Source organism: Takifugu flavidus, chromosome 5 (genome assembly GCF_003711565.1).
Source record: "Takifugu flavidus isolate HTHZ2018 chromosome 5, ASM371156v2, whole genome shotgun sequence".
In the NCBI taxonomy this organism is placed as follows: Eukaryota; Metazoa; Chordata; class Actinopteri; order Tetraodontiformes; family Tetraodontidae; genus Takifugu; species Takifugu flavidus.
Genome location: NC_079524.1, coordinates 12,105,559 through 12,381,179, shown reverse-complemented (window position 1 = coordinate 12,381,179; position 275,621 = coordinate 12,105,559). Strand labels below are relative to the sequence as shown.

Here is a 275,621-nt window from a genome sequence, read left to right as displayed (position 1 = left end):
AGAGGGAAACAATCGTGTAACAACACAAAATACATCACAAAACACGTATTTGGGGTCTAAAACACTGTTTTCCTTATATATATATATATTATAATTAATACAATTAATATCATAATTAATATTGTTTTACCTTCTGTAAGTCACAGTTTGGGTTTGGGCAGCGGGTAGGTTTGCAGATGGCGATGCCGTCATAGCAGCTACACTCCTGACACAATTGCGGTCTCCATGTCGTGTTGCTCTGAAAAAAAAAGTTAGGAAACATTACTCTTTAAATCCTTACATTCAAAATGCAAACATTTTTGCTAAAAGCCAGAGGAAATTATTGTAATGTAAACACATTTGACTCTCTGCACTTATCATCTGTGATGAAAGGCTGTAAAAGGCAGAAGGAAAGCCTTGAAGCTTGTTGTTCCTCAACATTTTGACTTATAAAACCTCTCCTTCTACTTTAAACCACTTTGCAGGCAGGACAACAGGCAGACAGCAACTTGGGTTGGATGTTGAACTTTTCCTGCGTATGCAAAACATTTTAAGTAGGAAATTAAGTTTTTATTGAACTCCCATCTTCCATACTGGAGCTGTGAAAGACAGCTGAGGAAGACCTCCTCAGGTCGTTCCCACCACAAAAACACAAGCTCCAATCAGCTGCTCAGCTGCACCCTTTAGCATGCCCTACCAGCGGTAACTCATAACAGCCGACCATTTCTTATGTCTGGCTTACAGCAGGAATGGAATCAATATCCCAGGGACTGCATATGTTCAGCTATATCACCACACAGACAATAAATCTAATTTAGCTGGGAGATTAATAACCTCCCGGTGACACGAGCATTGGCGGTTGCCACGGAGCGACTAGCTAACGCAGACTTTGAGGCGTTTAGGGGGGCATGGATGCATTTGGAGAAAACTTATCCGCAGGGTGATAAACTGTATACATTGACACAAAAGGAGGCCTCTTGGGCAAGTGGAGGGATGGAAATCAAATATAAGTACTGCTGAAAACTGGTGACAGCTAGTTCTGTAATGTAAAATACTAGAACTCTTTAACTGTCTTCCTCCTGGATGGAGGGTTAGAGGGCATCATGAAAAATGGACAGGCAAGGAGGCAGGCAGGCAGGCAGGCAGGCAGGCAAGCAGGCAGGCAGGCAGGCAGACAGACAGACAGACAGACAGACAGACAGACAGACAGACAGACAGACAGAAAATGTATTTAGGAAAAGAAGGCAACTGAGGAAACAGTGCTTGATATGTTCCCTCTAATGTGACTTGAGTCATACATGCGAAGGTATTAAAAAGTAAAGGTGTGGGTTTTGGATCCCTGCACAGCTGCCGCCAGCTGTGTTATGGGATGTACACGAGGGCCTGTGTGTCACCTTGGCGCACAACATTTGTGTTCCACATCAGGGAGGAGGGCGAGAGAGAAGCACCTTCACTGCCTTCTGAGTTATTAAATGTACTTGTTCATACTTAAACAAGTACTGTTCCAACTCCAAGTACACTCCCTATGCTCCGTGTATGCATCTGATGCAACTTGACAAGGCATCCCATAATGTATTTTACCTTGGCCAGAATCAGCAACACAAGTCCGTACTTGCATACTTGGGAAAGGGAAACATCTATAATTACGAATTTGTGACAGTAAAAGTATAATTATCTAAAAATACACATGAAGTAAAAAATAAAAAGACACCCAAGTGGAGATCAAATAAACAACTGTTTTACTCTAATGAAACAGGAGCCCACTGAGAGTTCCAGGACTTGAGCAGGAGACGACGGCAGCAGCTGTTTCACGCTGATTCAGATACTGTACTATGTTTAAACTCAACGCATCCGAACATTGACTGTAGCTAATTAAACCGACAGCAGCAAGAAATGGGTCCATTTATAGAGTATTCAGATTTATCCCAGACCCCAAAGCTTCTGCCATCCTATGTAGGTCCTGCAGAAACCCAACATACGTCCACCGTGACAAGAACATGCCACCTCACTCTGCATTCAACCTATAACAGGAAAGAGCCGGCGCGTCTACATATAAACGATCCGGCTCGTTCCAAAGAGCAATTCACAGGGCAGCATGCGATAAGCTTCCATCAGGCTGATCTTCATATGATACCTTCCTCTGGACTCCTCTGAACTCAGACGAACAGAACATCTGTGTGTGTTTCTGTGAAAATCGACACACTGACCATTATCATCCAAGTCCAGATCCAATTCCAATAGCAGTCGGCAACATTCCCCACTGTGGCCACAATCTCTACTTCATCAGATAACTTTCTCTCAGGGGGAGAAAGCTCTTCAAAGCAAAGCTAGATTGGAAATCATTCAGTGGAACTCCGGGGTACTCATTATTTGTCTTAGAAAAGAGTTTGAGTGGGGGGAAAAAAGTCACCATTCATTAGATTTTTAAAGTTGTAGGAAAGAGAAGAGAGGTGGAGACAGAAGCATTCTGTGAAAGTGCTGGTGGTAACTTAAATGAGGTGGAGTTCACAACAACCCCCCTCTGTCCCAGCCCAGCGGTTAACAGGATGAGGTTCTGACAGGACCAAGCGGGGCGGCTCATCTCTCAGGAGGATCGAAAGGCCGCACTCAATTCCAAAACCTCATCCTGTTTGCCTGCCACACCAAACCGTGAGGGGAATTGGACTGACCTTGGCCTCGCTGTAAACACAGACCTCTGAAAGTGGTCAGGGCAGGGGGGCAAAGATTCCCACTAAACCTGGGCTCCATATTCTCTGACCTGCCTCCCTCGTGCCCTGACAAATTTAAGCTTTGGGAGCTGTGCAAAGCCACAAGCCCACTGCTGAGATTGTCCCTGGCAGGTAGCCATACCCACTGTCCCCCCAATAATCCCAGGATGTGAGAGCTTATTTCATCCTCCTGAGAGGAAAGTAGCTTTAGCGCTAAACCTTCACACCTGCACATCAAATTTCACAAAAATATAATATAATTGAAATATAATAAATCTATATTCCTTTGGAGTGCAGCTGAGTGGATGACACTCAGCGAGCAGAGTTTGTTTGGTTTCTTCGGGTGCAGTAATGCATCATGTTGACACGTAGGAATAAAACAAAGTGACTGACGTTAAAATTCATGCTAATGTCTTTAAATTGCACCTAAAGCCCAGCTGCCTCTGCAAAGTCCCGATTGTTGTTTTCACATTATCATCTCGGAGGAGTTTGGCTGACCTAATGACCCCTGGATCCTGGTTCCCCACCCGTTGGGCTACAGCAAACTGGTCCAGGGTGAAAGGTCAAATAAACCATGGTTTAAGAGGACGGCAATAAGAAATAGAATCAGGGGTCAGTGTCTGCTGCCTAGGGCCCCACCCCAGAGCCAGGAATTGGTAAACACCTGCTGGAGTTTAAAGCAACTTTCAGCAAACAAATCAACAGCAACAACAAGCATTTAGCTGTGATGCTAAGTGCTAAAAAAAAACATGCACTGCTGTAAATGGATAAAGTGGAGCTTTAACGTCCAATACTTGGGAGCTGGGGTCACACTCGGAGACAGAGCAGGTCCTCCTGAATCAAAATGAAGCAGGCCGGTGCTGAAAAAACAAGAGAGCAGACAGGGAGCGCCAAGCTGAACCCTGTGCTGGGTTTAAGCAGCCCATTCAATTAAAGACCAACATGGACAAAAGGCTGTGTTGGACATTAGCAGGACTCAGTTTTGTGCGGCTGTCAAATATACCAGCGAGGCACTCTCCCAATCATGAACTGGTAGGGGAGAAAAAAGGCAGCAAGCAGGGCTAGAAGAATCTAATTGGACTTAAATTGGCCGAGTAGCTGATAGAAACCGAAGCTATTACTGAGGCAAACTCAATCTGGGTGCTGATGGCTCACATGGGCCAGCAGCACAGACAGAAGCAGAAACACAAGCTGCTTCTGTCGGCACGGTTTCACTGTTGCAGCCCGGCATCTGGACCAGGAGCAGGTGACATGCTGAGAGCCGTGCATGGGGGGCGCTGAATTCAATATCACCAGTAATCAGCATTAAAGATGAAGAGTGTTGAGGTTTTCTCATGGAAATTATGTGAGTTTGAACACGTAACAAATAGTAAAACAGGTGGCTGAACATGAGGAGAGGCTTGATCAAAGGTGCAGCTGTTGGACACCAGCAGCTCAGCTCTTGTTAGCAGCATACTGAAAAGCTACTAAACAGCCTCTAAATTCAGATTTGATCAACAGTCAGCATATTTCGCTCCAAGCACGAGCACAATTGCCATTAAAATGTCAATTTTCAGAGCAAAACAACTCTTTTCTTTGTCTTCTTTGATTGCTTTAGACCAGGGGTTCGGAACCCCCGGCCTCCGGGCCGTATATGGCCTACGAGACCATTTCTACCGGCCCGCAACGCAATAAGATTTTTATATTTTATATGTGCACTTATACAGTGGGACCGTTCGCTAAACTCCGCGAGCTGCGAGTAGCAGCGGTAGCGTATTTTTGCCTTTCGTATCCTAAAATTTCTTTCGTAACAAGAGGAAATATTTTCCCGTTTTCTGAGATAAAACAGACGGTTATGTTATGTCCGAGTCAAGGTCAGGGTCGGTGAACACAGCATGTGATGTACGTAGTGGGCTGAACTGATTGACACGGACGAAAAATGCATAGCGAAACACGCTAAACTCGACGAGTTGAAAGGACAGATTAGTTTGGATGAAATTAACGCTCTTCGTCGGAGTTTGGAGGCTCAACAAGCAGCTTTCACACGACCATGTACCAACAGAGAGAATATTACGCGTGCAAGTTTTGTGGTGAGTGAATTAATAGCCACGAAGCTGAAACCTCACGACGAAGGAGAGTTCGTGAACGTGCCTCGTTGCCGTCGCTGATGCGCTCGCGCCGGACAAAGTAAAATTGTTTCAAAGCGTGAATTTTTTTTCGTGAATAACTATTGAACTAAGACATATATTGTTATGATTCCAGTGGCTAACGGTATGTTTTTATGGTCAAGGAATCTAAATATGTAGTCAAAGTATATGTGGGACTAATATTTATGGTGGAAATCACAATATGCCAGGAATTGTTGCGCTTGGCGGAGGTCTGCGCTCTCCGAGTGCTTTCTAGTTGTTATTATTATTGTCTTTATCGTTCTTTCTTTTCATTTATTTTCTTGATTATCTTGTTGTATTGCAGTTTTTGTGAGTAGAGGCCTCGAACAGGCCCTTACGGGTCTCTTGCCTCAACTCTGCACCTCTTTAATAGTTTTGTATGATCATGAAAACATATTTTACTTGTTTGTCATTTTATTCTTTTTTTTGGTGATTTTATATGCATGTGTGCTAAATAAATAATTCAAACTCAAATGCAGCAATCATGAGACTTAGTAACACAGTGGTTATAGACTTTTTTTGTCTTTTTTTTGCATCCCTAGGTATGTGTTCATAATAGTATGGCCCTCGGAGGAATTTATAAAAATTGAAATGGCCCTCGATATGAAAAAGGTTCCCCACCCCTGCTTTAGACCTTCCAACATAAGGACAAAGGGAGCTCGGCTACGGGGTAGGCTGACTGAAAGAGCTGATTTGCCAACAAAATGTAATCAGGAGCTTCAGAAATTATTTGAAAAGGTCAGAAAGAACAAAAGATGGCTCTGAACAGCCATCATCCATCTGGCCACCAAGGTGAGCTAGTTAGTGGCTGAGGGACATGAGAGTGAAGTACGAGTGAAGTATACACACACACACACACACATATATATATATATCTGGAGGAAAGGCTCAGTATGAAATTGCTGACTTACATCCATTGATTCAACTTTCCTCTGGTGTGTGCGGCACAATTAGAGAAGCTGCTGGTGGGACATGACAAATGACTGGCTGATCATCAGCCTCTCATCCCCTATAAATCCAGCTGTCTGCCCCCAGTCTGCCATCGCTGCCCCCCCGTCTCTCCCATGGCTGCACATCAGCAGTCAGCATGTAATGAGTTGTGGATCATCAAACAGATGGCCCGTTTGTGTCGCAGTCCAACACGGCGAGAGATTATCGCCCGTGCAACAACGGTGTTGATGACACAGGAAAAGGAAATGTTGTTTTGTGAGACGGGTTGGTCCACGTCTTTCTACGTGAAGAGATTAATCGATTCAATAAAAGCACTCCACTTGCAGCCAACTGTGCCTTTATGTAATGATGCTGAAGAGCTGCAGGAAATTCTGCTTGGATTATTTCAGACATGTGGCAGGATGCTAAATATTTGCGGTGTTTTCAGCCACAATAGGAGCAGCAAATGAGCTAGAATCTGGTGTAAACCAGCTGCAGCTGGTACAAGCGTCACTATAAATCATAAACGTTTTCATTTCCTCTCCCCTTCAGTGTCGAGACCTCAAACAGAAAAAGTTCAGCTCAGTGATCCTCTTGATCCTTCTGATTAGATCTAATGTTAAAATCACAAACCTGAACTCTGGTCAGGGCCCACAATTATCTCTGATTCTCGAGTTGAAAAGGTCCCAGATCACATGGAGAACGTTTGTCGTCCATCAAAAACAGGGTGCATAAAATATTTCTCCTCACCCCGGTGGTGTCCTTCTCATGCTATTGATGTTCTCCTCACCCTGACGACGTTCCCCTCACCCTGCCGACGTTCTCCTCACCCTGCTGACGTTCCCCTCACCCTGCCGACGTTCCCCTCACCCTGCCGACGTTCTCCTCACCCTGCCGACGTTCCCCTCACCCTGCCGACGTTCTCCTTACCCTGCCGACGTTCCCCTCACCCTGCCGACGTTCTCATGCTACTGATGTTCCTCTCTGGCTTCTTGTGTTCCCCTCATGCTGCCGGATTTCCCTTCAGCCTAATGACGTTCTCCTCGTGCTGCTGATGTTCTCTTCATGCTACTGGATTTCCCCTCACTCTGCTGATGTTCTCCTTACTCATGCACCTGTCTTCTACAAACCCTGACCTCTGCAGAACGCCAAACATCTCAGTGAGAACAAAAGAGAGCAACAGCTTTATCCTGACAAAACAAACTGTACATAATTGATGTTGGGAGATGGCTTTGTGGGCAACGTTCCACTCTTTTATTTGTTCTTGTTTTGTGCGTTCCTCAGCCGCCTCACACTCTGGGGATTCACTTGTAGGTCTGGCGCTGCCCCTTGCTTCCATGTGCACAGGAGTGCCGCCATTAATAATGCACCAGCTCCCGACGGCTGACATGGTTACGGTTAGCCCTCGCCCGACAGGATACTGCAAGGTGTAACCACAGATTCTGAATGACCTCGCAGGAATTCAGACATTTAAAAATTAACCAGCACTGATTTATGACCCACTTCCACGCCTCTTATTTGTTGCGAGGGAGGTTTGAAGCAGCCAGCTGGATAATGTTTCCAGAAACCTGCTGGTGTAGCTCCAGAGCTCGTCGGACAGGGGTAGACGGGGGAAAATGTCAGAGGATGTCCTGTTGGCAGCTTTACTGGTGCGAATAATGATGTCACACATTCTCAGCTGAAGCTTAAATCAGCGAGCCGATATTGGGAGGTTTTTATCTGGTGTTTCTGCATCAGGTCTCCACATCACGCACAGTTTAGTGTTTAGTGCACTCGTCTGAACCACGACTGAAAACAAATTCATTCTGTTTCCTCTTTGGAAACCAAACTTATCTGATTTTGAATACTTGAAAAGATGCAGACCTTGTAGCTAATGGAGGAAAATCTTTTATTTCTTATGAATGTTGGCATTTCTGACGTCCTCCAGAACTTAAACACAAGATCTTAAACTTGAGTTTGTGGCTGCAGCAGAATCGAGAATCTAGTCAAATGAGGGTTTGCATCTGTGTAGCAGCTTCAACAGGCTGAAAAACATGTGAAGGTACATTTAAAGGCCACATTTGCACCTCAGCACACACCTGCCTGCTCCTCATCCCACCTGGCAGGTTGTAAAGGTAAAGATTTTCATGGATTTAATATGCAGTGTTGGTTTAATGAGCAATAATAAATTGCTCTTGCAAATGTGACGCAGCCGCTTCAAGGTGTAGTGGATAATAAAAAAATGCTCTTTAAACAGCTTCAGGAATTTTTCATAAACCTGTATGTTAGCTCAAAAGACAACCCCCCATCCTCCCACCCCCCAACACACACACACACACTCAGAGAGGGTTGTCATCTTCATGGGGCGTTTACACACATTTGACCTCTAATAGTTCAACTTTAATTCTTCTGTCTTTGCCTTTTAGCAGAGGAGTGAGTGAAACCCAGCAGCAAGGACACCAAAAAGGATACAGAGAGGCAACCTGAGACAGGAAACTTGCTTTGCTGCTGTGTGTGAGTACGAGTCTCCTGGCCCCTGAGCAACCAAACCCAAATAACCCAACATATGCTCTAAGATGTGTGTGTGAGTGTGTGTCGTATGTTGCCAAGAGGAGGCAATTAGAGCAGAGTCGAGGGACACACACACACACTGCACATACACTAGTGGTGGGTCAGTAAACCCACACTGAGATAAGCTCAAATGTAATTTATGCATTCCTTTAATGTTCCAAACCGATGGAGTGATGGGAAGCTGGTTGATTACGCCCACGTTTTGCGTACTGTCGAATGATTCGCCACTCCAATCAGGTTTTTGGCCCATCTGTGTGTTCATCGCGGTGACTTTTGCACTGTCAACCGGTTCCCCTGGGATTATAGCTCCAGGACCACGGACTGTTCCTGACATCTCGGATTAAAATAAAGGGTCGTCATGTGCAGACTGTCCGTCAGAGGAGCTCCACTGGGTGAAGGAAGGGTAAATGGAGCAAGATAATGTCTTTTCTAAAAATATCAGGTCACACGACATTGCGTGAAGAAGGAAATGTACATTACAGCATCGTCTGCAAATATTAGACTTAAAATAAAGAAAGTTTTTGTCCCCTACAGAATTACACCTGCTTCAATGCCTCCAGACAGATTAACGAGAGGGACAGATGCTATCATGTGTTTTTCAATTCCGTCCCTTCAAGTCGGCTCTCTGAAGCTGCTCCCCAGAGCTGCTCTAACAAACAAGTTTACCTTCAGGGACCAATGAAGTTCATCTGATCTGATACCATCTCCATGTCTCCTCTCGCCTTATCTCGAGACACCATGCTGAAAGAGGAGGGCAGAGATTCTTCTGATGCTTTCCAGAGAAATAACCGTTATAGATGTAAGAAAAACCCACCAGCGTTCTATGATAAGATGCATTTTCCTGTCTTTTTTATTAAAAAGGTGAGGATTTCACATCTCTTTATTCTTTTTTCGTGTGATTTTTAAGCATGAAAGGGACCTTCTGAGCATGACAGCATGTGCGGTTTGGACATCCAAGATAATAAAAACACAATTTAGTGATGAATACATGTTTTAGTGTTTTTAAATCAAACCATTTAACAAAATAGCCGGCAGTTAAATGTACTTCTGCTGCAGGCCCGATGCCAAATGCTGCACTGATGTCACCCTGCCGGATGTTTTCAGTTTTAATGGAGGAAATCTGGCCAACAAACTGTGTTGGATGAGTCTTTGGAGCTGCTAAGCACCCTCCCATTCAGCCCCCCATCAGCACAGAGCTGGGATAATTACTTGGCAAAAGACATTGTGAAACTGATATGACATCTGCAGTTATGCAGGACAATGCACGATGTAACATCTGAGCCCCCCCGATCCGGTCACCGACCATTACACCACTGTGGGCCTAGGCAGAACCGACCGAAGTGGGCGATGAAGTCAAGCTGAAATATGAATCTCACTGCTCTCGGGGGTCAGATGCTGAAGGAAGGCAGACTAGAGGAATACAGAAGTAGAGGGAAAACTGGTGGCTAATGCTAAAGGTGGCTAATGCTAAATCAAGTTAGCATCATTACTGTTAATGTTGTACAACACTAGATGATGATAAGAGAGTTCAAATGAGCTGAAGTATCTTCCTGCTCTCTGTGACACAGGCAGGTATCTCTATATACTGAGAAGAGAAGTGATTGACAGGCAGACTTCCTGCACCAGGGCCCCAAAAGGCTCAGACAGGAAATCAACTACCTGCAGCCTTCTCATCGCCCCCAACACAAGACTAATCAAGGCCCCCAGAGAGCAATTTTCACCTATCACCTGTCAAGTGAACACAACATCCAACCCAGGGGCCAAATCAGCCAGTGAAGAGGAGGTTACGTTAAGATACTTTGGAGGAGGTGGGAGAAATGGGAGGAGGCTTCAGGGCTCCTTCAGGCATCAGAACCAATGAGAATCAGCTGGAGGAACCGAGATGAACCTGTGTTCCTTCTGCCATCAAATGTGTCTTCTAATTCTCCTTCTTTAATAAATTACATGCTGTAAAAGGTAGAAAAATGACTAAATTCTTTAAAGGTTTGACTGGTCCGCCGGTTCCTCTTGGAGACATCAGTCAAGAAAACTCTGTTGAATCTAATTATCTTCCTGGCCAAACCTCGGTGTTTAGAGCGTGAAGAAAAACATGATTATGGGCTCACGGGTCAGTCAAAGTCTATCATTTGCAGGCAAATATCAGGCGAGAACACAACATCATGTCCAGTCTGAATGTGCAACTCGTGAGCAATAAAGAGAATCTGAAATAACACCAGGCTGCAGAGCTCCTCTCTGAGGACATCTGCCCATGAATCTTTAACTCCACCTGCAAATGTCAGTGAATTTCCAGATACTTCAGCATTTTACTCAACAAGCAAATAGATAAACTCGGGGAAACACGATGCAGGCAGCTCACATTTCACCAAAGAAAAATTGAAGTGGAACTTTGTAAATCGAGGCAAAAGCCACAATGCTTCACTGACTTCACTGTCTCACTGACTCTTGATTTAACTAACTCATCGCACAAAAAACTACTGTACCCAATACAATTTTAAGAAGTTATGTGTTCACTGAAAAGCTTAAATATAGGGCAATACGTCCAACTAATGCGTTAAAGCATTTATGTTCCACCTTGTTCTTGGGATTTCTGCCCTCTAGTGGCCGAATAAAATGGTAAATTAGTTGACAGACAAAAAGCTCATCCAGCACTTATATCTGCCCAAAAATGCAACTAAAAGAACAGAAAGAAGAAGATGATTAGAAAAATACAGGAATGAATTAGAAGGTGTACAAGAGAACACACGAGGAAGTCTTTGGGAAGCTGGGATGGAGAAAGAGGATGACGTGAAGCAGAGATTTTAGACAGGAGATGAGAAGGAGCCCTGCTGAGCTGAAACACTCCTGCAGCTGCTGCTGCTGCAACACGTTCTCCTGCTTTTCATCACCAGGCAGCTCTCACGTTAACGCATCCTCCTCCGACATTTGGCGTTCCCCTTTCTTTTATCTGCTGAAACTTTTCATCTGATGTGCCAAATGGGACTTTTCAAGAGGTCATCTTGACTTTTTATCAGCAATTTATACCATTTTCTTCTGTTTCTAAGATAATTGAAAACAAGTGAACTTACTTTTGCACTGACGGGACTGTGATGGGACTAGTAAATGAACACTAGTGACCCTGAGCACTGACAACATGCATAAAAAAATAACAGTACCATACACAGCCTTAATGCTAATATTGTTAGCCCAATTGTAGAGTGTGGCTACAGCTGCAGGCTTGAGCAGTTGGTCATGTGAAGCTGACAGCCACGGCCATATTTAGTAAAGCTGTGTGATGACGCCACGCTGTCTCGGACCCGGATTATATTGATGGCACGGACAAAAAAAAGAAAGGAAGAGGAAGCAGCTGCAGCCAAACTGCACGCAGCTATTTTAACTTTCATCTGCACCTAAATATGGAGCCGAGTCACCTGATAGTGGCCCACCCGCTGGGCAGATGAATTCAGATGCCATTGATATGTTCTCCCGAGGTTAATGCACACACAAAATAGAGGATTAAATTCTAGATGTCAGCATGGATGAAATAAACCCCCCAATGCCAATAAGAAGACAATAGCAGCAGGCAGGCGGCCGGTCCTGATTAATCATATGATAGTGTGCTCGTGGCCTGATTTACTTTATAGCAGCAAACACGATACTACAGCCAACTATCTGTGGCCTCATTAAAGAAACTAACGACATGTCATGCCGTATTTATCTGCCTTGGCTCAAATGCCGCAGAGAACTGAATATGATCTAAAATCCACTCCGATTGTTGGCTCGTGCAGCTCCGAGTGAGGGCACCCAGCTCAATTACAAAATGAATAAATATTCCTGGGAAATTGAGTGCCGGAATCAGACCAGCTCGGCCATGAGAGCAAATTTTAATGCAGTCAGAATCAGTTCAGGAGGTAAATGGATGAGGATGAATGCGATTTTTGATAAAGTCTAAGAAGAATGAAATGTTCACCTATTGTTGCTGTAGAATTCCAATTGGAGCCTCGCAGATCAGCCACCCTTGAATTTCACTATGCAGCAGTGCGTGCATGTGTGCATGCGTGCGTGCGTGCGTGCGTTCCTGCGTGCGTGCATGCGTGCGTGGATGGATGGATGGATGGATGGATGGATGGATGGATGGATGGATGGATGGATGATAGGGTCACACGTGCGTTCCAGAGGCCACGCTGAGGGCAGCAGGGATGCACGGGCTGTACTCCAGGAAGAGCAGCTCCTTCGTGAACCCGTTTTATCATCTAGATTAATTTTTTGAAGCCACAGCTTTGCTTTTCTAGTTGTGCTCTGTGTCGCCGTGGCGTCCTGAGAGCATCCAAAAAAAATCAACACTACAAAGAACAACAGAAAGTGACAAAGTAGAAAAATGCCACTGATTTTCATGCAAATGAAGAATAGAAACACATAAAGCATCTCAAACCCTGCTGATATCAGCTTCTTTTTCCACAGAGCACATTAAGATGACACAAAATGGACAATTAAAATCAAATGTAGCTGTGATTGATTTGGTGCAGGCAGTTTATTTAAACTTTTACAAGCTTTTTCTTTCTTTTAACGAAGCTGTGTGTACTTGGATCTGTGTGTACTAGTGTTAAATCCAAAACAAGCTGGGTTTCATTTGCTTCAAAATTTAACTGCAAGTTCTTATCTGAGAAAACAATCAGATGAGCATCAACCACTGCTATAAGAATGAAAACTAGAAGAGACAACCAGGACACATCCATCTAGAACATGGAAGCGGTTTCAGGGTTCCAACTGTGTCTGAGTGCACGCTTGGTGGTGAATGAGAGGAGATGATCAAAGCAGACGAAGAGGTTCAGAACAAGGTGAGACAAGCTCGAGCTGCTGTGCAAACACAATAAAGACAGAGCAGCACCTGTCAACACCGAGAAAATCAGTCAGGAAGGCAGACGGCACCAGGCTGTAATTTCTCCTACTAACAAACACGCAGGCGGAAGCAGCAGCTACGGGAGAGTCCGCTCCCGGCAAAGCCCTTTTCCAAGGTGCCCGAAGACATAAAGGCAGAAGTTATGAGAAATATGTAAACAAGTGGTGGGCTGCGTTCGCTGGAACAGGCAGCAAGACCATTGAAATTAAACAATGAAATATCCTGAGCTCCTTGCAGAAATATGGAAAATATTTCAATGATTAAGATACCCATGTGCTGAAGCAACATCCCATAAAATGCTGGTGGAACAAACCTGAAGTAGCGCAAGAACTTCAGGAACAGCTGACTGCTGCATTTGTGTTAACTAGGAGAGGCAAGCGAAGAGTCCGGGCTCTGCCTCGTGATTCCAACTGTTCTCTGTAAAAACGGCTGGAACCATGTGGGAATAATCTCCTAAAGGACAGATGGAATAGATACAGAAAGGTGCAAAGACATGTACAATCATTCCTGTACTTGTGTCTAATCAAGATTCCATTTTCAGCATCTCCAGGATCCTCTGGAGGGACCCATCACTCAAGGCTGGAAGCAGCTCTGGATGGCCGTCCCAGGACCAGACACAATGATAAAACTGTCTCGCACCTCTTGGACAAAGAAGCGTTGCGTGTTTCGGCTTCACCTCCGACCAACGGACACAACGCCACTTACGTAAGTTCGCAATCTCCTGCAAAGGAGCATTTGTCCCCCGTGCGGAGCATTCTTTCCTTAATCCTCCCAAGCAGGTGAATGGGATCCAGCTCTTAGAGAGATCCCAGCTCTCATGTCTCCACAATCAAGCTGACGAGCCAAGATCCGGCTCCCTTTCATGAAAATCGCCTCTTCAGAAGAAGGAAAAAAACCAAACCTGGAAATGAGGGGAGAAGGATCGGAGGTGGGGGAAGTCTCCTTTCAACTTGGGCTGAGGAATAAATTGGGCTTTTAGATGAGCAGAACGGCCTTGAATTCAAAAAAGATGAAAGAGTGAAATCAAAGCGGCAAGTGGAAATGTTCTCATCTGCCAGGATGTGGTAACGTTCAGGAAGGGAACAGAAGGTGTCTAACACTTGTCGTCTTTAAGGTTTGCTGCTTCAAAGCAGGAAACTCTGTGACCGAGCTGCTTGATTTAAAGAGAAATGTTTGTCCGTCACATCGATGATCAGGGCTTCACATAATTACAGGGTGAGGGTGTGATGAGACGTGGGCGTCCTGTTGTGTCTCTGTTGACTCTCAGGTCACTCATATCACAACTGATCTTTGTCTGGTAACAATGCTACACTGCAGCTCCCTCTGAGCTCACAGAAAGAGCTCGCCGTTCTGTCCCCTCCCATCTGTCACAGTTATTGTAGGAGCTGAGAGCAATGAGGAGCAAGACCATGAGAAACTCATCATTGGTGAGGGTCTTGCAATGGAAGAAAAACACTTTATACACTTGTTGCTCGTGTTGGGATTCCACACATCAGGCTATTAATGAATTCATGTGCACATTTAGCACATTTTCTGCACCGTCTGATAAAGCAGTGGCAGCGACCATGGAGGGTGGGGTGGGAAAGATGGGGGCAGGCGTGGGACTGTGGGGGGCACGGGGCATTCGAGTGTGTCGGCACAAATCACCCCAGTGCCGAAAGCAACCTGACAGGTAAGTGCAACACATTTCTCAGGCCTTGCAGTCTGTCGGGGGGGGACCACAGTGACAGACCGGTATGGTTAACCCCAGCTGGTGGTATTTTGGTAGATCTGATGCCAACATCCTCATTAAAGAACATGTGATAGGGCACAACTGGGCAACCTGACAGGTTGTGCAGCCTGTAGTGGGAAAATCCCAGTATCCCTGGGGGATACGGGCTTTTGTCTACTGGGGACAAGTAGAGACGGGCCCCAACACAACAGATTCTGTTGTCTTTTGTCACATTGCTGCACTTAATTCTGCCCCCCCGAGGAAAAGAGCCCCCGTATGGCCAACAGGCTGCAGCCAGACACGAGTGCCGGCACCTGAGGTGTCCTGTCAGTGTGGAATAAAGCTGCTGTTTGCTGCAAGTCTATCCACATCAGAGTTTACACTGCAACACCTGGAGGCCAACTTGGAGTTAGTTTAAAGAAATTCCTTTTTAAAAATGTTTTTCTGATTGTGAAGATAATTAGAACCAACATTAGGCTGCATCACATGTTGCAGTGTCAGTCCTGAAGATTGCTCACTTTCATGTGTATAAAACAGGAATGCCACAAACACATGTCCAAGCTAACAAATCAGGAAATGTAAACAGCGAATAAATAATGAAATAAAACGTTCCACGAGTCTCTGAAAACAACCCAGAAAAAGTCTTTAACGTCATCTCGTTCCAAATTTGAAATCGTAAATTCCCCATCCCACAAGTTCATCCACCAGTCAATTTTTAGAGGTTTTGCTTAGATGTTGCATTCACAGACTTAAACAAAAAAACAAAAAAGACTCGGCTGAGCTTTTATTTGTTACTGTGTAAGAAACATCAGAACAGCAGCAAATTTTTGGCGCGCGCTGCTGTTCCCTGCCAGTTGCCAGGCTGAACACAAACAGGCACGTCTCTTCAGGCCATAAATCCAGACTCCCCTGTTAACAACTGAGATTCACCTCTGAGCAGGCAACAGGAAAGGTGGTCAGGTTTTCCATGAGGAACGCTTCCCTGCTTAATTGCTGACCATTTTTAGAAGCTTTAACTCGTTAAAGAGGATAACACAACCAGACAGAAGTGAACAACACTAAAAACTGACACAATAAGTGCAATGTAATTATCGACAAACACCCCCCCCCTTTCCCCTCCGACATAAGTAGGAGCAAATTCTCCTTCAGTGTTGAGATCCTGCATCAAAAACGGGTCACTGAGCCCGCCCAGGCAGAACCGTGCTTCCAAAAATCCCCCTTCTGACCCGCCTCCTCATGCTGGAGGAAGTGAGAGGGGAGCGGGTGGCGTGGTGGTGGGGGTGGGAGTGGGGGTGTTTGTGATGAGAGTGTAAACAACAAAGTGAATTTCTTCTGTCGATCAGTGCAAGTTCAAAGGCTCGGCACAAAGTTGGAGCCTCGCGGATCAGCCACCCTTGAATTTCATTATGCAGCATCGTGTGTGTGTGTGTGTGTGTGTGTGTTTGCTGAAAGAGCTGCAGCAGGTTGGCCCTGACTTCCAGGAGCAGGTCGACACTGTAAACCTCTAATCGGGACAGCAGTCACTCTGAAGCCAGCAGTGGAACAAATGATGCCGGACAGGAGAATATTTGTGCAGGCTGCTCTGTCGCTTCGGAAGCACTGGGAATAGTCCCGGCACAAAGGCCTCATTCACAGCCTATTCTATTAACCCCCCCTACACACACACACAGACACACACACTAACACCATCACTGCCACCCCCACAGAAAAGTGTGTGTGTGGAGCGGTGGTGCTCATTCATGAATATCACTGTGAAAGATGTTCTCTTCAGCCAGATCTTTAAATTCTTAGGACAGAACAGAGCCTGGAAGAGAGGAAATGCTGTCCGTCCGTCCGTCTTTCCATCTGTCCATCCATCAATCTATCCGTCCATCCTGAAATAGTCCTCCACCCCAGCAAATGATTTTCCCTATCAGTTCCGAACTCTCTGGTATCTACAGGAACACTGCGTTCGGAACCACATTAGCCGCTGTGCTGGGTGGTATCCAAGCACGTGCGTGTGCACGTGCGCATGCATTTATTGGACTGGTGCAGATACAAAACTCTGACTTGCAAAATCTCTAAAAGCAGTTTATAGTTGGCGACAAACATGCAAAGGAGTCGTCACGGTGACGAATGGGCTGAACTCCGGGGTGTTACAAATGTGTGTTCTACAGAGGGAGGCGGGGGGGAACTTGCATTCTTCTCCTTCCAAACAACAGAGTTTACACCAAATACTGACGTTAACACCAGGAATAAAAGCTGACAGACGACCGGACGGACCGAGGAACTGCAGCTCCAGCTTCAGCTCCCGTCATCAGCTTAGCTAATTGGCTAAAGTGAAGATGTTCTGCCAATCAAAATTCTAATGGAAGTATATAAATTGGAGAAAAACAAACAGTGAACCAAATTAAAGAACGTTGACGGCACAGGGTCAGAATCACAACAGCCTTCAGCTGCGTTTGCATCACAAAGGCCTGAAAAAGTAATTTTGAGTCACTGGATCAAAGATACTCCTGATTATGATCCAAGCCATCTTTCTTTGGTGGCAGGACAGAAAGATGGAAAAGGGGCATTTCTGTCCTCCCTCCTGGTGTCCTTCACTCCCGTTGATGTACTGCGTTAATGCAGCTGGCTGATTTCTGCCCTGCGTGGTTTGTGGAGGTCACGGGGGAGTTTCTTCAAGCGTCCTGGCAGTTATGGCCATCCCAGTCAGGAGGAGCTGAGCCTCCAGAGCAACGGTGGTGATGATGAGAGGCAGTGACCTTATGACCTTCAACCCCCGTGGACAGGAACAATTGCAACCCTGATGTCACTGTGCTTCTCTGTAAAGCGGGAACCTCACATGTCCTTGTTTTTCCCTCCCTCTCTCCCCAGATATAAACAAGCTCAGACAAGACAGCAAAGAGCTAAATGTAAAAATCAAAGTTATTGTAGTGGAATACTGGAATCAAGGCGGAGGCTGCAGGCACGGCGGCGCTCATTAATGTCCCGCCATCATCGGATGCAGTGCAGGAGGGAGTTGCAGCAGCTCAAGCCTCTTAAGGCTAATTTCCAGGAGAAGTCTCGAGGTCATAAGTGCCTCGTCAGAGCTCCAGCTCTTCTTGCTGCTTCAAACTTGCTGCCCTCTGGTCATTTGATTCCCATCAGAGTGCAGGACTTGAAACGGGTACAATGTAATTAAAGCTCTTAAGAAGGAAGAGACACAGTCTTCATAAATTACTGACATGTAAAAACAAATCTGTCCATTAAACTTGCCGATCTCTTTGAGGCTCGATTGATCGTCAACTCTGGCGCCGAAAAGAGACTTTTGAGTCTTCGTACAGCTGAAATTAAAGTTTGATGTGAACGTGAAGACTGAAGAGGAAAAAAGAAACTCAGTTTTTGAAAGTTGTCAGTGTTAAAAAGGAAAAGTGAATAATTCATCAGGAGGGGCTTCCACATACGACACAGCTTCAGAGATGAAACCCTCCTTTTAATCCTTCACACACTCTTGATTCCAGCTTAACATAAAAAAGATTTCTCCACAACAACCCTTAAGTAAGTTAATTAAATGCTGTAAAAACCATCATCCGATCAGCTTCCAGCAACCGTTCCTGCAAGAACAGTCCATCGTTGTCGCCCCCCTCATAAACCAAGGGATGGAGACACGTGCACATAACTGCTCACAAGCACACTAATCTGCTCTGTTATGGCAGCGAGACGTTCATGCATATCGGACAAACGTGTCACGGTAACTTTATGAAGGCAAAAATTTTGATTTAAAAAAGAAAAATGTCCTCCTACAGTGTGAAGTCCTGGGGGTGGGGGGGGGGGGGGGGGTGGTGGTGGTGGGGGGGGGTAATCTGAGTACAGAATCACACAAACAAAACAATTAATGCAACAAAAGCTACTGCCGTTGCTTCAGTGGTCTGTTGCTGCTGAGGTAATAATGAATCAGATAACCAACAGAGAAGTTACCTTTACTCTTCTAAAGTAGATATGATGCCATAAACAAGACCAAAATAAAACTGTTTTTCTGACTTGCTACTCATTACACTTCTATTTCAGAGACTATTTTTACTGCTGAATTGTTCCCTTGGTGTTGGTGTTGTACCAGTTCACATGTAACCCGCCCCCCATTCGCGCTGCCTCACTAATCAGCCCACATGACCTTCAGGGCGGCCCAGTATGTGACAAAGACTGCAACTTTAAGAAACTCTGAGCCACAGGACATTTTAATCTGACAGCTAAACCATTACTGCCCTGTATCAAGTCCCAGTTGTGTGAAAAGGAAACGACGAATGTCCTTCACAACCACCTCCTTCCCCAGCCTCCAACCAGCTTCTGCTGCACTCAATAAAAGCCAAGGCTGCCCCAGTTTCACCTGTTCCATTCAACTAGTCTTTTGTGTGAACTGAACTGTGTCAACAGGGGCCTTTCCAGAGGTCACAGGGGGCAGTTTCTTAGTAGGCGGCTTTAAAACCTGAACTGTGAGCACTGACGCACAGCTGAAACGTGCTGCATGAACACGGGGGAGCATCTGTTGAGACAAGTGTGACAACGAAATTGTGTTAAAAAAAAAACGTTTTTCTTTTCCACTCTGCAGTTAAAATCTTATGAGATAAATAAGATAAATATATCTCTTTTTATTAATGCTGTGTACAAGAACAATTATGCTAATGCATATCATTTTCACTCATTATTCCACGAGTCTATGAAGCAGTCAGAATAAAGCAGGTGGAAACTAATCAAAATCTGTCTGCCTGGGAATAATTTCAAAGACTGAGGGATATGTTTTTTACATTGAGGATCATTCCGTCTCGGTTCTTCTCAACCCACAGGGAAAGAAAGACAATTACACACCTGCATTTGTAAGTTGTGTAAGTCCCAAATTTTGCTAATGTCTTCCCTGTGGATGGATTCACCTGCAGACTGCTGATAGAAGTGTCCTAAAGGAATCATTAGGGGATTAAAAAAAAAAAAGAGAATCAGAGGCCAAAAATATGTGATGCGAGAGAGGAAGAATTGGAATCTCTGCCAAATTCCTGTAGAACTACAAGAGCTTTCTGGTACGTCTCTTCCAAACTGCTGCAATTTTTTAAATAAACACATCAGCATCTGATGAGAAAAGAGCAAGTTCCTTTGAAATAACATCCACCAACAGCAGCTCCGGCTCATCGCCTGTGACGAAGCATTCAAAGACCTTGGAAAGCTGGGATGTTGGAATAGCAAACATCTTTTTGAGCTCTCAACATTTCAGAGTCTAATGACTTTTCCCGTATGCGTTTTTGTCCACACTGTGAAGCAGATGAGGGTGGATGAGGCCGTCCTTACACCCAGAAAGTAAATGCTGGGAAAAACTGTCAAAGGGGCACAGAAAATAAGTCATTACAAATCTAACATGCATTCGTGACTTTTCTCTTTCCCAGACGTAACCCACGGCAACAAGAGGACACCGCTGCGCCCGTGTACCTGAAAGACTGCAGTCGGTCTCTCATTCAGACCATTATCGGCAGGATCAATACGTCTTTCCAACAATCGATCGGCAACAATAGTTACTGTGTAGACGTCTCAGTGGCCTATCGGTGGTCTACTTGACCTTGGACCACCACCCCCTCCTCTCAACTCACGACTCTCTGCAGCATAGTGCTCATTGCTGAGATGAGCACGTCCGCTCTCCTGATGACAGATGCATTGAGGACTCGGCTTCTCCTTTTTTCCAGGTTGTGCGCCTTACCTTGTTTTGTTTAACGACCGTTCCCTCACAAATTACAGTGGAGCCAACTTCACTGACAGATGTAGATCATTGTGTCGCTGCCGCCGCAGTAATTGCTGCTTTAATGTGGGGGGGGGGGGGGGGAATGGCTGTTTGTAGAGCAGCTTTTCATTATAAAATATCTGGACCTTTACAGGAAATGAAATGAAATGGGATCAGGACATGTTGTGTAATACAGCAGAAGCTAGCAAATGTGCACCATTGTTGCAGAAAGACAGCAGAAAAAAATCAATTTAGCCTCAGACCTCAACATGCTGATACTGAGCCCCCCAGGAGGGTCTTCAATAGTTTAGTTAAGCACCGACATCAGCTGGACTGATGTGCACTTAGCAACACCCCCAAGAAGGGCTCAGCCGCAAAAAGATGGAACACAGGGAACAATTTTTAAATGAGCACTCAAACGATGACTTTATTTAAGGGCTTTTAGGCCGGGCTGATCGATAGGTCGGTGCAGCAATAAAAAGAAAACAATTTCAGAATTCATTAATAATTCAAGACTTAGGTAGAGGTGGGTGAGAGGGTGGAACGGCGTGGTTCTGGAGTTCTCGGGTCTCTGAGCCTAGAAAGAGAGTGAGGAAGAGGCCGCGGGAAGCCACGAGGTTGTGTTTACCTTTTTATACTAATTGTTAAAGGATGGAGGGTCTGCAGGGCTGGAGAGACTCCAGGAGGAACGGAGAGCGCTGCGCTATTTCCAGCAAAACAAGATAAAGAACACCCACCTCTCGGTGCCCTCATAAGAGAGACGAGGGGTCCCAGGTGCCAGTAATTGCCTGCAATTATTGTCCCTCTGGTTTAATTGGAGGCTTTTTAAACCCCAAAACAGAACCTCAGCATCCCACTTGAAATCATGAACATTTCTCCATGCAAACTATACGATCTGCACCAGCAGCCCGCTAAAATGAGCGTTAATTTATCGTCTGGTGGGAAACAAATCATTTTTACAGTCCTACAGAGGCAGAGGCTGTAAAATTTACAAGATACCCTGTAATAAGGCAAATATTTTTACAGTGCAGGGAATACAGCTGCAGGAGAGGTGTGCTAGCCTCTCATTTGGGGAGTTACTCATCCCATGTTGTTGAGCCATCACTCACAGTGATACGGGTAGTTGCGGCAGTCCATTCAGGTATTTTACAAATGCCTTCCTGCGTAAGGCTGGTTATATGTTTTCTGAACGGCTGCAGATGTTCCCATGATGACCACATTCCTGCAAACTACAGCACTTTACCATCAGTGTGGGAGACTTTAGCTCTTTGCATTTGTCAAATGGAAAACATCACAAACCACACTGGTGGGTGAACTGTTGTGTTCATTTCTGCGTGAGTAAGCAACAAAGTGGTTCAAATACAGAGCCCTGGGGCTCTCGGGACACCTTTAGGAGGAAGCAACAATTGAAGAGTTGAAACCTTATATTTTCCTCCATTTGGTGCCCTTTCCATCCAGATTTCTTACACCAGCGCCTGTGGGGGTCAGGGTCCACACAGCTTAACTGGTCTGTTTTATTCCACAGCTCAGATCTGCATGACTGAATGAAAGGATTTTTTCCAACTGTTCATTAAGAAGGTTCTTCGGGAGGGCCATGCTCTGACAAATCTGCCATTTTGACAACATGGTCCTGGGGTGTCACCAAATGAAAGCCCTCATGCAACAGGTCCCTGAACTTGATTAACATCGAACCCTAATCCCTAACCCCCTCGTGCTGCCCAGGCTTTGTTTACTTGTTCTGGCTCTGACACCCCTCCATGCGGGGGGCAAACAAACCCCCAGTAAAATTCCAACAGCCCAACAAAGCAGAGCTGCTCTGGCTGCTGACTTAGCTGTGGAGCAACAACAGGAGAAGAAAATGCGACTTTCTCCTTATTGCATGAATGTTGCCATAAGAGCAAAACTGTCTAGTTAACGGGAGATCGTCTGATGTTTCCTACCATGAATCAGGGTTAACAAATTAAAGTGGCCTCCTTGTGTTAAGCAGATCATCAAACATTTATCCTCTGCTCCGAGATAAATGTGCGCGCCGTTTCTGCTGTTCCAGCCAGCGAAAAAGACACTCCTTCGGGATCTGTCGGCCAAGCTCAAGGTGTCTGCGAACAAAGTCCTCCTGAACAACACCACTCAGTTTGAAAGGAATTTTAAAAATGTCGCCTTTTGTTGGCGAGGCCATCAGGCCCTTTACAGCCTGGGACAGGGACACAGGAAGACCTTTACAAACGTTCAACATCCTCATTCGGCCTCGCTACGATGGTAACAAGCAAGTGGCAGGGAACAAACGCAGGGGGCAAATACAGGGGGCAAACACAGGGGGAAAAGGGCTTTTACTTTAAAACTGGGTGCATCTGTGCGAAGTCATGAGGAAAGGTTTCTCAAGGAACTTTAAATCCACCCTTGAATGTCTTTGTCGCTCAGTACTGAACTAATTAGAACGTTTGGAGGGCTCCGGGCCTCATATTAGGCCAAACTCTGTCACCAGTTCCGATCCCAGGCGAAACTAAAAAGGGACAAAAGCTTGTCTTTAGCTCCGACTGGCCTGTAATGAAACATGTCAAGGCCTGTTTCTGCTCTAACCAGAGGGCAAAGATCGCTTTGACAGATGAGAGAACATCAGTTTTACCTTGACTGCCTCCAGTTTAGGTAAGACAAATTAGTCGTAAGTGTCTCAACGCCACATCCAGAGCTGGTTGACTAAAGAAGTTTTTATGACAGATGTGGGGACTGTAAATCAGACTGTGGTGACCTGCTGAACTTGGTGACAGGATGTGAGCATGGCTGGGACAGACGATGTTAAGTTTACCTGCCAAAGCAGACAATATAGCACTGGATTGAATCGTCCACTTCAAACACAACCTGTGGAGTAAAAAGGATCAACCCAGCCTTCCACTTTGTGACCCCTCTGTTGAAATCTACCAGGTCGGGAGCCGAACTCTGAGTAATCCCAGACTCTGGTGGGGTCAAAAGAAACGGGTCTTTGTTTTCAACCATAGGAGGTGCCAAGGTAATGAGGGGAAATGAAGTCATCGACAGCCTTGGATTAGCTTCCAACAAGTTACCCTGAGGCGAACATCCACATCAGACTGTCATCATCTGTTTTATCTTAGGCTGCTATTCCACCAGGCTCAAGGTTAAGAGTACCAGGTAATGAGCGACAGCAATCACGCGACACTCCTACAAACGTCTCTGGCAATCTGGAGCAGCGATATGCAGCTCCACTTAAATCTCAGGGAATATTATGCTCTTCTCCTGTCAAAACAGTGAGATGAGAGGCAGAATGAGAAAAAGAGATGTCTGATCATCCCTTCAAATCAGGGAGAGGCGTGCTTTGCACACAAATCCTGGCTCTTGTTTTAGCATGTGACTGGATTCCGAATCCTCTCACACGCCATTTAAAAAGGTTGATTTCACAGCAGCAAGTAAAAACTCCATTGAGATTCTTGAAAACAGATACCTGCAGGTTAAGTGTGGTGTTTTCTCATCAACATAACACCTGAGAACAGAGGAACATGTAATGGGTCTTTAGTGCAGCAGCAAAACAAACGGCAATTAGCACCTTTGACTGCTTCTAAACAAGAGGGGCAATTAGGTCAAATGGTTAATAATGTGCCAATCTCAACACAGTGAACAGAAACCAGCCAGATTTGCTATGGTACCAAAGCTAAAGCTAGGATAGCACTGTTGGGCTTAACGTGCTCTGGATCAAAGTAACAGGCTCCTGACAGCGGAGGAAAATGAGGACAAACAGGACAACGAGGAGATGGACATCTTCTCTCACCTCTGAGTCAATCCTGCTGCTGATATTTACTGATCTCACTGTGGGGGGTGAAGGAGACCCATGGAGAAGGTTACATGAAACCTGCCCTGGTTCTCAACCAGCAGGACCACAGGGAGAGGCGTTCGGATCAGACAGGGGAGATCGGTGTTAAGCCGAGCTAAAAACAGCTTCAAGGCTGTTAAATTAAAGATAAATTAGTAGAGACCAGCATTTATTTTGACCAGTCCAACTTTGTGGTCTGGAATAAATAATGGGTAAATCTGGGCTAAATTATGTGTACTGACAACCTTGATTTTATTGTGGCTTGAAAATTTAAACCTAAATCTAAATTACAAATTCCCAGCATAAATAAAGGACCTTATATCTTATACATGCCAGACTGGGCCAATGTTGAACTACTCTGGTTTTTCCTGCAGATTTTCAAGGATACAGGAGGGAAACATGGACAAACTGGAGAGAGATGTGTGTGGATGGGAAGTGTGTGCGCTGCATTGCATGTGTGAATATGGTCCTCAGAGCCAGCGGGGACGAAGGCTCATCTTCAGTTTTTCTCTCCTTCAGGCATCAGAGAGGAAACTGGAGCAATAAAGACAAACCAGGGCTGCTGTTTACAGATAAGAAGCAAACCCTCCTGGATGGTGAGCCGGGGATCAAAAACCCTGAATGAAGTGAGAGACAAAAGACTGAGGACCTCCCAGACTTTTGGTGATGAAACTGTCAAACCCACCAACCCTCAGGGTTCTGTGGAGGGGTGAGGGGGTGGAAGGGTGAGGGGGGCTGACAAGAGAGGAGCTGCAAACTTGTTTGTTTGCCCATTAGTCCCGCGACAGGATGTTTAACAAAGGTCGCGACGCTTCACTCAGAGCCTCCGTGGCTCCGTATGTCTGCAGAGAGCTGGTGTGGGAAAAGGGCTTAGTTCCAGTCAGGGGAGCGTGGCGGGGACTCATTTAGCCCAGCAGCACTGCAGAGTTGTGGACCAGTAATGCCAAATAGAGGGGCCCCTGAGGGGGCCCTTACGCACATGTAAGACGGGAAAAAAACTGGAATGAAAGCTTTTTAATCAAAGCATCCGAACCTGTCTGAGCTTAGAGACATAATTTATGGCCTTGAAATATTCTCTTCAATCATTTTAGGTCAGTAGACGGAGGATTACTGTCAGTGCACATGGCCCAGGCTGTACGTTAGCCCCTCCGCTGCTACTGTGCGTGTTTACATGAAGCCAATTCTGCCATGATACGCATACTGAACTACAGAAGCTGCAGCGTAAGCAGGTCTGGCAGCTTCTCAGATGACACCACGGATTCTTCCACAGCTCTTAACTCATCGACCCAAACAGGCAGCAGAGTCCTTCACATAGTGATTCATTTACCAGCATCAGTTAAACCTGTTTTCTTAGTAAAGAACTAAAAAAAGGTACAATCAGATAGATGCAGCCTTGTTCAGCTCTGCGCATTAACATGCTTTTCTATTTAACCTTGAATGGAACAAATGTAACGATGCACTGCTAACAGTGGATTAAAATGGTAGATATACATTATTTGATCAGTTTTCTTAGTATTTGGCTTGCATTTTAACAAATTCTAACTTGTAGAGTCTCACTGAATGAATCTCAAGGTGCCTGGAAGTTTAATTCTTCCGTGCAATCTAAACCAACTTTGGCTATGGACATGAAAATAAAGCAATCCTGCTCCTGCGCTGCACTTTGAGTGTCTCCCATGAGCCAAACAAATGGGAAACCGCTGCTGCGGCTCAAACGTACGATAAGAATCGAGATGCAGGATGCAGTTTAACTATAAAAGCATCTTGAAAAGAGTCGGCAGTGTCGGCACTTCACAGCCCAGGGCCACTTAATAATTCAGATCTGGTAGAGCTGCAAATGGCAAGTCCTAAAATGATCTATTTCTGTGTGTCCTGGTCCACAGTGCCTCTGAAAAGGCCCCGTTCCCGTCACGGCAGCACACACAGGCTTTATTATGCTTCATCACGTGGGGAGCACCGCACATCACGATCAAAGACATACATGAGGAGACGTGGCTGTGCAGGGCTCGATCTGGCGATGAAGGTGACACCGGCAAACTGGGACTAAACGGTCATCTTTGGGGAAAACTACATGGCAACATCAAAGTGGCCCTATTGACCTTTACAAGATTTAAAAAAAATGTCACTGGTGAAGGCGGTGCTGTTGAATTACGCTGTTCACAATCATCCTGCTTATGACTTAAAATATGTGCGTCTGCCCACTTCCGAGGCTTGAAAAGGCAAGTTGAGACTTCTTCAAACCCCAGACGCCTGCATGCATGAAGACGACGCCGCGCTCTGCAAATCTTCTCCCCTGAAAACATTTAAAGTCAAATAAGAATCCTATTTCAGGCTGAAACAGGAAACTGCTGACATAGGCAGTAATTTTTTTGGTTTGGTTTTTTTATGGCCTTTAAGTCTCTTGCATAAAGTTTCAGGATTCCAGCTGGTTTCAGCCTCAAAGACTGGAAGTCTCACCCGTCTCGGGGTTCTCACAAGGGACAAAAGGTCCAATATAACTTCCCCTCTGATCACAGAGCGGAACCGACGGCTGAACTACCAGCAGAAGCCACGGACGAATAATCACCCCAGCTTGAGTGTTAATCCACCGAGGGGCCTCGGAGAGCGCAGTAATACACTGATCTACCCGGCGTGTTCAGAGCAAATGAAGCCAGATCCTGTTAGAGCCGTTAATGTCATACTTCACCACCAAACCCCAACAGGCACATAGATGGATATGCACGTCCACGCTGAGGATATTATCCCTCGGCAGAGAGGAAGTCGGAGATAGACTCTCTTAAGAGCACTCAGTGCGCCCCTCTTAACTACACCTGACTTTTAATTCCAGTTTTGAGTTGATGTTCTTCCATGGCAAACTTCCTCTAGTCACCAGACTGAAGTTGTGAATGTATCAGGCAGCAGCAGAAGACAGATGCACTGCTGAGATTGTTTTTCTGACAGTGCCTGGAATCTATATGCATAAAAGGCCCTGTGCTGCTTTTATAAATTAAATGTTTTTCAGTGTAAAAATGATGAAAATTAAATGCAAATGATGTAAAAAACAATGTAAAAATTTTAAATTCTGTATGAAGTGAAAGTGGTCTCGTTCCAGCGAAGGCCGACACGATTTATGGAGCTATTTGGCTCTTCGGATGGAAACAACAAACACTGGAAATCACCACAAACGCAGCATCACTGTTATGAATCATGATGGCAACATCAGGGATGGTCCTTAGCAGCAGGTCCTGGATCATCAAGATGTAGAGGTCAAATGAGCGCAGCGCAGAGAGGACAATCTGGAATGGTGTGATATAGGAAGAAGTACAGAGAATTTCCCTGAAGATGACAATGTGACTCTTCTGGAGAGGAAAAGTCAGAGAAACGATCCTGGACCTAAACAGGAAATGGGCTGTTCACACCTAAACATGGCGGAAAAATGAATGAAGCAGATAAAAACGTTTAGCTTTTATTAAGAGCAGTATAGAAAGGTGCTGAATATTAATAAAACCAGTGCAAAACATCACCTTTGTTTTCTTAATTTCACCATCAAAACATGAGTGTGTTAAAGTGTTATCAGGACCAGGTCTGAAGAAGAACTTAAGTTAAATATTTAACCACTGTTCTACTTCAACGTGCCGGCTATGCCAGTGATCGTCGCCAGGGCAACCGTCGCGGTAAACTGAATATAAACACATGAAAAACCAGACGCAACAACTCCAGTTACACAATCACAGTGGAGCTGTAGGATGCCTTATAAAGTTTGTTGAGCTCTTGAAATACTGAAATAATTAGCATCAGAAGTTCTTCACTGTTCTATTTTTGGGTTGAGATGCTCATAGTGGGAGAAACCGACTCTGAATCTGTCCTGAATAAGAAATAAAAGACTTTCAAGATGTGACTTTAGCAGTTACTGCATATTTTGTTATCCAGCCTGACAGATTTATGACAGATTTATGGCATCTTTGAGGGAGCAGGCGCACCATTGATTGGACCAGGTAAATCCAGGTTAAATCCCAGCTCTGCCCTCTTTGTAAACACTAGAGTCCCTGCCAAGTGCACACCACCAGTGGCGTTATTGTCGCGTAAGCCTATATTTTGATTCCTACAAAAACGGTGACTTGCAATGGCAGGAATTTGGGCCTCGAGGGGCAGGTGATATATTTGGACCTGGTGCTGCATGTTGCCGGGCCCTGCCGGCCCTCTCTGCTGCTGTATTCCAGGAGCATGTCAGGCCTGCTGGCACACTCCAGGCTAAATGTCTGTGTAAATTCTCAGTCATCCAGGTCATTGTATCCAAGGTAGTTTGAAAACTACCTTGGACTCCAGGCTAAAATAATCCAGGGTTATTTAAATCTGCCGCTGTCAACTCAGTGGCCTGCAGGGTGGGAGAGGAGCACGGACGCAGAAACATCTGCTCCAGCGCTTCCACATGTTTGTTCATTTCCATTTTTCCATCACCCCCTCGAGACGTTTTGCACCGATACCATAACGTAGGGATCATTTCTATGACAGCGGTGCATTTTCAGCCTCATCGCCACACTCGGCCGTGTCGGGTACGTGGGACATCCCAGCTGATGAACCGGGAATATGCGGGATTGCCCGAGGCTGATGTTACTGAGGCCCTCTTCACACCCGGAAGACGCCGAGTCCTCCGAGTACAACCTCCCCCACGTCTGATCCGACCCATATGAGGCTGGGAGACAGCTGACTGTTGAATAATTTAGGGGGGAGGCAGCGGTCGGATCTCCCAGATGACACATCAGGAGGAACTGAAGCGGCGAGAAGGTCGGATCAATCTGAACCGCTTCAGCCGTGGGAACCTGGACTCACCTCTGGGAAAATGTGCGGACGTGCTCTGCTGCTTTTAATCCGGTCGACAAGTTCCCCCAAAGGCTTTTTCATTAGCAGGAGTTTAGTTCTACTAGCGCAGCATTGGAATAAACTATGTATAATTTTAAACGACTCGATCACTTTGTCTCCGACAGCAGATTTTTATGTTGATAGAATGACATTAGGAGACCAAAAATATGCAGTTTTAGTCTGTGCAAGAACCTTCAAGGTTTTCCAAAATTTTCCAGAGAAGATAGTCAAGCTGGAAATATTTTTAATTAAAAAGTGTATATAAATCAAAGAAAAGCATCAATCTGATGCATCACAATGCTGCAAGCTGCACTTATTTCATTTAAAAATTAGCCAACTGGTGAGCTTTACTGGTTATACTCCGTTTCACCCAATTAGAGAAGCAATCAGGCTTTTAAAAAAAGATCTATCTCTTTCCCACATGGCGAGGAAAATGGCGGTCTAATTAATTACAGGTATTGGATCTATAATGCCTGAAAAAGCTGCAGAGTAAAACATTATCGTCACAACTGTGCAGAGATCTCTAGAAGGGATGCACCACAATCACATAAACAAACACGTGAACTTAATTACTTTAACTGGGCCAGTCTGCAGAAACCAGTCTCTCATCCTGCACTGTTGCTCTTTCGTGAGTTTTGTCATTTAGGCTTGGAAAACCATCACTGTGACACACGGTCATGCTCTGACTGAGCTACTGTCAGGAGCGAGCGTCAATCAAAGTAGGAACAAAAGAAGATAAAATCTGTAACAAGAAAGAGGATTCTGTTGATGTGTGTCTGTGGAAGGGGGGGGGCACAGAGAGGCCTGCAGGCTTCTACTGTGACCTGCACTTTAATTTTGCTGATGTCTTTTATCCCATTTGTTCCCATCCAACCTGCGTTCCAGGTGTTGGAGGGGAACGTCTTCACTTTGAACTCCAGAAAACTCTTTTCCCCGAGTGTGTTCAAACATGCCGGGACGTCCCACCCGGGTTCCTGCCCTCTGCTTTTCCCCCAATAACCCCCCCTTTCCCTGAGATGAGGCGTCTGTCTCCATCAATTATCCCTCAGCAGGGGAAAAGTTCCACGGGAAGACAGGAAGTGTGCTGCATTTACAGGATTGAAGGTAGTTGCGTGTTGCTGCTCACTCGTAACTGTAATTGTGTTAAAGCCGCAGCAGGAACAGAGCGAAAGATCATCATTATTCTGTCTCAACCCCACCATTTGAACTGTGGGAGCCCTGTTTAACACTTTTTAAGAGGAATTACCAGTTGTTGCAAGTACTGGTGTTTGGTGCTGGCTACAAAACTCAGAGAGACGTAATTTGCAGATCCCAGTTCTGAGTCAAACAGATTTCAAAGTTAAAGAGCAGAAATTGGGTTAAACCGTATAAAAACTCTGGATAAATAAAGTTGGAAAAGGTGCAAGTAGAGCCCCGATTAGCTGAATTCAGATCCGTCTGATTCAAGCACAAGGTGATAAATCGAGTTAATTTTAGTTTTTATAGTTTTGAGCAGGAAAATTACCTTCAGACTTTTGAAAAATTCTTTTCTCTTCACAGCCTGAGAGCTGAATCTCAACTGTGTAGAGGGCAAGATGTCTCTGACCAAACTCCTGGGGGTTTGCCAAAACCCAGTATAGCCACTGAAATAACCCCCCTCCCACAGAGGAGACTCGTATCTAAGAGCCGGCGCGCTGAGAAGCGTCTCCTCTGCCGCCCAGCGGCATCATGCTCTCTCATTGCCATTATCATCCACAAAGTCAGTATGAGACCATGCATTATAGATGAGACACGTCTTCTCTGCCTCAGACAAAAGAGGCTGCGCAGCAATCCCTGCTGCTAATGCAAGCGCGTTTTACCACCTCTCGTTTCACATACACACACTTAATGGCGTCAGCTGTCAGTCACGCTAACCTGTTAATGTCCCCAGTGAATAAAACATGAGCAAATACTCAGACATTACAGACACACAGAGGTGATATCCCGAGCCGAGCGGGAGGGAGACAAAGAGCGACGGCGCCTACCTGATGCAGCGATCCCTCGTAGACACAAACTCCTGCAGAGACACGGAACACAGAGTCAGGAATATTTGCATTAGGACCTTGTCGGGACCAAACATCTGGATGTGCGACCGAACCCGGCGTTTGCCAGGGATTATGCTAATCTCTTCCTGCAGACTCCGGGGGGGTCAGACCGTAGAGACAAAGGTCAGGGAATCAATCCCGTCCACACATTCAGACGTGGCTTCCTGGAAGTCCTGAGTGTCACGTCTGTCAGAGTGCAATGTCAAAATGGTCGATGCGTCACTATCGGGCAGAAAAAGGCTCAATCCCAGAGGGACAAGATCCAACTCCTGATGCATCACTGATCATATATGTGATTATATTACACCCCCCCATTAAACATGGGCTGCTGTCAGTCTTCCTGATTTGAAACCTGACACTGGAACCTCCATTAGACCAGTACACTCTTCTTAACGATGAATATTTGAAAACTTTTGGAGTCTCGGCTAGAGACAATCAGCATGCGACTGTTCTTAAGTCACTGCATGAAAAACTGGCCCGGTACCAACACTAGTGGCTGAATATTCAGTTCTAAAACCACGTTATTTGCACTGAAGCCATAAAAACAGTGTCATCAAGCCACCCCACTGAGCCATTTTATATAACAAACTGGCAGACTGCAATTAAAGGGAGGTAAAACAGCAGCAGCATCGGGTCGGGAGATGAGCCGCGCTTTATAAATAATGGAGTAACATTGCAGTAACAGTCATATACAATTCATGTTTCAATCTCATCCTCTGCTTGTCGGCGAGGATCGCATCTGAAATGTACAATTTAGATATTGTACACAACTAAACACGCGACCAAGGATAAATCAGTACCTGGGTGATTCCACGCCAACAGGGGGCGCTGTTTTATCCACAGCTTTCATAAGTGAAAGCTGTAATTCCAACCAATGACACTTATTGGACAACTCTGGGGAGGCGAACGTAAATAAAGTCAGCCTGATTAAAATTCTATTAAAACATCCAAGCTCGCTCCACTTTAATGAATTGCTATTTATGGCGTTCCAGTGCCAGCAGTCAGCTAATAGACTGTGTTTGTGCTGACTGTGTGTGTCTGTGCATCACTTCTCTTCATACAACTCTGACAGTCAGGCAGCATGATCCTGCTTATTAACTGAATCTAAAGTCAGTTTCAATCAGATGTTCTTGTGGCGATGCTCCCACAGACAACTGTTGACTTCCTGCTTCCCAACAGGAGATGCCATTTACGGTGACACTATCAATAAATCCCGGCGTTAGCCAGCACATTTGGCCAAGACAATTAGGTATGCAATCACCTAATGTGACGCAACCTTTAAATTTAGATCCCAGCGTAGCTTGTGCTCCTTCTAAATTCAAGCATTTGTCCAAGTGTCCACCACTAACAGTTGCCCCGCGGGGTTCTTTAAATCCAGGCTCCAGTAAATCACCTTTAGAATAAAGCACCAGGATGCTAATGATTACCTATGCTCATGGAAACAGACGGATGGGTAAAGACGTGCCTTCATCCCGCCGTTTGCACAGGGCCTCACACAACCGGAGAAACCTGACACACCTCCGGGGAAATGAAGAGTGAGAGGTAAACACTGACCACAACAGCTCTCCTCCACCTAACAAGAGCAGTCCGATAGCTGCAGATGTGCTCTCAAGGACGCCCAGGAGCCAATCTGATTAGCAGGCGGCTTGATGATGTTGCCTTGTTATCTCTCTGTGTGGGAGAAAGGCTGCACTGTGAAGTCTAATCCAACCGTTTAATCTGCTCGTCTGCAGCTCTCCAAAGGAAAAAAACATCCTTTTAACATATATTAAAACTTTGCCTGATTTTGAAGTCCAACTCATCAAAAGATGATTTGGTTACTGTATCTCGTTATAATGCCAGCATGTCTTCACTGTTCCGTTCTCTTGTCGTACGCAGCGGTGAGATTTACGCCTTCTAACCGCAGTAATCCACTTTTGAGGACACGCATGGAAGCCAAGCACGGTGGGTTTTAGTTAACATGCTGGTTTGATGAAAATGTGTCAGGCCCATAAAGATCCCCACGTTTCTGGGGTTTATAGTTGAAAATAGATGATGTGGTGGTGCCACTTGGAAATCTTGGGTAATTCATCCTGCGTATTTACAAATGCATGATGGGTTTCTTTCAAAGGGGGCCTGAGGGAGAGTCCAACCTTTCTTTGGAACCAGCAGAACAGAACGAAACTGCAACTAAAACCTTGTTTTTAGATAAGCTACAAGGAATTTTTCAAAATCTAAAAACTCTAAACTTCTTTTTGCCCCAGAGAACAATAGTGACACCAACAAGACTCAGTTCGGATTTGTTCAGCCTTGGTGGGAAAAAAGAAACACCGAAGAGAATAAGGTCCAAAGTGAAGTAACATTTTGCTAATCAATCTTTTCAACGCAATGAAATAACAGTGTTGTCATGGCGATATCTCAAGTCGGTCAGAGTTTGGGGCTTGGAGGCTTGAGAAGCTTTGAATGATCAGAGATTCTGCAGAGAATCAAGAAGTGTTCATGCTGATGACGAAAACAGAGTCTGAGCAGCTCAGGACTCAGGTATCACCAAAACATCCGTTCTGAGGAGGCGTCGATGGAGAATCCTTCTGTGGTGGGTTCGTGCTTACAGCAGCGGCCACACTCCTCCTCGCCTGCTTCTCTTCCATGAAGTTAACATGCAAAACTCCACTCCTGAACTGCCCCCGTCATATTTTCACCTTTCTAAAGACGTTGCCGTGTTGCCACCCCCGACGACTGGAGCTTCTCGAACTCTCAGCTTTATTAGAGGGAGTCTGGAGGTGAACGGAGGCTGTTTAATGGCTTTTCTCAAAAGCTCCAACATGCAAATGGCCCTTCCCCACATACTGTGGGAGTTTGCTATATGACGAATAAAGTGAAAACTGGAAGGGTCAGACAGGTGGGAGCTGCTCTGCTCTAGTTCTGTCAGGATTCTGTGGCTGCGCATGTGGAGGCTTCAAGCAGCTGAGACACATGTATGAATATTTAAAATTTACAGAGGCCACAAGCTCAAGATCAGATTCTTATATGTGCTGCGGAGATGAGAAGGCGGAGATGCACAAGAGCAAAGGCAGGTTCACCTCACAGACTCCTTCACTGCCGGTTTAAGGAGAACAGAATAATCATTCATTCATCAGAATCACTGATTTAGAGGGCACTAAGACTGTCAATCAACAACTATAATCCATCCCCCCTCCTCCAGGGAACTACCTGTTCACCCAGGAGTCCCACTCAGGAAGTTGGGAATAACTTGGTTTTATCACACGAGTCCACGTTCTGCAAGATTTCCGTCTGCTGCCTGACAGATGGAGGAAAAGTAGCCCGAATGGAACTAAATCTCATCGCATTTCAGCTCGGCTGCTGCTCCCTGATAACCCCTGACCTACATAACAGCCCGAACAACTGTTTAAGTAAGAGAAAATACCAACCACGTATCCCTGGGGGGGCAGCGAGGATCACGGCCAATGCGCCAACCAATATCCAGCGACCACCCATGACCACGGCCAAAAGGAGCATTAGATCCAAAATTCCAGCCGGGTTAAATACGCGCGGTGTTTTTGTGCTTATCTCTCTAGATCAAACGGACGCAGCTCTCAATGTGCATGTTTGACGTCCTCCGTGAAGCTAAACAAGCAGGAAAGATCCAGGAATCCAGGAGGAGCAGGCAGGAGCGGCGAGAGCGGGCGGGCGCGCCGGGTCCGAGTCCCGAGCGCTGCGCTCCGTGCTGGAATGCGGCGCAGCACCGAAACCTGGAGAAGTGTCCACCTCCTCCCTCCGCAGCCTGGGAGCTGCCGGCCGAGCACGAAACTCTGGCAGCGAAGGGATCACGGGTGAGGGGATCCGGTCCTCAGCCGCGCAGCAGACGCACCAGCAGCGGGGACGCGTTCAGGCGCGGAGGCTCCTGAGTTGGCCAGTCGGCACTTTCTGCGCTCCGCTTTCAACTCACTTCTTGCGGCGCGGCGGTCTTCCCACCACCCCCCACCCCTCTCCTCGTCTTCCCCACGTCTCCCCGGGAGGACGTCCCACCTCTCCTCTGATGCCCCCACCCCCGCCACCCACCTCACGGGTATCATAATCTCACATGATGGGACTACGATCCTTCGGGGATTAAAACATGAGAGAGATAAATTTGAGGGGTTTTTTGAGCGGAATCCCGGATTTATCCCTTTAATCCCATTCATGGCTGGAAACCATAAATAAAACACCACTATCATCTCTGCGCGGTTCACTGTCACGAATGGACGTTTTATCAAACACTCAGATGCCTGTATCAACTAATGTGGGAGCTCAGATTATTCATGCTTTTATAATTATCTTATTGGTTCCGTATTTTTATCTAGATATTTAATTTTGTGAGCTATGGAAGAGGATATTGGCGTCTGTGGCGCAAGTTAAACTTATTCAAGAGCCTAGAAAATGCAGAGGATTTAATTCCAAAGGAATGTTTTTAGAGAGTTCAAAGTCTCCTACGGGCATCAGTGGCAACTGTTTCACTTGTGTTTCTATAAAGTTTTAGCACTTTCTCGCATGATGATTCTGCGTTTTTCTTGTCTCTGCGGCTGCGGGGGGGTGTTTGGATCGTGTCTGACCGTGTCTGTGGGTCTGTCCGGGGCTGGGATCTTTAATCAGAGGAGTGGGATTCCTCAGGGTCACATGGTTGTAACCCGAGACCCGCTCGTCGCTTTTGTCCTCTTCCCCAAACCCAAGAAGCAGGATCGGTTTTGCCTTCGAACGAGGCTCTTTTCATCCACGGTGGGTTGTAACGAGGGACGGTTCGACGCGGCGGGCTAAATAAAATGAATGAATGAATGAATGAATGAATGAATGAATGAAGTAAACCAGTTGGCCTTCGTGTGCGACAATAACTGATATATTCCTGGAACTCACCACCGTATAATCATTTTGACATTTTCATGTGGAGCCTTGTGATGATTGAATTCTTTGTTCTCGCTTTGATGTTCTGCTTAATAAAGTGGTTAAACAGAGAGGAGGTGTGTTGCCCCCCCCGGGGACAGACAATTCCGCGCGGAACAGATAACATAAATTGGATGTCTCAATATTGGTTGGTGCAATCGTATGGAAAATGCAAAACAAGTATTTTCTTGACTGCAAATATTGATGGGGAATCGCCGTTCTCCATTTGGAAAAACAACGACCAAAGAACAAGTCAGAAAATAAAATTTTAAAAAAAAACCACATTTTCGCCTGGTCGAGACTAAATTAATGGAACTAGAACACGGCAAATTGGCTCCAGCACTATTGCAAAATCCACTTTTTATTACCTCTATTTTCCACTGTCAAATCCTATTAAAGTAGCTGCTGCAACAGCCTGATCGCCCCGCAGGGGCCAATGAAAGGTTCTACTAATCTCGGGCTTACACTCGATATTAACCTGCATAGCACCGAAGGCTGGGTATGAACAGGCTCAACTCATTTTAGTTTTTTAATTATGTCCTTTTTAAAATCAAGTGACTCTCTTGCCAATCCGGCACTGAAATTAGAGGGAAATCAGAGGAAACTAGAGTTAAACCTGCCAAGAATTGATTTTCTGCTGCGGCTGATTTTACTTTGAATGTTGTATTAGAGCCACCTTCTGGATTGTTGGGGTGACTTTCTGCATGCCGAAAGGAAATTAAAAAAAACTTCGAAACTGACGCTGTTGTGTCGGCAAAGTGTGATTTTAAACGCAACAGGTAGAAAAAGCTCCTTTACTTCTATGCAGGCTCGAAACCGCGGGACACACTGCCCTCTGGGGGCTACTTTTGAAATTACACCAAACGTTACGGCACCTGCAATTGCTTTTGATTCATGGTCAAACATAACAGCAAAAACTTAAAATTCATGAGTGTAAGGCATGGTTTATATAACAGAAGGAAGCTTTACTCTGGATACAGCTGCTTTCTTGGCTTTGCCTTCCTTTAGTCACCCTGGGATTATTGTAAACATGGAGTAACAGAACTCTGGAGTCAGCCTTTATTTTATTCATTACAGTGCATATTTACAGTGTGAAACAGGTCATTCCACCTTCTCTGCTGCTGGTTTTTGTAGAACATCTTCACTCTTGAACCACAGAGCTTCACTGGTGTGACTGGCGATTATGGCCCGCTCAATGAAAGGTCCTGAGGGAGGAGAGAAAAATGTTAACTATGGTGAGCAAAAAAAATAACTTTAACCCATTTTTCTGTTTAACTTCACACAACTTGAACATACATAATTGGATTTATTTTTTTAATAACTGCGTTTTTGTCAATTGTGCTTTATTTCTAAGTCAGAACCTGCACTCAGAGACACGCTAATGTAATAAATGTTTCATGTGGTCCAGTCTCGTTACACAAGCCATCATTTTAATCCTTCAACAGTCAAAAGGCAGAGGATGAAAGGTTGTGAAGCAGAGCTTCAGATATTTAAGTGTTTTTCATCTGTTCCCACTTCATCCTTTCTTTTATTTCTCAACATGCACAAATTCCCCGCAGTGCTTCACTTCTCTAATTTTACTTTTAACTTTCTCATGAATAGTTAGATATTCGAGCCTCATTTTCCCTGTTGTCTCAGACTTCCTGCATTCATTTTGTGATTTATCAGCATGTGCACGAAATGCCTCATGAATAATCCCCAGAAGCCCCCTGGGTTTTTCTTATTCTTTTATTCTCACCCACTCACTGCATATTTGCTCTCTTTTCTCAGTTTTGAGCATTTATTGCAAACGTTTTCTTTTGTTTCCTGCCCACGCTGAAGTCACAGTTTCCATCTAAACGATTTTGTGAAAGGCATTAGTGGAAATGATGAAAGAAACTACTCGCATTGCTATAACTGCAACTTTTTTTGAACTTTAACATCTATTGCTCTTGAACGTTTCCAAGCAGGAGTAATTAAAGTGTGCCCACAAACCTGCAGCCTCCGTTTCCCCCAGCAGAAAAACTGCTGTGTAAGGTTTTTTGGCACAGACTCAAAGAGGGCACGCTGCTCCCAGAGTTCAAACGGGCCCAGGCGGCCCCTCGCTAAAAACTGCTGTGCTGCTATAAAAGCTGTATCGCCGCAGCCAGAGAGACGTCTCGCCCAGCCACGGCAGCACGGAGGACCCTCAGCATTAAGACAAATGCTGGGCTGTGTTGAAGAGGCTGAACATTCAGAGCGCCAGTGGGCTAATTAAGGGGAAGGATTTGCACAGTCATGTTTATTGTGAACGGCAGTCATAGACCTGCTTACATCCTGAAGCTGCTGGAGTGAAGGTGACAATGGGCAAAGTGGCCCCATTGGAATTTAGCATCTCCTTCAACATCTCCTGGGACCAAGAAACAAACACGCTGGCTAGCAGGAATAAAACTTTGCTTCTAATCAGAGATGCAGGATTAATGGGAACGTCCAGCTTCCCAAAAGGCCACCTGGGGCTGGAGCCTTCAATCCTGAAAGTTGGGCGGTTCATTCCAGGGAGGGCACAGGTGACGACGCTTCATATTGCGAGCTCAGAATCAATTACAAAGCACATCAGCTGAGCCCCTGGCCCTAATGACGGTCCCATTAGCTGATAATTGTGCTCAGCGTCTTATTAACTACTCCGTTGTGAGCAGGGCTCCATTACACTGGAAAACAGATCTCTGGTCCGTTCCCTGCAACTCTGTGAAGATTGGGACGAAATGGGATCAGCTGCATCCGCGGTTCTGATCTGACCTACCACCCCGAACCCGTAGCGTTTAGATGGTGCTGAATGTTTCGTGACAGGTTTTTCTCTTTCTGTTGTTCATTTCTGTCACATTGTCAGAAGCCATTAGTCTCCATTTGTTCCTGCACATTATGAAAATCCATTAACAAGACCGTCAAAATCAAGTCTGCACTATGATTAACTGTGAATGTGGCCAGAGCACTGAAATATACCGCCCTGCAGAGTTTTCTCTGCTGCCTCTAGATGCTTCATTAGCCACAGCAAAGGTGAGCGGATCACTACGGAGACCAGTCCGCTGGACCGTCAGGCATCAGAGCGCAGGCCCAGGCCCCAATTCTGCTTCTTCTCAAAAACCCAGCCCAAAACAATTCAATGGAGAGGTTGTGAACAGCAGCTGGATTGGTGCACGTACCCATGTCGGCAGGTCGGTGGGAGCAGACGTCCAGCAGGATGGTGCGCAGATTGGCAAAAATGTGCTCTTTGGGCATGTCGAGCTGTGGAAAGGAACTCTGCTTTAATCTTTTGGCTTTGCTTCATGTATTTGCAGGATATTTGATCCTCATCAGTTCTCTTAATGAGACGTACCGTAGCGATCTGGGTCCTGATGTAACAGTCGCTCTCCACAAAGTACTCATGGCCATACTTAAACAATTCCAACATCTTGGGAATGCGAATGCCGACCGAGCCTGGAGGAAAGGTAATGTTCAGCATTGCAGTATAATATTCATCCAATGACCCAAACACTCAGGTTACCTCTACTGTTCTTAGGAAACTTCTTTCTCAGCTTGTTCCTCAGTGGCGCGAGTTTATTCAGGATCTCTGGAACGGCTATGTAAAAGTCTGCTGAAATCTCCTCATCCAAGATCTAAAGAATGAAAAAAGAGAGGAAGATAAATGGAAGCTTTATGTTCTCCATGCAGCTTCCTGTATGGACCTTTACAATACTGATATTAGATACTTCCAAGTTGTCCAGATGATGTAATATTTACGGACGTTTGTGTGACGCTGAAACCGACTCACCGGCTGGATGAGCTCCACACCTCCAGCTAACGCAGCTCCATTCTCCATAGCAACTTTAGCTTGATTAGCATCCTGTGGGAGGGGACAGGGTGTGTTAGTGCCACTGCACATCTGCATCATGCTCAGAGTAACATTCAGGCTGCCCGGAGAAGATAAAAACACTCTTTACCTCTGTGAAAACTAAAACTCTGTTCATCTCAGTCTTGAACAGGTGTGGTAGTTGCACCGTGCTGATGAAGGCGTCCACTTTTTTCTGAGGAGTAGAGCAATGTTACAATTACTTATTATGGCAATCAATAATAAATCACTCAGTGTAATTATTTTTCAAGCTGTTAAACAAAGCCCAGAGCAGGTGAGAGTAGGTCAGGGATGATTGGCAGCCTATTTCCTTTGGAGTGGTAGAAAAAGCTGCTCTCAAGCTGCTTTTACTGATTAACCAAAGTGCAACTGGTTTGTGAAGTACTTGTTCAAGACGTTAATTCACGGTTTAGAATGTAATGTATATACAAATACCTTTTTTTGTAGTTTCATGTTCAGCTGTAGATCAATGTATACAGGCTGCTCCTGGGGAGTGAAGTCCAACCTCTGAAAGGTTTTCAGCATGTCAATGGCTTCCGACACGTCATAGATTGTCCTTGGGTAGTACCGTAAAATGTACACGTCATCCACAGGCGCCCATGCTGTTTTTCCATAAGGCTTATGTCTGTCCGTGTCATCAATGACCTTCTTTTGTTCCTTTGGTTCTTCTGTGACCTTGGGCTTGCTTTTCTTTTGGGCCCTGATGATTTAGGAGATAACCGCTTACAATGCAATCGTAAAATGAGTGAACCTTCTAGACAGTGCTGCTAAATCATATTAAGAAACAGCTTCACATTAGGATATTTTTAAAAACAATCTTTTAAATTGATTGAAATTGAGATAAAGCAAAAGTTTAAGCTCACTTGACAGCTGCAAATGTCCTGACAGGTATCTTTCTTGGTGTGGTCTGCGAGGTAAGACCCTCGACTCTGAGCAGCTGCCTCTGACATCCCGCAAAAACTGATATAAAGAAATCAATTTAAATTCTTAAAAGCTTAAACATAAGGAAATGAATCTCTTTGACACATATTACTTTGTTAAAATTATAATGAAAATCTGCTCTTGCCAACATGAATCTGAATAAAGATAGGGTGAGAAGATAGTTGACTGGGTACTAATATTTACCTAAAGAAACGAACCTCGAGAGTTATTTTTAACCTGTTAGACGTGACAAATGTGATCGTTAAAGAAAATAAACATATCGACGAGGATGGGATTCGAACCCACGCGTGCAGAGCACAATGGATTAGCAGTCCATCGCCTTAACCACTCGGCCACCTCGTCCGCCACCTATTCACACTTTTGTAATAAATTGACCTTTGTGATCTGTTGCCAAGCATGAACTTAAACATTAATAATTTTGTATCATTTCATTTTCAGTTAATGCTACATACTTCGCCCCACAACCAAGAGACGTTCTGCCGTTATATATAAGATAAAATGTATCCATTTTATACTCCAAGGTTCACATTATCTAGAAGGATAGGTTACCGTTAAACACATCCGCAAGCTAGCTAATGTGAAACACTGGCTGTTTAGTACGAGCTGAGAAAAAATTACACAATTTAACACGGACAACTGTCTCTTAGCGTGCTTAGCTAACAGATTAGTGACTGTATTGGCATTCACAGGAGAGTAATTTGAACAAAATAACTGACCTTTCCATAGATTACGCGTGCAGGTTGCCATGTCTGGGTACACAACTGTTCCGGGTAAAAACAACGAACGAATAAAGAGTTCCAGCTAGCCACAATCAAAACTCACAGAAACGAATATTTCACACTTCTAATTGACATTTTCATACTTATTGTACTATAAATGAAAATACATTTGAAACAATATTGCAATGTTAAACGGCATTTGCTAATTTTCTGACGCACAAAGTGCTGAAAAACAAATTAGTCATAGGTAATGTATTCAATGTTAAAAAGAATTAATGCATTTGATAGTATGTAAGTTTTCAGAACCAAAATGTGGTAATTTATTCAGAGTTCGGTACAATCTGATTGAAACATAATTTTAATGGTTTCAAGGCGCCTTTTCGTTTTGCTAAACATTACAATTCTGTCCATTTTCACTTCTTGAAAAGGGGGTATCATATGGGGAGCACACGCTGTGACGTGAACACTCGTCTCCCGGGTACGAGCGGAAGTCTCATTTGTTGTTCTTCGTTCTGTTTCCGAGACGTTCAGGGTCTGAACGGGTTCTTCAGCCGTGCCTGCATGTCTCTCCAAATTTCTCGCTTAAGTCGTCTTCTCCTGCCCATGAATGAAGGTAATGCCATTCCTCAGTTCTTTGTCATGTGGCGGACATTTTATCTGTGCCACTTCGAGTTTGAAATAGTACTGGAGTGCGCTTCGATTTGTTGCACCCCCGCATTCTGCCTCGGTGAGACCGGGCAGCATGCGCCCCTGCAACCGCTAGCCGAACAAATCCAGCCCCCTGCTTTAGGCTTATTTGTTGGTTGACCTATCGACAACTTTCTGCGGGTTAGTTAGAATAGTTTTAGCACCTCTGAATCAGCTTGTGTGCATAAGCAGTGAATTTGTTTACCTGGTTGCCTAGTGAGAGAGCTGGGCCGAACTTATCCAGAACGGGCCCGTCATTAGAACGTGCTTGTCACTTTTGACATTAGAGCTATGTTTGGACCCTCAGCTGTCACAGCAGTTGGCCACGCTATTTTTCTGTTCTCCGGATCTCTGCTGCGCTGAATAAATAACTTATTCCAGGTTTGCCGTAATTCTTGGCATTGCTGTGTAAGTCCCGGAGTCCAATATCTTTGCACTAGCAGATGTAATATAATGTCCGGTGTAAGTCCGTCTCGTTAAAGCCGTGACATGAGATCAGCGGAGCACCATCAAGCCAAAGGACACGGTCCGTGCGTCCGACGCGCACTGACTTTCCCCAGTCAAGCGTAAACAGGTTACATAAGTTTGCAAACTTCAGGGGACCTTAATGGCGGCTGGATGCATGTTGTCATTTTAACATTGTTCCTTCGCGTGTACATATGCTCAGATTGTAGTGTAATAAATTAGCTTTGCAGTTTTACACCTTTAGCACGTAAATTAGTAAAAGACTTTTGAATTGCTGTTAATGTAGGGTACCTGCATAGGTCGTCTTTATCGGTGCAGTTAGTCTTAACTAATGTTTTATATCACTTAATCAATTGATCACAGTGGTTTGATTTATACTGTATCTATGTGATGAACAAGCTCCTGGTCGCCCGTCTGCAAACTTTTGTTATTGTGTGTTTTCTCATTGGACTAAAATTACAGTGTACATTTAAGCATTGTGTCTAGTTAATCTGGGTGATTTACTGCAAATCAGAATCATTTCAATTGATGATCCATCTGTCCCTTAGATTAACAGGTATGCCAAAGGAAAAATATGATCCTCCAGATCCCCGTAGATGTTACACCATCATGTCAGCCGAGGATGCGGCCAATGGGAAGAAGTCTTACTGGGCTGAGCTCGAGATATCAGGTCAGCCTTGTCCCCTTTTTTCCAATGATCTCTTTTTAGTGTCACACATCTGTTTTTTTTCCTTGTGATTCCACCCACCCCCCCCACCCCCCCCCCTTCCCCCCACTACCTGTAAGAAATTATTTCATGGCTGAAAGCGTGTCTTATAAATTGGTAGTTACAGATTACAGCGATGCTGTACATATGCTATCATATATGTTTAACTTTATAGTTGTTCTGTACCCTTGTTTGTTCTGACGCAGGACGGGTGAAAAATCTGAGCAGCTCCTTATGGACCCTCACCCACCTCACCGCGTTGCACATCAACGACAACAACTTGACCCGTATCCCACCAGACATCGCCAAACTGCCCAACCTGGTCTACCTGAACCTGTCGTCCAATAAGCTCCGCAGCCTGCCCGCAGAACTGGGCAACATGGTCTCTCTCAGGTGCGCTGCGTCTGTGCGTGCGTGTGTGTGTGTGTGTGTGCTCAGACAGTTAAACTGTTGGTTTAAGGATGGGAACCCTGTAGATCTTTGAGATAAATCTCTTCTTAAAACCTAAAAATTAGGACACCTGGTGAAGGTGACCGTAAAGGAGCAGGTGAAAGAAAATGTGTGATATTAAAAGGTTTTCTTTTTTTCATTTCTTTTGCAGGGAATTGCTTTTAAACAACAATCTTTTACGAGTTCTGCCTTATGAACTTGGGAGACTTTTCCGGTTACAAACGCTGGGGCTGAAGGGTGAGGTTATCTGACTTATTTTCAATGATCCACATAAATAGCATGCTGTGAAATTTCAGTTATTCATTTGTATTTCTGTCTTTTCGTCGTGGATTTGGGCACATCACAGGAAACCCTTTGTCTCAAGACATTCTCAATCTCTACCAGGAGCCAGATGGAACCAGAAAGCTTTTGAACTACATGCTCGACAATCTAGCAGGTGAGCAGCTCAGTTCTTTGGCCAAAACAAAATCTTTGATAGGAGTATTTTAACCTGAAATACGTGTGTCACATCCTCGGCCACATCTTCATCTTCATCCTGTGGTTTTGCTCCATGTTCAGTGCACCCAGAGCAGCTCCCCCAAAGACCTTGGATCACTCTGAAAGAGCGAGACCAAATGACTCCCACAGGTGGGCTGTGATGTCTTTGTAGGGTGAAACAATGTCATCCTAAAATACTGTTATTTAAACTAACACTGTTATTAAATGCAATGCGGAATATTTTACACACTGTGTGAAATGATCAAATAAAATCATTTAGTTTATTGGAGGGTAGAAACAAAAATCCTTGTTAAAGCAGAGACTTCTCCTGGTTTATTTCTGATTTATTTCATATCTTAACAGAAGCTTTGCCTTTTTTTGCAATCTGGGAAATAAAACCTTACTCTGTAACCCCAGACGAACCCTTCACTCAGTTATCACACTTGTTTTTCTCAATTAAAACACCTTACTGGATTTACTGGTTAGGTGGCTGCGAATGTGATAATGATGACGTTAACTAGTGTCTCCTCACACGTCTGCTCGCGCTTGCAGCCGCCTTCACAGTCATGTGCTACAACGTGCTGTGCGACAAGTACGCCACGCGACAGCTGTACGGATACTGCCCATCCTGGGCCCTCAACTGGGAGTACCGGAAAAAAGGCATCATGGAGGACATCACCAACTGTGATGCAGACATCATCAGCCTTCAGGTCAGACCACACCTTTGTGTTTTCTGTCGTCTAATAATTCAGCTGACGTCATAGCAGCAAGCTATTAATGGCATCGTTGTCATCGTTAGCTGATTCGCGCAGCGTCTCTGTCTCTGAGGAACAGGCACAACCTCGGGTTAATAGCATTTCTAAGAGAATTGTTGCTTACGCTGGTTTTCCTTTCACCGCCCTTGCTGAACGTCCTGCCAGCACCACATAAAGACGCGAGAATAAATGTCAAATGCTGAAGAATTATCTTTGCAGCGCTGGATGCCACACCACTGTAGATCGTCTGCCGACTGTTGTTCAGCTGCTGGGATGTTGTGAAGCATAAGTATAAACTTTGAAACGACGGCAGCGGGGGGGGCCGCCAGAGTCGTTTGGCTTTGCGACGGTCCATTTAACAGTTGTTTGGACCTGTTGGTGTTTACCGTGCTAGCAGAATGGTGCCTTTCCCAGAGCTACGCTGGCGCTGTGATGAAAGTTAAATATGTGATCAGGCCACGGTATCCAAACGTGTTTTTGAAAATTTTCCATATGGCTCCGAATGATGGCGAACAAGGCGGCTGCATTTGGAGCTGTGCCCGCTGCAGTTCACAGACCCGCTGGAGGTCACCCTTGATAATTACGGCGGCCTTCCCAGGCGCCATCTGCTGACTTTGAACGAGCGACTGAGGTTGAGGCGCTCAGAACAGTGTCAGTTTTAGGAGAACATCAAACTGATTTGTGGGTCGTTCAGTCCTGCCGGTGAGGTCGTTACCAGGGAATTGTCTTTCCAGAGCCTCCAACCATCAACACAGTGAAGAGTAGGGAGATGGTGCTGTTTACTGACTCACAGTTGAAACTATTTTATTCATTATTTACTCTGTTAGCTGTTTGATGGTGTAGAAGATTGTTGCCATGGTATCCTAGACATGTTATATTGTCTGCAGGAGGTGGAGACGGAGCAGTACTACACATTATTTCTGGAAACGCTGAAAGAGCGCGGTTACGACGGCTACTTCTGCCCAAAGTCTCGTGCCAAACTGGTTTCCGAACAGGAGAGGAAACACGTTGACGGCTGCGCTGTGTTCTTCAAAACAGAAAAGTGTGTTTCAGAGATTCTTTTGTAAGTAGTAAATCTTTTGTTGCCTCTAAATGTCTGCACGTTTCTGTAGGTTTACTTTGGTCCAGAAACACACGGTGGAGTTCAATCAGGTTGCCATGGCGAACTCCGAGGGCTCGGAGGTCATGCTGAACAGAGTGATGACCAAAGACAACATCGGGGTGGCTGTCCTGCTGGAGGTCAGCAAGGACATGTTCTCCGGCGGTAAGAACAGCTGCCAAACCATCAAAGATTCATGTGAAACCTGACGAGCAGTGCTGGAGGGAAAGCTGGGGCTGTGATGTGTTAGTGCCACAGGGTGTCAGTAGTGAGTTCAGCGTGGAAATCAGCCCAACAGAGGGTGCGGGATGTTTCATTTCAGTTCTCTCTTCTGCCCTTTCAGGCATGAAAGCTTCCCAGGAGAGGCAGCTGATCCTGGTGGCTAACGCACACATGCACTGGGACCCCGAGTACTCGGACGTCAAGTTGATCCAAACCATGATGTTCCTGTCTGAGCTCAAGAGCATCGCAGAGAGGGCCTCGGGCTCTGTGGCGACCGGTTCACCGACCTCTGACCCGTCCGCCATCCCCATCGTCCTGTGTGCTGACCTCAACTCACTGCCAGACTCGGGTACAGCCGCCTCACGGGGGAGCTGTTTACGCCATTTTCCCGATCATTTATGTAATGATCAATTCTACCGATGGACACGTTAGCCCGTCACAAAAATATACTGCCGTTGTGTGATCCAGGTGTGGTGGAATACCTGAGCAACGGAGGGGTGGCTGATAACCACAAGGACTTCAAGGAGCTGCGCTATAACGAATGTCTGACCAACTTCAGCTGCAACGGCAAGAATGGCAACTCGGACGGAAGCATCACACACAGCTTCCAGCTGAAGAGTGCCTACGACAGCAACGTGATGCCTTACACCAACTACACCTATGACTTCAAGGTAGACAACAGATTTCTTTGGATTCTTCTTATTTTAACCAGCAAGATTTACATAAATGCACATTGGGAGCTGTTTTGTTCCGTTGGTACTGTGAGATTAATGATAAGAATCAAGATGAATCATCTTTGAAGTTGATTTTTGTTCTTGTTTGAACTTTAAAACATCCGGCTTCCTTCTTCAGGAAGTTGTAAATGAATGTACCCCTTCCTGATACGGGACAAATGTCATTAATTGGCTTACCGTTTGAGTAAAATGTCTTTTTTTTTTCTCAACGGGAATGTCCTCAGGCTGTATAGCTTTGTAATCACTAGTCAAATGTGCTACTTATTTATATCAGCAGACCAAAGACGGGAAGCTTAATTCCAAATGTGGTCAATAAGGGAAGCTGAATTTTGGTTTTGGTTGTTGCCCAGCAGTCTTTGATTAAAGACTTCCTTTATTTTCGGTAACTTCTTTTATCATTAGCATATTTAAACGGTGGCAGTTTCAGTTTTATTTCTCCGGGGAGCAAAGCTAATGAGCTGTATTTGTCGGCAGGGGGTGATCGACTACATCTTCTTCTCCAAGACCCACATGAGCGTCCTGGGCCTGCTGGGACCGCTGGACAGCCAGTGGCTCATCGACAACAACATCACCGGCTGTCCCCACCCCCACATCCCCTCGGACCACTTCTCCCTCCTGGCCCAGCTGGAGCTGCAGCCTCGCCTGCCCCACTCGCTCAACCCCATCAACGGGCTGCATCTGCAGGTCCACAGGTAGTGCAGCCCCAGAGACCTGCCCCCCCACCTTCAGACATTGCCCCCCCCTTCCCTTTCAGGTTTGTACTGGAGCCTGTACAGTAGAGCAGTCATATTAAAACACCATCTAACCCCTCCGACCCGGTGACACCTACTCAAAAGGAGTGAAGTATTCGCCCTTTCTTTGCTCCTTTTTTGGGTTTTTTTTCTTTTTTGCACACTGTAAATGTTTTGTTTGACTCCCTCAATACCAAATGTTGATTCTAGGTTGAAGTCGCAGAGATAATCCCTGTGTCGGTGGCTGTTCTCCTACCTAAATGCTGTCGGCTTTTAAAAAAGAAAACTAGCAAACGCCTGCCAGCAAAGTCGCACATTTAATTGAACGTTTCACTCGGCTGTGAAATCGTTGTTTTAGAGCTGCTCCTCCCCACGGGAGCAGTCTGGCATCTCAAATCACCCTGCAGGTATTTTATAAAAGGAGTAACAGTATAAACAGTGAATCAGTCTTGTTGAAGATGCAAACTGCAGTTATAATCACAGGTTCCTATTTTCTGTCTATGAAACACAGAAATACTTTCCTTTCCACTGCATTTAATGGCATACCTGCATTTTATACAGGGGCAAGAACACGAATTGGTTTTTAAGAATTAAAGATGTTATCATTGTAAAAATAAGTCTCTTTTATATGGCAGACGGCCGTGCAAAAGAAAACAGCAATAAAGGTATTGATTCTTTTAGGAGGAATTGACCTGACAGTATCACCTTAACATGATTCTGTTAGTTGATCTAGTTCTCACGTGTGCATGTCTGCAACCTCTGGGTGCACATCACCAAGGTGCTGCTTTCTGCACCAGTTTTCAAATCAGCATCATTCTGTCTGTAAATGCATCCTGGCATCCTCTCGCTTTAAAAAAACAAATTGTGGTTGTTGTTTTTTTTAATATGAATTCTACATCTGTTTTACAATCAGTTGATGAATAAGCTTTTATTCAGCACATGCAGTCATGCTTTTTAACAGCCGTTTGAATCAGCCTGTTTCAGCTGACTGAACCTCATGAGTTCCTTTTTTCTGCTGGTGCCAGACGAGAAAAACCCTCCTGAGAAGAAGCCGCTCCTGATTTGTGACGGGACCTGAATGTACAAACCAAAGGCTACAAAATTGGTCGTTGGAGCTTTATAACGCCAGATTCCTGTGAACTCTGAATGTTGTATAGACCAGATAATTAGAACTAATAGCCCTTTATGTAAGTTGTTACTCAGGGCTATACTATGCATCCAACAGTACCTCTTAAACAAAAGACTCATGAAGTCGATTTTATATGAGCAAAAACCAAACAAGAAGCTGTGGATCTGGAAATTCTTTATAAGCACAAATAATGTTCGTACACACACACACATACACGCCGTTGTAGAAGTCCTTTCTCTGTGCATTTTTGACAAAAAACAGCTTGGAGAAATCCCGAAAAGTTTTGAAAGTTTTTGGAGAACCTTGGTAGTTTTGAAATTATGGAGTTTGATGCAACTTGTGATAAATTAAAAAAAACAATAATCAAATGACCTAAAGATTTACTCAAAGCAAAATCGGTCCCCTCCGTGTACAGGGAGGCTTTAAACTGCTTTGTCAAGCCTGAATCTTTCAAACAGATTCTTTAAATTTGTCAGTAATTTGCTCTGTTATTTGACGGTAAAAAGCCATAAAGTTGCGCCCTCTAACCTCAGCTTTAAACCGCGCTCGGTGGGTTTTCCTGGCCCGGACGGGTAGCATCGCTCGCTTCGTTTGCACATATTTCAGCGCCAACACTAACTAACGCACCACCACAGTTGGAGTATCGAGTCCACGTTTTCGAGCAATTTGAGGTCTTTACTTCACTCCTTAACTCGCCTCGTGTTTTGGGTTTGTTTTTAATTCAAGGTTTTTGTACAACAGTGTGTAAATGAGTCGCCTCAGGTGACCTTCACGTCTGTGAATGTTCCATTCTCTGATACTGAGATGCGCCAACGGGCTTTTTTGTCTCCTGACCGGTGCAATAAGATCTCATCATGTAGGTGAGCGCAGCCTTTGCTGGGCTCGTTTGCAGAGTCCAGCTGTTGTTGTTGTTGTTGTTGTTGCTGCTGACAACTCTCAAAGCCTCTGACATGCAGCCTTCCAGTTGGTACTTTGTACAACTCGTTGTTATTAAAGTTTTTGAGAAAAAATGATAAATGTTTTAGGTTTAAAAGCAGCCTGTCTTGATGGTATTTTATTCCTCCGGCGGGTCAACCTTTCCTCAGCTGTTGGTCACGTTTCTCCTTGCACATCCTCCGATTCTGTGCAGCTTGTTCAGCAGCAGCACTATTTCTGGTAGCACATGGGATACTTTGCACACACGTTTTCACAGATTCATTTCCATAATCACAAGTTCTGAATGTGAAAGTCTTACTGTCACTACTGGTAAAAAATATTTTGGGACATCATCAGTTTTTGCAGAGAAAAAAATGCTACAATTTTTTTTTGTTTTAAATTAAAAGCTGCAAAATGTGCACCATGATCTCATGAGTAAATGTACCAGAGTCTTCTATCAGCTTAGTTTTCATTGTTGTGTTTTTATGAATTGTGCTGCTTTGAACAATGTCCAAGAAAACATTCAAGTCAATTTCACTTTGCATTTCTAACATTTGTTATAACATCTGTGGAGGGGGTTCTCTGTATCGCAGACCCGTACCCTCTTTGGAACATTAGAAAAGTCATCATCCTGGCCCAAACATGAGTTATAAATGAAAGATCAAAAGATGCTTTTAATTCTCAACAAAGATAAAACCCCATATTTTGGAAAACAATTTATTGAAACATTTTTGGAGTCACATTCACGGGAAAAGGTTCCAGGTTAGATTCCAGCTAATGCCTAAATGTTTTTTGTTGAAATGGATACAGAGACAGACATTTTGACATCTAAAAAATGTATTTTAGTCTAAACATTTGAACTCTCTAAACACGTCATGGCTCATTAGAAATAGATCAAAAGTAGAGCACCCAGGACAGCTCCAGGATGGACACCGGCTCAGAGTGACAGCAAGGTAAGAAATCAGAAGTTGACGGGAGCGGTGGTGGAACTGGGCCTCTCCCCTTCTCTACAAAGCAATAAAAGAGTTAATCACTCAGAATTGTGTGCAAAGAGAAATACTGTCATGCTCATTTAAAGTCAAATAGAATCACTTTTGCATCTTGTTCAGCAGGTCTTTGAGCCACTTCTGGTTGGGGTCGATGCAAATTTTGGAGCCATTCTTCCTGGTGAGTCTGTGGAGAAACGTGTCACATTTGATTTCGTGTAACCGGATAAAAGACGGATGCCATTTGGTGTATTGAAAACCAGACGCTGACTCACATGATTTCGGGTCGCCGACAGTGTCCAGAAATCGGGAGCATCTCAATTTTCTCGATCACATTAAGCGGAATTGGTTTCCTGATGGTCCTTAAGCAGTGACACCCAAAGAAAGCTGCAAAGGTGGTTGAAATGTTTCACTTTTCCTGCCCCAACTCAGGATTTTCGGAGTTTTTAAGCACCAAAACATTGATTTATCCCCTTGAAAATTTCTGAAAACATGTATTTTGGGGTATTTTCCACCATCAACAACCAGAAAACCAGCCAAATTACAGTTCAAGGTGGAAAATAGAATTTTATATTTACCCCACACACACAGGGTGTAACTTATAACAACAGTTGCAGTAGAAGAGTTCAATTTTGATTCAGAATCTCACCATCTGCAGTGACCAAACAGCAGCAGAGCGTCATGACGACCAGGAGCGTTGGTGGTTTCACCATCATGTTGATGCTGGTTCTGGCAGGAGGATGTGAAAGTCTATGAAAGTGAAGTCTGTATTTATAAAGACACAGAACAGGAAGTTGCACACGTGGCAGCAACTTGACCTTGAGTGTCTGACCCTTTTTATTTAGGATAGTGGGCGGGGGGGGGGGGGGGGGGGGTGGGGGGAGGGAGGGAGGAGCAGCGGTGGGTGGAAACATATTCTGGTAATTCAGAATTTGGATTTCCTCTAATATATCCATCGTTGTCTGATGTGGTCTCTTTTTTTTAAAAAAATATATAGGTTGGAAAAAACCTTTTCCATGACATTGCTTTAATTTGCTTTAACCTCTAATTTGATCTATTGAAGGTCCCTCCTGACCTGGATTGGTGCTGGATGGTGGCCTTGCAGCCATGAGCTCCTTATGAAGGAATGAACAGGTTCTTTCTAATGAAAACAACAGATTTAAGGGATTTTCTTACAGGATGAGAACATCTCAGTTGAAGAGACATCAATAAAATGTTGAAAATTCATAAAAAGGCAAAAATGAGACAAACAGGAAACCCAGACCACCTCCAACGAGACGGCCTATCAGCTCAGTGTCTTCAACATGGGTTGAACCAAATAAAATTGGGAACTGAAAATGCTGTGAAGGATTCGGGAGAATCCCCAGAAGAACCAAAGATATGTGGAGTTTTGAACAGCTTCTTCCTTTTCTGTCAGTAATCGATTGTTTTTCATACGGGGACCCAAATTTAGACGGCTTCTCATTTGTGGGGGGAAAAGTCGTTTATTTTCAAACTAGCTTTGATGTTATTTCTTGTATAGTTTCTCTGCTTCTCTCTCTTTCTCTCTCTTTCTCTCTCTTTCTCTCTCTCTATCCATCTACTAGTCTAGCACCTTTAGAGCTGTATGCGAGCCTGCCGACCTCTGACCCTGCTGACCCACTCTACTCTTATACCAGCAGCTTGAATTATTAATGTATTTCTATGATCTCTACCTATTCTCTCCTCTACCTGTCCTCCCCCCTCTCTCCTCTCTCTACCCAGCCCCCCCATCAGCAGGAGGGTCCCCCTATATGAGCCTGGTCCTACTCAAGGTTTCTTCCTGTTAAAGGGGAGTTTTTCCTTGCCACTCTTGCTTGTTGGGGGTCAGGCCCTGGGATTCTGGAAAGCGCCGAGAAATGATTTTGATCGTAACAGACGCTATATAAATAAAGATTGATTTGATTTGATTTGATTTGATCATGCAGACCTCAACACTTTCTGCTAGGATGTGGTGGAGGAACAAAACGCGCTGGTGGGGAATCGATTTTATTTCCAATCGATTCAGTGACTGAATGTACCTAGACCGGGGCCTGATAAGCTCATGTGTAATGGGTCATTTATTCGGGAGTCAGGATTCAACCTCGTGCTAAAATCTCTGAGTCCAGAAGAATCCGTGTACAGAAGAGAAAAGTGTCGAGTTAGAAAAAGAAAAAAGCTGACTCAACAACGCCATTATGTAATTGAATACTGGTGGGGAATTGAATTCTTTTCGCTGAATTGAAACTTTACACGTCTTTATATGAAACTCTATACCGTGCCCGTGTGGTTAAAGCAGGAGCTGATGAACGGAAACTAGGTTTGCAAAAAAAAAGTCTGCATGTCAACGTTCGTTCAAGGACCGATCGTGTCATCGTGTTATGTCACCGAACTCCTGCTCGCCCATCGCGTAGCATCCATCAGACCCTCGGCAGTTGACGTAAACAAATGTCTGGGATCACAATCCAACATGAACTCTGACCCTGACTCGACCACTTTATCAGGTCCAGCTCGCCGACTGAAGGTTTGAGGCCCTTTTGCCTTCAGGGCTGCCGTAATTCTTCAGACGTTCAACAGGCCGTTGGAGACATTCCTCAGATATTTCTTCCAACCTGCTGTCCAGTTTTGCTGAGGCGATGTGAATTAAAGCCTCACACATCACACAGCTGCTGCAGTTCTGTCAGCTGCACATCTATGATGGGAATCTCCCATCTCACCATGTCCCAAAGGTGATCTAACGGATTTAGATCTTGTGTCTGTGGAGGCCACTGGAGTAAGGCCAGCTCTTCGTGTTCTGGAAACCAGTTCGAGATGATGTGAGCTTTGTAAAGTAGCCATCAGAAGTCGGTCCACTTCAGACCAGCCGGTCTGGCACCAACAACCAGCCGTTCTTCTCCATTCTGATGTTCAGTTTGAACTTCAGCGGGTTGTTTTGACTACCAACATCTGTATCCATGTTGTCAGATAGAGATTTGATCTGATCTTTCATCAGAGGATGATCCATATCAATGACATCAGCTTCCTCTTTTAAGGCTACTACTGAATTTCGCTAAAATACCACAACACATTAGCCACACCCTGTGAAGAGCAGCAAAAGATTCTATAATTATATTATATATAATATATTTTTATAATATATATAAATAATATATATTTTAATATATATTTTATCATACACACACATACACACGCACACAGAGTAACAGTAACACCCAAGCTGAGTATATGGCTCCAACAGATACCAGGAACCACATCAGAGATCTCTGTCCAGAAGAGCGCAGTCCTAGGAACAGCTAAGATCCTTCGCAGAACCCTCAGACTCCCGGGCCTCTGGTAGAGAACCCAAGTCTGAAGGATATACACAGACACACACACATGCATTTCTATAGAGATTATATATATGTGTGTGTGTATGTATGTATATGTACATATATATGAAGAACTTTGTTAAAGTGGAACAGCTGGAAATTACATCGAAGTCCTCCTGGAGGCATTGGCTTTTGCCACACCACCTGGAAGGCTGCTTTCAACAAAAACTCAACATGTTTTGCTTTTTTGGTCAAATGTAGTCTGGGGGCTGCTTCTTTGAATGAGCTGGGGGCGCTACACAGCCAGTACAGACACTCAAAGGTTAGCTCCAAGACAACTGTAGGTTTCTTAGGTCTTAACACGTAACATAACCCTGATTTTTATATCTCACTTTAACTGACCTAAATCCTGTGGTGTTTCTCAAGGATCTAGTCTGGGGCCCCGTGTGATTCGATTAAAATAAAACATAAGTTTGAAGACCAAATACAACAATACGCATGATTTGTTATGTGTGAAAACTATAAGCAAGTATTTTGCATCTTGACCAAAGAAAAATCAACTGTAGAACTTTTAATAAACTAGACGGCCTCACTCCAAATTTGATTTTAAAATCTGAAAAATCTGAATATAATTTTATTTAACTCTTAAACTGCCGACGAAATTATTAAATAAGACATTTACATTCAAAATGAAAACTTTTTTTTCTACTGAAACAGAAACTCTTGAGGGTTTTTTTCAATTAATGAAACTGCCAACCGCTGGTATATTTTGCAAATGTTGCAACTTTCTGTTGCCTGTTGTGGGACTCTTGACTCGAGCAACAAAGGAATGTTTAACACTTTATTTGTAGTCACTGTAAAGCATCGCCCACACCTCTGACGTACAAAACTGTACAGTTGTGTTGAAACCAAATATTTCTGCTCCATTTGACGATGATTCAGGCAGCGCACATTTTCCTTAGCAACATTTTACAACCAAATATGGTAGAATTCACATCTACAGTAAACAACTGAACATCCGGCAAAGATTTTTACCTGTGATTTTCATTGTACACACAAACTAAACCATCAACAACTCACCGACCACTTTATCATGCCCTCCCGCTCAACAGCTTGTTAAGAGCAATATCTAATCACACACTCACACGGATGCAACTGTAGATGCAGTCAAGACGACCTGCTGAAGGTCAAACCTGCATCACAATGGGGAGGAAAGGGAATTTAAGGGATTTTGAATGTGGCCTGAGTGTACCCACCAGACGGGCTAGTCCCAGTAGTTCAGAAGCCCTTGTTCCACTGGGATATTCACTCACAGCCATCCCCAGGGTTTACAGAGTATGGTCCAAAAAAGAGAAGACATCCACTGAACAGCAGTTGTGTGGATGACGAGGCCTTGTTGATGAGGTCAGAGGGGACTGGGCAGACTGGTTCCAGATGATTGAAAGGCAAAAGTAACTCGAATAACTGCTGGGTCCAGTCAGGGAATGTAGAACACCTGAACACACAGCAGGTGGAACCTTGAAGACGATGCTGTACAGCAGCAGGACACCACACCGGTGACCCCTAATGTCAGCTAGGAACAGGAGCAGGAGGCTTTAATTCACACAGACTCTGCAAAACTGGACAGAAGGTTGGAAGAACTTTGGCTGGTCGGACGCGTCTGGAGATCAGCTACAACATTAAGGTTGGGTCAGAATACGACACAAACAACATCGTCACGGGGGCGCGGGCTCTTTTAGCAATGGGAAGAATTTAAACAAATAGTATGTTTTAGCATAATATGTCCTAGATATCAGTTTGCATTTGCTACGAGTCCATCTGAACTGACCGAGACACGGCGCGTTGAAGGTGCAGCGCGCCCCCTTCTGTCCGAATAAAAGCACTACAGTGTCTAACTTCGGATCCTTCTAGATTTGGAACGCATCACCTCAGAAGACCTTTAAACAAATAAACCTTGAATTATAGAGTGTCAGGAATCTACAGACGTCACTGAAACAGAACACATCCTTGTTCCTATCTTGGTAAATACTGAATCTCCCTGTTTGATTTTCTTCTAACAAACAATAACAACACAGGTTCTGCTGTTTTTAGATTAGGTCTTTATTGAAATTTCTGCAATGAAATGTCAAAAAACAAAAATATAGTAACTATGTGATGATCATCAGAACAGTTCCGACTTTGATTCTCTATAAATTTAGGTTATACTAACTTTGTTACAATATAATAATTTGTTAGAATGACTAAAAGGGAAAAGGAGGAGGGCTGTGTGCATAGCTTAAAACCAACCTCCTGGGGGAAAAAAACAGAATACAGAACATAAAATATATAAATAAATGCTTTAAGAATACTAAAGGCTGTGGTGACGTAAACCCATATTCAGACAACAGTGGTTCATCCCCAAAAGTGAGACCCTTGTGATGGATTATTGAAGATGGAGTGAGTAGTGTGGAGAGAATCAGCTTCTGTCTCTGTCTGGCTGGAGTCAACCAGCTTAGTGTGACGAACACGTGAACGCAAAAGGAGCCTTAAAAGCAGATTCTGATCGCAAACGAGTGGAAAAAGTCTGTCTTTTACATCATTTGTTAATATGTTATTCATTTCCTGCCTCAATGAGGAAAACTCAGTTGAGATAATGTAAAACTTGATGATTAAGCGATGCAAAACGTAGCTTAATAACAGATTACTGACGTTTAAATGTCCTGCATTTAAACTGCGACTGAAACGACAGCTTTTTCCCACATTTTACAAACAGGAATTAAGATTTTAAGACTCTGGGCTTGTTTTGCTTTGATTCTAAATGTGATACCCCTCCAAAAAGGTAAAAATAAAAAAATGTAAAAAAAAAAAAATTACCAGCCAGCTGGTTCACAGCGTTGCATTTCCTATCAGTTTCTGTGATTTTTAAGTTGCTTTTTATAATGATGTAAACAAACCAACAGGGGTGTCGTTCAGGGGGGCATTGCTCCACCAGGGGGCAACACAGGCTCAAGCAGCCCCTGCAGTTGTCCCTGCTCAGCTCCACCAGGAACAGTTTGTACCACAGAGCGTGTTAGTGTCGCCTGGCCTGACATTTTCTTTTCACTCAAGAGTTTTCATCCGCCATGGCGGAGGCGCAGCGGTGACGCAGTAGTAGACAAGCAGTGACAGTTACAACACAAACCACTCCAAAAGAAACAGAAGAGGCCATAAAACTAAGGGGATAGTTCTCTCCTCGCCCTCATTAGCAGCCTGTCGTCAGGGTTCTGTCGGCGCTTCGGAGTCACTGGAGAGAACCTGTACAGGCACACAACTCCCCGATCGAGAGGGACCAACAGTTCAACTGAAGCAGTTCTATAATGTTGGTAACATTCAGTGTTGGATCAGTGGAAGCTGGAACATCGGTAGAATTCTGATGCACCAGGAATGTGTAAACTGCATAGTTTTTTTCCATGTTTTGGCATTTGATATCAGTGTTACAGAAAATACGATGGATCGAAATGGGTGGAGGCATAAAAGGTCACGCGGATGTGGTGGAGGTTGATTACGGGTCTGGACCGAGCGTTTCTGTTCTCCACGCTTCCCTTTTACGTCATCAGCTGGCTTCAGTCCAGCCAAGCCTCTGGAACCTCCAATACTGATTACGTTAAAGGCAAAATATCAAAAATGTTTACCTAAACCTGGAGCGCTTCCTCGCAGCAACCATGGCCCAGTTCCGTGTTTGATTGTAAGCAGGTTCTGCGTGTTTGTACAGTGACGGGGGTTTGATGGGCTGGACTTTCTGATACTAATGTCAGACAGTTATGGATGATTATTCCATTTACGCTTTGCAAGAAACATCGTTTTTGCTGACCCTGATGGTGGAAAAACGATGTTCGTTACATTTGTTTCCACCTTCAAACACAGTACTACTTAACAAAACCGCGCTTGCTGAGAGCGGCCCGTCCAGATTAAAAACTAAAACAAGAACTAAAGTTTCTTTCTTTCATCTGCTGACAGTAGTGTTGGTACAGAGAACCAGTTAAACTGGGGACCTGCGCGTGTTTTTGGACGTCTGTAGTGCAAGATCCAAAAAACTGAACATCTGCTTTCACTGCAAGTGGCTTCAGCCCTCAGGGTGGCCGAAGGGAGCGCAGACGAGCAGACAGAAAGAAAATTCACCTAAAGTGCAAATTGACGTGGTTTTCCGCTTGTGCCTTGAGACCAGCTGAGGCTTCGGGGAAAACTAGCAAGACCAGCTCACCTACTGGTCTTTGCCTAATGGCTCTCGATCACCACAGGCTCATATCCGCCTGCAGACACCCTGCGGACACAAAAACACACCTGGTTTGTGTGTGTGTGTGTGTGTGTGTGTGTGTGGGGGGGGGGGTAGATGCAGAGGTGAAACAGGAAGGGCAAAATGTCGATTACGGATGTTTGAGTTCACTCACCTGTTCCCAAGTCTGATGCCACTGAGCGCTGTGGTTCCATCTCTGCTGACAAAAAGACGCAGGTTGCTGTCTGGGAAGACCCAAACACAAAAGAGACGAGATCACGTTAATAAACTGACCCCAAACTCCTTAAACTGCTTTGTATTTTGGCTTCTCAACACGGTCTCGACCTTTGAAATTACCAGGAGAGTCGATGCCAGATTGTTCTCTCTAATATACCTTCAGTATTGTTGATATCAGCAAAGTTTTGGCTTTGGACAATTTTTTCCACAATATCATCCGCATCCATGCGAGTGTCGTTGACCCAGGAGGGGTGGTTCTCCACGCTGTCCTGCTTCCTTCTGAAAGGCAAATGAAGACAAAAAACCAAGAAGGAAAATGATGGTGAGACTTTAATACTTTTTTAATGTGAGTAAAGTAATCCTGCGTGTCCCCGTACCTGGAGGGCCTGTTCAGTAGCAGCGCAGGCCTCGGCGGTCGGGGGGGTCTTTCTGGACGTCCAGCGTCCTTCTCACTCTCTGTAGGTGTGTCAGGATTAAAGGCCAGACCCCCAGAAGTGCTGCTTCCTGTGGATGTGTTCCTGCGATGTGTGAGATCCGACAGGCTGGAGGAGCAGGAATGCTCGGTGCTGTAGCCTGCAGGAGAGCATGGCCACAAGGGGGCGTCAGAACAGACTTTAGACGTGGTGCAAAATCTTTACATTTTATTCTCTATTGGCCAGAAGAGTTTCAGAACATTGGTTACCTGAAATTTTGCTTTGCTGGCTGGCATAGCTGGAATTGCGGGAGTGTCCGGACTGGAAGGCCTCTGCAGGACCAGGGTGGTTTGCTTCTGAGTCTTCAAGAAGACCTGAAGGTACAACCACTGATGATTACCGACACACTTTTAAGGAAATATCCACTTTAGGATATTATGGAACCAAATTCTAAAAAAACCCAAATCTGTACAAACAGCTGTACCTGAGTTGATGATCGAGGGTCGAGGCTTTGCAGAACGACCCAGAGAGACTCCCCCAGCCGGCCCAGGTTCGGTTGTTCCCTCCCCCTTACAGTCCAGCTGTAGGGTGTGTTCCTGGCCAGGGATGGAAATGGATTTTGCTGTGCTGGGAGGTCTGCAAGGGGAAAAAAATAACACTTTTATCAGTCGGCAAAAGATAAATGAGCACAAAGCCTCAGTTGTGTTTAGCTTGGCACACTCAGATCAGATTAAATGAATTGACTTCAGGGAAACTTGGTCACTGCAGTAACAAACAAGACAGCGCAATTAATCCAGACAAAATGTTAACAAAGTGAAGAAGCGGAGACGTGCTTATACACTTACGTTTTAAAACAGGGATCTCCAGAGAGGAGGGTCATCCCGATGATCACCTTCAGAAAACAGGGGGAAAAAAGATAAATAAATCATTTTAAACTTAAGTCAACGTGTCTTTCATAAACAGACATAGTGAAATAGGTTCCCACTGTTGGGATACACTGGCTCTTGTTCCCACTGAAGATCTTTTTCCACTCGTATCGCTGCACCACACACGTCTGTAACAGACCAAACTGCTGGCGGGCCCACTAATCTGAACTGGTGTGTGGTTCTGTTCGGCAACAGTATTCCAGAGCAATTTGATGACAAATCTACTCGTGATTTTCTTGGCCCTTTCTCCAGGAGGGTTTCGGTTTTGGGCTCTTGGTGGCGCTCTAGTGCTCCTCAACTGTTCACCCACAGAGATACAGAACTTAATCTCCAAGTAAAACTGATCTGATGTCAGTGGCTTGTTAAACAAGGTCAAATTTTAACAAGAGTTGACATTTAACCTGAATTCCAGAAACATACAGTTAATAGCAAGTGAGATGTGTTTTCTCCGGTTTTGTGGTGGAACAACCACAGGTGCTTGCCTTCAGTATGGAGTTGTCCTGCCGTGTGTTCTTGGTGTCGTATCCCTCCAGCAGACAGCAGCGCACAGTGGAACCAGAACCGGCAAACTCAGCCATGTTGAGGTCTGTGAAGCCCAGCTGAGGTCGAGAAATTGGACATTCAGTAATGAGAAAGGTTTAATTGAAGTTTGCTGCTATTATTAAGCTGATGTTTTCAGGTGATCTGCTGCTTCTAGAGCCTAATGTATTTATAATACGGGAGAAACATCAAGATCAACTGGTGCTAATTAATCCAGCTTGAGTCCTGGTGAGGAATGGGAATCTTTGAATAAATAAACACGTTATCTCTTTGTCTTTTGAAAAGGAGGGAAATAACAATCCGCCAGCAGAGCACGTTGTAACGGGTCGACACACCTCTGCTGTGGAAACTGTTTAAAATGAGAGCAACCAGCTCTTATGAGCCAAAAGGTTCCCAGTCTCCATTCTTCAGATTTCCCTTTCACTGGGCGCTTCTGTTTTCATAGGTGCATATTTAAGGAAGCCAACTTCTAAGGAGGGAAGCAGGGTATATTTAACTATGGGAAATCTAAATTGAGTACGGCTAAAAACAGAGGAAATGGTTCCTGTCAGGCAACAACGAGCAGGGACCAACTGAAGTTTATCTTGATGAGATCTGAGGCGTGATTCTATGTGACGAGCCCCTACGGTTACGCCTGGACTGGCCTTGGCTGGAATAGTGCGGGAAATGCCAGCTTAGGGAAGATGAATGTCACGCATGGCTAGTGGCGAACTCCCCGAGGTGGTGCGGGAAAGACTGATGTTTACAGAAGAGGGTGAGCTCACCTTTACAGGCAAGCTGAAAGCGCTTACCTTCGAATAAGCTTTTCCTCCTTTGAGTTCCTGCAGGGAAAACAGGAAGAAAGCGATGAATCTTGCGAACCAACCAATCTAACTTAGTATTACAGAGACTTTCAATTACAGCCAGAGGCCAAATTACAGCCCAAGCCCACAACGCTGGATTCAACCACATGTCTCTGCACTTCCTTGAATTATGTATGCTAGTGCTGTAAATACAGCTATTTTAAACATATAATATCAAGTATTCAAGTCAAAAACACACTAACTCACAGTTCAACATCTGAGTTAAGATCAGACTCTGTAAAAGAAGCGGCCAATTAGTAAAGTTTTATCTGCTTTTAACCTGTTTTTAATTATGGTTCACTCCTGCGCATAGTGACAGATTTTCTTCTTTTGTTGCACAAGAGAAGAAAATCTGTCACTGATTCCCAACATTCCATTTTTTTTTCCTCCTTGTAGTTTCAGGCAGGCAGGAACTTGCGCCGTCCTGCTGTTTTATAACCGCTCATATGCGCAGCGGCTCCGGTTAGAGGGCACAGACTTAACTTTCTGGGATTTTGATGTTAATTTGATATTTTGCGGGGTAAGAAAGAGCAAGGACATCACAATAAAACAGGCTGGGCTGCATTTGTCCGTCAAAGTCCAGAATGTAGATCAGAATCCGACGAGCTAAACTGAAGGAGAGTTTTACCTTTCTGACCGACACCCTGCAGACGGAGGGATCCAGGACGCCCGTGTGGGGATTGGCGCTCATTTTAGACACAAAACTAAACCTCTTTCTCCAGCGAACACAGTTCTCCTGAACCTCCTCCCTGTAGGAGAAAAACACAAAACACAAGAAGCATAAATCTCAGTGGTTTATTTCAAAATGGCTGAAAATGACTGTTCTTTCCAGAGATTCTGATTAATAAAATGTAAAAAATTTATTTTCCACCAGCTATTCTTAGACTGTCCTTTGACTGGTTATATCATCCATTTCTCACAGCCTTGTGACCACTGAGGGTCAGATTTATAAGAGCATGTTGAGTTAAAGCTGCTGAGCAGTGGGTCAGAACAACATATTCTGAGGAGCAAGACGAAGGAAAAATTGGGTATGTAGCAAAAACAAATAAATTATATTCTATTAAGGGAGGTTTTAATCATGCGAGATTAAATTAATTTTACCGCAGATGCGCTCACTATTAAAATGGAACAGAAGCCCAAAAGGCAACTACTTGTGTGGAAATGCATTCCACCCATGTGCATTAAATCAGTTTTGTCATTTCATGTGTTTGCTTGTGACCTCCATAAATGTTAATATTTAATATGTGCTCGGCTTGACGAGACCTGTGACATCCCAGGTTCCCTTTTTTGTGGATGGCTGCAAGAACAGTGGGCTCGGGGTTAACAGAGGGATATCACAGAAGTGGGAAAAACCCTGTTTCCCCTCTTCTTTATGGACAGACAAGCTGTTAAGCAAACAGCAAACAATGGTCAATAGATGTCTGTGAAAACACCGGTGGCCTCGTGAGAAGTGCCAGTGGGAAACAGTCAGGTATCCCTCCGCTCAGACAAATAGATGTTTGTTTTTGCAAACTAATATGACATTAAGAAATTCCACAGAAAACATAAAACAAACACCCCGACGAGTGTGACAATGTAGACCTGTGAGGACAACATTCCTGTTTAAACGTTTACCAGGAAGACTGTGATGGAGGCGGAATGTAAGGGGAACGATTGTAACAAGAACGTCAACGAGGGCAATGACCGAAGCATCAGGCTGTAGAGCAATTAACCGCGCGTCCTCCCAAACTCACGCTTGCGTGCTGCTGCTCTGAGTTATCGTATGGGACAGAAGGTGCAAACAACACATGTAAAACACTAAAGCTCAGCAGCTGCTGCTCACACTTCCCCTCCCCCCTTCATCTCATTCCCAACACGGTCCGGTGTGATTTCAGCCATTACACACAGAGAATCAAGTCTTTCATCCAAATTGGGTTTTACAGACAAGTAATAACAGTTTCCTGTCGCTGGTCCAGTCCTTAATACATGGACAAAGCCACACGGGCCGTAATTGGGAATTTGAATGTTCTGATATCAAGGCAAATCAAGGCAGTAGTACATATTTTAAGAAAACAAAAAAACATTTTAATACAATGTATCGAGTCTGGACATGAAGGATTTTCTGTCAGCCACTGATCTCTGTAGTGAGGTTTCCAAAAAAGCCCCCCCACACACAAACAGGCACACACAAGAGAGCTCTTATCAGACCCCCACGCTATTGCTGCTCTGCTGTGTTACAAGGAGAGTTCTGAAACTGCATTCCTCACTCCAGATGGCTTTGTTCAGCCTCCATGGAAACCTCACACTCCTCAAATCCACCGACGGTCTGCCAGCAGCTCGGAGGAGGAGCAGACACACACACACACACACACACACACACACGCTCTGGCTTTGCTGGTGACATTTTTATAAGCCCTCTGTGTTCTGGTGTTAACCTTACCTGCAGCCTTTTCATCTCCTAACCTCTCTTTATATCCTGACACGTTTTATTTCAGGAGGAGTCAAACTTCCTTCTCAGCCGGGAGAATTTAATCCAGTGCAAAGAAACTAGTCCCCCCCAAAAATAGCATATATAGGAGGATTTTATGCATGCAGACTTCACAAAAATACTGGATTGACCCAGAACTGCTCAAAGGGAAGGTGGTGAATACACCCTAGCAGCAGATTCTCGGTGGATGCAAACTACAGTGACGGATGACCGGCGGGAGCTGCTCTCGCTGCAGCTGGAAAAAAAAGAAGAATGGCATAAACAGAAGACTCAAGGAGAAACCACACGTGTAAAAAAAAAACAAAACGCACTGTGCATGCCTGATCCGCTGCAGACAGTCCTTTTGATTTTTGGTCTGCATTTGGATCAAATTAGTGTTTTAAAACACAAACTGAGTCAATCAAACATAATTTCCAACAGCTGAAAATAGAGCCGGCCTCATGTTTCCTACACACGTCATTCCTGAAGATGCCGAGCAGGAAAAAGTGAGACTAACAACGCCGACATCATTGAAACTCAACTCACAGTCGTTACTTTTAGCATTCATGCTAACGAGAGCACCAAATATGAGCTTTGGGATCAGCATCTGGAGCCAAACCAAAAAACACACAGACAGGTCTGTAGACCACCCCTCCCCCAACAGCAACAAGAGTCACACATTTACCAACATTCAGCAAAGGTGAAAGTCAAATGGGCTCAAATTCCTAAATCATCAACAACTACACGCAAAATTAGAGAATGGAGACAGAGTCAAAGGCAGCACGAGCCAACAATAACTGGAACATAAACCCTGCAAATTTATAACATCCAGATGAGATTAGGAGGTCAGAGCTGGGATTCAATGAAAAATAAATGCCTGAAAACCTGCAAGGACATACCTAGCTGAAGCACCGCATGGGTGACGTAATTCCAAATGTTATTACTGGAGTGCACCCCTCAAAGGTTATTTAGTGATCTATAAATCTTGGGGCGTGATCAAATCTCAGAGACTTGATTAAATCAGCCTGAATGTCAGAGCAGCGCTGCACGATTAGCTCAGACCAGGTGGGGTCCGGGCCGTCGGGCGAAGTGTCACGTGTTGCTGAGGGCATGTTACTTTTAGGCTGGAGTGACTTGCAGTAAGAGATTCCCACTTTATCAAAGACTTGGCTTTGAAATTCTTTGCATTTTAAAGTTTGACCGTGGATGTTTTTGCAAACATTTTCAATATTCCTGTGTTTTTATTGGCTCTTGCGCCACTATATTTGAAAGTGTTTATGATTTGCATATGCATACAGATTGAAGCCATGGCGCAATTTGGCAGAACCACAGCAGAAGCTCACGTCTGCCAATCAAGCGTACGTGCTGCCCACAAACCCGACATAATGAGCTTGAGTTTGTTATGGCTTTTTTCCTGCTGCCAAAAATCTCCAGCGGAGAACATTTTGAGTCTGGATGCGACTGAAAGAGCAACTAAAATTAAGCAACAAGCCAACATGTCTGAGCTGTCACGATGGCCATATTAGCATTGAACGTAAACACCAAGGCCTGACTTTAAATGGCCCACCCAACAAAAGTCAGCGTGTGATGACTCCATGTGTCAGCGATGCAGCAGTATGGGATCCTTATCTCCCATCCTGGCTGCACAGCTTCTGGGGCCCCAGGACACAGCAGAAACACAAACATCGGCCGGACCGGGTCGGGTCGCATGGAGGGCTCAGATAAACAGTCCTGAGAACAGAGTGCTGAGGAAGCAGACAGATCCTGCAGGGGGGGCGGTGACGTAAGGACGGACCAGCAACAGTCAAGGTCGTTAGCGTCCAACGGGGTTGATGCTGAGAAGGTTCGTAGTGCTGGAGGGACTCGTGACACCGGCTGGTGTCATCTGACAAAACAGTAGGGATGATGTCAAAGTGACGTCATCAGGGACAAAACAGAGCGCACGATGATTATAATGCTGCCTTTGAAATGGGAATAATCAAATTATTTGATAAATTATGTTCGGTTAACCTGTTTTCATTGGTCACAGTGCTCAGTACCAAGGGCACATGCTGTGGGTGTGGCGTTGCTGTGTGATTTAGTCTAGATAAACCTTCGGTGGACAAGAGTTTCACACCAATTCACCAGGATGAAGGAAATGTCTCGAATACATGGCCAGATACCAGAGGAACAGTGTCCCAAACACCCCGCGCACACAAACGCACCTTCCCCATCGGTCCCACCAAAACACTAAGTGCTGGGAAAGTGAGAGGAAAACAGGAAGCAGCTGTTAGGGAGCCGCTAGTCCTCATCAGTTTCTAACGCTGCCCACACGCTCTTCTGTCTTCTTTTTCCTTCCTTTTCTCTTCCCATCCCTCACACGGCCTCGGTTGCGACCGAAAGCTTCTGCAACACGGTGGAAAATGTGACACGTTGGTTCCCGAAAAGCCACCGCAGGTACATGTGGCTGATTAATCCTATAGACAAAGGTTCTTCCTGCAGTGGCTTCCTCTCTGTTCCGATCATCAGGTAGCTGTTTTGTTCCCCTTAATTTCCCCTAAATTGTTGTATCATCAAAGGAAAAATGATTTAAGAAAGCTCTGATTTTTTCAAGTGTTCCAACTGGACGTGTATGTGAGCCAACACTCACTCTGGTATGTGCGGAACGACAGGCATGTGAGGGCTGAAGGGCCCATCGTGGATCTGCTATAAAAATACTGTAACAGATTCTTGCTACGTGCAACTGCATCCATCATCTTTCCACTGTTATGAAACACGACTGAGAACAAGATGAATCACAAAGTTGCGAGATTCAAACCGGTCGGGAAGCTTTGCTGGTCGGGAAGCTCTGCTGGTCGGGAAGCTCTGCCAACTCCACCCAAGAAACAAAACCACGACCGTGAAGTCCACGCTGAAGCTGAGCCCCAGACTCACTGTCGGAATCCTCCAACTAGCCCCGACGTTTACAACTGAATTCATGTTGTAAACATTGACTCGATGCAGCATCTAGCATACAAGTTAGCATCATGCCATTAGCCTTTGAAAAGAACCACGTGGAAGGACCTCCACAGCAACACTTCAGCTTTGCTCCTCCAAAAATCAGACCTGGATCCACCAGACAAACATTAGGAAGTCCAGCTCATTTTAAATGGCACAAATGTGGAGGTGAAAGCTGATAATCAGCAGGGTTTTCAGAAACAATGACCAAACCAAACTGTGAATGGGTCGTGTTGAAGCCATGAAAGTTCAGAACCCTCTTGCTAAAGCACATCCTGCATCTGAACAGGAAATCAACCCGTTCTGAACGTGTTCCCCTATCAGAAATATTTACAGCAGCCTCTCAAATCCTCCACGTTCCACTTAAGATTCCTTCCTGCCAAAAACCAGCATCAACTTCTTTATCCACACCTTCTTATCAGGTGTGTTTAGCCTCTAGTTGTTCGAGCCGACACATGTTTCTTGACCTTTGACCCTCCCCTATCTCCTTCCCTCTTATTTCCACTGCTGGCACGTTGCTATCAGATGTGATCCCGTCCCGGCCGGTGTCAGACCAACGGGGTACTGTTTAGTTGACGTGCAGTTTAAATATCTGCCTTGCAACTTGAAAAACAGAACACTGCAAATAAAATCTTGGTTGATGCAACACTGATGTTCTCCTGCCAAATCAGAATGGAAACCATATGTTTTATAACGCTGCTCATCCTCCAGGAAGGACCAGGACCAACACTTAAAGACCAAAAAACAACATTTGTTTGAAGGTTTCTTTGCACAAACTGCAACAAAGAGCAAAAAGGGAGCAGGGAGTAAATTTCTTTATTAAAGCAGCCTTTAACCCTTTTAACTGAAATAATCTCCTGGAACCATCTGCTCGGGTTTCTGCGCTAAACTCCCCGAAGATCTGAAAACTGGAACAATCACGGGGGGCGTTACGTAACTCCTAGTTTGCTTCTGGCTCCCCCCCATTTGCTATCGCCAAATGTTATAAATGTACAGCACTGTCTTGTATTTTTAGCGCCGCTGCCTTAAACTGATTTGAAAGACACAAAAGGCCTCTGTCCACCGAGACATCAGTTGCTTTCGAAGGTTACGTCATGGCAAACAACACAGCAGCTTATCGTTAAAGAGGGCCTTCGAAGGGTGTAAATTCCTGCCATTAGGTGGGAAAAAAGTACATGTATTTAAATAGTTGCCTCTCTTTATTATTAAATTATTATTAAATAGCGCTATGCAGATTTCACATAGCGTCCCAGCTATTCGTGTGGCCGCCAGGACTTGAGACAAATCAAAGCTGCGCTAGCAGCTGCTAACACTGACCCAGCAGACGCCAGGAACCCAAATGTTCATGAAATAGAAGAAAGTGGATTACTGCCAAAAAGTGGCAGAACGGCTCCTGACAGCCAAAGCTAAAACTGTCTTGATGTCCAGTATCAGTCAGCGGTGGACACTCGCACTCATGTGACCCTGGAGGGGGGGCAAAGTGGAGGGTGATGGGCAACCCTGCTGTTAATCCCACCACTGTTCTTGACCCGCAGTACAGCGAGGTCCAGGCCGAGTCCGTACAAAGAACGGGCCTGTCAGATCTGTGATATAATTGTAATCCGTGTCCACCGCAGAGGGACGCTCCCAGCGCCATCGCCTCCTCCTCCTCTGAGAGGGCCTTGTTTTCGGTCACAGAGATGATAGCTGAGATGGCGAAGAGGGATGAACTCTGGCTGTTATGTAAGCTCCAGAGAGGAGATTGACCTTAGACCTCAGACATCAGCCCTCGGCCAAAAACAGGAACTGAGAGGGACACCGTCCAGCTCGCTATGTCTTCACAGACAAGCTGAGGTTGACAAATAAACATTTCAGGCAGTTTTGAACCAGGCAGCACAATGTGATAAAGAATGTAATAAGACATTTTCATGTTTAATTAGACTGTTAACTTTATGACTAAACTGCGTCGCCCCTTCAATCCAGGGTTTTTATTCACCAAAGTAATGAAAAGTTTAATCTTTTGGAGTAAACACACCAAGACCAGAGATTATCTGCAGTTCACTGGAGTGTTTATCAAACTCCCACTCTGGTCCCGCTTCTGATGAAAGGTAAGAAAGCAGAGACCATCCTCTGAGACCATCAGCCTGTTTATATCCAACAGTGCACAATTCAGACGATGCTACGTGACAACCTCGGTCGGCTTGGGTGGTTCGGCCATTGAAACGCCCGTCTGAACTCAAGTAAACAGGGACAAGAGGAGGCAGATTAAAAGGTTGAGTCACAGACGCCTGCGGCCATCTCTGAATGTGAAGCATCTTCTACAAAACAGCTAATTTGGGCACACTTGGGCCGGAAAGAAGCCACCGGTGCAGCACCAGCAGCATCGATATTCCCTGTCCGACACTTAAATGAGGGTGAAATATGGCACAAGTGGTCTGCGATCTTTGTGTGTGTTTGTCTTCTTATCCAGCCCCAAATTGGCAAATATTCAGCTGGATGTTCTCTGGAGTAAACGGGCTGTCGTGGTTCGGAGGGTATAAACCTGGATTTATTCGAGGCTGGACTGTCTCATCTCGTGGCATTAAGACAAGGGAAGGAACAAGTACCTGATGGTGGCTTATGATATTAAAGACCGAGCTGGCAACGTCAGCCAAGGGAGCAGCCTGGCTCTGGAATGAAGGGTTATTCTAGAGAAGGGATAATTTGAGCCGTGTGAGCTGGTTTGAAAGATTCTGTTGTGTTTAGTCTGTCTGTGGAGTGGAGGTGCCAGGGCAGATACACACAGAGGCCACTTTAAACGGCAACACCCTGCACTTAACTTGACTCTGAGGATACCAGCGTTTCATTACTGAGCTGTGTCAGGGGCATATCGGCTTTAAACTCACAACTGCAGGATAGTGACTTTTAGTTTTTGTACAGATGCAACAGCAAGATGTGTGTTCGGGTTGGACATCATGAAAGCAAAGAGGGAAATTACATCCAGACCCAATGCCTAAGGTGTGCTAAATCTTATAATGCCACTTCAACATGACCGTATTTAACATAAAAACACCATAAATGTTTATATGGTCATGTGAAATCTTAATAGCTACATCACAGGAGTGGACAAAGCCAATTAACCTGCTCAATAAGTCCAAAAATCCACCATAAACGCAGATGGCCTCGATGGAAAACAGCACAAACAGAACTTTAGAGGCATTTTAAAAACGTGTTATGCGTGTAAAAAAAAGTTTGAAGGTGTTTCCGTGTGGATTGTGTTGTTCACCTGGAAGAAGTAGCGACAAAATCTCCTTCCAGAAGCCGCAGCTTGCAGAACAAAACCCCGTTGACAAAAGGCACTGCGGTCAGCTCCTCCAGGGTGAGATGGGTCTGAAACTTGAATTTCTTCTTTTTCACAAAGAAAGCCATTGTTGGGCCCTTTTTTATTCTCGCAACTTAAGCTAATGAAACCCAAAAGACGGAACAAACGGTCCGCTGAATCTAAGTGAAATGTCCCTCTGTTGTTGTTGGATCACTTCGTGTTTTCATGGGTTCTTCTGCGGTTCTTCACAGATGATTCAGCGCAGAAATCTGGAAATAAATCCGGTCGTTTGGGTTAACAACACGCATAAACGCGGCGATTGTCTCACGGTCGCGGTTTAATAACAGTTACAGTCATACCTGAAGACATAGTGGGTAGTTTCGGGTTCGGCAACAGCTGCGCAGCTAACAAAAATGTCAGAAAAAGACGCTTCACGTCTTCTTGCTTCTGGTACCGACAGTACTTTCGTTCAAAATGGTCAAGTTAGCGTTGCACTTGAGTTTCCGGGTATAGATTTCAAAATAATATCACCACCCCCACCGCGATGACTCAAAGTATCGTTAGTGTATTTTACTGTGTATTCAGATTTTTTTTTAAGCTCAATCACCTACTTTTAAACCTCTATTTTTCGTCAATGTGCCTGTTTTTTAGTGTTACTCCTACAATTGTTATCAATTTGTTTCTATTCCATGCGCTGTTATTTATTCAAATTGAAGTCAATGAAAAGATTAATTTTAGTTTTGTTAAAATGTATTTCGTGCAGTTCATTCTTCGTTATTCGCCTGCTTGCTGATTTTATTTTTTAAAACCGTAATTGCATGACTTCCGCTTTCACAGTACAAACGGACTTGACTCGCCGCCACTTTCAGTAGTTGTGGTAAAAGGAGTGAAACAGCGACGTTGTGTGGCGACAGTTTTAACTGCAGCCTACAAACAAGTGACGTTTTCTGTAGTTCTGAAAAAATGACACAACAAAACTAATCAAATATGTTTGAAAGTCCATCACAGAGGATTGCTTTTATGAACTAGTTTACCCACTAATTTGTAATTTCATAAAATAAATCATGGTGGTATGTCCCACTAATGCTGACGTGGCTATCGTGACCGTCTCTGATGTTTCTAGTAGTACATCCATTGTTTGTGTTTAAATAGTCTCAAGCCTTGGATGACGTTCTAGTTAATTTTCACGGCAAAATATGTCACGACGGCTGAATTATATATCTTAAGTACTATTTAATGCCAAAGTGGGGAACTGCAGGTGATTTCGAGTGATTGATGGTTACTGGAAAGAAATGTAGCTGCTGTTGGTTGTACATGCAAGATAAATATTTCAGCAAATACAAGTGTAATAATTGTCTTTCTCATAATTTTTTCCGATAATCGTACGGTAGAAGTGGTCAATGAAATAAATACAGCTTTGGCAGCAGAGGGCAGCAGAGAAACTGTTGAAAGATAAATATGACGCGATGTGACATAAGAAGATATGTACTAAAAGCTGACCGTGATGGAGTTACTGCAAGATTGATTTTGATTGAAACATCAGATTATGTTTTCAAAATGGTGTATTTCTTATTTATCTCTGGAGATTGTGATAACGCATTCAGAACGCCTTAACAACTTTATACTGGTACATTTGAATGAATTCCACTCTCAAGGGTTGATTTGTATGTACACATATTTAATTCTTTAATGTAAAAATATCGATGGCTAGTAATGTAACGTACGTAAGTTGTCGTTTCACCCCATGGGCTCCTTTTCCCTGTCTGCTCGTTTGGAGAGCAGAGATTTAAGTAGCAAGTGCCACAATCATGTGACCAAGACAGCGTTTCTCCTCTTTCATTGTAAAAGTGATCATGAGCACGTGTGCGTACGTGTGTGTGGGGGTGATGTGGGTGGAAGGCTTCCAATTTCACCATCTTGTGCTGAAACTTGTTCCCAATTATTTTGGAGATGTCACAAAGCCCCCTCATCAACAGGCTCATGACCAAAGTCAGACTAGTTGAAGGAAAAGTAACAAAACAAAGAGCAAAAACTTTCACACTCATGTTCTGGAAATTATTTTTGCTACTGGCACTGAGGGTCAATGACACAGTTTATTCATAAAAAACATTGTGTTGCCCGCTTTAGCTTAAACAACAACAACATAATAATAATAATCTAAAAAGCTCCATAACTGAACTATAGACTAGTACAACAACAGTGTTGCTATCAGATTATGGTGATTATGGTGCTGTGATATATCCTCACCTCTCACCTGTTTCTGTCTGATCCTGCAGGTTAAAGTGTTGCAGCTTGACCCAAACATACGCTTTTCTACCAGAGGTTATCGTTCACCTGTGTTGTGACGCAGATGACTCTTCGTCAGCCAACAAGGACAACAGCATCTGCATGCTGTTTTTCCTGTCTGTGGACTTTACCTGCTGGGTTTGTGGAGCAAGGTTGCAGGGGGAATGTTTATGAGTTTTTGCAGAAAGGACCATCAACATGTTTAGACTGAGGCCACAAACAAACAAACTCAAATATAATTTTGCTTGTTCAGGCCTAATTTGACATGAAATTGTATGAATATTACACATATATCATTATATCATAGTTATGATCTATTAATACATTTATTTTTAATGTGTGTGTGTGTGTGTGTGTGTGTGTGGTGTGTGTGTGTGTGTGTGTGTGTGTGTGTGTGTGTGTGTGAGAAAGAGAGAGAGAGAGAGCTGACATCCTGGAGAGTTTAACTATCAGCTCTTGGCGAACTTTCAGAGCCTTTTTTGGCATTTGGAAGCCATCCTGGTTTTCCCTTCCTCCCAGGACGGTCTGCTGTCCCCAGTCTGACATAACATACTCAAAGCTTCTCAGAAGCTCAATAAAGAAGAGAATTACACAGCAAACCATGACATTTATATAGACCAGACAGGATCTGTGTGCTGTGTGCTTCCTCCACCTCTGCCGAGCATTTATTGGTGTTTCTCTGGCCTTTTATACATATTTCTTCACCAGTTGGTATTTTATAATAAAATCCAATTGACTGTGATGTAGGGAGCATTTAAAAGCACAGAACTCAACAGTAGGCATCTATTCATTAAATTATTACCCATGCCAAGTTTTTGTTGAACAACCTCCATTAAACAAAGACAACTGAGATCAGTGCCTTGATTCTCTAACTGGGATAATAGTTTTTAATCTGCCACTTCAATCAAAAATCATTTTATTGAGGTTCACCCTACAAGACCAGCAATAAACACTGGCAGACAAAATCAATGAAAGTATTCCAATTATTTGGAGTGTTATTTTGGGGTGTAACTCACAATGTGTGGGAAAATGAGCTGTTTGGGGGAGGTCTGCGCTTGCTGACTGCTTTGTTTCTAGTTACTATTATTATTATTGCTATTGTCTCAAATAATCATTCCTAATTTGGTATATCTTCAAATTAGCCAATATAACACAAACGCATCTTTTTATGTCAAATGTCTTTGTCCAAACCAATATTTTGTGTTTTTACAGTATCAGATGTGCTGAAACGTTCATATTGTCCTCTTCTGCTTTCGCTAAAGTTTAATTCATTAAACGCGTTGTAAGAAGAATGTGGGCGTGGTCGGCGGAGCCATTCAATGGCCGAACTCCGCGATTGGTCAGCAGTGAAGGTACGTAGGTCTGTGGGCGGGGCTGTAAAAGGAACCATTGACTGAACGTATTCCGAGAAGGGGTGTGGCCAGTTGTCACGCTTTAGTACCGGCATTTTGCGCCCACACTTCATTGAATGCCGGCAGCCGTCGCACCGAGGTGTGCTATTTATTTATTTATTGTAGTTTCTTTTAACTTATCCATAGCTAAACATGTTCCTGCCGTCCGAAGAGTTTTCAACTTACCAAAAATGGCGACAGGTAAGGCAAAAAGTCCCATTTGCAATCGTTTTACCACTGACGTTGTCTAGGAGCCGTCGATATTATTGACCTGGCTACTTTTAAAGCTCCGGTTACTTTAATTAATCTCCGTATTTCCGCGTAGCCCAAATTAGCCTTAAGAGCAGGCCGCGACGACACCGGCTTCCAAGGAATTCCTCAGCTCGGCGCTTAAATGTTTGAATGGAGGAAAACGTGCTAAAGTCGGTTCGAATGCACTTCCTGTCGATTCTTTACCGGTAACTGGACCCAATTTAAAGTGGGGTGAAAAACATGCAAATTATGAGGGGGAAAATGCCCAAAACTATCGAAATCGTCGCCGCGCTGCAACGTCAGCCACTTCCAGGGAAATTCCGCCCTTCAGAGGAATGTTTCAGCACAGTCTGCTCCACAGAGTTAGGGAAGCAGCCAGTCTGATTTATACACACAAATGCATTGTAAATGATTACTTCACCATTCTAAACGGTAGTTTGATGTTTAAATCCTGTCTTTTGAGAGAATGCACTGTCTCATGACTCGCTATGGAGATGGAGTGTTCTAGATCTTTGTCGACCGCTGGCGGTGCTAAAAAGTAGTTTAGTCAAGTAAAAGAAACTTTGGAGCGACTTTTTAGTTCGTTTGTAATCTACAGCAAACGGCCAGTCATTTGTGTGCAGAAACAGCTGCAGCAGCCATAAACTGCTGCAGGACCTGGCTGTTCTTTCTGCCAGCATTTGTCAGTAGCTTGGAAACTGGCTAGGACTATTAAATCCTTGTCCTGTTTCAAATCAGAAGTTCTGAGCTTTGGGATTAAAGCAGTTGATGTATGACCTACAATGGAGGTCAGAAATAGCCCGGTGTGCTACTACCTAATTCCCTTCCCTATTCAGCCCCAGGGACAAGGACGTCAGTCCTCAGTTATTCAGGACTCCTGGGTTAAGCATGTGGGTCATGCCCCAGCAGGTGGGCATCATCTCTGATGGATCTGTGTTTTGTGCTCCCTTGAGTTCCTTTATTGGTGCTTTTTCACATCTGCTGAGATATTCATCAAATGTCCACATGTAGGACCCAATATCAAGCTCTGACCATATCACACTACTTTTTCCATCTTTGGGATGTTAAAATGGTCTTACCTCACCTGGCTAGTCTGTATTAATGGGTTTTATTGCCGACATTTGTTTCAGAAATCACAGGAAATAGAAGAAAGTGGCTCAGATGACCAGCTGGCCTTCGAGGAGTTTGTCCATTACCTGCAAGACTATGAGAAAGACCTGAAACTGGTGGTGAAGAGCATCAACAAGAAAAATGCAGGTTTGTGGCTGGGCCAAAGTTTCACTTGTGCTTGATTGGGGTGTCTAAATGTTTGCCAGCAGCTCACATAGACCATGGATTTTATATATTTATCATATTATTTCATTTGTCTTTAAGGACGTATAGACCTTAAGGAATTCATGCAGTCCCTTCGGGACCTCGGTGTGCACATTTCTCCACAACATGCAGAAAAGGCCCTTAAAAGGTATTTCATAAACCTATTTAATTCATCCTGATCTTGGGTTGTTTGATTAAATGTACAGTCTAATAACTTTGAATTCTATGTTTAAGTATGGACACAAATGGAGTGATAACCATCAGCAGTTCAGACTGGAGCCGAAATCCCATGATGGAGAAGATGGAGAGCATTCCGGAAATTATCCTCTACTGGAAACGCTCCACGGTTGGTTAACCCCCTTTCACTGTTGCGAACACCATTTGTCTGGCAAGTTTTGTGTGTCCCACTGTTAAATTGGTGCTTTCGCCAAAGTTGGGTTCTTAAACTGTGTCACCTGAAAAGCCAATTTAGTGACTGGTTCTGTCTGCACAAGTTGTGCGTCAGCAATTAAGCTGTGTCGAGCTGTGAACCATCGTGTCACTCCGAGCGGGATTAGGGTGGAGCATTTCCTGACCTGTTATGTAAAGGAGAGCGGCAGTCGATCTGGACAGGTGCGGACAACTGATACAGTACAGGTCCTGACACAAGGCTGTCCTGCCAAGACATTGTGCCAATTAGCTGGTGCGGTAACCTCAAATAGTCCCACAGGGAGACAGAGAAGAGAAAATGCTTGTAGAGTATCAATGAAACTCTACCGGCAGATTCTTTAAATAGGTGAAAAAGAAACCAGACGGTTGAGTCTGTCTGGTCACAAGTTTAACCCCTGCAACGGAAACACAACGTTCTAGGCTGTTCAAGGCCACAGGGCCACTTATTTTGACTTCTTAAGACTAGATAAGGAAGCAATTCTTTATATCCATGTTCTAAAATTATATAACGATGCAGAATCAAAAGCAACCCGCGGACATCGCATTGAAAAGATACTCATTCAACTAAAACTGAAAATGATGCAATAATAAGATCATCTTCCTTGTTACCCTCCATAATTGGGCATCAGAGATTTTGGTATATTTGTTCAATTTAATGGTTGATTGGTCAGGAGGGCCACACCACTGATAAAGGGGTCTAGACTTGGCAGAGATCCTGTGCTGCAGGTTCAAACTGATTCCGTGCCGACCTTGGTCCCCGCTGAGCTCCTGACCTGGATCATTATGAAAGATCTCTTCCCACAGCACCAGCTGACCTTTGAAACTGGAGCCATGTCTCCAGGAAAGCCTCTCGAGCGAAGCCGTGCAATCGCCTGCAGTCAAATAAATTTTGCTCTGCGCAGTATCTGTGACTGTTAAAAAGTCTCAGATGACAGGAACATGCATTTGACCGTAACGCAAGACTGCAGTCATGAGCTTCAGCAGGAAAGGAGTCAGCCCATGTGACTGTGACTGTTTCACCAATTATATCTTTGTTGGACCATTTTTATTGAATTCTTGTTCTGTGTGATTGATGTTATGTAATTGTCTGTCTTGTCCCAAAGAGGAAAGGTTATTTATGATTATTGAGATCCATTTTTAACTGATTTATTTCTCCATGTTGTGTCTCTGACAGATTATAGACGTGGGTGAGAACCTGATGGTACCTGATGAGTTTACCATGCAGGAGAAGCAAACTGGTATGTGGTGGAGACACCTAGTCGCCGGCGGAGGAGCTGGAGCTGTTTCCAGGACCTGCACGGCCCCGCTGGACAGGCTCAAAGTCATGATGCAGGTGAGGACTCCTTCCTTTGTCCAACTGCTTATTTAACTGGGCGTTGTTTAAACTGTGGATTGGGAAATGATTTAAGCGTCTGTGTGTGACCTTCTACAGTCAGTTGCTCAACTCCCACTTACCCAAGCGTCATAATCAAGTTAATGTTTGAGCAGAGTCAGAGTCCAGCTGCTGACGGGCCATGCTGTCCTGTTCACCAATTATGGCTCACATACGTTTTACACACCCTCTGTCTAATGATCACTGGTGATATCAGGCTAAAGGTCTAGTTGATCTGAACTGAGATCTGTGACAGTTGCTGTTTGCGTCACCAGTAGTTTGGAGGGTTGTCTGATGCAATCTTTCATTCTTGCGATCCATAAATATGCCATTAGAATAAACTGATTTAATTAGATGCCCCAGTGAGTCTACACCCCCGCCTTTCAGAGTAAAATCAATTAAACAAACAACTGAAACAAAAGCTGCTGTGGAGGGAATTCACTTTCAGAGGAACTCTGGTCAAATTTCCGTTTTAAAGGTTTCATGTCCTCCGTAGGTTTATGGGTCTCGAACCAACAGCATGTGCCTGATGACTGGCCTGATGCAGATGATTAAAGAAGGTGGGATGAGATCACTGTGGCGAGGAAATGGCGTGAATGTCATCAAAATTGCTCCTGAGTCGGCCCTGAAATTTATGGCATATGAGCAGGTATGAGGAGTGAATTGTATGCAAATATATAAAATATTGAATCTGAGCTCTGTCCAGTCACTGACACGTCTCAATCTACCTGCCCAGATTAAGCGTTTGATCGGCAAGGACAAAGAAACTCTGAGCGTCTTGGAGCGGTTCGTTGCTGGTTCCATGGCTGGCGTCATTGCTCAGAGCACAATCTACCCCATGGAGGTGAGTCGGCGCTCCCTTTACCATCAAAATGACCCGTTAATTTTGAATATGAGAGTTTAAACGACTTCCTTCTCTGAATCCTCCCTCAGGTGCTTAAAACTCGCCTCGCCCTGAGAAAAACCGGCCAGTACGCCAGCATCTCCGACTGCGCTAAGCAGATATTCAGGAGAGAAGGACTTGGTGCGTTTTATAAGGGCTACGTCCCCAACATGTTGGGAATCATCCCCTACGCCGGCATCGACTTGGCAGTGTATGAGGTGAGCAGTTGTCCACATCCATGTGAGTGGACAGTTAACAGTCATTTACGTATTTGAATGCTCTTGACCTGTTTTTTTTCTCCCATCAGACACTGAAAAACTACTACCTGCACAACTACAGCGCCAACGACGTTGACCCCGGCATACTCGTCCTACTTGCCTGTGGCACTGTGTCAAGCACGTGTGGGCAGCTTGCCAGTTATCCTCTGGCTCTGGTCCGAACCCGCATGCAAGCGCAAGGTAGGACTTTTGCTCTCTGGGTAAATATTTGTTGTGTGTGCATTGTCGTTTGAAACTTAGCTGTCTGTTTCTCTTTTGGCAGCTGCTACAGCAGGTCAGCAGCATTTGAAAATGAGCGGACTTTTCAGGCAGATCCTGCAGACCGAGGGCCCGACTGGGCTCTACAGAGGCCTGACGCCTAACTTCCTCAAGGTCATCCCCGCCGTCAGCATCAGCTATGTGGTTTACGAGCAGCTGAAGATGCAGTTGGGGGTGACGTCGCGCTGAGATTCAGTCACATGACTTTCAGAGACTGAATGCAACAAGTGACATCCCCCATCCCCCAACACCTGCCTTTGCCACCCATCCCAAGGTTACAATGTGAAGGGAATCCCAGGGGCCATTGGGGCCCCTCTGGGGGTTCATAGAGTCGTCTCATTCTGTGAATGTCGGCTGAGGAAAGATGAGAGGACGCTGAATGTCGGGCGTACAGAAGGTGGAAGAGTTGGACTCTGAGCTCGTGGGCTGTTGACTACGACTGCTGCTAATTATGTTTAAGAAAACAAAGTGAGAGTCGAAATGTGATCAATTGAAATGACACACAAGGACCAAAAGTTGTCTTCTACCTGGATTGTGCTGTTTGAACAAGTTTGTTAAGCATTAATCGGCACTCTGAGCATTTAAGCTTTATTTAGTTCTTTAAATTTGACGAGGTAACTGTTTATGGCTGTAGTGAGTGAGAATTGTTCCCAAATGAGAGAATATTTGCACAGGTGAGATCTGATCTCTCTCCGTTTCCCCGTCCTCAATGAGTGAATGACTTATGGATTATTTATTTCCACCTATCCTCTATTTATTCATTTTATTGTCTGTCTAGATGACAGACATGGTGAAAACACTGCATGTTTCTCTTCTTTTTTTGAAGAAACACCTTTTATATATACATATATTTTTTAATGTGCAGTGTGACTACGATCAGGGCGTGGAAAGTGACACCATATATCATCCTATGTCACTGAACAAGTATGTGCTCAGAGTTCCTATTGAATGTTGGCCTTTGAGTGCCTGAAAAATAGGAGTTGGTGCAAATCCCCTTAAAATGTTAGTTCACAGGTGTATTTTGGGCTCGTTCATTTTGAAATGTCTTAACATTCACCTCAGGTATGAGAATGTGGTTGTTGTACATTGGAGTGTATCCATTTTTTTCCCTGCTCATGTTCAGAAATGAGGGCTTAAAAAGCTGAACAAAATGCACTTTAAACAATGGCAGCATCTGAATGAAGACATCAATCCAGGTATTACCGTAACAGCTAATTCTTTTTTGTTAAGAATGCATTTTAGTGTTAAAATGGACCATATTGATGCAAATAAATGCAATATTGTTACAATGGGTCTGAATTTCATGTCGCATATGTTTCAAAGATTTTCATTTAACTACACCCTGGAAAATATTTTACAGACTATAATCAGACGTTAACAGGCAATAAAGCAGCTGGGCCCTGTAGCCTCTATACATATGTTACATAAGAGAAGACTTTATAATGGGGTGTTCCATTATATTATACAGCATATACTTGCTATTTAAATTAGACTGAGTACGTGAACGGAAAACTTAAGACCAATCTTTGGGTGAAGGTGACCTTTGGAGATCAAATGAATGCCCTTAACATTTTCAAGGGTAGTTCATCTAACAAAACTAGTCAACCAACCGTTTCACTATTTAGTTGGGAAATTTAATAAAGTATATTATTTATTTTAGAATTGTTCCACAACCCCTGTTTAAAAAACAGAACGTGAAACGCAGAAGTTTTGCTCTACGTCTCGAGGTCACGTGGAGGCTTGGTGACGTTTAACGACGTATTTGACGTGCGACGCCGATGACGTCACAACCGGAAGTTTCTGGATATGATTTTCATTCGTAAATGTATCATTAGCACCGTAACGACGTGACATAGACTTACCGAGAGTATCAAAATGTCAATTGTCGTCTTGGAGGGATTATGTTTTCGGAGCGGCTAACAGCTAAAACGCTGAGACAGACCGCTTCGCTCTCGGAATGGCTCAGAACATGTTTCGGAGCGGATTTCTAGTTCGGACTACACACACCTTGATCACCTGGGCTATAACCCTTACACTGTTTTTGCACAACACCGGTAAGTTGATTTACACGTGGCCCAAAAGCCAAACTCGGTAGTAAAATCTGAATTTAAACACCTAAAACTACAGATTCGGGTTTACTTCCGGGTCAGGGGTAAACTGCAACTGCGTCCAATATCAAAACGTTACAAAAGAAATATTAAAGCGAATGTAATCTATTAAAAGGCCCTTTTCCTTTAATAAATGATGAAACGGAATCCATCCAAATGCTTATTCATTGTGCGTTTCCAGACTTAAGGAAGTGTGAGGAGCTAGGGGAGCTGCTGATGCCTGTCGTGTTCATCCTCCTGGTTGTGCTGTCAGTGCTACTCTACTTTGCTGTTTCATTAATGGACCCAGGCTTCGTTCTCAGTGACACCGAGAAGGTAGATATACACTGCAAAACATGCCAAACTCACCAAAAATGCACTCAACAAGGAACACCTGATAGATAGAACTGTAATACGGTGGTTATGCATGTTGTTAGGTAATTGTAATTGTAATTGGTGTCACTAAAAAGTCGCTGTTAAAATAAAAAACAAGCATTTGACCACATGATATGTCGATTATGTCACTGTTGTGACAACAAAATGCAACTTAAGCTCTGTGTCACTATTTGCTGCTCAGGGCTCCCAAGATTTAACTGAAGAAATGGAGTCGATGATGGAGTCTTCGGCTCCTTGGCTGCGCCGTTGTGGCTACTGTTTGTTGCAGGTAAACATTGGAGTAGAGGGCCAGTGATATGATATCAGTGTTTTCAATAATCAGAAATTTCTCTTCAAGTTAAGCTTCACAAAAATAGCATTCACCTGACGTGCTACACTCTGGTGATAAACTTAATCTACATTTATCTCTTTCTTCTAAACAGCAACCGATGAGAGCGAAGCACTGCCAGACATGTAAACGCTGCGTCAGACGCTACGATCACCACTGTCCTTGGATAGAGAACTGCGTTGGCGAGAGGAACCACCGCTGGTTTGTCATCTACCTGCTGGTGCAGCTGCTCGCTCTGCTGTGGGCCTTTCACATCGCTCTGTAAGGCTGCGCAATATCTTTTTATATTTAAATGTTTCGCATTAGCTGAGAAACATTTGATCTTCCAGCACAAGCTCACTGACGCTGACATTTTTCTGGCAGGTCTGGATTATCACCCAGTGTCACCTGGGATTTGTGGTTCAGGAGTAATGGTTTCCTCCTGGCAAGTCTGGTCATTGTTGGTATTTTCTCTGTGGCGGTGGTACTGCTGCTGGGCTGCCACCTCTACCTGGTGTCCATCAACTGCACGACCTGGGAGTTCATGTCACAACACAGAATCTCCTACCTGAAGAACTGTGACAGCGAGTACAGCCCCTTCGACCGTGGCGTCTTCTGCAACCTGTGGGACTTCTTCTGCACCTGCAGGACCGTGATGTGGGAGCAAACGTTCCTTCGGAAAAGCACAAGTTCTATTTGACTTTGCCCCACAAGGGCCCAGAAACCTTTTCGCTTCAGGTGTGGCCACTCCAGGTTTTTGCATGGTGACCATATGAACGACTTCATGTCGACTTGTCACCTTGGTTTTAATGATCAATGACAGTTTTGAATATACTGTATAATGGAAGATCTTTTTTACTGTACATATTCTCTTTGTATTTATTGACAAGGGTACATTAAAACAACGATATTCATCTTGTTTATAGAGTACAACTGTCGCACATTCTGAGTCATGATGCCTCAGATACACAGAGAAACACAAGACTGACATATATGTAACATTCACTAGCATTAACTTAAAGTGCTATAGTAGCTACATTGACTTCATCTGGTCGTTCCTCCAGCTGACAGGCTAACCCAGAGCAGGTCAGTGGGTAGAAACTTGGAAATGTGTGGATTTAGAGGAGTAATGTAATCTGTTTAAGAAATACTGGATTGAGTTGTCTGCAAAAAAGACAAAAACTATGAATTTGTCCTTCAAACAGGCCTGAGTTTATTATCCTAAAAAGAAACTTTAGGAGTAATTTAGCCTGGTCTAATTGCAGTGTAGTGCCCAGTAGATCCCCCAGCTCACTGATACCCTGCTTTTAAAAATAGATGGATGGAAATACTGGGTAATATAGATGTGTTCAAGTTTCCACCCTGCTGCCCTTTTCCTGCCTTTATTGCACTGACATCATTAAAGCGCGTTGTCACAGAATATGATTTGCTAAATTCAAAATTTCTCACTATTATGGCTATATTTATATACCTATGGCTTTATTCATACTGCTAGCAAATACAGGATTTCTAGTGCACAGGTTCAACACGGCGCCATGCTCGTCTACTGCTGGAATGGGAAAACAGTCGGCCCAGTGGCAGCTCGCATGGTGACATTGTTGCAATGGATTGGATTGAAATGGATTGTTATGATTTTTAAAAAGTCTTTTTATTCCTTTTTAAAAGGTAAAGGCAGTGAGCAAAGCCTGTCACAGTGGTGCATAGAAATGGCGGGAAATAGTGTACCGCTGAGGGATAAATACTGTAAATAGAAGAGGCGAAGGCCACAAAGCTAAACTGAATCTGTCTCTGTTACAGAATGCTTGAAGAGGTTCCGAGAGGTTATCAGTGCAATTTGGGAAAAATGAAATAAACTTGAACATCAGAAAAGTTAAGAGATGTATGTTACACTTGGTAGTGTTGGGCGTGAAGGTGTTTCGGTAAACGAGTCAGTGAAGTGAAGTGAGAGGTACAGCTTTTCAGCGATGATAGAAATATTTACAGCACATCTGGATGTCCGTTCTCCACCTCCTTTGTCTTTTCAGCCATGAAGAGCGCAGAAGTCAAAGTCTGCAAAGGCCTCCTGCTGCTCCGCAGTGAGGATGAAGGGTTTGGGTGGCGGCGAGAGGACCGGCTGGAGCCGAGTGAACTCGCTGTCAAAGTTGCTGACGTCCACGGACTCCTTGATCGATGGCAGGAAGGGCGGCTTTACTCTCTTGGTCAGCAGGGCTTCCCAGTCGATCTCCTGGAGAAGAGTCCACAAAGTGAATGAAGTCAATGCAGATAACTGGCTACCTTCAATCAGGGTGAAATCACTGTTGGTTCAGCATAATTCAATCAGGTTAATACCATGGAATCAATCACTAACTCTAAAAAAAATAAAATAAATACTAAATTCTGACCAATATCCGCTAGATTTTTTTATATATGGAAATATTTGACATCCAAATACACCTGGTGTATTTATTTATGAACTCTATGAGGGAAGGATTTTACCTCAAAGAACTGATCTCCTTTCACCTCGTTTGCGTCTCTCTCTCCCGCTCCGAGTCTTTTCAAAGGATTCTTCTTCAACAGCTGCAGACATGTTTAGAGTTTGTTAGAGTTGTGTTCCACAGGATTCTTTGTTCTGATAGCTCATGTGAGCAACAGCAAAGAGACGCCCACCTTCTGGATGATGGGAACAGCACCGGGAGGAATGCACTCTGGATACTGCACGTCATCGTTGACGATGCTGTCGAACACCTCCTCCTCATCCTCACCAGGGAACGGAGACTGGCGGCATGGCAGACACGCTGAGTCACAAACCTACATTTGCAGTTCAAAGCTGTAAATGTGAAAAGAGAGAACGCTACCAACCTCTCCCACAAGCATCTCGTAGATGAGGACGCCCATCCCCCACCAGTCCACCGCCCGGGTGTAGTCGTCATCCGTCAGGACCTCAGGAGCCAGAAATTCCGGAGTCCCGCAGAATGTGGAGGTGCGATCTCCATGCCCCATCCCTGGGTTGAAAATATGATTGCCTCGGGTTTAAATGGAGAATCAAGCACAGTTTTGACCAGCAGGATGCTGGTGGTGTGATGAACTAAATCAGCCGACCTTCTTTACAGAGGCCAAAGTCTGTGATCTTCACAAATCCATCTGCATCCATCAACAGGTTGTCCAGCTTCAGATCTCTGGGTGAAAGTAAACACTGCTTGTACAAACGGTGTCACGTCAGGTGGCTACCCGGGCAGTGACGCCACTTACCGATAGATGATTTTATTCAGGTGTAAGAACTCTAAACCCAGCACCACACAGGCCGAATAAAACCTGCGCAACAGCATCAGATTATGCAAATACAACACACAAAGCGGTGGCGCTTTAATACGTGTCTAATATTTTTATCATATAATTGAGAGGAGGATAAACAAACCTGGTCTGGGCCTCAGTGAAGACGCTGTTGTGGATGTGGATCATCAGGTCACCGCCTGGCAAATACTCCATGACGAAGCACACATGGTCACCGGTCTGGAAGCAGCCGTGCAGGTTGACCAGGAAGGGGTGTCGAGAGGCATTGATCATCTCGAAGATCCTCTTCTCACTCATGAGGCTGCAGCGTAAATAAAACAAGTGTCAGATTAACTGAAGTTCAGTGGCCCAGATTCCACCTACCCATTTGCAGGTTATCTCAACACGTACCTGTCCACCTCATCACGGGTCACGATGTCTTTTTTCTTCAAGGCCTTGATGGCGTACAGTTTGCCAGTTTTCTTAAATTCTGCCAGCAATACCTGGATGGAAACACCCACAACCAGCCCAGTGAGGAAAACCATAAGAGGAGGCTTCGATGGGTTGTGGTGAGCTCCAGAGAGATGTTACCTTCCCAAAGTGTCCTCGGCCCAGAACTGAGATATACTTGTAGTCGTCCATTTGCATCCTTATGAAATACAAATAAAAATCAGAACACAAAAGTGACAAAAGAGTTTATTTTTCTGCAGCAGATATTAGAAGGAGTACACTTGAGCAGTTGTGTACTTTAGAGTGGATACAGGCTGATCTTCACCTCCTTCCCTGTTGTTTAAGGATGTCTGCAAATAAAGAAGTTATTATTTTTAATGCATTGGCATTGTGATTACGACAAATGACTAAAGAGGAATTAAAAATTTGTCACTCTTCGGTTCACCATGTTGTCGAGAGTGAGGGTTGAGGGTTTGTTTGTTGTCGCGGTGATGACGGAGGAGGTGTTGTCTCCTGGGCTGGTGAGAGGGGCCCCATCTTCTTCAAAGCTGAGTCTGAAAACTGGAGCATCGCTGCGAAACAGCCAAAATAAGGCAACTTTAAACTTTGGCAGACCCTCTCTGGGGTCTCTAAATGCATTAGTTGACTCCAACCTTGGTAGTGGAGTTGTGGTTTGATTCTCCTTCACAGTGGAATGCGGGGTGCTGGGGGCAAAGAGGTCAGGGGTCGCGGTGAGGGACGAGCTGAATGTCGTGAACGAGCTGTAGCGAGGTAGGATGCTCATCATCAGGTGACCCCATGTGGCAAAATTCATATTCATCTGAGCAGCTCTGAGGAAGTTCTTTCCTGAGGAGTCATTTGTGGGACGCAACACGTGAAGAAGAGCCTCTGAATAATTTCTGCTTGATGTGACCAACCATTGAAGATAAAAAGAAACAAGAAATTAAATAAAAAAGGCCATCTCTACCTCTCTCTTTAGTGAAAATACATCTCTGGCGCCTTAGCCTTGGCTGCCGTTCGACAAAGCTGTCAAAAAATCGAAGCTGTAACATTCAGAATAGAACATCCATCAGCGGTTTAGTCTCTGGTTTAAATAATGTCAATATCCAATAATAATTAGAATATGTTTGCACTGTGTTATTGGAACTCTTAACTTCCTGGAATAAGGCCACTATGTTCAGGTGTGTGTACCTTGGCATGGAGGACACCCTGGGGCTCCAGAATGAACTCGTGGTTGTGGTTTGGCTTGTACAAAATGTCTTCGAGTCGCAGGAATCGTACCGCACACATGGTGTTCCTATCCTGCCAGAAAACACTGACCTCCAACTCACGAGTCTGTTAAGTAAGATGACATGCACAAAGTAAATTCTCTTAGGATAAATCTGAAGTTGTATACACAATGTTTTTGAAAATGTTCTATAAATTTCTGATCTTAACATTTAAAAAGTAATTGAAATAAAGTTTGAGTTTATTTTTACTGCTACCGACGTGCGGTGACAGCTAAACATGTACAGTGTTCGAGAGACACCTGCTGGTAACAAACAGAATTGCAGCAGAGTTCAAGTTGGACCGGTTCTGCTGTTAGAATTAAACAAATGACCCAACTGCAGGAAGGAAAACATTGTTACTATTTGAGAGTTGAAGAATTGAGGTAGGTGAAATAAGATCTGTATTTGTATTACACAGTTCTGATTTTTTTTTAAAAATTGTGACAGGATAATAAGACAAAGAAATTTAATATTGTAACCAATCTAAAAATCTACTACTTTTGATAGAAATCCACCAAATGTTACAAAGAAAATTTATTTTAAACACTGTAACCTAGAAATATTACAGAGTACAATCAAAAATAATTAAGCAGCTAACAATATGATAAATTTAAACATGTTTTCCTTTTATTTTTGGAGAAGCTTTTAATTTCTTAGCAGAAACTCTGCATGTTTTACGTGCTGAATATGCCTGTCTATATTTTTCAGGTACTGCCTGTCCTCCATGATGCCCTTGCATGGTCTCTGAGGTCCTGTAGGTGATATATTGTCTATGTCAGCACTTGCACCATTAAAAACGCTGCTGCTCGTACCGGCACCAATGTCATAGAGGTAAAGAGCTGCACATTTCATCAAACAAGGACAAGGCATTGTCTTACTTGGGATTACTGGGTGTCTGTAACTGGGTTATTTCAAGATGAAAGAGCATAATCAGGAAGAGTGCCTGAGTGTGGGTGGTGGTGGTGGTGGTGTGGAGGTAGAGAACAAATGCTGTGAGCTCACAACAGTGTTTCAGTATGATGGTTGATTAATGATGCTAAATCTGTGGTGGATTTATTATCTATTTGCTTAATGACACATTTTCTTAAGAAAAGATACAACTATTTAATTACTGGAATACATCAGGCAACAGTGAAGGCTGAATATTCCCAAAGTTGAATTCTACATTGATATCTTTCCTCTGCTTCTTTTTTAATTTTACCTACAGTGTTTTTGCATGGTGATGAAGCACATCCAGCCCGCTTTACTCACCCGCTCCATCTGGAGGCAGAACGTCTGATCCCAGCTCAGCCGACTGCTGGGTGCCCAGCGCGTCTGGCCGACCACTCTGGCGTCCAGCCTGAGCACGGCGCTGACTTCAGCTGCAGGACGTAAACCATGAATTCATCAGTCAGACGGAACCTTTGCATGGGCCTGATTCCAGCATCATCTCAAAGCTGTAAAAGCCAATCTGCCGGAGTGCAGGAAAACTTCTGACGTGTCACTTTTAGGTCTCCTGGAGGTACTACAGGTTCCATTTTTTTTCCACCAGATGATTTTTAACTATAACTGTTGGCTAACTAGGAGTGAGACAGCTGCAAGAGCACAGCAGCTACAGTGGGCTAGAATACAGGAGACTGGAAACAACAGCAGGGAGACTAACAGACAAACACAAGAAGGTTTGAACAAAAGTAGGAATCTAGAATGTGCAGATACAACAGGTATGAGCACATGATCTGGAGGCTAATGTGGAAATGTAATAGTCTTTATGATGCTTGTCATGCTTGCATCACACTGAAAGATTCCATTTTAACTTGTTTATCAAATTTATTTCCAGACCAAAACAGCAGCTAAATGTCAGACAAAATGATTTAACTGAGGGTCTTTCGGAATCATTGGCAGAGAAGTTGACCTAATAAAAACCATAATAGATTAACCTTTACGCATGACTCAATTTCAGTGATATTCTTTTAATAAATGTAAGGAAAGGGTCTCGATCGTGCCATCAAACCACAAATCACATCTTCATGCTAGTTAAATGTGCTCAAGTTGCAACAAACAAAATGAAACAGAATCTACACATTTTGGTGCAAGTGGTCCAAATCTTCACTCACCAGCTGGTTCTTCTGGCCTGTGAGCAGTGAAGGAGCTGCTGTCCTCTGTCAGATTTTCCTGCTTGGGATTTTTCAGAGGTTTTAGCAAATCCTCACATCCAAGAAGTCTGATTTCAAGCTTGCCTGAGGAGAAAACACCTAATCAGAGAAACTATTTACTAAATACTGGCCTCTCTGAAGAAGCGAGCTGAAGGCATTTCTGGTGTCTGGTGATAAATCTTTGCTATGACAGCGCTTGAAATTACAACCTCTCATTTGTTGGCATAAATAAATCTGTGGGACTGAAAGCTTCAATCAGGGCTGCCTGGAGTATTTCTGACCTGGTTTGGCTGAAGCGATAACAACTGCCGAGCAGAAAACCACCGACCTGAGACCTGTTCTCATTATTCGCTGCCAACGGAGCAACTCCAGGATTTGTCTCCTCGTTACATCATCAAAGGGATTTTTTTCCCCCCCAACTTCCTTTTGCATCGTGTAGGGAGGGGCAGCTTATAGCCAAAACTGTCCAAAACCAGCAGATTACATGTCCTGATTATCCACCCGCCAGAGGTCAGCGTATGGTAAACCATGCTGAGTCCCCAAAAGGCACCAGAGAACCTGCTCATTTTCCTTAAAATGTATTTTAAAATCTGCTTTGTTGACATTTTAAAGCCACCACAGGCCGAGGCCTGTTTTTTCATCCACAGACCTTTTGAAAAATTAACAGTTTTGTTGTCACTATAAAATTGTAAATGATGCACACCGGTCAAGGATGCAGGCCTGATGGACAGGAGGGACGGGGACGTTGACAGGGGACACCTGGATGTGGAGCTGTGGGGGGACGGAGGTTCTTCTGAGCCGTCCGTCCTCCCTGCAGGCGGCTGCAGGCTCTCCTGGCTGTTTTCCTTCAGGCATCTCTCCAGAGACAGTCGCAAAAGCTCCAGCTTCTGGGAGCACTCGTGCACCCGCAACTGTGCCTGATGGGAAGATAAACGTCCTGGTGTTATTGTGCGGTTGTGTGTTATTGACACGGTTGGCGCTGATCCGCCTCTCTAGGCTGATTGTATGAGCCAAAGTAAACATAATCAATGTCAGGTAGCAGCCAAACACTCAAGTATTCTTTGACAGGATTTTGCTTTTATTCTGGCCTGACTTTATAAAGAAAGATGCGCTACTTTAGTCGGACTTTATGTGAAACCAGAAAACGGGCCACGTTATTCTGCAGAACGGCTGAGAAATGGAGCAGAGAGTTACATGAAATCTGCTGCTGAAAGCTGAAACCTTTATTTTTCTTTAGGTAGCTCGAACAACAGGACTCAACATGGGTACGCTAGAGTCTAAAAGTAATGCGACGGCTCCCTGAGCTCGGGCGGAATCGAGCTTGGACCAGTTCTACCTCAGCCGCTGCCGTGGGGTCCAGCGACGAGATTCCCTGCAGCTGCTTTGCCACATCTTCGGCCAGCACCAGCGCATCTGTCTCTCTCTGAACGTAGTGCTGCAGCTCTGACAAACGAGCGTCTCTGGGACTGATGGCGAATGGAGAGACACCTGAGAGGAAGCCAGAGAGAGAGAGGAAAGGTTCAGCGGAGAGGAATTCATTTTACATGAGTAACTCTCTTCAGTGCTGTGATCAATACCTAGAAGCCAAGTTGAGCTGCTCTTCACTATTAATGTAATGGTTCAGCAGGTGAAGTTCCTAACATTATGTGTTTTATGCTCCTGACATTTGCCTGGAACCTCTCTCAAACACATAAAAGTCTATAAAAGGTGGGTACAAATGGGAATGGGAAAAAGAAAAATCTTCACCTGTTGCTGAGTTAATATGAGGAAGGCAAATACAAGGTGAAAAACCCTCTTTGCTGCTTGGTTGTGTTATTGGATCCATTCATCATTATTTCCCTGAAAGGCTTGAAGGTCTCTCAGAATAATAAGCATTGATGGTTTCCGTAAGTGATTTATTTGGCTGGTTGTGGCAGAAACAGCAGATGTTTCACTTCTGCTCTCATTAGGTTTCATTATGCTTCCAACGTAATGATTAAAGTGCCTTTTCCACTTCTGATCTGACAGCGATGCGCAGTTCAAATGGCTGTTTTCGCTGGTGAGACTTCCCCATCTCAACATTATCAGGGATCAATAACAGGAAAGGAGGTCAAGGGTCAGAGAAAGAAAATATGAGTCAAAGAACTGATGCAAAGTGCTGATTGTCTAGTGTTTCACAGGCTGCTGCCAAGCCAGGAATCGCTTTGCAAATGTTTGTTTATGAGCAAACACGCTGGTTTTGCAGCCCGTGTAATTAAAGAAATCAGTTCTGACACAGTCGTGCCGCCAAAAGGCTCATTCCCCGAAGAATAACAAGCGCAAAACATTTTGATACTGGAAAGGTATTCACCTACAACCCCTACTCCTTTCTCTAAATGACTCCATTTGTTTACACATTATAAACAGATGTGTTTCAGGGACTCTAACCTCCACGTGTGAAGCTGTTCTGGTCGCCACCACTGTCGCTCTTGGTAACGCCGCTGCCGTCGCTGCTGCCAGCTTGGGTGACTTTGATAATTTGCAGACGGATCAGCTCGATCTTGGAGCGGCTGTCCTGCAGCATCTGCTGAGCGGTGGACAACATCTGATCCTGGATAAGCACACATCAACAAACAATAATTCCTGCTTCTTCACAGTACTTTTGCCAGAACCGCTGAGACGGGAGCTTGTGTGTAAACACACACCGAGAGAAGAACCTTAATAACTTGGAAAAGGGGAAGCAAAGCAACACTGCTGACAGAAGTGGGAAACACGCGTGCTGGAGAAGAACTGCCAGAGTGACAACATGTTAATTGCACATAAATGCAGCATGACTTTGCACGGCACTAACCTCAGGACGATACTCTTGCTTCCGGCTGAGAGGAGACTAATCTGTCATCTTCTGTGGCAGTGGAGGGGGACCTCTCTGGTTGTGCCACTGCACCTTGACAATCTTCACAACGCTGGTCCCCTGGTGTGGTGGACGATTCATAAAACCATTATATCTAATGGCGCTTGACGGTGCATCTTTGGACCGGGCTCACAGTCTGTCCCACTACTTGTTTTCGCCTCCTTGCACACTCTGCTGCAACATCCCCTTCCCACTGCATCCTCATCCTCTGTAACCAAATCCTCCTCTCTCTCTCTCTTCCTCTCTCTCTGCAGGGGGATGGCAGTCTTCCTCCCCTGTGCCAGTGCTGCTGTTTCAGTGCTGACTGAATGCTCTGAGCTCGGCATTGGCCGCTGTATGACCACATGTCTTCGTGCTGTCGCCAACCAAAGGGCAAACACAGAAGCGCTGCAGTTGCTCTGTCTGGGCCAAGGGATGGAGCTTTTCGGGGTGTTTCTATTGCCACGAAAACACGGGGTACGAGAGGCACCCTGATCGATGTAAACATGCTTTGCGATTGAAGCAGGAGCAGCTCCTGGCATGCTCGGTGGGATCCTCCTGCTGGGAGTAACTCGCAGCATTATGAATCTACACCGTTTATGTTTGCTAGACCCCCACTGGAAGGGCTCAGGTCGATATTACATGTCATAAGCGTTTGACTGTGGTTGTAAATATGTAATTACACAAGCACTAGCGTGAAGGTCGCCTTCGCAAATAAAATGCAATAACGTTCATTCGAAGACAATTTTGGCGTGCTGACTGTCACACGCAGCCTAGAATTAAACGCGAATGGTGTTTTTTGTTTTGTTATCTACGAATATTTGTTTTGGTTCAAACAATTAGCTTAACTAACGGGCTAATTAGCTGTGACCATCAGAACGAGGCGACCCGCTAAACTGCTATTCAGCATCTTTCCAGAGTGCGCAAGTGCGAGTCGGTCCGTCGGAAGGTTTGGCCTAACCCCAATAAATGTTCTATTTGTCACGCAATGATCAAAACTCTGTTGAGGAAAAAAAATGTCAAGAGGTGTTTTGAGGATTACTTGGTTCGCAGGGAAATATTGAGGGAAGAAACGGCTCTAAATCAGTAAATTGGAGTGGAAGAGGGAGACCTATTTTGAGAGGCGGAGCTCGTCTCCTCTCCACTCGGCGAGGCGCGTTCGTAATGAAAGGAGCGCGTGAGCAGCGCTTGCTGTGACTTCCTCGCGCATCGGCAGCTACATTGTGTGGAAAGGAGCACGTTGTTGGCTTCTGCGCGGTGAACTTTGCGCCGAATTTACATTCTCCTGCCCAAGGAGAAACCAGAACCACATCTACCAGATTTTGTCGGGCGTCTGTAAGTTACTCCAGCTTGCGAAAATATGTCTGCTTCGGCGGCAAAAGTCAGTAAAAAGGAGCTGAACTCAAACCATGACGGAGCGGACGAAACCTCCGGTAAGGGGAATGGCGGCCTCCTGTTCACCGCCATTTTCACTTTCTTCTCTAACATAATTTGCATTGCCACTGGCTGCTGTTTTTAAGCAATTAACGTGTGAGTTGTTTTTATTTTTCTCCACGTTGCCGGCTCTGGGTTTAGGTTGGCTGCAAGAGCGGCTCTTCTGCGCTCGTCTTTCGGGAAGTGCACGTAGCTCAGGGGCTAACTCGTTTATTAGCATGCCGCTACTCTTGGCCGCCGTTGTTCCGCTCAGACCGGTGCCGAGAGGCCATGTTAGCTAGCGCACCTAGCATGATCAGCGTGGCCAGTTATGTCGTTGGCCGCCGAATGGCTGGTATTGTGCGATGCTTTCCAGAGACGGCTGCCAAATTATATCAGATTGATCACTTTTCGTGTGCTCTAATATTTTGCTGTCGAATCACCCCAACTTTTGTGATTTCATTAAGACTTTAGCAGTTAGCAGGCTAGCTAGTGTTGTTGTTGTAATGTTACTTAACGTTGGCCGACGGCGTCTTGTTTTGTTGCTGGTCCAAACGCGTCGGTGTTGCTGTGCACGGTCCTCGCATGGCGGTGCGTGATTTTGGACCGGCAGAACACGCGTTGCACCGGTGAAGGCAACTGCGTGACAAGTACTTTGTTCTGTGTGTTCGCAGCTAGGTCGCGCACGTTACGGCGGTTGTGTATGTGCACTCGGATGTCCCACATTTAAACCACGCGGCCTCGTCGGTAGTGCCCCTAGAAAACGGTACATCTAAAGAGCGAGAGCTGCAGCCATTGGCTACGGGGGAGCCCGGGCTTATGTCCCCGCTAGCTTCACCATCGTCATCGCCCACCGCGGGCGATCCTTCGGGGAGCTTTGCGAACTTACTAATGCTTAATAATCGTTGATTTGTGGCTGAAAAAGCGGCACTTTAAAAGTACACTTGGCTGCCACTAGAATAAGTTTTGGTGTCGGCGCGATTCGAGCTCGCAGGTTAATGCACGATTAGTGTGTCTTTCTTTAAGGTTTTCCACTCGTACGCTTAATCCTGATAATTAACAAGTGCACCATCTGTGTGTTCCTGCAGAGAAAGAGCAACAGGAAGCCATTGAACACATCGATGAAGTTCAAAACGAAATTGACAGGTAATGGATTTCTGCAACTTTTTATAGGAATATTACATTTTATTATTGTTAGGGTTGAAATCTTTCTTTCTTCAGGCCTCAGGATAAATTACTACTCGTATTGCTTGTGTTTATTTTAAAAAAAAAAATGCATTATTAATTTCCTGTTAGTTCTCATTTCTCCGCTTGCAAGTTTGCTTTAAAGTATTGTGCGTTAGATTTGACTATTTTGATCTGAACCCTCAGGTTGAACGAGCAAGCCAGTGAAGAGATCCTCAAAGTAGAACAGAAATACAACAAACTACGCCAGCCGTTCTTTCAAAAGAGGTCAGAACTGATCGCCAAAATCCCCAACTTCTGGGTCACCACATTTGTTAACCATCCACAGGGTGAGCATTACATTATTTCATTTTTAAAAAAAAGTTCTGTTTGTTACTGCTTGATAAATGTGTAATGTATGGTGTACTTACAGTATCTGCTCTACTGGGAGAGGAAGATGAGGAGGCACTTCATTATCTGAGCCGAGTGGAAGTGACAGAGTTTGAAGACATCAAGTCAGGTTACAGAATAGATTTTGTAAGTACAGTTGTGTGACGTGAGATTTTTGAAGCCCCCCCCCATCCTTTGGTTCTGACTGATGTACATTTTATTTTGCAGTATTTTGATGAAAATCCGTACTTCGAAAACAAAGTACTTTCCAAAGAATTCCATTTGAATGAGAGCGGAGATCCGTCTTCAAAGTCAACAGAAATCAAATGGAAATCAGGAAAGGTGTGATCTGATTTATTAACAAAACAAAAAAGTAATGAAGGCATTTTGAAATTTGATGTTTTCAGTCATTACCTATTACCCATCAGCGCACATTCTGGTTCTTTGCAGGACCTGACCAAGCGCTCCAGCCAGACACAGAACAAAGCAGGGAGGAAGAGGCAACATGAAGAACCAGAAAGCTTCTTCACTTGGTTCACTGATCATGCCGACGCCGGCGCTGATGAGCTTGGGGAGGTCATCAAGGATGACATCTGGCCGAATCCTTTGCAGTACTACCTGGTAGGTTAACAGAACGCTGGTGTGGGTGAAGAACGACGCTTTTTCATGTGTTGCACTGGGGCAGGAAAGCTTTGTCTGACAGGACCCTTGTGTACGCGTCTAGGTTCCTGACATGGATGAGGAAGAGGGTGAAGGTGAGGAAGATGAAGAGGATGAGGAGGGTCTGGAGGACATAGATGAAGAGGGAGACGAAGATGGAGAAGATGATGAAGAGGATGATGGAGAAGATGGAGAGGTAAGTCAATTTTAAGGTAGCAAAACTGTTCCATCTTTGGTCCTGGCACTCATCTCTGACTCCCCCTTTCAGGATGACGAGGGAGAAGATGACTAAAATAAATAAAACTACCCGGACCCTCAAGCTTCTATTCCCTGTTTGTTTGTTTTTTTTTCCACTCACAATTGGGAGCAAAGGTTTATTTTATAATTTTTTGGTCCATTTGCTTCATTTTCCATTCTGAGGCCTCCACACCTGTTGGTGCCATATTAAGTTCCTCCTTTGACTCATCTTAATTAGATGGCACTTTGCCCTGAATTGTGAGTACCATACCTGAAGTCATCTCAGAAATAAAAAAAAGATATAAAAATGGAATCAGCACTGCATCTTGAGTAGAATTTGAAGACAACTCACACAAGTCCTCCTGTAAAGGTAAATTGACCTAAAGCCATGGTGTAGTGACCCAGCGCTAGTTTACCTCAATATTTTCCCCCCACGTATTCTTTCCCCCAATGTCGGGACATTGATCCTTTGCAGCAACTGTTATTTTTCCCCCCATGTGGTTAATGAGAATTGGCTCATTCCTTCTGACTTGTAATGTTTTTTTGGGGGGGTGGGGTAAGCCGGGCTGTGGGGGTAGGAGCATGTTAGTAACTGGGGAGAGTGGTTATTTTGACACCATTTCTATGGGATTTTTTTGTTTTGTTTTCATTGTATTGTTTTACAGATATCCATGAGATTTGAAATGACATTTTTAATAAAGAACAAAATGGAAAAAAAACAAGCTTGTAAATTTTCGCCCCACTGCTTCATGGGTAAAAACGCACCTGTCTGAATAGAATTTAGTCGTGGTCCTTTATCCTTGGGGAAACAAATTGTTTAAATTGAGGTGTACAACTTGGTTTTGTTACATTAATAAAAGTTAATATGTTGAAATGTGTGGGAGTTTTCAAGAGCGTACACAGACTTGTGTAAGGATAAATTCAGGGCGGATGCAGGATGGGTGGTAAATCATGTTCACCGGCTCACAAAAGACTTTGGTGTCATGAGCAAACTGGATGCAAACTCTTCTGTTAACAGTTGGTGAGTTATTAGAGCCAGAAAGGTGTGTTGGGACTCTTGGAAGCTGGATTTTGTGATCAGGTCTGGCCAGTCACTGGGCTGAAAGGCCCAACCTGGAAAGAAAACAAACCGTCACATGGCCATATTTTAAAAGGTTACACATTTCTGGATGACCTACACAATTTTTAAAATGGTCACAATGTAACCATAAACACGTTTGTCCTACAGCTCAATGGACGAAGTTTATAGACAATCTTGTTACAAAATATGAATAAGCAGACTGGAAATGCTGGGCGTTCCCTCGAAGTTTTGCAAGTATGCAATAATCGGATTATCTTTTGAGCACATCCAGGTAATAAATGAAAGACTTTGCTGCTGGTTTTCTACCCACCGAGATGAGCTTTACAGCGAGGACAGGTTGCTACCGTCCAAGAGAACCCCGGGAACCAGGAGAAGCGTTTGTCTGCCGGCCAGTGCTGCGTAATGTCGGCTTTTCTGAAAGTTATAACTTCGAACTGGTGTCCGTGGGGGTTTTCAAAGAGCTGGACATTAACCCTTCGGCCCCCGACCACTGTGTCGTTGCGGCTGGCAAGAGCCAGCCGACTGGGAACGAAGTGGATGTCCGTGCCGTGAGCTAGCTCATGTCCGCACGCTCGGCAGAGTATAAGGGTTTCTTTGCTGCTCCCTCCGTCCGTTGCCACAGCGGCACACGCCTCACTTTGTTGGTTCAACTCGGAATAAATCACAAATACTAATAAAATAAGGTGATATGGCATTTTTAGCCACGTCTGCTGCTGCATGGGCTCGCCAGTCATCCCTGTGATGGACGCACGCGGACTTAGCTGTTAGCCTGCTAGCAGCCTGTTTTTCAGCGGATGTGCGGACTCGTTCGGTTATCATTGACTAACTCGACGCTATTTTGATTTGTCACCCAAACATCTCAAGCCCATCGAGACTGATGTGCGAAAATAACAGATATAACTAACTGGTGTTGTGTTAACTTTGAGACGTAATAGGGTGACAGAGGGAGCGATGCAGCGAGGTAATGGCGAATCCTAACCCTGATATTCGGAAGTACTACTAAGAAAAAAAAACAAAAACAGGAAATGTAGTCATATCAACCATTTCTGATTCGTTTGATTTGTGCACGATTGTGAAGTGCAGTAAAACCGGTGTGCACATCTTATTCAGGCGAGGGTAGGGCTTTGCCCGAGCTAGCCACATTTTGTGACGAATAAACCACCACGCTGCCCCAGAGAACCACCATTTTGAGTGTCCGCCTGCTCTTATTAGCCTCTTTTCCTCGAGAGTTCGGATGCGATTGATTCGGATGAACCCTGGACGAACCCGCTGACGGCTTTCATCGTGTGTTTGTAATTAAACCTCGGTTAAAGCGTGATAACTCGTATGTTTTTAAATGTTATGTCCAGTGTCGCGGTTGCCATGAGCAACGTTGGTTTCGAAAGGCGCAGCCAATCAAAAAGCGCGATACTGCGGACCAGCCAATCGACGGTCGCGACTCAACAAAAGCGACCGTCTGGTTCTGACTGACAAGTCGTAACTTTCCACTTTACTGAATTCATTTGCGCCCACAGAAAAGGGCATTAAAACGTAGTTTTCTTCGGTGGGAAGAATGTAATTCAAGCACCGCAGGATGAAAACGCGGGAATCGTCACCGCCGCCGGTCCACGTCCATGTTTCGGAGACGACACCCGTGCACGTTCATATGAGGCGGACTCCCAGCAAGACCTCACAGGTTACTGGATTTTAAAATTCCCAACTTTTAGAAGTTTTACGTGTGCACAACATGAAAATATATGTACATATGATGCAGGTTCTTCATTCATTTTAATTTCATATACACAAAAACAAAAGTAATTCTATAAGCTGCATGTTGTTATCTGGGGGATTCCTCAAGAACCGGACAGGTGATGCAGAGACCGGAGGGAAGCCGAAGTTGCAGAAGCCATGGATTCCTCCAGGGAGGCTGTCCTGTCGCAGAGATGTCGGCTCTCTCAAATCTCAGGTGTCTTCATACAACAAGAGTTTTAAAATATTTATTTACAGCTGAGGAGACAGCAAGATGTTTAAGCAGGGATGTGCTCATCTGACAAGACAGACAGGTTTGCATTTGTAAAAGTGGTCACAAGAACTTGTACTGAATTTCAATTTTTATAGCTGTTTCCAAACACTGCAGAATATACTGCATTCCGCAGCCATAAAGCAAAATAAAATGAGTCATTTTGCCGGTATGTTTGCTAATCTTGTGCTTTGTTTGTGACTTTCAGAGGAGCAGAGTAGAGCATCAGTCAGGAAGTAGACATCAGTGCGAGGAAGAGGAGCAAGAGGAAGAGATAGCCACCCTATCCAAAAACCTCTCTGCTCTTCTCAGAGATGACCGTGATTTTTCCAAAAAGTGAGAAAGTCTTCAACAAACTCACCCACAGATTGTACCGGTAAATCATTTAAATTCAGTGTGTACACACGCCTTTGCCCCCTGTTTTTCTCTCATCTTGCGTCCAGGTCAGTCTCTCGAGGTCAAAGAAGAGATACGGGTTTGCTCCTGAAGGCGCTGGTAGAAGCAGAAATCGATGGAGTAACTGTTTCTAACCATCTCACAGCTCTGAAAGACACTATAGATAGCCTTTCTAAGGTAAAGTTGATACCCTTGAGCAGGCTATACAGGATGGAGGATTTAAGGTGGAGTACAGTAATTATCATTGATTTAATGGATGATATTTTTTTAGAACAAGAGGCTCACGAGTCTGCACGCAGCTTCAATGAGGCGGCAGCAGGAGTCGTTATTAGAAAAGATTGACACGTTTGACCGGACGAATCGCAGCCTTCGAGATCTCCTGAGAGAGTGGAGTGATAATGAGGTAAGAGAAGACATTCACTGAGAACAACACGCAATAACTCAGTTCTGACTGTTGTTGGATGCACAGAGGGAGTCCATGTTGTGGTTTGAAGAGAAAGATGCGTTGAAGAAGCGAGTAGCGGACTACGAGGCTGAGAATATCGTCAGTAATTAGAATATTTTTTACGTGCAGTGACTTTATCAGCCAACACACTTCTGAGAATTTTTTTCCTCTTGCAGCAACTTTTATCCCAAATCAGTAGCATGGAGAATGAGACATCCAGGATTTCTGAGCATTTGGAGCTGGAAAAGGTTTAAATTATTACCCCAGTTCATTTCAGCTTTAAGGTTGCTTTGGAGGTTCACTATGTTTCTTCCTGCAACAGGACAAAGCAAAGACCTCTGGAGAGTTTTCAAGAATCCTGCAGTCAACCCAGAGCCATTTGGAGTCCGAGCTGAGCAGAATGGAAACAGAAAAGACCCAAATGGTTGCACAGATGCAGGTCTTATCTGACCATTTCTTTGGCTTGATTGCTTCATACAAATATAGTCTGTCTCATAAGCCATAGTCTGACCTTTATTGTCCTGTGAACTGACAGAAATTCCTTTTTTCTTGTTTATGTGTCACAGAGGATGCAGCACAACCACAAGCAGCAGCAGGAGAAGCTAAAAGCGCTGCAGGAGGAGCTGCAGATGAGAGAGAAGGAGAAAGACGAGCGGGGGCGTCAGGCACAGGAGGCGCTGGTCCTGTTGACCCAGAAGGCCGAGCGGGCTGAGGAGTCTGCCAGGCAGTTTTCATTAAAGCTGCAGGAGAAGGTCTGTATGCAGAAGGACTGTGGTGCAATAATGGATCCTGAAATAATTGAGATGCAGGTGGAAAAACGAGCACACGAGTGAGGTTCGGATAAAATGATAATCGCACAGCATCTATTTTTACAAATGACACGTTGAGTTGTCTGTGGCTCGTCCTGCATGTAGATGAGTTTCCTCAGTGGCTGCTGTGTCTGGTCTGATCGCACAGTTTCATGCAAATGAAGCTGAGAGAAAGTGCAGCCGGGTTAAGAAGCAACATTCTGATAAAGTTCATAAACAGGAGGGCTCTTTGTCTTCGTGTGTGCACGAACGGATGTTTTCTCTCCTCAGGAATATAAATATATTCCAGCTAGTGTGAAATAAGGTGGTTAAAAAGAACTGTTGTGTTGAAGGAGTTTGACTTGGCTCAGGCTCTGTCCACCTCCAGCGACTGGTGTTGTCGTCACTCTAAAGAGGCAGCTGCTAAAGCACAACTGGAGGAGGAGAACTCTGCTCTCAGACTGTGAGTGCACGTCACAGATCCTTATCCCCAATGCTCACTGCTCAGCTGGTGGGAATTACTGTCTAAATGGGTGATTAATAAAAATAATCATACATACATACCTGCTTCTATCAGTCAGCTGACCGAGCTGAAGAATCAACTTCAGTTAGTGGAAGAGAAAAGTCGCACAGAGACCAAGAGCCTCATGGACCAGCTTCACCACCTCAGTGGGGAAAATGCCTCCACCAATCTGGAAAACCAGAGACTCAAGGTACTTGATTAGGATTTGTTATTATTATTACTGCTGCTGCTGTTGATATATTTTTCTAAACACATTTTTAGGGTGTGCTGATGTCATCTGAGGAGACACTCAGAGGTCTGCAAGCAGAAGCCCATCAAATGAAATCTTCCATCAAAAAACATGATAATCTGGTGGAAAAATACAAGAAGAAGGTATAGAAGGTCTTCAGCTCTTGAAAAACATTTACAAGTCAATATCAGATTTTGTCCACTAGATTGGGCTAAAAGCTAAATACCTGCCATTGCATTGGGAATTAGTTAAGACAACATTTATTGAACAATTATAAAAGCGTCCCAATTCAAAGAAACTTGTAATTTGTGAACAAATCTCTGTGCTAGATCCAACAGGTTCGGCTGGAGTCGGAGGAATACTGCGTGAAACTGGAGATGAAGCAGACGGAGATGCGGGAGACAAAGCTGAGTCTGGAGGTGGAGAAAGAGCAGATGAGACAAGAGCTGCTGGGTCGACGCAGAGAGCTGGAGACGATGGCCGACCGGCTGAAGAGAACTGAGCAGCAGCTCCGAGATGCACAGCAGGAAGCCCAGCAGTACGAGAGGAGGAACGAGGAGTACAGTTCTGGCCTCGCCGAAGTCCGCCAGAAAGTATGTATCTCTGGTTGTTCCTGGGATCATAAATACCAACCCAGCACAAAACTGACTGATTTTAATGGTTCCTGTACAGGTAGAGCAGCAGGGCGCCCACCTGGAGACGTTCCAGCAGAAGAACCTGGTGCTCCAGGAGGAGAACAGTCTCCTCAAAGAGAAGATCTTCAACCTGGAGAGGTGAAGATGCTCACTCTGAATATACATCTAGCAATAATGCTTAAAAAAATGTTTCCAAATGATCTTTGTGGCTTCAGGAAGCTGGAAAGCACCAAGGTTCAAAATGAAGAGATTTCTAAATCTCTGACCTCAAAGGAAGTCAGCCTCCAGATCTCTCAAAAGCAGCTGGATGAGAAGACGTACGAGTGCAGCGTCTTGTCCAGGCAGCTGCAAAGCACCCTGGACGACGCGCGGAGACAGGTTGAAATGCATGCTAATGAAATGCTTACTGTCGGACCTGCAGACATAACTGGCGTAAGTGTTCTCCCTTGCAGGTGGAAGACAACATGCAGAAAGTTTTGACTAAAGAGAGAACGTCTCAGTCCAAAACGTTGGACCTGCAGAGCCAGCTGAGCAGAGCCAAAGCTGAGCAGGGTCAGCTGCAGAGAAGCAAAGAGGAGGTCGATCACTAATTATACATCAGTAATAAACAGCTTTGGGTCCTGTAATTCACTTTGGTTTGAGTGCTGCTGTCTTCTTCTTCAGATGGAGCGTCGCTACCAGACTCAGCTGCAGAACATGAAGGACAGGCTGGAGCAGTCCGACTCCAAGAACCGCAGTTTGCAAAACTACGTCCATTTCCTGAAAACCTCATATGGAAACGTTTACGCCGACTCGTTACATACAAGCTGATTTAAAATGTGCCCATTTGAACACTTTTATAGTAGATGGCAAAAACCGCCTTTGAATTTTAGATCCAGAGACATAATCTTACGTTTTTTGCCATCTGAATTTTATTTACAACTGTATAAACCTGAGCATTCCTGACACTTGATGCTTTTCTTAAGAGTATATTTCTCTTTTATGAAGTTTTAAAAATCAAGAACAGAAATGAAATAAAATATTTTAGATTTACCTATAATAAGAGTTTTTTTTTTTTTTTTTTTAAATGTAGTCTGCTCCATTTAAGGCCTTCATCCCTGAAGACCTTTGCTCCTGCACACACTCTGTAGGGTTTGGTGCCAAGGAAACACTGGGACTAAATAAACAATCTGAAAAATGACATTAAAAGAACAAAAATAAAGCTTGCGTGTTCTCTGCACAAGAAAATAGTTTTAATTTTCCAGAGCCATCAAAGATCATTCCACAAAAAATGATTTAAATCAGTAAAATCCAAAGCAATAAACTTTCAAGGATATTTTAAAACAGTTGCAAAGTAAAACTCTTCATTACAGAAGCAAAATTCATCCAGCGGACGGAGGCGATGGGGGGCCTGCGCTCATGCCCCCGTGCAGTTCCATCACGACCTCCAGAACCCAGCGCTCAGCTGGCCCTTTGGTGGGCTAATGGTTCTGCTCCTAAGTGCACCCTGACAGGGATACAAAGGTCATCATAGCGGATCAACGCACTGCAACCCTTTGTAATAGTTTGTTGCTGTCAACTTTTATTTCCATCCCCCTAATTTGTACTATTTGTGATATTAAGATCAAACTGTTAAGACCTCTAAATAAAAATAAGCTGTTTAAAGGCTCTAAAGAGTTAAATCTCTTACCTCAATAAAGTTTTTGAGCCTGATCACTGAACCCATCTGTCCAGCACAGGTTACTGCTTCAATCCTGGAAGCACGTTCAAGGTAAATAAAAAGGAAGGTGAATTATTACCAAACACACCTGAGAGACAGTCACTTTAGATGGCTGGTTGACTGCAGGTACCTCGGTAAGTATTCCTCTTTAAGGAGTCGGATGAGCTTCCAAAACTGGTCCCGGTACTGACTCATCAGAGCATTTCCACACACCTAAAAAGTCCAAAGATTCAACTCTGCTTTCTGCTGTGCGTGACCACGACATCACATGAACTAAGAGAAACAAGATGACCGAGCGGAGAAAAGGGGCTCAACCCACCTCCAGAAATTCAAATAGCAGCGTAGAGGTGATGTCCGATACCGGCTCCATGTTCAACATCTGGGCCAGCCAGCGCCAGCCGTGGTTTAAAGCGTGAGGGGGAGGCTGAAAGACATTAGAGAAAGCATCATTAGATGAATCAAAGACTTGAGAATCCAGCCATGATATTTGAACGCTGTAACGAGACGTTTACCCCCTGTTTGGAGCTGAAGGGCCATTTCTGCTGGATGATGGCAGCATACAAACGGATCATCCCTGACATCTTCTTCAGGAAACTGTTCTGGTCCTCCACCCCACTGCTGTCCACACGGTAACCAAGAAGCCTAAAGAGGTGACAATAAAATATCTGATGAGAATCAGGTGACTTAGTTTTACTTGGAGCAGAGAATTTGCACTTTACCTCTGGTAATCCTCAACGGTCGAGCCATCCTTCATTGCGGGGTAGTGTGGGACAGCGTACGGACACTTTTTGTGCAGATGAGCCAGAATCAGTTCTCCTACTTGTGGGTGCTGTTCCCAGATGCCCGACGCCACCATCGCAATGGGAAAAGCAGCCTCGAAGTGAGAAGCCACCTCCTCCTCTCCTTGTTTCTAGGGTGAAAAAAAAAAATGTTACCATTGTGAGTTTATTGCAAATGATTACTGGTAGTTTGTTTTCATCCATAACCAGTGGCTGTGGACTCACCACAAACTTCTCTGCCACCTTGTAAAAGGCAAAGTTCTGCGCCTGCGGATGCATAGAGGTGGAGACAGACTTCCCCTCCAACATCACAGGCTGCCCCGATAGAAACTGGTCGATTTTGTCGAAGAGTTCTTTAACTTGTGACCCAGAGTTGCTGGAGATTTGACTGACGGGGATGGTGGCTGCTTTCTGGAGTTCCTGCTTCAGCTTCTTTGTCTGAGTTCAGAGAAGAAGAGATGTATTCAGTATTATCACCAGATGCAGAGGAGGTTTACCGTGTGCCTGGATGAATAATTTCTGAAATGTAGCGAGGCAGAAACTAACCTGTGCATTTGCTGGAGAACTGAGGTCCTGGAAGGACTGAGCACACTGAGATGCTTTCTCCTGGAGCTCCTCGTACCATTTTATTGTGCTGTCATCAGCGCTGTTCTGAATCCCTGCAGGTCATATATTTACTCATGTATTCTGTCGAAAGTCCACCGTTTGAACAATTTGCGATGACAATCTTGGATAGAAGCAATCCTCCCACCTTTTTTCTGAGCCTTTGCTTTGGCCAACTGTGCCGCGGCCTTCTGTGCTTCCTGCTGCACCTGAAGCTCCACTTGCCTCTGGCATTCCTGCTCCTGCTCTAGTTGCTTCTTCTTCGTCTCTTGAAACTTGTTCACCTCCTCCTGCATCAGCTGAATCAGAGCCCTCATGTCCTGCAGGGCTCGCTCCACCACGCTCATGTCGCCCATGCTGGGAAACTCTCCCTAGGAAGATATTAAAATCTGAGGATCAAAAACGCACACATAAACTGGGAAAAAGCGCTCGGGGAGCGCCAAGCTACACCAGGCATGGGGACTCCTCCATCATTGTGACACAAGGCTGATATTACAGTTACACACTATATTAGGTTGTTTCATGAACAACCTAATATAGTGTGTTGATAAGCCGTCGTATCTTTCAATTATTTTGTTGACGTCCAGACACATGGATGGATGGCTTCTGTCACCTGTCACAACATGTTTGACCACAGAATGTTTCTGCGGACCTCACGAAGTAAAGAACTGACCTCTGCCGTTCTGCGTACCACCTCAGACACCTGGGAGCACAGCTGGTTCCCGCGGGCGCTGAGGGGGGTGAGGCTGGCCAGGGGAGCATCGTCTTTGCTCAGGGTAGACGGATCCAACTGCTGGTTGAGCTGAAGGATCTCTTCCTGGATGGTGTTAAGGTTACGCAGCCTCTCCCGTCCTTCCACCTGCCGCTGGCGCTCCAGCTCAGCCTGACGGAGGCGCTGTTGAGCCGCTTCCCTCAGCCGCAGGTTGATTACCTGTTGCAGAGGTAAGCACAGCCATCAGTGCTGAGGCAGCTAATGAGACTACAGGTAGATTATTATCACTAATTCTGTAGTTCCAGTTACTATCCTAGACAGACAAATTATCATACTTAGGGGGTCGTCTAATGATTAGGTTAACATCTTAGTTATGCTGCTATAGGCTGAGGCTGCGGGGGTCCAGAAACACGATCACCTGACAGGCCTCTGTTACCCCACTGGGTCATGGTTTCCTCTCCTCTCCTCCTCACCAAGTAGACCAGTGATGTTATTTCTTGTGTAGTATGTATATAAATAAAGATTGACTGATTGATTGATTGATGATCAACTACACACATTGCAGCCAGAACCATCAAAGCTTATCAATCCCCACAAGCGCTCAGACAGCTGACTGGTTTATTGTTTCACATCAGCATCATTCCAACAAGTCTAACACGTCCACACCTTCATTCTGTGGCGGTGCTCTTCCTTCAGCTTTTCCTGACGTCCAATGCTTTCTTTAGCTCTACAGTACAAAGAAGCAGGAAAAATATATTGTTTCATGATAAAGTGTGCAGACACTTCAAATTCAAAAGGACTGCATCAATGCTGCACGGTCTTACTCTCTGTCCATCATGTCCCTGATGGCCTGATGCTCCTGTCTCTGTTTGAGCTCCATTAATTCCTCAAAACGCTTCAACTGCTCGGACTCCGACCTCGCCACCTCGGCCACCATTTTCTTCTGCATCTCCTCCCTCAGTCTGAGGGCCATCTGAGAATTTATGATGTAGAATATCAATCAGAAAAAGTATTCTTTTTACCTTCTCTCGAATTAACATTCACAGGTTATATATACATACTACTAACAATAAGGCTTTTTTTATGATATGACTCCAGGAAATCCTAAAATTAAAGGAGCTTAGGGGTTAGTATAATATAAGAAATCCCTAATTTTCTAAGGCATTTTCTTACAGGAAAAATAGTCCTTAATGTGTGAGACTTATAAGAAACTAAGATGGGTGACCTGGGCCTTTTCCCGTTGTTTCTTTTCAAATTTGATGATACAGCCTGCCATCTCCATGGCTTTAGGTGACTGTAGGGAGATGGAGGGAGGAGATGTAGGACTGGAGACAATAACGTCATCTTCCTTTGCATGTCCATCTGTCTCCTCATCAAGGTCCTGTGAGAAATAAGACGATAGTAGCACTCATAGTGCATTGGGTAAAAAAAATTGCTTCAAAACAAAAGAGGACAACTTGCCCGTGGCTTGTTTGCTGCCAAGGTTTGGATTGGGGAAACTAATTTGTTGTCCACAGTGATATCAAAGCTGGATTTTGTTGAAGAGACAGAGGTCTCCACAGAAAGACCAGGACTTGAGTCTCCAGGGCTCAAGCTTGAAAAGAGAGACCTCTGGAGTTTCGGGGGAGAGTCGAGGTGGTCTATTATGGCTCCAGATCGTGGGGATAATCCAATAAATTCACTATAACCAGTCATGATGTCCTACAAAACAAACACATGTTTAAGTCCAGGTGCTGGTATCAAATAGCGGATCGGTTTCAAGCACACAGAATTTGCGGGTGTAACACCAAGTGCCTGTACATAAAAACACGTAAATAAAAGTCTGCGTTTTAAATTTCAACGTCAGAATGAGAGTTTTGCTAGATCAACTCACCTCTCCTCTGTCCGCCCAGTATGGATCGTATTTGATTTTTCCCTTTGGAGATTGTTTCAAAGCTTCTAAAGCTCTCCATCGTACTGGACCGGGAACCATCGCTGCTGTGGGAATTGCTTAGAGAATCGCTTTCAGAAGGTTTGTTCGCTGCAAATCTTTTATGGAGTTTATGGGGTAACCGCCGGAGCAAGGCTTCTTTGCCGTTATCACCGGCTCTTTACGTGGTGGCGGTGAACGCATCAGCGCCCTCTACTGTCCGGGAGTACATATGTCAAAAAATAAAACTGGATTCCATCTGCGTATATTTTTCTATCCGAAGCCACCTTTGAAAATATATTTAAATATGTTTGATATTTTCTATCTGCCCCCGTAAACACATTTTAGCAGGGATTCATATTTTTTCTGCTTTGTCAAGTTATAGGTTTAATTTTTACTGTAGAAATTACCATAACATCGCACAATGTTTACATTTTATCTTTTAATAATTATGCTCATTGGGTACATTTCAACAGCCCAGTCAAAAACTTTTTTTGCATGTTACATTCATTTGAACCAACAATTAACCATTTTCGAACAGCTTTCTTCCCTGGAAGACTGCAAGTTATTGAAATATGCATCACAGTGGGAACACACAATACATCATTTAACCTGCAAACAGGGTAAAGTGGCGATGCCTTGTAATTAAAGTCTGTAAGTTCAAGACAAACTGCTGAGTACAGTTCCTCAATTATTTGTTTTCAATGTGTTCAGCTGAAAATCTGTTTTAGAAGCAAAAAAAAGTTTAGAAGAAACATTTAGAAGAAAAAAAAAATAGGAAACCAAATAGTTGTTCTGTTAAATTTGAAGGGAAAATTACAGTTATATTTTATTATGAGGAACAGATTTATTTCCAAAACCTTTTTCTGACGTTTCAACAACTGGCATCGAACATTCTAAGGATGTTGCAGTTCTCACATTCTACCAGCAGATGGTAGTAAAATCAATTAACAGTATTGATGATTACAGTTTGTTCAATAAACAGTCCAATTAGATATCAGCAGCAGTATTTCCGTGCATTTGCCCAATATCTACAATCACGTTATTCTAAAAGAAACCAAAAAAACTGTTGTATTCTCATAAGTTTGCAGCTGAAAATATAACAGACAGTGGTGGCCATTTCCAAAGAACAGTTTCCATCCTGAATCTGATCACAGACCTGGCAGTTATTGGTATTTTTGGAGCTGGAATTTCTTGGGGTCCATCAGTCTTTTGCAACTAATTTTTACTTCAGCTCCGCCCCTCGTGGTTCAGTGACGCTCTCTCTACACACATGTACCAGTTTTTCACCTTGGTGTTCTCCATCATGTCGTCAAAGGCCTGCAGGCCCTCCATCACTCTGAGGACACCAAACACAGCCTGCAGACAGAGGACATCGGTTAAAATATTGTATAAGTATTAACGGGGTAAATTTTGGCCACTATAGTTGATATAGTTCACTTCCAATTGTGTTTTAATTCAGGTTCTGTGGGTATAGAATCTACAGATGAAGACAGTTGCATGTCCTCACCAGATCTGCCAGGTTGGGTTGGTCTCCACCCATGAACTTCCTCTTCTTGCCAATGGCTGCGATCCATGCGTTAACGGCTTTGTAGAGATCCTGCCTGACATCATCCTGCAGGTTGTGTCTGTATCAGAAAAGCAGTTAAATCAAATTCTGACTTTAAAATAAACAGTATGATAACAGATCAACATCTTCCAAAAAGAAGCAAAAAATGTGTTTAACTCACCGTTTCTTCAAACCCTTTGAGATGAAAAACATGGCAGCAGCACCGACATATTTGGCAAAAACACCCTCGTAGGTACCAAATTTGCCCTCACGGACTATATAGTCGAAGGACTCCAGGGCCTCACCGGGAGTCCGGTACACATTAGGCGATATAAGATGGACCAGCCAATCATCAGCCCACTGACGCCACTTCATTTCCTCTCTGATGACAAAAGTTTAAAAAAAACAGCATTACTTCAAACACAGATTTACAGATGATATTACCTGGGACATGATATCTTTATGTTTAGTGATCAGAGTATGATTTACTTCTGCATCCCCTTCTCAGGGTACATTTTCAAGTTCTCCTCCTCACTCAGCATCAGCCAGTACTTGTTGCTGAACTCTGTCACCTTCTTCCCTTTCTCATTCACAGACTTCAGCTCTGGGTAGTAACGGATGAGCTCAGGCATGCCTTTATTGCTGAAAGTGGAAAAAAACAGTGGAACATTCATAATAAAGGCATATTTTCTCCAGTTTCCATGTGATGTGCCACTCACTTGTTAACTAAATAAGTCTTGAGGCAGCTGATGATGACAGATGAGTCGTTCAGTTGCTGCAGAGACAAAAGATTAAAAAATATAGAGATTTTTCCTCCTATTTCCCCCCAAAAAACAAGATGATGTCACGTACCACATCCTCATTCACCATCAGGATGGGAACTTTTCTGTAGGTTGACCACTTGATCTCCTGCCTCATTACTGGGTTCACCTCCACAATTTCATATGGAAGCCCTTGGTAGTCCAGAAACGCTCGCACCTTGCTGCAGAAGGGACATGTTTTGTACTGGTATAGGGTCAAATTCAGACCACCGTCTTTGGAAGCCTGGGAAAAAGAAACAGACAGTTGGACATTATATATGATGTCCAAACAATACCATCCACATGTGTCTGCTGAGTCTGATTCGGGAGGTCATTGTGTAGCAACTGATGAAAGCCTCATGTTCATCTCTCATCAATAATAGAAGCTATGTGGTGAGACGGTTCCCTTAAGATCAGCCGTGGGACTATTATAATCTGCACTTTAAATAACATGCTTTATGCATTAGGAACTGCAGTATGAATTAGTTCCATGAGTATTCTTAGGTGACCCTTCAGGAGAAAAGTGAGGCAGCAGCTCCGAACAGCAAACTTCTGCACGTTTAAAAGAAATCTCCATTACTAAAACGGGATTGCAAAGCCTCACCTTGGACTCCTCTTTGGCCAGGTGCTGATGGATACTGAATTTAAGAGTTTGATATAATCCCAAACCTCCGCCGAGTAGAAAAGCACATCCCAGGAACCTTCCTCTTCCTCTCCGCACACTGGAAAACAATTTGGTCCGTACCGCAGTCCGGCTGGTACCGTATGCCCTTCCGAATCCATTGATACTAATGTTTCCCACTGGATATGAGAAAAAAACGGGCCTCCGTGCGACTGGAGACTCCAATATACTCCAGCCGACCTTACACAGCGTTCCAGCAAAGGCTGCCGCCATGTTGGTTTTGCATAAATTCCCAGAATGCATTGCGAGGGTGGCTTGAAAGGGCTTATTTGACCTGCGCTTGATCTGACAGGCTTCGTTCTGCTCCGTTAGTTCATAACAATTCAGAAAATAACTGAATAATTAACATTTAGAGGTGTAATGAAATATAAACTATAGAATCTTTGTGTATAAAACGTGTCACTGACATTTGAGAGGTTTTTTAACATTAGTTGGTGAAATTAGATGTTTATAAAAACAAATCTGAGCGCACATTTACATAGAACTTAAAAATAGTAAAATGTGAAGGAATTCACTTGTGTGAGTGTGCGTGCGTGCGTGTGTGTTTATACTTTATCGTGTTACGTATGGTGCGTTCACGAACATCGTTCTTCTCAGCTGCTCTGGTTCCTTCCCCACAGCAGCAGCAGCACCACCGCGGGAGAAAGGAGACATTCCCCCGCAGCCAGAACTAAAGCAACATCCATTTAAGCATCAGTATTGCGTTGGCAACAACGCCCCATCTTCGCTGGACGGACCAGTCCTCAGTGGGATGCCGTAACGTAGGGGTCTTGACATCAGATGTGAGAGAGGACGCTTCCGTCGCAATTTTTCGAGCGTGTCGGGAAGGGAGCGGGGCTGCGATGGATGGAGGCAGGAGACAAATAAAATTTTGATAATAGCTGGATCTAGCCGGCTAACGCTAGCACGCTAATGTTAGCTAGCTCGTAGTTGGTGGTCTTTTTTCCCTCCCCCGTTCGCTGCCCGATGTGTTTTCCTCCACGAACAGAAACATCGGGATGCTTTTTGTCGAGGCATGCTGAAGCCACCGAGGACAGATCGCTGAAGGATAAAGCACTGCAGCTGCCCACTGGGTTATTAGTTAGCCATTCCTAATCTCCCTCTTTTCCCCTGTTAATTTTTCTGTCGCTCATCCGTGAAGAATAAGATGCTGGCCGGAGAGGAGTGCGTCTAACGGTGAGCCTGGACTCGCATGGAGAAATCCTCCCTGAAGGTCATGATACTGGGAGAATGATCATGCTGGAAAAACAGGTAAGATCAAACTGCGAGCGTGAAGAGACCGGCTCCATATTTAAATGCGCACCTGACTCATTTGCATACGTGTTTATTGCAGTTTTCCATGTGTTTATTTGTAACAGTTCTGCAGTCAGTCCTTCCCATGTGTAATGATCTTCCTGTCTGCATATATATTTTTAATTGCACTCCAGGCAGAAGCTCTCGCTGTCTTTCTTCTGCTGCCATTCTTTGCTACATAATACAGCTCTTTGGGTTTATCTTTTGTTATTTTCAACGTGCAATCAATAATTTTCTTCTTGCTGAATCCACCCTGAAATGTTTCAATTGTTTTGTCAATAAAGAAGACACAAATTACAAGCTACTCTAAGTTCCCAAAGCCCAAGGTGACATTATGGTGGTGTTACCTGCAAATGCTAAATCAGTTGTAAATCAGTGCAGTCATTCATTATCACATTTAAGCCATTGGAAAAATCCAGTGCTAGTGTGGATAAATATATATGCTCTTGTGTCAAGGCGATGATAAGAATAGCAATAAAATCACGACTAATAGCTTTTCCTTCCTTAAATTGTGGACAAATATAAACTCAGAGTGAGCACGTGTTCAGATTTTGACATGTTGCAAACACAAGGATTCGTCAACCGTTTGCTAAAACTGCACTGTTAATTTGATCAGTCAGCAAAATAACCACTAAATACAGATATAGCCTCATTTTCTGAGATAAAAATAACTTTGGTTTGTGGTTAAACTCAGCCCAGCTGCAGCCTGGAACCCCCCCAAACGTCTTTCACACGGGGGGCACTTCCTCTTTGTTTGGCTCAATAGCAGCATCAGTGAACATAAACCAAAGTGAACATATCAATAATACATCATAAGGGAGCTGCAGACATGTGACGGTGGAGCTGATGCTGATCTTCTTCAGTGGGAAATGATTCATCAATGGATCCATTAGTCCCTCAGCCCTGAACAATCAATATCTATTAATTGTTTATTATTGATCGATTGGGGTTTTGCTCTCGTGCCTGCTGTTTAAGTGAGTTGGAAAAAGTGATGGCATTTTAGAATTTTACTGAAGTTCATCTTTTGTTTATTTTAGATTTTTACTGTTCCTCCTTTTTTTTTAGTTTTGGACCAGGAGCAGGAAATGAGCAACAGTCAAAATTAAAGCATCAGCAGTTTGCAGTTATGGTTTTCTAAAATATATTTTCCAGTCTTGGGGTCAAAGTTTTGTCTCCATTGTGTTACAACTCCAAAAACTTTGCTCACTGTGATGAAGTTAACAGCTGAGTTTGTGCCATTTATTCAGAGGAACGTTAAAACGGACAAGCACACTCAAGTTCAATCCAGTAAACACATTTAGGTTATCATAAAAATCAGCCAAAGTCGTACAATTTTATGTTCCATCCCTTCGAGGTGCTGCCTCATGCAAGGATTTGCAGCTGCTTCAGAACTGACTACACAGTGCACTATAAAAACGACTTATCGGCTGGAGGAAAGGTCATATTTTACAGCCTGAAGCTAATTTCTGTCACAGCATCCGGTATGATGGAGCTGAAATCACAGACTGAGGGACCTGCCCCCTCCCTCGCTGGGAGAATCACCACATGTCGGTATGAATGAGCCAACTTTTAAGGGTCTGTGCACCATCATGGTATGAGATTTTAGAGATCCTGCAGGTGGAAATGAAAAATGCTGACCTGAAAAATGATCAGACACTGTTCAAATTAGCATATTTGCATTGGTTTTCTTTAAATTAGCATTTATCAGGGCTGTGCTGTGTGTCAGAGGTCACCAGGGGGCCTTTGTTTTAAGATGCAGGAAAGATAAGCTCATTCAGGAAGTGAAGTACTGGGCACTTTTAGCTGCCAACACTTCCAGGAATGATAAAAGTGGATGAAGAGAAGCAAAATAGTGCAGAAATACTGCACATTTCCTGCACAGGGACTTTAGGCAATGCAGCTCCTGGGACCCTTGGAAAGTACAAGTCTGGCTCTGGGTGAAAGTTGTTGCATTGGAAAGTGTATTTATTTAACTCTGCACGCGCACACACACACACACACACACACACACACACACACACACACACACACACACACACACATTGTAAGCCTTTTTGCCTAAATCTGTTTCCTCTCCATGTTTATTCTTTTGAAACATTCCCTGGGCTTTTTTCCACCATTGTATATCTTGTGTAGGAATTGTAGATAAAGCTGTTGGCTTTATTGCTGCTAACACAAAGCTCTGTTTTCTGCATAGCAGCACTTGGTTCTTGAAGCTTGACTTCACCCCGAGCGTATCTGACTTCATTGTCTGATGGAATGTGACAAGAATCAGATTTTTCTTTTCTATCCACTCTGACTCCCGAGGGTTCGCCTCATTTTTCTTGAGCATTAGTTACGTCTGTGGAAAGAGTCTGTCCTTGAAATCTCATGTCAGCTGCACTTTGTTCTTTGACAAGGGACAGGAACTGTGTTGCAAAATACAGGACTTGATACAAAATATTTGCTGTTCTTGGGCCGAGGTTTAATAGCTCTGGCGATTCTTCATATTGAACACAAACATTAGGACTCAAGTATAAACTGATTGGATTTCAGAGCTCTAGGTTGTAACTGCACATCCGTTCCGTGCTTGTGACTGCAGAATGTCAGGAATACATAAATGTTACACTTATTTCCACTCGGTCCCTGATGAAAACTAATTCGATTGTTCATTGGTTCATTGTTTCTATGATCTACTGTAACATTTTAGTCATTAGTCAAGAATTTGTTGGCTAATTGTAAGGGAATATCGCTGGATCTGTTCTGGTTTGGTCCTCATCAGGCTGTAAATCCTGTAGGTGCTGTAATGTTTGTGGTCTTACCGTCTCTGAGGATTGGCTAAAATGTGTGAAACATTTTATTTGTTACTTTGGTCTCAGCTTGGCCTCTCTGGATAAGTGTTACTTTCTGTAAGTTCCGTAAGTGCAGTTGCTGTCAACATACTCTGAGATGTGATTTTTAAAGGAATGTGTTATTAACTATTGGATGTTTTCAATCTTTGTGCTCTCTATGATGCTGCTGATCACATCCTCCAGTTCCATTTTTTTCTATGTTGGGGCACCCAAACTATAATAACACACCATCATCATCCTAAAGCTGCATTTAGGCAGACCAGACAGTGCTCCGATCGTGGTAATAACAGGTTCTGATCACGTGTCCCAGATAAACTGCTCCCTTGTATACCTGCACCACCCGTCCTGTCTTTGTGTGGGGCTGCAGGAAGCTGAGCTGCAGGTTGGACTCCAGCTTCCTGTCCTGGCTCTGTCTGTAGAGGAGGAAGGGAGGAGTGGAGGAGGTTGTTCTTATATAGCACTATGAAGAGCAAGCTTTGCCTCCCTGTTTCCATGACAACGACTCTCCTACAGTATTCAGCTGTGGGACAGCCTCTGCATCTGAAAGCGTTTCCCAGTGGTGTCTCAGTGGCCCTCTGTATCTTCTTCAGCCGGTTCTCTCCTTCCTCCTCCTCCTCCTCCTCCCCCGCTACTGTCTGCGGATGCTTTAAAAGCAGCCCTTCATCTTCATTTTCTAATCACACATCATTCGCATCTGACTCAGGCTTGAAATTCCTGCGACTACACCTCTGAACCTGTAGCCAACACACTTTTGGGTGTCTTTAAATGGGCATTGAGTGCTCTATTTGCAGGAAATCTTCCCATAAATCTTCCTCAAATCATCTCAATCATGAATATGCACATGCACACGTAAGTGATGGTGACTGCATAACACGAACCATGAGGTGTCATTTAGATGATTACTCACAGCTGCGTGGTGCAGAAATGTTGTCAAAAAAAGGGAACCTGTAAGCGATTATTTGGTTTTCTTTCCACAAATCCAGTAGCTTTCCAGACAAATAAACAAACTGGATTTTATGTCGGCGGCGATCTTAATCTCTGACATCTGAGGGAAATGGCAGCATCGAGGTAGTGGCAGGATTTTCATGTCGCAGATGGAAGAAAACAATTTTGAGATAAGATGTTATGTGCCTGATTCTCAGATTTAGCAGTCGGGAGACAGAGGGTTGATTCAAAAACAGTCGCCCTGATTCATTTTTAATGGGCTCACCCAGACAGTCTGCTACTAAAGGAGCAAAACAGAGTCGGTCCTCCTCCCTTGATTAAATTGCTGCAGCAGCAGAAGGAACGGGCGGCAGCTCTCCCTCATTTTTTTGTGGCAACTGCACCCTTTAGCCTGAGCATTAGAGCAGGGAAACGTTCTGCGGCTGTGGCACAACAGCTGAGCATTTGGGAAACACCTCCAGAAGACGCTGAGACCAGAAAGCAGCTGCTGACAGTTAAGACGTTTCCTGGCGAGGGAGCAGAGGAGGCGGAGGGGGAGAGGAAAGACGAGACGAGGAAGAGGGAGGGAGTGCAGTTGTTGGAACCTGGAAGGAGGAGGAACAACGTGGAGGGGTTCCTCTTCTATTTCTGTGAATCCTCCCAGTCGTTAGCGAAAGGCAGAGTGAGAGATCTGTCGTGGGGAGTTCCCTTTTTTCAAAAAAATTTCCTCTGGTGGAGCGGAGCGTTCCGACTGAAGCATGGAGACCAAGTCTCTGTTCAACCTGCACAGAGCTCTCGCTCAGCCTGTCAAGATGTGCATGTTTGATTTCCCCGTCAGCATCCTGGACGACCTGGTGAGCTCAAACACCTCTCCACCGCACAGCAGACAGCTCCTTCTCTCACTCGCTCTGTCGACCCGAGTGCATTCCAATACGCTTGTGTAGGATTAATGTTTCTATATTTGCTCGTCCGTGCAACATTAATATGCATGTGTGCGAGTGTGTTAGAATGCTAATTTCTACCTATAAATGAGCTATGAGTTTATTTCCTGCGTTATTATCTGGTGTAGATGTGCTTGTGCGAGCATGCTTGTGCACTGCTGCATTGTGAGGTTGTGTATTTGTCCAGACCTGCAACTCTACGCTCCTTTTGTGTCTGTCAGTATGTGTTCATACCTGATCACAGCGTTATCGCCATAGAGAGCTTGATCTGGTACATGTTTGTGCTTGGTGAGTCTTCTTTCTTCTGTTCAGCACACTAGAGCTTGTAAACCAAAGTCACGTGACTCATTAGAGCTTTAATGAGGAGTTTTGGTTTAATAACGTGTTTTGATTGACGTCGAGCTCTTTCTGTGTGCGATATTTGACGTGTTTGGTTGTGTCTTTAATAATCCCACGGTACCTGATGAAAGTCTTCCCGTTCCAGCTCCCTAATAAAGTCCCCAGACTGAAAACAACAAACAGACATGCTTCATTTCCGGCTGGTTTCTAGGTCGTAATGTTTATCCCACTGTAAAAAATGTGTCATTTCATTTGATATGATGTTTAAAAACCAGGGCGAGTCAAATGTGTTGATGGAGGTTATTTGCGATGATCTGAGGGCACCAGAGGTGAGGGGGAGCGAATCCCAATGGCCAGTATCTTGCAAAATTAGCCCGTGAATCTCTGTTTGACACTTTGCGCCACAAAAATGCTCATTATCAGCGTGGAAAATTGATCTGCAATTGTAGCAGCACAGAACCTGAACTCATCTCTGTTTGAAAAATGCTTTTGGATTTGATATTTTCATGCAGATCGCCGTCGCTCTTCTCAGCGCCTGATTGTGTTTTCTCTTCTCTGACATGAAGGAAGCCGCAGTGCTTCCCTGCCATCAGCACATCACACTGTGGTGAGATATTTTTGAAGTACGTCCAGGCTTGCAATCATTGAGAGTTATATTTAAAAGGAACAGTCACTGTGTGAAGGCGCTGTTTGTCCCATTGCTTGTGGTCAAGCTTTGTGAGGTTTTAGAAGACAACGTTCCATTGACAGCATCGCTGATGTCACCGGGGTTACCTCAGCTTGAGCTAAGACCGTCTGTTTACCAGGGGATGAATATGCTGCTTTGTTATGATGGGAAATGTGGTATCAGGGATTAAGATGGAACTCCAAGCACCTGTGTGTTGGTGCGTGAGCATTGAATTACGGCAGTCAACACAAAACCCTAATTTGTTAGATGAAAATGTCAACAGCACATCACAGCTGTCTGACAGCTCTCAAGGAAACCAGCAGACGCATGCGGACTTCCTGATAACGTTCAGTCTGTTGATGTTTTAACGTGCAGTCTTTTCCAGAAAATGTCCAGACGTCTCGCTGGCCACCATGTTTTGTATTGTTTACAAGGTTATGCAGATTCCCTCCGTGAGGCTGTTTACGTACCAGTAGTCTCTGACTCTTTGTTCCCACTCAGTCCCGAAAGCCCACAACGATGAGCAGCAGCAGATCACTCTTGCCAACCGGAAAAAAGCCCAGCAACAAACACACACGGTCCTCACGGGCAAGCAGCTCTAGAGGGACCTTAGCAAGCAGGCTAAAGTCTGAAAAGGGCAGTCAAGGGTCAAAAAACAAGATCGGCAGGATAAAAGCTGCTCCGGCTGTGAAGGGAACGGTGACTCCAGGGCAGATTTGTGAGTACAGGAAAAGTAAAGACGCCTTTGGGAACACTGGTGGAGGTGATTAGGGAAAGACGGGAGGCAGCTGGACGGGAGTATTGAATACAGACTAACAGAGGCTGCTGTTTGACATCTTCAATGCAGAAAAAGAGCTTGAAAGAATAGCCAAAGCCTCTTAATTGCCCCCTGGTGGTGGGCTGCACTAAAGGCGATAAGCCCCCCCTCCTCCAGTGTGCTCGTAACAAAAGGTTCTCATAGGATTTATGTTAAGGTGGATTTTTCTGTTGGTTTGAATCAGTTACTTGAGTTACTTTACCTCTACAGCATATTTGTGCCAAAGAGAAAAACTAAAAAGTTCATCCAAACGTTCCTACACACTAGAGGAAAAGTGTATGTTTGTCTCAGTTTTGAGCGTTTTCTTTGTTGTAGCTCTTAGGCGTGTTCCTAACCGGGCATTGGTGAGAGCTTTGATCGCACAAAGGAATAATACATGAAGGAGGAGACAGCAGATACTAAAACATGCTCTGCTTTAAGGAATGATCAGGCTAACAAAGAGAAAGAGCGTGATTTGTTTTTCTCCCAGCCCGGGTGACTGTTGTCAGGTGGTCTCACAGCGGAGTTCCTCTCCCAGTTGATCTCCCAGTTGGCCTTGGTTGGCATGAGAAAGCATTTCTAAATGCCGTGACCTGGACCTGAATAGTTCGCTGAAACAAAGCCAGGAGAATAAATCCAGAGGCTGCTTCTCTGAGGCTGAATGAGAAGCTTCTTCTCCTCACTCCCCCAGTTTCTGGTTTTCTCAGAATTCTTTTGCCCCTAAAATAATGAACAGAATTCCTCTTTTTTTTGTGTCGAGAAATGTGATTTGTGGTGATCAGGTTTGATCCCTGTCTCATCCTTGTCATGCTAACGGCTTTAATGCCATCTTTGGTGATTCCATTGCTCTGTGTTTTAGCTTTAGTTGCAGTTGAGGTTTAATAAAAAGGTTCCTCTTCATATTGCGGAGATGATTCCGAAACCTGTTTTCTTTTTATTTCCCAGCAAAGGTTAATTTTTTTCCAGTGTTGTTCCTGTGGTTTGTTGACACAGCTGGTAAAGTAAATATGTATGGAGAGAGTGGCGGCTGGGGTTCGACCAATCTGTGACGGGGGCCGCGGGAGCTCGGTGGGATTCTGCTCCGCAAACGTTTCAGGTCTGGTTCTGAACAAAGACGGGATGTGGTGCTGCAGCCCGTGGACGTGTGGCCTGCTGGTCCGGACAGAAGTCTGCTGGACGGATTATTACAGGACGGTGGGGAGATCAAAGAGACAGGTTAGCTCTATGGATTTTTCCCTTTATCTCTAAACATCATTCACAAGCTGTGTTTTCACCTATTTACGATGGCTCCTTGCACTAACGTTAAGGTCTGGAGGTATTTCTCCACCTTTCACGGTGACTAAGTGGATCCCTGCTGGGCGATCGATATGTTTGGCTCACATCAACGGACAAATCTTTGAATCACTGGAGATTAAACTGCTGGTCCTTGCACGCCTGTTTTATCTATGTAGCATTTACCAGATGGAATTTAAAGTAATGCAATGAATGTGTTTGTGACTCTTTCTGCCATGTTTCACTGTTCACGAGAGGCAGAAACTGACATTTGAATATTTCAGAGGTGACACTATCAAGCCAATCATGCTGTTGACGTCCCAATGCTGCGATTTAAGTCGATTTGGATGATTAAAAAGGAGACTTGACAGCCTTTCTGCCTGCACAGGTGACACTTTTCCAGCAGAGAAATTCCACAAAGAACTGTTGCTTCCGGATTTGAATCTGCTCTCATTAAGCCTGATTATGGTGTGGAGCCGTCACGGGAACATGAAACAGTGCAGAGGTCCGACTGCAACTGTCTGCTCTTGTTATGAGATGTCAGGCTGAGACAACAAGGAGAGAAGGAGGGCAGCCTTTTCACTCATACCCGCACTGACCTTTAGAGTGTAAAACTCACTCTTTTTGTGTGAATCTGTCTCTCTCACCTGGTGGATACAGATGATAAATTCATAAACTCGAAGTAACAGGCAAAGAAAGTCCTGCATATTTAAGCCATTATAAATATGTAGCAGATGTTTGCTTAAAAAAGAAAAAGGCCTGTTTTTATGTCCTGTTAGCTTTGTCAGCTTGTTTTAAGCCAGTTTGTCAGTAACTTGGAACAGAGATGCAGTTAGAGCAGAGAAGATTGAAATAAATCAATGTAAGGGGGACTTACTTATCTTTCTGACCATTTTTTTTCTACTGGCACCACTGACTTTTATTTGCTGCAGATTTATTTGGACGTGGAACTCTCTACATTAGGCTGCAGAGAGTTTTTAATCAAGATCTTTCCACATTTTTTTGGTTGATGTTTGGAGTTAAAGCGATTAGCTTGTTCGTGGTTGTATTTAAAGGGGTTAAAAACAACTTTCCATAGCAACAAGACATTAAACAACAAAAATTGCCTCAATTGTTGCAAGGTATTTGGTATAGCACCATTAGCTGATCTTGTTAATAAGGAGAGAGACTGTTATAGTTGTTTTATGTTTGGAATATTCAGTACAATTTCTCACCAAACTAATGTGGTGTTTTGTAAGCTTCATGCATTTATCACTGATATGAATTTATGTTTACATTTGGATTACTTTGCTGCTTTTTAAAGTGTGTTTTTTGGGAAGAATCAATGCACAAACTGGAGACCCACCTGCAGATTTGCATGTAAAGAGGTGCCACGGTGATTATGAGGCTGGATGACGATGAGAAAGCTCAGTGAGGTCAGACGTATCCGTGCTCCTGTGCAGCAGATGTTTTTGTCAAGTTTGTTTAACCTCTTTCACACCAGCTCTTCCTGTTGCTGCTCTGAAAGGGGAATAAATATTGTTTACTTTATCTAAAAATACCCAAGAACATTTAAATTAGGCTTGCTATTTATTATTCATAGACCTGGACCACAGTCTGCTGTCTTCCTTGGAATTATACCCATGACAGTCATTTTAGGAGAATGATTGACGTTGGAGAAGAAATCTCCCTACATTGGCCAGAGGGAGGCAGTCTTTGACCTTAAACACACCTACGGCTACTGTCCGGTGGATCCTGCAACACGAAATAATGACTTCAAACACAAGTTGTGTTGTGCTATTGACAAGTACAAATTTTGATATGATCAATTTCTGCGTTGCTGTCTTGTTACCCCCCCCCCCCCCCCTTCCATTTTGATGATTTTGAGGCTAGATGTCAACAAAATCTTTAAGACAAGAATCCTTATACAGACGTATATAGAGAGCATTTTATCATCTGTGTTTAACATATATGATCTAAATAAATATTTAGCTTAATTTAAATCTAACAAGACATAAGGTAAGCTAGCATTTGCAGTGTACGTAATAGTCGCGTGTACAACGGTGTGTGTGTGTTGTCTGAGTGAGAGCATGAGCACTACAATGCCGTCATTTCCCAGAGCTCCTCCTAAGATCAGCGAGCTAACGTCGTCTTCAGGGGTTCCTCGTACACGAATCCCATTGCGTCTTTGGAGTTATTTAAGTATATTTTCTCCGGGGTAAATTTCACTTTTAGGCAACAGAGACGGATCTTTGTGAGAGAATTGTATCTTATTTTTCCATTCCAGGAAAATGTCATCTGATAGAGAAGGAAATTTCCGTTTTGTCTGGGAGGAATTAAATCTATTTTCTAATGTTTAATATGAATATATCATGCAGACTATTGTAAAACGTCAACCCCAGACAACAGTGTATTGGACTTGACTTTTATCCGAGAAGAATAAATCGGGAATGAAAAGTTTCATCAGTATAGTTGTTAACGTTCCTGTTATCGTTGATCTAAAATATTTCCGAGAGCCTTGAAGGCAGCGCGGGCGTGGGGCGGGGCTTAGAGAAAGTCCAGCCTGCTTCTCCTAAATGCAAACTGCAGCGATGACCCAGCACAGTCTCCGTCCTGCAGACAGGGGCGGCAGAACCCTCATATAAAAGCGCAACAAATGAGACAACATGCCGCCGCCGTTACCATGAGGGGCAACTAAGCTTCACTAAGCATCCATGGTCTATTTCCTGGGGATCTTAAGCGAGGCGCATCGCGTCAAGCCGGGCCAGCTGGTCGAAATGTTTGAGTCGTCGTGGAGGGTGCGGAACATTTGGGACGGTGTGAAGCTGGAGGTGGTCGAGGACCGCAGTCCGGTGGTCCTGCACAGCTTCACTCACCTGGACCCGGACCTACCGCTGATGGAGGTGAGAAGAAGGGAGGATGCGGTGATGAGGCAAATAGGGAGGGTTGATGCGTAGAGGAGAAGTGACTGAGGTGGATTTGTGGTTGTTTTGGGGTGCGGATCTTTGTGGACTGGTGCACTGAAAAATACCCGATATGTGTCCATATGCATGCTTTTGTTTTTTTCCCTGTCCATCTATACAGCCCATCTATATGTTCAGGTTATTAACCTCTTCAGAAACTATGATGCTGGTGTGACAACACAATATAACATCTACATTTATATATGTTGGATTATAACTGTTAAAGGTTCTTATTAATGGGATAGGATGAGCATCAAATCATTAAGCAAAAACATGAGTTTGTGCTTTTAATGGTGAAACACTAACTCCTGATTGAAAGAGAAACTGTTGTGGAAGGACATGACTGTGCAAATAAGACTCCTCTGGTTTCATCCCTGTGGTTGTCATTCCTTTCTCTGCATAAATGCTTTTTCAATACTGAAGAGATGGAGAGAGAGTGTAAAGTGATATGACTGAACCAGGTTTAGCGAACAGATCTGATACAGATATGAGTGATGATGAAAATATGTCAGTTTCAGGTCATAACACTGCTGCTGGTACTGAGTACCAACACTACTATCACCCGCTCTGACTCTAGCTGAATGGTTAACAAATTCAAGTGAATCTTATTTGGAGTTGTGGGGTGTTTCTGATGTAGTGGTAGAAGCTTTTTACATAAGAGTGTTACCTGAGTTGTATTTGTCTGAAAGTGACTGGTCCACGGTTCCATCCCACTCATATGGCCAAAAAACATTGTTTTCTAAATTCTACCGCTAGTTTCAGTGTTTGTTGAGTTTTTAAATTTGCATAAGTCTGCAGCTTCAATAGCAACATTCATTTAAGTGATAACGCCTCACTGTTATCTGTGAAAATGTTCTCTTTAATGGATGAGGTGGAACAGTCTCAGTTGTCAGCTCTTAACATCCAGTACATTCATACAGATATGGGCTGAGATGAGTGATCATATTGATCGGTCTGAGGAGAGGCCCAGGACTGGACAAGGATGCTTTGATAATTGATACCACATGCAGATGGTTTGTTTTCTAGCTGCTGAGCCATGTGCATTTCTTATCCTCCTGTATTTTTACCAGTACCTCACTGGTTCTGTTTACCTTTGTAGGCAGTAGCTGTGGTCTCTCGTCTTCAGCAAAAGTGCCGCGCTTTATCTCTCCCTGCTCTAATCTAATCCCCTCCTCTTGCACAATTACCTAATACTTAATCCCCCTCACAGAGGTCGTGGGGGGTTCCTTCAGCCTTCTTCCCCTTAGTTTGTGTGTTGTTTCAGCTTGTGGGCCTGTTGCAGCTCAGTCACCCTGCGGATGTAGGTTTGGTTTGGAGTCTTTAGTTGATCCGTGCCTCCATGTAACCAGCAACAAAGTCAAGACTATGTATTATGTAGCTTTAAGTATCAAATGACAGTTTGCAAACAGCTCATGTGACTGCCGTGATATGGACTCTGTGTTATAGTTGTGTTACATATGTGCAGAACTAAAATGAGCACTGCTCGTTGGCAAGTGCTGCCAGTCAGATTTGAATGCGTAAGAAAAGAATTGCTGAATTTTAGTTCCTCATCTCAGGGTTGAACTTCTTGATGATACGTTTTATAGACATAATACACTGTGAGATATTCCATGTTTTTACCGTTGTTGTTATTCCTCAGCAGCGTGTCAGATGTGTGTTGGTGCGTGTACCAGCCTGACAGATGTTGTTTGCAGTTCATTGTGTGAAGAAAGAACAGAGTGTACCAGCAGTATATCATGTGTCCAAACCCTCTTTTTCCGCAAGATTCTTTTATATAAAACTACTGAATTAAAAAATTCTGGCCAGAAATGAAATGACTAATTTTAGAACTTCGTAAGCCACACTGACACAGATTTTTTTTTTAGAAAAGTTGCCGTTGAACAATACAAAACATTGCTTTCAAGCTTAAAAATAGCCAGATCATTAAGAGTGGCGCTCTGAAGTTTTAAAAAGAAGGGATTTGAAAGTAGACTGCGGCTAATTGAGAAGGCCTTGGGAAATAATTCCTTCAAACCCCCATCTCATTTAGTAAGTAATCAGTTTGTTTTCTGCGGAGCAAATCAGAGATCCAGGCTCGTATCCTGGATCCTCAGAATAGGATGTCTCATACTAGACTCTGAACAACAGAGATGCTGTTGTATCTGTGACTTTTACATCACACTTGGACTCTTGTCTCATTACCCAGTCAACTAATGCTGCACTATCAGAGACTTTAGTCTGGATTCAGGTTCTCAAACAATGTAAATCTGGTTACACCTCATGGGAAAAAAGTGCTATGTAATCATCAAATGGCAAGATCAAAGAAAAAGCTTTGTAAAGCCGAGTACACAGCGCAGGTTTCTGTGCTGTTATGCTATGGCAATTTTATACCGTTGACCTCGATTTACTGTAAATGGACTTCAGCTAGTGGCCGACATGTGAGAAGGCAACATCCTACACTGCGGGGAAGGGGGAGTCAGCAGCGGTGGGCTCTAATCTTAGATGTAAGTATTGACTGCTTGCGCTCAATACTGAAGCTGCGTTGGTGCAAATGGAGTCTAAAAAGAGTCGAGAATCCCAGCGCTGGATATCGGCTCCAGGCAGAACGACAGAAACAGACAGCAGCTGGAATGTGAAGGCCCATTGCCTGGAAAACTACTTAAACGGTCCAATTTTTGCGCCGGCTGTGTCTCTGGTGTGCTCTAAATAGCAGGACTGTGCTTCTATTCCACTAGGAAACTTTTGAAAAGACATCAGCAAATGTACATTAATCATTTTACTCATGTGACACATATCAGGCCTTCCGATCAGCTTTGCAAGTCATCTTCAGTGATACGTTCTGGAAGCGTGAACGTGCAGGAAACGCGGCTGTAGCGTTTCTCCTTGTTTGTTTCACATTGATTAGGAGATAAAGCTTCTGGAAGATCTGATAACCAACTTTTCTTTGTGCATTCTGTGAGCGTCTTATACAGTAGCTCTAGACAAGTCTCTTGTAATGTATAAAATACTTATTATTGTTTAAGGAGGAGGGAAAAAAAGCTGTTATTGGTTTGTTAATGCACCATTTTGTGTTTGAAACGTTGTTTGATATTTTATGCAGAAAAATAAATGAAACAAAGAGGGCGTTTCTGCCAAAATCCCCATCAGTCGCCTGAAAGATAAGAGGTTTATTCATCTAATGAAACTCTGTCCGTGCATGTTGGTGATTGATAATAGCTGACAAAGCCAGTTTAGCTGCTGGCGTGTATTACTAATACCTGTCAGAGCAGCTCTGTCACCAAGTTTTAGGCAGCATGTTGGCATAGAGTGAGCTTAGCACAGCTTTAATGGAGGTTTGGGTTGGTTGGTGTGTGTGTGTGTGTGTGTGTGTGAGGGCAAAAGTGGACCCATAACAAGTAAGTCAACTGAAGTTTTGGATGAATGTCAATAATTATCAAGAGAGTCAAGAAGGGAGGAGATGGTCTCCAAATCATTTTTAGTCTGCAGTCTAACTGTTGGTTTAATTTCACATATTCGTAGCAGTTTTTCTGTGGACATGAAGCGAACAAAGGCATAAACACAGCCCAGAAGGAGAAAGTTCCAGATTATTTTTAGGTTAGCCTACTTGCAGAAAGAGTGCTGCCTTTTCTGGCCTCTGGGAAACAAAGAATATGCGTAGATAGGAGATTTGGTTTCTTCAAGGAAAAGAAAGTTGTAACTTATATAACATCTTCTGTCTTTTCGCCCCACATTCAGATGATCTCACCGGGTTTTCAGCGCTCATTGTCAGCGGGGGAAGTCGCTGGCTTGAGCTACGGGTTCATAATGGACGCACGCTATTGTCGGCTTTGTTTAGGAGCTGGGCAGATTTTGTCTTTACTCTGGGAGTCTCCCTCCTGGTCTACATTTAGATTTCGGCACAGAGGGGCTTTCTGAGCATCACGTGGGGCTGCTGATGAAGCAGGTGTGTTTTTCTCTTGAGGAGTTATGGCCCGCCTCTCGGATCTGGGGATTTGGCTAAAATGAGGGTTTACGTACCCCCACCCCTCTGTTTGTTTTAATCAGTTCTTCCACCGGCTGCTGTGTTTATTCTTTCCGTGCACTATCTGATGTCAAGAGGAGAGATTAGTTGTTCACCAGGAAGATGAGTCAGCAGGAGCGTGAATCATAAGGGCCACGATTGTGTTTCTGAAGGTCAGAGGTCAACCAGTGCTGCAGCCTTTTAGTTTAGGGATGAATTTGTCCATATAGGTGAGTAGAATCATTCAAAGCAGCCATACAGCCAGACTATTGTTGACTTGTTCAGTATAAAGGTTTTCAACATGAGGGAGAATCTCTGCCTGAATTGTCATCATTCTAACTGGATTACATTTATGTTTGATAAACCAGGAAGTTTGGAGAGGTGTCACCTACAGTAAAGTTCAAATAAATGTCTGTCATTTATTATGAAGTGGCCTCCTAAGGGATAAAAAAGCATCATGTCGGTCTGTTTGCAAGCTTGGGGAGGGAGAGAGGGGGGCTGTTTTTCCATGTCTATGAAGAAATCAACACCAGCTGCATTTCCAAAATGTCTGTGGTTAGAATCAAAGAAGCACAATCTGTCACACCAGCATGTCCCACCAAGATGCTAAATATTCCTCTGTGCAGGAGAAAGAGTACTGAACAAAGGCGTTCCCGTCACATGCTGTTTGCTTTGCCATTTTCATGAATTATTACCCATTAGTGAGCACATTAGATGAGATTTGCAGTCTCATTAAAAAGTACACAAGAAAAGTCATATGTGAAGCCAACAAACCCGTTTAAACGTGCTATCAATTCTGGATTTTTCCAATATTTATTCACATAAAATGTAAATATTTACATGAACTGCCTTTTATTTGTCCCAATATCGAAACCCGTCATCCATCTGGTCCTTATAAACAGAATGTATTTCCAAATTTCCAATATAAATACTTTCTGACCCAGTTTCTTTCCAAAGGGGGAACATATAGGGAGTGGATTTAGACCTCTTGGAGTAAATACAGTAATTTATCGGTCACACTCCTAATAACAGTTCATTATATCACAGAGTTACTGGGTTTCAGCGATTCATCAGTGCCTTTGTTTTCACTGGTGTGTTTATAATATTCTGGAATGTTCAAGAGAGTCTTAATCTTTCATGATGAATGTCCTCTTTAACGATGAGCTAATAGAAGGTTTGGCGATACGGATGGCGCGCTGACTGCTCAGAGGAGTCAGTTGTCAGCTGCCTTTATTTTATTATCAGGTTATTTTAATCTCGTCTCTATCGCACTGCCTGTTTTGGCAATATGGTTTGGGATATTTCGGGTCGTCGGCATTTAAAACCTCAACTTGTAACAGTTTGTTCCGGTCTTTTAATGTTGTCCAGGGTTTTTTAAATGAGCGGAGCCCTTTTATTGACCCGTCCCGCGTTTGTTCAGGTACTAAACACAGTGCACTCGTCCTTGCTGGAACAGGGGATGAATAGGAGCATTATTTTGGGAGCTGGCTCTTCGGATGGAGCGAGAGGCTGCCCTTGAACGCTGTCAGAGCTTGAAGTGATAGCGGGGCGGCCTGATAAGAACCTCTCCTGCTGTCAAGGCCCTCAGCTGCAGCTGTTCCTCTGTCTTCATGATGTACCGGATGTACAACGGTCCAGTGGTTTGTGTGTTTTCTCACCATTTATCTGTCATGCGCACACACACTCCCTCTGATTTAACCTCTTTTAAAGGGTAACGTGAGTTTAGACTCTGTAAACATCAATCTGTCTTGAAGTCTTCATCGTTGCTGTCTCTTTTGAATGTTTAGGAACAGGAATGTTTGCATTTTAAGCACGAGGAACACCACCAGGCTTCGTGTGTGTGTGTGTGTGTGTGTGTGTGTGTATGTGTGTGTGTGTGTGTGTGTGTGTGTGTGTGTGTGTGTACGCTCACTGTTTGCGAGTTTCAGATTAGATGATTACATGTTGAGCATTGAAGGTCAGAAAATTTTAAGTGTCAGTCATCCCGACCTAAGTGATCCACACATCAGATCCACCCACATCAAGACAGTCTAGTCATGCAGAGGCTGACAACACTGTTGCCCCAGTATCCCAAATTCAGCCTTTCTCAATGTCTCATGACACTCTGTTTGCCACAGATTTATATTCTTCAGTCTTAGAACTGTATGAAGATCGTTTACAGTGTTATTTTTAGTTCTCCGCTACACTCGTTTCAGCTCGTCACCATGGTAGCAAATACACAATGCAAGGCCTTGGCATTGATTGAGAGGGAACCAAAGATACCCCGACTTAAAAGGCAGGCGTGGAAGCATCCAGCCTTCGTGATGACTAAGGCTCCAAGGATGCATCTCAAGGGGGTGATGGATGCGTGTGGCACGCCAGATTACATACCATTCCTCCTCGGGGGCCCTCGGCTGTGATGATTCACACAATGCTGTTTGTTCAGCAAGCTCTGAGCTCAGATAGTTGAGATTTATCTGTCAGCAAGCTGCTCATTAGAAACCCAAATTACGATAAGCTCCTGTGTTCCACTTTTTTTGTACTTGTAGTTAATATTAACATGAAACTTGGTGGAGATTTTGTGATAACAGGCAGCATAGAACTTTAGTAATGAGCTTAGCCTCTCTGGTCCTCAGATGCTCATGTGGGTCTTCAGCATTGCATGCAGGGTGGAGGTCTCACATCAGTACTGCCTTGTTCTTCACTCACTTTTTGATGCTATGTTTTAACCAGAGAAAGCATCGTGAGTGGTCGGCAGAGCTCTCATACCTGCAACAAGCAGCCTGCAAAAATATCCTGTACAGGCTGTAGCATGTACTGCGCTGCCAGTGATATCCAGCGCATTCTGTTAACAAGCTATTGTTTGTGTGTGCACAAAGTATGACTCAGACAGGCCAAAAAGGAGCAGAGCTGGGTCACGAAAAACGGTCATAATTAAAGAGTCGGATCCCAGTGTGAGTCATTTTTAACTTGATGTTCTGCCTGGTGACAGCGACATTATTCCTCTCATCTCAGCCCCCTCTAATTTGTAGAGCTTGTTCCAACCTGAAACCTCAGGGTTGCAGAGCAGCCAAAAAGTCAGTTTTCCATTTCTTCTTTCCCACAGAGCTCGACGCAGGAGATTGGTGAGGAGGCTGAGGATGATGCCATCTTCACCATCACCCTGAGGAAGATGCAGCTTCACCAGTCAGCCAGTAAGGGCCAGCGGTGGCTTGGCGTGGAGACGGACTCGGCCCTGAGCCTCTATGAGACCTGCAAAGTGAGGACCATCAAGGCCGGGACGCTGGAGCGGCTGGTGGAGTACATGGTGTCGTCGTTCAGGGGCAAGGACTCCACATACGTAACCATCTTCCTCTGCACCTACCGCTCCTTCGCCAGTACCAAGCAGGTGTTGGATCTCCTGCTCAACAGGTAGAACAACCCGCCACCTCCCAGTACTTGTTCCCTAGTGTTCGTAATCCTTTTGTATCTGTAGCCGTTGACCTGCGTGGTTGTGTTTTCCAGGTATGCTAAGCTCCAGAATGTCCCTGCAGCCACGGCACACAGAGTCTCCCAGGACGACTGCACGGAGCTGAGAAAGTGAGTTAGCCGTGCCCCCTTCCCCCTCCCCTCCCTTGGTTAAAGGGATGTTGGCGAGGTCTGAAAGTGTTGTGCGTTCCTTTGCCTCACATCTGTGTCCAGATGGAGGAGTTGGAGGATTTTCTGTACATGAACATAACAATGTAAATCAAACTGATAAGAAAGGCATGTTTTAGTGCCCCATGTTGCTTCTCACAGAGGTGATTCACTCTGTTAGCTAACTTCTGTCAGCTCATTTACTTTTGTAATCCTTTCCACTCAGATATCTTTTCTTTTTTTTTATGACGCAGCACTGTTTCGTCCATCCTGGGTGCGTGGCTGGACCAGTACTCAGAGGACTTCTGGAGCCCCCCGAACTATGACTGTCTGCACCAGCTACTGTCGTACCTTCACCGCCACTTCCTCGGCTCGGACCTGGAGCGTCGCGCCCGCAACCTGCTGGCCCACTTTCACCGGCGACAGCAGTGTGAGCCTGATCCTGATGGTATGAAGGCAGGACAGGAGAGGGACTACAGGGCAGGGACACATGAGTAGCAAGGAAACTAAACTAGATGTGTAGAACTGAATTCCCTTCTGTCTTTGAAAGATCACATTTTAGGGTATATTTCATTTCAGTGCAGAAAGAGTTGGACCATGTGGTCGTATTTGTACAGAAGTGAATTTTGTGGCCAAAGGAAGGATGAAAAGTGCAGGAAGTGTGTTGACGCGGCGTTGAAATGAAGATTTCTCTCTCTGCAGGGGAACACATCGGCTGCCCTTTTGCCACGCAGGAAGAGAGCGGTTTTGAGGACGAGCTTCCTGCCTTCAGCTTCCTGTCGTTTGACCCCATCATGGTGGCAGAGCAGTTCACCCTCATGGACGCAGTGAGCATGTTTCCTTTTTTATTTAAAGCCCTCTAACATCTTTATACATCTAAATTTATGCGGAACCAAAATGATAGGAAAGTCTCAACGCTTGTAAATAAACTAAAAAATTAGAATGGTATTTAGATTAATGGCTTAATAATTCTCTCTCTGTCTGTCTGTCAAGGATCTGTTCAAGAAGGTGGTGCCCTATCACTGCCTGGGCGGGATTTGGTCTCAGCGGGACAAGAAGGGGAAGGAGCACCTGGCTCCCACCATCAGAGCCACTGTGGCCCAGTTCAATTCTGTCACCAACTGCGTCATCACCACCTGCCTGAGCAACCCAACGCTGAAGCCCAACCAGAGAGCCCGGCTACTGGAGAGGTGGATAGATGTGGCTCGGGTGAGTAAGCACCATATGGACTCCTCACTCCGTATGTGTGGTTAGCAGGGATATTTTTGAGGCTTCAAAAGTTTGAGTAGAGTTGTTGAAAGAAAAAGAGGTCGGGGGAAAAAGTGGTCACCTTAAATTAAACCTGAATTCTGACTCTATCGATTGTTGTTTGTCCAGGAGTGTCGGATCTTGAAGAACTTCTCCTCCTTGCGAGCCATTCTTTCTGCCTTACAGTGCAACGCCATCCATCGCCTGAAGAGGACCTGGGAGGAAGTGTCTCGGTGCGTTTCCATCTTTTTAAGGGCATAAAGCTGCATCATGTCATCTGCAGTATAAAAGGACTGCTTTGCTTTGTCTCCTGATCCATGCTTCCATTCACCTACAGGGAGAGTTTCCGCACCTTTCGCGAGCTTTCCGAGATCTTCTCTGACGACAACAACTACTCCCTTAGCCGAGAGCTGCTAGTGAAGGTGGGTCGCGAATTCTCCTTATTTTTGTCACTGGAGAGATTTTGGAGGTATCTAAATGTGAGAAAACCCTAAAGAATAAGACCAAACATCTAATCAGTGTTCCGTTTATATAACCTGAGTGTGTGGCAGATTAGCGGTGGCAGGAGGATGTATGGCAGGTGACCCGTCCTCTCTGTGTGTTTCCTCCAATCTGACTGAGGGGAAAATTCACCAATAAATACCCTGCAAGGGCAGAAACACATCACGCATCTGTATTGACATGCTTCATAATGGTCAATGTGGGAGCCGACATGGGCAGTTTTCAGTTCACAGGAATGTTGGCACCTTCTGTGTTTTGCAGCAGAAGCCGACGTGAACAGAAATGTCAGAAATGAGTGTTAAGAATTGACTGACATTTAACGCAGATCTTCTACAGAGATCTCTTGCTTGCGTCAAAGGTTCTTCAAACATAATTTAGTCACACCTATAATAGTCTGGAAACTAACTGGGTTATCATCTACTGACAAATGCATGTTGTGCTCATGTATGACTGGCTTACTGCTCGTCTTCTCGGGGAATCCCTCCTGCCGTCACGGGGAGGAGGAAACCACTGGTGGGTGTAGATAACAACCCTGATCTTTTACCTATATAGAGGATCACCCCAGGGTGGTAATGTCTTCTGCCTCTATCTGCTCGGACCAGGCCGTGTACGTCTGACTGGCTCAGCTCCAGTTACATGGGCTGCAGAGGGGCTCTGAACATTACATCACTCAGAGGAATGTGAAGGGGAAACTCGTCTGAAGTTACACAGATGTGTTTTGATCCCATCAAAAGATTTGATTCAGAGTCCAAACATTAAAAGATTCGGGATCACAATTTATGGATCCAGAATCCACTTCTTACACAGCGGGGTTTAAATCTTTTGGGAGGATTTTAGGCTGCACTCAAAACATCAATGCAGGGAGTTTCCCATTGGCACCCCCTGACCCCCGAACCATCCGTAATCCAGCCCAGCTGCATGTGGCTCATGTGAAAACAGCAGAGAAAGAACCGAGAGAGTAGGGGAAGATGGAGATCTGTGGGTTACGTAATGTGTCATTTAAAATGCACTATCAAACTATAAAAATTCATTTCATAATTAAGGATCTGTTAGTTAGACATTGTTGGTGGTTGCTTGGTCAGTTGTGTAATAGTGTATTTTATACTTTGACAAAATAATGTGATTGTAGAGCTTTGTGTTTTTTATCGGTAGGTGTTTTTTACCCCCAGTCTTGCATTGTGTGATGAAGCATGATCTTTGTTACTTGTGTTGCAGGAGGGCACTTCAAAATTCGCCACTTTGGAACTTAACCCTAAACGAGCTCAGAGGAGACACCAGCAACAGAGAGACCTGGTGAGTCCACACAGTCAAACAACTTTTTTTTGTAGCTTTTTTCATCAGCTCCTTCAGCTTCACCTGCAGAAGTGGGCAGAAACAAATGCGCACCAACACCCCCGCCCTGTGGTTAGCTGTAGTACTGCAGGTAGTCGGCTTCCTCTTCTAATGTAATTCTTTTCCCAAACAGGGAGTAATGCAGGGGACCATTCCTTACCTGGGGACCTTCCTGACTGACCTGGTGATGATGGATACTGCCATGAAGGATTACACCGAGGTGAGATGCTTCACATCTTAACGTGCTTTCATTGCCTTGCCAGTTTCTTTAACGCAATTTTTCCCCTTTTCTCAGGGCGGTCTGATCAATTTTGAGAAGAGAAGAAAGGTGAAGGAAATCAACTTTGTGAAGACTATGTCAGGACTCATTTTGTTGAAATCAAATCTTTTTTAACTTGCATGCTCTGCTGTGTGCCCAAAGGAGTTTGAGGTGATTGCTCAGATCAAACTGCTCCAGCTGGCCTCCAATAACTACAGCTTCACTCCGGACAGTCACTTCAGAGAGTGGTTCACAGGCGTGGAGAAACTCAGCGAGGCAGAGAGGTATTTCAAAGAGTAATTTAAAAGTCAGGAAATTAAAACCAGATAAAGGTTTATTCTTTGAAACACAAACCTCCACATAGATGGTGATTTTGCTAATTGGACCCAAATCCTTAACATTCTGAAGCTAAACAAGGAAACATATTGAAAGTTTAATGAGTTGTTCTGTTTTGTTGAATAGAATTTTTTTAAAAATGTAACCAAACCAATTTTAAACTAGCTATGCATAATAAGGAGATCGTTCATGAGCACAATGGCTCTCATCCCAGTTGACATGAACTCAGAATAACAATTGTCCCGTCTGACTTCCTGTTCCTGCAGCTACAACCTGTCGTGCGAGATTGAGCCTCTGTCAGAGTCGGCCAGCAACACTCTCAGAGCCAAGAAGAATGGAGGCATCATGAAACGCTGGAGCGAGTAAGTGTCGGGGTGAAGAATGAGCTTTCTGTCCCAAAATGACTCCAATTTAGATCAGCAAATCTTATCTTCCCACTTGTGTACAGCCGGCAGTTGACAGAGCCCAGCTGCAGTGGCTCTCATTCCAAGTCCTTTGACCACTCACACTTCAGACCGTACCAAGGTGGTGGGGGAGACAGCGGTGACGCCCTGAGCGTCACCTCCGTCAGCTCCAGTGGTTCAGACCTGGAAGACGTCAACGCCAGCTTCTTGTCTGACTCTCCAGATGGGCACGAGAGAAAGGTAGGCTGGTATTAGAAGCACAGCACTAGTGAGGATCCAGGGTTTATTTGCGCTGCAATTGTTTCTGCTGATGTCTAATATGTCACAATTACTATTGATCTTTAATTCCACTTTCTAATTCACTCTCCAGACGTCGACTCCTTCGGTGAAACTCACTGTTGCCTCTTTGGGAAGAGACGCTCCAGCAGCAGATACAACGTCAACGGTAAAAAGATACCTCTTAAGCCTGTTTAGCAACAAAACACAGTAACTATCTTAATGTGATCGTGGTGCTCCAGACCTTCATCTTCACTACCTCCTCTTTTCCGCTCTGGCCCCCTCTAGTTTTGGGAGTGCACGTCGCTGTCGTCACTGGACACCTCAGGAACAGGTTCCAGCTCCGGTTCAGCCTCGGGCTCCAGCAGCGCTTCCTCCTCCTCGGTCTCCTGCTCCACTCCGCTCTCCGCCTCACGCTCGCACAAACGCTCCGTCTCGGCCGTGTCCAACTACTCGACCCTGTCGCTGCCGCTGTACAACCAGCAGATCGACGACTGCTGCATCATCAGGGTCAGTCTCGACGTGGAGAACGGAAACATGTACAAAAGCATCCTGGTAAGTTGGTTAAACAAAGGCCATATTTTGTTTTCTGATTGCTTGTTAGGTGTCTTGTAAAAAGAAGGACTAAATCTCTCTTCACTGACGACAGGTCACGAGTCAGGACAAGACGCCAGCTGTCATCAGGAAGGCCATGATCAAACACAACTTAGAGCGGGAGAAGACGGAGGACTACGAGCTGATGCAAAAAATCTCTGAGGACAAAGGTGAGGAGTGAAATTACCGCTGCAAAACTCTGGCATTCCACCTTAAATGTTTTTCATCTTTATGCTGACACGTTGCTTTCTCCCCGTCACTCTCTGGTGTCTGTAGAGCTTCGGATTCCAGACAACGCCAATGTTTTCTATGCCATGAACTCTACTGCCAACTATGACTTTGTGCTGAAGAAGCGGGGCTTGGGCCGACCAGTGCGGGCCAAGAACGTGGCCAGTTCCACGCTGCCCCGCATGAAGCAGAAGGGATTGAAAATTGCAAAAGGCATTTTCTGAGGTTGTATCGCCATCTTGGCCCCAGTTAACCCTCTCTGGCCTTCATTTTCTCAGAAAAACAAACATTTTTTATGTCAACACTAAACTGGTTTGGACTGAGACACCAGAGGAGCGGAGATCAGTGACCAAGTATCCTCTCTGTGGATGAGCAGAAAGCAGAGGAGCACCTTTGCACTTAGCAACAACTGTCATGTCATCAGGACCCGCCGAGGACGCTCGAGGTTTGGGTTTGTGGCGGGATAACGCCCAGTTGGAGGCTGCGGGCTTGTGGGAAGCGGACCCCGCTGTGTCGCGTGCAGCAGCTGAACTTGCACTCACTACCAGATGAATTTCACTTCCTGCTTCATTACTTTTTGTTTACAGCCATTTACATTATAATATTTTCTGTTTTATTTTATTATTTTTTTTACACACATTACCTTTTGCACTCATTCAATTAAAGCATTGATTGAGTGCAGCCTTCTTCCCTCCCTGATCTTCATTTTTCACGCGCAGCCTATCATGTGAACACGAAGGCTGGCGGGCAGAGGCAGACGTGTCACCGTTGGCTGCTGGAATGTCTCTATTTTTTCAGGGAACTGCTTCCGAGTGCAGCGCTGCCTTGTCCACTTTGCCCCAGGGTTCCTGCTTTTGGCAGTATTTCTGAACGGTTCTTTTCCTCTCTGGTGTCAGGACTCGTGTTGGCATTGTGACACCGGTGCTGCAGATGTTGAGGGACCTGAACTCTGTTAATTTCCTCTGTTTCACAAAAGAAGGTCATAGCATGTGAAGAGGAAAGAGGAATCCAGTGGGCACAGCCGTCAGTCCTGTTTACTTTCTTTATTAATGAATGAATTGTAACCACTACACCGTGAAGGGCGCGGCCGTCCTTTAATCGCACTTAACCTGGACAGAAAATGAAAAAAACAACAGAGCTGATTTAAAAATTTAAAAACAAAAACAAAAAAGAACAGTGTAAATATGGATTAACATCAACTGTGCAGTATATACTTTTGGACTGGACCATGAGATTTTGTTAATAGACTCGACACTTTTGTCATTATGCTTTTCTTGCCGTCACTCTGCTCTTTATGGTGCTGCTAATTATCCTTCAGAATGGTTGTACAAGCTCAACTCCCTCCACTTCCTGCCTGCGTCCATGTTGGAACACACCATTTTACTTAAAAGCTCCAATTTTCAAACTGCTCAGAAATGGCTTGAGAATGGTTTCCTCCAACACGGCGTGTTTTCTTTCATATCCATCCATGACCACTCTCCAGACGTGCCATTGACATTTAGCATGTTGCAACTAACCCTGCAGGATTTATGTGCTGGTGTGGCGGCCGAGTCTTTCCTGTTGCTCCCAGAAAATCAGGCCGTGAGACCTGGATAAAAACGCGGATGAGTCCGTGATTAGGAGCCCCGAGGAACGACAGTGACGCTGTCAATCTGCACACAGAGAAGTGTTTTTCTTTTCTTTTCTTTTTTTTTTTTTACAAAGGAAAAATCCAACCTAAAACACATATTTTTTCAGTTTACTGTTGATATATTTAAAAAATATTGACTGATATCACGTCTTTGATTTGTTTCTAATGTTTTAGTGCTCTTTTCCAACACTCAGCACTGTCTCTCAACTCACACTTAATTGTTTGGACCTTTGGGTTTTTTGTTTTTCCTGTTATTACCCGGTACATAATTAGTTTTAATCTTTGTTTTTTTTCATCTATCTGGCAACCTACTCACCCCGCAAAAGCATAAAATTCAATTTCTCTAAGACACAAAAAAATGAAATACTCATTTGTCAAATTCAGAGTAACAGTTTAAAGTACTATCGCTCCTGAAAGATTCTTATTTTTACCCAAATCCAAATCTGGAATTGGAAGATTGAGCTGAGGTGGGTGGGGGCAACAATGTTGCCTTCTGGGAAATGTAGGAATCTGCCGATGTGGCGAGACCTTTGAAAGCAGTCGCTGGAGAAGAGGTTGGATTTTTCCTGAGATCTTTCTGTTGCAGCAACCCAACTTTAGATTTGTTTGGATTGCGCTGTGACCATGTGTTGCCTTTCTTTTGTTGTCTTCACTCACACAAAGCTCCAAATTCACTCTGTCATGAACAGATGAACCCCAGTCCCCCGCCCCTCAGAAACCTGCGGAAGCAATACCGTGGTGGGCTCCAGGAGGCCAGTTGTCCAGCTATTGTGGATGTTGTTTGTGCCAGTTGAACACTGTGACATTTGACCTTTCATTCTTTCCTCTCTGCCTGTCAATCAGTGCATCATGTTGAGCACTGTGAACTTTAGAGAAAAAAGAAGCTCCTTCCCGTCTGGCTTGACCCCAATTGTGCCAAAAAAAAAAACAAAAGAGGGAAGATTTTCTATTCAGAGATGAATTCTCAGCCTTTTACAGTAAAAAAAAGTACTTTGTATGTTGGGTTGTGGTTTAATTTTGAGTGGGAATGCAATAAAGACTCGACCCGTTTTCCTATAGAGTACTCAGTCTAAGAAACTTGAAGCAAAGGTGTCAGGATTGAAGCTGTTGGAGAAATCCTGAAAATTCACAAAAACCATTTACAGTAGTTCCAAAAAAAATCTCCCCATTAGTGGCACCACTGGGAAATATAAGTAGCAATTTATTATTTTAAGCCATTCATTGAATATAAAGGTGTTCGGGAATGTGTTTATAGTTAAAGCTTGATCAAATATGTCTATATATTTCCTCGCTGGTGCTCAAGATTTTACATCAAACATTTAAACATTAATTTTGGGGAAATTTCAGGGATTAAAGCCACTTTCAAACCATTACAACTACACAAATACCACCGCTACTTTTATCCAAACCCTAACACAATAAATCACTTTCAAGGTTTCTTCGTTATAAACAGACTTTCTGCATCAGCTCCATCCTGACTTGAGCATCTCTGTGTTCTTTGCGAATGTTAACATTGTGCGACTTTGACTGAATTTCCTGCCCTGAGACTGATGTTGGCCTGGTCTGTGTGTGTCGTTGTGGCGTACCATTTGTGATTTGACCCAAGTCTGTGCGAATATGAACAAAGATGCTGCGTTTACAAGAAAAACACTAAAAACTGGAAACCAGCTGATGTGCTGTTGTTTTTCTTTCATTTTTGTCCCCCTGATCTGTTTTCAGGTGCCATTTTGCATTTAAACAAGATTTCCAAACCTTTTATAACTGCAGTCTCTTCTTTCCCAACTTTTCCCCAACATGCAAAAACCCATGTAGAATACAAACTGTCCTTGATTGTGTCTTTATTTATTGATCTGTATATACAGGTTTTTGGGGTTTCTTTTTGTTTGTTTTGCATTGTACATTCTCTCCTTTCTTGGTTATAGATTAATATATTCATGTATATACAAATAAACATTAAGTTTCTAAAACTACAATGTCTTGGTTTTTGTAGAATTGTTAAAAGCTCCGAAGGCAGTTTTCTGCACGAGGGCAGCTCGAATAAATTGTGAAACTGCATTCTAACTGCATTTTCAAACCATTCAAATCACCTGCGAGATAAACCAAGACTTCATACAAAATAGTTTTATAAATTGGATTTAACGGACTTTAATATTTGTTTACAGTCAGTTATGATGCGGAAGCGATTGAAGGGAGAATGCAACGTCATCTCTGAGGGACAGGACGTCGTTTTCTTTGGCGCATGCGCAGTCGCACATAGCTTTGTTATTGCTTTTCAGTATGGCGCTGAGCAAGACGTTTGGACAAAAACCGGTGAAATTTCAGCTTGAGGATGGCGGGGACTTTTATATGATCGGTTCCGAGGTCAGTTTTTAACGTCTTAACAGACGATTGTTTTCAATATATTGGTTCCGTGAAAGAAATGTATAATTTAACCGGACAATAGTCCGCTAGCAGCTAACTGCTATGCTAGCAGAGATGGAATATAGCGCAAGAAGGTTCATTCATTTATTGTTGATTAATTGTTAATGTTACCGTGAGTATCCTAGAAATTATTCATATTTGACCAGTTAATTATCTGTTATTAGATCAACTTTGGCACAAAATACATCGCCTTATGTAGAAGTATGTATCTATTTCTTCGCTAGCATCAGCTAAGGCTAAACAACTAGCTCGCTCAATTATCGGGCAAATAAATTCGCTAAAATAAAGGATGGTTATATATAAATGTAAAAATAAACTCTAAGTTTAATCTGAAAATCCATGTAAATATAAGGGTGTGTAATAGTGACAAGTATTTTCACGTGGCTTTATTTTGTTATTCTTGATTAATCTGGCAGTTATTTTAACGAATTTTGTCATCAATGCTAGGAAACAGTCAATTTTACAAGACAAGAAATTTGGTACATATAACAAATTGTAAAGTTTTAGTGGCAATTAGTAACTCCTGACTTATATCGGACTTGTAACTCTGGTTTTGTTCAGGTGGGAAACTACCTTCGGATGTTCAGAGGCTCACTGTATAAAAGATATCCATCATTATGGAGAAAACTGGCATCAGTAGAAGAAAGGAAGAAAATAGTGGAGTCATCACACGGTCAGTAGAGAGCGCTGTAGGCTAATTTACATTTGCTGCAATAAAGTCTCGCATTCAAGTGTTTCTGCCTGCATTAAAGAGTGGAAAGTGATGTTTATTGATATGTGCTGTCGGTGTGGTTCAGATCATGGCTATACCCAGCTTGCAACTAGTGTAACCCTCCTGAAGGCTTCAGAAGTTGAGGAGATTCTAGAAGGAAACGATGAGAAGTACAAAGCTGTCTCCATCAGCACCGAGCCCCCCGCCTACCTCAGGTATGGTCTGCTTTCATGTTCTTTGGATTTATAGCTTCTTTGAGAAGCGCACATTTGATTTAACAGTTCTTTCATGAGATGAGCCATGACAGAAATGGGGATTTAATGAGATTGTGACCATCAAAGCGTTTTAAAGATATTTTTAAATGCCAGCCCCTTTCTCTTTCTCCAAGGGAACAAAAAGCAAAGCGGAACAGTCAGTGGGTTCCAACACTCCCCAACAGCTCTCACCACCTGGACGCTGTGCCGTGTTCCACCACCATCAACCGCAGCCGACTGGGCCGTGACAAAAAGAGGACTTTCCCACTGTGGTAAGCCAGAACCTGCACTGGCTCCTGAGTCAGTCTTCACTCGCGCGATTTATTGACTTCATGTACAGTGAGTACAGTTGCACAATAAAAAACCAAACCAAAAAAGACATCTATAGGAAATAAAGATAAGCTGTATTCCTCACCGCTGATGACCCAGTAGAAGTAAAACTAAGATGGCATTTCTTGCTGACTACATTCCAAGCATAACTGGTTGCACGGTTGAATGTTCATTTTGGTATTGAACGCGTGTATCATGACAGGAATCAATGATGGCTAAAGCATCAGTCCTACCGTAACATCGACAGTTATGGAGATAACGATGCTAATTTAATGAGTCCAACACTGTTTGTCTTGCCCAGTTTTGATGACCATGATCCAGCTGTGATCCACGAAAATGCATCTCAATCCGAAGTTCTGGTTCCAATACGCTTGGACATGGAGATTGAGGGACAGAAGCTGAGGGACGCTTTCACCTGGAATATGAACGGTAGTGGCCTGCCGTCACTTTGACCTCGGTGCTAGAAAGTTTGATGTCAGAGTTTGTGGAATTAGAAAAGTGTAATCATTCAATGCTTTTACAGAGAAGCTGATGACACCTGAGATGTTCGCTGAGATCCTTTGTGACGACCTGGATCTTAACCCACTGGCCTTTGTTCCCGCTATTGCCTCCGCCATTCGCCAGCAGATTGAGTCTTATCCAACAGACAGCATCCTGGAGGACCAGGCAGACCAGAGGGTCATTATCAAGGTAAGACACCATGCTGCCAGGCTCTCCTTCAAGACTCTTCACACACAATGCTCAGCAGTGATGGAGAGTCATTTATCATGTTGTGGTTTCCAGTTGAATATCCATGTTGGGAACATCTCTCTGGTGGACCAATTTGAGTGGGACATGTCGGAGAGGGAAAACTCTCCAGAGAAGTTTGCTCTAAAGCTTTGCTCTGAGCTTGGGCTAGGCGGAGAGTTCGTCACAACCATTGCCTACAGCATCCGTGGTCAGCTGAGTTGGCACCAGAGGACGTACGCCTTCAGGTACTGCTTTCGCAGATTTGAGTAAAACCATGACTATGTATTTTGCAGCCTGGTTCCTCACACACACTAACTTGAGTTTGGCTCCTGTTTACAGTGAGAACCCACTGCCCACTGTGGAGATCGCCATCAGAAACACAGGAGACGCTGACCAGTGGTGCCCCCTGCTGGAGACCTTGACAGATGCTGAAATGGAGAAGAAGATCAGGGATCAGGACAGAAACACAAGGTGTGGAGGATGTCTGGATTTATGATGTTGTAGACCCATTGAAGCACAAGTTTATTTAAAAAAAACAAAAAAAGCAACAACATAAATGTGGCAAAATGACACCTGAAAATGTAATATGGTAGACCTGTTCAGTGACAGTGACACACATCTTGTTACTCCACAGGCGAATGAGAAGACTGGCAAACACGGCCCCCGCCTGGTAAATAGAGCAGCACCAGTGCCCCCTCCTGTTGGTAAAGGTTCTTGTCCGAGCAAGGAGATTTATGGTCCCTCCACCAAGCGCTGGCAGCCTGTTGTGCTACACCACATCCTCAGTCAGCTGTTCCTCTTGTTTATTTTATTGTTATTTTCATCTTATATATCTGGCAAGCCCTTCCGCGCCCCTTTCCTTCCCGTTAGGAAACATCCCTCCTCTGTGCGTCCGTATGGGAAAAGCTGCTCTCTCACTCTGAACACTGACTCTCTTCACCCGAACACAGAGGGAGAACGAACCACACAACCAGGCTCAGATAATATATTGTTTGTTGTATTTGTTGTCTTTTTGTACATTTTATTAATTCTTACAAAATAATAAAAAGGTGAAACGTCTCAATTTCCCGTCTAATTTTGCAGTAAAATGTGAATTCTGGGGGGGGGGGGGGTAAAAAGAAACAAGATTCTGAGGCTGAAAGATAAATCAGTTTAATCAGAAAACACTTGCTGTTGAGGTAAACAGAATTACATTTCACATTTTGGATAAATATTAGACATTAAATATGGTATTATGTAAAGAATAAAGGGTACCTTGCGGCCTCACCTCCAGGGTCAGGTAACCTTCAGTTCACTCACACAGTGATGTGACCCTTCACATGATTACATGATTTAGTTCAGGAAGAGTAAAGATCAGGAAGTAGGCGGAACTGCGACTACAGCCGCTGTAATTACTTTAAATACCACCTTCGAAGTGTCAAAGGTATAAATGCAGTATGGTTCTGACCTATAGGAATGTTGCTATCTCACTGGGTGGCAGATTTGACCAACTGGTGCAGAATGGAGGAAGGTCCAGCCTTCAGGCAGGCAGAAATATTAAGTTACACAAGTAAGGAGGCCGAGGCGCGGCCTCGATTCTCCAGCTATTGTGCGGAGAACACATCTCAGGTTTCCTGGACAGGAAGAAATCTGTTGTCCTGCAGGATAAACGGCTACAGCTACTTTTTACTCAGAATCACAGTAAAATCTTGCCTGTTTTGACCTAAATCGAGTACGGAGGAGGTCAGTCACAGTCAGATCCTTCATATTGCAGTCATGTCTTTCTTCTAAAGATAAACCGGACCATTCTCCCAACAGGAACTGCTCCCAGTCCCACAGTCCTGAGGGATTAAAACGTGTTTGCTGGATATCCGCAGTGACCTCAGCCCGCTCTGACAGGCGGCTCCAGCTTGTTGGATAAGGCGGTCAACACCTGGTCGAATTTGCCATACCGCAGAGCCTGGTTCTCCTCGGCCCCTCTGCTCCCCCACAGGAGCCTCATCTGAAAGTCGGTCAGGAAGAGCTCCGTGACCTCTGCTCGCTCCTCGAAGCCTGACGGATCATCATCACCGTGAGAGATTTGATCGGAATTCAAAGACATGAGAAATCGCTCTGACCCACCTTTGAGTTTGGTCTCGGCGATAGAGCGGTAGACACTCCCTTGCTGAGCAAAGGTCCTCGCCGCCCCGAGGTGGAACATGACCACATCCACCCCGGCTTCCACAGTCTCCCACGGCTCCAGGGCCTCGTCTGCTGCCGCACTCTTTTCGAGCAGAAACAAGAGTGGCAAGACGTGGGGGAAGGTGGTGTTGGACAAGGAACAGCTTTCTGGGGAAAAAGACAGGCTCGTTAAGGAAAACAGAGCAATCATCTGAACCCTGAGACGCGGAGGGACCCTTCACCTCTTCCTTCGTTCAGACTCTTCATGAAAGGCCTCAGAGTTTTCTCGTAGAGAATAGCGCCCTCTGTGTGTCGCTGCCGTAATGCCGTCCACGTCTGCTCCAGACGGGATACCTGTAAGAGAAAAACTCACCATTAAAGAAATAAATAACCAGGAAATTTCTGACTTTGAAATGTCTTTTTTCGGATTTTAGAGCCAATGAATGGTTTTAACGGGATAACTCCTCTTTGTTGCAATATCAAATGTTGCCTCAAGAGGTGTGCCACTCTGTCAGCGCTCTGTTTTGACCTTATGCAGCATTAGTCAACTTTATAACAGAAAACAACATCACAATGAGGGACAGAGGTACTTCTAGCCCAGCAATAGTTAAGATAAGACCTACAGTTTTGTCCACATGACCGTGACCATCCAGAGATAACGTGGTCATGGTGCAGTCTCCGTAATATCAACAGGCTTGGAGTTGTTTATACATACAGAGGTCAGAGACTAAATGAAACTCTTCAGATGCTGCGCGATTGTTTCCCTGGGTGTACCTGCGGCAGCTCCAATGCTCTCATGACAGCTGCAAAACCGAACATGTTGCCCATGGTGCTCTTGAGCTCGGCTGCGATTTGGATCATTTTGTGCAGCAAGCTGGCCCTCTCCTCGGTGGTCCCAGTGCATCCAAGCATTTCCACAGCCAGCGTGGTCGCCATGGTCTGGAACCTGATGGTGAAATCCATGGTCACGGTTGTGTCTGCAGTTTAAACGAACTATGTCCAGAAGCCTGGAGGTCCCTCCTCGCTCACCTCTCCAGCAGGTCCAGTCTCAACCTTTGGCCATGTGGCAACGTGAGGAGCTCCATTCCGGAACTCACTCCCATCATCTTTTGCACCTCAGGGGTGACTTCCAGAATTCTGGCCACCTGGAAAACAAATGCAAAGTTACTGATAGAATCTGATCTACTCTGAGGTTTAAACAACGAAGCAGATCTAATTGGACGCTACCGTGCAGTCAGCTTTGGTGATGTGTTTAGCCGCCGTGCAGTGGTCAACCTCGGACAGCAGCTCCTTCACCCTCCGCAGGATTCCCACCTCCAGTGGCTTGTTTTCCTGGGCCATCAGCGGTGACATGTACATGCTGGGTTTAAAAGAGGACACCGCCTCCACCACTGGCAAGCAGTACGCGTCACCGTCCTCCACTCTGGGCTGATCACACTCCAGGAAACGCTCCACCCGCAGCCGTTCCACATAGCTGTGCGCGTGGGGGTAAAGCTCTGTGTAGCCATTCCAGTCTGAGTTGGAGGATGGGCAGTCCAGGTTCACCCGAATCTGGGGTCTACGCAGAGAACTGCTGGGTGAGGGCAGGGACCGGTGCCTGGAGAAGGACGGGGATGGAGCCACGCTGCCTGAGCGACTTTTCAACCGTGGAGCTACAGACATAAATACTGGTCAAATATTGGGCCATACAGTCAGCAAAAACACCATCAATAACATAACTTTTGAATAATAACGATGATTTTTATTGGTTTTTCTTACATAAAGACGGCATAGACACAAAACCTGATCCCAGTCATTCCTCCCCCTGCCACTATAACACACACACACACACACACACACACGCACACACGCACACACACACACACACACACACACGCACACACACACACACACACTGTGGACTTTGGTCCTGTTATTTCAGTGGCCGCACCCTCCGCTCTGATTTGACTGGATAACGGTTTCTAAAACATTCACACGGAGGCTGAAGGCAGGGACCCCAAGCTCACACTGACTCTTGAAGTCCAACGTCGGCATTGACCTCTGTTAAATAAACAGCAGCCTGGTTGAAACTGGGTGGTTGTTTATGACTGTAATTTCAGCACATTACCGCGTCGTAAATTATGCGTTTGGAGCTGTACAGAAAAACACACAAGAGGGCTTCAAACAAACAACATCAACATCATACATCAACATGTAATATGCCACCACATGCTCAGGTGTTACAGTCTTATGCTCTCGATGCCCTGCAGCGATGTTCAGGAAGCATCATTTGCTGATGCAGTAAAATAAACCCTTCTTAAACAGCACACCCAAATTAAGACTCACAGGACCAAACAAAAACAAAGTATCACCCCAGAAGTAGATCTTTTTCACAACCTCATGGACACCGTGTTAGGTTCAAACTGTTCATATAGCAATGCTGTAACTGCTTATTATCACTCCTGTGCAGAACCCTGTGACCTGCTTTAACTGGTGTTCTATTGCCTCAGGATAGCAGGGGACAACCTGACCATCCTGTCATACTCCATTCCCTATTTTCTTATGTTCCTTTTGTATATATCATGCTTTGTTTTATCATGTGACGCTTACGCTTATTGTAATCTTACATGTTCGTGTGCTAATATAAAATAAACCTTGTCAAGGCTCACACTTTGTAGCTCACACTGCAGACGTGTGAGTTGTCCTTGCAGCAAGTAAAATGAAGCTTCCGTCTCATTCCTCTGAAGGCAACAGCACGGGGAGAAAACTAATCCTTTTCTCCCCAACACCGTGTTTCTCTTCCTCCACAGGAAGAGGGACAAGGGTCCCTTCCACAGCTCTCGGGTTAGGTTGCCCTCTCTGGGTATCTTCCAAACTCTCAGCTATCAGACTTCCTTCCCTTATGTAACGCCATTATCAGTGGGTGCAAGAACAAATAACTGTTCCCAAAACATACTCAAGTGGAAATCCAGCAGCACAGGAAGTCTCTAAGGAAACGCTCAATGTGCTTGTTTGCAGAGGTTTGTGGACATTGATGAAATGCAAGACAAGACTAGACAAGGTGAATAACAGTCTCTATGAGCAACCAACTCGCTGCAGCTGCATACCCCACAGAAGAACGTGCACCACCCACTGAACTTAAGTACAACCCCAGAGACAGCCCCCACTGTGCTGCTTCAGTAGCCGTCTGTGATGAACAGAGACAGGACACAAAGGCGCCACGACCTATCATCCTCTTCTGTAAGTGTCTTTACTGTGCAGTTTATTTTATAGATTTAATCTGCAGTAAAAGCTGCAGTAATAGTTGTTTAATTAAGCTTTATAGAAAACCACAGAGAGACAGGAACAACAAAATATTGTTGATATTGATGATCATGGCAGTATTATATGGCATAAGAAATGCAAGAAATGGCGCTGTCCCAGGCGGCAGCCAGTAGTAGCAGCTCCCTACACTTAATTGTTCTTTTTTAAATTTTCGTAGTGTTTTCTATACTTGTTTACATTCTTTTCTATTTGGATTTACTTTCTTTCTTTCCATTTACAAGTGGAGTATTCAGACACCATGTTCTGGAGGCTCGAATACTTTTTTCTGTTTTGCGGTGCTTGGGTTATTCGCGGCCCCCATCAGCTGGGCCGAGAAGCGGAGCGGTATTGTTTACACACGAGACCAGCTGATGGCTCTAAGACCACCATCCTTCGTGGTCGGAGAGAAGCCCCAAATCCCTAAGGAGGTGAGGAGGAAACAACGAGGGACTAAGGCTGGAGTTAAACAGAGGATGAAGAGGCGACGTTTTAAACCCTGCGTCCCCGCGGTCATAACGAGGAATGTTGGGTCCCTGGCAAATAAGATGGACGAGCTGGAGGCGCTCACACGGACCCAGCGGGAGTACAGAGAGGCCAGTATCATGTGTTTCACGGAGACACGGCTCCATGGACTGATACCGGACTCCAATGTGACGATCGCTGGTTTCACCACTGTGCGAGCGGACCGAGACACCACCGCGGCCGGTAAGAAGAAAGGAGGGGGACTGGCCGTGTTCATTAGCAACAGGTGGTGCAACCCGGAGCATATTCACGTCAAGGAGCGCGTGCGCAGTCCCGACGTGGAACTTATTGCTGTCGGACTCCGTCCATACTATTTGCCAAGGGAGTTTACTAATGTCATCGCCATCACTGTTTATATTCCTCCGACCGGTAAAGCGAACACGGCCCGTGACGTTATTCACTCTGTCACGGCTGACCTGCACACTAAACATCCCGGAGCCTTTATCCTCATCACAGGTGACTTCAATCACGCCTCCCTTAAATATGAACACCCACTCTAATGCACAACATGGGTCAAAAATGACCCGCATTCATTCATTCGCATGTGTTTTCAGGCTGGGTGAGTGTTTCTTTGCTGTATTTTTTAAAAATCAATTCATTTTATTATTAAATGTCCCAATTATAATTTTAATATCTTGTTTTTGATTAGTACAAGGTCAGTGCTTCCATTTTCTGTTTATTATTTTAGGAATAAAATAGATTTTGGATTACTACACCACATGGGTAGAAAATGACCCATTTATCCAAGTGTGATTTTGAATTTGCTTCAAATAATCACGTTAGCAATGCTTTAGGCCAAATAATCATACATTTTATCATTGAAATGTGTTTATTTGTCACACAAACATGATCGTCAAATGTCAACAGCTAGCTAGCTACGGTAGCCGATTGAAAAATTTTCCCTTTCTGACAAGAAATGGAGCTACTAATTCTTCAAATTCAAATTAATTACATAATCAATAATTATGCAGAGTTATCGTTATCACATCAAATTTCTTATTAGGTAATATGATAATTATTGTAAAATAAGACTTAGATGGTTCAAGTCTTCAAATACAATCTTCTCCACAGTGGTAAATACTGTAAATACTGTATGTTACAAAATGTGGGTCTGACCCATGTGGACGTGGGAAAACTTCATGAAGACTGACAAGCTATGCTTATTCATAAAGGAAGAACAGAACACTTAATGTGAGGATTTGTGCTACATAAAACAATTAAAAGTTAATGAATAGTTTTGATTGAGTAAATACATAGATTATAAACATTCAGCTTAGAAACACGTGAAATAACATGGGAAATGATTACGGGTCATTTTAGACCCATGTTGTGCATTAGAGGGGTAGTGATGTAAAAAGTGTTTTTATTCAAAATGTAAAAAATAAAATTATACAAGAAGGATGAAGTATGATCAAAAACAAGTTAATTGAGGAATACCTGGAATGCTGAGTAATAAAATTAATTAATTGCAAAGATAAAGCAAATAAAACCTCAGTCGGGTCACTTTAGACCCATGTTGTGCATTAAAGGGTTAAGTCCACTCTCCCTACATTCCATCAGTATGTCCAGTGCAGCACGAGAGACAGGAAGACTTTGGATTTACTGTATGCTAATGTCACCAATGCATACACCTCCACTGCACTCCCTCCACTAGGCAAGTCTGACCATAATTTCGTGCTGCTCTCCCCATCATACACACCTGTGGTTCAGCAGCAACCAGTCACTGTGAGGACTGTTAGGAAATGGTCTGATGGTGCCATGGACTGTCTGCGGGATGCCCTGGAGACCACCAACTGGTCTGCTCTCTGTGAACCACATGGTGAGGACATGAATGGACTGACAGACTGTGTTTCCGACTACATCAAGTTCTGCACTGAGAACACCGTCCCCACCAAGAAGGTACGCTGTTACCCAAACAACAAACCATGGGTGACAAATGACCTGAAGGCCCTTTTGAACAAGAAGAGGGCCTTCACTGCTGGGGACCCAGCTGAGCTCAGGAGAGTACAGAAGGAACTGAAACGCAGTCTGAAGGAGAGCAAGGACACCTATAGGAAGAAGCTGGAGGAGAGACTGGAGAGGAACCAGACCAGGGATGTTTGGAGTGGGATGAGAACAATCACTGGCTTCCAGAAGAAAGGAATACGCTCAGCTGATGGGAACGTGGACCAAGCTAATGAGTTGAACCAGTTTTTCAACAGGTTTGATTCTAGCTCCCCCTCCCCCAGCTGTCCCAATATTCCTCTGGATAACAATGGGTCCCCTTCACACCTCCCAGAGCCCCCAACACCTCTGCCATCTTCTTGCCCCTCCCCCCTGCTGACACCCTACATAGATACCAACATGTCACCCATCCCCCCAACAGGACTATCCTTCACGTCTAGCCAGGGGAGGAGAGACCTGGAGAGGCCCCTTTCAAGACCCTCTGCAGTTTGCCTATCAGCCCAAGGTGGGGGTTGATGACGCGGTAATATACTTGCTACAGAGGGCTTACTCCTCCTTGGACAGACTAAACACCACAGTGCGGGTCATGTTCTTTGACTTCTCTTCTGCCTTCAACACCATCCAGCCAAGACTGCTGAGGGCTAAGTTGGAGAACATGCAGATGGATGCTCCCCTTGTTTCTTGGATCGAGGACTACCTGACAAGTCGACCACAGTTTGTGAGACTGCGGAGCTGTGTGTGCGACCCCCTGATGAGCAACACAGGAGCTCCACAAGGAACTGTGCTCTCCCCCTTTCTGTTCACCACCTACACAGCTGACTTCCAGTACCACTCTGAGACATGTCATCTCCAGAAGTACTCGGATGACACAGTCATAGTCGGATGTGTGGAGAATGGACAAGAGGATGAATACAGGGACCTTGTGGAGAGTTTTGTTAGGTGGAGCAGGGAGAACCTTCTGCAGCTCAACGTGACCAAGACAAAGGAGATGGTGGTGGATTTTAGTAAAAGCAAGTCCCCACCCTCCCCAGTCTGCATTAGTGGGAAAGATGTGGAAATAGTCTCATCTTCAGGTTCCTGAGTGTTCAGCTGGACAATAAACTGGAGTGGTCCACAAACACCAATGCTGTTTACAAGGGGGCAGCACAGAGGCACTAATCATGGCTGCACAAGAACAGGCCCTGAGCACCAGAGCAATAGAGGCCAGGGTCTACCATACCAGACAAGACCCCAGGTGCAGACTGTGTGGAGATGCCCCTGAGACAGTCCAGCACATCACAGCAGGGTTCAAGATACTGGCAGGCAAGGCATACATGGAGCAGCATAACCAGGTGGCTGGCATAGTGTACAGGAACATCTGCACTGAGTATGGGCTGGAGGTCCCAGGGACCAGGTGGGAGACACCTCCGAAAGTGGTGGAGAACGAGCAGGCCAAGATCCTGTGGAACTTCCAGATCCAGACTGACAAGATGGTGGTGGCCAACCAGCCTGACATAGTGGTGGTGGATAAACACCGAAAGACAGTGGTGGTGATAGATGCAGCAATCCCGAGTGATAGCAACATAAGGAAGAAGGAACACAAGAAGCTGGAGAAGTACCAAGGGCTGAAGGAGGAGATGGAGAGAATGTGGGGGATGAAGGCAACAGTGGTCCCAGTGGTGATCGGGACACTCGGGGCAGTAACACCCAACTTCAGTAGATGGCTCCAACAGATACCAGGAACCACACCAGAGATCTCTGTCCAGAAGAGCGCAGTCCTAGGAACAGCTAAGATCCTGCCCAGAACCCTCAGACTCCCAGGCCTCTGGTAGAGGACCCGAGTCTGGGGTGTACGGGGATGAATAAAGTATATCTTAATCTTAATAAATACGTGTGTTTCTTTTTCTATAGATTGGATCATTCAGTTTCTCTCTCAGATTGCCCAGATGTGTTCCACTAGTATTACTCTTCCTCACCTGTGTTTGAATAAGACCACTCTGTCTATTTAATCCCGTGTGCTTGCTGACACCACGCTCAGCAGTGTGGGCTGTTGTGCAAATTATGTTTATTTCTGTATCTTTGTCCTTTTCTTGTAGTTGTTGATTGTCTGAGTAGTTTGGGGGAATTGTTGGGATTTTATGTGACTGTGATGATTTGGACCTACTGTTAATGTAGCTTGTTGAAAGTGGAACCAGAAAAAATAAAATCCATTTTATTAATGATTAGACTATTGTGAATCTAATGTCATTGCTATTAATTTTCTAAAACATTTTTTTTTCTATGGTCAAAGTGATATCGACAAACACACAGTCATGTATTCCTGATGATTTAAGCCTGATGATTTTAGAAAACAATCAGGGGAATTCCTTTCATGATGATCTAATAGCTGTTTTTCCATTTCTTTTCTGGTTCCTGCCTCTGTGTCCAGAATCTGCTTCAGAGATGCTTCGACCAACCTCGCTGCCACTCCTGTTGCTGATCTGCTCGGTTTCGGTGGTGAATGCTGGAAAGGTGTTGGTGTATCCTTTTGATGGGAGCCACTGGATCAACATGAAAGTCCTCATTGAGGAACTTCACACCAGAGGTCATGAGGTCACGGTGGTGAGGCCGGCGGACAGCTGGTACATCAAGGCAGAGTCTTCATACTACAAGTCCATTACTCTGAACTACTCTGCTGGTATTAATGAGGAAACCCTTGGGTTGTACGTGACAAAGACTCTGAAAATGCGACGAGAAGGTGCTTCACTCTGGAGTCGTTTAAAGCTGGAATATGATCTGGTGGAACTGTTCAGGCAGATTCATAAGCATACAGTTGAGATGGTCGGGGAGATGTTTGAGAACACCCAACTGATGCAGATCCTCCGTGACACCAAATATGATTTGGTCCTGACAGATCCTGCAGGGGGTGGAGGAGTGATACTGGCCCACCGGTTGGGTCTTCCACTGGTCTTTAATGTGAGGTGGACTGTCCAGGGTGAGGGGCATCAAGCAATCGCCCCTTCCCCATTATCCTATGTTCCCATGGCCATGTCAGAGTTGACAGACCAGATGACATTTTTCCAGCGCGTGAAAAATATTTTAGTCTTTGTTCTCAGTCAGCTTCGAATCAAGTATTTGGCAGACCCAAACTACAGACCGTTTGTTCATCGTTACTTTGGTGATGACGTGCATTACATGGAGCTGTTCCAGGCAGCTGATATCTGGCTCATGAGGAACGACTTCACTTTTGAGTTTCCTCGACCCACCATGCCAAACGTCATTTACATGTCAGGATTTCAGTGTAAACCCTCCAAGCCTCTGTCCAAAGAGCTGGAGGACTTTGTCCAGAGCTCTGGTGAACACGGCGTCATCATCATGACATTAGGAACCCTGGTGGGGAACCTTCCTGAGGACATCGTTGAGGACATTGCTGCCGCGTTTGCTCAACTTCCTCAGAAGGTGATCTGGAGACATAAAGGTAAAAGACCATCCACCCTGGGCAACAACACCTTACTGCTGGACTGGCTCCCACAAAATGATCTCCTCGGTCACCCCAAGACCAAACTTTTCGTGGCGCATGGAGGAACCAACGGAATCCAGGAGGCCATCTACCACGGCGTCCCACTCGTGGGCCTGCCCCTCATGTTTGACCAGCAAGACAACTTCTTCAGGATGAAGGTCAAAGGTGTGGCTAAAGTCCTGGACATTGCAACTGTGAACAAGGACAACTTCCTGGAGGCCCTGAAGGAGGTTCTTCACCAGCCCAGTTACAGGGAGAAAATGAAAACCCTTTCCAGCCTGCACAGGGATCAACCCATGAAGCCGATGGACCGAGCAATGTTCTGGATCGAGTTTGTCATGAGACACAAAGGAGCGAAGCACCTGCGGACAGAGTCTTACAAGATGAACGCCATCCAGTACCACTCCATCGATGTGCTGGCGTTCCTGGTGACGCTTGTTCTGCTGATAGTAGCAGTTTTTACCTCAGCGGTAAAGTTTTTGTGGAGGAGGTTGTTTTGTAGAAGCAAAGTTAAAAAGGAATAATGAATGGCAAGAGAGTTCCTGAATTGCCATTTCATTCAAAGAATTCCTTGAGTTACAATTTTTGCCTCAAATCTTCAAGTTCTGTTTCCACAGGATGGACCTGAATATTCTAGAAAATGTTTTAACAGTGACAAAAAAAACTGTCTACATTACATTGCTGCGTTTCATTTCAATAAAAGGATACTTAAACAAAAGGACACAGTACATTATAGTGAATGTCAATACAAAGCCTAGGTTTTGCTTATATATGTGTGCAAGGACAATGTTTTTATTAGGTTTCAGTCAGACGGTTTCAACTGTCGCATCTTTAAACATCACAGGACAGACCTGTCTTGATAAACCATCATGAACAGGAAGGCTTTCTGTAAATGTAACAAAAATCCGAACTTGTGTTTAAGTTTTTCAGCATCATGATGTTCAATCAGTCAGGGCAGCCCTTCCTGCCATCGGGAAACATGTTTAATGTCACACTAAAGCCTCACAGAGGCTTAACTGGATCAAGTGAATTTATGTGCAGATTAGCCTTTGCACCCTCATAACCTCAATCTTATCTGGCCAGCATACCATGAATGGAAATAGTTAAAAGTTGTATAAGGGGCTACTATCACTGCTGTACACACACTGAACTTTAGTACGGTCACTTCACTGTGGATACGAGGATCTGTGCAACACTGTCACTCAGTGATCTATCTGATCTACAAAAGCTGCAAGTACGGACGACAAACCATTACCGGCAGGTAAGTCTTCTGACCACATGGTTACCTGTTAACGTCTTGGAGAAATAGTTGAGACAAAGCTGCCCATTTTTGGAGCAAACCGCAAACTGTAGTCCTTTTAACCTTAAAGCTGAATGAGGCTTGAGGGATGGAGGAATTTCTTTTTGGCAGGAAAAAATGAAGATGTCGTGGATGTGTTTAATGAATTGCTGCTAAAGTCATGAAAGATTTGTTATTGTCATTAAAACTTAGTGTCACATTACCTCAGTAAAGAAAAGCAGCAAAACTTGTTTTTATTGTCCAGTTAGTGTGTAATTGTTTTAAATGACGGGAAAAAAGTCAAATCCATTGCAAGTTTTACATGTTCTGATGTCAAAACTGTCAGAAGACTCGTTTTTACGATGTAAAACACTGTCACAAAAAGACCTTTGTACAAAAAAACTAAATTTAATAATTTCAACTTGTAGGATAATGTTGCCTTTTTAAGATGAAGGAATTTCTCATCACCTATAATCATATTTTTGTTAAACTTTAATTTAAAAGGGTGTTGTGTCTTTCAGTTCATTGGGCCAGGCAGAACCCTATCAAAGATGCTTCTTCAAGCTGTGGTGCTGCTCTACTTAACGTCAGTGGTAAATGCCGGAAAGGTGTTGGTGTATCCGTTGGATGGGAGCCACTGGATCAACATGAAAGTCCTCATTGAAGAACTTCACGCCCGAGGTCATGAGGTCACGGTGGTGAGGCCGTCAGACAGCTGGTACATCAAGGCAGAGTCTTCATACTACAAGTCCATCACTCTGAGCTCCTCTGCAGGATTCGACGAGGAAGGTTTTGGGTTATTTGCAACAGAACTGCTGGCCATGAGGCGAGAAGGTGCCTCATTTTGGAATCTTTTGACTCAAGAGTATAAAATGATGGAAACTTTCTCCATAATGAATAACCTGGTCATTCAGATTGCTGGAGAGATGTTTGAGAACACCCAACTGATGCAGAGCCTCCATGATGCCAAATATGACTTGGTCCTGACAGATCCTGCAGTTCCTACAGGGGTGCTGCTGGCGCACCGGTTGGGTCTTCCACTGGTCTTAAATGTGAGGTGGACTATCCAGGGTGAGGGGCATCAAGCAATCGCCCCTTCCCCATTATCCTATGTTCCAATAGCCATGTCAGAGCTGACAGACCAGATGACATTTTTCCAGCGTGTGAAAAATATTCTATATTATCTCTTCAATCAATTTAAAATTTGGAACTTCATCGACCCCAACTTAACAACGTTTGTTCATCGTTACTTTGGTGATGACGTGCATTACATGGAGCTGTTCCAGTCAGCTGATATCTGGCTCATGAGGAACGACTTCACTTTTGAGTTTCCTCGACCCACCATGCCAAACGTCATTTACATGTCAGGATTTCAGTGTAAACCCTCCAAGCCTCTGTCCAAAGAGCTGGAGGACTTTGTCCAGAGCTCTGGTGAACACGGCATCATCATCATGACATTAGGAACCCTGGTGGGGAACCTTCCTGAGGACATCGTTGAGGACATCGCTGCCGCGTTTGCTCAACTTCCTCAGAAGGTGATCTGGAGACATAAAGGTAAAAGACCATCCACCCTGGGCAACAACACCTTACTGCTGGACTGGCTCCCACAAAATGATCTCCTCGGTCACCCCAAGACCAAACTTTTCGTGGCGCATGGAGGAACCAATGGAATCCAGGAGGCCATCTACCACGGCGTCCCACTCGTGGGTCTGCCCCTCATGTTTGACCAGCAAGAAAACTTCTTCAGGATGAAGGTCAAAGGTGTGGCTAAAGTCCTGGACATTGCAACTGTGAACAAGGACAACTTCCTGGAGGCCCTGAAGGAGGTTCTTCACCAGCCCAGTTACAGGGAGAAAATGAAAACCCTTTCCAACCTGCACAGGGATCAACCCATGAAGCCGATGGACCGAGCAATGTTCTGGATCGAGTTTGTCATGAGACACAAAGGAGCGAAGCACCTGCGGACGGAGTCTTACAAGATGAACGCCATCCAGTACCACTCCATCGATGTGCTGGCGTTCCTGGTGACGCTTGTTCTGCTGATAGTACTAGTCTTTACCTCAGCGGTAAAGTTTTTGTGGAGGAGGTTGTTTTGTAGAAGCAAAGTTAAAAAGGAATAAAGTACTCTGGTGGCATCTTTTTGAACTTCTTGTCTTGTAAATGACAATATTCAATATATTATATTTTGAGGATTTATTCAGGAGCCCGGGTGGAACATACGGGAGTAAAATATTAATGAATATTACTCTGCAAATGCAATATCTGGCTTTTGGAGTGTAGACATCAATTATCAAACTCCAATGCTGATTTCTAAGTACATATGAAACAATGGCCCATTTATGACATTTCAGAGAGGTTCATGCTGCTCAATCCTGCCAAAAATTTACAATGAACCTTGGACACTCTTCTAAGTTCCATTCTAAGAAAGTTTTACATGTTTTGTTGAATCTTGAATTGGGTTTCTGCAGGATGTTCTCAAACATTTAATGCAGATGTTAAAAATAAACCTTAAATGTATCCTGAATATATCACAAAATGGCAGTATTGTCATTTTTTAAATAAAAAAATGATGCACAAACAGGCACAAACACAAGCTGTACAGTATTACATCCTCCTGTGAGGAGGGTGTGTTTGCACGCCACGGGGAAATTGAACTGACTATAAGGTTTAATTACACTGTAGTCTGTTCTTAATAATCTGTAACATTGATTTTAAAAAGCTCCATTAATATCTTATTTGTGTTTAAGCAAAAAGTCTATACAGACCTGTAAATGGAAGTTTAATTCTCATAAAAGTGAGAAGCGTCACTTAAATGAATCAATATTACAATATTCGGCCACAGCCCCACGTCCAGGCAACAGGAGACAGAAGGCTTGTCGACGTCACTCATTGATGCTTCACCGTATCAACTTAACATGTGGCCAGAGTGGCTTTCGTACATTAATAACACACAAACCGCCCACTGTTGCATAACCGACATTATGGTGGGGGGAACACACACACACTGAACTTTAGTACTCCTCCCTATCAACACCCTCTGTTGTCATCCGACCCTCATAGTTGCATAAAACCGTCAGTCTGTGTCTTGTTGGCGACGGCTGAGCGTCCAGACAGCGAGCTCGCGCTGACCCGAGTCGACCGAACACATCGTTACCTGTAAGTGTTTCAGCAGATTTCACAGACTCACAGCAATTAAATGCAGACTAAGTTTGTTTATTTTACACAAGCTTTAAAAAGATTATGCTGGTGTTTCAATGCAGTTATTCCCCCCTTTTTAAGCATGTTTTTGTTCAGTTCAGGAACAGGGGCATTACCGTGCGTGCGCAGCTTCACAGTGCACGTTTCAGATGTTTCCTATTCACAGGTTCAGTGCAGATAGTAAAGCTCTGCTCATTCTGCTTGGGAACTCAATGAAACCCTTTCAATAGTTCCTGTCATCATGGCAGGAGCGACAAGTTATTGATAAGAAAGTTTTACCTGATGACTTAGAAAAGTCTCAAGTTTACAGAAATGCAGGAAACAACATCAAAAACACAACCGTCTTTCATTAGAAAAGAATGTTATTATTTCATAAAAGTTGTGGATTTATGTTTGAAGTCCCTTGAAAGTGTAAAAAAAAGCAGCGGCTGTTAAAGTCCTGCTGTAGCTAAACATCCTCAACACCAGCCAACCCATCAAATGTTGAGAGGGGGACCAAAGCGCTTTGGTTTACAACTGGGGATTCAGCCACTAAAATGCAAATCCTTGTGTTGTTGTCAAATCTGGAAACAGATTGTGTAATTATGTAAATGAGAAAATCAGAAGTCTCTGTTGCTCCAACACCTTCAGCGGATTCTTGCTGCCAGTCATAGGAACATTTGCAGCCACCAGTGTTGACACTAATGGTCACAGGTTTGCATCATTTATCAGTCACAGCTGATAACAGATAACGTACAAGCGGACACATAGCTGGGAACAATAAAGTCCTTTTATAATACACAGATGACTATTAACACCCCCGACATAGACATAGGGTACACTTAAACTCCAGTTAAAGTACTCTGGCCTCTCTTTATTTATGACCGTCACAGTTTTACAGTGGGACAGTCCAGCAAAACTGAGATAATCTGAATGTCTGTGTTTAGATTATTCAGGACAAATCAAGCTTTCCTGCCTCGGCTTCAGAGATGCTTCGACCAACCTCGCTGCCACTCCTGTTGCTGATCTGCACTGTTTCGGTGGTGAATGCTGGAAAGGTCTTGGTGTATCCATTGGATGGGAGCCACTGGGTCAACATGAAAGTACTCATTGAGGAACTTCACTCCAGAGGTCATGAGGTCACGGTGGTGAGGCCGGCGGACAGCTGGTACATCAAGGCAGAGTCTTCATACTACAAGTCCATTACTCTCAGCTCCTCTGCTGGGTTTGATGCGAAAGGATTTGGGTTATTTGTTGAAAGAATGCTGGCCATGAGACGAGAAGGTGCCTCGCTTTGGAGCCGTTTATCTCTGGAGTATGAAGTGGTGGAAGCCTTTTATCAAATGAATAAGCAGGTAGTTGAGATGGTCAGAGAGATGTTTGAGGACACCCAACTGATGCAGACGCTCCATAATGCCAAATATGATTTGGTCCTGACAGACCCTGCAACTGGGCCAGGGGTGCTGCTGGCTCACCGGTTGGGTCTTCCACTGGTCTTTAATGTGAGGTGGACTATCCAGGGTGAGGGGCATCAAGCAATCGCCCCTTCCCCATTATCCTATATTCCCATACCAGGAACAGAGCTGACAGACCAAATGACGTTTTGGCAGCGCGTTCAAAACATTATGTACTATTTCTTCTCCTGCTGGCAGATTTGGTACGTCACCGATCCAAACTACAGACCGTTTGTTCATCGTTACTTTGGTGATGACGTGCATTACATGGAGCTGTTCCAGGCAGCTGATATCTGGCTCATGAGGAACGACTTCACTTTTGAGTTTCCTCGACCCACCATGCCAAACGTCATCTACATGTCAGGATTTCAGTGTAAACCCTCCAAGCCTCTGTCCAAAGAGCTGGAGGACTTTGTCCAGAGCTCTGGTGAACACGGCGTCATCATCATGACATTAGGAACCCTGGTGGAGAAACTCCCTGAGGACATAGTTGAGGACATCGCTGCCGCGCCGTTTGCTCAACTTCCTCAGAAGGTGATCTGGAGACATAAAGGTAAAAGACCATCCACCCTGGGCAACAACACCTTACTGCTGGACTGGCTCCCACAAAATGATCTCCTCGGTCACCCCAAGACCAAACTTTTTGTGGCGCATGGAGGAACCAATGGAATCCAGGAGGCCATCTACCACGGCGTCCCACTCGTGGGCCTGCCCCTCATGTTTGACCAGCAAGACAACTTCTTCAGGATGAAGGTCAAAGGTGTGGCTAAAGTCCTGGACATTGCAACTGTGAACAAGGACAACTTCCTGGAGGCCCTGAAGGAGGTTCTTCACCAGCCCAGTTACAGGGAAAAAATGAAAACCCTTTCCAACCTGCACAGGGATCAACCCATGAAGCCGATGGACCGAGCAATGTTCTGGATCGAGTTTGTCATGAGACACAAAGGAGCGAAGCACCTGCGGACGGAGTCTTACAAGATGAACGCCATCCAGTACCACTCTATCGATGTGCTGGCGTTCCTGGTGACGCTTGTTCTGCTGATAGTAGCAGTTTTTACCTCAGCGGTAAAGTTTTTGTGGAGGAGGTTGTTTTGTAGAAGCAAAGTTAAAAAGGAATAAAGTACTCTGGTGGCATCTTTTTGAACTTCTTGTCTTGTAAATGACAATATTCAATATATTATATTTTGAGGATTTATTCAGGAGCCCGGGTGGAACATACGGGAGTAAAATATTAATGAATATTACTCTGCAAATGCAATATCTGGCTTTTGGAGTGTAGACATCAATTATCAAACTCCAATGCTGATTTCTAAGTACATATGAAACAATGGCCCATTTATGACATTTCAGAGAGGTTCATGCTGCTCAATCCTGCCAAAAATTTACAATGAACCTTGGACACTCTTCTAAGTTCCATTCTAAGAAAGTTTTACATGTTTTGTTGAATCTTGAATTGGGTTTCTGCAGGATGTTCTCAAACATTTAATGCAGATGTTAAAAATAAACCTTAAATGTATCCTGAATATATCACAAAACGGCAGTATTGTCATTTTTTAAATAAAAAAATGATGCACAAACATGCACAAACACAAGCTGTACAGTTTTACATCCTCCTGTGAGGAGGGTGTGTTTGCACGCCACGGGGAATTGAACTGACTATAAGGTTTAATTACACTGTAGTTTGTTCTTAATAATCTGTAACATTGATTTTAAAAAGGTCCATTAATATCTTATTTGTGTTGAAGCAAAAAGTCTATACAGACCTGTAAATGGAAGTTTAATTCTCATAAAAGTGAGAAGTGTCACTTAAATGAATCAATATTACAATATTCGGCCACAGCCCCACGTCCAGGCAACAGGAGACAGAAGGCTTGTCGATGTCACTCATTGATGCTTCACCGTATCAACTTAACATGTGGCCAGAGTGGCTTTCGTACATTAATAACACACAACCGCCCACTGTTGCAGAACCGACTTTATCTTGGGGGGAACACACACACACACACACTGAACTTTAGTACTCCTCCCTATCAACACCCTCTGTTGTCATCCAACCCTCATAGTGGCATAAAACCGTCAGTCTGTGTCTTGTTGGCGACGGCTGAGCGTCCAGACAGCGAGCTCGCGCTGACCCGAGTTGACCGAACACATTGTTATCTGTAAGTGTTTCAGCAGATTTCACAGACTCACAGCAATTAAATGCAGACTAAGTTTGTTTATTTTACACAAGCTTTAAAAAGATTATGCTGGTGTTTCAATGCAGTTATTCCCCCCTTTTTAAGCATGTTTTTGTTCAGTTCAGGAACAGGGGCATTACCGTGCGTGCGCAGCTTCACAGTGCACGTTTCAGAAGTTTCCCATTCACAGGTTCAGTGCAGATAGTAAAGCTCTGCTCATTCTGCTTGGGAACTCAATGAAACCCTTTCAATAGTTCCTGTCATCATGGCAGGAGCGACAAGTTATTGATAAGAAATTTTACCTGATGACTTAGAAAAGTCTCAAGTTTACAGAAATGCAGGAAACAACATCAAAAACACAACCGTCTTTCATTAGAAAAGAATGTTATTATTTCATAAAAGTTGTGGATTTATGTTTGAAGTCCCTTGAAAGTGTAAAAAAAAGCAGCGGCTGTTAAAGTCCTGCTGTAGCTAAACATCCTCAACACCAGCCAACCCATCAAATGTTGAGAGGGGGACCAAAGCGCTTTGGTTTACAACTGGGGATTCAGCCACTAAAATGCAAATCCTTGTGTTGTTGTCAAATCTGGAAACAGGTTGTGTAATTATGCAAATGAGAAAATCAGAAGTCTCTGTTGCTCCAACACCTTCAGCGGATTCTTGCTGCCAGTCATAGGAACATTTGCAGCCACCAGTGTTGACACTAATGGTCACAGGTTTGCATCATTTATCAGTCACAGCTGATAACAGATAACGTACAAGCGGACACATAGCTGGGAACAATAAAGTCCTTTTATAATACACAGATGACTATTAACACCCCCGACATAGACACATAGGGTACACTTAAACTCCAGTTAAAGTACTCTGGCCTCTCTTTATTTATGACCGTCACAGTTTTACAGTGGGACAGTCCAGCAAAAGTGAGATAATCTGAATGTCTATGTTTAGATTATTCAGGACAAATCAAGCTTTCCTGCCTCGGCTTCAGAGATGCTTCGACCAACCTCGCTGCCACTCCTGTTGCTGATCTGCACTGTTTCGGTGGTGAATGCTGGGAAGGTCTTGGTGTATTCATTGGATGGGAGCCACTGGGTCAACATGAAAGTGCTCATTGAGGAACTTCACTCCAGAGGTCATGAGGTCACGGTGGTGAGGCCGGCGGACAGCTGGTACATCAAGGCAGAGTCTTCATACTACAAGTCCATACTACTCTCTCGCTCCTCTGCTGGGTTGATGCGAAAGGATTTGGGTTATTTGTTGAAAGAATGCTGGCCATGAGACGAGAAGGTGCCTCGCTTTGGAGCCGTTTATCTCTGGAGTATGAAGTGGTGGAAGCCTTTTATCAAATGCATAAACAGGTAGTTGAGATGGTCAGAGAGATGTTTGAGGACACCCAACTGATGCAGAGGCTCCATAATGCCAAATATGATTTGGTCCTGACAGACCCTGCAACTGGGCCAGGGGTGCTGCTGGCTCACCGGTTGGGTCTTCCACTGGTCTTTAATGTGAGGTGGACTATCCAGGGTGAGGGGCATCAAGCAATCGCCCCTTCCCCATTATCCTATATTCCCATACCAGGAACAGAGCTGACAGACCAAATGACGTTTTGGCAGCGCGTTCAAAACATTATGTACTATTTCTTCTCCTGCTGGCAGATTTGGTACGTCACCGATCCAAACTACAGACCGTTTGTTCATCATTACTTTGGTGATGACGTGCATTACATGGAGCTGTTCCAGGCAGCTGATATCTGGCTCATGAGGAACGACTTCACTTTTGAGTTTCCTCGACCCACCATGCCAAACGTCATCTACATGTCAGGATTTCAGTGTAAACCCTCCAAGCCTCTGTCCAAAGAGCTGGAGGACTTTGTCCAGAGCTCTGGTGAACACGGCGTCATCATCATGACATTAGGAACCCTGGTGGAGAAACTCCCTGAGGACATAGTTGAGGACATCGCTGCCGCGTTTGCTCAACTTCCTCAGAAGGTGATCTGGAGACATAAAGGTAAAAGACCATCCACCCTGGGCAACAACACCTTACTGCTGGACTGGCTCCCACAAAATGATCTCCTCGGTCACCCCAAGACCAAACTTTTTGTGGCGCATGGAGGAACCAATGGAATCCAGGAGGCCATCTACCACGGCGTCCCACTCGTGGGCCTGCCCCTCATGTTTGACCAGCAAGACAACTTCTTCAGGATGAAGGTCAAAGGTGTGGCTAAAGTCCTGGACATTGCAACTGTGAACAAGGACAACTTCCTGGAGGCCCTGAAGGAGGTTCTTCACCAGCCCAGTTACAGGGAAAAAATGAAAACACCTTTCCAACCTGCACAGGGATCAACCCATGAAGCCGATGGACCGAGCAATGTTCTGGATCGAGTTTGTCATGAGACACAAAGGAGCGAAGCACCTGCGGACGGAGTCTTACAAGATGAACGCCATCCAGTACCACTCTATCGATGTGCTGGCGTTCCTGGTGACGCTTCTTCTGCTGATAGTACTAGTCTTTACCTCAGCGGTAAAGTTTTTGTGGAGGAGGTTGTTTTGTAGAAGCAAAGTTAAAAAGGAATAAAGTACTCTGGTGGCATCTTTTTGAACTTCTTGTCTTGTAAATGACAATATTCAATATATTATATTTTGAGGATTTATTCAGGAGCCCGGGTGGAACATACGGGAGTAAAATATTAATGAATATTACTCTGCAAATGCAATATGTGGCTTTTGGAGTGTAGACATCAATTATCAAACTCCAATGCTGATTTCTAAGTACATATGAAACAATGGCCCATTTATGACATTTCAGAGAGGTTCATGCTGCTCAATCCTGCCAAAAATTTACAATGAACCTTGGACACTTCTAAGTTCCATTCTAAGAAAGTTTTACATGTTTTGTTGAATCTTGAATTGGGTTTCTGCAGGATGTTCTCAAACATTTAATGCAGATGTTAAAAATAAACCTTAAATGTATCCTGAATATATCACAAAACGGCAGTATTATCATATTTAAAATAAAAAAATGATGCAAACATGCACAAACACAAGCTGTACAGTTTTACATCCTCCTGTGAGGAGGGTGTGTTTGCACGCCACGGGGAAATTGAACTGACTATAAGGTTTAATTACACTGTAGTTTGTTCTTAATAATCTGTAACATTGATTTTAAAAAGGTCCATTAATATCTTATTTGTGTTGAAGCAAAAAGTCTATACAGACCTGTAAATGGAAGTTTAATTCTCATAAAAGTGAGAAGTGTCACTTAAATGAATCAATATTACAATATTCGGCCACAGCCCCACGTCCAGGCAACAGGAGACAGAAGGCTTGTCGATGTCACTCATTGATGCTTCACCGTATCAACTTAACATGTGGCCAGAGTGGCTTTCGTACATTAATAACACACAAACCGCCCACTGTTGCAGAAACGACTTTATCTTGGGGGGAACACACACACATACACTGATCTTTGTACTCCTCACTATCAACACCCTCTGTTGTCATCCGACCCTCATAGTTGCATAAAACCATCAGTCTGTGTCTTGTTGGCGACGGCTGAGCGTCCAGACAGCGAGCTCGCGCTGACCCGAGTCGACCGAACACATCGTTACCTGTAAGTGTTTCAGCAGATTTCACAGACTCACAGCAATTAAATGCAGACTAAGTTTGTTTATTTTACACAAGCTTTAAAAAGATTATGCTGGTGTTTCAGTGCAGTTATTCCCCCCTTTTTAAGCATGTTTTTGTTCAGTTCAGCAACAGGGGCATTACCGTGCGTGCACAGCTTCACAGTGCACGTTTCAGAAGTTTCCCATTCACAGGTTCAGTGCAGATAGTAAAGCTCTGCTCATTCTGCTTGGGAACTCAATGAGACCCTTTCAATAGTTCCTGTCATCATGGCAGGAGCGACAAGTTATCGATAAGAAAGTTTTACCTGATGACTTAGAAAAGTCTCAAGTTTACAGAAATGCAGGAAACAACATCAAAAACACAACCGTCTTTCATTAGAAAAGAATGTTATTATTTCATAAAAGTTGTGGATTTATGTTTGAAGTCCCTTGAAAGTGTAAAAAAAGCAGCGGCTGTTAAAGTCCTGCTGTAGCTAAACATCCTCAACACCAGCCAACCCATCAAATGTTGAGAGGGGGACCAAAGCGTTTTGGTTTACAATTGGGGATTCAGCCACTAAAATGCAAATCCTTGTGTTGTTGTCAAATCTGGAAACAGGTTGTGTAATTATGCAAATGAGAAAATCAGAAGTCTCTGTTGCTCCAACACCTTCAGCGGATTCTTGCTGCCAGTCATAGGAACATTTGCAGCCACCAGTGTTGACACTAATGGTCACAGGTTTGCATCATTTATCAATCACAGCTGATAACAGATAACGTACAAGCGGACACATGACTTGGAACCATAAAGTCCTTTTATAATACACAGATGACTATTAACACCCCCGACATAGACATAGGGTACACTTAAACTCCAGTTAAAGTACTCTGGCCTCTCTTTATTTATGACCGTCACAGTTTTACAGTGGGACAGTCCAGCGAAACTGAGATAATCTGAATGTCTATGTTTAGATTATTCAGGACAAATCAAGCTTTCCTGCCTCGGCTTCAGAGATGCTTCAACCAACCTCGCTGCCACTCCTGTTGCTGATCTGCACTGTTTCGGTGGTGAATGCTGGGAAGGTGTTGGTGTATTCATTGGATGGGAGCCACTGGATCAACATGAAAGTACTCATTGAGGAACTTCACTCCAGAGGTCATGAGGTCACGGTGGTGAGGCCGGCGGACAGCTGGTACATCAAGGCAGAGTCTTCATACTACAAGTCCATTACTCTCAGCTCCTCTGCTGGTATTGATGAGGAAGGATTTGGGTTATTTGTTGAAAAAATGCTGGCCATGAGACGAGAAGGTGCCTCGCTTTGGAGCCGTTTATTTGTGGAGTATGAAGCCGTTTATCAAATGAATAAACATGTACTTGAGATGGTCAGAGAGATGTTTGAGGACACCCAACTGATGCAGACGCTCCATAATGCCAAATATGATTTGGTCCTTACAGACCCTGCAACTGGGCCAGGGGTGCTGCTGGCTCACCGGTTGGGTCTTCCACTGGTCTTTAATGTGAGGTGGACTGTCCAGGGTGAGGGGCATCGAGCAATCGCACCTTCCCCATTATCCTATGTTCCCATACCAGGAACAGAGCTGACAGACCAAATGACGTTTTGGCAGCGCGTTCAAAACATTATGTACTATTTCTTCTCCTGCTGGCAGATTTGGTACTTCGTCGATCCAAACTACAGACCGTTTGTTCATCGTTACTTTGGTGATGACGTGCATTACATGGAGCTGTTCCAGTCAGCTGATATCTGGCTCATGAGGAACGACTTCACTTTTGAGTTTCCTCGACCCACCATGCCAAACGTCATCTACATGTCAGGATTTCAGTGTAAACCCTCCAAGCCTCTGTCCAAAGAGCTGGAGGACTTTGTCCAGAGCTCTGGTGAACACGGCGTCATCATCATGACATTAGGAACCCTGGTGGAGAACCTCCCTAAGGACGTTGTTGAGGACATTGCTGCCGCTTTTGCTCAACTTCCTCAGAAGGTGATCTGGAGACATAAAGGTAAAAGACCATCCACCCTGGGCAACAACACCTTACTGCTGGACTGGCTCCCACAAAATGATCTCCTCGGTCACCCCAAGACCAAACTTTTCGTGGCGCATGGAGGAACCAATGGAATCCAGGAGGCCATCTACCACGGCGTCCCACTCGTGGGCCTGCCCCTCATGTTTGACCAGCCAGACAACTTCTTCAGGATGAAGGTCAAAGGTGTGGCGAAAGTCCTGGACATTACAACTGTGAACAAGGACAACTTCCTGGAGGCCCTGAAGGAGGTTCTTCACCAGCCCAGTTACAGGGAGAAAATGAAAACCCTTTCCAACCTGCACAGGGATCAACCCATGAAGCCGATGGACCGAGCAATGTTCTGGATCGAGTTTGTCATGAGACACAAAGGAGCGAAGCACCTGCGGACGGAGTCTTACAAGATGAACGCCATCCAGTACCACTCTATCGATGTGCTGGCGTTCCTGGTGACGCTTGTTCTGCTGATAGTAGCAGTTTTTACCTCAGCGGTAAAGTTTTTGTGGAGGAGGTTGTTTTGTAGAAGCAAAGTTAAAAAGGAATAATGAATGGCAAGAGAGTTCCTGAATTGCCATTTCATTCAAAGAATTCCTTGAGTTACAATTTTTGCCTCAAATCTTCAAGTTTCCACAGGATGGATGAGAATAACTTATGACATTTCAGAGAGGTTCACGCTGCTCAACAGCAGTACTTATTTAGATGTATAGAACTACCATCATCTCCTCTCTCAACAGTCTGAGTCTCTTGTTCATCAACAAAACTCCTTTCTAAATTTATGAAGTCTTTTTGCTTTAAGATCTCAGGATTACACGTCGATATGTTGAAATCAAAGCACAAAAACATGAAGAGCGAGTAGATTCAGGTGACTGTGAAAATCAGATCGTTCCAAAGAACCCGAGGGAGGATCCAGAGATTCAGCAATGAAAGGTCAAAAGAACGAATGAGCTGGAAGACAACTTGTGTGACCGAATGTTCAAGCACCACTGATGAAACGACTGATGAAATCTGTGAAAAATAAAATTAACTTGGAGAAGATTCGAGTTCAGACGTATCAGTGTTACATATGAAATGTCAAGAACTATTTGTTTGATTATTTATCTTCAACGCTTTGTCTTTTGCAAGCATTACCTGGCCTTGAGCATAACAAACTCACTCTGTGTACACACACACACACACACACACACACACACACACACACACAGTGACCTTTATAACTGTTACTTCATTTGAACTGATTCACACTCAAATGAACCAAATGAAAACCTCCAACAAGCTCGAGGGATTGATCCAGGTTGTCGTATTTACAACAAAGCTGAACAAATGTGTTTTTTGGTTTGTTTGTTCTCTAACATGCTGTATGATTTTGTTATTGGGAGAAAGTCCTTCCAGATGTGTCCTATAGTGCCAGACCCTGACAGCAACTTCCAGATGTTTCCTATATATTAAGAGGCACAAAAACAAGAGTTGACCTGAAGGCAACATGCAGTCGCATTCACGCTGCTTCAGAAGTCCAGGTTATAAACTAGGGGAGGAACATTAGGAGTCTATGCCTGGCAGGAACCTTAACATGTCCCGGATGTGTTTGGAACTTAAATAGGTAGAAGCTCATAAAGCATCCAGGACATCATGTCCCAGAGGTGTTTGTAGTTTGAGGAGCCAGGAGCTCGTCCTCTCCTGGTGACCAACACAAACCCTCCTGGTATCATTTCACTATGGGAAGAACTTTATTACTGGTGAAGACTTGCTTTGATCTGTTGTTTAATTTTAAACAAATCACATCTTCTGACAGATACTAGCAGTCCAGTTCCTGAGCTGAAGCACGTCTCTACAGGTTCAGAGAACAGAACGTACACCCCGTGCTGTTGTGTAATCGGGAAAGTGAACTGTGAATTTCCAGAAGTCTCAGAGGAAAACAGATCACAAAAAAACCCCAAAAAGAAATGTTTCATTGGGTGTATGATGGAACATTATGTAGACTGCTTGATAGCAATTTATACCGATAATAATGGTTAAGATAGCTCACATAAATAACAGTGACTAGCAAATATGAGCCAATCTTATTACAGTGTAATAACAAACAAACTCAACAATAACAAACTCTTCTCTTCCGTGTACTCCACAACTATCCCATTGTCTAAAATATTGCAGCGTTCTACCGAAGCAGCTGGTTGATATTAAAAATGTAATAGAGCTTAATCTTTATAGCTGGTTTATCCACTTTGTTTTGTATTTCGTGTTCATGCTCAAGCGCAGGTGATATATTAAATTACTTCTCAGCACACTGAAATAACACATTATTAAATAGTAATACCTAAGTACAGTGGCTTATAGGCATCTTGTTTCACTTGTGAAACCTTGATATTCTCTAATGGAATCAGATAGTGTGAGCAGGATTAACCCTACCCACTGTATTGTGCTGGTGGACTTTTTTTTTTTTCAACTTTCCCAGCTCCACCTGACAGAGAAAATGGACCCGAATCACACTGCACTTGTATTATAAGGGTCTGAAATTGCACACCACATCAGAGAAGAGGAATTTAATGTTGACTCACTGTTGTAGGGAGTAGACAGGAAGGATTCGCCTGCAGCGGCCTGAGGTGTCTCATCCTGGTCCCTGTTGAGGTCTGCCCCCTTGTGGATAGAAGCGGGACTGCATGGAGATGCGAGACAGGGATTGTGTTATAACTCTCTTTTATTTTAAGGTCATAGTTAAAGGGCAATGCAAGTTCTGGCTTAAGAATACCCCAGTGAAGTACAAAATCAAGTATGAGTGCACCCAGCTGGGGTCCAGCTATCCAGATGGACCTAGAGAAGTGATCTTTTGACCGGGACCCCAAAGAAGAGACCCGGTCAACTTCCTTGTTTTTTAAATTGAATATTTATTAATTAATTGATCACATGTGTAAATGTGTCTGATCTGACCTTCTGTGGCACATTCGCAGCTGACCACACAAGCTGTCTCCGTGGGAGGACGGTGTTCCGATGATGGTGCCAAAGGCCGTATCCAGGTAACTGAGAGGCAGTGTCCTGTTTATGGGACGGTGAATCTGAGCTCCGCTCCACTGGGTCAGAGCCGCCTTGCTGCCCACGTAGAAATGAACCAGAGCCGGCAGAGAGTCAAAGGCCTCCTCCTCAAGGCTGTACTGAACACGAGTGTAGGTTTCGCTGGACTGCAGAACTGTCCTTCTGATGAGGAAGTGAAGAGTTTTCTGCTGCCAGTGGCAGGTCAGGACAAAGTCACCATGATTGGACCGAGAATCTCGGATGAGGAATTCGCCATGATTCACCACCAGGCTCTCTGCCACCTGAGTAAGAGTTAAAAAAAAGAAAAGTTCCAGATACAACTTTGCATTTAGTTGGTGCCAAACTCACAAATTTGGAAAAGTTAGAGTTTATGAGGTTAGGTAAACTTGATAGACGTTCTCTCCCTCATATCTGCTTTTATAATTATCCATAAAAGATTTTCTTATTCGTTATTGGCCCCAAGACTTAAAGCCGAAAATCTCAGATTTAGTGAGATTACGTTGCCCCCTGCTGGGCAGAAATAGAATGTTCAATTACAATCGCTTTTCACTCATTTTTCAGATCTCTGATCCGTTTATAGCGATATATTTAATTAATTCCGCCTAGCTTTGAGTATTTCAAACAAACTATGTGTAAACTTGTTCGAGGAACATTATGGACCAGACATACTTCATGACAACAGTTTGTCTCCATCTTTAGAAAAAAATATGCAAGATTATTGAATAATCTCTTGACATAAACTGATAATAGTTATGGACATACGTGTTTATAGAGCTAAAATGCTCTATAGATTAGATAAAAAAATGACTCAGAATCATAAGAAGCTGATTTCTGTTTTAGATAAGTAAGCATTCCTCTAAAAACTGTACAACTGAAAACAGATAAGCACTTGAGTCAGTACTGTGTGGGTGTGTGTACGTGCAGACCTCCCAGGGTACCGGCCCGTGGTACCATGCATGGCTCTTCAGGTTGGTGCCGCTCAGCCGCAGCTCGTCGTCTAACTGCTTCTTCAGGTTCTCCGACGGCGGCTCCAACCAGAATTTGTCTTTAGAGAACTTGAAGGTCATCCCAGGAGGATCGACATGAAAATACAACCAAACAGATACTAAAACAGGTGTCGACCAGCTCTCTGTCCTCTCAGAGGAAAAAGCATCATGGGTAAATGTCCTCCGCACTGTTTGGAGTAAGGGGACAGGGGAGGACAGGAGGGTGGGGTTGTGGCATTCCCACACTGGCATCCACTCTAGTGCACCAGGGGCCCGGGACCCCGACCCGTGCTAGAGTCCCAGCCTGGTTGCTGTGGCAACATTAATGTGAGGCGGGGGTCATCACTCAGCAGCGCTTTGTTTAACACATCTTCATGTAAGCACACACACAAAAGAATACTGTATATCAAGGCTTCACACCCACCAACGAGTCTGGAATGTTTGCGTCGTGACACTCACACGCAGGCATTATTGTGGTTACACTGTTATAACAGTGACATGTTGTCCCCTCAAACTCATCAGAATGGTCTCTCCCACTGGCTGTTAATCAAGGGCTCAAGACAAAAATGGAGCATGTGTGTGTGAATGTTTGTGTTTCTGTAGGTTTTTTTAGGCAAAACAGTGGCACAGTGTGTAAGTGGGAGTTGGGGGGGGGTTGTTAGTCCGTTTAATTACATCAGTATTAACATTGGTGGGCAGCTTGTCCCATTCAGCCAAGTGAGTCTGTCAAGTGTCCAATTACGAGTCATTGAACTGGAAATTCTCTTGCTCTCTCTACTCTGTTTCTATCTTCTCAAGATGGGACGAGGCCACTGCTGTTACCGGCGGCAACGCCGGAGGCTTCAAAGTATCTTCCCCGTGATGCACGCATTCCCAGAGTCCTTTCTGCCACCGATCCTGATCGAATTACAGCGCAGGTCCAGGGTGCAGAGAGGGGAAAACAGAAACCCACCGCCAGGCACAAAGAAAAGAGTCTCTCAAAAAGAGCGCGTGAGAAGAGGTTAGCGAGCGATAGACGGAAACAAAGCAGCTTTAGAAGGAAGCTTACCTTCACGTAATCTCCGCTGGTGTCTGGAGAAGCCTTCAGACTGAAAAACCAGAGGAAATGCTGTCATGAAAAATACCCAGTAACCATTTCAGACAGGGTTCCTACATGCAGGCTTTGGATCAGGAGGCTTTAGTTCACAAGGTCTCGCTGATCGACATTCAGCTGTTCTACATGTTGTATGAATAAATCACAATAAAAATCAAGGCAATCTAAATAATGATCTCATTTTCTGGTCCATAATGTTCCTCCCGGTACTTTTGTTTTGATGAAAAGGTCTGAAATCAGGAAGTTGTTCCAATAATTCTAAAGAGATCTGAGTCAAAAATGATTGTGGTTTGAAGGGGTGTTTGTCGAACAAATTCAGAGACATGTGACAACGAACGTAGGTGTTTCAGCTATGACGCACCTCCATCCAGCCACTTCAGCATCGGTTTAGTTCCAAAAATAAACTAAAAAACTATTAATGATCTGTCCTGAATTATTTCTTACAGATCTTTGAATAAAAATGTTGGTTTGGTGTCTATAACACACACATTTTTACAATATATACATCAAACTTATGAGCAAGAGGAGTTTATTGTTGTTATTATGCCGCCACTAAACCAGCACAGCACCTGTGGGCTCAAACACCTGATCAGCCAATCACAGCACAGCAAGATCAAAACATTCGACGAACCACAACCACAGACAGACTCTACATCCAAAAAAATGTGTTTCCTGAATACACGAGTATCCAGGACACTCAGGACAGCCTCAGAGGTGACCGATGCTGGTCCACTGACATGTGGTTTGGTCTCTAAACTACAATCCCAAAACACTTTTCTGTAACCCTCCCGTCTTATTATGCAAGCGTTGTCCTGCCTCCGCCCAGCAACAGCTGCAACATAACACAACAAGCTTCTGATGGGAGGATGGGGAATACTTCTGTTGCTGCGTGAGCGCCCTGAAATCAGCCAAATGCTGTTTGTCAGAACAGAACCTTCCTGTGGCTGACGTCAGGGAGCACGTGCTAAAAAAGAAAGGGGAGAACAGTGAAAGTGCGTCTCAAGGCGGCCGTGTGTCGTGCGAATAAAGCTGCAGCGTGTGTGAGAGGGAATGAGTCCTAATTTGCCCCACCCACGGTCGCCTGCACTGGTTTATGGCCCTTAATGCACCGAGAGACAGAGGACAGAGAAGGAGACATGGGAACTGTGGGCTAGTTCCCACAGCACTGTCCACAGTCTGTAGACCACAACACCACGAGGATGAGGATGGGACGCCTGAAACATCTGCATGGCTTTTTTTTAGCGCTGAAGACACAAATGTCTAAGTCACGGATTTTTGTCTTAGGGGCTGTGAATACAGCTGCGGCCTTCCCCCCACTCTTCATCCACGGAATAGATCCCCCAAACCCCCCAACACGGGGGGAACTCCCACCGCCCCGGGGGCTGCAAACACTCCCCAAAACGGTCATCAAACCTTTACTGCGTTTCCTGCAACTTTACAGCGCCGCTTGACATCCACTGAGGTGCGGTTCAAAGCTCCCAGATAACCCAAAACAAATGTGACATCGCCAACATGTGTCTGACCTCAGGGGAACTAAACAGCGAGCGGGAGAAGAAAGGCTGGTTCTGACCAAGGAAACATTTCAAAATGAAAGTCGTTGCTCACTTTGGACGACTGAATTCAACGAAATGCTGCATCTTTTTGAGAAACTTGTGAAGAAAAAGATGATAAATAAATTCCTCACATGCACTTCTCCACTGACTGTTTATGGTATTTGAGATTGAAACATAGCCCAAATTCATGTCAGGAGGGAGCAGGTAGAGCGGACAGGACGGGGAAAGGAGCTTCCAAAAAAAGCTTATCGCTATTCTGAGTGAAAGCAGCGCAGGATCAAATTCCTGCACTTATGTAACGCAGTCATGTCCAGAAAGACGCACGCACTCCGTCAGTACACAGACTCAGTGCGCTGGTTTTAAAGTTGGCCAAAGTTTTGGCATCTTTAACCAGGAAATCAAAGCGCCGCGTTGAAAACGTTTCAAATCTTTAATTCCAGTGGCGTTTGCGTGTTTGACCGAGCGCGTCTCTACCAAAAACGAGACCCCAAATTCCAATTTTCTCACCTGTTTTCTACCTCCCCGGAGCGGATCAAGACACGGTCAGTGCGCCCTGCTTCGCCCATCTTCTCCCGCGGAGTCCGATACGCAACCCGGCGAACTGCGCGCTGATGGCACCGGAGCGCAGCCGGCGAGCAACTAGTGCGCATGTCCGCTGACTCATTACCGTGAAATTAGCGGACTAAAAGCCCTGTCAGGGGATTTTAACTCGTAACTGTCACAGCGCTCACCCACTTTTGTAGCTTGAAACAACTGCGTTCAACAATAACAAAGGAATTGTAATAAAGGCTGGATATTATTTACTTATTTATCTTCGTGAGGATCCTCAATGCTTTAATCTGGTTGGGGTTGTTGGTTTTTAATCCTGTCACCACAACTTTAAACAACATTCGCTAAAGATGTAAAAATAGTTCCCAATTCATCTTCTCACCTGCTTATGTTGACTTTCTTTGAGTCATTTGCAGCCTCTGTTGCTTCCTGTTTTCCTGCGATGCCTCTCCGAGTGCAAGCGCTTTCATAGATGGGATCCATCGGGACGTACAGGTCCTGCGGGGAGGCCGCTTTGGTCATGTTTGACGGCTTTTTCACACAGCTATTGGTGTCTGAAACATCTGTCTCTGTCCACAGCACCTCTGTGTGATCGAGGGGTTTCCTGCAGTGGTCGGCCGGTGAGGTCAAAGGTGAAGGCCTACCGGGGGCTGGTGTGCAGGGCAGCGGCCGGGACGCTGCAGGAACGCACAGAGACTGGTCCAGACTGGTCAGGCTCTGGATGGACAGGGCGTGTAGCAGAGGGGAGTGTTGGACGTGTTCCTCCGCCTTCCAATGGCTCTTCGTCTTCTTTTCTTTCTCCTCTTCTTTACTTTTCTTCTCTTTCATTTCTCTGCAGCTTTTCTTCTGTGTCTGACTGCGGGGAATAGTTCCCACATGGGTGTACATTTCATCGGAGTGGGCATAGTTGGGGCTTTGGAGGCAGGGCTCGATGTCATCCACAGACTGACCCCCCACTGCAGGTCTGGCACCAGTAAGGCTTTCACTGCATCCCGAGGTTGCCTTGATGTTGGGCTTCTCCGAGTGGCGGCTCGTCAGATTAGTGAGGCTCCCGAACCATTTAAAACCTGCGGAGGATTATGGATTTAATTAGACTGGCTCGAAATCTTTACACCAGTACAGAGCTGTCATGTTTAGGGGTTAGTGCGAGGGGACCGTAAACACCAGAGAGACATCTGGGAAATGCTGGCTGAAGTTATGTTCTCACGGGTAACGAGCTGGAGTGTGGTGGTGGGGGTGGGGGGGGTGACTGTTCTCAGTCAGCAGAAAATAGCATTTTCATGGAAAGGTCGTGGTTGCGATTCTCAGCATGCAAATAATGACGCAGTTCTAACATAAGACACCGGCTCCCCCTTTCAGACCCGTCAGCTCGGTTCAGTACACCTCCTAGTGTAAATCTAAGGGGTGTCGTGTTGTAGCTGCTCGGAGACGTAGCACAAAACACAAAAAGAACCTCAAAGTGGCAGAGGACGGTGAGAGCTGCAGGGTTCACAGGCAGGGAAATTTTAATTTGGAATCGCAATAGCAGACAATCGAGTTGAGCTAAAATGAGAGTGCGGACGTTATGATGACTTCTTTTTCTTTTTACCCACAGCCGAAAGACCGGTTGGGTCTTTGTCTGGGTTGCGCAACATGGTGTTGTCTCATTTTAAACAGCAGAAGTGGTCAGAGGACCCACTGGCAAGCAACAGGAGGCTCTCCTACTCACTCAGCCCACACAGAGGAGCCTGATTAATCCTGAACACACTAATGAAGGAAACCAAACAAAAACGTGCATGTTTGCAGACAGGTGACGCGTCACAGAACGGAAAATTTCATTTTACATATGATCTGATTATAATAGTGTAATTACACACGATCTGTTTTTTCTCTTCGCATTCTTTGAAATATGATGACTGTGGTAGGTTCTACATGTAGAAGGCTGTTTTTAAGAGGGTTTATGTCAATATAAATACGTTACTTCTGATGATGTGTTGTTTACCGGTACTTCAATAGCCAGTCATCTAGATTATCAGTAATGAACAACAGGAAGTGACTTCCTGTTCTTAAAACAAAAATGATGAAACAGGAAAACCTAAATGTGAGCAACTAGGACGTAATAGTTTAAATGTGCCAAAATCATCGACATTAATTTGTTGCTGTCTCCTGTAAAAATGAAAAATAATGTTAGACCTTTACGACGTCGGCTGCTCCAAAACACATTTCGTTGGTGCAAACGGACATGTTTTGTTTGTCCTGGAGTTATCTGAGGAATGTTGTTGTACAGTGACTGGCTAAAGCTCCCAGCATTTCTGTTCCAGCCCCTGCAGCTCTCACCAGTGTTTGATTATGTTTCTGCCCCCGGGAGCCATTAGACTCTGAAAACACTGACGGATATTTATGTCCTCCGCTAAATATAGTCAGATAAAAAAGATTTAAAAAAATATGGAAGGTCTAGATAAAATCTTTTAAATATGTAAACCTTTGCGATGTCAGGAAACTAGATGAATATGAGAAGAGTTGTGTGTTTTAGTGACGTCTAAGGGCTACATAATGCAACAACTTCCCGCTTTGCCTTTATCAGAAACTCCTTTTTTCAAGATTGATGCTATTAACTATTTTTCTTACACTTATTTGTTTATAAATCGAATTTTTAAAGGTGGTTAGTTTCTGTTTGCACTTGTATGTTTGACCTAGTAGTGTCCAGAGGGAGTGCACCTGTCCGCTAATTATAATAAAAATGCATTTTTGATTGATGCCGTGTACTTCATATAGCTATTGCAATTACATATTGCTGTTCTAATATGCCCACAAAGGTCCTTTTTTTTCTAAAGAATGTATAAAAAATAAAGGCTCCATCACAGCATTTTCTGAAAGCTTTTCACTGCCGAGAAGACATAAACTGATTGGTTTCGAACTTCTGCCCAAAGCAAAAGATCACATTGATTTGTTTTTGTGGGTCTAGCCTCAGCACTAAATAGCACACAATTATCTTGTGAAGCAGCAGCAGAAGAAGAGGCGCACAGAGCGCCGTTGTCTTCTCAGACACTTGCTGTCATTTCTTAGCTTAACCCAGCGCTCCAGCTCAGCCTGGCTGCGCTCCATTCAATGTGCACAAAGGCGCCTCTATGTTGCCTTTACAATGGACCAAAAAACTGTTTGTAAGTGGAACAGTGAACAAAGACACACACAAACACACTCCAAACAAATGTCAATAGCTCACACTATTTATCTAATTACAGAAACAGTGTTCCCAAAGTTGTCGTCTATTACGTGACAGTAGCTAAGTCTGCCTAAACAAATACAGGCCTGGTGCTTTTTAAGTTAAACTCGCCACTCTTCAGAGGAAGATACTGCAATTTTCACCTCCACCCAGTCAATCATCTACCAAAGTTTATCCGCCTCAGTGCTGTGTTGCATTATGAACCCTAGAACAGAGATCAAGGAGTTCGAAGTGACAGGAAATGTTATTTCACACGACTCGGTTAACTAACTTGGGCTTTGGTCCAGCAATTTGGTCCTTTTGTGAGGGGGTGGGGGGCATCTACTGTCCATAAATGCACAGTAAACACGGTCCTGCTGCTGGTGATCTAAATGGCATTTCAGTATTTTCTAGGTCGGCTGGTGTGTTACCGTTATGTGTAGCCAAGCGAACGTTGTCAGGATGCCAGATGAGGTGATAGTAAAGGGAAGTAAAGACTAAACAGCACGCGGCTTCAACAAAAGTCAATTCCAACTCACCCAGCTTTCGTTTGTTCATGTTTCTGAAGCGGAATCTGTCACCTTGGCAGAATGTCGGCGCCTATAAAACCTTCACGAGGGTCTGCATCTTCTGCTGCCTCGGGGTGTGGAAGGGTTGCGCCTCTTCACCCTTCAGGCTGCTTCCTGCTAAACTCAGCGGAAGTGTTGGAGGTTTTTTAAAGCTGGTTTTTGTGTTGATGCAATCAGGGGTCATTTTCTGATGTGTGAATAAATGATAAAATGATAAAAGTATTGACTGTAGGTTTTTGGAAGCAATTTAGATTCGGAGGAATTTGTGCTAAAGATGATGTTTGTTTTTACTCTTTTTGCCCAAGACTTTAAACATTTGCTCCAGCTGTGGAGAGCAACTCTTAGAAAACTATGCTGCTTCTGCAGCTTTAATAATTGCCGAACTTGTTACAGTAAAATGTGCCTTTTTTTGCTATTTTTATTTTGTAAAGAAGAAGAAACAATCCTGTCAGTGACTTTTGAGATGTCCTGACCAAAATTACACATTTCACTTCTTGAAATTCCTGAAATTATTGGGTGGAGCTCCATCCTTGGTTGAAGTGACTTCTGCTTGACCTCAATGTTAAAATTACAGGGACGGTGTGAAACACGCCACAAAACATTCGTGAAACTGCACTCATTTTTGGAAGTTTTAATGCGGTTTCAAATCTTTTAGAGGAGAACCGGTTGCTAAATGTCAAGTTAAATTTGGATTTTTGAAGCCACATTTGGATTCATTTTAAGACGTGGGTGGAGGTAAAAGCAGAACAGAGTACAAGTGTCAGAGAAATAAAGGGAGGCTTGAGAAGGGAGAACATCTCGAAAAAGGCCATTTATCTGTCTTTGGGCTCTGTGGGTGGAGGCACACAGCTCTCACCATCTTGCAACACTTCCTGTCCACGTTTCCTGAAGAAGAAGCATCCCAGAACCAACAGAGCTCAACCACTCTTAACAGTTCTGCTCCTGTATGTTGATATTTTACTAAAAAACAATTTTGTTGGCCTCTGTTTACTACAGAAGCATATACACATTGTTTTTTCTGTTTTTTTCAGCTTTTCTGAGTATTTTCCCCAAGAAAACCTCAAAAAATAAATTAGTCAGAAGAAACCTTAGGTCCCCCCCCCAGTGAGTGCACTACACTTAAATATTATATGACTATTGGCGTTTACTATAACTTATTTTCTTCTAACAACCACCCTGAAGCAAAAAACAAGTTAATTCATTGTTTTTGCAGGTGTTTTGCTGATTAGTTCATGTTATCTGCCTTGTTATATAAAAGAAAATTAATTTATGAGGTTCTGCTGTGTGTTGTTTCCCTGATTAGACTCCGTACAACCACATAAATGTTTCAATAATGTTCTTTTCCACCGTTTTCTGGCTGCAGAATTCTAATTAAATCCACCAGCCTGCAGCAGTGACCCTGTTTCTGTCTGTGTCATATAAGAGCTGTAATGTTTGCTGAACAAGGACGCTTCACAATCAGAGATGAATGAAGACACATGTACCAAGTGGGTCATGTTACTGATGCTGAGCCGCTAAAGACAAACTCACGTGTCTGAAACTCCAACGAAGGAGATATTATTGATCAGATCTGAAGGTTTGAGTCGGCTCCTTCCCGGAGGGCATAAGAGCTGAACTCTGAATCATTTTAAAAATAAAATAACATTGCAATCATATACAGTTTAAATGTGGATAGTGGGATTCATGTTGGTTTTCTTACTCCAATGCTGATGTAATGTGAAACTGATGTACTTCTCATATGACTGCCGAAGATCTGTGAAACATTTTTTTGAGAAAAACATTTTAAATGTTAAACTACATTTAAACCACTCTACTCTAGTCATTTAAAAATGCTTTTGATTTCTCTTTTCATTTGTTATTTTGTGACAAGGTTCACCATCCTGCTTGAAGTGTCCGTCAACATTCTGCTCATCCCTTCCTTGGTCACAAGACCTCCGCCTGTCACTCATATGCCTTCGTATGTCGCAATGCCAACAGGTCCTTGAGCTCAGGGCTCTCCCGTCAGCTAATAACTGAACTAGTTAAAAAAAAAAATCAATAAGATGTTTGAAACTAAAGATGTGATCCAAATTCAATCCAAATACGAATTTATTTGATTCAATTTTGATTAATATTGTTGTACCGGTAATATTGGTATGGTAACATTGTGGGTGCTGTTCTGATGGCGTAGACTAGATGGTAGCAGAGTAAAAATAAAGGCTGAAACCAGCAGGGAAAATAGGAAACTATCATTGCTGAGTATTTTAAATTACAAGCACAGAATAATGCATGCATTAATATCAAATTCAGTTAAACATTTAAAATATCCCACAAACAGCTCATAAGGGATTTTGTGGTTTTAGTGCACGAAGGACAAAGGAGGAAAAATCATTGTACATGTTAGTTTTATGCTATTCTTGATCATGTGATATGAAATATAATCAAGACTTCTTTAAATCACGGATTAAAGACATTTGTGGATAAAATACTGTTGGCAGAAAAAGGATTTAGCAGCAGGATGAAAACATTTCGGATCTTCAGGATTTACGGACAAATTCTGTCATTTGGCACATCACAGTGAGAAAGCTTTGCAGCCACTTCACCTCCAGATGCTCCGCACAATTTGGACTCTGGTCAAATGATTTCCCAAATGAGATTAGCCTCTGCCTGAGAAAATCTGTCTTAACATCTCATTTAATTTGTCCCTCATGAAATGTCATTTGTGCTAATCAAACAACTAAAGTGGCGTGACAAGATAATCTTCTTTCTCTTATAAGCCAGTTCAGGTCTGAGAGGAAGACACTTGTATTCAGATATGATTGGATCCTGTCAGTCGGGCAGAACTTCAGCTCTATATAAGATAAAATGTTGCCATGATCCTGTCAGGGTCTCTTTTAGCACCAGCAAACACACAAGGAGGAGTGCGACTTGGTTAATTAAACACGGGTTTTGGTTTTTCTGACGGGAAGTGATTCTGAAGGGAATTCGGGATCCGATCCTGATTGATGAGGATGAGGATGAGGATGAGGATGAGGATGAGGATGAAGTGAAGAGAGTATTATTCATGACTTAAACACACCCTCACCACTGGAATCTTCATGTCGACCGTGTGTGGCGCTGTAGCTCCGGTAGGGGGCGCTCCTGGGCGCGTTTTAATGAGTTTAAATGATTTAGGAAGGCTAAAAGCAGTTGTTTACTTTAATTTCTGACTTTTCTTACTTTAATTTCTCTATCTAAACGGTTTATATTTTAGTATTAGATGAGAACTGTTTCATAAATTGGCTACAATAATGTCAATAATAAAAATGTAATCATATTAATGTATACCAGAATCTCGTTTTAATTTGGGAGGGGGGTGGATAAAAGTTAAACAAGGTTTGCTCTCTTTGACTTTTACCAAAATCAGCCTACATACTTACACAAACAGGGATAATTTATTTTCTTTATCTTCTATCTTTAAGCTGTATTTTAAAGGTTTAAAGGTTTTAAGGTTTTAAATTGTGTATCCTTGCTTCACCACCAATTCCTCTTGGCCATGTTGCACACTTGCCTTGCAGCAATCTCTGTCTAAATGATGTTGTTACAGAAACGTCTGTTTAACAGTGGCCTCTCTGTCTGTCTCAATGTCTGTCTCTGTCTCTCTCTTTTTGTTATTGCATGTGCTAAAATATTGATGTGTCTCTGTTTACACCATCTCTGTCTGGGATATTTGGCTCCGACGGATCAACAGGCAGGATGTTTACTGTTTGCGAATCCGCCCAGTCCAGTTTTTTTTTAAAAAAACCCCCAAACTCGAACAAACACGGAGATGGGGCGGGGGACCTTCCTGTGCTGGGAAGGCTCTTTCGATGTCGCTGCGATCTGGGTCCCAGTTTGTTGCTTTCCTTGAGCGTTCCCTCACACGACGCCTTTGTTTGTCACCTTCTGGAAGAGGCATGTTCTGCTGCTGACTTCACCCCCTCTCCTTCTGCGCTCCCTTCCCTGAACACATCTCCACGGTTGTGATTTATCACCACTCTGCTGCTCTCACCTAATCCCCCAGTGATGCTACCTGTCTTAACAACACCCGAAATAGACGACTTATCACCCAGAAGTAGGCTGTAGAGGCTTTGTTGTCTGAGACAAGGTGTGCGTCTGCATGCTGCTCCTCTGCTGAGCCGACGCACCGCCTGTAAAAAGGTTTCATCAGGAGGCGATTACAGCCTCGCTGACAGAACAACACTGCAGTATTTCTTCACTGAGACCGTCAGAGTGATTCTAACATGGCCATTAAACTGCTGACTTGCGTCCAGACGCCCATCGCCAGTGTGATTAGACATAAAAGACTTTTACAGAGTTCTGTTTTTCAGTGTAAATCAGACTGGTGTTAAAGGAAAAACCACAGTGTTCGTGGTTGATGTCAGCAAGTGCACCTGAATCCAGGGCTGCTCCTGAGGATGGAAAAGAGAGAAAGATTTATATTGGATCTGGTAGCACAAACAACCATCACAGAACCAAGTTATCATAAACTAACAACAGAATGTATTTGATGGTCTGACATATCACTTATATCATCCCAGAGGTGCCAAAAGCAATTTTGGGCTCCATTATGCAGCATCTCTTGAGCACTGATGTGCAGACATAAAGCCTTACAATTCACCTTTATAATGCAGTTTTGGGCTCCTTTACACTCACTTTTTAACTGGCTGACGAGTACAATGATAAACTAACTAATTAATGGTTGTTTACATCAGGGTGCAGAGGCAGGATAAATGCTTTTTCGGTCAAATAAATCAGGTTTTGAATATTCTTATGGGTCTGTCTGCTGTCCTGCACCATGTTCGACAATCAAATCTCTTTCACTGTGTCATGTAAAGAAGAAATCCTGGACAGAGACAAACCTGAGTTCCCTGTTTGAGCTCAGGGAGTCGACTCACCTCCCAGAAAACACGCAGCAGATGGATGCGAGCGGTTGCAGCACGTATATATCAGCACAGATGGAATGACGCCAGTGGCAGGGTTAGGCAGAATGTTTTGTGCGCTCCTGCTTTGTACGGTCTTTTGAATTCTGCAGCTTTTAATTATAGATGGGTTAAGAATTGACTCCAGTGCTTCAAAGATGTGAAAGCAAGACACGCATCAATGGATCGATCCGGTGTTTTAGATACAGTGGATGTGGTGACATGCTGCAAGCTGTTTGTGTGTGTCTGTGTGTGTGTGTGTGTGTATGTGAATCCCTTCACACTTTTTAAATACATATGTGCCTGAAAGCGGTTCGAGTTAGCATTTCTGTTTCATCTTTGAAATTGAAACATATTTATCCTGCTAAGAACCAGTGAGGCCTTCTTGGAATAAAGATTTTTCTTCAAAATGAAGAAAATCTGGAGAAAAGAGTGAAAATATTGAGGGGGAAGTGAGTTTCATAAGCCAAGCAATGTCAGAATAGACTCTAAAACAACATTTTTTGAAACATGAGCGTGTTTAAACTTTGTTTGCATGCAGCCATGTTTGAGGTTGATGGTGCGTGTGTTAGTATTTGTGCACGTGTTACCCTGTTTGTCAACGATGCATACGTGTTTGCATGCGAGGCTGCAGATTCTTCTGACCTTGGTCGTCTGTTAAGCTGCTGGAAACACACAGCAGCTCATCAAATATTTACAGCTCCATCTAATTCCAGACTTCATGTGGGCTCCCTTCGTCTGGCCTGGGGGCTGTTGGCCGCAGACTGTCAGAGAAGAGAGGAAAACATATCGGCACCGAAGTCCAAGAAGCGTTTCAAACACCCGAGAAAGTCAAGCGGAAGCTTTGAACCAAACTGTTTTGATAAAATATGGCCTTATTAGTAATATGGACATGAGATTTATTGTTAAAATGGAAACTACTGATGGTTTTTGTCCAGAAAACACATCCCAAAACAAAATGTGCTCATTAATAAATTATTATGAATTCTTATTAATATTATTTTAACATAGACATTTTTCTTGATTAAAGAATTATGACACATTTTCTTTTTCATATAATTCTGTTTTATGTTTCCACTCATCACCACACGTTGATCAGATGTAATAAAGCTATCCCTGATTATTTTAGTCAGTGCATTTCATTAATGTCCAGGTGTCCATTTTAGATCAGCCGTCTTATGTGCCATCATAAACTGGGGTTAAATACCATGATTGACAGCACTTCTCTGCTTCCATTCATCGCCTGCTGGCTTATTTTTGCACATTGTGAGGAAGTGGTGGTATGTCACTCTAATCTTTGCCTTTAGCCTCAAATGTTATCGACTTTAGCTCTCTTATTAGAAAGATTACAGTCCCTCTGTTATCATGGGGTGTGTGTGTGCGTGTGTGTGTGTGTGTGTGTTTTGCTGAAATTAAAACATAAAAGATTCACGTCCAGGCAAAGTTAGTTGAAACGTCTGCCTGATGTTTATATCTTTCCTTCGCCAACGTGTCCCAAGGGCTCCAGTTGTGGCCTATAACAGTTCGCTACAGCATGTTGCTATAGAATGAACAGCCCCTTCACTGAAACATTCCAGTGTGAAAATATCCTGTTCGTCCACAAAGTTTTTGCCTGAATTGTCACTCCCACACATCCAATCTGCTTCGAGTCAGTGAGTAGATTTGCAAGAGTATGACTGTGTGAGGTTCCTGTTGGAAGAGACAGGAATACTGTAGGGAAAACTCTTTAAGTAAAACCTAAAATAACTGAGGGGATAAAGGAGGATTTAGCTCCGATGAGTTCAGATTTCACTGCACCGGGGGGGCTGCAGACGGAAAAACAGAATATAAATGTGGTCCCGCAGATGGATGCAGACACTTTATCATCCTTTAGGGAAAATAAACATGGTAAATCTACAGAGAAATAAAACTAGAGTGCCCTGATTCTGATCAGCTTCTTTCAGCTCAATACTTTCTCAGCTCATATTTAAACAATCTTGTGCTTTCACACAAGGGAGTTTTAAGTCTATTTTGACCAATTACAATCATTTCCAGGATGTATGTTCTGTTCTTATAGGCTTCAGCCAGTCTCATTCCACTACTTTGATGGAAAAGAAAACTGGATTGTCAGTCAGACATGTTTGGAGAGGTCAGTCTCCTCACTTGTGATTGTCACTGACACCATGTTGCCCTGCTTCCACTCCTAACTGGTATTCACACATGCACACAGGAAAATTTGTCGTCTTGACAATGTGGCTGCTGAGTGTGGAATCTGCTGCATCAATGGAGGTTTTGCGGAGGAAAAGGGCATAAGAGAGGATGAGCAAACAAAAAAGTGATTATTTACAGGTTTTTTACCTCATCCTGTCAGTTTTTCCTGGCTGTAAAAGTTTCTATGGAAATGTTATCCTCCCAGGAAGAATGAATCCTGCCAGCTCTGGAGTGACTCTGTCCTGGTTATTTCCGCCAACATACAGCAGGTGATGTACCTGTCCTCTACGCTGACAGCCGATGTTGGCGTTGCTCGCTGTCACTGTCATAAATATTTAGCAGCACTGTGAGACACCTGAAAACCAGCACACGTCCTTCGACTCTGCAGCAGCAAATCCATTAAGGGTCTCAGAGACGCACGCACACTCGCACACTCGCACACACGCCGGCTTGTTGATTAATTTCATCGCTGTTCTCAGCTGGATATTTTTTTCCCTTTTCTTTTTTTATATTGCCCTGATCCCTTGATTCTTATTCAGCAGCGGAGGTGAAGGACAAATGAAGGCAACGAGTGGCTCTGCAGCGAGCAAGAGTCACAGGAGTTCCCCTCAGGTGAAAGGAGTGATTAACGGCGAGGCTGAAGGTGACCCCAGAGTGCAGCCAAAGCACCCGGGACCAACAAAGCCGGATGTTGGCAACATCATTATTTTTATGTTGACAAGGCAGCGGAGTTCTCAGATCCTGAGCTTTAATTTCCTCGTGTCTGTCTTGCACACTGCATGATGACAGTATGGACTGGGATGCTCACTGGTGGGAGAGTGTGTTGTTGACAAACCCTCCATGAGAAGCATCATGCAGTTTCCATGGGAACGTTCCATGGCAATTCATTATGCAAGTCTGAAATTGTCGAAGTCACACTTTATTGTCAGGGCTTAAAAATGAGAGCATTTAAGAGCCACGTCAGTAATTTCTCAGTTAAAGATTCTGAAAAACACAAAACAAAAGAAAAACTACCCAAATCTAAATTGTCCAAACTACAAATCACATCAAATTAATGACCCACTTCAACAAAATGGTGCTGCTGCACGGGGATGGCGTGCTTCTGTCTTTATTAGCGTCCCTGGTGTGATTCAGATAAATCTGGTGACATTTTCTCGCGAGCTATTTCTCTTGTTAGCGTCACCCGAATGCTTTATAAATCATCTCTACATTAAGGCCGATCAGCTTGGCGGATTGGAATGAGCTTTGGTGAAATGATCCATGACTGCATCCAAGAGAATGAAGGAGTTTAATTTGTCAGTTCTTTTATTTGTCCATTCTTAGTTTATTCTTGATCAGGGTCTCAATGGTGCCCATTTACACACACCAGGGGGGATTTTAGAGCCTGTAATGAACCAGATTAGGAATAGTGACAGCAGAGTTTGGATGTTAGCAGAGTGATTTTTCTGTACTTCCTGGCTGTTATTGATGGGCTCCAGCCCCAGAAGAGCCTGGACATTCAGTGAGAGAGGGTGAGTTTGATGGAGGGTCACCGTGAACGAAGAAGAGTCCTGGGGGGTGTAGATGCAGCGAGGCCTTTTTTCTGCAGCTCATGTGACTCATAATAAATGTCAGCATCAACTGAGAATTATTACCCCCTTATTACACATCTGCATTAATCTTTCACAGGAAATCTTTCATAACAGCACGAATCAGTAAACAAGAGATTTTTCATGGACAATAGCAACTAATTCTCTTCTCTGGCGGGATTCATGAGATTAGTGGCAGCAAAGTGGCAGTAAAGAAATAATATTTTGCTCCATGTAAATAGAGCGTGTTTGTGCTCACGGCAACAAAGACAAAAGGTCACCTGCTGATTTGCATTTGAATTACTTGGTTTAGATACTATTAGTTTGGTCTTTTGGTTTTTTTGTTCCTTTATCAATGTGGGTTCCATTTTACAAAAGCAGGAGTTTGTGATAACGTCTCAGACGTGTCTTGAAACAAGACAACGACATTTCAAGCTCTGCAGTAACCTGTCGATGATGCTTTCATCACCCGATCGGCACAAATTGCTCGCACACGTTGCACAGAAACATTGATCGATGCTGTCATTGTGGTGAGCAAAGCAGAAACATCAGGAAAAATAGAGAATTGTCAACACAACACAGCTGCAAGGACTGACTGTTTTGTCTTAAATCAATGCAGGGATATTAAGGATTCTGACGGATCAGAGTAACAGAGGCGAAATTATTCAGGCTACACTAAGACAGGGACCCAACATTTATTTCATTTTTCACAATCAAAGTACTTCAAGAGGGTAAATGTGAACCCTGACCTGCAGCAAAACCAACAAATTTATTGAGCCGCTGTGCTGACCGCCGACATCAGCCCAGTCTGGACCCCAGTCCTGAATTGATGGGAGAATATTTGTTCATCTGTTTCATCCAGATCTCTTACATTTGGCCCCATTATCCTCTAGAGATGGCCTGCCTAATTGGTTGTGTAATATAAATATATAAAAAACCCAACATGGATTATTTTGATGATGCGTGTCGTGTCTGCAGGCAGAGTTTCATTATACGCTTATCTGCATAATCTATTTCATTGTTTTGCATCAATCACATAATCTGATAATCTGGTAATTACCGTACACTCTCAGATCCTTTATCCATCATGAAAAGTGGTTTAGAATATGAAACACCAGGGGTGTGGTAGGATTGGGTTCCTCTGCAAACTGATTGTTGATTGTTTTGTACATTATGAAGAATTGCTAATAAAAGTTGTCTGTCTCTGGCTATGTAGTAGCATACCACCCACCATGTGAGGATAATTCAAAAATATAACACCAAAAACTGTTTTACACTATATAAATAAACAGGATTCAAATGTGGAAACAGTCAAAAACTGATTCTATGGAAACATGCCAAAGTATCTCTGTGTATAGAGGAGTGAGACTCCCTCCCTCTCCAGTCCACCTGCCGCTCAGTGACGTATGCAAAGCTCTCTCTCTCTCTCTCTCTCTCTCTCTCTCTCTCCTCTCTCTCTCTCTCTCTCTCTCTCTCTCTCTCTCACACACACACACACACACACACACACACACATGCACACACTCACCCCCTGTAACCCAGCACTTTGCTTATGCAGCAGAACAACAGCCAGTGTGCCTCTCCATCCAAACAAGGTTACTTCAGCAGAGCTGCAGAGTGCTGCAACATGATAGATAAGCATCCCCACGCTCGCTGCTGTAGGTCTGAGACATTGCTTGGTGTTATAGATAGATATGGGGGCCTAACGTCTGTGGGGCTATGCACTTAACAGATGGGGTGTGCACTACTGTGTGTGTTAACATAGGAGGGAAATTATGAAATGTGAGAAAGCCTGCATTAAATGTGAGGGGTATTAACAACTGTACAGGACAGTACAAAGGTGCCCTGATGGATGGCAGCTTTACATTAAAACATGACCCCATGGATGACTGTTCAGGTGCGGTTCTGAACAGGGCTGTATTTTCCAGTTTGCATCTGTCAGTAAACAAAAGGATAAAGAAAATCAAAACATCGCTCAGCTGTCCTAGGGGTCATCTACATTAAACAATCTCAGTTCAAGAGGCGTTTAATTACCAAGAAAGGGCAATTATACGTGCACGTTGCTACTATTAATGGAATATTTGGTCACACCACACTGAAGAAAAGAAATGTCTTCTGATTTGACTCAGTGCACTTGTGGTTTCCCGGGTCTCTACCGAGGTGTTCGTCACTAACAGGCTGGTTGCATCAATCACCTTCTGTTTGTTGGGGGACGATTTTCACACTTGAGAGGACAACGACAACTAAGAGGTGTCACTCTGATGCTTTTTCCCACAACAGGAAACAGTTTTCTTTATTTCTGACATCACATATTTTCATTTGTCATATTCCAAGGAACAAATGCCTATACAAGTCCATTACACTAAAACAATCTTCTCACACCTATGCTGTGAAATTTCACACAAATCCTGCTGGTGTTATGGGAGTGAATCCAACGTGTTTCTCGTCAAAGTGTTGTACAGTTAAGTGCAGTTAAATGCACAGATTTTCGGTGATTGTTTTCATATATTGTTCACAAAATACTCAACCTATATTTCAATCATAAATGCCAACAGAATTCCTAGTAGCATCTTTAAATGGTGAGTGATATTGAAATGTAAAGCTATAAAATTAATGTGTAATTTTGAATATCCAGTTGCAAATTTAGACCGAGTAGGGTTAAGTTAGTATAAATACATTTTTCATGCATACAGACTTTGAGTAAAATTAGTGGTTAAAGATTACCTCACACACAGCTGGGTTTAATCTGTAAAATATTCAGTGACTATAAGAGTAATACAGCACATTATCAGTAGGGAGATTAAAAATGTGATATTTTGGAACATCTGGTTTGGTATGCAACACAACATTCATATTTGTACAGATGCCTAGAAATCTGACAATGTCAACATGTAACAGCAAGCATGAAGGAACGCACATTTTATTGTATAGTCAATTGATCTTGAACTCTCCATTTAAAAATCAGTGTTTATAATTTTGGAGAACCCTCTCTTTAAGAGCCCTGCAAATAGGTGCCCGGTGTCACAATAAACTAACGACATATTCCGCCCTTCCTGTCTTTGTTCTGTGTAGATTAGCGCGCTATTAGACGATCTTTGTTTCGCAGCGGCAGCCGTAGTGCGCATGCGCGGCCGCAGCGCTGACAGCAGGCTGGCTGCGCCGCTTCTTCACCCGCCGCTCTTGTTATTGTCACTTCCGCCGCCGGTCGACGTGCGTCGAGCTGTTGTCCGGATACAAACTGTCAAGAACTGGACTTAAGAGCCCATAAGCGGAAACAAGGACACCACACCGGCCAAGGGTCTTTGCTGGTTTGGAGGCGCGGACCCCCCTTCCTCAAAGCTACCGTCCCTCCCGCGGTAAACGGACTGTCGCTGGAGGTAAGAGTCCGCTTTTTTGGTGACACTTTCCGCGGCGGTGATGAGCGGGCTCCCGCTGCCGTGTTGTGCCGCCCCCCCCCCCGCACCGCTGGGTCAACTTCAGCCGTCGTCCAGCTCAGCCGTGACACCTTGGTGGTACATTTGTGGTTCGGTGAAGTTTTATTGACCAAATGACAAATATGACAGCAAGTTTTACCCCGGGCGGTCTTTTCACTTTCCCGGACTCTGACTGCCCGGAACGTGGCGATTAGACGCTAAAAAGAGCAGCAAACCAAATATTTGTACAGTATAAAGTGTGTTGACTTTTTGTTCAAGTCCCCGTTAATTTGAAGTTTTCAACAATTACCTGAGCAAGTGCTTGTGGCGTTATCGGCAAATCAAAATGGAGGCAGCGCCGCACGGATACACCTGTACATATATTATAACATCCCGTGTTTCTATATAAATCACTTTTTTAAACCTTTCAAAACTTGGGGTTGACTTGGATGTGAACGCAATTCTCTATTTGTTTTATCAAATTTGTGTTATCAAATTTGTGTTGGTGGCAACAGTTATCTTCCATTGTGGTTAAACGTAGATTGTAAGAGACGCTGTTTAGATCAAGTTGAAGTGAATTAATGTTCCTATATGAAGGATACCATTGATTAATCGTGAAGATAAGAAAATACAAGGCCTCAGCAGTCAAACCTGCCCGAAATAAACGAGGAATAATCTACTTTGGAGACATTTTCTTGTGTGTTTTTATTGGTGCGGCAGAATTTGTCTTCCTGCAAGAAGGTCCTGGTTCCATTCCAGCTATGTGGAGTTTGCATTGTCTTCCAGGGCCTGCACGGGCTGGCTCAGGGTGCTAAATTGTACTTTGGTGTGTGATAAACTATCCATGCTGCCTTCCTTCCTATATTTCTTCCTATGACCAATGTGACAGATCTCAGGGGTAGATGGAATTTAGCATCACTGGTGGCGCTTTTTGTTCATCACGCTGGAAAAGACCCAAGATATTAGGTAGCAGATGCAGCTGTCAATTAAAATATCTCTACTAATTCCCCCCTTTTCTTTTAGTGGAGTTCGGATGCTCAAATCTCAATATTTTTAGTACAAAATGTAATTGAAATACCAGTCATGTTACTCAAAATAAGTCAACGCTGGTTCCTTATGACACTTTTGTGGTTACTTATTCCACGTTAGCCTCCCACGGTGGGAACTTTGCCTTGTTTTGGCTTCAGTATTTGATTACTGTCCTGAGATTGTTTTCTTTGACAGGATCTGAGTGTACCTCCTAAACACGTCAAATAATAATAATCACCTGTTTAATCGTGTGCCTGCTTTTACCCACGCTAAAGTGACGAGCCATCGTGCTTTTGTCTCATTGTTTTAACTCTGTCTGGATGCTTCCGGTGGCCTGGTTCATGCAGAACAAACCTTGTGGTGGAGCAAGAGTTTTAAAATTATTTTTAGCTATTTTACACATTCCAGGTTAATACTTGGTATGCTTAGTTTGTGTAAGCAGTACTGACCAGAGCAGGTGGCTCCTCTGAGCCGAAGAATGTAAATAGAAATGGTAACACGACCCTAATATTTATCTGGGGCTGCTGCTCCCAGATGGCGCACTGTTCTGAAGAAAGCTGAAAAGTTAGCATGACACTCTGGGTCGTGTTCTGTGTAAGAAGTACATAATGGAATAAAAATAAACTTGTTCCTAAGGTCTGAAAAGTCGATGGGCTCTGCACAGAAGCCTTGTCTCGTCTGGAAAGTGGGCAAGTCTTTCAGTTTTCTCAGCCTTCCGTCAACTGGATGTCAGAAGCTAATCCATAATATTGCTATGCAACTGCTAGAAAAAGGTGGCAGTTTTGCCACTTTCCCCACTCCAAAAAGAGCTCTGAAGTGGGTTTTATTGAATGAAAGCTATGGAGAGAGGAGTGCTTGCAACATGCAGCTAATTAGCATGAACGCGGGATGGCGGATTAGCTCAGCGCTGCTCCGTGTTGTGGGTTGGTGTGAACTGCAGTTCAGGGTTATGCAAAGATGCTTCGCTCTGACACCCACGAGTGAGAACTGTCTTCAGTGGCAAGTTGCTTAAAGTTATCGTGGTCGTCGGACCTCTTGTGACATCTCCTCGCACGTTAGTGTAAGATGGCATTTAGTTTTATGATAAAACACGCCTGACCACAAACACCGGGCATGTGTTAACACGAAGGTGAGTGTTGTCTTCATCAGGCGTGTGCCACCTGAAAAGTCGTTTGGCTGAATCACGAGCGCCAGCCAGGAAGCAACCTTGGGCCTTTGTGTGGAAGCACTTTTTCTGTCTCCTTTGATAGAAGATCAGCTCTATTTCTAAAAGAAAACTAGTGTGGACATCAGGCGGTTAAAACATCTCAGAAGCTTTTGCCCTGATGTTATTTCTATTAAAATAGTAAAACCGAGACTGGTCATGTTGCGTTAAAAAATGTTGAAGGGGATTCTTTCAGAGGCAGCTTCCTGTCAATCAGCAGCCCCCACATCCATTGACATTAATATTTAGCAGTACCTGGATCAGCATATTGTTTACTCGCCTTGCTGCCAGGACTGAGCATCAAACTAGGCTTGTGTTTCTCCTGCTGCCGGCCCTGCTGCTGTAGCTGCTCCTCCGCGGTGCCACTGAAAGGGTTTGTTGAGCTAAAACGGTGAAACCCGAGCAGCGACTCTCCTGCTGCCGTCACTGCCATCCTCTCTGATTTCAGCTCATCCCTCGCCCTCTCTTTCGCCTTTCAGAGCGCTTGTAGAATCAAGGTTCTCGCGGTGGGAAACTCACATTTCCCCCGTTTTGGCGCCCGATGATGGCAGAATAGAAGACATCCAACACGATCCATCCGTGCCTCCACCTCATCAACCAGAAGGCATTTTCCCCGCAAGCGTCCCAGAGGATGTTGCTTCTCCTGAGCTGTTTGATGTGAAAAACAAACCCTGTAGCACTCTTGGATGTTTGATTTGCTGGTTGTTGCTAGTTGCTTGCGTTTGCCAAATCTGGAGCTCACTTACCAAACCCCACATGGACTTACATCACAGGGTCATCAACATATACAATACCTACAAAATCTTGTTGACAGATCATCTGAGTGGTTATCAAGTCTAGAACGTACAATTAATTCTTGGTTGGTTGCCTTCATGTCAAATACTGTTTTTATTGTAGTGAAAGGAGAAAAATAATCAGATTAAAGGGTATATGCTAATTAATTACCCTGTACTTTTGCATGGCTTCTCAGTCATTACAGTAGAGAATGACATGGTGCTGGTAGCAGTCGTAGCTAATGTGAGCTGTGGTCACAGTCCTGATGACCAGGCTCAGTTGGGCTCTAACAGAGCCTGGTGCCTTGTGGATTTAGCACCAGAAGTAGGTAGGGGTCCCTGGAGGACCAAGCTTTGGCTGCTCAACTGTGACCCCTGGAAAGACCTCGGATTCGCTGGAGGAATTAAGTTTCCCATCTAGTTCTGCTTTGGTGTTTTCCCAGAGGAGCTGCAGCAGCTGGGATAAGGACGTTCGGTCTGGGCTTCTCGGTGAAGCTGCACTTGTGCCTCGGACCCAGAAACGCTGGGGAAAACATCAACGGCGCCGTGCTGCTTGGAACTTCAGTGTTGCGGCTCAGGAATGAATCCCGTCACTCCCCCGATGAGCTCCCTCACATTTCATGAAGTATCTGTGCAGCTCGCAGAGGATGAGTGCTGTTTGTTTGAGCCTTTAAAAAAAAAAAGAGCCACAGAGAGGCAGAAGTCTTTGCCAGTGATTTCACAGGCGGTGAAATATTCACGCAGACATTTCTGCTACGACAGCATTAAAGGACTTCCTCCCTATCCTCCTCTGTGCTTGCACAGTCTGCCGGCACCCTCAGGTGAAGGATGGCACTTAAACGCGACCCTCACAAGTCGGACCAAAGCAGAAAAATTAATTCCACGACTTAGATTATATTCAAATTTGGCTTTTTAATCAGGCTCGTCCTGCTGCAAACATTCCCGATTCGGTGCTACTGCCTCTACAAGGAGGTAAAATTAACGATCTGGTATCGGTAGTGTTGGGTCGGTTTAAAACATGGCGACCTTCCGTAGTACCAGATGACCGTATTGATTCGGCTCCGTTGCTGCCTTCGAGAGGTGGGACAACCTTGACCTCCCATTACACCACCGCCGCGTCTACACAGAAGAGGAAGGTGTAACAGGGTTAACGTCTCCTCTTCCACTGCCTGTGGAGACTCATGTATTTTTAGCTCTCTGTCAGCAACCCTAAATGCCTCAGACTCAATATTCTTCCACCAAACATCACAGTCTCATGGTGGCGTCTCTGTAGTCCACCCATCAGCGAATGTATAAGGGTAGGAGTGGTTGTTTAATCTCTGTTTTACACTTGGAGGAAGCAGTGCTGTGGAGCGAGATGTGATCTGTAAATGGGATAAAGTGAAGTGGAATAATACTGTGCGTGTCGAGCTGCTCTAATGAAAAGCTACCGTATTTTCACGACCATAAGGCGCACTGTATCAAAAGGCGCACTCTCAGTTATGGGTGCTATTTCTGTATTTAAAACATACACAAGGTACACCGTATTATTAGGCGCATGCTGAAACATACAGTAAAAAATGACAACGGAAGTTAAACAGTGTGTTTCGACACATTTATTGAACAAAATATTCATTCTTCTGCCACAAAACCATCAAAGTTTTCATCTTCTGTATCTGAATTAAACAGCTGCGCTATTTCAATGTCCAACATCCCGAATTCCTCTTCTTAATCATCTGAATCGGACTCACCGACCGGTTCCGGTTCAGCGTTGATTTTGTGAAAGCTCTTATAATACATGAAGACGGTGTCATAGCCCATGCATCTACAATCCACCCGCATTGGTGTCATAACTTGCCCGCCGCTGCCTCATAGTCTTTGTGAAGGAGTGTTCGCCTTCCGTCATCCAGCGCTCTGTCCGTTTCCGTGGCAGCCGAGAACCACGGTGAACGACGACTTCTCGTGCCCCGTTGTGCGTGTCGCCACCGTGCCGTTCCCTTTTTCTCCACTTTGTGGGTCAAAGGGATGTTAAAAGTCAGAGGGATCTCATCCATGTTGGTGATGTGGCTGGCCGCGGTTATCTTCCGCGGCAGTAGGTGCGGAAGATGGCCGCACTCTCCTGGTTAGGGTTAGGGTTAGGGAAGATGGCCGCCCTCTCCTGGTTAGGGTTAGGGTTAGGGAAGATGGCCACCCTCTCCTGGTTAGGGTTAGGGAAGATAACCACCCTTTCCTGGTTAGTGTTAGGGAAGATGGCCGCCCTCTCCTGGTTAGGGTTAGGGAAGATGGCCGCCCTCTCCTGGTTAGGGTTAGGGAAGATGGCCGCCCTCTCCTGGTTAGGGTTAGGGTTAGGGTTAGGGAAGATGGCCACCCTCTCCTGGTTAGGGTTAAGGTTAGGGAAGATGGCCACCCTCTCCTGGTTAGGGTTAGGGAAGATGGCCACCCTCTCCTGGTTAGGGTTAGGGTTAGGGAAGATGGCCACCCTCTCCTGGTTAGGGTTAGGGTTAGGGAAGATGGCCACCCTCTCCTGGTGATCCGCGGGCAGCCGCTGCGCAACAGTTGTCCTTGCGCGTATGGAGAGATGCTGCCTCATAAAGCGAAAACACTAAGATTGCTCGATTGCCATTTTCAGCCGCATATTCGATGTCCTGCAGTTTAAAGTAAACCTCATTCATACGCGTCTCGCTTGACCGGCGCCATTTTAGGGGATCCTTACGCGTAGGTGTGCCGCTAATTGATAGGTGGAGCGTTTACCGTAGTGCACCCACCAAAGGCGCACAGCAGATTTTGGAACTCAGTCCACACACAAGGCACACAATATTATAAGGCGCACCATCGATTTTTGAGAAAATCTCAGTGGTTTGGGTGCGCCTTATAGTCGTGAAAATACGGTATTAGTGGACCACTGCTCCTGCAGCCTCACCTGAGAGCCTTAGAATTTACAAAGTTTCTACTTCTGTAGGTTCAGATTATCGTTCACAAATATCACCCGCACCTGTTACACGATAAAGTAACGCTGGAGCACACGCCTGAAAGTCCCTCATGGAGCACAAGACGAGGCAGCCGAGGTTTAATTAATTTGTACTGTGTCCTTTCGATTTAACTTGTAGTAAATGAGATGTGTCTACAGTTCAGCTGCTGCAGCAGCAAGAGTCCTTCTATTTTAAAAGACTCTCCTGCGTTTGTGATTCTTAAAGAGGCAGAAAGGACCTTTAATCTTTGTAGGAATTGTGGGTGATTTAATCGAAGGCCCTGTCTTTTGTTCATCACTGCCATTGGTGCATCAGAGATTGATTTCAGGATATTTTTTTCTTTTTGTGGCTACTGGCAGCATTAATGAGTGTGAAATCTGCTTTGATGTCAGATCATCAATATCCGACATTTGTTAGGTGACTAATGCAAAAAAGCTGCAGAAGTTGGTGGTCTGCAGTGGAACAAGTCTTCTTCCTAATAATGCTTTTAGGCCCTTGGATTTCTCATTTAGTGTTTGATTTTTCCAGAAGTCTTCTTTCAAGTGAGGTGAAAACTGAAAAATGGATTTGGTGGAAAAAATCTATTGTTTTTGCTCAGCCTAAGGGACTTTGTGATTACCATCACAATCGAGTCTTTGTGTATTTGCTGTTTGTCTCATGTACAAATTGATGGCTATATATCTGTTTTTGAAAAGCCAAAGGCTGAAGCTACCTGTAGGATTTAGCTTCATGCCACTGGATTTAAACATGAGCTTTGAAGCCGATTTAGTTGATACCTCAGGTGTTGTAGAAGAAGGTCTGCTGGCTCTAATAATTTCACCCACTTTCTGGATTTTACGAGCTGAACAGTGTTGCCTTCGGCCCACAAAGGCTGCTTGGACCAGTGCCGAATGCTACGCTGCAGGATTTTATAATTAGCTTCTTGCTCTGAGATTTAATCCCAAATTCACCCAGGGCTGCCAGGTAAGTCTGGGAAAAATATCTGTCCATTAATGTATGGCTGGCACTAAAAACAGAAAGGTTAGGCCAGTTCAAGGAAACATTGTTTGTGCCCATTTCTAATTGGCACAGCCCACCACGTTTAAAATTAGTGGGGAATATTATTAAATCAAGTAACAGTAAATTATAGAATGCCCTTTTAGAAAGATTAAAATGATTTTTTCCCCCCACATAAATCAACCCATTAATTAATTCTACATTAATATTAATTTGTCATTTAAAAAAAATGAATATATTCTGTTACGTGCAGGAATTCTAAACATATTCTATATATATATTTGAAGTTCCAGGGCAGGGACAGTCAGAGATATAAGGACAATAAAGAAGAGGAAGATGGTCGATAATAAAGTGTTATGAGCGTTGTGTTTTGGCATAAATGCCTAAGGAGGGGCAGCGATCCTCTTATCTTAACTTGTCTTTCTTACAATTTCCTGCCAACATTCTTGCTGCCATATTTATACTAGACAATACGTACCCAGAGTTTCACAGAATGAAAGTATTTTTATTGGATGCGTTTGGATTCAGTTGACAGATCTCCACTGTCATTTTGACTAACCGGTGGAGCTGAAATCGACAGGAAAAAGCCGTAACTTTAGAACTAAATGTTGCTGTTAAACGTTGCGCCTCTGTACTTCAACAGGATCGTCTCTGGTTGGCTCGAGCTGTGGGACAAGCTGCACCTGGAAAGTAATGACGGAGAGCTGCAGCGATGAAATTACAGTCTTAAAAAGATATTTTCATCCGACTCCCAGGCTGAAGGTGTGTTAAGCATCTGAGGGCCCCGTGGATGAGGATGAAGACAGTGATTGGCAGCTGACTCCCCTGAGACCATCTGTGAAAATATCATCTGTTTCGAGCGAATACAGCCTGAACACTTCAACATTTCACCGTTTCCACGAGGCAGGACAAGCAGCTCGTTTTGCGTCTCTCAACCTGACAAATGCACATTTTAGTAAAATAATTTTAGTCCTGGTTTAGACACACGGGCAGGATGGATGATGCTGCTGGGATGTTTTAAGGCCACCGGTGCAGGGATACTCCATTAATGCATTATTGAAGGCTTAAACCTCCGGTTAAAAAAAAAAGTCTTAAGCTGCTGTTTCATAACGAACCAGCTGGGTTTCTGGAAGCATCATACAACTTCAAAGACTTGGAACGATACTGCCACTGGAGCTGCAGCTTCTTAGCCTATAAAACCAGAGCGTGCTGGGAAGTTACTCAAAGGTAAACGTAACTACCAGCTACGAGAGTGTTATTTCCTCTGCAGAACCCCCACCCCCGTGTCGGCTGTAGCTCACCTCTATTGTGTGGTGTTTGCAGTCGGTTATACCAGCCCTGCTGCAGAACCACTCCGTGCTGCTGAAGAATCCGATGAAATATGTCGCTATGCCGGTGGGAGTTGATGTGGAAGGTAATAGAACCTTCTGCTGAAAAACCATTATCTGCTGGTTGTTCCGCAGCGATGATGGTTTGACCGCATCAGAAATAAGGTTCAGAGAGGGTTTGGTTTGGCTGAGCTTCATGCTGGGCTTTAAACAAAGGCTAGGGGGATATTTTTCTTACAAACGGAGACGGTGGCTTGTGAGCCTAGCTCAGCCCAACCTGCTGAACCCTGGATGGACTGACGACAGAGACAGGTTTAGTCTGAAGTCAGCTTCCCCAAATATGACATAAATCTGCATAAACGTGGAAGAATACAGTCTCCCTGTCTGCTGAGGTCTTCTTTGAACATTTACGTGCATGTTTATTGTTTGCGAGTTAGCGTTAGAGGCGAGGAAAAAGAAGTGACTATTTTAGGAATAATGATCTCATTAGCAGAAAGTCATTCCGCACTATCGGCTAGAGAAGCTCTCAATGTCTGCGTTGGTAGAATCTGACCGTTTTCTGTAAGCTTTTGTGCTTTTGAGCAGTCGGTTGAGTTTCGTGAGTTAATGCCATTTTGGAGCAACTCCCAAGTGTTGAAAAACATGTGATACCAGCACTTGGATTATGGTGAGAGAGTCTGCGTTGCCTTTTGTTGTCAGATCAAATGTTAGTCGCTGAGGCGTTTGATGAAGGAAGAAGGCCTTTTTTTTACTTTCCTGTCTGCAGCAAACTCTCCGCGCCGCTGCCTTAGTTGAAGTCTTGAATGCACATAAAAGCCTGCTCTTAAAAAAAGTTCCCTGCAGTGAAAACGACCTAAATAAACACACAGACCCAGAATATTACCCTCCCTGGGTTCAGCTGACCTTTCTCAAAATGGAACAGAGCAGACAGAGGGGATGATTTGAGGAGAATACCTGGGGATGTGATGATTTGGAGTGGCACAGTGTGTCCATTTGGTGGATATTTCTGTGGACATTAAGTCAGAATGCCGATATCAGCAGGACTGAAGTCTCTTCCCTGACTCTGGTGCTACCCTGCAAAAATCCACTAAAAGCCCTGTGAGAGTGTCCCCCTGACGCACATGGCTCAGTGTAACTAACTCTATTTTTGATAATGTATTGATTAAAAAATGTAGTATGTGTTGTCCTATGCACGCTGCTCACCGATTTGTGAGCAGAATTCATAACTCAGTGGGTTCTCTGTACCTCTGGCCAAGCTCCAGCCTTCTGCCTGGAGCTTCTCCTGCAGGTGTTAAGTTAATTCAGGCCACATTCAGCAGAATACCAGCCGAGTTTATGCTACACATGAGCATTTTCAGGTTACTGTAATACACCCAGATTTCATCCTGACAAGCTCCTTTCTGCTCCTCTATGTTTACAAAGGCACACTTGGGTTTTTTAACACCTATATTGGAGGCGTTGTCATTCACACCTGCCAATTCTGTAGTTTTTAAGAAGTCAAATGCAGCTCCTGTGTCTTTTTTTATTTTATAAGTCTGTTGAGGACCATGAACAAAGTTATGTAGAAAAATCTATTTTTATCCAGGTTGGAATGGTTCTCTGCTCTCTTTCTAATCAGAGTTGTCTTTTTGTTGCGTGCTGAGCTCACCATCTGCTGCTCTGGCAGCCCCCATCAATGTCCTTAAAAAGTCATTGCTGTATCCTTAATTTTCTTTGTTTAATCACCTCCCTCTACAGGGAGATGAGAGGTTATTAGAAAATGGAGGTGTTAATGTGGCCATTGTCTTGCTGTTGAGTACAAGTAATTCCCAATTCAAACCACTTGTTTTTGCTTTAACCACTTTTTATAAGTTAGGTTTTATAACCAGGTGCTGTTTTGACTGTTTTTGTTCATTATTAGGACTTTTTAGAAGGACCGAATACAAAAATCAGGATTTGGGCCAAATGAAACATCAACAAGCCAAATCTGTTTGTGTTTGCAGGGTTTAAAATTGCACAGAATAGTATCTATCGCTTAGGACGGTGCTAAATATGGAGGCTGATGAAAAGGAGGAAAAAATAGGAATAGAATTGTTTATAGCTTATTCTACTTGCTGATTTCCAAGTTTACAAGCCTGTGAAGGAATTGTGGCATAAATTACTGTTTTTCTGGCCAAGTAACTGAACCAAAACCAAAATGTTTTAATAAAATATGACTTAAATATACTGAATTGAATCCTAAAGTGACAGATAATGTTGAAAATGTGTGGAAATGATCAGATTAATGACAAAATCTACGGCATCACTAAGCTGTGAGTCGGGACTGATTCCTTCACTTCTGCAGTTTTTGCATTCAGGTCTGGTGTTCCCGGCCACTCACGGTCATCCTCCATTATTGAGCGGGAGTAAATGCTTAGAAGTTCTCCTGTTTGAAGTCAAAACAGGCCAGAAGTGGAAACAGGAGGATTTGGATGAGTGAAAGCTGTGCAGATAGCTTAGTAATTCGTCTGCTTTGTACTAATATCTCCCTTCATTTGTACTTTCTGGCTGTTGAACCGAACAGATGGGACTTCATGTCGGCAAAAGTCAGTGTCGCGTTGTCATTGAAAAAGAGGTCAAGGTGACAGAAGATCTAATTGATGCTGGTCCTAACCTCACACAGCCCTGCATCCTCCCCCAACACACAGTGAACATAATAAGAGTTTGATATAATTAGACTAAGGTATAGCAGTTATATTTATTCTTACATCGGACAAAAGACTCAAACCCACAAAGATCCATAAAATTTCAACATAAAGAGATGCAGAACATCTTTATATTTAGGACTGGGACTGGCCACCTGGAAAACAAACAAGTGAAATGATTTCATATTAAATATTACAGCTCCACTTACAGTATCTTAAATATATCACTAAATTGCATTTTAATCCACTTTAAAACAGTAGTGCAGCCTTGGATTAACAAAAATCACTATTTCTGTTTTTAAGATTGACTTCTGAGTCTTTGTCTGCTGAAACCTGCGTGAGCTGAAAAGACGCCGTCCGTTTTGCAGTTTTCAGTTTGTGAGGTATGAAACGGTTGCGATTGTGGCATTTAGGATTATAATTTTAGGCTCGATAATGCAGGCCCATGTATGAAGCATTTAGATGATGTTTATTCAGAGCAGCTTAGAATAAGCCTTAAATCCGAGATCACCAGCATTTATAAACGGCAAATCGAAGAAATACAAAGGTTAAAGCTAACTCCATCAGTGAATGTGTGTGTGTGTGTGTGTGTGTGTGTGTGTGTGTGTGAAGCGAAGCGTTACCATCTGAATTCTAAAGGTGGGATTACTCATTTCTTACTTGTTTTCATCATTGCAGTGAGTCTGTGAACCAGAATCGGGCAGCCGAGAGACGTTTTGACTGCATGAAGAGGCAGAGCGGCGGGAACCTGGTCTTGACCTAGACCCCTTCTGTGACCCCTTCACTGCCTGGACATGGTGAGCTTCCTGCACACGTCCACCAGCATTCATGTCTTCCTTTCTTCTGTCTGCTCAGACTGAAACTGCAGCTCAGGGTGGCTGCAGGGACGCTGACAGTAACAGTCAAAATCTTTGCTGGTTTGAGTCAGACTTATGAGGGGGGGGAAACAAGCTCAGGTTTCCACAGCAACTCACTAAATCATTCACCTTTTGCTTGTCGTGGCCCCGCCTTAAGAGGTTGTTGAGTCTTTTGGTCTGCTTAACTGTTTGTTTGGTTTTCAGACTAAACCAGGTCAGGCGTCTCTCCGTTTCCACGCTCACAAACTTCTCAGTTTAGAGGCAGAGAACAGGTCGGTAGTTTAGTTTACCGTAATTGTGTGTTTGCGCTGTGCGGAGGAGGAAATCAATCCTGGAAAAGCTTGTGGCAGCCTCCATCATCACTGCCGTGGTCCAAAAGCATCAATGATTTTGTTCCTAAACAATAAACAATGTTGCTCGTTTTAATATTTGTACAATGTCTTTATGTGCAGATGACGTGTCTCTAGCAGCAGCTCGTTGGCCTTCATCTATTATGTAAACCAGGCAGGATTGATACTGTCAAAGAGTGTCAAATGAACTCCCCAGTGATCCGAATGGAACTGGAAAATGTTAAAGGAATGGTGTGTTTTGGATTAGAGCAAATGGCTCCCACTGACAAACCCTGCAATGCAATTAATTAAAGCGGTGGACGTCATTATATTCTAATTGCGGCGCGATCCTGAACTCCCAGCTGTCTTGCAGATGCTGGGCCAGTCTTAAGTCTTAATCTTTCATTTAGATCTTGTTAATGCGTATGTTTATGTTTCTGTATTATGGGTCTTGCCGTTGCCCACATCTGCTTCCGTGCAGCCCGGGGTGCCCTCGGCGCTTCGGCGGGAGATTAGCTAGGTCATGATGAATGACCGTGGCGACTCCTGCACAAGCCCCAGAGACTCATGTCCATGAATTATTAAGCACCATCATAAATAACTCGCTGTAATCAAGGTGTACTTAAGCGCTGCGGGTAGAACCACGGAGAGGAAAAGAAAAGACAAGGGGCGCAAATAGAGGACCCGGGGCGTAGAGGAAAGGGTACGACCGGGAAAAGTAGCAGTTTGACCTTGAACTGAAAGTGCCCCTTGGGCCGGCAGATGCTCCCAGCTTGGGAAAACGAGCACGGAAGTGATTTCGCACATTTTTTCCCCTCCTTCCTCTCGGAGGAATGAGCTCCATCCCTGAGTACATGTCATAAATGTTAATGTTAAGTGTAATGGGTTGTATCTAGGCCACGCAGCAGCACAGGTAGTTTCAGTTCTGACAACGTCTCTGAATCTGAATCAGTTTTTTTACAGACTGTATAAGACAATGAGCTGCTGAATAAAACTCCTGAGAGCACCTTAATGATGGGGATTTTTCAAGTTCCTCTGTGCTTCATAATAAGAATTTTGCATGACTAAGCTGTGAGCTTTGGAAACTCTGTTCCTATGTCTTATTAAATTGCCTCACTCTGTTGTGGAGCTGTTTTGCAACAATAATATCCACCAAATCCCTCACAAGTTCTACATCTACATTCTCTCGGATCTAAGCACTCTTCAATTGCAGTATTCTTTGAGCTACTTCATATGCAAAGTTTATATTAAAGCTATATTCACGACAGGGCTGAGAATTCAGAGGTTCCAGGAAAGCACATGTAGATTGTCACCCAGGATGACCGTAAAGCTGATTATTCATTCACAAAGCAAGTGTCTCAGAGGTCCTGAAGGCCACAGTTCACTTTCTGAATCATTTTTGGAAATATTTCTTCTCTAAATGGCCTCTGCCATGACCTTCTGCACTCATTTATAGTGAATGTAAGCATCAGTTAAAAATGCTGGAACCAGAAATGACGCTGCATCTTTGTGTCTGGTCCCAGAGGTTGCTTCGATCGTTCGCCAACGATGACCGCCATGTCATGGCCAAGCATGCCAGCATCTATCCAGTCCCGGAGGAGCTGGAGGCCGTCCAGACTCTGGTGTCCACTGTGGAGGGAGCCCTCAAGAAAGTCTCGGACTGGATGGACGGCCTCAACCAACCCTCAGGAAAGACCAGTGATGAAGCTGGGGACAATATGGTGGAGAAAGACCCTGAGGAAGCAAAGTATGTTCTGCTGTCTGTGCTCTTATTTCAGGCTCGCTTGCTTTCTTTGCTATGATTAAATGCAGTGGTTCATCTGTCTGTGCTGCGTGCAGAGTACAGCTAATCAGAGTTTAATGTCTTGAACTTTGGCTGCATGTGTTAAACCTTTAGCTAATGAAAATATATATTGCTCGTTTCCTTTTTCCCCTCTGTGCAACTTCAGCTGTTTCTGAGCCGTATAATTTCCTTCACAAACTTTGTGCCTGACACTAAAGCACTGAATCCCTGTTGATAACAGGGATCTGAAAAATCAATATAAAATTAAACCTTAAACTAGCTTAACTATCGGCAACGCTGAAGCAGATCAGGATTTGATCATCTCCTCTTGTATCGCACATGAAATCCTCCGGTTATTGTCGAGAAACTCATAACTGCACTCTTTAATTTCCCCCAGCTCCCAAACTATTTACTGTTTTTTGACTGGCTGCAGCATAAATGGGAAAGGTGTTAAAAAGATTTGGGATATCTGTAAAGTGTTCATGTCCAAGACCCACAATGGCCGATGAGTGGCCATATGAACCATGCATTGAATGTGTCTGAAGGCACTAGCATTACTCAAGTGCATCATTAGTGGCTCGCATGCATTCATTTCTGGTAGGAATCCAGCGGGAGTAGATCGACATTGAGGATATGATATTTATAACCTCTGATTCCGGGAGTTATTCCAGACTTACAGGACCTGATTTCCCTTTGATCTTACTGGGATGAGCTGTCCAGTAAGTGTGCAAACATTAGACGTAAGGAGAGAAGCTTCAACCATCCAAGTCCTTCTTAAGTCATTGAGAAATAATGAGATATGGCAGAGGTGAGCGCACCAGTTCTGACTGCATCTGTGTGTTCCTGGCCTCAGGTCTGACAGCATGCCGTTGCTCTGCGGGGTGACGCGTGTCGGTCTGGTGGCCAAAGGCCTTCTGATCAAAGGGGACATGGATCTGGAGCTGGTGCTCATGTGCAAGGAGAAGCCCACCAAACTGCTGCTGTACACCATCAGCACCAACCTGCCGCTGCAGATCCAGGTAGGCTTGCCCATGCAGACTTCAGCGCGCTGAATCATCCCTGTAAACCTCCCCAGGGGATTTCTTCATAATCTCCAGCAGGAAACTTGTGTTTGGGTTAAGGATTTGAAATTGGTGGACTTGCTGAACTGAAGCACAACATCATGACACAAATATTGCAGGAGCTAATGTGCCAAAATGGGTATAGACGGTAGGAAAAGGCTGCAAAATTTTATTTACATTCAGTTTGAAACAACATTTGGATGTTTTTCTTAGAAAATCCTGCAGAATATAATTATTTTCCAGAATCAGGATGTAAGAGACTATTTTTAATGTCTTTACTATCGTCCCTATACTCCCTGCACTTGAGACTGAGATTGTTGCCTTTTTCATCCTATAAGATTGGAGCTACAAAGTTTTAAATATAATTAAAAGATCTTTTTCTCAAACTCCCCCATCCAACATCTGTTCGTTAACAAAGCAGTGCCAATGTACACGATCGTAAAAGTGCTTCCTGCGCCACCGTCTGAGTTAATTACCTGCAGGAGCTGCTGTGTGCGCTTCATCATCAGTGCAGGAAACCAACTGAAGGTTTAATTTCCTGGGCCAAACTGTGAGAGATTGACCGGCACAGGGGGGATAGATGGGGGTCAATTCTCAGAGATGAGATAGCGAGAATCCACTTGAAAAGCTGGTAGTGCAGGTAAAACAAGTGATAGAGAGTGACAAGTTCTGCCTGCAGTTTCAATTACAATTAGAAAAGATACCGAGCGGTTCATTCGATTTGATTTGTAATTAATCCTGCGGTGCTGCTTCACAGACGATGACGGAGGACAAATATGAAGTGTGTTCATGTGTGCCTGAGGCAGCCATCCGCGTGTGCCGCACCAAAGACCCCCAGCTGACCCTGAAAATCACCCTCTCATCTTTAACCATGAGGGAAGAACACGGCAGCAGACAAGAAGGTATCGACCCCACCACCACCACCCTTCCCCCTGTTTCTGAGAACCCAGTTTTATTTGACCTTCATATAACGTGGGGGTGAGGGGGGGCACTCAGGCATGTAAAAGTATGGATGAAACTCGAGCTTTATAGAGGTTTAATCTCGGGACGATACTTGGAGAGAGCTGAAAGCTTGGAAACAAAGAGGGATGAAATGGATCTGGTCTGAGTGTGGCTGAAATAGCAGCTGAGTGTCCACATTTATCACCCTACGTCTGAGTAGAGACGTTCACCAGATATAATTCCAGGCCAAAGTATTACGTCAATGTTGCCTGGGAAAAAACAGCCTTTTGATAATGCGACGATGAATAAAAATACAACTCGCCTGCTTTCAAGCAGTGCTGGAAACTCTTTTGTGCAGTCTTGGAGTGCTGTCACACATCAGTACTTCCAGCCTGTTTGTTTTCTCCCATGAGCGGGAGCAACATTAAAAATGGCTGAAAGGCGAGCGATGAGAGGAGCTTCCATTATGGAGCAGAAAGTGTCATTGTGATCTCCCAGTGGGGCAGATGATGTCGAGGCATTGCTAAAGGAAGAAAAACGGATTATGGAGTCACATGGCATTTTAAACCTTTCCTCCTCAATGGACAAAGATGTTGCTGCTTGGCTTTTAGGGAAACACCCTTGTCTTCTGTCCTCTGGTTGTCCTCTTTGTCCTCTGATTGTCCTTTGTTTGGGTTTGGATCTGCTTCAGAGCTCAGTCAAATGTCACTTTTTGCTCATGTTGTAAACCATCATTATAAATAGGGCTGACAACTTTACTCATATTTGACATTATTTTACTACCGGTATTTATGTTTAAACATCTTTTTATGTTGAAACATGTCTTTAATCTCATGCTGCAACTTAAGTGTTTTTTTCCACACCAGAAACACTCTCTAGACTGCGCAATAATGTTTGTGAACACACAAGTATATCATGAGCAGCGTTAGCTTATGTGTGTGTTAGAATAACTCCGGCCGTACACCCCTGCTCTGGTTCTGATCTATTAACTCTAACGGGTCTTTAAGGAACACATTTAGGACAATGTTTTCTGGTGAGTAAGCTATAACTGCCTCCCGCCAGCTCACAGATGACTCTTGGTTATTACACAGTGCTTGGTGTCGCTGACCTCTGCTGACTCACTGTTGGTTTTGTTGCCGTAGCTCCGCAGGTCAGTGTGCTCTCTGGACTGACACTTCTGTGGCCCTGCTGCTGATGAGACGCGCCCCAACCAGCAGGAGAAAAGCCCGGGTACAAGGGGCTTCCCCAGCCATGAATCCAGCCTACCCCCTCTCTGCCTCAGATATGCTCCTCTACCCCCCCCTCCTCTGTTTCTGGAGTCTCATTTGCGTCACCATGAAATTCTGGTCCATGTCTACTACCGAGCAGATAGAATAAAAGGGCAAAAATGAGGGGTTTGTTTCTGGATCTGCACTGTTTATTAAAATAGTGGAAGAATTTTCATTGGCTCAGAATGACATTCCATAATTTCATGTCGTTAAATTGTAACCAAATTAATCTGACGTCCTGGTCACTAATCACAACCTCCCCAAGGCTGGTATTAGGGAGAATTTAGCTGTGTTGACCTGTGAGTGACAGTTCCTTCATGGACTGCCTCTGGGATACGGCCACCACAATTTTTGTATGCATGTGGATCAGTCACAACACAAGTATGAACGCACAACCACAGGATAAGAATGCATATTTAGCACCAACATTATTGTTTTTACTGATGGAATTGTTTAATGTGTGCTGCAGCTGAAGATCTACTTTACTCTCTAGCGGGCTGCATATTAAGCTATTCATCACATTATTATAGAACGTGATTGCAGATTGTTTGTGTAATTAAAACAATTTGTGATTAAAGGAAAACCAATTAGAATTCATTCATGTGTATACCAACAATAGCATCATGGCATCAGATTGATCACCTGTTGTACTTCTCAGTTGCTGCTGATACGATGAAACGTTCAGATCTGCTGTCAAGACATTTGCTGAGACATTTTCTGCCTGTTTTCACTCGTGTTCTCAGGACCTACAGCAACTGCGTACTAGCTTTACAGAGGTGGGAGCCTAAGAACCTTGTCTTCGTGAGGCCACGGTGATTAATGTCTTCTTCCTAAATCGCAACTTACAGCAAAAATAAATCTAATGATTAAATAATTCCAAAAGCAGGTTTGAGGCTCCATAAAATTGGGATATAGGTTAATGTTACGCCAAGATAATAACAATGGTTTTAATATTCAGTCCATAAATTAAATTATGTGCAACCTGAGGGAACTGCTTAGCTTAGCATCTATAAACACTGTATATATTGGTTAAATCAGCAACTGCAAAGTGGCAAATTAAACATTTGTTTGACTAATGTCGTCTTACGGTTGTGCCAATAGCCACAGATATACCATCAGGGCTTAAATTTGCATTACCCAGAAGTCCCAGGGGCAGCACACGAAGGTCCTCAGTCTTGCGGTCTTGGAGGTGGGTGACATGGGACAGACCCTGTGTCTCTCATGGGCTCTGTTTGTCGTCCACCTCTTCCATCTTCTTCAGCTTTTACTGCGGTCTCCACTGCAGCAGACTGCTAAACCACACATGCGCCTCAGCTCAGGCGTTGCCGATGACGTGGATGAAGTCACATCCACAAACTGTCCATTAGGTCTTAATGGCAGTCGTTTTTATCAAGATTCAACGTGAACAATTTGTCAATCTTAGTTGAACAATCGAGATAAGATCTTTGATAAGCTGGGTCTTCTCAGCTGAGTTCTGCAGTGTGGTGTGCAATCTGTTCTCCCTTTTGTTTGTCTGCTTGACTGTCCCACAGAGGACACCCTCCCCCCAGCTGCTCCTGAGAACAAACAGCCTTCACTTTCTTTCCAGGGTGGCGTTCTCACTCTCAGATGTTTATGTTGTAGTTGTCATCTGCTGTCACTCTTCTTCTGCTGTCGTTCACCCATGGCTCGGCCTCCAGTCATGGCCGGAGTGCTCCCCACAGGATCCTGGTGTAGAGAGACTCTTTCAGTCAAACATAAACATCTGACCCCCTTTCCGCAAGAGTGAAAATACTAGCATGGCGCCCCAGAAAACTGCAGACAGAACAAACAGGATTCCTTTTCCTCCCACTTCAAGGAGAAAAGCTAATGTCTGCACTGTGTTCCAACTCCCCCCTGAGAGTTTTACACCATCCAGCAAATGTGTTATTTAAATTTTCAAATCCACCTTTTTGCCTCGACTCTGCCATGCTCTCATTTTCGTCCTGCGTCATAATTGATAACACACTAATCTGGCGTGTTTCATGGCCTCCAGCCACTGATCTGCATCAGGAGTGAGACTGCGGCCGGCCGGCAAGACGCATGCACTCACATCTTCTCCAGCTCCTCTTGTCAGTGTCATGACAGTTCCTGTCTTGTGCATGAGAAAGTCCCCTTATGAGAAAACCAAACCAAACCAAAAAAAAGTGAAACATCTCAAAATTCCGCCCCTCCTTGTTCATTTGGTCAGATCAGTGGGTTTGCCTAATAATTATTTGTCCAGCCCTGCTGCCTGTTCATCTGAGAGAGTGTGTGGTTGGGTTATCTTCTTCTATCCTGTCCCTCTCTCCAGAGGAGGGTGACCAGGACAACATGAAGGAGCAGCAGCAGGAGCAGCAGGAGGAGGAGGAGCAGCAGGAGGAGGAGGAGCAGCAGGAGGATGCCCTGGACGGGCAGAAGTGCCGGGCTGCCCTGGCTTCACTTCGGCATACAAAATGGTTCCAGGTGAGCTGATAAGGTGGTCACTTTTTGTGGATTTAAGCTCCGAACGCCGGAGTTGCCATTGTTTTATTCATTGTTCAGCGTTTTCAAACAACACAGTGAGACAATTATAAAAAAAACTAAAAAAAACCTGGCTGATTCCCAGCTGAGGAGCAACATTCCCTGTTCAGATGTACAGACCTCTGTTAACCAGTCACAGTGACCACAATATTCAACCCAGTTAATTTTTTTGTTGTTGCTGGAATCCTATAATTAATTTTTTTTGAGCTAAATCCAAAATAATTGAGTTCCCCCATGATCAAAATTCAAACAGTTGTGGTGCAACACTATAATTTCTACCTGGTCAGGTTTGTATCATAATACAGCTACAATCTGTAGGTATTTTACTCTAGTTTGTTTAAATCTTTAAACACGTTTTTGGTCAATGCCATGCAGCGACTTGAGCTTTGCTGATTTTTGAAATCTCTTTAACACACTGAATCCAGTGGGTCTGAGATCTTTGCAAGCGTTGAGTAACATCCTGTACAAACCAGCATGTAAAGGTCTACTGAAGTGAAGGAAACGCAGCATGACAACAGATGAAAATTACACTTTTCCATGAGCGCAGAAGAGGGAGAACCTGATTGAAAGGTTTAACTCCTAAAGAGATTCCTCTCCGCTCCAGGTTTCAGATAAATCCAAACTCGGTTCTTTCACTCCTGACGAGAGTCAAGGGCAGGTGAAGCACTAAGCAGCTTCCCTCAGGGAATAATGCTAATGCAAAGTAATGCGGACAAAAGAATGATTCAAGAGCGATTCACATTCGCACAGGGCTAATTTGACCTGGAGACCTCCCCTGTTCTGTAAGAAACGCAGATGTCCGAGAGGGTCATGCAAAAGTCCCTGAATAAAATTATCTCCTTTATTGCGAACCATCGCCCTGCGCTAATTGAGCAGGCAGCTAATCCAGCACTGTTCTCTGCGCCCCACGCATTCTTCAAACACTTTCTTTTATCTTTAGTGGAGCATCCACAGGATGTTTGCAAAGTAATTTCACTGGATTTCACAGTTGCACAGAAGAGAAAACTTGGCAAAAATGAGAGGGCCAGAAGGGCATTTATATATTAAAAACTGCAACTTCCAGTTTGAATAATTAAAACAGCAGCATGCATTTAAAAAAAAAAAAAAAAGCGTATTTTGGTCTTCTCATCACAAAAATGTTTGGATGGCAGTCTGGCTGAGATGCTCCTCATGTCTGCACTGAAACTGTTCCTTCAGGCCAGAGTCACAGATCTCAAGTCCTGCATCATCGTCATGAGGATTTTCAGAGACATGTGCAACAGACGGCCAGAGTGGCAGCCTGTCAAAGGATGGGTGAGTGACGTTGAGAGCTGGCGCTGCCTGGATGTTTTTTTTTTTATGTGCTCTGAATATTAATTGTTTTTCCGTTTGCTGCAGCCTCTGGAGCTGATCTGTGAAAAGGCCATAGCCACCTGTAACCGGCCGCTGGGTCCTGGCGAAGCACTGCGACGCGTCTTGGAGTGTATCGCCTCGGGGATTCTCCTGCCAGGTCAGTAATGAGTCCCTCGGCGCGTCCTCTGAGCTCTGTTGTTTGTTTTGAACCCTCAGACAGTCTCCTTCCAGGTTAGATATGGAAACCCCATCCAGAATCCAGACACAAAGGCTTTCACCTTTAATTTAAAGGGAAAAGAAAGATATTCCCCAAGTTTTAAACTGAGTGGTACACCTGTGGTTCAGAGCAAGAAAACGCTGCAGTTGACCTCAAAGGTGTCGAGTAGGGGGCAAGGCTTCACCGAGGCTGGAGAACCTCTGCCTTTATCAGCCATATCGCTGGACATTTAGTGAGGTTGGTTTGAGGAGGCATCCTTCATTCCTCAAAGTGTGCGTCAAAAGTGCAGCAGTGGCTGGCAGACATGAGTTTTGGCTCCCACTTTTAAAAAGGAGAATATGGGACTTGTTTCAATTATCTGGCTATTGTATTCAGGCTGCCTGTGAGAGCTGGTTTCAAAGAACTGGATGAGTCTGACTAATCGTTGCGTCAGCGAAACGGTCACGAACAAATCTTCAGCGCTCCTCCTGCTAAAGTCCATCCAGAACCAGGGAGTGGAGGAGACATAAAAACTCGACTGGCCAAGAGGAATGGAACCGTTAATAGGGCTGTATGGCTTCATGAAGGAGTTGAGTTTTATGACGCGAATTAATGGCGCGAGGCTTGATGATAATTGTGTCATTTATCTTTCCATTATCACTCCAATGGATAGCATTTATTTAATTGCGATTAATCCACAGATACCCTGTAATTAATCTGATTAACCTCTTTACCTTGTGCCCATGGACCTTTAAGACGAGCAGGAGGGACATGCTACTGCCAGCTGTCGTTGGATTAATTATTGGGCTGCAGTTATCGTTCAGAGAAGTCAGTGTTTACTTATCTTGTGTAAGGCGGAAGGAAAATATAGGCTTATGTTGGTTAAAAAATATATATAGACGGAACGTAGAAGGAGATCTCAGATCTATATCCAACATATTATCTACACTGGAGCAGTTCGTGTGAGCTAATCTACTCAGTGAAGTCTCGGCTTCAGGTTCAGACTGAGTTTCTCTGTACAAATGTTTGTCGGTGACCTGTAGCTACCTCCCCTCATCTCAGATTCACTGACACTTGCATTAAGTAGGATAATATTTACATTACTGTCTGTTACTTTTATGGCTGCAACGTACTGACTGACTGCTGCCGTCACTTTCTGCTGACATGTTTGTGGGTTTTTTAAATGCAGGAGGTCCCGGAGTTCATGACCCCTGTGAGAGGGACCCTACAGACGTCCTGTCTGACCTCAGCCCACAGCAAGCTGACACCATCACAGACAGCGCACAGGTCAGCCACATCTGCTGCTGTCATCTTCCTCTTCTGCCGACTCAGCATTTCTCCTTTGCATGAGAAGTATTTCTGACATGAGCTCAGGATTACTCTGTGTCTCAGCATGAAGCATGAAAACTTGTGACCTGCTTGTGCTCATTTACATACACATAAAACAATTTATTGAATTTTTTTCTCCTCATTGTGATATTTTAGGCTGCTCAAGTGGGCGACAGTAGGCTGTTCTTATTTATTTATTTATTTATTTGGAATGTGCTCGTGTCCGGCTGGAGCAGCACAGGAGTAAAAGCACTGCTTAAAGGCATTTCTTTGAGCAGTGTTTCCATTAAACCTTATTCTGTCTTCCAGAAGCAGCGGCAATAAAATCTTCCATTAGCAGGCTCTGATCTCTCTCCTGTGGGCTACAGACACCCGGGACATAACGGCTCCTTAACCGTCTTGGAGTGCCGAATAAAGAATATAAATCATAAAAACTGCTCCAGAAGAAGCTGCTTGAACTTCTGAAACTTGTGACACATTTCAATAGATTCTGGTATTTAAGTCCTACCTGGGTTGTTTTCCAGGAACACTGTAAACACAGAGTTCCTGATTTCAGGCGATATCCGTTCTGATTTGACCATTATGGATGTTGTCTGAACATCTCCCATTCAGAGTATTATGGAAGCGTCTATTTCTCTGCTGGGGATAATGAGGCTGAGCAAAGCACAGAAAAAATCAGGAGTGAAACTCATGAGATGGATTCCTTCCACCACATCACCCCCTGTACCAAAAGTAGCTGTTCTTCAGGACCTCATGGACATTTGTTCCCTAATGTTGCTTTACAGAGCCTTATTTAAAGTCCTTGGAAGTTCCAGATGAAGCCAGCACCTCTGCGAGCACTATAAATATCTGTGTGTGCTGAAGCCCTGGACTCTGACCTCAGATCAGCAGCCCCTCAGCGCTGTGGACGCTTGGCAATTTAGCAGCTTTATTAGCCACCTAATGAGCGTGGGAACACACTTCCCTGTTCTTCACACCCACAGCAGCACCGCTACTATGGCTGCTGCTGCTGCTTGCACATCCGACTACAAAGTCTACCCGCCGGCAGAAAATGTACGCTCGGCACCGAGGAATAAGAAAACATCTTCAAATTCATCTTCTGGGTCTCTCTGTCTCTCTCTCTCTCTGCTAAGCCTTTTTGACTGTTCATTCTTCCTCTCACTAACAGGAAGTTTCCTCCCAGAGTTGGTCAATTTACACCATGGACCCATTTTTATAGTCATCTAATAATAAATGTAAAATAAATACATTCATCATATCTACCTGTTATCTGACTGCAGCTGAATTTAGTTGCATTTGCACCTCATTGATGGGTCTTTATTCTGATTTTCAGCATGCGTTACGCCTCCTGGCCTTTGGACAACTTTACAAAGTCTTGAATATGGATCCTCTACCAGCCAGCAAACCCTCACCAAGGCTGTTAGAAGGTGTGTGATCAGTCGTGTGCGTTACATGTGACAGTGCGTGTTTACCTGCTCAGAGGTCGTGTGTGTCCTCTGCGCCAGCCTGTGATGTTTCAGGTGATCCTTGTGTGTTTGCACCCTGCAGGCGGCTGTCAGAAGAGGTTCCGGGAGGATGTGGGGTCAGACGACAGAGACTTTATCAAAAGGATGAAAGGTGACTTTGACACTCTTGTTTCACGGAGTCACAGCTGGATCAGAGAACCTAAATCCTCCCTAATACTTCTGAACTTCAGCAGGATGGAACTGTTTTCTCGACTAACATATTCATCATTTTTTCTTCAGTGTTGCTGATTGTCACCCGGCGTGGAGACAGAGTAATCTGAATCTTTAAACAGTCAGGAAGAGATTGCGCAAATACTTCTGCTGCTATGTTTGTGCATTGTTGGCTCGTGAAAAGCTCCTTCAAAACACAGAATGGATTCATTTTTCCTCCTGAAGCATCATCAAACTATTGTGACCGTCTGATCATCAAAGGAAAATAACGCTCTTTGGGTGCCAGCCTGTGTTTTCTGCTCATTACAGCTGTCAGTGCTGTAAAACACATTTGCCGCAGTCTAATTTTGATGCCATTTTAAGCTTTTCATCCTTCATAGGTTCAGAAAGATGGAATGAGAAGTGGGAGTGAGCCATAAAACCCGTTCTTTTTTATATCCCCAGGCTACTAAATGCCCCCGACCTCATCAATGTGGGCCCTTTCAATCACCTGTGACACCAGATTAGTTGTGCTAAAGTGGGGGTTCTTTTTTCCTCTTTTGAAATACCTGCAGCATATATTTCACAATCTACTGCCATGTTGTCTCTCCTCATGCCTTTATAGCAGATGTATCTTCTTCTTGTCGTCACTTAAAACTTCTATAGGTAGTTTTCATTCACTGGAGCTAAAGAATTTGAGATTTGAGGCTGTTTTTTTTTCTCAGAAATGTCCGATCAAAGCAGTTGCCGGGGTGAAAGATCCTCGTCGTCTGCTTTTTACTTCAGTCTCTCCTTTGAAGATGTTGCAGTAATCTGATGTAGTTTGGACAGGAAACATCTGTATATGATGGATCTCAGATTGTCATCGGTTAACCAAATCACCCTGCACAATGTTTTCTATGGAACAGATGAGTAATCAGTTTTCCACATATCTGCAGCTCAGATAGCTGTTGCTGGTAAGAATTCATAAGAATTCAGTGTCTCTGGAGCGTTGTGATGGTGTTGGTGTCAGGAAATTTAAGTAAAATACTTTAGATTACACTGACTGATAGAGTGGCAGGATTAGGTGACCTGACTGATATGAGTGTGCATGTTTTCAGTAGTCGGAAAACAAAATGGAGCCTAAAAATAGAGCAGGAAATGATGTTTGGAGAGCATTTCCTGGGAATACATTTCTAAAAGAATCAGCGAAGAAGTGCATCTGAGGAACTGATCCCATTGTGACCCCTCAGGAGCTCCAATTATATTTCTTTAATAAGCATGAAAAAAGTTCAAATATGGTCTTAAATGAGAAGTGAGTCTGCGAGAGCTGCTCCTATTAACTCTGCAAACAGGCTGCAGCAGCAAACTAATGAATTCTGTGACATCATCACACGGAGCCGTGATTGATGCCAATCCTGGAACTGCTGCTGCTCAGAAGAAACTCATCATTTCATCCTGCTTCCTCCTGCATCCTGATTTTACATCAAACCTCAGTGGGAATTTAGCATTTCAGCCCAGTACAAGAATTATAGAACCTTATTCAACTGGAATAATTAGTCCAGCCAGTGTCGAGGTTGTGGGTTCCATTCTGTGCACTGGTGAGAACACACTCATCTACTGTAGTCCCAGTCTGAACTCACCTGGAGAAATGGAACTGTGATCACTTTGAAGGTTGATCATTGTCTTTTCACCGTCCATCCTGATGCCGTCGTGGAAAATAAAGCCACCCTTGCTGGGACAGTTGTCCCCAGTCACTTGGCTCAAAGGAGGTGATGGAAGCAGAGAGAGTGGGATTAAAACTACAGGCTGCTGCCAGCCCATCGTCGCGCAGCCCCCCACCACCCACATGCACCATACATTAACACCTTTGTACTGGTTCTGTCCCTCAGCACAATCCCATATTCTCACACGCTGACTCCCAGCGGCTGCACAGGACAAATGGAGAACAAAAGATCTCTTCAAGCAGCTGTTCTTCACCGACTTTGACTCTTTATTTCATTGTCACAGGTATTTTTGTGGATTATTGCGACACTTTTGACTGTAAGATTACTGACGTTGACCTAATTTCACTCTCGTCCACCATTTAAGAACCAGACAAATTGAACAAAGATTTTGGCCTCCGCCCTCTGAGTATCACAGTTTTTAAACGCATGAGCAAGAGAAAGAAACACGGTGCCACCCTTTGGTTTGATTAATCTGTTGGGGAGGGAAGAGCGTTCCTGTCAGCGTCAGTGTGAAGGTGTGAAGTTGTGAGTGTAACCACAGGGGCTGCGTCAGTCATCGCGCCCTCATCAGCTTGGTATTTACAGACCTGAGGCTGGCCAATAAAAGTGTCTTTGACATGGACAGGTTGCATGTTACCCAAGATTATTCCGGTGATGTTCATGTGCAGCAGTGCAGCATTTTTATTACATTTTGTGTCGTTTTTGCTTAATATTTTCCTGGAAAAATCTGAACAGCGTGGCGGCTCGTGTTTAACCTTGAAGGACATTTGATTTCCCAGCAGGCTTTTTTCTTTCCTGCAGTTGGAGTTTGTCTTGTCGGAAGTTTAATGTTTAAACCCAGTTAACACGTCAGCTCTTTGGTTTCAGTTCTAGATTGGAGAATGATGGACCCCAACCATCCCATGAACGCTCTGATGCGTCTCAATCAGATCCACCCAGGCCTTCAATACCGCCTGTTGTCCCAGTCCGGCCCGGTGCACGCTCCAGTCTTCACCATGTCTGTGGACATCCAGGGAACCACCTATCAGGCCACTGGGAACTCCAAGAGAACTGCCAAGCTCCAAGTAGCTCTCAAGGTATTTATCAGCATCACTTGTTGTGTTGTTGCAGTATTCACTACATAGAGTATTTTTAATAATGTACAAAACAGCCTAAGGTCAAAAGGTCTGCTCTCATTCACAAACATCCAGGCTAAAGATGGTATCTCAATGACTTCAAACAAGAGAGATCACATGTGGGGGTTTTGATTAGAGTCAGACAACCTTTTTATCTAGAATTAAAGACGTGACCTCTGTGGATCACTCTGTTTGTAATTAGCATATATTAGCAGTATTAGCATGGCTAAGTGAGCTGTCATCCCTGTTGGAGCAGTGAGTTAAAGACCCCGAACAGCAAACTGAAGAGAACGTCTGCAGTGAAAAGAATGACTGTTCCTTTTGTGATGGAACTTGGAACTTGTTGGCAGCCCACGTGTCGTCATGGTCACACTCATTCTCACATCAGAGCTGCTCAGTACACTCAGTCACTGTGGGGTTGATGGTCACTTGAAGGCTTTCTGCAACAGCTGTTCCCTCATCAGAGTGCTTTGCTCAAGGTCATCTTAGTCAGGAATGATTAAATAATGATTCATTTCCTGTCCTGTGTTCACTGATCGGAATCTTTCCACACTAAATGAGACCTGATCCGGTTGCACAGTAAAAAGAAAAAAAAACGCATCGTCGTCTTTTGATTGACGTGCATCTGCAATCTCAGGCACTGCAGGCTCTGGGCTTTGTGCTCAGTGGCGACGGAGACGTGGACTCGCTGAGCTCCGATGAAAAGTCAGACGGCGAAGGAAAGATGGACAGGATGTCGAGCAGCTCCAGTTCCATCGCCTCCTCCACAGACACGCAGGAGGTGAGAAAAGACGTAGAGGATGGACCGTGTGTATCGAGCTTCGTGGTGGCGCTGGTGAGCGGAGGTCACCTCGGTGTCTGTGTTTCTGTCTGTAGTCCAGAGCTCCAGGTCCAATCCTGACGGCGGGAGGCAAGAACCCAGTGATGGAGCTGAATGAGAAACGACGTGGCCTGAAATACGAGCTGATATCAGAGAGTGGCAGCAGCTATGACAAACGCTTCATCATAGAGGTATACACACACACACACACCCCCCTCTTAGATTTCCTGTTTTCTTTTTTTTATAGTGTCATTAGGAATAGATGAGAAGAAGACTGTTTGATGTTCAGCACCTCGATTCTTTCTGCATATCAAAATTTTCACACGTCTCAGAAAGCAGAAAGACGGCTGCACATGAAACCAGATTCTTTGGCTTATTTTTTTCCGATTTTAAATTAATTTCTACCTTTTTATAGGGCCTTTTTTGGGTTGGGTACAAAATACAACAAGAGGGAATGCAGCCACTGATAGCTGCTGTTGGATTGCAATTTAGTCTGGATGGCATTTCATTTAATGCTGGTATGCAATTTTAAAAGGATGGAAAAAATATCACCTTGAGAGTAGCAAACGTATCAAGTTGCTACACTAAAGAGAAAAGACATTTAATTCATGCCTACATCAGTCAACAAATGCTGTGAAAATCAGGATAGAGGGCAAGTATTCCAGCCCAGTAAGCCCAGATGATGAAAATACTACATCTTCAGAGCCACTAAGGGGTTGTAGCTCCAAATGATGTTTTAATGGATCTTTTTTCAAACATGAAGCAATGAAAACAGTTTTTATAACAACCATCTTGTGTAATGACAGGTGGAGGTGGACAAGCAAGTATTTCGGGGAATGGGACCCAACAAGAAAGTAGCCAAAGCAAGCGCAGCGTTAGCAGCGCTCAACAGCTTGTTTTCTGGCTCCAAAACTGCAACAATTAAGAAGAAAAGGCCGAACCCAACAGTGAGTCCAGAACATTGGGACTAAAATTAGGAAACTTCCTGATACTGAACTGGTTGTGTTTGTGCAGCCCAAACGACCTTTAACCTCTGTGCTGACCCTGCCGGCTCTGGCTGCCAGCCCAGTACGCATGCCCATCATCCCCAGAGCTCCGTACATCAGCACGCCACCAGCACACGGCTACATCCCCCCAGGTGAGCTCCTCTGGAACACTGAACCATCTGAATTTTCCACTCCTCGGTCCCTGCAGGGGTGCTGCAAGAGAGCAGGTTGAAATTCTGACAGAAAAAAATGACTGGGATGACTATTTCCTCTGTTACCATGGTAACAAAAGTACCACCAAACTTAAGGGTTTTTTTTCTGCTTAATGGAAAAACTCAGCATTCTCTTTCATGTTGAATAAAGCTTTAGCACTATATTTGACTCTTTTATCCCTTTTGGGGTAACGGGGCTGTCAGTTTTATTGCTCAAAGGTACCTCAGCAGTGCTCTGAGGGTGTCTGGCACCTTCCATGTTTTGTCTGTGCTGGGGCTTGAACCAGAAACCCTCTGCTTCTCAGCCCAGTCCCCAATATCCTGAGCTACCACTGCGCCCCCCTTCAATATTCCTCAGAAAATTAACCTTTCTTTAGTCCCTCTGCAGGAACTCGGAGCGATTCCCCTCCCCCCAGAAATTTTCCATTTCTATTTACATCTCTCAGCTTGGTCATACAATAGTCACATTTCCCATCAGCCTGTGACACAAACACACCATAAAAACATCTTTCTTGACTGTGGGAGTCAAGCTGACCTCCAACCCTCCTGTAATTCTTGTGTACCAACCATTCCTCTTATGTTCCTCAGGTTTTGGTGCTCCGTATGGATACAGCCCGGCAGGAGCTCTCCCCCCCTATGGTAAACTCACAGCCTTCTCAAGCTTTGAATCAACAATCCATCTGTTTTATTCATCACCACATCATTTGAGTTCTTTCCTTTTTTTTTATTTTTTACTCCTCAGGTTTTCCCTCCAGAATGACCTCAGTAGTTGTCCCCATCATCAGAGTCCCCACAGCATACCCCCCCGTCACCCACCTCTACCCCTATTAGGACTCACCTCCACCCTCTTCATCACTTTAAAAAAGTGTTTGATCTTAAGTTCTGGACTTTGATGAACATGTTTCATCAATTTAATAGAAAGCTGCTTTATTCTCGTTGTCACTCCTTTAAACACATTCAGGGAATTAAGTAATGGCTACTGAACTGGACTGGATCAACTGGGACAAACACAAAAGTGAAGTGGATCAAACCCCCCACCATCGAGTGAAGGAGGCTGTGTGAGGAGGCTGTTAGAGCCCAAAAAGATAAATGAATGAATAAACTAAACAGTTTAACAGTTCCTCCACGATAAACCCAATGAATATTTATGGTACTACCTCAGGGGGGAAATAAGTGCTCATAAATTCTAGATTATCAGATTCTTTCTATGGTTCCTCCAGCAGTCGTTTAATTATTTACTGTAGGGAATACAAAAATTCAAAAAGAACAACAAAGTTGCACATTCTACCCTTAATTATAGACCCAACATCAACATTTGAAATTTGATGATTCTAAAAAGCCTGCAGAGCTGACATTTGCAATATCAAATATGAATCAGAAATAAATGGCATTTAACCACAATGACCAATTATAAAATCTCCTTCAGGTTTAAATCAAGAAAAGAGCATATTAAAATAATTTTTTTTACAAAAGCATCTTTTTTATGAGGAATCAGTTTATATTTGTTTCAGATAACCGTCTATTAACCCACCCGGGAACCATACATCTGAATTTCAGCTGTAAATATTCACGCACCCACAGATACAAACGTTAGATATTTATTTCCTACTGCATTAGAGGCGAGGACGGATCCACCAAACTATCAGTTATTGAATCTGTTTTTCTTTGATGCTGGTTTGTATTTTAATTTTTCTATTGATGTTTTGAGATTCTGTGATGAGGAAAAAAAAACAAAACAGGTTTACATGTGGCGCACTGACATTTTTATTTTCTTTGGTTTGGAAATGACTGAATTACCTGTGCTTTTTTTGGTTTGCAGAGATTTAACAGAAATTTCATGTTGACCTGTTTCAGGTTAAACAAATAAATCAATATTTTTGGAGCTGCAATGTTTCATAAATCATTCACGATATTACATCTCCAGTTATTTGCCATTTGATTGCCTTTTATCGCCCATATTAGGGTAAATCTTCTATATTTTGAGTTTACCTGGAAAAAACGGCGAGCTTGAAAGTGACACTTGTCACAGTTGTAGTGGGTCAATAATGCGACGCCCTGAACAAAATCTTTACCTGCTCTGCTTGACATCATCTGGGGGAACAATTCTAAATACCCGATAAAAGCTGCAGCCACCATAGTGTCGGGACTCTTCCAACATCCATTAAAGTTCAATCACATCAGCGGAACCATTCTGCCTGACAATTATTTAATTTCCTGTTAACCCAGCTGCTGCTGCTGTCTCCTGTCTTTAGGCGGCCTGTACGTCGACAGTGCCTATTACCAGCCGCAGACCATAGCAGCACCCATAATCATCCACCTGGGCCCCCAGGACCTTTTCTGACCCCACCATTGTAGCACAGACTGGCCTCGGAAACAGCCACCACCTCCCGTTTAATTCCTCACCCTTTATTAAACTCTGCCGGCGCCTCTCAAGCGCCGCCGCGCCGCTCTCCGGGGGCCTTCCTCCATCCGCAGGAGACGCAGCGACAACACTGAAAGCAATATGGAGGCGGAACGCCCACGCCCAGGGCGACCCCTGTCAAGTCCAGGTCGGATCTCAGAGGAGGGGAGCCTGCAGCTGAGACTTTTGACTCTCCAACTCTCCAATAAAACACGGAGCAATATTTCTGCCTACCGGAATCCTGTTGCGGTTGAACGTGACGGGAGTCTTTTTCAACTAATTCAACAATCGGATGTGTAAATACAAAAGTTATTATCTGTACATGGATGTGCGTTTAAACCCTATATGAAATCTGCCCACTGGGTAAAATCCATATATTCTGAAATTAAACAGTAGCTTTATGTTTAAGGCGTGTTTCAATATTGCTAAACGTTTTACAGAATGTCTATAATGCCATCTGGGTATGTTGATGATATATATATATATGCTCTATTTACAGTTACTGTAGTCAGTTATGTGATGAATAAGCGCAGATAGATTATTTATCTGGAAATGCTGCTGCTGTTGGGTCCAGCTTCTCCCACAAAGGTTTGCAGGACAAATCTAAAATTCTTTTGGTTTTAAAGGGTGTCTAAGAGTGGGACGATCCTCAAAATAGAGGGAACAGGGTATAATATTTATAATATACTACTGTATACTATTCTAAAGTCTTTACTGTCTAAATAAATATGTTGTGTATAATGACGGCATTGCTGGGGAGACCTATATGAATGTTTCTAGCCTGAAGACGAAAGTCAAGGTTTAATATTGCCATTAAGATGTGATGAACCACACAGATCCTGATTTACACACATTGATCCAGAATTGATCCGGTTCGTCCAGAATTCAGAGAGACTTAAAGAGAATTCCTGATATTTGAGTCCATCAGTGGAAGATAACCAGTTTAAATCAAGGATGCAGGTGACGGGGAGGAGGAAATGCACCTCATCTCATCCCAACAACAGGAGAGAAAAAAGCACAAACCTCTGACGCAATATTCAACTCAGGACCTTCCGACATGAAAATAAAAAATAGCATGAGGATTTCGCCTCGATCTGCGGTGGACTGAAAACCTGAAGGTGTTTTATAGGTTAATGTGAAACCAGGAACTGCTCACTGAAAACACCCCTAAACTGCAGCAGTACTGTCAAGCAGTCTTCATTTACAGTAATTTATGCATCTCTCTGCACAATGATACCTGGAATGATTTAGATTCTTTTCTGCTGTATAAAATGAGGAAAATTTCATTCACAGCTTGTGTAACAGGAGGGGAACCGGCAGGAATCAGGTCCGAGAATGTTCTCACAGTCACGGTGCATCTAAAGATGCTGCAAAAGACATCTGAAAAGTGCTTGTTTTCTCATGTTGCATCGTGAACAAAATCCAAAAAATAAACCTTCTATTCTTCAGCGCCAATGCAACAGTAGTCTTTTCCACCCCCCCCCCCAAGGGCTGGTGCACATCCGTGCTCGGACCCTGAGGCAGCGTTGTGACGGAATGGGTGTTAAAGGTGTTTGTGGGTTGTGCTTGATGGAGCATGTGGACGGACAGAGGACGGTATCAGATGGACCTCCAGATCTCTGGTATTTTTAGCGGGGAGAGCGGAGCCAGAAGGTGTCTGATTACGCAACATACCTGACGAATGCCAGTTTGTCATCTAATACCAACACTCAGGAGCTTAATGGCCGGCCTGTTGTGCTAAAAAAAACCCCAAACAAACAAACAAAAAAATTCCCAGTCACTTAAAATGATGCTAAACACTGATGGAGGCTTTCATGTCATTACATTTGAAAATGCATTAAGGTCGGCCAGACTGAGGATGAGAACTTCATCCAGGGGTCTGAACTGTTTAAACCTGGACCCTGCTAACAACAGAAGCTCATCCTGACTCCATAATTCAACCTGCAATAGAACACCTGCAGATAAAGCTTCAAAAGCGCGATCACAGCGCCCCCTGTTGGTCACAGCAATCTCCAGAATTCCAGCAGGTCCGCGGTTCAAACACTAGATGGCAAAAAAGTCAGAGAATCCGAAAAAGACATCGCCAACATCTTTGTTTCTCATGCAGACGAACAAAATACCTTCTGTACTTGTGTTCTATTTTAATAAACTGCCCCAGTGAATCATTGAGCTCAAATAAAGACGACTGTTTTGCAGATGCCCAAATGTATTTGTGTGTTCATCACGAGGCAAGTTCAATTAAAGAAAAAAAGTCACATATTTGCCATCTTAAAAAGATCCCTCATGATTCTTGTGAAGGGGTGAAAAAAGCAGCTTTAAAAGATTTCACAAAAACTCCCACAGACTCACAATCTACTTTTATTTTAAAACAGACACAACGAATATGTTACATGTACAACCTTTTACAAAGATTTTTACGCACGATGACACAGTTATTTCCTTCCATTGATCGACTAATGCAACCTGGCTAAGCCCCCCATCACCCAGCTTCAGCAGATTCTCCCATCCACATTAAGGCTGAACTCGGTCACATGCAGTGATGCCGGAACGGAGGTTCTGACCGGGCTTCGGCTGCACCTGCACATCATGAGACAGGCTGATAACAGAGCCGCTGTCTCTGGATCAACACTGGGCAGCATTGTAGCTAAAGGAGCCTCGGGCCGGTCACTGTATCCAACCTCAAAACCAAACTTATTTCCCCCCCGTGACCCAGCGATGAGAGCCTCAAAAATCACTTTAACAGATGTTTTAACCACCTTTTATGTATACTGTGGTCGGGCCAGTCATTTAGGAAGGTCTTTATATGTCTGCTTCACTGTCAAAACCCCATAGAATCCAAATTATTTTAATAAAAATACCCCAAATTTAAATATAAAGCATTGTTTTTCGGCTGACGCTGCATTGGTGCATTAAACATACATTTCAACACATTTCAACCAGTTTACTGTCCACAAAGATACGTCTGAAATATTAACGGCAGATTCCTCCAACTGTGATGTTGAGTTGAAAAAGGCCAGAGTTAAAGTCCCACAAAACACATTCTGACATAAAACACACAAAAAATTAAACCTCAAAAAAGAAAAAAGACTTTTCTGGATCTGTAAAGGACATTACTATTTTTTTTGGGACAAACAAGTTTATTATATTTGATAAAAGCTGCAATTTGTAGCTGTAGGAGTTTTGATTATCTTGTTTTTATGCACTCTCATCATTTCCAAGAGTCTTTTCGTTGTGACCAAATCCTTCTAGTCTACTTCGTGTTGTGCTTATTCTGTTCAGCTAATAAACAAAATGCTTAACAAAAATTAGGTCAATTTAATAAAACAGCCTAATTGATGGCCATCATTCTATATTCCAAACAGGAATTAGATTTATGTTATATGGAGATTTGACCTCAATATCATCCAGTTTATGTGAATCGAGTCTCTGAAGGACCAAATAAGATGAACCAATCAGCCATCTGCATCTGCTCATTCACATAAAAGGTGTTTATTAGATGAAGACTGATGGAGGAGTAGATGGGGGGGGGGGGGGGGGCTCTGCGCTGGCCGTGGTGCTGATGCCACTGATGGGAGTCAAAGAACGTCCAGAGCGCGCTGAGGAACGTACCGAGGAACATCTCCACTGCTCTCCACACACTGACTAAACCAGCTGCACTATTATTGATGCTCTGTTTTTGGATCCTCATCCAACACCGGCCCTGATCCCTTTTAGGGGTCGGGAGGAAGAGCGAGAGTCTGGTGCAACAGATGGAAGAAAAGACCTCACTGTCCTTCGCACCGCCTCTGGACCTTCCCTTATTTCCCATCACCTGACTGTTGTACAGAACAACTCGTCTTCTCCAAATCCTTGGCTCCGACCCAGCAGAGCAGCCGATCCCCCTGCCGCTGCTTCCGTTGAGCTAAACGTTTCACCTTTGCAGTTTTAAACCCACAACCAGCAGCAGGGCCGTTCCTGCAGATCTGAGTGGTATGAAGACGGACGTTAATCAGGATACTTCGGCTTTGTTAATGCGACCGCTGCGGTGCGACGCTGCCAAAACCGCAAGACTATCCAATTCAGAGGAAAAACCAGTATCACTGCGGCTCTCCTAATTACCGGAGCTGTGGAGAAAGCCCACTGAATGACACTTGCTCGGGTCGCTTTTAGTGTTTCTATCCCTGAACTGATGTTAACGTACATGTGGCATTAACATAAATTCATTTAAGCTGCATTTTTAAAAAAGAAATACCTAAATATAAACACTCCCGCGTAGAAGATGAGCAGAACTGTTTGTTTTTTCGGTTGCATTTGTTCACCTCATGACCACCTCAGTGATGTGATTAAGGGGATGTGGAACACGCCGATCACATGGCAAATGACATTTATATGGAGAGCAAAGCACAACAAAGCACCCTAGCTCACCACAGACACACTCCATGTTGACCAGACCTCCTAATTCCTTGGATTCCAACACACGGGCCTGTAGAGTTCATCCAATGTCTATGCTTTAATATCAGGGAGTGTTACAAACACGGCATTCAACACCAGACGTGTCCCTGAGGTACATCAGAGAATTTAAGTTAATTTAGAAGAGCAACTAGAGGAAAGCTTATGTAGGCTACGTGCAATGAATTCCACTTTGAAATCTGAAGATAATTCACATCAAGTCAACAGTAATACTACCCTAAAATGTCCATTCATAGGAAAGGAAGGTTCCCTGTTTGTGTTAAGATAAGCATAAAATATTTAGATGAGACTATCTCGAGAGTTTAGTCCGGAGGAGGATTTTACAAACAACTGAGCCTTTATAACAAACAGGATAGGATGAAAATGTGTCGTCACAGCCAAAAAACTCTGACAAAAACATCTTGTTTCTGAATGTGAACCGAGTTCGGTAACACGGATGTGTGACTGGAAGGTTGACAGGGACTCGCTTGTTCCTCTCAAGCTGCTATCACAGACACTTAGGGACAGACACGCTGATGTAAACAAATGCCCTCACACAAATATCACATCAGAAACTACTTGGGTGTCTGGAATTTCTCCTTATGACACACTACATTCATCCCTTATTTTGTCCTAAAATGGCTTGTTGGGCTGGTCAACGTGCCTCGTCTGAAATGAGCTGAAGCCGGCTGCTCAGAAATGTTAAAACTGCACCTAAAAAAACACTTTCCTGTTTTTTTTCTGAGTTCTGTTGCTGTTAAGGAACACATGCACTATTTTCTATACATTCATCATAAAAAAATATCCTTGCAACGTGGCTTATAAGGTTGACCTTTGACCTTCTTTGCAACTGTGGTTGTTGGCCTTTAACCTCACATCCAAATCAGTTTAGAATCACCCACACACACCGGAGCTGTGGTTAAGTCTCCATCTGAAAGCAAAAACAAGAACCAGGAGCATTAGAACCGAGATTAACTCGCGTTCTTTGTTCAAGCACCTTTTTTTTTTTTTCTTTTTTAAACAAGAGTTCAGAAGAATGACAGGAAGTAAGGGAAAGGAACATAAAGGGAAGCCAAGGAATTTCAGCTTTCTGTCTTCAGTTCCCACCACAGACCTGCTGCTTGTTTCTGCTGCTGCTAATAAATTACTGAAATTTACAAGCCGGTAGCGCATGAAGTCAGTGGCTGGATCTCGTGACCCTGGTCTTCAGTCCAGGCATGTAGATAGACCCCTTAAAAGTACCCAGTCATGGTACCAGACATCTTGATTTTTTATACGCGTGCCCCACCTCTACATCTACGTTTTATCTTTTCTTCATTTAGGTCTTTGGGATTGTAGCTAGGCGAGTCTTTATGGCTCCAGGCTCATTTCCTCAGGTCTAAGAATAACTGGCAGCATGAACAGGCTGGTTTCACTCCCTGATCACAGATAGGACCTCCACCTTCATATCGCTCAGGTTCCCAAACAAGCCGGCCATTCAAATGCACGCTGCAAAAAAACATCACTTATCAGGAGTGTTAAAAATACAGTTTCTATGTTTTTGTTTCTATCCAGAAAATAAAGATCATGACTATAATCTCTCTTTTTAATTGAATAAACTGCACCGTTATAACCAAAATAGCAAACCAGAGGTCTTCTTACAATCTTTCCATATTTCACATGATTCTAACCGTCAGGCTAACGTGTTGTACCCGACACCGACCTGCAAATTCAAACATCGTTTTTGTTCCACTGGAATGCAACACTTATCTCACTTTTATTGCTCAATATTTAGAAAAAGAAAATACAGACCATATGATGAGTATATCTTTTCATATTACACCAATTCAATAAAGGTGCAGCGGATTTATCAGTTCACACTTTTGGAGGAGTTGATGTGTTCAGAGAAATTGGTTCATTCCAAGACAGACAGTAAAATCTCACCCACTTCCAAGCCGAAGCACGCCACCCCTGACCTCCTACTGGGCTCAGTCTGGGTCCAAATTTGGCACTGTTGTAAACTGCCTTTGAAAAGGCATTTCCCTGGGGGAGGTCGGGGCTGTGTGGAACCCTCGGCCATAGTCCCGGTTTGACGATGTAAGGATTTTTCCCACAAGAAAATAAAAACATAAACTCTGACATGGCATGTTTTTACATCGGAGGATCAAAGATTCGAAAGCCAAGGGCCTGCGGGATCCGTCTGCCACACAACAAGGCCAGTGTAACACAGGAAGCAGCAGTCATTAAGTTTTGAAAAGTCCTCACACACTCAGGACATAAAGTGCCGTCAAGTCCAAACTGTGCAGAATCAAGAAATAAGAGACACGACTGTGGGAAAAGTGCACATAATTACCCGATACAGCGAGAAAAGTTTCTGTCTTCAAACAAATGTTTCAAAGACAGGATGAAGAAAGTTAAGACCCAGTAATGGATGAATTTGGTGCCATTTTGATTAAACCTTTGGATACATTTTGGACAGAATAATTTCAGATTAGAAAGCGGCGAACGTTCTATCGCTATGGGGATGATCTGGTGCATAGCCTGAAAAGGTGCTTCACAGATGGAAAGAGATCTCGTCCTTCCATCAGGGCATCGTATGAATTTTCTTAAATAACTTTCCTGTGAGTCCAATCAATTGCATCAAACAAAGGTCATGTGGCAGCAGGCTGGTGGAGACACCGTCATGTGAGCCCAATTAAAAGACAAAAACAAAGAAACTGTGTAGGAAAGAAGAAGCCATCAGTCTGAAGGGTTTACACAAGAGACATCACTTAGATCCTACTGCTGAACCCAAAGCATTTTAATTTTCACAGGTTTACATAAAATTCTCAAATAAGCGACATAGATATGTTTGTTGCAAACCACCTATGTGCACACAAATGCAAAGAAACATCAACATACAATCATGAAACGTTTATAGTGAACACAGTTGGGACAGAAATGTGAGAGATGCAGCTTCTTTGCTCTAATTTATAATCTTTAGAACTAAAACATGTGGATTTGCTGACCCAACTACGGACAAACCAGCTGTCTTCCCTCCAACCAATGCGTTGACTGGTTCATGCTCACAGAATAACATCTATACCAGGGCAGAGTGAATGAATTTGCAGTCCATGTCACAGAACATGTGGTCAGGACAAACTGACTTTATTAACAACACTGTGTTCTTTAGGAATGTCCAAGTTTTCACCAGTTGAGGAGGTGGCTGGTTCACAAATGACTAATACAGCGGGCTCATTTGGACAGATTAAACGTGCATCGTGGAACAATTATCACTTTGATAACACTCATCATTTACAGTATTAAGCGTCATATTTTCAAACAACTAAAAATGGCAAAGTCACTTGCCATTTTTTAGTTTGTCTGGAACAACTGATCTTTTGTGGCTTGATGGGAAATCACCAGTAAACCATTCTGCACTCCAGTGTTAAAGGGCATTTCGCTGCTGGTGATGCAAAACTCCAATTATAATCTGAGCCACAGTTGGAACTTTAATGCTATCCGCTTGCGTAATTTGAACTTGTTTACTTGTTTTTTAACTCAACAATAAAATTGAAAAATAAAGTACTGTCGCATCATATGTCCAGACAAGAGAACTGTGAGAAAATAGCTGGCATGCTGCAGGGCTTTCTGTGGTTTCTTGTTTTTTTTCACTTGAACTGCAAAGAGGAACTCTTTAAAGACTTGAACTGAACGGTTGCACTGCAGCACCCAGGATGCTAACCAAGAATAAACTTGATTGATCCAGCATCATGCAGTTAGAGGCATCCTTCGCAATACTGTCGACACTGTGCTGGAAAATACAGGTCGCAGCACAAGCACGCTGCTGCAGAGAGAAAGAGGAACCGCTTTGATGAGACATATGAGGCAAAGCTGATTTGGTTTGTGACTTTACACCACGAATGTTTGAACTGTCTAAACCCTGTTGGTGAAACCTGGCTTAAAGACAAAGAATGCATGAAAGAACCTGCGTTTAAAGTCACAGTGAGACATCTGCGCACTAGATGCAGCTGACAGTTTGCAGAGGACTTTTGTTATTTATCCCCTCATAGGAAATGAATAAATGTATATAATTAATACGTTTAAAAATGCGAGGTAACCATAATAAATAAAATGAATTGGCAAGTGCAAGTGCAAAGCTAGAGCTAACACTTTAGACTGGTTCAACATGTTATTTCACATTTTATGATAACAAAAATCAGCATTTTAAACATTTTGTTTTACAATAAAAAAAGTGGCGCATTCACTACCTGAGACTAGCTTGTTTAAACTCGACGTCTCCATAGCTATAATTATCTTATTGGCTGTTTTAGAGTCGAGCGACTGAGTAGCGCCGAGTAAAGTGTCGCGATACCTTTCATCCATTTATGTACTTTTTTTTACCCCCAAAACATCTCTGATAAGTGCGTGATCATTTCAGGAGCAAGTCGCTCTCAGAAACCCTGCATCATCGTGGACTTTGAATCCAAATACTTTCTCTGACAGTCTGAAAGCGCAGAATAAAGAACTGTCTCTCTTCCTCCTCCTCTTTAATCTCAAGTGCAACATGGTCCACCACTTGGCTGCGACAAATAAATCACAACACTTTAAGCACAACATAATTTCTAATCCAAGAGGATTTTGCATTCAAAGGCAGCCAAGATAATCTCCCAAAGGCCTCAGTGAGCTGCTGTTTTAAACTCCTTCGGGTATTTATAAGACATAAAAAAGGCCACAATTTGTGGCTTTCAAAAGAGGTCAGAGACCCTCCCAGGTTTGACTTCCACAGTACAAAAACAGGACAGCTGTCAGTGGCTGCACGGCTAAAGAGCGACACAAGTGTTTAAGTAACAGGTCTAAAAGATGTCTTTATACCGAGGCTGGTCAGATTATAGCATACAGCAGATTATTACCAGCGCAGTACAATCGCCAGGTGACAATCTGACACTTTTACGTGGCTTGTGATTTTAAGAGTCATGCAATGTTTCAGCTGAACTCAGAGACCTAAAGAACTGCTGATCAACCTGAGGAGGAAACACAGAGGGAGAAGAAAACTCTAAATAAACACCAACGTCTCTGATAAAGACGCGCCACGTGGCCATCTTAGGAAAATAAAGCTAAGTCTTAAATCGAGACTGTAAACAGTTTCCCCACCAACAATCAGACTGGATGCAGAGGTCAAACACATACGTGCATAAATGTTCCTCCGATTTCTCTCAGGGAAAATTACATATCATCAAATGCATATTTTTAAAATCAAAGGGGGCTGATTATCAGATGATTTCTTGGCAAACATTTTTTGCCCCCCCTCCCCACACACACACACACACACACACACACACTTTAGGGTTATCTCACAAAAATAGATCAGTGATCTGTTTCAAGTGTAATTTTTGTTTTTTTTGCATTACCTAATTCTACCCTGAAAGTCCCAACAGATATCTGCACAAATTGTCTCTCTCTTTTTTTTTTTTTTGCATCTGGGAGCTGTGAAGCAACAGCTGGGAGGCTTTAGAGCCGACACATTTGAGCTCTTCGCTATCCTTCAACGTTAAACCAACAACAAGTTTCAACGTCGCTGCCACGCTGTCATCTTTGAAAAAGCAGCAAAAAGCATTCAAGTAAGACCCAGGACAAGTTTATCAACGCCCGGCATATTCACAGAAACCTCGTTGACATCCACGGAGGTGGACCCCAACCGTTTTTACTGTGGGACTCAGAGAGGGTCTTGCTATGCAGCCGAGAGAGAAGCCGCCACAAGGCTGGCGCCAAAGTAGGTGACGAGAAAACATCGGCATCAAGAGTCATACTTGGCATCGAGAGTCTGGCCGTGGACTGACTGGAGTTAAAACCTTTTTGGCATCAGTGCAGCTGAGGCATGAAGGAAGCAGTCGGCTAAAGAGACGGTTGAGGCCCTTGCGGAAGACGCTGTTGGACAGGCTGTAGATGAGACAGTTACAGAAGCTGTTGCTAATTGCCAACCACGTTGTGAGGAAGGACGCCACCGGGTGATGGTACAGCCCAGCACTCTCCAGAACAAAGTAGAGGATGTAGGGCATCCACAGCACGTAAAACACGCTGGTGATGCGGAAGAGCACCATGGCGTAGCGTTTGTCCGGGCAACCTTCACACCGCTCCCCTCGCTCACCTTTGTCACCCTCCGTTTGCGAGCTGAAGCGAGCGTGGCGCTGGGTGATCTCCCTCGTGTGCTGCCGACAGATCTTGAATATATTACCGTAGGTGTAGCAGACGGTGAGCGCTGCCGGCGCGTAGAGCAGCCCCACGATAAAAGTGCTGAACCCAGAGTTGGTCTTCCAGGAGTCGGCGCACCACTTGAATATGTCCCCGTGGTATCCCGGTTTCCCCCAGCCAAAAAACGACGGCAAAAAGATCACAGTAGAGTAAACCCAGATGAGGACGATGCACGCTCTCAAGCGACACGGTGTCACCAGCGTGGCATAGGACAGCGGGCGGGTGATGGCGATGTAGCGGTCGACGCTGATGCACGCCAGCGAAGCCATGGAGACGCTCTTCAGCACTGAAACCACATAGCCGAATCCCTTGCAAGTCAGCTCCTCATTAAAAGCTCTGAGATAATGGAGAAGGGACAGTGAGGGTACCAGACAGCTGACTCCTACCAACAAATCAGCATAAGCCATCGTCTGGATGAAGTGGCTGGTGGTGTGGTGGTGCAGCAACGGGGCGCAGTGGAAGACAAATATCACCACCAAGTTGCCGGTGATGATGAGCACGGTGAGGAAGAAGATGATGACCACCTCCAGCACGCATGTATTCAGGCTGTAAGAGTAACCCACAGCACCCAGCAGGCAGAATGGGGGAGAACCACTTTGGTTCACATTGAAGGAAGAGTTCATGTTTGGAGATGGAAATGCAGGGGACACTTTTAGAACTCAGCCATCCTCTTCTCATTCAAGGCTCATTGTTTCAACCCCGGTGTCGCTCTTCACACCTTTGGCTCCAAGGCTACCAATCGCACCCCTCATCTTTGCATCTTTTCTCCTCAGTGTCCAAAAAAACTTCACGGAGGAGACGAGCATCAGTGCAGGTAGAGCACAGTCAGGCTGCCAGTGCTGCTGCTGCTTGTTGTGCAGTCATGCATCTTACCCTCCCTTCTCTGCAACTCCTGAGGTCAGCGCTCTGCTACAGCCAGAAACCTCCTAATGATCCGGAGATTCTTGCTATTTCCGTGCCAGGGAAAAATAAAAGCAATGGGAAACAATGTCAAGGTTCCTGGCCAGTCCAACGTTAACACTCCTCCAGTCCCACAGCTATAAATCTCTCACTGAAGAAGAGGAAAGGATTCCGAAGGAGAGCATCAAATCTGGAAGCCTCGCCCATGGTCCGGTGACACGGGGATGAACACACACACACTCCATCTGAAGGAAACAAAACCTCTGGAGGTGATAGATGAAGACGTCACCGTATTCTCCTCATTCTGAAGCTTCAGCTGCTCACAGGCAACCGGCAGACTCCCAGTTCATGTGCATCCTGTCGAGTTTACAACTGGAGCCAGAGTGCAGGAATGCCTGTGTAAGGGAGCGACAGATGGGGAGGCAGCCTCTCCTCTCTGCTGTGGTGGCAGTAGTGATGATGCAGTGCTGCCACTGCTGCCTCTCCTCCCCCTGCTCGCGCACTTTCTCTCCCTCTCTTACACCAGTGGTTCCTCCTCCCCTCTTAAATCCAGTTTCCCTCCTTTTCCTCCTACCTTGCTCTCTTTTGTCCTGCATTTCTTTCTTTCTCCTTCCCTTGCTGTTGTGCCTTCCATACCTCTGTATTTCATCTGTTCATTCTCTGCCTTCTTCTCCATTTTGGCTGCTTGTGTAAAGTTTATTGCATTCATTTGTGTATTATGTTCATGAGAAATGTCCCTGTACCCCTACATCTTGGTCTTTGCAGGCCACAGAGCAGGGCTCTCCCCCTACACATCTTAGCCAATAAGCAGCGAGCAGGTTCTCTTCTCCTCAGATACTGTTCACGCCCACCCACGTGCAGGCATACACACACCCTCCCCAGCAGGCTTCCCTCATGCACAAAGAGAATCCTTGCAGAAGAGAGAACTTGGCAACACATGCACACACGTGCCAAGAGACACAGTGGGGGAGATGTTCATGCATATTTATAATCTTCTGAGGAGGAGATAATTCCCACAGTGCACCGGGAAGAAGAAGAAGTGATGGAAGAAACAGGGTAAAAATGCTGAGCAAATCACTTTGACAAAGATGTAGTTGTGTATTTCTGTCACCTGCATCCGAACAGGACACACATGCACTGCACCCTGCAGCAGGATCATTAGGGATGCTCACCGTGATATCGTGGCCAAAGCAAAGCGTCAACATGAGGCTGACAGGCCCAGGATCTTTGCCCTGTTGCAGCCCAGCAATCACTGCCTCGGAATGTGGGCTCAAACATCTTTGACAGAAAGTGCTCATATGTCGCGCTGATCCAATGCTGCACGTTTCCGAGGGGCAGGCGTCTAGTAAGGATGCCGGAACCAATACTTTGGTACCAAGCAGTATAGGGTACAAAAACAGCATCAGGGTATGGTAGAAATGGAAAAGGACAAGTTGAATCTTGGGTAAAACAACCGGTGGTGACAATAAAATAGGAGCTGCCATTAATTTGTGATTTGCTGCTATGATTGAAAGGTTTCCTGTCAGTCCAAAAGTGATCCGACGCTCCAGCGCCTCTCTGAGGACAGTCTCTGTATTACACCAAAGCCAAAATCCCTCTTTTACACAACAGGCACCAAAATGTGGAGTCACTGTACTAAAAATGGCACAAAGACCTGCTTCTGTGTCTGCTCCTTCTTCCGCTCAACACATTTTTTTCCTTGTCGCTTTATCTCCAATGCTGTGAGGAACAACTAAAGAGATTCCAGGGACTGTTATATGTTCACTTCCCAGAAAAAATTAATCTGCAACTGTGACCGTCATGTGGCTGCAAAAATGTTTCATAAAACACATCATACCTCGGTCTTAATGAAACGTATTGTTGCATTACACTATCATAAAACAGAATCAGCAGTGCAGTCACTGGACTGTCTGCTGATCTTTCTGCACCAGATGAGAACAAAAACCAAAAAGAGCACAAACAAAAAACTAAAAACATATGGTGCCTGCTGAAGGGACCAGGAGCCCCCACTCCCTTTTTTTCTGTGCCTATTTCTGAGGTCAAAAGTCAGAATCATCACATGTCAATGTGAAAAACACAAAAGGACGTGTCGCCATGAAAACCGTCGTCATGGTAATGCGTGAACGCCACACACATGACCATGTTTGAAATGTCAGCGTGGGCTGGCGGGACATAACAGCGGCTCGGCCCTGAAGGACATTTTGACAATGGCCTGGTGCTCTGTTTCAAGTATTTCCAGAACAAAACTAATATTGAAATACTTGGACACCAAGACGATGGCAGCTGAACAGTGATTTTTGTGAAGAATCTACCATTTGTGCCAAATAGAGACAAGCTTAATTAGCTACTTCCACCTTTAAATGGGATTAAAAAAAAAAAAAGATATAGCAACTACCCAACATGCTGTGTGTCTGCGCTTGTAGCCGGCGAATAAAAACTGTAAGATTGAGGATTTAGAAGGAAAAAACTTACTCTGCTAAAACCTTCATAGATCATACCGGGCTCTGAAGCTCATTTATAATTCATCAACTCTTTTCTAATTCATATTCTCAGAAATGTCCTCTGTGGCATGTTTGGACTGTTTTCTCCAGGCGTCCAGCCCTCTGGAGCTCATGTCACAATTTAATTTAAACCTCAGGACATGGTTCATTAAAGGGGGACCAGCCTGGAGCCACAGTCAATTAGCCTTTGCGGAAACACTCCACTTGCCTGGAGACACAACAAGCCGATCATTATTAAGAGTGCATGTTTCCAAATACATGATTAAGGCATAGGTCAATAAATCACGACAGTAGAATTTTTTTTACTTCAATCTGTTCTTTATATATGGTGGAACAGCAGTTTTCTATGAGTGTGACATCAGTAGCCCAAATGGCTCAATGGCTTCTTCCACCGACCAAATAGGGGTTCAAATTTAAGTTTCCTGTACGAGCATTCGGACGAGTTACACAACTGCCATGTCGAGGTTAGACATACAATTACCGGTACACTGCTGCAGGGCTGGGGTCCAGGGGGCACAGTTGGGTTCACATCATCACGCTTAAAGCAGCAGATCAATAATTAAACATACCGGCTCTGCTCACGTTAGCAGCATTTATAGCAACGGCACATTCATCCTGAGAGTGAAAGAGGATGAGGAGAGCAGAACAAAATGTGACGAAGGGAGGAATTACAGCCACAGCAGGTTATTATGGGCCACCATAATATAGATCCACACCCCATATTCCCCACCATAAATATATCCTGCATTCACGTTTACCAAACCAAAACACTGATAAAACCCTCAAGAAAACCTTGGAAGTGCTGCACAACTTGGTGCTACTATGGTGAAGAGTGAAGAGTTTGTCTTATAGAAATATTCAAATCATTGTAGTTATCATGTATCATGTAGTTTATATGGGGTAGCCCCCTGCATTCCTCTGACACCAGAGCTCAGTTTTAATCAATTAAATTCTGTCTCTAGATAGAATAAAATACTGCCTCACATGAAGGAATTTATTTTGTAGACATATTTAAATGAATAAATTAAGTTACTGGTTATTTAGACTATACTTTAATTGACTGAGAGCAACTTTACTTTTATCAAATTATTGTGATCACAAATAGCATTTATTGTTTAAATGTCCTCTCTATCATATTAGAACTGGTGATTCTACCACGGGATTATGATACGTGGGATTATCTGGTTGCTGATAGATTAAACACAAAATGCTTTTGTGTTTCAGTTTGAGGCTCCAGCAACAACAAACAAAGAACACACAAAGTCAAACACAGAAGCAACAGCTGGCAGACTGGTGCTAATTTTACCCGTTAATTAAATTCAGCGCCTCGTGAATTCATCTCAGAGTGTTGATAAAGAAAATCCTGTGTGGTGGTGATGGCGAAATGGAGAACGTGCTGCGAGATCTAATAGGGCGGCAGCTTTTCGAAGCTTAGAGAACGGACGGACGGGAGATCAGAGACGCCGTTTTCCACACAGAGATATTTTCTTAATTAGTATGGATGAAGTGTGCAGGCAGAGTAGGTTGAGAGTAGGGTGGGTGTATATGAGAGAGAGAGAGAGAGAGAGAGAGAGAGAGAGAGAGAGAGAGAGAGAGAGAGAGAGAGCGAGAGAGAGAGAGAGAGAGAGAGAGAGAGAGAGAGAGAGAGATGGAGGTTGGTGTGCACATCCGGAGCTTAGTATTGTGACCTTTTCTGAGGGTGTATAGTTATCAGGTGTCCTTTATTCGTACTGTATGCTGTAATGCACACTTAGTGGATTTGTCAAGTCAAAATTATGCATCATATTCATCTGTTGGATGGATAAATGAATAAATAAATCCCACCAGCGAGAGCAGGTTCCGGTTACTGCTATCTGCTTTATGTAAAGTCCTTCTCGTGCATCCCTTTGGTTTGGTTTCAAACATTAGTAAATTAGGATTTGTGTGCCGTTCATTTCACCACAAATTGATTGGCTTGCTGTTAAAACATCCCAGGACAGGGCAAATACTTGACAACAGTAGTAGTTCAATTCAAAAAGCCATTTAGAACGTTGATCACAGATGTATCTGAAGACCATTCTAAGGTGCACCTATGGCAACTGATACGACAGAATAAATCACAATAAACAAAGAGAGCGTCTACTGGAGCTGTCTCAAGATACGCATAAAAGGCAATTGAACCTTTATAAAAGACAATTTGAAATCACTAAACAAAAGCAAATGTTGGTCAAGTACAGCTAGCTTCGCGCTTGGCAACAACAACGCAACAAGCAGCCAGATTTTGGTCACAAACACTAATAAACACCACTAAAACCGTCCAAAATCAAATTCTGAACAAGCCTACCTTTGTACAGTGCGATTTCGGGGCTTTTAGGGCAGAGAATCAGACTATAAAGTCCGTATTTTGAAGCAGGGGTCACCCCTCGGCTTTGCTGCTACCCTTGAGGAAAGTTGGGCCTGTGTTAGTGTAGTATTTAATCATTATTTACTTATTTTATGATTAAATAAAATGCTTTCAGTAGTAACTACGTGATAGGGATTCCGGGTAACTTTTTGAGTCAAGTTTTTTTTGTTATTGAAATATTGTACCATCGAACCCATTGAATTTGAATGTGAAATGATTGAACTCGGGGATTTTATTATGAAAGGGCTCGGCACTCCAGTATAGGATATATTGTTCTTTCATTGCCAGTTTTAAAAATACATTAATTTCTCAGAAATCTGCATGCAGTCCAACATGTGATGCATTTTGTTTACCATGTAGTGATTCAGTGAAAAGTGTCTTAGTCTTTGACCTGATGTTACACAACTTCCACAACCATCTATGCATGTGCAATGTGCAGTTCTTCGAGGGAAAACAGATGTTAATCTAATATGCTGCAAAATTCCTCATTCTTGGGGTCATGGTTGGACTCCTGTGAACAAAAGCAGCAGCCGTGGATGAATTATGGGAGGAAGCAGGGACGCCTGTCCTGAAGTGGTGTTTATTTTCTTCCAAAGCACTGTTTATAAAGACAATGGTTGAGGTCCACTTTCGGGTGCGTGGAGGTCTGAAAGTTCTGGTGAATGGCATAAATTACTCACCTAAAGAATGGTTTGGGAGAGAAGAGGAGCAATCTATTTAAAATGAAGTTGACGTGTTGATGGTTTATATTCAACATGTTGCCATGCGTTTAAAATAGCTGCAGGAAAGGTCAGGGTTTGTTTTTTTTGTTGATGGAATCAATTTGAGATCATCAGACCCTTATTAAAAGGACAGAATGCACCTTTTGCTCCGCAGTTTACAGAAAAGACCATTAAAGGAAGCAAAAGGCTTTGTTTTTGTACTTTGGTATGTATTTGATTCGGAAATACACATTAAATCTCCAGTTTGGCCACAAATGATCTGGTTTTCATCACCTTCAGAGGATCTTGTGTAGAACCGTATTTCAAAGGTGGGCTGTCACAGCAGGGATTAGGGTTGATGTAGGACTGACTCCTCCCGCTGTCTCCTAATATGATGAACGACATCTTTTATCTAATATATATACTTATTTTGGATGGTGCAGTGTTTTCTCATTTGTCAGCCAGAGCAGCTGTTTTGATTTCTCAAAAGCCAACTGTTGATGATGGCTATATAATCCACAAAACTTCTACACACACATGACAAAGGATTGAATCCCTGCCTTAAAGTCTCAGATACAGCACAATTCTGCTAAAATCTACAGTCAAGATAAATGCGATTAATGTAGATGTTTTATTTTTATGTTGACAAAAGATCCAGAAAAGAGATTCTGGATGAAGAATGGTTTTGCAAGTTCATGTTCTATGCATCAATATGCTGGTATAACATTTAAAATGCCCACATTTTAACCATGATATTTGGTTAATTAAAAAAAAAAATGCCATCAACACAGCAATCTTGAGTAAATCCAGATTATGCGCATATTTCCTGGACACAAGCACAAATCTGTGTGTGGTTTAAACGCAGAAACATACAGTATTAGTGTACTGTTCACAGAGTGCCCTTTGTAGGGCTTTAATCATCACAGTTTTCTTTAAATGTTGCCTTTGTGGATGCAGAAACTTTGCTGGAAGAGGGAACCCCTTTGTGTAAACATGTTAGCAAAGTGCTATTTGGATATTTTTACACAGCAGAGGGGATCTTAGAAAATGCAGGGATTTATTTATCGTTTATTATCGTTTTTCATTCTGGATTGTTATTAATGAGATTACGTTTTGGCTTTCACTCACAACAGAGGAACACCGTTAGGCCTCTGACACCTCTCCATTATTGATGACCTGTATGTTCGTGGTTTGTTCTGGTCTGAAGCCGCTGTAGCGTCTGTCCAGGCTGGGGTACTCCTCCCTGATCCTCCACACGCAGCAGCTGGGGATGACTGGGTGGCTGCCATCAGCCTGCTCCCCAAACCTCCAAAAGATGTACTGTCTATAGGCACAGTGGCGCAGGGTGGTGGTCTGGCCCGGCCCTGTGAGTGGATCCAGGGGGTCCCGGTACAGGAGGGCGGCTTCCAGCGTAGAGCGACGCAACACAAGCAGTTCGAACAGATGCGACGAGGTGATGCAGGCGCCGCCACTCCTCCTGCAGCATAACTCTTCATGGGGGACGGGGGTGAGAACGCAACAGTCACACTTACACCAGGCAGGTGGGACGGTCTGTGGGCGGGGCTTGATGTCAGGGGGACAGTCTGATGTGGCACCAGACTGTAGCAGAGACAAAGCTGCTCTTAGGTGGCCGATGTCCTCCTGTAACAAATGGTTCCATTTATGCGTAAATGCTAAAAAGCTAAAACACTCACGGTGAATCCTATTAAGACTTAATCATCTGGTTATAGTGGGAAACAGAGACAGGACCAGTTATGGAAGGCAGCGTGGTCACCTTTCGTGGTTGAACGCTTAGCAGTTTGCTGTCCTGCGCGCTCTTCTTCTGCGACTTCTTCACGAGCCAAATGTCATGCTCATCGACGTAGGACACGCGGAGGATGCACTGCAACGGTCACATCAAAAGATCCTCCTTATTAGGGACACACCCCAGATTTGTGATCAAACATCTCCTTAAAGACACCGTCACCTTCTGTTTGTCTTGAACCGACTCCACTTTCTTCTTAGAGTAGTCCTGACCGACCTCCTCTGAGTAGCAGCTGGTTTGAATGAGCCAGTCGATCAGTATAGTCGTCTGGGTAAAAACCACAAACACGTTATACACCTCACATACACACGTCATCACAAGAATGGATTAATTATACTATTTAAAAGCTGATGTTCGTTGCTAATGTGTATAATTTACAATAGCTTTAGGCACCTATTGATTTTTAAATGTCATTTTTTAGGTGGTGTGGGTGGGGATTAAGGGCAACAGCCTTTCCCATGGTTTTACTTTGCAGTACCAGTTCTACAAGCATCCTGCTTTAAAATGTTCCGACATGTGAATTTAATATTTCACAAAAAGTCCTCCATTTGCAGCAACAGATAGCACAGAAGACCGTGACGGCAGCATCAGCCTGCGTGTCTTACTAGAGCGTAGTATGACAGCGTTGATCCGATGTAAATGATGAGCTGGATGAAGCTGAACCTCCCGGCCTGGAAAGCAGCAGCAGACCGGTTAAAACTGCTGAGCTACATCCCTCTGTGCAATAAGTGAGGGGACACGGACAGCTGTCTGTGCAACACATCACTCACAATACTGTTACCAGCATTGGCACACTTAGTACAGTATATCAATAATGTAAACTTTGATTTCTAAAAAAAAAAAAAAGCACCTGTCCGAACACCATCACGTCAAACCTGATCCCAAAAGCCTTGTACAGCGTTCGCTCCTCCACTCTGTTTACTGTGTTGTACTTTGCGTACCTGCAAAAAAAGATAAAGGAGCTTCTTTAACATGAAGCAGATTTATTATCGTGTCTTCATCCGTGTGAGTGTTTCTTGATATAAATACAGCAACCTTGGTTTATTTATAAGGAACCTTCGGCTTTACTGAATCTGGGTCTCCGTCATTAAACTCAAGATAAATCTATAATTATGCATTAACAGCACCATCTGGACCTGAAAATGTGACTTTTGATCTTCCTTCACCTGAAATTTAGGCCAGGGTAGAGGGTCCTGTTGCTCTCCTTCTCATCCAGCCGTCTGAAGGAATATCTGGGAAGACAGTGGCTCCTGACCACGTCCAGGTTACAGTCCCACTTGATCTGAATACCAATGACGCCCCCCTGCGGTTGATTCAGGAATAACAAAAACATCATTCTCAAAAAGAATTTCTAGGTTGTTGAATGGCAAACCAGAGCAGTCTGTGTTTTAGTTTTCTTATCACTGTATGGAGGCATTTCCCTTATGGGGTATTTAAAATCAGAGGACCTCACCTCCACTGCCATTTCTTGGAAGTTTTCCCCAGCCTCTCGAACCATGTCTCCCAGTCTGAAGATGGGACACAGCGAGTCGTTTTCTCTGCGACAGTTCTTCAGGTAGGTGTCGCTCATCTTCGGAAGAATGTTCCTCCTGATTACACATTATCTCCATTTTAAACAGCTCGCCTTCATAAACCTTCATTATTTTGCATTTCTCTGGGTTTGGGACGGTTGATTCACCTGGTGTAGTTGAATGCAGGAAACCTGATGTTGTTTTTAATGAGGACTGTGAAGTTCTCAGCTGCTGTCAACAAAGCAGGTCTGCATCATGGAATTAAGCACACGCAAATCCGTTTTAACATCAGAACTGCAGACAAAAAGCTACATTGGCTTAAATCTAGGAAACCAGTGGAATCAATAAACATAAACGGTGTTTAAGAATAACAAAAACTGTTTTTCGATGTGGATAACCAATGAAAAACAGCAAGAAAAGCCAGATTTTGCTGAGAGAAATTAATTTTTAAAGGCATGTTTTATTAGCATGCTTTATTTTAAAATCCTCTGTTGTTACCGGGGAGGTTTGTTCTTGGTTTCTATTGGACACCACGCAGACACCTCACAGGTTTTCTTCAGTGCATCGAACCTCACGCACGATCCCGTCTGGATTCCTGTGGGAAGTAAAAAACACACCCTGGATTTGAACCAATTGACGTGCTAATGAATGTCTGCAGAGGCTGTTAATAGTGCTGTTAAAGTATCAGCTAATGGCACAGTTGCTGTGAAGCCCTTGTAGCAACATATCTGACATGAAATATTTGATGTATTCAAGACCTAATGATTAAAAAGAGACTTGTAAAAAAAAAATTCCGACCTACAAATTCTCCCTTTCATCCCGTTAAGGGAAAAGGTAAAGGATGGATGAGTGGACCAACTAAGCAGGTCATCCTTGGGTCAGAGAAGAGAGTTTAAACTTGTGAAAACTCAACTGTACGTAAAGCAACACATCTAACTATAACAGTGGATGAAAAGGTTTTGGAATTCAAGGAAATTGAGAAATTCATTTGAAAAAAATCAAACACTCCCAATAAATAACAGAGTGTCCTGTATAATAAAGACGTGAGGTTCCTGTACCGTGACTGTGCAGGTCTGAATAGCCTTTCTTGCAATCCTGGTCCTTGTTACACAATCTGCCATTCTGGGGAATCTGGAATATAAAAGCTGCAGCAACATAAGACAATTTTGCCAACTAAAAATGAGATTAAGAGCACCAACTTGATCAAATATGATGGGACAGCACCTCGGGGCATTTCCCCTGCTTCTGATTCCGCGTTACGAGGACGTTGGTCAACACAAAAAAGGAGTTTTTGCTCTGAAATGATAAATTGGAAGACTTTAAATCCACCGATGATTCTGGGATCCACGAGGGATGAGGCTTGTGCTTCTACCTGTGCTGCCGGCCCGCTGTAGTCCACCACGTCCCAGACCACCTCTCCAACCCCGGACAGGTTAGTCTGGGCCACACCCTTCACCTTGGTGGTGACAGAGCTCACCACCAGGTCAAACTCCTGGTACTTTCTGTTCCACGCCATCATCACACTAGCAAAAACACAGATCAAGGATCTCTGATTTGCACGTGAAGGACAGAAAAACACCAAATCTTCAGAACGGGGACATTTTGGTCCTCAGTTAGATCAGGTCACACTTCTGTATTTAGGCTTTAAATGTTCGTGAAAGTTAAAAGCTTATTTTAGCACAAATCAAGAACGACTTACTTCCTATTTCAGTTTTGTTTTTCTGCAGGATTTCAGAAACTATTGCTCTTGTACACATTGTCAACATTTTTAAACGATATAAATTATTTAACACTGTATTAAATAGCCTGAATTTAAATCGGGAGAACCAGTGCACCAAAATCAAAATTCGCCCAGGTAGGGAGTGAAGACGCTTAAGCGTGTGCGTGCGTGTTTCCGGTCGATCTGGGTCGGAGACTTGTGCGCGGCTCATCTTGACAAATCCGCGTTTCCCCCGCAGATATGCGTGATTCGCTCGCGCTCTGGGGCACTTTCACTCACCAGATAAACAGAAGGATGAATCCGTTCAGGCTCCATTTCATGGACCCAAGCCGGACGCTCTGGATCCGGACCAATTTGTTGGTTTCGTACTGACAGAGGCTGCGAACACAACCCGACATGACTGCGACCCGCTTCTGTGGAAGCCTTCCTCAAACGAACCTCTGACTCATTCCAGCTGCTCCTTCTTCCTGTTTGGACGGTCACATGTTCAGTCCTCCAGAACAGCTCCGAACTTTGGACTCCCACACACCCTCTCACAATGATCCAGTCCTTTCCCGTCCTCATAATTCAGCCAGACAGCAGTTGAACATACTCATCACCTATGATTAGTAAGATAATTTAATATGCAACTGAATCTCTACTTATTTTTGGCTTGTTTTCCTTTCTCTAATTTCTCTATGTAGATCCATGTTTACGGACCAGTCCTAACTGGGCTGTCCATAACGGTGACATAAAGACTCTTTCAGTTCCCAGCAGAACACAGAGGAAAGTGAGCAGTGTGGACAGACGGTCCCAGGATGAAACAATAGTTCCACAGTTGAGTAGTGGAGCTGGAATTTGATACAGCTGCTACACCACTGCAGTTTTAGGGAACTTGCATTTCATGCATGAAAAGCTCTTGGTGAAGCGTGCGCGAATAAAATGGAGAGAAAATATAAAGGTGATGTGAGATTGGTTTAATTTTTGTGGACACATGACTGGACTTTTGCTCCAGATGTTTTGATAAGGTGGCGCCTTCATGGTCACCCATCACAGATCCACAGTCCTCTTCTCCCTTCAGCTGAACAACTTCTGGAACTTTGGCTTGAGCATCTCCAGCTGATCGCCCTGCAGCTTCTGTGAAATGCTCCCGATGTTCATGATCATCTCGTGAGCCTCGTCGAACAGCTTTTCGCCGATCTCCTTCTTCACGCGGTCTCTCCAGGCACTCAGCTTTGGGCGGCTCTCAAACACATCAATACCGGTTCCAACAGGCTGCAGAACAACGTTGGACAGGAGTTAAAATGTATGGCGCTGGTTATACGCACATAATTGAATGGTGCCATCCTCCATTTGCAGATTAATAAAAAAAAATCTCCAGGGTTGTGTTATCGGGGGATTAATTGGAATGTCCCGTCTTAGCGTCACTTTTACCTGCATGGCCTCAACAACAGCCACCAGATCAGCCAGTGAGATCTTGTTGCCCACGATGAACGGCTTGTCTTGCAGGAAGGTTTCCTCCAGCAGTTTGAGCGACTGCTTCAGATCCTCCATGGCGGGGTCCATCTTTTCCTTCGGTGCCTCGGAGCCCATTATGATAGGAAACAGACTCTGTTGAAGGGTGACAGGCTTCAGTCGCCTCCATAATCTAGTAGATACATTATTGTTTGTTCGTCCACAATACAGAAACGGCTCGGGATGGAAATGTCCCTACCCAACCTGGACACGTGACCTCTGACCTCTGTATTTTGTTTATCATTTGGTAAAGAAGACCTTTGGATTCAACCCTGAGAGCAGCATTTACCGCTCACTTTGGATTGCCATCACAGACCTTTACCAATCCTGGCAGAGCTCGGTTTGTTAGATCAGTTCTAGACAAACTGGAACAAGAGGGAAAGTCCGCCCTTTCAGATGTGGAAGGGTCGATGATGTGGGACGTACCCTGAGCAGGAAGACCTTTGAGCCGTGACTCCTGAGGTTCATGTGCTGCCAGGATAGGTACTCATTCACGCGAGCCCGCAGCTGCAGGTCGGCTGGGTACCAGTGATCGGCCACGGAAGATGAGTGTTTCTGCGCCAGGTACATCAGGATGGCAATGCTGCAAAAGAACCATGGGAGGAACATTCACAACCTTCTCCTCCTTCCTGATCAGTCCAGCTTCAAGTGATGCATTCAGAGAGGCAGGGCTGCCATTGTACCTTTCTGTCAGGATGAAGTTCCCATCTTTCATGACAGGAACTTTCCTCACGCTGCTGATTTTCCCAAACTCCTCGCTGAACTGCTGCCCTGAAAGAAAAACTCAGCCAATTCAATCAACAAAAAACAGAGAAATAGACTTGTGGAAACATTACAGGCCCTTTGTTCTTTTCCAGCACATTCTTTTATCCCCACTCTGAATGAGTTGAACTGTGACCTCCAGCTGTTTTGCTGTTCTAATCTGGGTTAAGTAACTAACTGCTCCTCACGCCACAGGATGAACTTGAAATGTGATTCAATGTGGTGGTATTAAATTATAGTCCAGAGACAGACCTTTTTATGTTTATGGTCTGCTCAGCACGTTCAAAGTGCAAACTTTAACTTGCAACTCCTGCAAACATGGGGCAAGCTTCATGCATTATCAACAAGACAAGCTCAAGGACTCAAAGCCACAATGATTTGGGAGTCAAATTAGTCAAAACAGTCATCAGCGCGTGCTTTGTTCAGGTTATTGTAGCCAGAGGCTGAGCTAAGAGCCATAAACATGCACAAATCAGAAAAGTATGGAGTCACATATCAAACTTCCTGTTCTCTCTCCTCAGCAGTGTCGGGCTTACCAGCGGCAAGGTCGACATGCTTGAAGTCAAAAGGAATCCCGGCCACTTTGGCAAACAGGAAGACAGAGCGGCAGGGCTGGGAGAACAGGTCGAGATAGAGTTCCATCGTGTCTGTAGGTTGCAGAAGCTTGCACTGGGTTCCCTCTGAGTTTTTCACTCCTCTCCTACTGCGCGTGATCCCGCGCGTCTTCCCAGAAACTCCGCCTTTCAACTGTGACGCTCTGCAGCTTTTAAACAGTGGCGACAGTTCAAAGATAACAGACCGTCAGGGTTGAGCAGGCTGACCTTTGACCCCAGCCGAACCCAACATTTTGTCAACAAAGCCGGGATCATCACAGGTTTATTCTGCTGACATCTGTGACTCAGAGGTCATTTAATAATGAGGTTACAGCAGGAGGCGGGCAGAATGATCAAGTTTCACACTGTTAAAAATGTGTGAATTGTTTTATTTTCCAATTTTGTTCTGTGGTGAATGCTTTGGTTTCACATTGTTTTGATCAAATAATCTACAATTTTCTATCCTAACTGACTGTTGAATGAGAATGTAGAGTGATTAACTACATTTACCTACCATGTTTACACTTAATTATTCTAATGCCATTGGAACCTTTTACTCCACTACATTTTGAAAGTCAGATTTAGCATTTCTATTTTACATGTTTTTAAAAAATATATATTTTTCTATTGCTTGTATCATGATTAAAGTGGTTGGATTTTATTTGAATTATTTACTTTATTACTAGCACAATTTTAACATTTTGGTAATATAACTAAAAACAAAAACACCACAAGCTTTAGGGAAAAGGCTTGAACATTGACATTATCCTTACTTTTTTGATCAACAACAAAGTACATTTAAAGGGAACTAAAGAATAATTGATTTTTGTTGGGTTTTTATATCTGAAGTCAGAGGTCAGAGAACTCACAATAGAATTTTTATGGCATTTCTTTGATTCTTCAGATCAGAAAAATGTGTATTATGTAAATATTGTGTGTTTGAAGAGAATGATAAGCATTTGACTGAGAGTACAAGCGCAAACAAGGGTGTTGAGTTGAATGTCAGCATAGTTCTCAAGCACTTATCGTCACAAAGCAAATATTAGAACATGCAGCTACAGAAATATCAGTGTAACAAAAGAAGGAAGAGGCAAAGAAGAATAAAAGGCAATAAATCATGTGACATTTGTGATGCACTGGTACAGTGACATTACCATGTAACCTTCATCAAAAGCAACAATAAGAACAACAAATCTCATAACAAAAGAACATGCTGCAAATGCTGTAAATTTACATCAGGTTAACTGGAACACCACTAATTGCTGAGTTTGTAGTCAGGCTCAGGTGTTTAATTGAGGACAGAGGTCGAGTGTCTCACCTAAATGATGTCTAATTTCTTTTTACGATGCGCTAACATTCACCGGTGACTCAGATTTGAGTGCTACCAGCTTTAATTACCTTCAGAAGTACCATGGGAGAATCATTTTCTCCTGGAGCTAGAATGAGCACAGCCGTCGGGCTCTGCGATCATGCTTGAATCAGATGATTTGAAGCTGTGTGGCATCGCTCTGTTCCTTGTCCTGGGAGTCCTCGCCAACCTTTTCAACCTGGGTGCAATGCTGGGGCAGCAGCAGGGGAGAACTGTGGCCGTCATTATTTGCTTCATCTCGCTGGGCAACATCCTGCTCCAGACCTCCACGTGTGTCCTTGTGGCTTCCATCAGGGCTGGGGTGCTCTGCCGCCCTCACTTACCCTTCTTCTTCAGCGGGGTTCTGTATGTTTGGTTCATCAGCAGCTCCGTCAGCATCTGGTCTGTTGCCTGGCTGAATGTCTTCTACTGTGTGAAGGTCTGTAGGTTCTCCTGGATTATCTGCAGAACCCTCGAGGAGAACATCTCTAGCATCCTGAACATTACCATGGTGATAATGTTCCTGACCTCCTGCGTGATGTTCACCCCTTTCTTCGGCCTCCACTTCCAAGACCAACACGTGAATGCGACGGAAATGGGCGCTTGTGTCATCAGGAAACCTCTGCTGCCAGCCTGGGTTGACATCAACACCTATGTGATCACTTTTATCTGCTTCCTCACGCTGATGCCCTCCACCATCATGCTGCCCACCTCACTAGGCCTGGTGGTCTACCTCTGCAGACGTACGGCGAAGACGCGGAGGAGCAGCTCAGCAGAGTCCTACCTGCTGGTCTGCAGGCTGACAGTCGCTCTGGTTTGGGTTTACCTCACCACTCTGCTCATCATCTCGCTCTACTACTTCCATGCTCTCTTCGCTTCAGGGCTGAGTGCAGACGTGCTCTTCTCGGGCTTGTCCTTTTATTGTGTGGCTTGTGCAGCGCTCCTCAGCTGCTCCAACAAACACTTGAGAGGGAAGTTGAGAGTGTTGCTCTGCAGAGGAAAGAGGACAAATACAATGGTCATTAATGCAGAAGGGAAGTAGGAGCTGATTTGTAAGGCTTTCTGTTGATGGAGGAATCTGAAACCAATTATTTTTATTCTGTAACCTGTTTACTGTCTGAAGAAATGAGTGAGAAAAACGGATTCTTTCTGTCAGCTGATGGTAAGATGCAATTTTTTGAAATCTGTTCAGTGGTTTTGAAGTACCACCTTGTCACCAACAGGGGGAGATAGAGACTTATCACCTCTGGAATACTGTATCTCAAGTCAACAGGCGGTTGCGCAGTATGGGAAAAACATTTAACCTCCACCTGGACTGCAAATAAATGACAATTCCCGACAATTTTTTTTCATGTAAGTGATGATAGTAATGTTAATAGAAATGCAATAGATGAATCCTGAAATATTTAGTACCCAACATTTAGGTACTTTGCCTAAAAACAGTTAATCACAAAGTCAAAAATCAGTCAAGAAGAAAGCTGACCACATCTCTGCTTAACGGAACAAGCGACTGATACAAAGATTGCAACAGTGCACAAACCCATGAATGAACTCTGGGCTAGCACAATTCAGGAAGTGATGACGACTCAGCACCAGAGCAGGAAGCAACCTGGGTTCTGTCCAAGTTTCACCAAAGTCCAAAAAGTCGGAAGCAGGGAAGATGTTAGCCTGAGTGTTAACAAAGCGCAGTCATCAGCAAAGCTGTAGCCTGGGTCCAAACTGGAGGGACGACCAACAAGAAAATTAGGATTTTTGGTGATTTGCCAGTGGAGAGGGACTATTAGGAGGCAGTTTAAGAGAACAGGCTGGAGGCTGCCTTGAACTTGACCAGGAGACATAAGAAAAGGCGAGCCACAGTGATGTATGAGCCTCTTTCAGTTTGGAATCTGTTTTTAATCGCAGCCAGATTACCAGGAGAGTCCCTGGAATTAACAACCTAGTAAAATTTGAAGTTGAAGCTTGCTGGATGTAGGAGCCAAGTGGCCCAAGATTAAATTTGCCACATAAGAGGTTCTGTCTGCACAAGAAGATTTGGTTACACCACAACAAAAGCAGAGGGAGCAGAGCAGAACAGGGCACATGCTAAAGATGCTAGGCATTTAAACTTCAATGATGCTTTTTGGAGTACTACAGCTCTATGTCCAGACACAAATTCTCAACAAGAGAAGAAGAAAAATTAGTTTATTTGGTTTTTTTATATGACGTTAAACAAGGTGCACATCTTCATCTTATAATAGTGGTCATAATGTTAAGCAGAGCAGATGGAATATGCAAATTAAAAATGTATGAAAAATATGACCGGTACAGAATTTACTAATTTATGATTGACTTAAAATAGGCTAACTAAGCTCTGTCTTCCTGTTTGCAAAAGTGGCCGGGATTCCTTAAAAGATACCCAAACAGGACGTGACATCAAACACATCTGACCACAAGAAGTGCGGCGAGTTCTGACTATTCCTCTAACTGATGTACTCAAGGAAATATCATGATTTGATTGCAGAGGATGCTGACGCGTAGCACCCGCAGAAGAAAACCTGTGATTAGCTGCAGGAGGACACGGCTCTTACGACGTTTTGATCCCCCCCTACTGCCTTTCCCCCACCATTTGGACCTTTTTGTAATGGCGAGGTCTGCCACAGGTCAGACAGGGTCATGCAAAAAAATCCAGAGCATTAGAGTTAATGCCTTGAAACCCACTAACACCCCCCTCCCCCGCGTCCTTCCAACCTCAGAGACATTCTGCATAGCCCTCCACACGTTTGGATGTGGCGGTCGGGCAGCTGGTCGGTGATTTCCATCCACGCGTCTGGTTCACATTAAAGAGACACATGTGGTCTTTGTTTTGAGAAGTGCGGCTGGCATGAACCCATAACCAGCCAGATGAAAATGGGATTCTCAGGCAGCAGATTTGGGCCAATCTTTGTTCAGGGCCAGTGTTTCGCTTTAAACAGGAGGATTGTAATGACAGGAAGTAAATGATTTGATTCAAGACCTTCATTAAGGAAGTGGAATGGTGGATCTTGGAGAGAATTTGTGTGAGCGCCAGTTGATCCGATGTGAATCTGCTGCCAAGCTCGTGGATGTTGGCTGCTGCAACAAGTTTTACGTTTGGTGAGGAAGTCCAGAAAATATGTACATGATCTCACATCCTGAGTCTGCGGCTGCAACCTTCGACCTTCCACTGGAGCCAGCGAATATTTAAATGTGGTTTACAGTGAATGTTATGTAAAACCAAAATAAATGGATTTTGGGGGCAAAACTAGATGATAAGTTTTTTTCTACATTACATTTTTGTGTGTGAGGCTGGTATTGAAGTCCCTTTTCATGCTGCATAATTAATGCTGAAAATTGTTCTCTAAAATCACAGGAAACACGTTCGATTACACACAGAATGGAAACTCATTTTCAAAGCCAAGGATATTTTCCTACCATTGATGTGTCGAGTCACACTCTGCTTCCTGTCAATCACCTGAAACCAACCAAGAAGACCGCTTTTTTCAGCTGACTGAGCTTCAGGAAGCACAGACGGGCAGAGGGCAAAAGGTCACACAGGGTCAAAATAATCAGGGGATTTAAACTCACACAAACTTTAATTTCCCAAGTTGGTTTCAATTATCTGATTTGGTAGATGTGAGTGAATTTTCTGAATTTGTTATGCGAATTTCCAGAAACATGTTTGTTAATTTTCGCTCGGAGCTCTCTGCTTAGCCCTGCCAAATATAAATACGAAGAACATTTGCTTGTTCCCACACCAACAGACACACACTCAGGACTGGAATGAGCCACGTTGTTGATGGTCTTTTTCGCCGTTTTTGCAATTTCACCACCAGGGTAAGCGCCGAGTTCCTCTGTGACGAGCAGAAGAATTAAACAGATGAAAGATGCTTTTCATATCAGATAACAGCTGCAGGAAGATTAGATGGAAACCAAAACATCCTTCCACTTTAAAGAAACATCTTTCTTTAAACTGACAAAGAGGGAACATGAGGTTGGATGTTTGTGTGTCTGCAGGTATTTCCCCCCAAAATAGTTTGAAACATGATTGGCAGAGATATATGACCTTGAAGTCATCATTCTCTGTGTCACATTACTGCCATCGAACTCCACAGGGTTCAATTTCATCAGGCATAATTCTCTTCTAAGAGAGCGGCTGTCATGCCTTGGAGCTCTGCCACCTCTTGTAAAAAAGTACTGGGGAGTGAAACGTATTGAGACCATGTGTGGGTAACACGAGACGTCTTGTTTATAATTCATGCGAACACAATGGCGAGTGGTTTGATTTTTGATTTAGAGTCCGGAGAAGCTGCCAACCTTCCCCAAAAAGAAGTCATTAGTGTGTGCGTTGGTGTGAAATTACATTAAAATTCTTTCTTGGATACCAATAAAAAACAAAAATGCGCTCAATATTTGGGCATAAGCTTATTAATTAAGAAATTCTCGATCTTTAGAGGACCAGTCAGCAGAGCAGAAGTGCAGATACTGCCATGAAAAGTCACGTCCAGCCTGAGCTGGGTAGAATTTCTTGATAAGATGTGAGGTGTTGTGACAAAACGATCTGATAATGGGAACCAAACAGAGCCTAAATATTACCCTGTCAGCAGGATAGTGGGTCAAAATCCAAATGCAGCTTGAACTCTAATTGGCCAGCACACATCTGCATCCAGTAACTGTAATTACAGCTTCTTGTCCAAAAATTGGTAGTGTTGCTTTCTTATAAAGCCTTTCCCTTTTCTGCCTTTTTCTCTTTCATTACACTCGAAAGATAACAGGCCCGATGTGAGTTAATCAGAGTTTATTACAACGGCAAACAAACTTTATAAACAGCCTTTATACCAGAAATCTCCGCTACCTTCGTCACAGTGATTCGAGGTGAAAAGATTATTAAAGGAATTTTTCCCATTTTGCATAAGAGCCGTCCTGCCGCTGTTGCAACTGTTCCGCTTTAGATTACTCATCTAAATTTTGTGCATGAGACATTAATGTTCAAAGCCTCACGTTGTAGCTCAGCAACTGGGAATAAAAGAAGAGAATTTATGGTTCTAGTGGAGGTGAAGTGTTTGACAAAGTTCCCAGGACTTCAGTGCAGCATTTAAACCAGCTGGTTAACAAGCTACCAGCAGCCCCCCTCAAACCACAAATGGCCAGTTTAACCTCCCCTTTGTAAACAGATTAAACACACAAGATAACACTTGTTAATTACTAAGAATTTGGGTTGACTGGTCAAACATTTTTTTCATATATCCCGTTGTGCATGTGCTGTATTAAGCTACTTATGCACGTGTCATATTGACGTCAGCCGCCAGTTTGGTGCCCCAGGCGGAGCTTGAACTCTGATTGGTCGTTAAAACTGTGTGAGATGAGAGTTGGAAGTGATGATATCAAAAAAAAATTGACGTACAAACACACGTTTGCCAACACATGTCAATAATTCTCATATCTGGAACAACATTTGAGAGTTTTAGAGGAAACGTCATCGTCTTCCATCTCCCACTGCTCCCACTTTCTCTTTACCCGTAACACAGGCAAGGGCGCATCACCTACCGTGAGGTTTGAGTAGAATCCCTAGAAGTCTTACCCTGACTCTGACCCCAGAGCACCACTTTCATGCAACAGCAGCAGGAAAAGACTCCCCTTTAATAGGAAGAAACCTTGAGCAGATCATGGGTCATGTGGAGGGTTCTGTTGCTGATGCCTGGAGGGTAGACGGGGTAAGGCATCACGTGTGTCAACATGTGAGTGGTGTATGATCCATGTGCATCAGCAGGCCACTGCTCACCTGAACTCCATTAATTGCTCTAATTTGAGAACCCACAGATGTTTCAGCCATACCTGTTGGTCCCGGGAGGCTCGTCCCTGCCTGGTGGCTCGTTTATTGTGCCGTGCTGATGCACAGTGTTTTCTTTTATGGTTCCTTTTAATGATCACAGAGGCTGGTTGCAGTTAGCCTATTTTAGAGGTTCAGTCTGTGCAAGTGTCTGATCCCAGTGGCCAGACATACTGTTGCCTTTAGTCTCGCTGGAGCCCTGGAGTTAAACTTAATTGTTGTGAATCAGGATAATGCCCTCCTTATTTTAAACTAATAAGATCAGGTGTTCACTAAATCCCATTCCTGTTCATCTGTGACTGAATTTCAGGATTTAAATAGAATCGTTAGTTTGTTTTCCTGGCACATTAACTGCCCAAATCCCAATTAAAATGCATTCCAATGCAAAAGCGTGCATAATAAAGTAATCATTGTGCATTTTGCTCACGTTGTCGTTGTAATGGAATCCAGAGCAACAGGTGAGAGCGAGCAGCGAACCATCACTTGAAGGGCACACCGCAGAGAAAGGGTTAAGAGTCACATGGTAGCGGGTGGTATTATCAACCCTGGGCTGTAAAAAAAAAAAGTGTATGTGGAGGAAAAAAAATCCTTACGAGAACAAAGAAATCAGAGTGTATTTAAAGAGCAGCGAGCCCGGATCCCGCAGCCTTGTGACTCCGCACAGCAGCGAAGCAGCCTCCGCCTGGAACAGTCGCGGCTCCCGATGGCGCTGAGGATGCGGGCTTCTCTCTTCATGTGCTGCTGCGTCTTGGCGCTGCAGTGCTTCCCGAGCACGCTCTGCTCTCCGGTGAGGGGCTCCAGCAGGTACAAGGTGGCACCGGTGAGTCGGAGGATGCTTTTAGCGCTCCTCTTTGTCGAAGCAGCAGCGGAGTTTGGAGACGTTTTGGACGTTTGCGTGCGTGTGAGCTATCGAGTGAATGCATTGAATAGATTTACGCTCTCCTACTTTAAAGAAAGTTAAACTTTCTTTTTTCCATTCTTTGTCCTGAGATGGACCCCCCCGCGCACACACACTCATACACACGTGCGCGCGCGTTGTTTTGTTGTTTGAATAATAGTTTTACGTCTGCATTTAATGCACTATGTCAAAGGACACTTAAGATATGAGTAGATTAACCGTATTACGCGTAGACAGCTGACCTGCTACTATAATAAAGCCTGGGCAGTCTGCGCACAACGACAACTATAATCAGCCTTTAGTTTTTCTGCCTGCTCAGCAGAAGAGAAAGCATGACTGAAGGATCCTCAGGGCTTCACCCCTGCATGCGTGCTGGATGACAGCAGCGTGTTTGGGTCTTGTCCTCATTCCAGCTGCAGGTCTGATCTCTGGGGAGAGGGAAGGAGGCAAAAGGCATTTAAAAAATGGAAAGGTTGTTGAGTTCCCCTGTGTGAGGGGCAGGAAACACTAATAACAGGTCTTACAGGCATTTTGTCAACAACATCATAAAGCACAGGGTTCCCCGTGTGTGAGGTGTGGAGATGTTTTGGAGATCATAGTTTCATAGCATTTTCTGCTAATGCTGCCCTAAATTGTTTCCTATACTGGAATCTGGCCGGTTTGGAATTCCATTAGATCCACCAGGGCCAATTCGTGCACCTTCTGTTTGTCCCTTCTGTTTGTATCTCCCTGTTTTCTGTTTTCTATTATGACTTCCCCGAGCTCTTGGCCTTTATTTACTCAGGACGATGCGTGCCTCCTGACAGGAATGTCCTGTTTATAGGTAGACAGAAAATACATAATTTCTCCAAACAAACAGCTGACATGCAGACGGAGCGAAGAATGCCGTGAAGCCAGACTTTGGCAGCGTTTGTGAGCCTCAGTCGGTCAGTCGTCACGGAGCAACACTGGCAAAAGATTGACAGAAAAATAATTACACCATCAAACTCAATGTTAAGAGAATTAGGGAGCCGTGTTTTGCCTAAGAATAACATTTTTACCTGAGTGGAAGAGAGCCTGTCCTTGTCCAAAGCAAACATTCCAGGTCGACTCTTCCAGAATCCATTACCAGCAAAAACTATGAAATCACCACTTCCCCCCCATTTGTTGTTTATAATATGTTTTATATTAACCGTGGCATCATTGCATTGCTGACCACATGAACCTGGTCCTGTTCAAGGTTTCTTCCTGTTTAAAGGGAGTGTTTCCTCCCAGTGTTGCTTGTTTGGAGAGGTCAGGCTCTGGGTTTCTTGTTGTTGTATAAATAAAGCTGAACTGGAGTCCAGTTGGACTTAAATTGGCTTCATCACCTGATTGACTACAAATATATTCAAAATGTTCTAAAAATCGAATCATTTCTCAATTACGAGGGTTTCAAGGTCCAAAGGTGACTCGAGCTAGAGGGCGTGCTATTCTTCTGTGTGTGGGCTTCAAGAGGAGGCTCGGTTAAGATGACATATATATCGATTCTGCACAGCTCATTGTGGGACGATTTATTTCGTGTCGTAGTTTGAACCCATGAGCAGCGTTATCAGAGCTGCGTTGCACCTGCAGTGACACTTTTGTTTTGTCTGCGGGTCATTTCGCTGAAAAGTCTAATCTGCAGTTTTGTCAATTTGTTCTCTTGTTGTTGACATAAGAGTGAGTGATTTCACAGGCCTGGACAGGCCTCCGAGTCTGTGGCATTCGGGGCAGCAGGATTCAAAGTGTGCCTGTTTTCTCTCAGAAGGAAGAGGAGGAGCCGGCAGCTCACTTTTCTGATGCTGCTTTTGTCAATAAAACCCCAGCGAGCTTCACTTCTCCTCGCTGTTTTGGCTCATGGTGTCGATGAGAGAGACGATTGGTGGGAGGACCGTGAGAGCAAAGGTGACATTTGTGCCGGCCTTAGTTCCCATTGAGCAGATCTAGGTCACAGCTGCACCAGCCTGCAAGGGGCTGATGGGAAACAACGGGGGGATGCAGTTAAAAGGCATCTCTGAGTCAGTGAACCGGCCTCATTGTGTGTCTGTTATTAACAAACTGAGGGGGAAAAAGGGAGAAAGTTCCCTCTGAGTGGACTGATGGTTCGGTCTATTTCTGGGCTATACCATAAACTTCTGTAGATTCTTGCAAACAAAGATGGAAACTGGTCAGAGGAAGCTGCCTGACCTTGGCTCTATTTGAAGTAGCACATCGCTAGCTGCTAACACATCAGTGTAACTGCTGTGACAACCGGAGGGGCGGAACATTATTTACACCATTTATCGAATATATGAGTGTGTTTCTGTGTTAACCAGCTTCAGCATTTTTCTGAGGTATACAAGGGAGACAAGATCTCCTTCAGGTGAAAGTGGTGAGATGTGTCCTGCAACCAAAGAACCAGAAATTTTTATGTCGTTTACGGTGAAGCTGCTGAAGATTAAAATGGTTTTATACAAAACAGATGTTTTAACTGCTGCACATCTGTAATATAATCAGGGGATTGTTAACCACTTTGAAGCTTATGAAGGCCAACTGATTTGGATCACATTTTCTCCACTGTGGACATTTTATCATGTTCCTCTACTACAGACTCTCCTCAAACCTCAGCTACATTTCTGGAACAGACAAGAGTGACATTTCTGCCGTAGTGACAAAAAATAGCTCTGATTTACTAAAGGTTGAAGCAGACCAACCCCTAATTCATCTGTGACATTTTGACACGTGTTATTATCCTTATCTAAAGCCGCCATCTTCGCGCTAACCATAGTAACGTGATTGGCCATCAATCAACGGTGATCTACGCTGGAATCAACCATCCTGCAGACAGATGGACCGAAGATCTTCTCGCCTGAAGCGTCACCGCCTGAGGATTTTCCTGTGCCAGCAAAGATAAGAGATGGAAGGAGATAAGCATATGGTTTATATCACCATCACTGCTAGTTGTTTCTGATTTTCAGGATTTATAGGTTTAGCGGCGTGAGAGGGCTGATAAAATCTGGCACTACATAACCGCTGCCACTGTCTCTGTTGTTCGCATCCAGGCATTCAGCAGGCATTCAGATCCTGAGATCCCCCCAAACATTCCAGAACATTATTCTGTCTCCACCACAGCTGCTGGACCCGACCAAAGGTTTTTTAGACTATGTATTAGTAATAAAAGCAACGCTGGCCAGGGGAGATGTGCATTTCTATGCTGAAGAGGCTCCTTCAGTGTTTTGAAAGCCAACTTGAAAGTTTACCGAGTTGAGTTCGGCCCCCTGCAGGTTTCGGCTCATGTCAGGCTAAAGCGAGGCGACCCGAGGAAGTGATGATGGCGGGTTTGTTGTCAGGCTGCTCCTCACAGGCGCCGTGTACAGACACGTTCCGCAGCACTGTCTGAATACCACTGTCAGATTCCCTGCACCACAGATCTTGTCATCACTGTAACCAGAAGCCAGATATGTCCACACTTGTAATGGACGGCCCCCACTTGCTCCACCGCCGCCATCACAAATTAACTCACGTGCATCCTGGCATGAAGACTTGACACCTTCGGGCACTGCGCGAACTTGGTGTGTCATCACAAGGTTCTTGCATTGTCAGCAGAAGAGGATGGGCTAATTGCCACCGTTTTCTCGGGTCGCAAACATCCTGACAAAGCCTCCCGACAGACGGGACTTAATGTCGTCTGCTCCGAAATTACACATAACCACGCAGGCAGGGTCACAAGGGTTCTGTCTCATTGGCTGTTGTTGGGGATCAACTGCAAAACAAACCTGAACGATTTAGTTTTCCACTCTGAAAACCCTCAGTTTAAAAGTTGATGCTACTGTAATTGTGGCCTTTGCTTTAGATGTTTCCAAAATGGAGGAATGGTATCTACTGGAAAAAGGCATAAAGCACTAAAGTCTCCCATCCAGTTTAGATTTGAGCCATCAGCCTTTCAATTGCACGTTTCTGCAGAAAACCAACAGAGCTAAAAGCTGGTTAAGGTAGCAATTTTCTCTAAATTGGCCCATTAGTGCAAAGTTTAGCATTCAAAACACCCCCTCCCAATTTTGGCATTAGCGAGTTTAGTGTGTTCTCCAAACTAGTCCTGCACATAGACAATGAAACGGTGAGGTCAAGAAGGTCGTAACAAATTCTGCTGTTTTTCAGGACAAGAACAGGTTTAAGGAGGGATCAGTTCAAAGCTTCGTCATCTTGGATCACCTCACATCTGTTTATCAAGAGCAGTGAGAAGGCCGGGGACGCACTTGTGCCTTATTAGGTCCCCTCTCAACCACATCACACAGAAAGAACATGTCAACAGGAAAGAGCAACTCAAAAATACAGAGTTTACATGAAGGCATCTGGGTCGCTGATCGCATCATAAACATACTGGAAGTTCAGCAGAAATTCTAAATATACTTGCTACTTACCTAATACTTACTAGCTACTCTGAGCTGCTGAGCGGGAAGTTCTTCGGTAGTTTTACGTCATCTTTGGGCCAAAGGGTTACTGAAGGCAGGTGGTTTTCAATGATTAGAATAAATCAAAGGTGTCTGAGCTTGTTTAATCCAGGTGAGATTTGAATAAAATACCAACAAATTATTTTAATTTAGGTCTGACAAGAAGTAAGATTATATTCTAATCACAGGGTATCAGAGTTAATTAGAGTCTGGTGTGGCTGGATCAGTTTAATTTGAAAAGAACAGAAAGTTTGAAGTTAATTTTAGCATTCAATTCTAATGGAATTTGCAGCAAATACTTGATTAATTAATAACATATTTTCAGGACTACAACACATGTGAATGTTTATGGTGCGAGTGAAATTAGCGGGATGGATTACGAGATTCACGTTGCCAAATTAGGCAGCATTTTCTGCATTTTTGGTAAAGAAATAACTCCAACACCAGATGTGCAGGTGCCCTAATCAGATTCCAACACTGCACTCAGTCAGATGTTAAGATGTCATTCTGACAAAGCCCTGCGTAGGCCATTAAAGCCCATGTCTATTCCAGGTATAACACCTCATAAGATGATTCAGCCATTACATCTTGAGGATTTCTCAAGCTCAATTAGCTTAGCACAAGTTTGGCTCCATTGCTTGAAAAACAAAAACCTCTTTATTCATTTAGTCTTAAAATCTTTGACTGTAACAAAAAAAGAATCCAGGAATTAAACTCCGAAATAACTTTTGTTGATGTAAAGTGAAAAGGTAACAATGGGCTCGCTGAAATCCTTTAATACCTTTTTCATTAATCATATAATATGTGTGTCTTTATAAGAATTATATTAAATCCTACCTTAAATATCAATGCTGTATATGAGGGTTAATCCTGAGGGTAAATTAACCTCTAGCCCATGTTCTTATTTTTCAAATCAAGTTGACGCAATTGATCCACTAAAAAAGTATGAGAGATTGGGAGCTAATCTCAGTAAAATCCTGATTTACACAAATTTTTCTAGGCAGTGTTAATGTCGGGTTTGTTGGGATTTGACCTTGAACTCTTGTTTTGAACCCAGAAGGAATCAGACCAGTTTAGAGGTTTACTGGGCTGCGGGGGCAGGCTGGTCAAGCGGTCCATTTGACGCACAGGAGGGTGTCGGTGTGGGTGGTGGGGGTGGGTTACCCTCTGTAACCACATATTTTACCTTTTCTTCTCCCTACGTGAAATCACAATGGCGTCTCCTTGCACAACCTCCACTTTAGCCAAAAGGTTAACGGCCCTGAAAGCCGACGCTCTTTTTTCCTCGGCTCTCCGATGGGGGTCGGGCAGTTTAGGTCTAACCTGGTTCTTATTTGAGGACACAGGTCAGCGTGCATCCAGGTGATTTACACCTCGACCCCAGTCAGCCTACAGAGTGGGTGGTCGGAGGACATAAGCTTGTTTAGGCTGCTGATGAATGCAGCTTTTTAAGTTTCGCTCCAGAAAAAGAGCAACAGGAAAAAAAAAGCCCTCTCTAAAGGTCACTACATGTAACAACCCCTACAAAGACCTCAGCAACGGCCGCTCAGGTCAGTCCTATCCCTGATTTCCTGTAAACAATGATGGATGTCCAGAGCCTTTTTTTTGCCTGTAAATGTTCACCAGGAAAAACCAACAGGGACTGAATTCCAGTATGATTTTCCCCAGTTTCGAGGCATCAACACGCTGCAGACGGGCTTTACACCGCGATAAGGCTTTTGTTGTTTATCTGAAGTTCTGTTGTCAGGCTCTATTCTGCAGGATCACAGATAACAGTGCAGAGAGACAAACCTCTGATGTGACTCATCACCCAAAACCTCCATAAACAAGCTGAGCAACAAGCACACTTCAGCGTGGGAGTTAGCTGAGATTCTGTTTTTTTTAAATAAGTGCGTTCGGAGAAACCTTCTTAGTAATAGAGAAAATTCCCTCTTGGAAAATAGGAAGTTTGTGCAAAATAAACAACTAAAATCCCCTTTAAACAAAGTGAAACCTGACTTGCGGAGGGGGATGTACTGTTCTGTGATCCAGACCCATCAGTCACTGTGTTTCTGCAGTCTGGGGCACATTCCACAAGTCCTGCTGGGTTTTGTTCCCCTTAACTTAGATTGAGTCCTGCAGCGCTGGGCGAGCCAGCCTCATTTCAATTCAAGCTTTTTAGGTGACTTCAGAAAGACTTGGTCCATTTCGTAATTTTAGAATTAGAATATGTTTTTAAGGGGTGTGAAGGACCTGGGAGAGTTTAATTTAATTGTTGTGGGTCCTGCTGAGTCACCGTATTTAACACAATCAACTAATTACATAATAGTGATGATTTTGGGCCTTTTTAGTAGTCGTTGAAGATGGGCAGCGATACAGGCACTAATGACCAAAATACATATAATTCAGTCTAAATAAACGAATAAACAATCAGTTTTGTTGATACAGTTGGAGCTGCATTGAGGAGACACACCCGTTTAAAGTGCGTAATAACCCATTTAGACCATTTGCGGAAAAATAAATATGTTGTCCCCACATTTCAGGAGCTTTACAGCTAAAACAAACAACAAAACATTTTCCTGGACTGACGGCTGGACTAAACGACTGCTGCATGCTGGCCCACGACTCCTGGATCCAACTGACCTGATTCTCATCTGTTTGCTTTGTGCGCTCAAAACCTTCAGTTGTATAGGAGGAGAACATTCATATTTTTCCCACTGTCTCAAAAAAATAAAGTATTTTACTCTTTTTTTTATCCAGTTAAGGATTGCAAAAGAAACCAACTTAATTAGCTTAATCTCAATGTGATTTATCGATAGTGTCTTTTTCCCAGAGATTTTTCATAAGCCGAGTGGTGGAAAAGGAAATGCATATAATTTAGCTGATGGGAGGAGAACACTCTGGAGTTCCCTGGCTTGAATGTGGAGGTGGAGAACGGTCAGATGAGGTGCTCTGTAATTTGCTCTGTGGAAATGAACAAACTCATTTCCTCTGAGGGCTATTAGGAAAAATGGAACACCCTGGTAGTTAGTGTGTCCTTTAACTAGGACACATCGTGGCTCACTGACCTGATTATGAATGTGTTGCAGCACCAGAATCTCCATGTCATTCTTTTTTCTCCTCCTGGTTTTCTTCTAATCCGTCAACCTTTAATCCTCTAATTTCCTCCTGCTGATGACCTTTTTGTGACTCAACGGTATTTGTCATCCTCTCCGTGTTTTGTCCTTCTGATGAATGTTGAACAGAAACTGACCCCATGTTCCAGGTGTCTGAGAAGACCCCGGAGCTGAAGAAGGCTGGAAAGGCTCCACGCGCTCAGGGTTCCATTAAAGAGGCGAGTTTACCGGCCAACAGCTCCAGTGCGTGGAACCGACCCCGCTGCGGTGTGCCAGACTACCCGGCCCAGAAGGAGGTCCATTATCGCGTGCGAAACCGCCAGAGGCGCTTTGTCCTGTATGGAGGACGTCTGGACAGGACTGACCTCACCTACAGGTACAGAAATTGTTGTCCTGATTGTTTTCATAGAAATTATCTGGATTCATTACTCCTGCAATCATCATTAGACTTATTATCCATTTTAGCTCATCTCAGAAAGTTGTTGGATTTTCAACACTCTCTGACATCACATTTGGCCACCAGGTGGCATCCAGGTGTCCTTCCTCTTGCCTGTGTTGCATAAGCATGATCTGGGGATGTGTTCTTGTGAACCGGCTCTGTGATTAACTTGGTCCAACAAGTTCCTAGAGTGGAAATTTTCCCACATGAGCAATCGTGATCATTAAAGTTTCAAAACAGGAATTTGTTGGAACGCATGTCCACGGGCCTTACGGATTGCCCGCTCTTTTACTATTCCGCCTTTGCTGGTTGCTGTCAGAGCATGTCATTCTTTTAATTGCATCGGTCAGCAGCTCTCTAAAATGGCCCTTGTGCAACAGCAGACAGACGGTGAGCTGAGCTCACAAACCTGACCCCAGATAAACGATCGCGTTTGTCTCTGCGGGACAATGATGATGCATCTGAGCAGCTCGACCCAAACACAGCCATAAACGGTAATCAGTGAGCTCAGGTTTAAAAGAAAAACATGTTCATGTATGATCGCTCATTATTACTACAATGCCAAAAATGTGATGACTGCAGAGGAGACATACAGAACAATCTGCACAAGTTTGCAGAAAATCAAGTCTTTTTTGGGGGGCTGTTGATTTCCTTTCATCTCCAGTCTTGGCACCACTGAACGTCTGGCCAGTTTTTGCCGGCTGCTGCCTCTCTGTCTGTGTCTCCCGGGGCCCTTTTCATTGTACGCATTGTTTAAGTCTAAAATCATGTCAAGACAGAAAAAGGGTTCTTATAATATCTGTATTGGTCACAGGCTAATGAAGCCTGTCTGACTGCACCAATAAATGGCCCCTTGAGGCGACACCTGACAGAGCGATGTGGTCAGCCAGGATCAACAGTCCGTTAAGGCGGCATATAATTCTGGGTGGACAATGTGAGTGCTGACAGAATGGAGCCAGGTTAACGAGTGCCTGTGCCTTACATTTTATTTAGAGCATGCAGTATTTGGACCTTCTGAGGCAAGCCCCGACATGAGGCGCAAAGTCGTGTCGGGTGAGCCGACGGCGGAGCTGCTTTAAAGGCTTTAAACACTAAAACGGAGCTCTCAGCCTGCAAATCCCTAAAACCATCAAGCTTCACGTCCAGTTGCAGTCAGCGTTGCGTGTCATCCAGAGTCAAAGACTTGGCTTTTAGCTGGGAATCCCGTGAAAAGAAGAAAGACAGAAGTAATGTGACGTGCAACAATTACCCCACAACTCCGCCTAAGAGCTTCTGTCTCTGCAAAAGAGCCACTCTAAGCTCCTTGATGACATCTGTGATATACAATCATAAATATAATTACACTAATTGTGATTATTTTCCTCTACAGTATGTGAACTTTGCCCTTAGAAAAATCCCTTTGCACCTCTTTTGTGCCGTGTTTGCCCAGTTGCACTTCATGTTTAAGTGAAGACGTATGTTTATTTTCAGCACAACTGGGTTTAGAAGAACATATCTCAATATCTCAGTAAATAATTCAGCTGAATAAAGTAGTTGCTAAGCTAAGGGAGCTTTTTTTTGTCATGCTCTACTCTTTACATGACAAACTTCAGCTATTTCTTAGCACCTAGTAAACAAATCACCCTGGTAAAACTTTCTCCATCTGCTGTAACAAAATTCAAGGGTATCCCGGTGAATTTATAGGTGTTTGCACATGTGCAGAATTTTCCTCCAGACCTGGATGGACACTTGCACTCCTGGCTGCTGGGATAGGGTAAACGGAGAGGGTCAAAGGTCAGTGTGTAATATTCATATAAATATTGACGCAGGTCCGACCTCCATGCGTGCTAGAATGTTTCTACAGATGTCAGGAAGGGACGGACAGACTTGAATGCATCCTCTTGTGTTCGTGACACGACTCGTTAAGTTGTCAGTCGTAAAGTTTAATTTTGTTTTTCACTGCTAATTTCTGATTATATGCACAGACGCCTGAAACCACTGAAATACACCCATCTGGTATCAAGGTAGTTTGTTGATTTTCCTCATCAGCAAAATATGCTGTCAACATCAGGGCTGAAGGTTTCTGCTCATCATATGACTAAGAACATGGATTCCATCAAAAACTTTTAGATGTGATGATTGATATTGTTAAAGACAAAAGATGGATGAAAGGATGGATGTCAAAGCCGCAGGCTGCACCTTCAAACCAAGCAAAATTACTACAGCCTTGTCTCAATCTTGTGGCGTTGCCAGGAAAATATCAACTTTTGCATATTTAGACTGAAGTTCTTCCACCTTAAGCAACAACTCCTGGTTAAGTCAGCTCCTCATGGTCGTTATTCCTAAGTGTCTTCCAAGCAAATGTATCTGTTTTCGATATAGACAATGCTCTTACCTGATGCTACTGTATGTACTGTTGTTTATACGGTTGGTGAGATAACATTGCCCTCCCATATTTCCAAGGTGGTTCTTATCAAAGTGAAAAAGAAGGAAAACCTGGTGTGATGTTTTGATGATCCTGAAGGCATCGCTAACAGCTGACGAGATGAGATAAGATTAGAGGAAGGACTGCGATTCTGGTGGTCCTGCTCTGCCACCGTGCACGCTGCATACATGCTTTGACACCTGTATTGCTCCCTGGCAGGATCGTGCGGTTCCCCTGGCAGATGGGCGAGGAGAAGGTTCGGCGTGTGTTCCGAGAGGCGCTGAAAATCTGGAGTGATGTCACGCCGCTCACCTTCACTGAGGTCCACAGCGGGAAAGCCGACATTCGCATTGACTTCACGAGGTGTGTGTGTTATTGTGTGTGTGTGTGTGTGTGTGAAGACTTTCAAAGCGGTTCAAAAAGATGAGTCAGCAGAAACGCTTAAGGATCTTTCAGCAGCACATATACTTCAGAAGGCCACAAGGAACAACAGATGTTAACTCAAAATAGATGCAAAACTGCTGATTTATGGGAGATCTTTGTCATTGAAATGACTCACTCTTTCATCTATTATGGGTGCTTATCAAAGCATTTATTTATTCCTTTTTATTATCCTCCATAGCCTGAACTGTTGCATCCCTGCAAATTATTGTAGCCAAAGACAGCATCTGAGTAACCTCATATGTCCAGAAAGGAGTATTTCTTGAATGTATAGTAAGTTATAAAAATGAGATGTAAACATGGGGGCTGCTCTATTCTCCAGCTGGGTGTCTGGATTTTTTAAAGGTGTTTCTGGTTGTTTTCCCACCATTGTAACCTCAGAGTGGTTTGAATATGTGTTTGATTTATGCACCTGCAGGTACTGGCATGGAGACAACCTCCCCTTTGATGGCCCGGGTGGGATTCTTGCTCACGCCTTCTTCCCAAAAACACACCGTCAAGGTGACATCCACTTTGATTACGATGAGTCATGGACCCTTGGAAACCACATGGGTGAGTGGTAAGCAGAGAGCAGCCGTCCAGCTGCAACTGTGGGAAAGTTGAACAGGGTCGCTGAAGAGCGCAAACCTGAACCAGACAGTTTGGAGCAGATGGGGGAAGATGATGAAGCAAAATCTGTTACTGTTCTCCACATCCCCCGCAGGCACGGACCTACTCCAGGTTGCTGCCCATGAGTTTGGGCACGTCCTGGGCTTGCAGCACTCCCGTGAGCCGGGGGCCGTCATGTCTGCGTACTACTCCTTCTCGTACCCGCTGAGGCTGAGCGAGGATGACAAGCAAGGCATCCAGTATCTGTATGGAGCTCACCCCCGAGTTCTGCCCACATCACCGCCCCCACCTCCGCCCCCGGCAAACCCAGAGACCAATGAGATTGTCACCAATGTGAGCAGGGCACCATTTTAACCAGTGATGATTGAATGAATAATTGTACAAAGTTATAGAGAATTTGCTGACAGTAGCAGGATTAGCTGCATGAGGGTTTCTTAACATGATGAACAGGTTCTCTTCCTCGTCTCCAGCCCGATGCCTGCCAGACGGACTTTGATGCCGTCTCCATGATCCGAGGAGAGCTGTTCTTCTTCAGGTCGGGCTACGTTTGGCGGATCAGGGACGGCCAGTTGGAGAGCGGCTACCCGGCGCTGGCGTCCCGTCACTGGCGAGGGATTCCCAGCAACATCGACGCCGCATTTGAAGACAAGACAGGAAATATTTGGTTCTTTCAGGGTGAGCAGGAGGTTTCGGGCCGGTCTCGTGCAGGTCGGGGATTCTCGGAATGTGTGATGCACTGTCGGGCAGGTTCGAACTGGTGTGATGGATAATGAAATTACAGTTGTGAAATTATTGGAATGCTGTCTAACACACTGCTGGTGTGCACAAACATCAGCTGTTTTCACCCGAATGTCTGAAATATTTGATGTCATTATCGGGTTCCTGTTCATGGTGGCGATGCTCCTTTTGATGCCTTTGATCTGCTTTTATCCAACCTTATGCCTTCAAAGAGGCTGGAAGAGGGAAGCCAGACGCTGCAGGGCTTCATCAGCTGTCATCTACACTGTAGCACCAACTGATCATTCAAATTAAACATGACACAAAAAGAAACGGGACGGGGATTAAATCTAACCGCCAGGAAGTGCTTAATTGGACACAGCAGTGACGTTTGAGCCATGTTCGCCCTGTTGGTTTGATCATGCTGAGGCAGACATGGAATCTGAATTACTGTTACATCTGGCTGAGCTTATGGCTGGTATGTATGATGCACAACAAGCTGCGTGCACTCGATCGGGTTTTAGCAGTCGCAGCAGAGATTAAATGTCTTTCACGTTAATACTTGATGTGATTTATAGGGAGCGAAGCGGGACAATATCTTGGCATTTAAATGCCTCGCTTTTATGAAAGAGCTCCTGCAGCTTAACATGATTTGTAATCTAGTTGAACCACTTTAAGCTGCATGTTGGAAACATTTCAGCCTCTAAGGCAGGCATGTCCAAAGTCCGGCCCGGGGGCCAATCACGGCCCGCGGTAAGATTTCATACGGCCCGCAACTTCAGTCTTACAATGTATTATTTATGGCCCGCTGGCACTAACAGAATAAATAAATCACTAAAATGTAATTCCTCCTTTCTTGTAGATCTTGTAAAAGACAAGAGCAAAATTTACTTGTTTTAAACTTGAATGATAACAGACAACTTTGCATTACATTTATCAAACTTATGGAAATTTAAGGTATTCCATACAGTTCAGTGTTCAATGCTATCTGACTCTCCATATATGAATTAAAGGCAGAATTGTGTTTTTAGAGTTGTTCACGTCTGCCTGAGTGGCTTATATTTGGTTACACTGCCATTTGAAAAATAAAGAGAATTGTGACAATGAAAATTGTTTTATAATAGTGTACATTTGCATGTAACTTTTCTGGTTAAAAAAACATCAGAAGGATCTACTGGCCCCCGGGCATCTTCACGTTACCAAATCTGGCCCTCTTTGCAAAAAGTTTGGACACCCCTGCTCTAAGGTCTGTTAGAGAACACTTTCATACATGGACATGTCCTGACCAACTATTGAACTGTGCTTGTCCTGCACATCAGCCATCTTGTTTTGATGGTGATGCGCTGAAGCACAAATGCCCTCAATTCATGATAAAACCCTTTCATACCATATCCACCCTCTCTTTTTTTTCTCTATGTAGGTGACAACTACTGGGTGTTTGACGCCGAGCGGCAGATCCGGGGGCCAGAGTCCATCAGGACTTTGGGTCTGTCGGCATCAGGGATCCAGGCGGCCCTACGCTGGGGCCACGACTCCACCTATGACACCTACTTCTTCAGGTCGGGCAGCTACTGGAGGTTCAGCCCCCACCAAAACCGTGTGGAGTCTGCCTATCCGAGAAGCATGCAGGACTGGAGTGGCATCCCCAACGATGTGGACGCCTCTTTCAGGGACATTTATGGTACGAAGCAACACTGGTGTATTGGGATTTGGAGAATCACCACATTGCCTGTGCAGGAGCGTCTCACTGAGTGACAATAAACGCCACTTATTCTGCTTCTCTTTCAGGCTACGCCCACTTTATCCGAGGACGACAGTATTGGAAATTCGACCCGGTGGGCATGAACTCGCTGGAGGGCTACCCTCGCTATGTCGGTGCGGATTTTTTTAACTGTAGAAACGCGTGAGTTAGGCTGCGGAGAATCAGAAACACATTTCCCCACGATTTTTTTGGCATTGAAGAGGAAAATCTCGGATCAGACTTATTCAAAGTGATGAAACCCTCTCTTTAACTTTTACTCCTAATGTTCATACTCACCAGTTTCAGCATCTTCTCAGGAAAATCAAGGTTTGTTTCCTCAGACTTGGCACCTCCTGTGCAGCTATACACATATTTATTTTGAGTGAGATCTGGGTCCAGGGTTAAGAACCTCAGCTCTTAAGTTTTTCACCATTATCCATGTTCTTGTCGATCCTCCTGGGAGTGTTTGAAGAGTGGCGTCAGCCTGCAAGAAGGTAGATTTCTCTATCAGCTGTTTTATAAAGCTGGAAGAGATAACTTTTGTTATAATATGTTAACTTAACTGACGTTTATGATATTTTAGACATTTTTAAATCATCCAGTGTCCTGGGAATTTGACTCACATTTATCTTTAATTAGAACTCTTTGATAATTATATTACTTACAGACATCTGAAAACCTGTCATTTAAGCAGTCATTGCTGGTTTGAGTGGGTGGTCCTGCTCTGGGTACCAATGGAACGCCTCCTGTCAAGCAGCGTTTATTCCCACACTGAGCCCCCAATCTTCTGCATCCATCTAAAGACACGTGCACTCCTAAGACATAAAGGCGCAGTTCCATCTGCTGCTGCTGTGCACGTATTTGGAGTTGGTTGCATTGAGATGAACAGATTAGTTGCTCTAAAAAGGCTGCAGCAGGTGGATGAAGGGTGGCCAACAAAGGTGATGTGGATGAATGAATAACAACTCTGATGAGGTGCTAGCATGAAATGTATGCTCCTACAGTCACGTCTAACATAACAGGCCAACGCACATTACGTTCACTGAGGTGCAAATAGCAGCGTTATCCACACGGGTTAATGTCACTAATCTTAACCTTTTACTGTTTTCTGGTGCTGTTTCGCTTTATTTTGGTCATCAACCGTTTCACCTCAGTTTTCTCCGAGAAGCAAAAAAAAAATCTAGCAAAAGTATTGGTGTGTAAGATTTTTGAAATGTAAGATATATTCTGTTCATTTTTCATATTTGGTAAGTGTGGATAACCACAAAGGATAAAATTAAACAGTGTTTGAGGAATTTAGACAAAAACCCATTACGGTGTGTCAGTCCGGAGGTGGGGAGGCCATTAAAAACTCCAGGACGCCATCTGGAGTGTTGCCGTCTCCTTGCAGGAGGTTCCGAAGCAGCGCTTTACTAGTGCGACACATTCAGGGACAGCAGCTGCCGGGTGCATCAGAACAAACATTTGGTTCTTCCTCTGCTGCTCAGGTCATTTTGTTGAATTACTGGAATCGTGCTCATGTGATGGACGATGCTGGTGGAAAGTGCGGGAAATGGTCAAAGTGTGTCAAAGTCTTGACTTTGCTCATTTTGCCATTTCAGACGCAGACTGTTTTTATTCCTGCTACGTTCATTCCACAGTTTGGTGGTTAAACCTCACACTTGCAACGATCAGTGTGGTAAAACTGAAAGCAGCACTGGGTTTCTACTAGGAACTCTCTTGATGTATTTGGGCTTTAACACACTGAACTACCGGTAACTGTTGGTTTGTGACCTCAAGGGAAAATGTTTAAATTATTATTTTCAGGCTCCATATTTATAGTTTAGTGACATAATCACAGTTTCGTGCATCAGTATTAACAATCTGTCTGTCATATATGCTTTATCTTTTGATTTCAGTTAAGTTCTTAGATGAACTGCAGTATTTTTACTAAAGGATCAGAGTACTTCTTCCACTGTTGGAGAGACCCAAAACAACCTGTGTAATGACCTCAGTCTGGGTCTTTGGTTCACGTTGAGACACGCTGATTTGGCACTTCCTCTGCCTTGACCGTGATTGGTGGCCGCACTTGAAATGTGAAGGTTCAAGGTGCAAGACGCTTGTGTTTGTCATGTTAGTTTCTCAGTGCAGGACACTGTGGACGTTTGATTCACTTCCGTCTCTCATTTCAACTGTTAGCCGGTGAACTCGACTTTGAAAAACTATTTATGACCAAACAACAGTTTGTTGTACATGTCTTTGTTTTTACTCACGTGTAACCTGTATTCTTGTCATTGAAATGTAGAAACGGTGCATTTTTTTTTAACTTTCTATTAAAACTTATTTTAAATGAAACCTTTAATCTCTGTCTAATTACCTTAAAGTGAAAATGAAGACAAAATCAAGCTTCTCCACTGAGTTGCAGCTTAATTTAGTCTGTTCTTACATCTCATTTGATGTCAGTTTGAACCACTTATTGGCTACATGCTGTGGTATACGCTCCCATAATGGCAGAGTTCTCAAATGCATTTAAAATGCTTCATGAAACTGAACAGGGTTCCAGAAACATCCATAAAACTTCACAATGGTTGTTTCACGGCAGCCCAGGGGGACGTTTGTGGTAAACACATGTACAGTATCATTAACCTGGAATGTGAAAAAGAGCTTCTGGCAACAGACTGCTGAGCATCATCCAGGGGACACAGGTTGGATGTACACTTGAATATGGCTGCTAACTGATGACAAGCTCACTTGGCACCAGAATTTTTTTTTAAATTTAATTATTGTTTTAATATGTCCAATCATATTACACAAATTCCTTCTCTGTCTGTGAGAAAAAACACTAATGCAATATAGAATATATGATTCAAAAGTCATCATAGTATGAATGCATGATTCTAATAAAAGAATTGGGTGACTGAGAATTCTAAAAATAGAATATGTCATTTAAAACTAAATATTTTTTAAATGACATTTATACAGTTTGTACATTCATATCAATTTTCTGTTTGAATAGATACCTTTAAAACACACATTTACCCGAATGTTTTTAAAAAGCATGTCTTTGTCTTTGGACCGTGATCACTGTCATCCTACAACGTGGAAGTTGACTCATCGGTCGGAACACACGACTATGACCTCCTCCGGTACTTTCTTCTTTCTGGGAAATGTATTTTTCTTACTCGCTTCTTTCACTATGGAGGCTATGTTGAGGCAAGAGTTAAAAAACTACAACTGAGTGGCCCGGAAGTGATCCGCAGAGACGTTGCTCTGCCAATAGGCAGGTAAAATGTTGACCACCCTGTCTGTACAGCTTTTATTTCTTTTTAACCCGGTTAACAGCGTTTTACAGCAGCTCTACTGCACCATAGCAGACAGCTGTAACTGCGATTTCAAACCGAATATTAAAGGTAAGACCATAAGCTGTCGCAGCTAGCTTATCTATGATGACAAGGGTAGCTTCCTGTTATCACGCCGGCTGGACTCAAGGCACAACTCACCAATATTCACGTTATTTATTTCTATTTTTGTTTATTTGTTGGTCAGTCTTTTAGTCTGTCGGGTACAACAGAACGTTAGCTAGCTTCTTCTTGTTGTTACGGTAAATGTGGTGTTCTGAGTTTGTTATTTAAAACCATTTGATGTATCATTTCACATTCGCATTTGAATTAATGAAGACACCGAAATGATGGAGTCATCTTAACTAACCGGAGTGATTTAGTTATTTGTATAGTTGCCTGAAAGAAATATCTACAAGGACAGTAGTGTCATGTTGACATTATTCTCAATTACATATACGAAATTTAAAAACGATAAAGCTACCTCAAAATGAGTCGGTAGTACCACTATCACACTCTCCTGTTTATCAGAATAGCATCAGAAACACTTATCGATGGTCTCAACACGTTATCCTTTTATTCCCTGACCAGACCTGGAATGGGACCTCTACAGAAACCTTTATGGACAACATCTGGTCCAGGATATTGTTTCAGAGGAGATGGCAAGGTTCCTCCAGAATAAAAACCCAGACCGTCCCCTGGTTCTGTCCTTTAACGGCCCTTCAGGGACAGGAAAGACGCTGGTCAGCTCCATGCTGGGAAATCATCTGTATGGGTCAGCAATGAGCAGCCCATATGTCCATCAGTTTGTTCCTACGTTGCACTTCCCTTTACCTGACCGGGTAAAACAGTACCGAGTAAGTTGGGAATTGGCACAGTTCTGCTCCTTATTAGAACTTTTGTGTGGCTGAAATTCTGTTTATTTGTTGCCAGGAGGACTTAAAGAGCTGGGTGCAGGGCAACCTGACGGAATGTGCTCGCTCAGTCTTCTTTTTTGATGAGATGGAGAAGATGCCTCCAGGTGTCGTAGATGTCTTGGAGCCCTTCCTGGGGCCGTCACACGTTGTGTTTCGTACTAATTACCGCAAGGCCATCTACGTCTTTATTGGGTAAACAATCTGGATTATTTAACAACTTTCAGTCTGAAATCAGGCTTTGCTTCTATGAGCTGTGACTTAATCCATAGTTTTTGCTCCCTTTTCTCAACTCTTCCCACAGCACTACTGGAGAGGAGGTGATTACCAGAGTTGCGTTGGAGAACCGTCAGGCTGGACGGGACAGAGAGGAGATCAAGTTGCATGACTTGCAGGAAGCCCTCACACAAACGGTTCACAACAGCAGCACAAGTAAGTGGGGCTCAGATTGCATTCCTGGTAATTTAGAAGAAGCCATTTAAATCAGGCCTGCCAACGCTAACAGACAAAACTCTCAATTGGCTTTTACTGTTCATCATCGGCGAAGCTCTCGATTTACCGGTCGATCTTCCTTCCTACCCTCACCTATGGTCATGAGCTTTGGGTAATGACCGAAAGAACAAGATCACGGGTACAAGCGGCCGAAATGAGCTTCCTCCGTAGGGTGGCTGGGCTCTCCCTTAGAGATAGGGTGAGAAGCTCTGCCATCCGGGAGGAGCTCGGAGTAGAGCCGCTGCTCCTCCGCGTTGAGAGGAGCCAGATGAGGTGGCTTGGGCATCTAGTTAGGATGCCCCCTGGACGCCTCCCTGGTGAGGTGTTCAGGGCATGTCCCTCCAGTAGGAGACCCCCGGGGAGACCCAGGACACGCTGGAGAGACTATGTCTCCGGATGAGCTGGAAGAATTAGCTGGGGAGAGGGAAGTCTGGGCTTCTCTGCTTAGACTGCTGCCCCCGCGACCCGACCCCGGATAAGCGGTAGAGGATGGATGGATGGATGTATGTTGGGATCATCAGTTCATCCATTCAATCAATCCAATAAGCCAATTTGCCAGTTAACTGTAGCGTTGTTCCAGCTGCTGTAAGTTCCGGTGATGTCAGACGAAGGGAACTGAAGGGGTCCATCTGTCTGGCTTCCTCTTTCTCTGCAGGTGGCTTCTTCAACTCCAGCATCATTCAGCAGAGGCTCATCACCCGCTTCGTGCCGTTCCTGCCGCTCAGCCGACACCACGTGGAGCGCTGCGTCCGCTCACAGCTCTGCTCACAGGGCTTGTGTTCCCGCGATGACATAGTGGAAGCAGTTGGGGGCGCCATGACGTACACTCCCTTCCAGGGACACTACTTCTCTTCCACTGGTTGCAAGGCTGTCACAGCAAAAATCAACCTCTTCCTGTGAGTGGAGGAGCAGCTGATTTTAACTGTGGGAACTACTAAAAAGACAAGTCCATCCATTGGAGCTCAGAGCTACACCAGATCAACAGAGATTCAGAGTCAGAGACACATCCTGTAGGTCGAGTCAGGGAAAATTGAACTCGCAAGATGCAAGATTCATTGTGGTTTTGGAAAGTTATACTTAAAGCATCGGTACAGAAACGGCTCCTGCACGCCCGAGTGTGAGCTCAAAAGTTGGATTTTCCTTGAAGGCATTGTGCTGCTGTTCCGCCGGGCGGACTCGGAGCAGTTTGGTTTTCCTACCAGTAGGTGGCAGCAGAGACTGAATTTCCATGCGTGAAGCGGAGCAGCTCGGACAAAAGTTGGAGAATTTACTTCTCCGAAATTGATATTATGTATTACTTTTTTAAAATATAAAATATTGTATCTATTTTGTCTGTATTTAAACGCACAACTCCACTTTAAAATGTGGTGGATAAAATTGACCTGATTTAAAAAGATGTCCGTGTTTGTTAGTGAACTTATCACTTTCAAGCATCCAACCAATTATTAGTGTTATTTATCTGTTGCATCAACAGGTAATAGTAGGAAAACATAAACAGCATTTCACTTAAAAGTGCAAAAATAAAGTTTAAATTGTAAAGTTGTAGAGCTCTAAATAGAATAATGCACACACCTTAATATTCTGTGAGGTTTTCATCAAAGTTAGTTGATTGGTAAAATCTCTAAGATTCTGTGTTTATTATCTTTATAACACATGGGGAATCTTTAACCTCTGTCACAGTGAGCTACATTATGCGTTGTCGACATGTGGCATTTCAAACATGCTCTATTTGTTCTGTTGCCAGGACGTTGGTGACTGCAGCTTCCTCTTAAGGTCATTTTAACTTGTGCGCATACAGTATAATAAATAACACACCATGCTGTTTTTCCTCTCAGCCTTCTGTTCTGCAGGTTTTAAACCACCACAGTCACCACTCTTAATGCTCCGATTGGGTCATCGGGTGTATGAAAACCTGCATGAAAGGTCTCAAACAGGTGACACATCATCATTATTGACACTTACTCACGTGTACTTAAACCTATATTTGGAACTGAAAGATTCAGATTCAGATTCAGGTCCTTTATTGTCCAACACGGGGAAATTTACAATGCAACAACAGCAAGAGCACGCAGAGAAAAATAAGATACAATAGAATAGAATTTGGAATATACAAAGAGGATGTATATTTACAATAATCCAGGTAAATGGATACTCAGCCCCTGTATACCTGTACATAGTACAGAGGGTGAATACAATATACATATCAGAATATATAATATTCAGATTGTACCCCAACTTTTCATTAGCCTCCCATATCGGTCTCACTTCACTGTGATCCAGCCATGATGACTTTATCAACACCCACCCGCGCACACACACGTGCACACACATGCGCACCACCACATAGGCAGATTGAGGAAGATGGGGGGGTTCAAAGGTCAGCTTAGAGGCCTCCTCAGCCCAGCTGCTGCAACGTCATCGCTGTGCTCCGGACAATGAGACGCACATATGCATACATAATAATGCATTGATACACGTGCGCGCACACACGTTTGTGTTTGACCTTGGGGCCTGCTTTCACACGCTCCCTGCAGAACAGCTGGACTGACCGCTCGGTTCCGTCACCGCCAACAGTGAGGGACGGACATTCCAAACGTGCCCGATTTTTGAGTTTAGTTGCGCAACAAACGTGTTTGCAACTCTTCTTCTTTACTTTCTCTTCTTCTTTCCTCCCTTCATCACTTCTGTCAGCGTTTGGGTGTAGAGAGCCGGCATTGCCTCGTCACCCCCTCTCAGCCCTGGCTTCTTCCTCCCCTCCATTGAGGGGTGTTTGGTAACAATGGGACGTTGCTCCTTCCTTCCCCCACCCCACCTCCCCACCCACCTCCACATCTGTGAGTGCCCCTCTGTCTCCTCATTCTTCTCTCTAACCGCTCCATTATTGGGCCTCTTTCACTTGTAAATGTGGCCAGCGATACTTCTGATGGGTCTTTTATGCACGCGGCCGGGGTCAGCAGAGAGGTAGGGGCAGGAGAGGTGGGTGGGTGTATACAATGAGGGGGTGGGTCAGGGTAGAGGGTGGTGAAGGAGGGCTGCGGTTGTTTTAGGGAGCCTTGCAGAGTTTTTTCCCCCTACAGACCAGAGTGTGAGGGGACAATCGTGACAAAGAGTTAAATCCTTTTTTGTGGATGCAGTCATTTGGGACAGTTGGAACGGGCCCAGCTCTCAAATTCCTGCAGCCGGAGGGTCCATGATGGAGCGCCGACACGGGTGAAAGCTCAACAGTGAGAAATAGTTTACTGGTGTCCAGATGGAGGAGACATCATATCTAAAGAGTGGCTATTGTGTGCAGAGCAAAGTCAGAATGGGGGTTTACTTCCGGGTTCTGAAACT

The 275,621-nt window shown here is 44.1% G+C and overlaps 27 protein-coding genes, 3 long non-coding RNA genes, 1 other non-coding gene and 1 pseudogene across 51 annotated transcripts in view; 19 read left to right on the top strand and 13 right to left on the bottom strand.

Moving 5' to 3' along the window:
• fras1 (Fraser extracellular matrix complex subunit 1) overlaps positions 1-34,994 on the bottom strand; it is a 107,126-nt gene extending 72,132 nt beyond the window's left edge. The window contains exons 1-3 of the mRNA XM_057032136.1: positions 34,747-34,994; positions 31,280-31,311; positions 131-238 (exon numbers count right to left, since the gene is read on the bottom strand). Of these exons, the coding sequence (XP_056888116.1) occupies positions 131-238; positions 31,280-31,311; positions 34,747-34,834 (228 nt within the window). The 5' untranslated portion in view covers positions 34,835-34,994. The remainder of the gene's footprint in view (positions 1-130; positions 239-31,279; positions 31,312-34,746) is intronic.
• Positions 4,019-10,020, top strand: LOC130525397 (uncharacterized). 3 transcript variants are annotated; one of them, XR_008950479.1, is made up of 4 exons: positions 4,020-4,756; positions 8,170-9,113; positions 9,371-9,771; positions 9,883-10,020. It is a non-coding gene; the product is annotated as an uncharacterized LOC130525397 (long non-coding RNA). The 3 variants fall into 3 exon arrangements; XR_008950478.1 differs by having other exon boundaries at positions 4,021-4,756; positions 8,170-9,175; XR_008950477.1 differs by having other exon boundaries at positions 4,019-4,756; positions 8,170-9,771.
• LOC130525398 (uncharacterized) lies at positions 34,557-35,852 on the top strand. The gene is made up of 2 exons (XR_008950480.1): positions 34,557-34,728; positions 34,894-35,852. It is a non-coding gene; the product is annotated as an uncharacterized LOC130525398 (long non-coding RNA).
• A 1,425-nt stretch (positions 35,853-37,277) lies between these two features.
• On the bottom strand, positions 37,278-41,956 carry mrpl1 (mitochondrial ribosomal protein L1). The gene is made up of 9 exons (XM_057032138.1): positions 41,735-41,956; positions 40,940-41,036; positions 40,512-40,776; positions 40,168-40,251; positions 39,999-40,070; positions 39,732-39,843; positions 39,564-39,664; positions 39,391-39,472; positions 37,278-37,437 (listed from the first exon to the last, which is right to left on the bottom strand). The coding sequence occupies exons 1-9, from the start codon at positions 41,763-41,765 to the stop codon at positions 37,334-37,336; spliced, it is 948 nt and encodes a 315-aa protein (XP_056888118.1). The 5' UTR covers positions 41,766-41,956; the 3' UTR covers positions 37,278-37,333.
• trnas-gcu (transfer RNA serine (anticodon GCU)) lies at positions 41,279-41,360 on the bottom strand. The gene has a single exon. It is a non-coding gene; the product is annotated as a tRNA-Ser (tRNA).
• A 261-nt stretch (positions 41,957-42,217) lies between the features above and the next one.
• cnot6l (CCR4-NOT transcription complex, subunit 6-like) lies at positions 42,218-50,228 on the top strand. Its single transcript, XM_057032137.1, has 12 exons — positions 42,218-42,350; positions 43,438-43,559; positions 43,802-43,988; positions 44,197-44,282; positions 44,392-44,481; positions 44,604-44,672; positions 45,075-45,232; positions 46,165-46,319; positions 46,390-46,541; positions 46,720-46,947; positions 47,067-47,269; positions 47,807-50,228. Exons 2-12 carry the CDS (start codon positions 43,448-43,450, stop codon positions 48,026-48,028), a joined length of 1,662 nt encoding a protein of 553 aa, XP_056888117.1. The 5' UTR covers positions 42,218-42,350; positions 43,438-43,447; the 3' UTR covers positions 48,029-50,228.
• Positions 50,229-50,810: 582 nt separating this feature from the next.
• Positions 50,811-51,904, bottom strand: LOC130525396 (C-X-C motif chemokine 10). The gene is made up of 4 exons (XM_057032139.1): positions 51,743-51,904; positions 51,369-51,480; positions 51,200-51,280; positions 50,811-51,114 (listed from the first exon to the last, which is right to left on the bottom strand). Exons 1-4 carry the CDS (start codon positions 51,807-51,809, stop codon positions 51,069-51,071), a joined length of 306 nt encoding a protein of 101 aa, XP_056888119.1. The 5' UTR covers positions 51,810-51,904; the 3' UTR covers positions 50,811-51,068.
• Positions 51,905-56,474: 4,570 nt separating this feature from the next.
• eeig1a (estrogen-induced osteoclastogenesis regulator 1a) lies at positions 56,475-70,771 on the bottom strand. Its single transcript, XM_057033439.1, has 12 exons — positions 70,649-70,771; positions 70,254-70,558; positions 62,216-62,336; positions 61,537-61,566; positions 60,688-60,804; positions 60,125-60,171; positions 59,764-59,915; positions 59,549-59,653; positions 59,244-59,439; positions 59,024-59,145; positions 58,805-58,874; positions 56,475-58,677 (listed from the first exon to the last, which is right to left on the bottom strand). Exons 2-12 carry the CDS (start codon positions 70,394-70,396, stop codon positions 58,632-58,634), a joined length of 1,149 nt encoding a protein of 382 aa, XP_056889419.1. The 5' UTR covers positions 70,397-70,558; positions 70,649-70,771; the 3' UTR covers positions 56,475-58,631.
• A 3,348-nt stretch (positions 70,772-74,119) lies between these two features.
• On the top strand, positions 74,120-80,045 carry slc25a25a (solute carrier family 25 member 25a). Its single transcript, XM_057033734.1, has 10 exons — positions 74,120-74,167; positions 75,349-75,475; positions 75,593-75,680; positions 75,767-75,878; positions 77,136-77,294; positions 77,830-77,982; positions 78,070-78,177; positions 78,267-78,434; positions 78,524-78,674; positions 78,757-80,045. Exons 1-10 carry the CDS (start codon positions 74,120-74,122, stop codon positions 78,939-78,941), a joined length of 1,299 nt encoding a protein of 432 aa, XP_056889714.1. The 3' UTR covers positions 78,942-80,045.
• A 468-nt stretch (positions 80,046-80,513) lies between these two features.
• zdhhc12a (zinc finger DHHC-type palmitoyltransferase 12a) lies at positions 80,514-82,461 on the top strand. The gene is made up of 5 exons (XM_057032370.1): positions 80,514-80,806; positions 81,042-81,175; positions 81,417-81,503; positions 81,658-81,824; positions 81,927-82,461. The coding sequence occupies exons 1-5, from the start codon at positions 80,710-80,712 to the stop codon at positions 82,240-82,242; spliced, it is 801 nt and encodes a 266-aa protein (XP_056888350.1). The 5' UTR covers positions 80,514-80,709; the 3' UTR covers positions 82,243-82,461.
• LOC130525522 (serine/threonine-protein kinase N2-like) lies at positions 82,394-92,478 on the bottom strand. 3 transcript variants are annotated; one of them, XM_057032362.1, is made up of 20 exons: positions 91,451-92,478; positions 91,048-91,210; positions 89,978-90,129; positions 89,345-89,558; positions 88,603-88,725; positions 87,761-87,870; positions 86,433-86,576; positions 86,209-86,284; positions 85,895-86,087; positions 85,687-85,813; positions 85,521-85,591; positions 85,383-85,440; positions 85,203-85,294; positions 84,937-85,113; positions 84,771-84,833; positions 84,621-84,697; positions 84,381-84,523; positions 84,189-84,296; positions 84,018-84,098; positions 82,394-83,766 (listed from the first exon to the last, which is right to left on the bottom strand). In XM_057032362.1, the coding sequence occupies exons 2-20, from the start codon at positions 91,202-91,204 to the stop codon at positions 83,563-83,565; spliced, it is 2,370 nt and encodes a 789-aa protein (XP_056888342.1). In that variant the 5' UTR covers positions 91,205-91,210; positions 91,451-92,478; the 3' UTR covers positions 82,394-83,562. The 3 variants fall into 3 exon arrangements, with proteins under 3 accessions (XP_056888342.1, XP_056888343.1, XP_056888345.1); XM_057032363.1 differs by having other exon boundaries at positions 85,539-85,591; XM_057032365.1 differs by having other exon boundaries at positions 91,048-91,183.
• A 159-nt stretch (positions 92,479-92,637) lies between these two features.
• On the top strand, positions 92,638-96,227 carry seta (SET nuclear proto-oncogene a). Its single transcript, XM_057032369.1, has 8 exons — positions 92,638-92,922; positions 93,991-94,048; positions 94,274-94,416; positions 94,500-94,603; positions 94,685-94,798; positions 94,907-95,077; positions 95,181-95,312; positions 95,385-96,227. The coding sequence occupies exons 1-8, from the start codon at positions 92,850-92,852 to the stop codon at positions 95,406-95,408; spliced, it is 819 nt and encodes a 272-aa protein (XP_056888349.1). The 5' UTR covers positions 92,638-92,849; the 3' UTR covers positions 95,409-96,227.
• On the bottom strand, positions 94,795-97,385 carry si:ch211-51h9.7 (uncharacterized protein LOC558400 homolog). The gene is made up of 2 exons (XM_057032371.1): positions 96,745-97,385; positions 94,795-96,466 (listed from the first exon to the last, which is right to left on the bottom strand). The coding sequence occupies exons 1-2, from the start codon at positions 97,166-97,168 to the stop codon at positions 96,309-96,311; spliced, it is 582 nt and encodes a 193-aa protein (XP_056888351.1). The 5' UTR covers positions 97,169-97,385; the 3' UTR covers positions 94,795-96,308.
• Positions 97,386-97,462: 77 nt separating this feature from the next.
• Positions 97,463-103,149, top strand: odf2b (outer dense fiber of sperm tails 2b). 2 transcript variants are annotated; one of them, XM_057032367.1, is made up of 17 exons: positions 97,463-98,109; positions 98,272-98,379; positions 98,642-98,769; positions 98,877-99,006; positions 99,101-99,232; positions 99,299-99,373; positions 99,451-99,522; positions 99,597-99,698; positions 99,841-100,026; positions 100,416-100,525; positions 100,640-100,775; positions 100,847-100,957; positions 101,144-101,407; positions 101,487-101,587; positions 101,665-101,827; positions 101,902-102,027; positions 102,113-103,149. In XM_057032367.1, exons 1-17 carry the CDS (start codon positions 98,008-98,010, stop codon positions 102,257-102,259), a joined length of 2,193 nt encoding a protein of 730 aa, XP_056888347.1. In that variant the 5' UTR covers positions 97,463-98,007; the 3' UTR covers positions 102,260-103,149. The 2 variants fall into 2 exon arrangements, with proteins under 2 accessions (XP_056888347.1, XP_056888346.1); XM_057032366.1 differs by having other exon boundaries at positions 99,597-99,713.
• On the bottom strand, positions 102,660-107,339 carry gle1 (GLE1 RNA export mediator). Its single transcript, XM_057032368.1, has 15 exons — positions 107,116-107,339; positions 106,704-106,943; positions 106,468-106,623; positions 106,067-106,215; positions 105,909-105,969; positions 105,204-105,461; positions 104,679-104,901; positions 104,474-104,586; positions 104,153-104,365; positions 103,868-104,058; positions 103,661-103,790; positions 103,468-103,572; positions 103,279-103,361; positions 103,119-103,182; positions 102,660-102,935 (listed from the first exon to the last, which is right to left on the bottom strand). Exons 1-15 carry the CDS (start codon positions 107,212-107,214, stop codon positions 102,867-102,869), a joined length of 2,154 nt encoding a protein of 717 aa, XP_056888348.1. The 5' UTR covers positions 107,215-107,339; the 3' UTR covers positions 102,660-102,866.
• Positions 107,340-107,578: 239 nt separating this feature from the next.
• On the bottom strand, positions 107,579-110,440 carry ptgesl (prostaglandin E synthase 2-like). Its single transcript, XM_057033817.1, has 7 exons — positions 110,105-110,440; positions 109,553-109,744; positions 109,420-109,475; positions 109,190-109,342; positions 108,882-109,082; positions 108,662-108,779; positions 107,579-108,510 (listed from the first exon to the last, which is right to left on the bottom strand). Exons 1-7 carry the CDS (start codon positions 110,423-110,425, stop codon positions 108,382-108,384), a joined length of 1,170 nt encoding a protein of 389 aa, XP_056889797.1. The 5' UTR covers positions 110,426-110,440; the 3' UTR covers positions 107,579-108,381.
• A 364-nt stretch (positions 110,441-110,804) lies between these two features.
• On the top strand, positions 110,805-138,541 carry LOC130526276 (ral guanine nucleotide dissociation stimulator-like). Of its 5 annotated transcripts, XM_057033803.1 has the most exons (19): positions 115,958-116,084; positions 118,967-119,188; positions 129,252-129,556; positions 129,650-129,724; positions 130,015-130,208; positions 130,463-130,587; positions 130,754-130,969; positions 131,138-131,241; positions 131,346-131,430; positions 132,725-132,802; positions 132,975-133,061; positions 133,137-133,169; positions 133,263-133,384; positions 133,703-133,798; positions 133,885-134,080; positions 134,211-134,285; positions 134,405-134,671; positions 134,766-134,880; positions 134,987-138,541. In XM_057033803.1, exons 2-19 carry the CDS (start codon positions 118,985-118,987, stop codon positions 135,160-135,162), a joined length of 2,553 nt encoding a protein of 850 aa, XP_056889783.1. In that variant the 5' UTR covers positions 115,958-116,084; positions 118,967-118,984; the 3' UTR covers positions 135,163-138,541. The 5 variants fall into 5 exon arrangements, with proteins under 5 accessions (XP_056889787.1, XP_056889786.1, XP_056889783.1 ...); XM_057033807.1 differs by lacking the exons at positions 115,958-116,084; positions 118,967-119,188 and adding an exon at positions 110,805-111,433; XM_057033806.1 differs by lacking the exon at positions 118,967-119,188 and having other exon boundaries at positions 115,671-116,084.
• Positions 138,542-138,772: 231 nt separating this feature from the next.
• On the top strand, positions 138,773-142,077 carry smarcb1a (SWI/SNF related, matrix associated, actin dependent regulator of chromatin, subfamily b, member 1a). Of its 2 annotated transcripts, XM_057033819.1 has the most exons (10): positions 138,830-138,929; positions 139,437-139,468; positions 139,551-139,662; positions 139,787-139,916; positions 140,090-140,227; positions 140,587-140,714; positions 140,809-140,975; positions 141,069-141,259; positions 141,354-141,485; positions 141,649-142,077. In XM_057033819.1, the coding sequence occupies exons 3-10, from the start codon at positions 139,569-139,571 to the stop codon at positions 141,686-141,688; spliced, it is 1,020 nt and encodes a 339-aa protein (XP_056889799.1). In that variant the 5' UTR covers positions 138,830-138,929; positions 139,437-139,468; positions 139,551-139,568; the 3' UTR covers positions 141,689-142,077. The 2 variants fall into 2 exon arrangements, with proteins under 2 accessions (XP_056889798.1, XP_056889799.1); XM_057033818.1 differs by lacking the exon at positions 139,437-139,468 and having other exon boundaries at positions 138,773-138,929.
• Positions 142,078-142,141: 64 nt separating this feature from the next.
• On the bottom strand, positions 142,142-177,266 carry LOC130526275 (SH2 domain-containing protein 3C-like). 2 transcript variants are annotated; one of them, XM_057033801.1, is made up of 12 exons: positions 177,040-177,266; positions 173,702-174,386; positions 171,173-171,212; positions 170,065-170,193; positions 169,037-169,419; positions 168,667-168,764; positions 144,381-144,805; positions 144,183-144,298; positions 143,928-144,099; positions 143,396-143,507; positions 143,115-143,321; positions 142,142-143,045 (listed from the first exon to the last, which is right to left on the bottom strand). In XM_057033801.1, exons 1-12 carry the CDS (start codon positions 177,056-177,058, stop codon positions 142,876-142,878), a joined length of 2,556 nt encoding a protein of 851 aa, XP_056889781.1. In that variant the 5' UTR covers positions 177,059-177,266; the 3' UTR covers positions 142,142-142,875. The 2 variants fall into 2 exon arrangements, with proteins under 2 accessions (XP_056889781.1, XP_056889782.1); XM_057033802.1 differs by lacking the exons at positions 173,702-174,386; positions 177,040-177,266 and adding an exon at positions 173,278-173,423.
• Positions 145,083-153,097, top strand: LOC130526278 (UDP-glucuronosyltransferase 2A2-like). 4 transcript variants are annotated; one of them, XM_057033809.1, is made up of 3 exons: positions 145,083-146,372; positions 146,678-147,140; positions 151,309-153,097. In XM_057033809.1, exons 1-3 carry the CDS (start codon positions 146,325-146,327, stop codon positions 152,901-152,903), a joined length of 2,106 nt encoding a protein of 701 aa, XP_056889789.1. In that variant the 5' UTR covers positions 145,083-146,324; the 3' UTR covers positions 152,904-153,097. The 4 variants fall into 4 exon arrangements, with proteins under 4 accessions (XP_056889789.1, XP_056889791.1, XP_056889792.1 ...); XM_057033811.1 differs by lacking the exon at positions 146,678-147,140 and having other exon boundaries at positions 145,101-146,372; XM_057033812.1 differs by lacking the exons at positions 145,083-146,372; positions 146,678-147,140 and adding an exon at positions 147,171-147,413.
• LOC130526282 (UDP-glucuronosyltransferase 2B17-like) lies at positions 153,241-156,194 on the top strand. The gene is made up of 2 exons (XM_057033815.1): positions 153,241-153,640; positions 154,180-156,194. Exon 2 carries the CDS (start codon positions 154,210-154,212, stop codon positions 155,776-155,778), a length of 1,569 nt encoding a protein of 522 aa, XP_056889795.1. The 5' UTR covers positions 153,241-153,640; positions 154,180-154,209; the 3' UTR covers positions 155,779-156,194.
• Positions 156,678-159,824, top strand: LOC130526279 (UDP-glucuronosyltransferase 2A2-like). The gene is made up of 2 exons (XM_057033813.1): positions 156,678-156,814; positions 157,783-159,824. Exon 2 carries the CDS (start codon positions 157,825-157,827, stop codon positions 159,406-159,408), a length of 1,584 nt encoding a protein of 527 aa, XP_056889793.1. The 5' UTR covers positions 156,678-156,814; positions 157,783-157,824; the 3' UTR covers positions 159,409-159,824.
• Positions 159,997-163,457, top strand: LOC130526280 (UDP-glucuronosyltransferase 2A2-like; annotated as a pseudogene).
• Positions 163,709-167,147, top strand: LOC130526281 (UDP-glucuronosyltransferase 2A2-like). Its single transcript, XM_057033814.1, has 2 exons — positions 163,709-164,078; positions 165,046-167,147. The coding sequence occupies exon 2, from the start codon at positions 165,088-165,090 to the stop codon at positions 166,657-166,659; it is 1,572 nt and encodes a 523-aa protein (XP_056889794.1). The 5' UTR covers positions 163,709-164,078; positions 165,046-165,087; the 3' UTR covers positions 166,660-167,147.
• LOC130526285 (uncharacterized) lies at positions 171,975-172,914 on the top strand. The gene is made up of 2 exons (XR_008950696.1): positions 171,975-172,679; positions 172,746-172,914. It is a non-coding gene; the product is annotated as an uncharacterized LOC130526285 (long non-coding RNA).
• Positions 177,267-188,880: 11,614 nt separating the features above from the next.
• Positions 188,881-222,067, top strand: LOC130525538 (spermatid perinuclear RNA-binding protein-like). 3 transcript variants are annotated; one of them, XM_057032396.1, is made up of 19 exons: positions 188,881-189,123; positions 200,404-200,483; positions 200,779-200,897; positions 202,810-203,033; positions 203,923-204,088; positions 204,888-205,032; positions 208,652-208,803; positions 210,058-210,153; positions 210,238-210,349; positions 211,578-211,675; positions 213,051-213,144; positions 213,266-213,334; positions 215,946-216,154; positions 216,831-216,974; positions 217,070-217,204; positions 217,820-217,960; positions 218,028-218,151; positions 218,800-218,850; positions 218,954-220,100. In XM_057032396.1, exons 3-19 carry the CDS (start codon positions 200,895-200,897, stop codon positions 219,040-219,042), a joined length of 2,052 nt encoding a protein of 683 aa, XP_056888376.1. In that variant the 5' UTR covers positions 188,881-189,123; positions 200,404-200,483; positions 200,779-200,894; the 3' UTR covers positions 219,043-220,100. The 3 variants fall into 3 exon arrangements, with proteins under 3 accessions (XP_056888376.1, XP_056888375.1, XP_056888374.1); XM_057032395.1 differs by lacking the exons at positions 200,404-200,483; positions 218,954-220,100 and adding an exon at positions 220,464-222,067; XM_057032394.1 differs by lacking the exon at positions 200,404-200,483 and having other exon boundaries at positions 188,882-189,123.
• Positions 222,068-227,801: 5,734 nt separating this feature from the next.
• LOC130525539 (probable G-protein coupled receptor 21) lies at positions 227,802-232,878 on the bottom strand. Its single transcript, XM_057032397.1, has one exon. It carries the CDS (start codon positions 231,871-231,873, stop codon positions 230,803-230,805), a length of 1,071 nt encoding a protein of 356 aa, XP_056888377.1. The 5' UTR covers positions 231,874-232,878; the 3' UTR covers positions 227,802-230,802.
• Positions 232,879-238,347: 5,469 nt separating this feature from the next.
• On the bottom strand, positions 238,348-243,283 carry p2rx7 (purinergic receptor P2X, ligand-gated ion channel, 7). Of its 3 annotated transcripts, none has more exons than XM_057032703.1 (13): positions 243,050-243,283; positions 242,423-242,573; positions 242,275-242,346; positions 242,109-242,181; positions 241,549-241,645; positions 241,218-241,298; positions 240,993-241,128; positions 240,706-240,842; positions 240,390-240,480; positions 240,145-240,210; positions 239,702-239,806; positions 239,510-239,617; positions 238,348-239,376 (listed from the first exon to the last, which is right to left on the bottom strand). In XM_057032703.1, the coding sequence occupies exons 1-13, from the start codon at positions 243,166-243,168 to the stop codon at positions 238,879-238,881; spliced, it is 1,734 nt and encodes a 577-aa protein (XP_056888683.1). In that variant the 5' UTR covers positions 243,169-243,283; the 3' UTR covers positions 238,348-238,878. The 3 variants fall into 3 exon arrangements, with proteins under 3 accessions (XP_056888683.1, XP_056888685.1, XP_056888684.1); XM_057032705.1 differs by having other exon boundaries at positions 242,109-242,195; positions 242,423-242,599; positions 243,050-243,191; XM_057032704.1 differs by having other exon boundaries at positions 242,423-242,599; positions 243,050-243,185.
• A 422-nt stretch (positions 243,284-243,705) lies between these two features.
• Positions 243,706-245,806, bottom strand: gstt1a (glutathione S-transferase theta 1a). Its single transcript, XM_057032710.1, has 5 exons — positions 245,563-245,806; positions 244,948-245,035; positions 244,691-244,847; positions 244,184-244,360; positions 243,706-244,024 (listed from the first exon to the last, which is right to left on the bottom strand). Exons 1-5 carry the CDS (start codon positions 245,666-245,668, stop codon positions 243,827-243,829), a joined length of 726 nt encoding a protein of 241 aa, XP_056888690.1. The 5' UTR covers positions 245,669-245,806; the 3' UTR covers positions 243,706-243,826.
• A 1,247-nt stretch (positions 245,807-247,053) lies between these two features.
• LOC130525681 (taste receptor type 2 member 40-like) lies at positions 247,054-250,229 on the top strand. The gene is made up of 2 exons (XM_057032709.1): positions 247,054-248,828; positions 249,339-250,229. Exon 1 carries the CDS (start codon positions 247,089-247,091, stop codon positions 248,007-248,009), a length of 921 nt encoding a protein of 306 aa, XP_056888689.1. The 5' UTR covers positions 247,054-247,088; the 3' UTR covers positions 248,010-248,828; positions 249,339-250,229.
• Positions 250,230-253,356: 3,127 nt separating this feature from the next.
• Positions 253,357-269,899, top strand: LOC130525680 (stromelysin-3-like). 3 transcript variants are annotated; one of them, XM_057032707.1, is made up of 8 exons: positions 253,359-253,578; positions 261,364-261,590; positions 264,277-264,420; positions 264,917-265,050; positions 265,202-265,440; positions 265,578-265,782; positions 267,245-267,505; positions 267,613-269,899. In XM_057032707.1, exons 1-8 carry the CDS (start codon positions 253,495-253,497, stop codon positions 267,729-267,731), a joined length of 1,413 nt encoding a protein of 470 aa, XP_056888687.1. In that variant the 5' UTR covers positions 253,359-253,494; the 3' UTR covers positions 267,732-269,899. The 3 variants fall into 3 exon arrangements, 2 of the variants coding, with proteins under 2 accessions (XP_056888687.1, XP_056888686.1); XM_057032706.1 differs by having other exon boundaries at positions 253,362-253,611; XR_008950548.1 differs by lacking the exon at positions 267,613-269,899 and having other exon boundaries at positions 253,357-253,611; positions 265,578-266,302; positions 267,245-267,384.
• Positions 269,900-270,794: 895 nt separating this feature from the next.
• Positions 270,795-274,112, top strand: tor2a (torsin family 2, member A). Its single transcript, XM_057033733.1, has 5 exons — positions 270,795-270,954; positions 271,474-271,739; positions 271,816-271,991; positions 272,101-272,228; positions 272,944-274,112. The coding sequence occupies exons 1-5, from the start codon at positions 270,834-270,836 to the stop codon at positions 273,186-273,188; spliced, it is 936 nt and encodes a 311-aa protein (XP_056889713.1). The 5' UTR covers positions 270,795-270,833; the 3' UTR covers positions 273,189-274,112.
• Positions 274,113-275,621: the final 1,509 nt, after the last annotated feature.

Bases quoted from the DNA above. Each gene is read 5' to 3' on its own strand.
- mrpl1 (XM_057032138.1), bottom strand. From the start codon at position 41,765: ATGGCAACCTGCACGCGTAATCTATGGAAAG. The intron at 40,252-40,511 runs GTATTTGTATAT...TCTACTCCTCAG, and splicing joins ACATGAAACTACAAAAAAAG to AAAAAAGTGGACGCCTTCAT. The intron at 39,473-39,563 runs GTACGTCTCATT...TCCTTTCCACAG, and splicing joins TCAGGACCCAGATCGCTACG to CTCGACATGCCCAAAGAGCA.
- cnot6l (XM_057032137.1), top strand. From the start codon at position 43,448: ATGCCAAAGGAAAAATATGATCCTCCAGATCCCCGTAGATGTTACACC. The intron at 44,482-44,603 runs GTGAGCAGCTCA...CTCCATGTTCAG, and splicing joins CATGCTCGACAATCTAGCAG to TGCACCCAGAGCAGCTCCCC. The intron at 46,542-46,719 runs GTAAGAACAGCT...CTGCCCTTTCAG, and splicing joins CAAGGACATGTTCTCCGGCG to GCATGAAAGCTTCCCAGGAG.
- LOC130525396 (XM_057032139.1), bottom strand. From the start codon at position 51,809: ATGATGGTGAAACCACCAACGCTCCTGGTCGTCATGACGCTCTGCTGC. The intron at 51,281-51,368 runs GTGAGTCAGCGT...GTTTCTCCACAG, and splicing joins TGTCGGCGACCCGAAATCAT to ACTCACCAGGAAGAATGGCT. The intron at 51,115-51,199 runs GTGATTCTATTT...ATTGCTTTGTAG, and splicing joins CTGCTGAACAAGATGCAAAA to AGAAGGGGAGAGGCCCAGTT.
- eeig1a (XM_057033439.1), bottom strand. From the start codon at position 70,396: ATGGCTTTCTTTGTGAAAAAGAAGAAATTCAAGTTTCAGACCCATCTC. The intron at 59,440-59,548 runs GTAACCAATGTT...GCTCTCCTGCAG, and splicing joins CCAGCAAAGCAAAATTTCAG to GCTACAGCACCGAGCATTCC. The intron at 59,146-59,243 runs GTACGGGGACAC...TTTGCCTTTCAG, and splicing joins CTACTGAACAGGCCCTCCAG to AAGGAAGCAGGACAGCGTGG.
- slc25a25a (XM_057033734.1), top strand. From the start codon at position 74,120: ATGTTCCTGCCGTCCGAAGAGTTTTCAACTTACCAAAAATGGCGACAG. The intron at 75,476-75,592 runs GTTTGTGGCTGG...TTTGTCTTTAAG, and splicing joins CATCAACAAGAAAAATGCAG to GACGTATAGACCTTAAGGAA. The intron at 78,178-78,266 runs GTGAGTCGGCGC...ATCCTCCCTCAG, and splicing joins GCACAATCTACCCCATGGAG to GTGCTTAAAACTCGCCTCGC.
- zdhhc12a (XM_057032370.1), top strand. From the start codon at position 80,710: ATGGCTCAGAACATGTTTCGGAGCGGATTTCTAGTTCGGACTACACAC. The intron at 80,807-81,041 runs GTAAGTTGATTT...GTGCGTTTCCAG, and splicing joins ACTGTTTTTGCACAACACCG to ACTTAAGGAAGTGTGAGGAG. The intron at 81,825-81,926 runs GTAAGGCTGCGC...TTTTTCTGGCAG, and splicing joins TGGGCCTTTCACATCGCTCT to GTCTGGATTATCACCCAGTG.
- LOC130525522 (XM_057032362.1), bottom strand. From the start codon at position 91,204: ATGTTGTCCACCGCTCAGCAGATGCTGCAGGACAGCCGCTCCAAGATC. The intron at 89,559-89,977 runs GTAGAACTGGTC...TCTTCCCATCAG, and splicing joins ACCCCACGGCAGCGGCTGAG to GCACAGTTGCGGGTGCACGA. The intron at 84,698-84,770 runs GTAAGTGGCGTC...ACTTTCACCCAG, and splicing joins CTGAATAAAATCATCTATCG to AGATCTGAAGCTGGACAACC.
- seta (XM_057032369.1), top strand. From the start codon at position 92,850: ATGTCTGCTTCGGCGGCAAAAGTCAGTAAAAAGGAGCTGAACTCAAAC. The intron at 94,049-94,273 runs GTAATGGATTTC...CTGAACCCTCAG, and splicing joins GTTCAAAACGAAATTGACAG to GTTGAACGAGCAAGCCAGTG. The intron at 95,078-95,180 runs GTAGGTTAACAG...GTACGCGTCTAG, and splicing joins ATCCTTTGCAGTACTACCTG to GTTCCTGACATGGATGAGGA.
- si:ch211-51h9.7 (XM_057032371.1), bottom strand. From the start codon at position 97,168: ATGACTGGCGAGCCCATGCAGCAGCAGACGTGGCTAAAAATGCCATAT. The intron at 96,467-96,744 runs GTGGGTAGAAAA...TTTTCTTTCCAG, and splicing joins TCGCTGTAAAGCTCATCTCG to GTTGGGCCTTTCAGCCCAGT.
- odf2b (XM_057032366.1), top strand. From the start codon at position 98,008: ATGAAAACGCGGGAATCGTCACCGCCGCCGGTCCACGTCCATGTTTCG. The intron at 99,523-99,596 runs GTTTAAATTATT...TTCCTGCAACAG, and splicing joins AGCATTTGGAGCTGGAAAAG to GACAAAGCAAAGACCTCTGG. The intron at 101,828-101,901 runs GTTGAAATGCAT...TCTCCCTTGCAG, and splicing joins TGGACGACGCGCGGAGACAG to GTGGAAGACAACATGCAGAA.
- gle1 (XM_057032368.1), bottom strand. From the start codon at position 107,214: ATGGTTCCCGGTCCAGTACGATGGAGAGCTTTAGAAGCTTTGAAACAA. The intron at 106,944-107,115 runs GTGAGTTGATCT...TTTGTTTTGTAG, and splicing joins ACTGGGCGGACAGAGGAGAG to GACATCATGACTGGTTATAG. The intron at 102,936-103,118 runs GTAAGAGATTTA...TATCCCTGTCAG, and splicing joins GGCTCAAAAACTTTATTGAG to GGTGCACTTAGGAGCAGAAC.
- ptgesl (XM_057033817.1), bottom strand. From the start codon at position 110,425: ATGCATTCTGGGAATTTATGCAAAACCAACATGGCGGCAGCCTTTGCT. The intron at 109,745-110,104 runs GTGAGGCTTTGC...TCTTTTTCCCAG, and splicing joins TGGCCAAAGAGGAGTCCAAG to GCTTCCAAAGACGGTGGTCT. The intron at 109,476-109,552 runs GTACGTGACATC...TTGTCTCTGCAG, and splicing joins TGATGGTGAATGAGGATGTG to CAACTGAACGACTCATCTGT.
- LOC130526276 (XM_057033803.1), top strand. From the start codon at position 118,985: ATGGAGAGAGTGGCGGCTGGGGTTCGACCAATCTGTGACGGGGGCCGC. The intron at 132,803-132,974 runs GTGAGTCCACAC...TTTCCCAAACAG, and splicing joins ACCAGCAACAGAGAGACCTG to GGAGTAATGCAGGGGACCAT. The intron at 134,286-134,404 runs GTAAAAAGATAC...GGCCCCCTCTAG, and splicing joins CAGCAGATACAACGTCAACG to TTTTGGGAGTGCACGTCGCT.
- smarcb1a (XM_057033818.1), top strand. From the start codon at position 138,846: ATGGCGCTGAGCAAGACGTTTGGACAAAAACCGGTGAAATTTCAGCTT. The intron at 138,930-139,550 runs GTCAGTTTTTAA...GGTTTTGTTCAG, and splicing joins TTTATATGATCGGTTCCGAG to GTGGGAAACTACCTTCGGAT. The intron at 141,260-141,353 runs GTACTGCTTTCG...TCCTGTTTACAG, and splicing joins CAGAGGACGTACGCCTTCAG to TGAGAACCCACTGCCCACTG.
- LOC130526278 (XM_057033809.1), top strand. From the start codon at position 146,325: ATGAACAGAGACAGGACACAAAGGCGCCACGACCTATCATCCTCTTCT. The intron at 146,373-146,677 runs GTAAGTGTCTTT...TCCATTTACAAG, and splicing joins ACGACCTATCATCCTCTTCT to TGGAGTATTCAGACACCATG. The intron at 147,141-151,308 runs GTAAGAAGAAAG...CTCTGTGTCCAG, and splicing joins CCGAGACACCACCGCGGCCG to AATCTGCTTCAGAGATGCTT.
- LOC130526282 (XM_057033815.1), top strand. From the start codon at position 154,210: ATGCTTCTTCAAGCTGTGGTGCTGCTCTACTTAACGTCAGTGGTAAAT.
- LOC130526279 (XM_057033813.1), top strand. From the start codon at position 157,825: ATGCTTCGACCAACCTCGCTGCCACTCCTGTTGCTGATCTGCACTGTT.
- LOC130526281 (XM_057033814.1), top strand. From the start codon at position 165,088: ATGCTTCAACCAACCTCGCTGCCACTCCTGTTGCTGATCTGCACTGTT.
- LOC130526275 (XM_057033801.1), bottom strand. The intron at 144,100-144,182 runs GTGAGCGAGGAG...TTTCACCATCAG, and splicing joins AGACTGGACCTGCTGGAGAG to GTTCCAGACCATGGCGACCA. The intron at 143,322-143,395 runs GTGAAGGGTCCC...CTTTTTCCCCAG, and splicing joins GAGTCTGAACGAAGGAAGAG to AAAGCTGTTCCTTGTCCAAC.
- LOC130525538 (XM_057032395.1), top strand. The intron at 213,145-213,265 runs GTGTGTGATCAG...TGCACCCTGCAG, and splicing joins CTCACCAAGGCTGTTAGAAG to GCGGCTGTCAGAAGAGGTTC. The intron at 217,961-218,027 runs GTGAGTCCAGAA...GTGTTTGTGCAG, and splicing joins AGAAAAGGCCGAACCCAACA to CCCAAACGACCTTTAACCTC.
- LOC130525539 (XM_057032397.1), bottom strand. From the start codon at position 231,873: ATGAACTCTTCCTTCAATGTGAACCAAAGTGGTTCTCCCCCATTCTGC.
- p2rx7 (XM_057032703.1), bottom strand. From the start codon at position 243,168: ATGTCGGGTTGTGTTCGCAGCCTCTGTCAGTACGAAACCAACAAATTG. The intron at 242,574-243,049 runs GTGAGTGAAAGT...TGTTTTTGCTAG, and splicing joins TTCATCCTTCTGTTTATCTG to TGTGATGATGGCGTGGAACA. The intron at 241,129-241,217 runs GTGAATCAACCG...ATGTGTAATCAG, and splicing joins CCTGCATTCAACTACACCAG to GAGGAACATTCTTCCGAAGA.
- gstt1a (XM_057032710.1), bottom strand. From the start codon at position 245,668: ATGGAACTCTATCTCGACCTGTTCTCCCAGCCCTGCCGCTCTGTCTTC. The intron at 245,036-245,562 runs GTAAGCCCGACA...TTTTTCTTTCAG, and splicing joins GCATGTCGACCTTGCCGCTG to GGCAGCAGTTCAGCGAGGAG. The intron at 244,848-244,947 runs GTACAATGGCAG...GTTCTTTTGCAG, and splicing joins AACTTCATCCTGACAGAAAG to CATTGCCATCCTGATGTACC.
- LOC130525681 (XM_057032709.1), top strand. From the start codon at position 247,089: ATGCTTGAATCAGATGATTTGAAGCTGTGTGGCATCGCTCTGTTCCTT.
- LOC130525680 (XM_057032706.1), top strand. From the start codon at position 253,495: ATGGCGCTGAGGATGCGGGCTTCTCTCTTCATGTGCTGCTGCGTCTTG. The intron at 265,051-265,201 runs GTGAGTGGTAAG...CATCCCCCGCAG, and splicing joins GACCCTTGGAAACCACATGG to GCACGGACCTACTCCAGGTT. The intron at 265,441-265,577 runs GTGAGCAGGGCA...CCTCGTCTCCAG, and splicing joins CCAATGAGATTGTCACCAAT to CCCGATGCCTGCCAGACGGA.
- tor2a (XM_057033733.1), top strand. From the start codon at position 270,834: ATGTTGACCACCCTGTCTGTACAGCTTTTATTTCTTTTTAACCCGGTT. The intron at 271,992-272,100 runs GTAAACAATCTG...CTCTTCCCACAG, and splicing joins GCCATCTACGTCTTTATTGG to CACTACTGGAGAGGAGGTGA. The intron at 272,229-272,943 runs GTAAGTGGGGCT...CTTTCTCTGCAG, and splicing joins GGTTCACAACAGCAGCACAA to GTGGCTTCTTCAACTCCAGC.